The sequence below is a fragment of the Pocillopora verrucosa genome, chromosome 2 (genome assembly GCF_036669915.1).
Source record: "Pocillopora verrucosa isolate sample1 chromosome 2, ASM3666991v2, whole genome shotgun sequence".
Taxonomy (NCBI): domain Eukaryota; kingdom Metazoa; phylum Cnidaria; class Anthozoa; order Scleractinia; family Pocilloporidae; genus Pocillopora; species Pocillopora verrucosa.
The window spans coordinates 12,024,149-12,278,060 of record NC_089313.1 but is presented as its reverse complement, the minus strand read 5'-3'; the positions used below and the strand labels follow the sequence as shown (position 1 = coordinate 12,278,060).

The following is a 253,912-nucleotide window of genomic DNA, read 5'->3' as shown; positions in this document are numbered from 1 at the left end:
ATTGCAATCCTCTCCTGTTATCAGGGAAACATTATTTTTATTAACATAATACTAAACAAAAAAAACAAAAAAAAAAAGAAAACGGACGGAGTGGATCGGTAATTTGCTCGAACATAACCACATCACTGGTCTTACCTTTGAAGACGGTAATCCAGTGACTGAAATATGGCAACAAGCAAATGACATCAGAGATAGGAGGTGGCTTGACTTTCAGTCAATAGTCATACTTAATAGTACTTCATATTTCTTTTGAGGAAGGGAGAGGTGGGGGATGAGTTTCGGTTTTGTACGTCACACTTTTGTGACCAATGATAGAATTGAACATGTAAAAATAAATTATTTCATTCTTTTTTTTAACAGGAAACGTCAGGCTTCTGTGTCCATCCATTTCGAAAATTGAAATTTCATTACAAGATCGATACCAACAGAACCAAAGCTTCTTTCTTTAAACGGTAAGCTATCTGTGAGCGATAATCAACTTTTCATGAACTGATATGGAAAACCGATCCGTAGTTTACTCCGCAGTGAATCTATTTCGGTTTTGTACGTCACATTTTTATAACTTCAAATCGACCATCTTTCGTTCCCCATACAAGTCCTTATGACGTGTTCAACTCTGGTAAGTTAACACCGAGTCACACAACGCGTGACGCTTTCATGAATTAATCGTTTGCTTTTTCTCGAGTGTGAGCTTGGGCCGCCTCTGTTGACATCAGTAAAGGACATTCTGCATGATTGATCACGTGATTGTGGGAACCATCAGTTTCTCAAACTAAACAATGCTGAACAATGTTAGTTACATTATGGTTGAAATTTATTGTATGAAACCTTAACTGTTTTAAGAAAGCCATTTAACGGTGGAGATATGAAGCATCCGATCAACGGAAAAGTACGCCTATACTACGTATGCAGTAACATTGAATTTAAGAAAGTCTTAGTTTCTCTCAGAAAATTAAAACATCTCTCTTCGTGAGCGCGCAGCGTCATGACTTATCTTCTTATGCGAGGCTCTAGCGCTTAAGCAGACAAAAAAACAGATTACGGCGTTTAGAAAAAAATATGTACCGTAGAACCCGACGCTAGTATCTAAAAATTTAAGTGAATGGTGTCTCGACCATGAAACGTTTGTGTACAAGTAGAAAACGGAAATTCAATTGGAATCTACCGCGATCTCTGAATCGATCGTTAAACTCTCCTAAAAAAGTGTCAAGTTAATAGCCAGTGCAGATCATAGCCTCTGGAAGACCACGTAATGAAGCACTACGCATTTCCTATGATGTCAGCGTGGGACAGTCTAGTTTTATGATCATCAATTTCTCAAATTGAACGATACTCAATAACCTTGTTTTAGTTAATGAGGATAAATTATACGGTATAAAGCCACAGAAATTTAAAAAATTCGCCGTAGAATCAATTTATTTCACTGTGGTGACGATTCAATCGCGCCATCAACCGCTTTAATGAAGGGCTAACACTCGAAACGTAACATATTGCAAACATAAAGATCAGGTACTGGATAAAGTAAATAATAAAGGGATAAAGTAGGTACTGGGCTTTGCCATAAGAGCCTTACCTCTCTACAGTTACTAAATGACTAAGGCTGATAACAACCGAGTGACTACAAAAGATTTTCAATCGCACTTACCAAGATGTTGACAATGTGGCTGATGCTTTCAAAATGAAACAACAAAAATAACGAATTACTTTTCCCAACCTTCCGAAACTTCCGCTGTCACAGTGTTTAATGCATCCAGATCACCTGTGTTCAGGATATTCCCTTCCCCCTCGGGGCTAATCGAAATAAAAAGAAAAGTTTTAAATTGCATATTTTTTTGTGTGCCTGTATGCCCGTCTATCGCATCCCATTTAGGTTAAAAATTTTTAACAGTTAGTGGTCATATGATAAAATGCTTATTGACAGAATTTGGTGGGACCAGTGGGGAAAATATTTAGCTGAGGGTCATGAAGAAAGGACCTCGCTACGCCCCTACCACTCAATCAATAAGTACAAAGTATTTCGGTTTCGTACGTCACACTTTTATCGGTCATGATGTAATTGAAGATGGAAAATGAAAAGTGTTATTCTATTTCCAACAGGAAATGTCAGGCTTACCCCTTTGAGAGGTTTGATTTTCATCACAAGATCAATCACAGTACAACCTAAGTCTCTTCTTTTTAACGCTAAGCTATCTTTGCGTGATAATGGACTCATTGTCTTCGTGAACTTTTCATTTTCTAGCGGGTGTGATTTGCATGATCGAAGCCAAAACTACTAAAAAAAAACCAAGTGACTGTAATTCGGTTTTGCAAGTCACACTTTTATAACTAATGATGGTTATAAGATAATTAAGATGGTTCGCACGCTCTCATAGGCCAACTAGTTAGTTTAGATGAGGGTATGTAAACACAGCTTGTTTGGACGTCACACTTTCAATGTTTGCCGGCGCAATTTGAAAACATTTCAAACTCAAAGTTTTCCCAATACTCGCACAGTAATCTCAAGTGTAAGTGATAAATATTGGAATTGGAGGAGTATGTGCTAATTTTTGATCTAGGGTTTGGCTTCCATCCCTTCCCCAGTGAGGAATAAGAAGAGGGAAAAAGAGGAACTAGCACTCTTTTGCCTGCCTTGATGACCATGAACTGTGTCGTGGGAGTTCAAGTAAAGACGACAAATATGCAACAAAATGCGCAGAAAACATCGAAATGTAAGGAAACAAGGAAAAATTCTGGAAAAAAACATTTTGTTCTACGCACCCTACTTTCAAAGAAACACTTGGAAAACTGTATATCACTGAAAAGCTTATAAAGTGTTCAAGAAAGTTTTAAAAGTTTGTTTTTTTCCCCAGCAAATTTAATTTCAATGTTTTCTCTAAACAAAGAGTAAATGAAATGGAAGTTTGAAATTTGACCAGATCTTGTTGACAGTAACCTCAAATCAAAACTCACAAATCACGGCAGTAACAAAACAGTGTTTTTGTGGGATTTCCCGCACTTTGTCAAGGCCCGCGAAATTGATTTCTTTATTTATTTATTTATTTGTCCACGAGAGAGGTGCTTGTCACGTGGTTTCTATTTGCGTTCAGTGAGCCGTTAAGACTGGATTCCAGTCGGCGTTTTTTCATAATGTATTGTACGGCGGTCATTTCTCTTCTCAGTCGTTGGGTTTTGGAGAACTTATTCGGAATTTCATGTTTGTTTCTTGGGGATTTTTGTTTCCAAGGTAAGGATAAGTCATTTCATATTTTCACGGGTTCTTTGCGTGCTTTAACTTTTCAATTTTGTTGTGGGAGCTTCACGATTAAGCTCTCACGAAAGGCAATTACGTTTGTACACCTGGTTTGTGTTCTTTCTTTCATAATCTGAGGCGTTTGTTTCGTTATTTCTTCAGGTGTCTATAACAGAAGAAACGCGGCTTGTGTTCAGTGCAGGTTGCACAGGAGCTTTTACGCTTTCACAAGCCAACATTTATTAGCTTGGACCTTCGGTGCGGGTTGTGCCAGATTGAAAGGAGTCATTGTACTCTCGCAAGCCAACATTTGTCGGCTTGAATGTATTTGTGCGGGTTGCGCTTCAAAGAGTCTCAGGGTGTCTCAAAGTGTCTCACGAGTGTCTCAAAATGTCTCACGAGTGTCTCAAAGTGTCACAAACTGAAAGAAACTATTGTTTGCCTTGAACTGTCAAGAGTGTTATCTATTTTAATAAACTGAGTTTCTAGTTAGTTGGATTGTTGTTGTTGCTCGCTCAAGCACACAAGTAAATATGGGGATCTCCATTGACCAATTCCGTTCAAGGATTGGATCTCGTGAAGATTTACATCCTGATTTTAGTGAAAACTATGACCTCTCTGATGATCTCAACATTCCATCAACATCGCTGAATAATGAACCACTGATATTGAATGAATTACCTGATTTCGATTTTCGTCAAATGGTCCAGACACCCGATTAAGAGCAAAAAGGAATTTTTCATCACATTTTACATCAGATTAAAACCTCAGAAACCCCTTTCTACTGCTTCCTCAGTGGAGGGGCTGGTGTTGGCAAATTGCATTTAACAAAAGCTTTGTATCAGGCAGTACTTAAGTATTATAACACTAGAGCTGGTGATGATTTTCATCAGATCAAAGTTATACTATTAGCTCCAACTGGTAAAGCTTAAGGGTAACACTCTTCATAGCACTCTGGACTCTAAGACAAATACCCAATGATCCAAGAAAAACAAAACAGTGAGCCTCAACCCTTTGTCTTGCTGAGGGTGAAAGAACACACCTTGTCATGAATGTACGAACTGAAGATGGCATGACAAATGGTGCTGGAAATGTTGTTAAACTAGTTCAGTTACATCAACAAACCAAACCATCTGGTATTGTGTGGGTACAATTTGACCACTCAGATGTAGGTCAGAAAACAAGGAATGAAAAAAGACATTTGTATGTACAAGGAATTGAACACACATGGACCCCAGTAAACCCTGTGACTACACAGTTTGCGGTAGGTAGAAACAGAACAGCACAAGTTGTTAGAAAACAATTTCCACTGCATCCCGCAGCAGCAAAAACAATTCACAGGTCACAAGGTGATACTGACAGTAGAATTGTTGTGGATTTTAGTACCAGAAATACTATTCCACACATACATTATGTGGGACTCAGTAGAGTGACTGCTATAGAAGGCCTATATATTTCTGATTTGTGTGAAAGCAAGATTGCTGTTAATCCAGATGGAGATATTAAGAACAACTGCAAAACTTAAGCTTTGCATCACCCCTCTCCATGACATAACATTTTCCCTTCTTAAACTGTGTTATCTTAATGTAAGGTCTCTTCACAAACACATAGAAGATATACGTAAAGACTTTATTTATCTAAGTGCTGATATCAATATTTTCACAGAAACAAGATTTAATTCTCAAGATAATAATGACATGTATGACATTGCTGGTTTTGTTCTCTTCCGTAATGATAACCTTAATTCCAGCAATGGATCAAGGTCTTATGGTGGTACAGCTGTGTACAGTAAAATCCCATACTTACCTGGATACCCCTATTGTCACAATATACATGGTGTTGAAATAACAGTAATTAAGTTAGCAAGTCTTGAGGATTGGACAATCATAGGGATATATCACTCCCCAAACGTGCCTGTAAGACAACTTTATGAAGCAATAACTGAGGTATTAAATAACATTTCACCAGACAACAATATCATTACTGGAGACTTTAATATAAATTGGCTTGTTGATCGAAACAGACAGAAGACCTTTGTATAATTTACTAGTGAGGGATAACCATTACAAGCAGTTCATATCAACTTATACAACTGACAACAACACAGTAATTGATCATATATATACAAATATATCTAACATTGATATACAAGCAGATGTTTTAGAAACATATTTCACAGATCATAAAGCTGTTTGGGCCTCATTTCACGGTGTCCTATAACAAATTACTTTATCATGATGTACATTGTTTTTAAGTTAAGAGAGCAACAAAAGAAAGCAGTAAATAGTTATGAAAAGAGTTGTTTCCCTTTTTTCAGAGGAATTTGTAATGAGAAACTTGCAAAACTATTAATAAGGAAATGCTGCTTATTCATTTGGTACCAGAACAGGCCTTTTAAAATTAAGTTTGAAGTCATCTTTCTAAGAGTTGTCCAGTTTAACAACCATTTACAAAAGACAAAAATAATCTACATAACACACAGTCTTGAAATTTCAAGGCAGCTTCTTCAGCATCTTGGCTAATTTCTAACTGCAACCTTTATTGACAACCCTGCATTAAACAATTATTCCACAGTTAAGTCTGAAAATCATAATAGCGCCAGGACTTTGGACTTACTTCTTCGGAAGGATAGATCTCGAGTTCGAAGCCGACTAATTACGAAGAGTCCACGCTAATTTGCATATCGCAGAGCGCCCACAAGAACTCGTTTCTACGCTATCGTGTTTCCACGAGTTAAAAAGTAGTAGCAGAAATTTTTTTTCAATGACTGTTACGAAAATATTTACTGCTCCAAGTATTCCCAGTATTGCCGTATAAACAAATAAATAGCCTAAGCCACCAAGAGGTAATTTATTTGTTGAAGACGATTACCAAACGTTCAAAAACACGCCAAAAAGCTTCCAGGGAGGGAGGGAGGGAAAGGCATATTGCTTGATAAAAGTATAAGTTAATACCCCAGATCCCTCCTGTGAATCTGTATTTGTTCAAATAATTCCCGCACAAAAATTACTATTCAGACTGTTGATTCCAGGCCTAATATCACCCCTGTAGTACAGTTGACTCACGGTGAGCGACAGGTTTGCTTCCGCTCAAAAACCCCTTGCAAACACTTTGTCAATGAAATCCCACACAAGTACGCATTGCGGACTTATTTTTTTGTTACTGCCTTCCCTACATTACAAAACTGAAGAAACCGTTTGTTCATTGCGGCTGAACGAAAACAAAAATCATGCTGCCTAGGTCTCGAAGGCAGGGTAATTGATTTATTTTTCAAAAATGACATTTAGTTGCCCTTTTGCTGTGCCCTGAGCAAATGCCGAGTTAATCAAGTCGACTTTGAAATTAACGCAGGGGTCATATCATCGAAAGAACTCGGTGACACTGATTGCAAAATGAGAAACTTTCAAAGTGAGGCTAAAAGTTTTTCAAGATAAACAAACAGTGACGTGGCTTGATTAAATTTCCTGAACTTAAGAGTCATCAGATATATTGACAACTGACATACTTAAACGTTAAGTGAAGTACATATGTATTCAAATTGAGGAAACTTTGAGTAAATATTGATTGAAAGCGAAGGTAATTGATTAATTACCAAAATTACCGACCAATTGCCTAAATTTAGATAGATTTTGCTTTTTGATGTTTCTCAGATATCACTGGCTAATTTTCAGCTGGTTAAGATGTCACTTTTTTACCTACGTATTTTATACCCTTCTTTAACTTCATTCGCTTGCAGTTTATCATTTCTCTTTATCGGAATAGTGGTTAAGATATCCGTGCTTATCTGTTCAAGTTACCAAATTTTCCAGCTTTTGCATGATTCAATTCTGATCTATTCAGATTCACCGTAAAAAGGAAATAAACAACTGGTTTCCTTGGTTTCCCATCCTGTTATCACTGAAAACTTTCCACTTGAATATTCTCTTCGCATATCTTTTTTTCCCTCTAATTGCTGCTTCCTGTTCTCTGTTTTTGCACTTAGCTTGTTTTGAAGCCAAAACAAAGGTAAAAATACAAAATATACCACTAAAAGATAATGACAACTTAAGTAATTAGAAAAAAGGCTCTAAAACGGCAAATTACGAAAATAGGCGGTCATTCAAGGCTGCTGTTTCTCAGTGAAGGCGAGGCCCCTCTTTAATGAGGAAAATGGCTGTTGTTCAGTTGTGTATTTTAGCGCTGTTTGTGGCTTCCACAAAGATTAGTAGTATGTATTACATGTATTGCAACATGATCATACTCGATGGCAAAAGAAATTACTATGTTTTCTACAACTACAATGAGTCCGCGGACACACTGGAGTTTATGGTGCAAATCAGTTTAAGTTGGTTTCGGTGTTGCTGAAGTAGCATCAAATAAATATATGTTATTTGCCAGCCCACGGCCTCGGGCGGTACTTAAGACAGTTGGCACAGTTTTTCCCAATACAGACTGACTTAGACTGGTGAATAACATCTTTATTTTTTTCCTTAAACTGAACTAAATTCCTTCCAAAACATCCCGAATGATTTAGGCTGTAATTACAGCAGGATCCTCCATAAATTGAGCAATATTTGAGCGGGTAAATGATAGTTAAAATAGAGGTGATGCAAATTAAAGAGAGATGCTGCATCAAAACATTTCCATGTACGTAATGAATAAGATAAGGGTGATTTAAAAGGCTTCCTAACAAACTTTAAAACATTTTTACAAGTATCTGTCACAATCTGACACAAGTTAATTGAAGAGCGCGTAAGAAAAAAAATGAAGAAGAAGTCACGACAATGTTTTCTTCAAAAACAGTCAATGATCTGACGGAAAGTATTATTCACTCTCGTCGACGATTAATTCATGTGCGAAGATTTACTGCTGCTCATGAAGTAAATGGCGAGGAAAATAATTGCAAGTAAATTCAAATTTTCTATTTTGAAGTTGTAAGAGTTTGCTCGTTTGTTTGCTGCAATGGCGTGTGTAAATCTGGTCTTTCCTTCACACAAAATCTAAATTCGAATGACACACTTCAACGAGACACAAGGGGATTTAATGCGTATATTTGTTGTAGAACCGAAAACTTCGCTCGTCCTTTTACAACGAACAAATTGTTTGAGAGAACTAGGATATTAAATGAATGAAGGTTCAATCGATTAATTCAATTTTGACCAAATACCTCACGTTTTAACTTTCTAAGTATTTTTTGTGAAGGATTGAAATTAATTACAGACAGGTTTTAGGCCGCTTATTAACCAATTTAATGGCACTTTAGCTTATACAAATTAATTTCGAAACCGATATTTTTCTGTCTACAAAGGTGATTTGAGAGAGAGAAAAGAGAGGATTCATAAGTTAGTAATAGGTTTGAGTTAGTGACCGACGTCTTTGCTTAGAAATACTGCCTGTCGGGAAAAACGGATACGGACCGCGCAAAGAACCAATCAGATTGTAGGATACGTTACCGTGCCCTCTGAGAAAAAAATAAGGGAGAGTTAATGAGAGGGAGATATGGAGAGCGAATCAGCATTTCCTCAAACGATGTGAGTGTTCCAACTCTAGCGAATGAATTTCGGATTTGTACATCACTCTTTTATAACCACTGATGGAATTGAACATGTAAAAATAACTTATTTCATTCCTTTTAACAGGGAACGTCAGGCTTCTGTGTCTATCCCATTGGAAGATTTTCACCCCAAGATCGATACCTGTAGAACCAAAGCTTCTTTCTTTGAACGGTAAGCTATCTTTGCGCGATAATCAACTTTTCAGACTGATGGAAAACCAATCCGTAGTTTACTCCGCAGTGAATCTATTTCGGTTTTGCATATCACCCGTTTCAACTTCAGATGGATTTGAGCATGCAAAAATGAAACATTTATTTCCTCTTATCAAGGAACCTAAGGCTTCACGGTCCATCCCTTTGGAATGGTTTGATTTTCATCACAATGTCCTCGTGAACGTTTCGTTTTCTAGCGGGTGTGATTTTCACGATCCAAGACAAAACTACAAACGGTTATAAGATAATTGAGATAGTTTGCACGCTCTCATAGGTCACTGAAAGACAAACTAAAACCAGAAGTGAAGCTGATTCACATATAGTCCGACCTATCAAACCTAAAGCTTTCGCGACTCCAGATTTACCGCAGGAACGAGATGCTGTTGTTGTGTTCAAATCTATTCTGAAAAGAGACCACAGTCTAGAACAAATCAAATGCACCCCTTTATCGGGTGTTAATCATACTACAAAAAACTCTGATAAAAGTTGGTTCAAAGCCAATGCAATGGGAGTTAACAAACTTAACAGTCTCATGAAAACAATAGCTGAAAAAGACGGTCTTGACAACTCTCACCGGTATCCAGTTACCTCGCCACCAAGCAGACTCGCCACCAGCGAACTCGCCACCAAGGAACGATCTCGCCACCAACGTACTCGCCACCAAGCGAAGTCTTCTCGCCACCAACCACCAATAAAGAGATTAGTCGAGGAGAGTAGGATGTTCGGCTGATAAGTTTGTTCGCAAAAGTCATGATCAACATATGAGCTGCTCTTCTAGATTTAATACTCAATAAAGTTTGTTGTTATTTTGCCGCGGGGAAACTGGGTAATATAATTCGACCGAATATTGAATAAGTTCCCTTGACAACATCACAGACGTCGAAATTTGCATACAGATAAGTAAACAAACTCGTGAGTCAATTCGTTCGAACTTATAATATCACAGACGTCGAAATTTTCATACAAATAAGCAAACAAACTCAGGAATCGATTGGTTCGAACTGTTAACTCTCCTTGGGAAACAACTGTAGTTGCCTTAGGAAAGCTTCAGTCCATCGACGCTTACAATTTCTCGCACCGACTTGACAATTTCTCGCATCTAGTTTTAATACAACTGCTATCGAGTTTTATTTCATCACTTATTTCTTCCCATGAAGTTTCATTTTCTCTCAAGTAAGTTTTTATTCCTCGCATCGAGTTTTGCAATTTCTCCTTGCTTACGTGCAAAAGAAAAACACGATACGTTTCGATGTCAATGAGTTAGGAACGGAACACATCTAACACGTCCCTGAAGGTCATAATTTAAATACAGACAAGCGCACAAACGTATCGGCCGATTTGAATTGTGCTCGTTCGAACATCCTACTCTCCTCGACTACTTTATTCTAGTTTATCTCTTTATAGGTGGTTGGTGGCGAGAAGACTTCGCTTGGTGGCGAGTACGTTGGTGGCGAGATCGTTCCTTGGTGGCGAGTTCGCTGGTGGCGAGTCTCCCTGGTGGCGAGGTAACCGGTAAGGCTCTAGCTAGCAATAGTCATGCTAAGTTATGCTCTCATTTCAGTTTCTGGTTGGAGGAAAAAGTGTTGATATTCAGCGTACTCTGTGTTCTTTTTGTTTTCAGTCGCCTCAATCACATTTGTGAACAGACAAGATTTACATAGCTGAAATTATCTCCATTAGCAAGAAGTTTGCCCAACAGTTTGCCGGTACCTATCTTAATGCAAACATATCCCGGCATACTTTTTGAAACTGATATTATCTTCAAAAGTATATACTTCATTTGCATCTCATGTTTATTTGAATAAAAACGAGACAAACAACTCTGACAAATTTGGTCAGCACTCACCAAATAATTATCAAATATGACAATGCTGCATAAATATTTACAAAAACTTTAAGAAATGACGTTCTGAAAGTTGAAATCTTTATACCTTTACACATAGTTGTTTGATTTATTTTCTTACAAAAGTTTTCAAATGACGATGAAATATAACGAATTCAGAGTAATAAACAACGCCCGGCTTTGAAGTTATGAAACAATTAAAAAAGATAAAAGACTGTGTCGCCCACATTGAAGATGATCTGTTGAGTAAAGAGAATCCGAGTCAATGTCACGATTTTAAGTCAAACGAAAGAAAAGGTAGTACTACAGTTAACACAATGCTAAATTATTGACAGGTTTAGTTTTGGCATTTGATTTACTGAACAGCACTACACTTACTTCCGTATATCGTCTTTCTGGCTAACACCTTACGAGGTCTTACGACAATGTTTGAACTCAGGGAGCTTATAACAGGCATTTTACAGTTTACTATTTTTTTCCCATTGGAAACAGTGCTTGACAGAACAGGATCTAATGGGTGATGGTAAGAATATGGACTCCCAAAAAAAAGATTGGGCGAGGACTTTGCGAAAGTACCAAAGCTGAGGGGTACATTGACAGTTCTAGTTGTCGAACTGGTTTGTCACTAAAACTAAATATGTGCAATCGTATTTTACAAGTTTTCTTAGTCATACCTTTAGCTAGCTCAGTGCAGGCCTTTAAATTCGATTTGACATTCTTCATGGCCTCAAGATCATTTGCTTTGACTGGAACGTTTATAACTTCAAGGCATCCAGCATTTTCCAATAGAGTGTCAAACCATGATGGTTGAAGGTCAAAATAATCTTTGCCTAGATAAAAGATAAATCAATTTTTGTTTTAGTTATGATGGCAATGCTGAGAATTTCGTTTAAGCATAAAGATACCTGGGATTTTTAGCTTACCAAACCAAAGTGAATTAAATTGAGCGAGACACTTTTCTAAACCGCCGCATAAACCGTGATCTTGAGCAAGGAAGCAAGCTAACTCTTTTCAATTAAATTACCTCCTCCGAAAAAGGGTTGATCTGACTGGATAAGTCACGAGTCTTTAATGCAGAAGAAATCGTCACAGTTTGAGCTTAAACAAAGTTTGAAGCAGGGTTTAGTGTTCGTTTTGTAACGCCTCTAGCTATCTTGGAAAAGAAGTTCACCTTAATACCAGACGGGTTTGTCACTTTCAGAATACACTGCTTCGTATAGCTGTGGACTATCACTTATATAGAATGGTATTTTAAAATTTTCCATCTTCATACCTTTAGCTGGCTCAACTGTGGGGGCCTTTGAATTTGATTTAACATTCTTCATGGCTTCAAGATCTTTTCCTTTAACTGGAACGTTTTCAACTTCAAGACATCCAGCGTTTTGGGATAGAGTGTCAAACCATGACGGTTGAAGGTCAAAATAATCTTTGCCTAGATAAAAGATAAATTAAGTTTTGTTTTATGATTGCAATGTAGAGAATTTCGTTTCCACATAAAGATACCTAAGATTTTAGCTTACCGAACCAAAAGTGAATTAATTTCAGCGAAACACTTTTTCTGAACCGCCGCAAAAATCGTGACCTTAAGCATTCGATAAGAGAACAAGTTAACTCTTCAATTAAAGCTACCTCCTCTGAAAAATGATTGATCTGAGTGGGTAAGTCACGAGTCTTGAATGCAGCAGAAATCATCACAGTTTGAGCTTGAACAAAGTTGGAAGCAGGGATATGCGTTCGTTTTTATGCCTTTAGCTTTCTTGGAAAATAAGTTTAGCATAATACCAGAGGAATCTGTGTTATTTTTGTATGATGTAACACCTCATGAAGTTGCTCACTGAATTTGAGTCAGGCCAGTACATTGTAAAAGTACTAAAGCTGAAGGGTACATTGACAATTCTAATTGGCTTAATAGGTTCTTCACGCTCAGAAGACACTACTCCGCACAGATGTGGACTATCACCTATGTAGAATCGTATTTTAAAGTTTCCATCTACATACCTTTCTTCATGGCTTCAAGATCTTTTGCTTTAAGTGGAACGTTTTCAACCTGAAGACATCCAACGTTTTTTGATAAAGTGTCAAACCATGACGGTTGAAGGTCAAAATAATCTTTGCCTAGATGAAAGATGATTAAAAAAATCAAAGCCGATATATGGAAGAACATGCTATCAATTCTGAGTATCTAACTGTTTTGTTACTCGTAAGACTACACTGCTTTCGCGCAGGTGTGGACTGTAGAGGAATGGTAATTTACAAGTTTCCTTCTTCATACCTTTAGCTTGCTCAGTGAAGGCCCTTGAAGTGGATTTAACATTCCTTATGGTTTCAAGATCTTTTGCGCTAACTGGAAAGTTTTCAACTTTGAAACATCCACCGTTGTTGGATGGAGTGTCAAACCATGATGGTTGAAGGTCAAAGTAAGCTTTGCCTAGTTTAGAAAAAAAAAAAAAAAAGAAGCAGAAATAAAAAAAATAAAAGTGCATGGAAGTACTGTTAATGAAATCAAAATATTTATTTTTAGTGAAAGATGATGCAGACACCTCTTTCCTCTCCAAAAACAAGGCAGTCGTATCAACCGCGTTGTCACCACTCAGTTGATGCGACGCCATCCCAATTTACATACTCACCATTAAATATTTGTGGTTTGCTCTGAGACTCTTCTGCTTCTGTTTTATTCTTCTGGAAGGCAAAATTAAGGCCCCCCTCGAGCTCGGCAATGTTGTGCCTCGCCTCTTGCAGCTTTTCGTCTATTGATGCCATTTGCTTAACAAAATCAGATTGAGTTATTTGCCCATTTTGTTTTAGCTGGGACAGTTTTCCTTTGAGATCAGCAATGTCTTTGTCTGTCCCAAAGAGAGTTTGTTTAAGAAAGGCGATCTCCTTCTCTTTAGCTGTTAAAAAATAAATGAATATTTTAAGTACTTAGAATGTTAGATTGAATAAATTCAAGGTTTGAGTGATAAGGTAAACCGGGAAAACACGAAAAACGGAACTATTTATGACGGAACGAGAAGAAATAGGGAGGGGGGTGGGGGTAAACGACTTATTATCAATGGAGCATCGGAAACTCTTAGAAAAATGGCTCCCTAGTCCGCGCGCACTTTTCTTTTCATGCGTGCGTGACCACATAAAACTAACCGTTAATCTCAGTTTCAAGGTGGATGATCTTCTGTGTTAGTTGTTCCTTTTCTCTCGCAGACTGAAAAAAAAATTGCCAACATATTGATTTTTTAATTAACGAAATTAGAAGAGAGCAAAAAAGCTGGGATACAAAGCATTATCAACTTGCTATCCAGCGTGAAGATGGTGGAATGTCGAAGAGTGGCGTCATAATCTAAAATTTCATTTGCGCGCGCTTTTTCATCTCCCCACGAAGAAAAAAATGTTCAAACTCAGTTACCTGAACGCCTTTAATGCAGGAAAATTCTAGTTGCGTTGAATGTTTCTCCAATGTTGGACGGACTTAAAATTAAGCCAATTTTGGAGGGAACCGTTTTACAAGTCAAATCGGAACTAATTACAACCTATTTTCAAAGCTTATATATTGAATCAGGTAGTCTTGCGCGTTCGCCTTTAAAATCACTTGAACTTCCTTTGTTCTTGCTCCTTCGGATAACAAATTGTAACTTTTACAATAACTAAACCTAATTTTTAACGGAAGAAAAAAGAAGTGTAATGATGAGAAACGCCCACCTCATAAGCCATGATCCGTGCCCCATGTGAGGCCTCTAAAGGCTCATGATAATTCTCAGCAGAACGATTTGTGATATTGATTTCTTCATCAAATATTCTCGCGGAACAGGATTTCCTCACAGACTCTTTGTCACCTGAGTTGTTTTTGTTCATTTTGTAACTGATGTCTTCATTCAAAGCATTCGATAAACTAGAAAAATGCATTCTCTTTCACGGTGCTATAGCATGAACTGAGCTCTTAGTGCGAAACAAAGTTTCGATTTGTTTATGACTAGTTGCATGGTAACGTGTTTATGCCGTCACTTTGTGGCGTCACGCCAGATTTGAAGTATTAAGTCTGGGCACTAGAATTTTGTTGAAGCCAACCATAGTTGGCCATTATAATGCTTTTATAATGTTAAATCGATAATGGATAACACGTGAAATATCAGCGGACAACGATGTACATGGAACCCTTCACAGCAGAATAATTGATGTCATTGAGCGGGTTTCCTTCGTCCAAAGGAAAATGTGTGAACATTAAGTAAATTGTTTAAAGAATGCTTACTCCGTCTCCAGAGTGCCAGCGATCACGAAGGGGAAAATATCGAAAAAAACAAAAGAACTCCAAAGGACTTCAGGGGTGATGACTTTTACGACTAACGGTTTTAACGGTAATGTTTTACAATTAACTTTTAATACGACTAACGGTTAAAAATTCGTCAATTTTATACGTCCAACCGCTAATTTTCTTTGCCGTTTTACTTCGACTTTGTGCCTTCCAATAACCTCCCCTCAAATTTAAGTCGAAATGTTAAATAAGCATCCGGGCGCCTATTCGAGGAAATAGGGTAACTGATTTAGTTTGAGCAGAAGCTCAGAAATTACCCTTTGCATAAAACGAAAAGAATGCTGATATTTGTAGAAAGGAGCGAAAACGAAATACGTGTTTCATCCTAAGCTAAGACCTGTTAACATGGAGGTGAGGGACCCCAGATGGGTGATGTAACCCGCCTAGTCGTGGTAGAAAAATGGCCCGCGTTTACATACAATCTCACAGCCCCGGGTTGCCGGGGTGAAGTTTCTCGAGGTTGTAGTCGCGCTTGCATTTAGTGAGTTAAGATGTCACTTAATGGCGACGTGAGGTAAAACGGTACCGTTTATTTTTAAACGTTTATCAATTTTCATTTATTTTCCTCTAAGGTTTTCCCCAAAAGTCGACATGTTAACCGTTTCTGACGGTACGACGTCTTCACTTTGGCATAACAAAATCATTCAACACTGTCAGGGCTAATAAATTAGAGGATTCTATTTGACTGAGAGCTAAAATAGGATTATGGTTTAGTCTTCCTCTTCGACATAGGTGAATTGTTCTGAAGGTGAATTGAATATTTCTTCGGAGCGATTAAACCTCCTCTACACCTGCGAGAGAATTTCCGCTTTCTTCAGTAGGGCTCTATATTTTGACACTCATCTGTCTCAAGAAAGGCCCCGTGGCCCAATGGATAAGGCATCTGACTTCGAATCAGGAGATTCCAGGTTCGAGTCCTGGCGGGGTCGCTGTTGTTTTGGTGAAATAATCTTTGTATCTTCTGAATTTCTTTCATCCTTTTAATCGCTTTCATGAAGTTATTAGTCTGGATAAGAAATTAAGTTATGTTTGGTAGAAGAACATCGCCACACGTGCTTTTCAAACAAGTTATTTGTTTTTGCATTAACATGGAGGTGAGGGACCCCAGATAGGTGATGTAACCCGCCTAACCGTGGTAAAAAATAATGGCCCGCGTTTACATACAATCTCACAACCCCGGGTTGCCGGGGTGAAGTTTCTCGAGGTTGTAGTCGCGCTTGCATGTAGTGAGTTAAGATGTCACTTAATGGCGACGTGAGGTAAAACGGTGCCGTTTATTTTTAAACGTCCTATTTTCATCCTTATTATTTTATTTCTCAGGTCTTGTATACATTACAACAGCAAAAGCAAGAGGAATAAGAATTTATTGAATGAGTTCTTTGTTGATTGGGATAGATTTTATTTATGAGCATAATTCACGGTTTCTTCTGTGCTTAAAGCATTCTTTCATGCAGAAAGGCCCCGTGGCCCAACGGATAAGGCATCTGACTACGAATCAGGGGATTCCAGGTTCGAATCCTGGCGGGGTCGCTGTTATTTTGATTCTTTTATCATTTTTATTGCCTTTCACCAGATACCACAGGTGAGTCATCCTTTCGAGAAATGCAACCCCTCCCGGTGGAGTTATGATGCTTGTCACATTTGCTTGTTTTTGTCATTGCGGACTCTGGGGAAAAGTATGACCCAGCATTTCAAACAGCTGGAGTAATTAAGATTTTTGGTTCAAATCTCATGTTTCTGAGAGAGCTGACAGGACGGAGAGACTGAAGTGAGGAAAATCTTGCATTTGGGATACAATCTTTTGAATTATTTGTTTACGCAAGAGAACGGTGCTTTGAATGCAGTAGATTCGAGCAAGAAGTACCGCAGGTTGTAAAAGGTGTGATTCGTCAGAGCCCAAATTTCTCGGAGTTCTGGAAAATTTTGGCGATCAAGGCAACTGACAAAGGTACCCGTGAACTATCGGTACAATTTCTTGGCGATCATTTTTGGGTAAAGGGTTAAATCTCTTCTCGTCCTGGAAAAGATGGCGTTTGGGCAAGACTTCTATGGACAAATAGTTGAATATATTTGCAATATTCATTTACTAAGAGATTATAAATAGTTTGTATTTTCAACGACTTGAATCACAAAAAAATTCAAAATTTTTCCCTCCGAGTAGTGATAAATCTCTTAGAAAAAACATTTTTCGTTCGTTTGTAGATTTTTACACAGTTTTGATTCAACACATGGCTACCTCTTCAATTTAGAAAAATCAAAGCTGAATAACAATACAAATTCCCAAAAGTTTTATGGTTCAACTGTAATTTGATGCGTTAAGTTAATTAATAAACTAACAGTGTATTTAGGAACCTCAAGCAAACTAAGAGGGCTACGAAGACGTGGCAACACAAAAAATTAAATGGGCAAAACAATAGCTTAGCGCGTACATTTTAGAACTTTGTACATTTCTAAGCCGTCGTTTGTATGACCACAACGTGAAATAACCAAAGTTTGCATGGTCTGAGAACAGAACCGATGTGGCAAATTATTTCAGTTTTCATTTGGAACTCAATGCTGTAAGGGACGGTAAACACATCCAGCCTTTTGCAAAATTCTAACTACAAACATAAATTCATTTTTAATCGACATCTTGTTGGGCGTTTCCGTCCTAACTGCAGGGCGTGAAATTAATTTTTTTTTCTTATAGCCACTTGGCTCCTAAATTGTTCAGAGTGGTAGCCAATTCAAAAAAAGTTGGTCGCCATTTTCAAAGACTAACAAAACCTTTTGTTACGCTGTCAGCTTTGTAGATGGACCCTTCAAGATTAAGTTAGGGAAAAGATCTTTAACGTGCTACAAAGTGGACACTAGGATGGATGATATACAGCGTTCAAGCTCACCTAAATCCAAGATGGCGTCTAGTTATCGATCGAGATGCATGTGCCGCGTTTTGGAAACAAAATTAACGAGGAAGTTTGCCGCGGATTTACCTTTATTTTCGCATATCTTTTTAATTCACTATATCTCTTGGTAAGGTTATGATGAAACATTCTAGTCGCCAATTTGGCGACTAATTTTCAGGATTTGGTCGCCAAAGTGACAAATTTAGCCGCATTGGCGCCTGTATTAGGCGCGATTTAACGCCCTGAGGGGGGGGGACGTTGATGACACAAGGTCATACATCGCGAGCGCAAATTGATATGTAAGTAAACGATGAATGCAATGCAAAATATGGATACTTCTTTGTAGCGATATAAATCTGTTCACGAGAACAGAAATCCAGAGAAACTGTTTACTAGTACCAAACATGTCAGAGCTTGTTTCTTAGCAATCAAAACATTTGAAAGTTCCAAGTCCGTAGGCTCCCCATGTGAACTTTATGACAAACTAACCATCGAGAGAAAAAAATCGCAGATCACATAACCTTTATGTACAGTATTTAAATGGAATTAAAACTACTCGTACTTGTTAAAAGTTTCCAGAGCATTGTGGAGACCTGGATTAGAAATCAAGTCATATTTGGTAGCGGAGCATTACTACACGTGCTTCTCAAACTAATTATGTATTTTTCCATTGTGATAGGCTCCGGCTGAGGAGTATGTCCAAAAAGCGCTTGTCATCAGAACCGAAATTGGCGACAGAGGAGAGGAAGCATCATGTTATGGAAACCTAGGTAATGTGTTTAAGTCGCTTGGCCAATACGACAAGGCTGAAGAATATCACCAAAAAGCGCTTGTCATCAGAACTGAAATTGGCGACAGAGGAGGGAAGGCATCATGTTATGGAAACCTAGGTACTGTGTTTAAGTCGCTTGGCCAATACGACAAGGCTGAAGAATATCACCAAAAAGCGCTTGTCATCAAAACTGAAATTGGTGACAGAGAAGGGGAGGCAACTAACTACGGAAACCTAGGAACTGTGTTTAAGTTGCTTGGCCAATACGACAAGGCTGAAGAATATCTCCAAAAAGCGCTTGTCATCACAACTGAAATTGGCTACAGAGAAGGGGAGGTAACTGACTACAGAAACCTTGGAATTGTGTTTAGAACTGTTGGTGATTTTGAAGCTTCGGAAGTATGCTTGGAGAAAGCTTTATTGATATTTAGAGATATTGGAGATGGAAGAAAAGAGTTTGATATCCTTCTAGGTTACGCCGTTTTGTATTTATACCAATATAAAATCAAAGACTCCTTGTTGTGTCTTCATCTGTGCATTGAAAAGTATGAGGAGCTGAGATATTTCTTGAGCGCCAATGATCAGTTCAAAACATAATTTCTGGAGCACACAGGAATGTTCCCCTACAAGCTGCTTTGTACTTTGCTTGGTGAGACCGGAAATGCTCGGGATGCTCTTTATGTTGAGGAGTTGGGTCGAGCTAGAGGCCTATCAGACTTAATGGCAGAGAAGTACTCGGTTGAAACGCACATCTCTGCTAATCCACAATCTTGGGTTGGCATTGAGAACATTTTAAGAAAGAAAAATAACTGTACTTGTCTGTACATTTCTTATTTTCAGAATCGTCTGCATTTGTGGATCTTGAAAACAAGTGGAGTCCTTCACTATAGAAGAGTATCACCAGAAGAGAATCTAGTTCAGGCTGGGTTGCCCAAAGATTTGTCTTTGAGTCAATTTTTGGATGATAATTTCCGGAGTCTTGGTATTTTGCCTACTAAAGATTGTGAAGATCGGTCTTTAAATACGATTAAACTGCAACCTCTCTCCCCCGCACAAAAGAGCTCAGCAAGATTGCGACTCGTGGAGGAGGACGAGGACGAGGACGAGAAAGTGATTTCAAGTCTATCTTTGTGTTACACGTCTATCTGTTGTGTTTATTGCTCCCGTTAATGATTTTCTTGAGGAGCCTGAAGTCATTATTGTTCCTGACCGCAGGTTGTACAAAGTTCCTTTTGCTGCCCTGAGTGAAAAGGAGGGAGCCGAATACCTATCGGAGACTCATAGGATCCGTGTCATTCCTTCTTTGACGACGCTAAAGATCATTCAAGATAGTCCAGAAGACTATCACAGCAACACTGGTGCCTTGGTAATAGGCAATCCCAAGGTTGATGGGCTGCAACCATTGCCAGGTGCAAGAAAAGAAGCGGAGATGGTCGGACGACTGGTGGGTGTTCCACCTCTAGTTGAAGAGAAAGCAACGAAGCAGGCGGTACTTGAGCGGATAAGTTCAGTGAGCTTGATACATTTTGCTGCCCATGGTAACGCGGAAAGAGGAGAAATTGCACTCTCCCCCATTCCTACTCCCAACAGTGGAAACGCTATCCCACCGCAGGAAGCTTACATGTTGACGATGGCTGAGGTCTCACGAGTGAAAGTCAGAGCTAAACTGGTGGTACTTAGCTGCTGTCACAGTGGAAGTGGAGAGATAAGAGCCGAAGGAGTTATAGGAATTGCCCGTGCGTTCTTAGGATCTGGTGCTCGCTCTGTATTGGTAGCGCTGTGGGCCATTCCAGACTCAGCTACAGAGAAGCTGATGGGTCGGTTCTATGAACACCTCATTGAAGGAGAAAGTGCCAGTGAATCCCTTCATCAGGCCATGAAGTGGATGAGAAAAAACGGCTTGAACAAAATGTCTGAGTGGGCGTCGTTTACGCTGATTGGAGATGATGTGAGACTCGAGTTTGACAAGCAGCGGCAAGACTCAGTGAGAACAGGTATTTCATAAATTAAAGTTAGATTAGATGTGAAGATGGCTATGACTTATTGGTCGTTGACTGGATGGGGATCCTTTTTTACCTTGAGCATCAGGCTAGTTCAATGTATATCTTTATCTTTATCTATATATATATATATATATATATATATATATAGATAAAAATATATATATATGTATATCTACACACACTTTTTTTTCCTTTTTGGTGAGTTACTATCTTCGTTCTCTAGTGTAAAATATAGAATCTCACAGATGCCTCTCTACCAATGAGATACAAGTAATAGCCACTTATTTTTACATATTGTGCTTGGTATAATGGTATTTGCTTTATATCCAAAATATTAATTGAGGTAATAATAAATTGGGTTATTTAAAATTTTTTCTCAGTACAGGAAGAAAGACCCCGACAGAGTAAATAATGACAAGAACTCGAAGGGAACAGAGCAAAAAGACTTTTAGATGGATAAATTAAATAGGAACAAGAAGAGAAAATACTCTATCCAGTTTTTCCTTGACATTAAAAAAACAGCTATCCCAGGTTAGGGGAGATTTATTCCAATTTTTTGTGCTTTCTTTTCCAATATTCTCAGGAGGAGGTACTGGTTATGTACTCAATAATTTTTTGTTTTTCACGCAAAAATTATGTTCTGATATAATAAGCACGAAACAATGTTGACCTACGTAAGGCTTTTGAGTAAAACGAATTCAGTAAAGTTAACCGGATTCTGTTTTTTTTTTCTTTTTTTTTGACATCTCAAAACATTTGTAAACCTTTAGCTGAAATTCTAATAATAATCTATTTCACAAAAGTTTCCCTGATGGCCGGCATTAAACTATGATTTGATATCATGTTGTTAACTTGTGGCTACGCGATACGGAGAAATGGGTTTACTGTGGAAAGTCTGATATGCAAATATTCACTCGCTCACTGATTCACTCTGGTGTGAGACTGCTGGGAATAAGTACTTTGATCTTCTTTTTCTTGAAAAAGAAACAGAACTTACGGTTTTACTAATCACGTGAGGAAACTCGAAAACTTTTTGTTCTGGCCGTCGAAACATATATGTAATGAAACTCGTCAGGATTAGGCATCCTTATTTCTTGTTCATGAAAAATACAAGACATGTTTTAATGTCTTGCTTAAAAGCTTGAATTATTTTCTCTATTTTTTGCTTAAAAGCTTGAATTATTTTCTCTACAAAACTGTCGAAGGGGAAGAGACCGCGACGCAAAGCATGAAAGAGTAAACAAAGACAAAGGTTCAACGTGAATAACCTAACATTTCATTTTGGGAACTTTGAGGATCGATTAATCCATTTTCAAATCACGGGCGAAAAGCTTGTATTAATACAGAACAAATTTTCAAGTGAGAACCTAAGATAAATATTTAGGTATTGTAGCTTTTCGCAAGTTTGACGTCGGAATCCGATATAGATATTATTTTTTCCTACGCGTAGATTGCTTTTGAAATTCATGGCAAGGGGAGATATTTCGCCACGTGAAATTGACTTTTATAAACACGCACGTTCTTTGTGAAGTCTTAGATGCTGTGTCGTAAATATAATTGTCCACATGATGCCCTAACGTCGATTGCATTTACCTTTCCAAGGCGATGTCACTAAACTTCTGGATAAAAAGAAAAGCCCGCAAGATTTGGCCGAATTACCCTTAATCTACCCCCTTACAGTTACGTTGGTGTTAATGTCTATTTAGTCACCGGAAATTCATTGTAAAGGACAATAAAATTTCGATTAGTTCAGCCAATCCCTTGAGCACGCATATCGTCAAGTGATGTTCATTATGTTATTTCATAATTTTTCTTCCGTCCTTTGTCAACTCGTTCTCCATAATATTCACTAGAGTAGTTTGATGGTTACTGGTATGTCGTCAATATGAGCGTTCACTTATCTCACGGACGGGCGGAGATTGTATGCTTGGCTTGTAAGGGTCATAACTTTTTAGTGACTGGCCAAAGGGGGAACTGGTAAGTCATCTGTAGTAAGGGAAGTCATCAACAATTTTCGAGCGGCTGGAAAAAGGTTTGTGTGGTATTTTCCAGTGGTATAGCATGCACGATCATGGTGCCGCTTCTATCGTGCATTCCTATTATGGATCAGGAATTGCAGACCTATCACGGGGACAGCTGTCTGCTTGGTTGATTGGGACGATAGATTAATGCCAGGTGTCACTCTGGGGATGGGAATAACAGTGATGGCAAAGTAAGCTTAAAACAGCAGAAATCGTCAGAAACTGATATGGACACACAAGATGTGTGTACTTTTATTGATTTTACGTGTTAAATGTTGATTTCTCGAAATATTTCTGGTGATAAATCGACCATATTTCGCTCCCCATTCTATTCTTAATAACGAGTTCAACGCTCGTAACCTAACACCAAGTCACACAACCCGTGACGCTTTCATGAATTAATCGGTTGTTTTTTCTCGAGACGTGAACTCGGACCACCTCTGCTGACACTGATCAGTAAAGATCATTCTGCATTATGAATATGTCTTAATATGGGATTGATGTTAGTTTTTGATCACGTGATTGCTGAAACCATAAGTTTCTCAAATTAAACAATGCCTAACAATATCTTAACTACTGAGGTTGAAATATATTGTATAAAACCTTAACGGTTTGAAGAAAGAAATTTAACGGTGGAGATATAAAGCATCCGTTCAACGGTAAGGTACGCTTATACTATGAATGCAATAACAGTGAATTTAAGAAAGTTTCACTCCTCTGAGAAAATTAAACCATCTCTCTCCGTGAGCGCGCAGCCTCACAACTTATCTTCCTGTGCGAGACTCTGGCGCTTAAACGGAAAAAAAACAGATTACGGCTTTAGAAAAAATATGTACCGTAGAAACCGTCGTTAGTATCCAAAGGTTTAAGAGAAGGGTATCTCGACAATGAAACGCTTGTGTACAAGTAAAAATATGGCATTTCGAATCTAGCGCGATCTCTGAATCGTTCGTTCAACCCTCCTAAACAGATTCAAGTTGATAGCTGATGTAGAGTCATAGCCACTGGAAAACCACGTGATCAAGCACCACAGATTTCCTTCAGCGAGGGACATTCCGCAACATAAATAGAGGTCTGATTTTAGTTTTATGATTATCAATTTCTCAAATTGAACGATACTCAATAACACTAGTTAATGAGGATAAATTATACTGTATAAAGATACAGAGATTTGAGAAAACTGCTTAATAACGAATTTATTTCACTGTGGTGGCGATTCAATCGCGCCATCAACCGCTTTAATGAAGGGCTAACGCTCGCAACAAGACATAACTACATATTGCAAAAACAAAGCTCGAAAAAGCAGCTACTAGGCTCTGCCATAAGAGCCTTATCTCTCTACAGTTACTAAATAACTAAAGCTGATAAAAATCGAGTGACTAGGAAAGATTTTCAATCGCACTTACCAAGATGTTGACAATGTGGCTGTTGCTTTGAAAATGAAACAATAAAAATAATGAATTACACTCAGGACTTTTCTCAACCTTCAACTTCCGCTGTCAGAGTGTTTTAGGTATTTAGTTCTCGTGTGTTTTTTAGGTTATTCCCGTCCCCCCTCTAGGCTACTCGAAATAAAATTGCATATTGAAAACGGTTAGTGGTCTTATGTTAAAATGCTTATCGAACTAATTTTCCTTCCGGCCCTTCCACTCAATCAATAAGAACGCAGTATTTTGGTTTTGTACGTCACACTTTTATCGCTCGTGATGTAGTTGAACATGGAAAATGAGAAGAGTGATTCTTTTTTTAATAGGAAATGTCAGGCTTTAGTGTTTACCCCTTTGAAAGGTTTGATTTTCATCACAAGATAGATCACAGCACAACCTAAGTTTCTTTTTTTTAACGCTAAGCTATCTTTGCGTGATAATGGACTCATTGTCTTCGTGAACTTTTCATTTTCTAGCGGGTGTGATTTGCATGATCGAAGCCAAAAATCCCAACAAAACTTAGTGACTTTATTTTGGTTTGGCACGTCACACTATTCTAACTAATGATGGATTTGAGCATCCAAAAATGACACATCTTACTTTGTTTATCCGAAAACGTCAGGCTTCAAAGTTCATCCCTTTTAGTACGTTAGGATTTGCATCACGAGATCGATAAGATTGAGCGACAACTAAAGCTTCTGTCTTTAAACAGTAAGCTATCTGTGCGTGAAAACTGACCCACTGTACACATGAACTTTTCATTTTCTTGCGGGTGTGATTTGCATGATCGAAGACAAAAATAGTAACTGATATAATAGATAAAAAAAAAAAGAAAACGGACGGAATGGATCGGTAATTTGCTCGAACATAACCATTTCACTGGTCTTACCTTTGAAGGCGTTAATCCAATGACTGAAATATGACAACAAGTAAATGAGGAGGTAGCTTGACTTTCAGTAATAATCAATAGTTATACTTAATAGTTATATTTTTTTTGAGGAGGGGAGAGAGGTGGGGGAAATGGACTTCACTACAGTTACGTTGTAAGATCCGCGCATCCGGAAGGGACTTTCCTGAAAACTCCCAACGGCAATTCGCGCTGTTCAACCTTTTTGTTTCCTCTTTACCTCAGACAAGCGCAAGAAACTTGTAACTAGAGGGCACTAACACCCAGCGATCATTTGAATGATAAAAATGATATATGGCTTAGGTTCTTCCTTGTCTTTGAAAAATAACAAACAATTGCAAGCTTGACAAGCTTGCTTCCCATTTAATTTAGTATTTGTGTCAACATTACCTGATTTCTCCAAATTCGGGGAAATTTCGTTTTCCAAGGCTACACTGTCAAAACCAAACAAGTCACATTTGAGAATTATGGGCGCACTGTAGTAGAGGGAGGGTCTCAATGGGGTGATGGCTTTTACGGCTAACGGTTAAAATTTTGGCCATTTTACTAGTAACGGTTAACATAATTCCATGAGTTGTTACCAGAAATCTTTAACAACTCAATTCATAATTTGTTACCAGAAATTTTTTTTGAGGTTTGATTTTTTTTACGAATAAAGGTTAAAATTTGACGATTTGTAAGCTTAACGGTTAGATTTTTTTGTGGCCGTTTCATGGCTATCGGTTAATCCCATTGAGACCCTCTTGAAGTATATGACGTCTTAGATCAGTGGTAAGTAACTGACAATAAAAAGATTCCTACCGTAATTTTTTGCTATCGTATGCAGCTGACACTATAGATATTTCACAAGTTATTTTCTATTTATTAGAATCTGAGGCGTTGGGAACATTTTTCAAATGGGAGGGGTGGGGGGTTTTTGGTTGTGTCAAATTTGAATTTAAGGGCATTCTGGCCAGAATTTTTTACTATCGTGAATTGTGGGATAGGGGGCAAAATCTCCCGATGAACCCCTTGCATGCCCCCTCTAAGTATCAAGAGGGTCGTAAAAGAGTGTTGGCATGGCTTTTACGGCTAACGGTTAATATCTTTCCATTGTTGCCACTAGAAATGTTTTTACCGTTAACTCTTTTACGAGCTAAGGTTAAAATTTGTCAAGTTTTACGCCTAACGGCTCACAAAAATCTTATTAAGACCCTCTATCAAACACTGTTGCTGCCAATTTGTGATTAGGAAAAATGAAAACTGTGATCAAAAGTATTTAACAAAGTCACTGAGGAACTGATCAATGGTAATTACCTCCATACTACCGGAGTTATTCGGTTATGAGGCTCACTCGGCTTTAAGACGCACCCCCAATTCGGCAACTTCATTATTGCGTGTTTTCAAACTGAAAATATCGCTAAAATACTTGGCTATAAGGCGCATCGTTGTTTGGGGAGTAAAGATCGGTCAAGTTTATTGTAAATTCTTTCATAAACTTATAAAAAAGCGAAAAAGTCGCGTATTGATTTTAGTTTACCGTTAATTAACAAAAGCAGAATTGTCGCACACGCGACCACGCGCACAAACAAAAGCCTTGATTAAACAAAAGCAAAATGTCACACACATAAACAAAAGCCGAAAAATGTCACACATTTAATCACATGAGATAAACAAAAGGCAAAAAAAAGTCACACATTTAATGACAACCTATCGGTACATATTAATTTTTAGCCTTCCCTCTCGGGAAACATGGTTTTAAAGTATAAAATCAATTCGATCAACAAAATCAGTAGTTGCAAATTTACTTCACCTGGTGAACATCATCTTGCGAAGTCTACATTCAGCACAATCATGTCAAACTCGCCGTCATTCTAATGATCTCAACTTCAAGCTGAAAATCGTAATTGAAGCTGAAGCTGTTAACAACAATCGAGAGATAGCGAGGGAATCCGGATTTTTCCAATTAATGGTTTCGAATCAATGGTTCGGCCATCTGAAGATGACAGCCAAGCGCGCATCCATGGACCGTCACCGACCAAAAGATCCCGAACTTCATCAACTGTAGGCCGACTGGTTCAGTGATCAAAGGAGCCAAGGTAAGCAAATGCCTTCTTATCTAATACATGAAAGTTCACACGGCAACCAGGTGGACAATCAGACATAGTTTGATGCTACTCTGGTTTGCAGATTTAATGAATGTAACCGAAGAAGATACAATTCATAGACCCAACCTTTCGTCACTCCTGTCTAGTGCCTTCATCAGGGGTGATCTGGACGCTGTAACTAGAGGTCTTTTTATATGATCACTAATTAGCGGCCTTTTTTTTTTCTATGACGAGGTGTAAATAGGCGTAAAATAGGAAGCACACCGCCATCGTCACGATCTAAACTCCTCCCAAAACGTTCAAAAGGATGTTTTTAATGCGCTTATAGCTCTCAAAAAGGATCCGGACAGGCTCGTATTATCTGCTGACAAGGGTAATTGTAGTTCGTGTAGTGTGATCGTCCGGGTGAGTGTAGTGTCTGGTCTGTTGAACGTGATTGGTCCAATCACGTTCAACAGACCAGACTTTATAACATCATCGACTGACAACTACTCCTCACTTGACTCTGAAGATGACTACCGCACAGATAGTCGAAACGTCAGTCACCAACAACAGTTCTTTTCAGAACTACACTCACCCGGACGATCACACTACACGAACTACTGATACTCCATGGTTCAAACCATTTACTTTAAGGGTAATTGTGTTGTGGTTATGGACAAACAGCAATATCAGGACAAAGCTTTGTCTCTGCTTAATGACAAGAGTACGTATGCTGTCTTAAACTCTGATCCTACCAGAAAAGCTCAAAGAAAGTTAAACAAAATGTTGCTTGATTTGAAAAAAGCTGGTAAAATTAGTGACTCTACGTACAAAATATTATACAGTAGTGACGGCTTTTGTCCACGTTTTTATGGCTTACCTTCAAAATTCAAAATTCAAAAATCGGGAATTCCTTTGAGACCCATTGTCCCTTTTGTTAATTCTCCGACTTATGCAATTTCTGGTTATCTTGCGAGAATTTTGTCGCCTGTTGTTGGGAATACTGATTACACTGTCAAAAACTCCTGCGAATTTGCGGATTTCAGCCAAAACGTTAAAGTTGCTCAAAAACCTTTTAAAAGACTTCAGTTAATATGCATGGGCGATACGCATGTCTTGAACTAAAAACATACTTTAGTACCCACTGGAACGTATAGTGTTATGTATTTCTACTAGAACGTTAAGGACATAACTGCCAAAAACCAGTTACAAATAGTAACCCTCTTGATGAAAGGGAACCAGCGACTAGTTTTGCTGTTATTACAGGGTGTTACGAATTAACTTATTCTACAACAGATGAATTCTATATCCCAAGACAGGATTACTTCCATATTTTCGCTGCTTCGCGCAGGGTCCATAGCACAAGAGGCAAGTGACCAGTTAAAAATTGAAGTATTGACATGCCCGCATGACACTCCCGCCATCCGCAAGCGATTTTAAATTTCTGTCTCCAAAGATCAGTTCTGGTCAGGGTATACTTTAATGTTTTATGGCCATGCGATTTTAATGTGGCATTTCCACATCAGCATGTTCTTGAGCTTTTGTAAAGCCGGAAGTGATACTGGAGCAGATAACTTCAGAAACGTATTTCTCCAGAACTTCGTCAGGTATCCTCTTTCCCCTCTTTTAGTCGTATTTTTAAGCTCTGTACGATTTTTTTTTAATGTGGAGTGCTTCGGATTTATTTTTAGGATGCGCAACGCTTCTCCTTTTGCGAATCCTATCTTAACGCCACTTAAAATGTGTTTACGGGCCGGCACGACTCCTTACAAAAGGCTCGAAAATACAAATATTAAACTCGATTTTAGTGGTTTGTTTAATACTTAAACTACTGTCTTAACTTTACTGAATGCGTTTTACTCAAAAGCCTTACGTAGGTCAACATTGTTTCGTGCTTATTATATCAGAATATAATTTTTGCGTGAAAAACAAAAAATTGTTGAGTACATAACCATTACCTCCTCCTGAGAATATTAGTAAAGAAAGCATCAAAAATTGGACTAGATCTCCCCTAACCTGGGATAGCTCTTTTTTTTAATGTCGATGAAATACCGGATAGAGTATTTTCTCTACTTATTTCTATTTAATTTATCCATCTAAAAGTCTTTTAACTCTGTTCCCTTCGAGTACTTGTCATTATTCACTCTATCGGGGTCTTTTTTCCTGCAAGAAAAAGTTTGAAATAACCCAATTTATTATTACCTCAATTAACATTATGGATATAAAGCAAACACAATTACACCAAGCAACAACATATATAAATAATTGGCTATTACTTGTATCTCATTGGTAGAGAGGCATCTCTGAGATCCTATACTTTACACCAAAGAGCGGAGATAGTAACTCTTCAAAAAGGAAAAAAAATGTGTGTAGATATATATATATATATATATGTATTTATATATGTGTTCTCACGGAGTCTTACCTCTGCTTGTCAAACTCGAATTTAACTTTAATTTAAAAAATACCTGTTCTCAACGAGTCTCACCTCTGATTGTGAAACTCGAGCCTCACATCATCTCCAATCAGCGTAAACGAAGCCCACTCAGAAATTTGGTTCAAGCCGTTTTTTCTCATCCACTTCATGGCCTGATGAAGGGATTCACTGGCACTTTCTCCTTCAATGAGGTGTTCGTAGAACCGACTCATCAGCTTCTCTGTTGCTGAGTCTGAAATGGCCCACAGCGCAACCAATACCGAGCGAGCACCAGATCCTAAGAACGCACGGGCAATTCCTATAACTCCTTCGGCTCTTATCTCTCCACTTCCACTGTGACAGCAGCTAAGTACCACCAGTTTAGCTCTGACTTTCACTCGTGAGACATCAGCCATCGTCAACATGTAAGCTTCCTTCGGTGGGATAGCGTTTTGACTGTTGGGAGTAGGAATGGGGGAGAGTGCAATTTCTCCTCTTTCCGCGTTACCATGGGCAGCAAAATGTATCAAGCTCACTGAACTTATCCGCTCAAGTACCGCCTGCTTCGTTGCTTTCTTTTCAACTAGAGGCTGAACACCCACCAGTCGTCCGACCATCTCCGCTTCCCTTCTTGCAGCTGGCAATGGTTGCAGCCAATTAACCTTGGGATTGCCTATTACCAAGGCACCAGTGTTGCTGTGATAGTCCTCTGGACTTTCTTGAATGTTCTTGAGTGTTGTCAACGAAGGAATGATACGGATCTTATGAGTCTCTGACAAGTATTCGGCTCCTTCCCTTTCACTCAGGGCAGCAAAGGGAACTTTGTACAACCTGCGGTCAGGAACAATAATGACTTCAGGCTCATCAAGCAAATCATAAACGGGGGCAATGAACATTTTGTAACACAAATATAGACTTGAAATCACTTTCTCGTCCTCGTCCTCGTCCTCGTCCTCCTCCACGAGTCGCAATCTTGCTGAGCTCTTTTGCGCGGGGGAGAGAGGTTGCAGTTTAATCGTATTTAAAGACCGATCTTCACAATCTTTAGTGGGCAAAATACCAAGACTCCGGAAATTATCATCCAAAAATTGACTCAAAGACAAATCTTTGGGTAACCCAGCCTGAACTAGATTCTCTTCTGGTGATACTCTTCTATAGTGAAGGACTCCACTTGTTTTCAAGATCCACAAATGCAGACGATACTGAAAATAAGAAATGTACAGACAAGTACAGTTTTTTTTCTTTCTTAAAATGTTCTCAATGCCAAACCAAGATTGTGGATTAGCAGAGATGTGCGTTTCAACCGAGTACTTCTCTGCCATCAAGTCTGATAGGCCTCTAGCTCGACCCAACTCCTCAACATAAAGAGCATCCCGAGCATTTCCGGTGTCACAAAGCAAAGTACAAAGCAGTTTGAAGGGAAATATTCCTGTCTCCTCCAGAAATGATGTTTTGAACTGATCATTGGCGCCCAAGAAATATCTCAGCTCCTCATACTTTTCAATGCACAGATAAAGACACGACAGGGAGTCTTTGATTTTATATTGGTATAAATACAAAACGGCGTAACCTAGAAGGATTTCGAACTCTTTTCTTCCATCTCCAATATCTCTGGATATGAATAAAGCTTTCTCCAAGCATACTTCCGAAGCTTCAAAATCACCAACAGTTCTAAACACAGTACCTAGGTTTCCATAACATGATGCTTCCCCTTCTCTGTCGCCAATTTCAGTTTTGATGACAAGCGCTTTTTGGAGATACTCTTCAGCCTTGTCGTATTGGCCAACGGACAGAAACACAGTACCTAGGTTTCCATAGCTAGTTGCTTCCCCTTCTCTGTCGCCAATTTCAGTTTGGATGATAAGGGCTTTTTGGAGATACTCTTCAGCCTTGTCGTATTGGCCAAAGGACAGAAACACAGTACCTAGGTTTCCATAGCTAGTTGCCTCCCCTTCTCTGTCGCCAATTTCAGTTTGGATGACAAGCGCTTTTTGGAGATACTCTTCAGCCTTGTCGTATTGGCCAACGGACAGAAACACAGTACCTAGGTTTCCATAGCTAGTTGCCTCCCCTTCTCTGTCGCCAATTTCAGTTTTGATGACAAGCGCTTTTTGGAGATACTCTTCAGCCTTGTCGTATTGGCCAACGGACAGAAACACAGTACCTAGGTTTCCATAGCTAGTTGCCTCCCCTTCTCTGTCGCCAATTTCAGTTTTGATGACAAGCGCTTTTTGGAGATACTCTTCAGCCTTGTCGTATTGGCCAACGGACAGAAACACAGTACCTAGGTTTCCATAGCTAGTTGCCTCCCCTTCTCTGTCGCCAATTTCAGTTTTGATGACAAGCGCTTTTTGGAGATACTCCTTAGCCTTGTTGTATTGGCCAACGGACAGAAACACAGTACCTAGGTTTCCATAGCTAGTTGCCTCCCCTTCTCTGTCGCCAATTTCAGTTTTGATGACAAGCGCCTTTTGGAGATACTCTTCAGCCTTGTTGTATTGGCCAACGGACAGAAACACAGTACCTAGGTTTCCATAGCTAGTTGCCTCCCCTTCTCTGTCGCCAATTTCAGTTTTGATGACAAGCGCTTTTTGGAGATACTCTTCAGCCTTGTCGTATTGGCCAAGCGACTTAAACACAGTACCTAGCTTTCCATAGCTAGTTGCCTCCCCTTCTTTGTCGCCAATTTCAGTTTGGATGACAAGCGCCTTTTGGAGATACTCTTCAGCCTTGTCGTATTGGCCAACGGACAGAAACACAGTACCTAGGTTTCCATAGCTAGTTGCCTCCCCTTCTCTGTCGCCAATTTCAGTTTTGATGACAAGCGCCTTTTGGAGATACTCTTCAGCCTTGTGGTATTGGCCAAGCGACTTAAACACAGTACCTAGGTTTCCATAGCTAGTTGCCTCCCCTTCTTTGTCGCCAATTTCAGTTTGGATGACAAGCGCCTTTTGGAGATACTCTTCAGCCTTGTCGTATTGGCCAAGCGACTCAAACACAGTACCTAGGTTTCCATAGCTAGTTGCCTCCCGTTCTCTGTCGCCAATTTCAGTTTGGATGACAAGCGCTTTTTGGAGATACTCTTCAGCCTTGTTGTATTGGCCAACGGACAGAAACACAGTACCTAAGTTTCCATAGGTAGTTGCCTCCCCTTCTCTGTCGCCAATTTCAGTTTTGATGACAAGCGCTTTTTGGAGATACTCTTCAGCCTTGTCGTATTGGCCAAGCGACTCAAACACAGTACCTAGGTTTCCATAGTTAGTTGCCTCCCCTTTTCTGTCGCCAATTTCAGCTTGGATGACAAGCGCTTTTTGGAGATACTCTTCAGCCTTGTCGTATTGGCCAAGCGACTTAAACACAGTACCTAGGTTTCCATAACATGATGCTTCCCCTTCTCTGTCGCCAATTTCAGTTTTGATGACAAGCGCTTTTTGGAGATACTCTTCAGCCTTGTCGTATTGGCCAAGCGACTCAAACACAGTACCTAGGTTTCCATAGTTAGTTGCCTCCCCTTTTCTGTCGCCAATTTCAGCTTGGATGACAAGCGCTTTTTGGAGATACTCTTTAGCCTTGTCGTATTGGCCAAGCGACTTAAACACAGTACCTAGGTTTCCATAACATGATGCTTCCCCTTTTCTGTCGCCAATTTCAGTTTGGATGACAAGCGCTTTTTGGAGATACTCTTCAGCCTTGTCGTATTGGCCACGCGACTTAAACACAGTACCTAGGTTTCCATAGCTAGTTGCCTCCCCTTCTCTGTCGCCAATTTCAGTTTTGATGACAAGCGCTTTTTGGAGATACTCTTCAGCCTTGTTGTATTGGCAAACGGACAGAAACACAGTACCTAGGTTTCCATAGCTAGTTGCCTCCCCTTTTTTGTCGCCAATTTCAGTTTGGACGACAAGCGCTTTTTGGAGATACTCTTCAGCCTTGTCGTATTGGCCAACGGACAGAAACACAGTACCTAGGTTTCCATAGTTAGTAGCCTCCCCTTTTCTGTCGCCAATTTCAGTTTGGATGACAAGCGCTTTTTGGAGATACTCTTCAGCCTTGTCGTATTGGCCAACGGACAGAAACACAGTACCTAGGTTTCCATAGTTAGTAGCCTCCCCTTTTCTGTCGCCAATTTCAGTTTGGATGACAAGTGCTTTTTGGAGATACTCTTCAGCCTTGTCGTATTGGCCAAGCGACTCAAACACAGTACCTAGGTTTCCATAACATGATGCTTCCCCTTCTCTGTCGCCAATTTCAGTTTGGATGACAAGCGCTTTTTGGAGATACTCTTCAGCCTTGTCGTATTGGCCAAGCGACTCAAACACAGTACCTAGGTTTCCATAACATGATGCTTCCCCTCCTCTGTCGCCAATTTCAGTTGTGATGACAAGCGCTTTTTGGAGATACTCTTCAGCCTTGTCGTATTGGCCAAGCGACTTGAACACAGTACTTAGGTTTCCATAGCTAGTTGCCTCCCCTTCTTTGTCGCCAATTTCAGTTTGGAGGACAAGCGCTTTTTGGAGATACTCTTCAGCCTTGTCGTATTGGCCAAGCGACTCAAACACAGTACTTAGGTTTCCATAGCTAGTAGCCTCCCCTTTTCTGTCGCCAATTTCAGTTTGGATGACAAGCCCTTTTTGGAGATACTCTTCAGCCTTGTCGTATTGGCCAACGGACAGAAACACAGTACCTAGGTTTCCATAGTTAGTAGCCTCCCCTTTTCTGTCGCCAATTTCAGTTTGGATGACAAGTGCTTTTTGGAGATACTCTTCAGCCTTGTCGTATTGGCCAAGCGACTCAAACACAGTACCTAGGTTTCCATAACATGATGCTTCCCCTTCTCTGTCGCCAATTTCAGTTTGGATGACAAGCGCTTTTTGGAGATACTCTTCAGCCTTGTCGTATTGGCCAAGCGACTCAAACACAGTACCTAGGTTTCCATAACATGATGCTTCCCCTCCTCTGTCGCCAATTTCAGTTGTGATGACAAGCGCTTTTTGGAGATACTCTTCAGCCTTGTCGTATTGGCCAAGCGACTTGAACACAGTACTTAGGTTTCCATAGCTAGTTGCCTCCCCTTCTTTGTCGCCAATTTCAGTTTGGAGGACAAGCGCTTTTTGGAGATACTCTTCAGCCTTGTCGTATTGGCCAAGCGACTCAAACACAGTACTTAGGTTTCCATAGCTAGTTGCCTCCCCTTCTCTGTCGCCAATTTCAGTTTTGATGACAAGCGCTTTTTGGAGATACTCTTCAGCCTTGTTGTATTGGCAAACGGACAGAAACACAGTACCTAGGTTTCCATAGCTAGTTGCCTCCCCTTTTTTGTCGCCAATTTCAGTTTGGAAGACAAGCGCTTTTTGGAGATACTCTTCAGCCTTGTCGTATTGGCCAACGGACAGAAACACAGTACCTAGGTTTCCATAGTTAGTAGCCTCCCCTTTTCTGTCGCCAATTTCAGTTTGGATGACAAGCCCTTTTTGGAGATACTCTTCAGCCTTGTCGTATTGGCCAACGGACAGAAACACAGTACCTAGGTTTCCATAGTTAGTAGCCTCCCCTTTCTGTCGCCAATTTCAGTTTGGATGACAAGTGCTTTTTGGAGATACTCTTCAGCCTTGTCGTATTGGCCAAGCGACTCAAACACAGTACCTAGGTTTCCATAACATGATGCTTCCCCTTCTCTGTCGCCAATTTCAGTTTGGATGACAAGCGCTTTTTGGAGATACTCTTCAGCCTTGTCGTATTGGCCAAGCGACTCAAACACAGTACCTAGGTTTCCATAACATGATGCTTCCCCTTCTCTGTCGCCAATTTCAGTTTGGATGACAAGCGCTTTTTGGAGATACTCTTCAGCCTTGTCGTATTGGCCAAGCGACTTAAACACAGTACCTAGGTTTCCATAGCTAGTTGCCTCCCCTTCTCTGTCGCCAATTTTAGTTGTGATGACAAGCGCTTTTTGGAGATACTCTTCAGCCTTGTTGTATTGGCCAACGGACAGAAACACAGTACCTAGCTTTCCATAGCTAGTTGCCTCCCCTTCTCTGTCGCCAATTTCAGTTGTGATGACAAGCGCTTTTTGGAGATACTCTTCAGCCTTGTCGTATTGGCCAACGGACAGAAACACAGTACCTAGGTTTCCATAGCTAGTTGCCTCCCCTTCTCTGTCGCCAATTTCAGTTTGGATGACAAGCGCTTTTTGGAGATACTCTTCAGCCTTGTCGTATTGGCCAAGCGACTCAAACACAGTACCTAGGTTTCCATAGCTAGTTGCCTCCCCTTCTCTGTCGCCAATTTCAGTTTGGATGACAAGCGCTTTTTGGAGATACTCTTCAGCCTTGTTGTATTGGCCAACGGACAGAAACACAGTACCTAGGTTTCCATAGGTAGTTGCCTCCCCTTCTCTGTCGCCAATTTCAGTTTGGATGACAAGCGCTTTTTGGAGATACTCTTCAGCCTTGTCGTATTGGCCAACGGACAGAAACACAGTACCTAGGTTTCCATAGGTAGTTGCCTCCCCTTCTCTGTCGCCAATTTCAGTTTGGATGACAAGCGCTTTTTGGAGATACTCTTCAGCCTTGTCGTATTGGCCAAGCGACTCAAACACAGTACCTAGGTTTCCAGAACATGATGCTTCCCCTCCTCTGTCGCCAATTTCAGTTGTGATGACAAGCGCTTCTTGGAGATACTCTTCAGCCTTGTCGTATTGGCCAAGCGACTTGAACACAGTACTTAGGTTTCCATAGCTAGTTGCCTCCCCTTCTTTGTCGCCAATTTCAGTTTGGAGGACAAGCGCTTTTTGGAGATACTCTTCAGCCTTGTCGTATTGGCCAAGCGACTCAAACACAGTACTTAGGTTTCCATAGCTAGTTGCCTCCCCTTCTCTGTCGCCAATTTCAGTTTTGATGACAAGCGCCTTTTGGAGATTCTCTTCAGCCTTGTTGTATTGGCAAACGGACAGAAACACAGTACCTAGGTTTCCATAGCTAGTTGCCTCCCCTTTTTTGTCGCCAATTTCAGTTTGGACGACAAGCGCTTTTCGGAGATATTCTTCAGCCTTGTCGTATTGGCCAACGGACAGAAAAACAGTACCTAGGTTTCCATAGTTAGTAGCCTCCCCTTTTCTGTCGCCAATTTCAGTTTGGATGACAAGCCCTTTTTGGAGATACTCTTCAGCCTTGTCGTATTGGCCAACGGACAGAAACACAGTACCTAGGTTTCCATAGTTAGTAGCCTCCCCTTTTCTGTCGCCAATTTCAGTTTGGATGACAAGTGCTTTTTGGAGATACTCTTCAGCCTTGTCGTATTGGCCAAGCGACTCAAACACAGTACCTAGGTTTCCATAACATGATGCTTCCCCTTCTCTGTCGCCAATTTCAGTTTGGATGACAAGCCCTTTTTGGAGATACTCTTCAGCCTTGTCGTATTGGCCAAGCGACTCAAACACAGTACCTAGGTTTCCATAACATGATGCTTCCCCTTCTCTGTCGCCAATTTCAGTTTGGATGACAAGCGCTTTTTGGAGATACTCTTCAGCCTTGTCGTATTGGCCAAGCGACTTAAACACAGTACCTAGGTTTCCATAGCTAGTTGCCTCCCCTTCTCTGTCGCCAATTTTAGTTTTGATGACAAGCGCTTTTTGGAGATACTCTTCAGCCTTGTTGTATTGGCCAACGGACAGAAACACAGTACCTAGGTTTCCATAGCTAGTTGCCTCCCCTTCTCTGTCGCCAATTTCAGTTTGGATGACAAGCGCTTTTTGGAGATACTCTTCAGCCTTGTCGTATTGGCCAACATACAGAAACACAGTACCTAGGTTTCCATAGCTAGTTGCCTCCCCTTCTCTGTCGCCAATTTCAGTTTGGATGACAAGCGCTTTTTGGAGATACTCTTCAGCCTTGTCGTATTGGCCAAGCGACTCAAACACAGTACCTAGGTTTCCATAGCTAGTTGCCTCCCCTTCTCTGTCGCCAATTTCAGTTTGGATGACAAGCGCTTTTTGGAGATACTCTTCAGCCTTGTTGTATTGGCCAACGGACAGAAACACAGTACCTAGGTTTCCATAGCTAGTTGCCTCCCCTTCTCTGTCGCCAATTTCAGTTTGGATGACAAGCGCTTTTTGGAGATACTCTTCAGCCTTGTCGTATTGGCCAACGGACAGAAACACAGTACCTAGGTTTCCATAGCTAGTTGCCTCCCCTTCTCTGTCGCCAATTTCAGTTTGGATGACAAGCGCTTTTTGGAGATACTCTTCAGCCTTGTCGTATTGGCCAAGCGACTGAAACACAGTACCTAGGTTTCCATAGCTAGTTGCCTCCCCTTCTCTGTCGCCAATTTCAGTTTTGATGACAAGCGCTTTTTGGAGATACTCTTCAGCCTTGTCGTATTGGCCAAGCGACTCAAACACAGTACCTAGGTTTCCATAACATGATGCTTCCCCTTCTCTGTCGCCAATTTCAGTTTGGATGACAAGCCCTTTTTGGAGATACTCTTCAGCCTTGTCGTATTGGCCAAGCGACTCAAACACAGTACCTAGGTTTCCATAGCTAGTTGCCTCCCCTTTTTTGTCGCCAATTTCAGTTTGGACGACAAGCGCTTTTTGGAGATACTCTTCAGCCTTGTCGTATTGGCCAACGGACAGAAAAACAGTACCTAGGTTTCCATAGTTAGTAGCCTCCCCTTTTCTGTCGCCAATTTCAGTTTGGATGACAAGCCCTTTTTGGAGATACTCTTCAGCCTTGTCGTATTGGCCAACGGACAGAAACACAGTACCTAGGTTTCCATAGTTAGTAGCCTCCCCTTTTCTGTCGCCAATTTCAGTTTGGATGACAAGTGCTTTTTGGAGATACTCTTCAGCCTTGTCGTATTGGCCAAGCGACTCAAACACAGTACCTAGGTTTCCATAACATGATGCTTCCCCTTCTCTGTCGCCAATTTCAGTTTGGATGACAAGCGCTTTTGGAGATACTTCTCAGCCTTGTCATATTGGCCAAGCGACTGAAACACAGTACCTAGGTTTCCATAACATGATGCTTCCCCTCCTCTGTCGCCAATTTCAGTTGTGATGACAAGCGCTTTTTGGAGATACTCTTCAGCCTTGTCGTATTGGCCAAGCGACTTGAACACAGTACTTAGGTTTCCATAGGTAGTTGCCTCCCCTTCTTTGTCGCCAATTTCAGTTTGGAGGACAAGCGCTTTTTGGAGATACTCTTCAGCCTTGTCGTATTGGCCAAGCGACTCAAACACAGTACCTAGGTTTCCATAGCTAATTGCCTCCCCTTCTCTGTCGCCAATTTCAGTTGTGATGACAAGCGCTTTTTGGAGATACTCTTCAGCCTTGTCGTATTGGCCAAGCGACTTAAACACAGTACCTAGGTTTCCATAACATGATGCTTCCCCTCCTCGGTCGCCAATTTCAGTTGTGGTGACAAGCGCTTTTTGGAGATATTCTTCAGCTTTATCGTATTGGCCAACGGACAGAAACACAGTACCTAGGTTTCCATAACATGATGCTTCCCCTTCTCTGCCGCCAATTTTGGTTGTTATTGCAAGGGCCCTCTCAAAATATTCCTTTGCTTTTAGGCTTTCGCCAAGTTTATAAAGCATAATTCCATACCCTCTGTATAAGTCAAACAGTTTCCTTCCGTATCTTTCCGCACTTATGTAGTCAGAGATATGACGATAAGCGCTGAAAAGAATGGTATAGATGTCGCTGTAAAATTGTAGCAGTGCTGAATCAAATTGGTCTTTGCTGTTTTGATCGGTGCAAGTTAGCAAAATCAAACATTCGCTGCATATCTCAATGGCTTTCTGAATGCGATCTGACTTGAGCAAGAACAGGGCAACAAGTAAGGCGATGCTCATGAAAGGTGTCATGGCTTCTGCTGTTAGGTTTCCATTGTAATCCTCTCCTGTTATCAGGGAAACATTATTTTTATTAACACAATACTAAACAAAAAAAGAAAACGGACGGAGTGGATCGGTAGTTTGCTCGAACATAACCACATCACTGGTCTTACCTTTGAAGACGTTAATCCAGTGACTGAAATATGGCAACAAGCAAATGACATCAGCGATAGGAGGTGGCCTGACTTTCAGTCAATAGTCATATTTAATAGTACTTCATATTTCTTTTGAGGAAGGGAGAGGTGGGGGATGAGTTTCGGTTTTGTACGTCACACTTTTGTGACCAATTATAGAATTGAACATGTAAAAATAAATTATTTCATTCTTTTTTAACAGGAAACGTCAGGCTTCTGTGTCTATCCATTTCGAAAATTGAAATTTCATTACAAGATCAATACCAACAGAAATAAAGCTTCTTTCTTTAAACGGTAAGCTATCTGTGAGCGATAATCAACTTTTCATGAACTGGTATGGAAAACCGATCCGTAGTTTACTCCGCAGTGAATCTATTTCGGTTTTGTACGTCACATTTTTATAACTTCAAATCGACCATCTTTCGTTCCCCATACAATTCCTTATGACGTGTTCAACTCTGGTAAGTTAACACCGAGTCACAACGCGTGACGCTTTCATGAATTAATCGTTTGCTTTTTCTCGAGTGTGAGCTTGGGCCGCCTCTGTTGACATCAGTAAAGGACATTCTGCATGATAAATATGTCTTAATATAGGATTGGTTTTAGTTTTTGATCACGTGATTGGGGGAACCATCAGTTTCTCAAACTAAACAATGCTGAACAATGTTAGTTACATTATGGTTGAAATTTATTGTATGAAACCTTAACTGTTTTAAGAAAGCCATTTAACGGTGGAGATATGAAGCATCCGATCAACGGAAAAGTACGCCTATACTACGTATGCAGTAACATTGAATTTAAGAAAGTCTTAGTTTCTCTCAGAAAGTTAAAACATCTCTCTTTGAGCGCGCAGCGTCATGACTTATCTTCTTATGCGAGACTCTAGCGCTTAAGCAGAAAAAAAACAGATTACGGCGTTTAGAAAAATATGTACCGTAGAGCCCGCCGCCAGTATCTAAAAATTAAGTGAATGGTTTCTCGACCATGAAACGTTTGTGTACAAGTAGAAAACGGAAATTCAATTGGAATCTACCGCGATCTCTAAATCGATCGTTAAACCCTCCTAAAAAAAGGGGCAAGTTAATAGCCAGTGCAGATCATAGCCTCTGGAAAACCACGTAATGAAGCACTACGGATTTCCTATGATGTCAGCGTGGGACAGTCTAGTTTTATGATCATCAATTTCTCAAATTGAACGATACTCAATAACCTTGTTTTAGTTAATGAGGATAAATTATACGGTATAAAGCCACAGAGATTAAAAAAAGTCGCCGTAGAATCAATTTATTTCACTGTGGTGACGATTCAATCGCGCCATCAACCGCTTTAACGAAGGGCTAACACTCGAAACGTAACATATTGCAAACATAAAGATCAGGTACTGGATAAAGTAAATAATAAAGGGATAAAGCAGCTACTGGGCTTTGCCATAAGAGCCTTACCTCTCTACAGTTACTAAATGACTAAGGCTGATAAAAACCGAGTGACTAGAAAAGATTTTCAATCGCACTTACCAAGATGTTGACAATGTGGCTGATGCTTTCAAAATGAAACAACAAAAATAACGAATTACTTTTCCCAACCTTCCGAACTTCCGCTGTCACAGTGTTAAATGCATCCAGATCACGTGTGTTCAGGATATTCCCTTCCCCCTCGGGGCTAATCGAAATAAAAGGAAAAGTTTTAAATTGCATATTTTTTTGTGTGCCTGTATGCCCGTCTATCGCGTCCCATTTAGGTTAAACATTTTTAACAGTTAGTGGTCATATGATAAAATGCTTATTGACAGAATTTGGTGGGACCAGTGGGGAAAATATTTAGCTTAGGGTCATGAAGAAAGGACCTCGCTGCGCCCCTACCACTCAATCAAGAAGTACACAGTATTTCGGTTTCGTACGTCACACTTTTATCAGTCATGATGTAATTGAACATGGAAAATGAAAAGTGTTATTCTTTTTCCAACAGGAAATGTCAGGCTTCAGTGTTTACCCCTTTGAGAGGTTTGATTTTCATCACAAGATCAATCACAGTACAACCTAAGTCTTCTTTTTAACGCTAAGCTATCTTTGCGTGATAATGGACTCATTATCTTCGTGAACTTTTCATTTTCTAGCGGGTGTGATTTGCATGATCGAAGCCAAAACTACTAAAAAAAACCGAGTGACTGTAATTCGGTTTTGCAAGTCACACTTTTATAACTAATGATGGTTATAAAATAATTGAGATCGTTCGCACGCTCTCAATAGGCCAACTAGTTAGTTTAGATGAGAGCATGTAAACACAGCTTGTTTGGACGTCACACTTTTAATGTTTGCCGGCGCAATTTGAAAACATTTCAAACTCAAAGTTATCCCAATACTCGCACAGTAATCTCAAGTGTAAGTGATAAATATTGGAATTGGAGAAGTATGTACCAATTTTTGATCTAGGGTTTGGCTTCCATCCCTTCCCCAGTGAGGAACAAGAAGGAGGAAAAAGAGGAACTAGCACTCTTTTGCCTGCCTTGATGACCATGAACTGTGTGGCCTAGTCGAGGGAGTTCAAGTAAAGACGACAAATATGCAACAAAATGCGCAGAAAACATCGAAATGTAAGGAAACAAGGAAAAATTCTGGAAAAAAACATTTTGTTCTACGCGCCCTACTTTCAAAGAAACACTTGGAAAACTGTATATCACTGAAAAGCTTATAAAGTATCGAAGAAAGTTTTAAAAGTTTGTTTTTTTCCCAGCAAATTTAATTTCAATGTTTTCTCTAAAAAAAGAGTAAATAAAATGGAAGTTTGAAATTTGACCAGATCTTGTTGACAGTAACCTCAAATCAAAACTCACAATTCAAGGCTGTAACAAAACAGTTTTTTTGTTATTGCCTTCGCTACATTACAAAACTGAAGAAACCGTTTGTTCGTTGCGGCTGAACGAAAACAAAAATCATGCTGCCTAGGTCTCGAAGGCAGGGTAATTAATTTATTTTTCAAAAATGACATTTAGTTGCCCTTTTGCTGTGCCCTGAGCAAACGCTGGTCCCTCGTAAAAATTCCGAGTTAATCAAGTCGATTTTGAAATTAACGCAGGGGTCATATCATCGAAAGAACTCGGTGACACTAATTGCAAAATGAGAAACTTTCAAAGTGTGGCTGCATTTTTCAAGATAAACAAACAGTGACGTGGCTTGATTAAATTTCCTGAACTTAAGAGTCATCAGATATATTGACAACTGACATACTTAGACGTTAAGTCAAGTACATATGTATTCAAATTGGGGAAACTTTGTGTAAATATTGGTTGAAAGCGAAGGTAATTGATTAATTACCAAAATTACCGACCAATTGCCTAAATTTAGATAGATTTTTCTTTTTGGATGTTTCTCAGATATCACTGGCTAATTTTCAGCTGGTTAAGATGTCACTTTTTTACCTATGTATTTTATACCCTTCTTTAAGTTCATTCGCTTGCAGTTTATCACTTCTCTTTATCGGAATAGTGGTTAAGATATCCGTGCTTATCTGTTCAAGTTACCAAATTTTCCAGCTTTTGCATGATTCAATTCTGATCTATTCAGATTCACCGTAAAAAGGAAATAAACAACTGGTTTCCTTGGTTTCCCATCCTGTTTTTACTGAAAACTTTCCACTTGAATATTCTCTTCACATATCTTTTTTTCCTCTAGTTGCTGCTTCCTGTTCTCTGTTTTTGCACTTAGCTTGTTTTGGAGCCAAAACAAAGGTAAAAATACAAAAAATACCACTGAAAGATATTGACAACGTTAGTAATTAGAAAAAAGGCTCTAAAACGGCAAAGTAAGAAAATACGCGGTCATTCAAGGCTGCTGTTTCTCAGTGAAAGCGAGGCCCCTCTTTGATGAGGAAAATGGCTGTTGTTCAGTTGTGTGTTTTAGCGCTGTTTTTGGCTTCCACAAAGAGCAGTAGTATGTATTACATGTATTCCAACATGATCATACTCGATGGCAAAAGAAATTAATATGTTTTCTACAACTACAATGAGTCCGCTGACATACTGGAGTTTATGGTGCAAATCAGTTTAAGTTGGTGTCGGTGTTGCTGAAGTAGCATCAAATAAATATATGTTATTTGCCAGCCCACGGCCTCGGGCAGTACAGTTTTTCCCAATACGGAATGACTTAGACTGGTGAATAACATCTTTATTTTTTTCCTTAAACTGAACTAAATTCCTTCCAAAACATCCCGAATGATTTAGGGCTGTAATTACAACAGGATCCTCCATAAATTGAGCAATATTTGAGCGGGTAAATGATAGTTAAGCGAGATGCTGCATCAAAACATTTCCATGTACGTAATGAATAAAATAAGGGTGATTTAAAAGGCTTCCTAACAAACTTTGAAACATTTTTACAAGTATCTGTCACAATCTGACACAAGTTAATTGAAGAGCGCGTAAGAAAAAAAAAGGGCATGTACACTTTTGAAAAAACAACCAAACTAGTTTAGCAAGGACTGTCACGACAATGTGTTCTTCAAAAACAGTCAATGATCTGACGGAAAGTATTATTCACTCTCGTCGACGATTAATTCATGTGCGAAGATTTACTGCTGCTCATGAAGTAAATGGCGAGGAAAATAATTGCAAGTAAATTCAAATTTTCTAATTTGAAGTTGTAAGAGTTTGCTCGTTTGTTTGCTGCAATGGCGTGTGTAAATCTGGTCTTTCCTTCACACAAAATCTAAATTCGAATGAGACACTTCAACGAGACACAAGGGGATTTAATGCGTATATTTGTTGTAGAACTGAAAACTTCGCTCGTCCTTTTACAACGAACAAATTTTTGAGAGAACTAGGATATTAAATGAATGAAGGTTCCATCGATTAATTCAATTTTGACCAAATACCTCACGTTTTAACTTTCTAAGTATTTTTTGTGAAGGATTGAAATTAATTACAGCCGGACAGGTTTTAGGCCGCTTATCAACCAATTTAATGGCACTTTAGCTTATACAAATTAATTTCGAAATCAATATTTTTCTGTCAACCAAGGTGATTTGAGAGAGAGAAAAGAGAGGATTCATAAGTTAGTAATAGGTTTGAGTTAGTGACCGACGTCTTTGCTTAGAAATACTGCCTGTCGGGAAAAACGGATACGGACCGCACAAAGAACCAATCAGATTGAAGGATATGTTACCGTGCCCTCTGAGAAAAAAATAAGGGAGAATTAATGAGAGGGAGATATGGAGAGCGAATCAGCATTTCCTCAAACGATGTGAGTGTTCCAACTCTAGTGAATGAATTTCAGATTTGTACATCACTCTTTTATAACCACTGATGGAATTGAACATGTAAAAATAACTTATTTCATTCCTTTTAACAGGGAACGTCAGGCTTCTGTGTCTATCCCATTGGAAGATTTTCATCCCAAGATCGATACCAGTAGAAGCAAAGCTTCTTTCTTTGAACGGTAAGCTATCTGTGCGCGATAATCAACTTTTCAGACTGATATGGAAAACCAATCCGTAGTTTACTCCGCAGTGAATCTATTTCGGTTTTGCACATCACCCTTTTTCAACTTCAGATGGATTTGAGCATGCAAAAATGAAACATTTATTTCCTCTTATCAGGGAACCTAAGGCTTCACGGTCCATCCCTTTGGAATGGTTTGATTTTCATCACAATGTCCTCGTGAACTTTTCGTTTTCTAGCAGATGTGATTTGCATGATCCAAGACAAAACTACAAACGGTTATAAAATAATTGAGATATTTTACACGCTCTCATAGGTCACTGAAAGACAAACTAAAACCAGAAGTGAAGCTGATTCACGTATAGTCCGACCTATCAAACCTAAAGCTTTCGCGACTCCAGATTTACCGCACGAACGAGATGCTGTTGTTTTGTTCAAATCTATTCTGAAAAGAGACCACAGTCCAGAACAAACCAAATACACCCCTTTATCGGGTGTTAATTAAAAGTTGGTTCAAAGCCAATGCAATGGGAGTTAACAAACTTAACAGTCTCATGAAAACAATAGCTGAAAAAGACGGTCTTGACAACTCTCACCTTACGAACCACAGTGCGTGAAAACGAATGATTCAAACATTGAATGATAAAGGTATTCCTTCTAGTCATATATAATGCAGTTATCAGGACACAAAAATGTAAAGAGTATTTACAACTACAGTCATCTTTCACAAAAAACAATGGAAAAGTATGTCAAGAATATTGAGCGGCCCGACTTCAATAGTTCAAACTGAAACACACTCTTGTCGAAATGACGTAACAACAAAGTCAAACGCCGACAGCAGCAGGGCTATTCGAGGGTGCTGTGCTTTACGGAAGAAATTTCAACATCAAGTCGTCCTCGTCTTCAACAGAAGCACATAAATAACAAACTTATAGAGGAATAACATGCATATTTGACTCTTCAGACGACGAAGACACTACATGAGTCCACCTTTGACATAGAAAGAGTCAGCTTCGTTGAAAAGCTAAGTACTTATTTTTGTCAAGCTTTTCCTCCTTTTTCTTTAGGATATTTTTGAATGAATACTTACGAAAATTAATTCGTTGCTAACTGTCATGCTGTAAGCTTAGGTAATTCATTTCAGTATTTAATTTCACCATTTCCAGCCTTGATTTAACTTGTAAGGCACTTTTTTTGTTAGTTCCATAGAATTAGCTTTCAAACTTAAGTGGATACTTGTAAAAGCGACTTGATAAATCACTTTGAATTTCAAGAAAATCTCAGTTCGTATATAATAAACAAACTCACTCTCGCTTAGCCTCGTTCGTTCGTTTTGTGAAAGTGGTCAACTGTACCGCGGGCACGCTAACACCACGGCTTTGTCCAGTAGTCCAGTGTTCAGTGCACTGGGCTCCGAGTCGGACGACCCAGGTTCTAGTCCTGGCCAGGGCAAGGCGTTGTGCCCTTGAGAGGTGCGGGGAAAAAAATGCGAGCTCCGCTTTTAGGCTTGGCTAAATCTGTATATTATGCTGGAGAGCTTGTTAGTAGTAGTCCATGGTTCGGCCGGACATGTTTGCTTGCCTATTTGACTGTGAGAACTCTGGGTATAGAATAGTTTCAACGCAAGGGGTCTTGAAACAGTTAAAAAAAACACCGTGGGCAGCTATGGAGGACTTTCCTGGTAAGTAACTGTGTTTTCTTCTCGATCCGTGCCTTATCCTTGCTGAAAAATATTAATGAAGAAAACACAGTTACTTACCAAGAAAGTCCTCCATGGCTGCTCACGATGTTTAAAACCCCCTGCGTTGAAATTATTCTGTACCCAGAGTTCTCACGGTCAAACAGGCAAGCAAACAAATCCAGCCGAACCATGGACGCTGGAAATCATCGGCTACTACAGACAAGCTCTCCAGCATATTACTCTTTTCTCGAGACCACCGAAAATTATACTTTACAAATTCAGCGCAAAAATCAGGTTTGTTCACGTCCCCGAGTCCCACTTCCCCGAGTCCCACGTCACAGAGTCCACGTCACAGAGTCCACGTCCCAGAGTCCACGTCCCAGAGTCCACGTCCCAGAGTCCACGTCCCAGAGTCCACGTCCCCGAGTCCCAGTCCCCACGTCTCAGTCCCGCTTTTAGTCACAGCCCTAAATCCCTCATATGCGGTGAAACATGGTTTACCTACCAAACATGGCCGAGGCATCGGAAGGCTGCGCGTTAGAGGACAAAGCGAGTTGTGCGCGAGTTTCTGCCGAGAATAACATAAGAAGGAGATTTGTGGGAACTAAGTCTAATGCTGGAAAGACGACTGAAAAACTCGTAGGTACAATGTTGTTGATATCGGCTTGTAATTCACTATGCACGTGCACACGTTTACGTAGAAGGAACAGAATTGTAATCGTTCCCACTCTCAAACCCATTTTTAACGCATTTTCTTCCTTTCTCTTCCTTTTTTTGTGGTATTCCTTTCCTTTAGGTGCACACAATATAATTTTTACGTTCATGTTGTACTTTAATATGTATCCTAAGCCCAATAATGATGTCACTGGGTGACTGCCATTGTACTCAGTGGGACTTTTGTGTTAAATTCATAGATTGTGATACGGTCATCATGGGGGATGTCATGTATGGTGCTTGCTGTGTTGATGAACTGGTTGTGATCTTATGGTTCACTATGGCTACAGCTGCTTGAGTAAGAGAAAAAAAATGTTGATAGACATCACTTAATCTTCTTCATCATAATGTAAACTCATATTATACCACAACTGAATCCTTTCAGCCTTGATCTTTTTCTTCTAACCTTCCAGTTTCACCTTTTGTTTCCCCTTTGTCTCACCTTATACTTCACTAAGTTCTCTCAAGTTGCCCTGTGTTTTTATTGCCCTTGCTTTCTGTTCTCTGCTGGTAGATATGTCTAAGTTTTGAATGATTTTTTTTTTTGAGGAATCCTTGCTTTATAACTTTGATGCTTGAGCAACACAACAGTTCAATGTCAGTAGCATGGTATTTTGATGCAAACAATAGTGTTGCAATCAGTGGCTATGAATGTATTAAAAAATTCAAGCTTGTGCTGGATTTGAACCCATGACCTCTGCGATACCAATGCAGTGGTCTACCATTAATGAGCTAACAAACCAACTGGGAGCTGGTCATTATGTTGATTCATAATAAAACCATGAACTGATGAATCAATTTTTTCTTCTTTTTTTTTCTTTTTTTTAATTGTGACTTATTTATGTATATATTCACTCAAACTAGCACTGGTGTGCTAAACAATAAGCAAGTTCAAATAAAGCTTTATTACTTAACTACGAATGACCATGAAGATAGTTGGTTGCAAGTTAGCACTTTCTTTTTATCAAATATGGTTATGAAGACTGAAAATGACACTTTATTAGACTAAGTTGTTTTGGTACAAGATATCCCTCATGAAATTTGACTCACTATATTTGCAACTTTTGGTCTCTTCTATTGATGCAAAATTGAAAGACCCTAAACAATAAGTAACCATATATGCAGTACTGTAGGTAAGAGAATGTGAAAAGGTTCATTATTTGTTCATTGTTCTATAGTTCCTATTGACTCAACTAAATCAAGATGTTATATGTATTTGTGGACATAAAGCTGGATGCCACACATTTTGTCAATACAGTCAGACACAATTTTGAAGCTGGAAAGTCACTTGCACTTTTGAGCACAATCCAGTTTGTGACAACACTTCAAGTATGTATTAAATGATTACACTGATAGGACAGTATCGGGATCATGTTTATTGTAGGTACAGTACTCTCGACTGAATTTATTGGTAGAGAGTTGGTCGATACTTAACCAATATATTGGTTGACAGTCAGTTGGCAGTCGGATGACTGACTGCTTCTTCTGGATGGGAGGAGCATCTCACATGGTTCTCTATCAGGCATTTTGTCAAGTTTCCATGACAACTCACTGGTACCCATTTCTCTCCAAGCTAGAGAGAGGGGAGAGAGAATGCAACACAGTGACCTGTGTAAAGATTATCAGGTAGATATATCTAGTTGTAAGTACTGTAGTGGTTTAGTTTCATTAAAAATTTGCACCATTAGGTCTGAAGCTATTTGCTTATAAATAAAACAATATTCTGAGCCAAGGATCACTGTAGTTAGGATGAAAATTAGGCAGTTTGTTTGTGTTTTCACCATGTCCGTTGTTTTGTCAGGAAAACTCCCATTGAGCCTTTGTCTTATTTCTGGAAGAATTGTTTGGCATTCTTCATGCTGTGTCCATGGCATATTTATTGTTTAGTGATGTTGCCTAGCAACAATGGTGCCCACTTTGGCTAAAATAATCATGTTTGTTCTGAGGACTAACTTAAAATCAATTAACCCTTTCATTCCCAAGATCTCATTAGTAATTCTCCTTACTGTCTACCATTTCTTTTGATGTTAGTGTGGAGAATTTGGTGCTGGATGAACTACAACTACCCTAATTGATATTTTCCTTTAGTTCATCACTTGTCTGCTTGATATTGTATTGATATTGTAAGGAGAAATTCTATCTTGGTCACTCATAGGAGTGAAAGGGTTAATCATTTAATTGGGTGGAAATTGAGTAAAAGTGTTATCAAAAACTAAATTGGGAAACAGATAAGTGGGTGTTATGTTTTTGATTAATGTGTTATTATTGCAATTATTCCTAGTTAAATGTTTGTTTTGTCACTGTAGTTACCATTTTGATTATAAGCAGCAGCTATCATTTAGGCACATGCCACCGACCACAGCAGGTACTTGTTTCAATTTTTTCACTGGAATGATCTTTAAACTTAAACTTTTTTTTTAGTTACTTAGGTGATGGAAGGCTCCATCTAGAGGCTGTCATGATTGCTAACCCATCTACACCAGCATACATGTACACGTAGAGAACCTCAAAAGGCAGATTTCTTTACGTGTACCAAATAGCCTTGCCTTGCATAACATGTAGCTTCATATTATTTCAATTGGTTGCAGTGCTCAACAGCTAGAGAGGCAGCAGATTGAGCCATCATTGAAGCCTGATTTTTTCAGACCTCTTTCGTGTAATTCTGTGAATAAAAATTCATCACTTTTTCGATTAAAAAATTGTTTGTCTCTAGTAAAGGCATACTGTCTGTGTGGACAGAGTGCGATTCCCGTCTTTTCCAGTGTTTTCCCTATGCCCTCACTAAAGCAGACCCCCTACCGCCTTGTACGCTTTGGATTGTTAGATATTGTATACCTCTCTGGGCCTTTGAGACACACAACTTTGAACTAAAATTCTACTGCACTTCCGCTTTCATCGCAGATACGATCCCTATAGCAAAGTGTTTTCCAGGGAATATTACGATATTGATGCCATGTTTCAAGCGAGGAAAGACGCCATAACTACAGCATCAAGAGCTAAGAATTTTGGATTCATTCTGAGTACATTAGGAAGGCAAGGAAGTCCAAAGGTGCTAGAGGTATTGCATACAGCTAAAATGTGAACATTTTATGAGTAAATATACTTTTTGAACGGAGTTCTATTTTGTGTGATTCAAAATTAGACCTTTAGTTGTGTGTTGAAAGTAATCGGCAATCAGTTCGCCATGTCATGGGTTGACTGACGTGAACAATCCAAGCTACCCTCTCAACCAATCAAGTGCAAGGCAAATACCAATCGTGACTCGGTCAATAATGTTGCTCTCACTGTACCTTTTAATTTTAGTTCCCATCGGGTTTTGATTATATTTTCCAACGTAGTGATTGGACATCTAGCATAACACATAATATGTTTTTGGTATTATCATTCTCACATCTAAATATAAGTTTTTCTGATGCAATTAACTGGGGAAGGCTGCAAATTTAAATTTAAATACTCCAGTTTTCTTACGATGTAATGTGTGGAATATTTTCGTCTATGCAGAGGAATCTCTATTTTTTGGGCATCCTTATTTAAACGTTTTCTCTACTTGAGGGACACAAACTTTGATTAAAACCCTTGTATTCGATGCCGTCATTGAGGAGACACCCCTAGTTCAGGGATATTTTGCTCGTGACGGTTATTATTCATGTTATCATCTTTTCCAAAGAGCTCATAAAACAGATTTCATGAATCCTTTCATCTTTTAATTTTATCCGCAGAAGTTAGAAGAACGATTAAGCAAGGCGGGCCTGGAATATGTAATTGTACTCATGTCTGAAATATTTCCGGGTAAACTTGGATTGTTCGAGGACGTGGAAGCGTAAGTTGCTTTTCTTTTTAAGATGTGAAAACTGCTTTCCGTCGATAAGATAAGATAAGATAAGAACCGTCTTCACGTAAATTCTGTTTTGTCAATTGTCCTTAACAAAAAATCGCATAATCATGACGTGAAATTGCGCCCAATACAGGCGCCAATGCGACTAAATTTTTCACTTTGGCGACCAAATCCTGAGAATTAGTCGCCAAATTGGCGACTAGAATGTTTCATCATAACCTTACCAAGAGATCTAGTGAATTAAAAAGATTTGCAAAGACAAATCCGCGGCAAACTTCCTCGTTAGGTTTGTTTCCAAAATGCAGCACATGCATCTCGATCGATAACTAGACGCCATCTTTGATTTAGGCGAGCTTAAACGTTGCATATCATCCATCCTAGTGTCCATTTTGTAGCACGTTAAAGATCTTTTCCCCTACTTAATTTCTAGAACGATGACAGCGTAAAAAAGAGGTTGTCTTGGTCATGTCATTCGTTTCCTGCTGTGTAGGAAATTAAATCATTGTCATTTTAAACATCAGAATCAACGAGTCTCTTACCTGTGATCTTTGATTAAAATCCTAAGAGGGCACAAAAGACTAGAAATAGAACGGCACTAGATACTAACGAAACAATGGATTGAAACACCAGTATACTAAGCTAAAGGAGAGACTAACGTAACAATCGAATGTAAGGCGGTCCTAAGACTGCGCGAGACAGTTACGAGATAGGTAATGCGCGGAGATGCTGTCGTAACAGTGCAATCAAAGAACATCCTAAAACTGCCTGAGATACCGAAGTAACAATCAACTGAAAGAGAAACTTAAAGAGAAAACAGAGATAGAAGCTAAAAAATTAGCTACTAACATAATCCAATCTAAGAAAATCCTAAAAATGCGCGAGACACTAACGTAACTTTCCAATGAAGGAATATCCCGAAAGTGGGCAAAACACGAACCAAACAATCAAAAGCGCAAAAGGGCACGAAGCAGTAGTGAATGAAAGGGAATCCTTAAACGGCACAAGATACAAATGCAACAATCAAATGATAAAGAATCTTTAAAGAGCGCGAGATACTAACGTAACAATCCGATGAAAGAAAATCCTAAAAGTGTGTAAGATATTAACGTTAAAATTAAATGAAAGAAAATCCTAAAAGTGCACGAGGTGCTGTGACAAAATGCAATAAAAGAGAATTCTTAAGGTGAGCGAGATACTAACGTAACAGTCCAACGAAGGAGAATTCTTAAAGTGCGCGAGGTACTCACGCAATAATCTAACGAAAGAGAATTCTTTAAGTGCTCGAAGTACTCACGTAATAATCTACAAAATGGAATTCTAAAAGCGGTTATGGTACTAACGTAACAATCCGAAAAAAAGAGAATCCTAAAAGTGTCCGGGATACCAGGGTAGTAATCGATTGAACGAAACGCTTTTAGTCTGCGAGATACCAACCAAACAATTGAGAGAAAGAGAAATTATAAAATAACGCGCGTGCTTGCCCTATATAAGTCCTGTTAAGCCGCTATAAACAAAATATTAATTATCTACGCACGGGCGTGCGTAAATAAGTTGACGTGATCAATTTTTTACCTAGCTTTCCGTCCTGTTAAGCTGCAGTGCAGTTTTCCTTCTCTTTGAAATATGGAAGAAACCAGCGAAGAATTGCCCAATTTTTCTATCGGCATTGACCTTTTAGGTCCTGATGCAACAAGCAACAAAAATAAAGCCGAAAAAAAACTCGCAATTTGCACGTTTCGCAAATTTTCATTCACAGTTATCGGTTAACTGGATCAAATGTTCTCCCTCAAACCAAAGAATAAAATGTGGCGTGTTTTTGACCAGCCAATGGGGACGTTTGTTTACTTTTTTTGTGCGCTGTGAGAATTTTGAATTTTGTCGCTCTGTTATAAAAGAATTTGCTCATGCTTTTAGCTGTACGTATATCGAGTTATGGGTGCACTTGGGAAGTTTGGAGAGCACTCAAAAACCTAGAGTGGCTCTCGGCTGCGCCTCGAGCTACTCTTACGCATTTTTCGTGCCCTCCAAACTTCCCGCGTACATCCATAAATCGATGTAGGCACGCTAAACATGAACAAATTCTTAACTTAAAGTGCCCGTGATAACAATACAGCAATCGATAATAAAAGCAGCATAAAAGTGTGAAAGATACTAAAGTAGCAATCCAATCGAAGACAATGCTGAAATGCGCATGACAATAAAGTAACTTGAATTAAAGAGAATCCTGAAAGTGGGCAAGACACTAACCTAACAATAAATTAGAAGATAATCCTAAAAGCTCACGAGAAATTAACTTATTTATCGAATGAAAGGTTCTAAGATAACAAACCAATAACAGAAAATAGCAAAACTGGGCAAATGATTAACGCAACAAGTGAAGGAAAGAGAATCCTTAAGGTACACAAGATACTAAGGCAACAATTAGTTGATCGGATTACCGAATGAAAAAGAAAAACCAGAAGATAAGTCTCGGTCAGCGAGTGTTCTAAAGCCAACCCTCAGAAGTTGGTCGTACTACATTACATCTCCTTGCGGGCATTGGCATGTCGCAGTACTATCAGTGGTTATGAAGGAAGCGTGACTTTTCTATCTGTTTTTTTTTTCCCTTTCATGGAATTCGTTGTACTCGCTGTAGATTTTGTTGAACTTTCACCTTCACATGAGAGTGAAATATTACGGTTAGGAAATTTCGAAAAACGTCTGAGTAAAATTAAAGTTTAGTCAGAGATGCTTTTAAGGATTGAAGTTAGAAATATGGAAAAAGAGAGATTCAATCGACTTTTGGTACGGGATGTGCCTTTTTTTTTCTCCTCTGTTGTCTCTCAAAGAAACTCTTCGTGCTTCCAAAGAAGGTTTCTAGAGTTTCACGCTTTACAAACGAGAACTACACTCTCTTCCGAAACTTACCAAAACGTGGCCAAAAAATTCAAGCTGCCAGGATATCCACGCCTCAAAGCAATGGTGAAATATTCATGTGCACGCACAAAAAAAAAGTCCACATCAATGACTTTTGTTTCAGAAACTCAATATGCGAGTTTTACTTTTTTTTCAGCCACTTGCTCCAACGGAGGCGATGCAACTATGTCATCTGAATATAAAAGTGAATGAGTGTAACAATCGAAAACCGAGCTTTACCCAATTTTGACCCCATTTTACTAATTGTTTGTTTCCGAGTATCTTTGAAGATCGACACACTTAAGAAAGATGAGTGTCTTTTTTGGTGCCAAAAACAGAACCCTCAGATATGATTTTCTTAGCGGTTGTTGTGACGCTACCTTCAAAATTACTTTATCATGGTTTCTCGCCTGCGGTTGATAAAAAAAAAAATGAAACAAACTTTAACTTTTCCTTGTAGAGGAAACGAGTGTCATCGGTGAATCTTAGAAACTTGGGGAAAATAACTCTTACCTTAAATTTGAGGAGAGAATTTTATAGATAAGATTAGCGAGCAGTTTTCAACAACCTGTCGTGATACTACAGACATGAAAGGAGACAATACATATTTCACCAAAGCCTTTCGCTCCATAAAAAAAAACCTTTTTGTAACAGAAAAATGTAAGGTGGAATCGAAGCATTACAGAAACTTTGAAGAAAAATCTTGCCTTTGAAGAGAGTATTTAAGAGCGCTTCTCTGTTAAAATCAAACATATCGCGGCAAGGGTGGAAAATTAGATTTCTTTCTTATTTTAATGTTAGATAGGCTAGGCTACAACTAAAATCACTGGATACTTTTTTTGGCAAAATATCTTTTTATTTCAGAGAAAAATACAAATAACAAAATTCCGTTAAAATCGACATTTTTAGAAGCAAATTATTGCACAAGCTTGAGGGCTTCGCATTCAAAAATGAATCACAATCTCGTCTTTTTAACTCTCAAATCTTCTTTTTCAACCTCATAAGACCTCACAAAACGATTTTTGTATACACTGCGTTCCTCTTTGCGTGTAAAATAATTTAATTCCGAAAGCATACATTTCTCTTCAGTAAAAGTACTTTGTGAGCAAAGTTAATTTTCAGCATGTGCTAAACCTTCAAATGGATTAAGCTTTGGGCGATATAATAATGAAAAGATGTTCTAAATATTACTGTAAAAATTTCTTTGGGCAAATGATTGAGAGCGATACGAAAGCTTTTCAAAGTCCGTTAAAATGCAGTCATTTGAACTTTCGCAGTCAACATTCCAGTCGCGAGTCACACACATACTTTAATATAATTCAACCCATATGACGCCGGAAAATGCACATGGGTACACATTTCCAAATGCTATAACCTCATTTGCCTTAGAAGAAAGATCCAAAGACCATTTTACTGTGGTTATCTTGTCGCTCGTCGTATTTATAACGTCCGATGAAACTGCCTGTCAATCTGCAAACTGTCACCAACCTTCGTTATAAAACGTTTGACATCTTTCTGCACTGTGGCATCTTATCCAGCGATTCAGTTGACTGTGAGTGTTATTCGGTTTGTGGTGCAGTAGATCTGATCGATGCTTAGTAGCACTTCACATATGTTGCAGTCAACGTAGTTTTGTATACGGAGAGTCGTCACGCAATGCAAATCATACAATGGAAAGTTATTTTTTAGGGGGTAGGGGAAGGGGAAAGTAAAAAGACGTCACTACTGCTAAGCTTTTTTGTTGTTGTGAACATCGAAATCTCTTACATGTAAGTTGCAGAGATCGAGCCTTTGGCTAATACTCGTTGAAAAGCTAAATTTGGCACCTGCTAAAAATAGTAAGCCTAAGTAAACAAAACCTGGTTTATGGTAATTACACGAAGCCCATTGCTCGCTGAGAGGCGGGGTTTCGGACTGTTTTTCACATATACACGAACTTACACTGTCAACTTTGTTACATAAAAAATGGAAGGTTGTTGTTCGTTCAAGTCGCTTATTGGCGGAGTTTGTGGTTACAACACTAGAGATCGAATGCGTGAAACGGAAATTGTTCCTTTACTTTCATGCACCAAGAATATCGCAAGTCACGAGTCGGCTTTCAAATTTATCGGTCCTGAAGATGAGGTCGACCTTATTTTGTGCCGAGCGCACATATGTCGGCCCCTCTGTGGTTTAAGGTTTCAAACGGTAATTGGGTCTGTTAACAGTGGTTAACAGTACCAATTCCTTATGCAAGCCCCACCTATTGGCCACGGAGCACCCCCAGCCTCACATAAGCCACACATTCCCACCACTGCGTTTTGTAGCATGGTGTTGTAAAAATGTACAAAAGGTTCTCTTTCATGCTATTAGGGTATTTCTTGCAATTTTATTGGAAAGAAAAACACCCCTAATAAGTACGATAGACAAGCGCTCTTAAGATTTTTGGTTCAAATCTCATGTTTCTGAGAGAGCTGACAGGACGGAGAGGCTGGAGTGATGAAAATCTTGCATTTGGAATAGAATCTTTTGAGTTATTTGTTTACGCAAGGGAACGTTGCATTGAATGCAGTAGATCCTGGCAAGAAGCACCTCAGGTTGTAAAAGGTGTGATTCACCAGAGCTCGGATCACTCGGAGTTCTGGAAAATTTTGGCGATCAAGGCAACTGACAAAGGTACCCGTGAGCTATCGGTGCAATTTCTTGGCGATAATTTTTGGGTACAGGGTTAAATCGCTTCTCGTCCTGGAAAAGATGGCGTTTGGGCAAGACGTCTATGGACAAATAGTTGAATATATTTGCAATATCTATTTACCAAGAGATTATAAATAGTTTGTAATCTCTTGCTTCTTACTGAAATTGAACCGGAGTAAAAATAATAATTTCCAAACGTTCAATATCTAAACTGTATCACGATACGATAACATGCGAAATTCTCCAATACATAATGTCTCCAATATATGTATCATCAGCTTCACCGCCACAGTTTCATACGAGTTGTTGTTCTTATTGTACAATATTTTCAACGACCTGAGTCACAAAAAATTCAAAATTTTCCCTCCGAGTAGTGATAAATCTCTTTGAAAAAATATTTTCCGTTCGTTTGTAGATTTTTACGGAGTTTTGATTTAACACATAGCTACCTCTTCAATTTAAAAAAAAATCAAACCTGAATAACAATACAAATTCCCAAAAGTTTTATAGTTTAACTGTTGATTGATACGTTAAGTTACCTAATAAACTTACAGTGTATTTAGGAACCTCAAGCAAACTAAGAGGGCTACGAGGACGTGGCAATACAAAAAATTAAACGGGCAAAACAATAGCTTAGCGCGTGCATTTTAGAACTTTGTACATTTCTAAGCCGTCCTCTGTATGACCACAACGTGAAATAACCAAAGTTTGCATGGTCTGAGAACAGAACCGATGTGGCAAATGATTTCAGTTTCCATTTGAAACTCAATGCGGTAAGGGACGGTAAACACATCCAGTCTTTTGCAAAATTCTAACTAAAACATAAATTCATTTTTTAATCGACACCTTCTTCGGCGTTTCACTCCTAACTGCAGGGCGTGAAATTAATTTTTTTCAGATAGCCACTTGGCTCCTAAATTCTTCAAAGTGGTAGCCAATTCAAAAAAAAGTTGATCGCCTTTTTCAAAGACAAACAAAACCTTTTGTTACGCTGTCAGCTTTTTAGATAGACCCTCCAAAATTAAGGGCCTGTTCACATGGAGGTAGGGGACCCCAGGTAGGTGAGGTAACCCGCCTAGCCGTGGTCGAAAAATAAAACGCGTTTACATGCAATCTTACAACCCCGGGGTGCTGGGGTGAGGTTTCTTGAGGTTGTTGTTGCGCTTGCAATTAAGGAGTTTGAGTAGAGGCGTCCCAAGCTCACATCTCGAAAAAGACGAAAGATTGATTCTCGGACACATGTATTTATTTATGAAAGCGTCACGAGTTGTGTTACGCGGTGTTTGGTTTTGCGAGAAACCCTTGACTTAATACGTTATACAGAATAGTTTGGGAAACCAATTATGGTCGATTTACAACGTTAAATATTGCGAAATGTGAACATTTTACACTCTTTGTGTGTCCGTTGCGGTTTCTGGTGATTTCTGTCATGAGACAGCTAGGAAATATACAAAGTTTTAAAACATACATGTTTCGCTTTTGAGCTTTTTACCATGAATGCGACCCCGGCTAGGCGGGTTACCCCACCTTGACACGTTTACATGGCAAATTGTCACCCCGGCTGACAGGTTTACCCTACCTGACAAACCGGGCAACCCGCCTAGGCGGGTCACCCCACCTATCATGTAAACGTGATCAAAATAAAATAAGAAATTGTATGGACAGGCGGGTTACCTCACCTACCTGGGATTCCCCACCTCCATGTATACAGGCCCTAAGTTAGGGAAAGGATCTTTAACGTGCTACAAAGTGGACACTAGGATGGATGAAATACAACGTTCAAGCTCATCTAAATTCAAGATGGTGTCTAGTTATCGATCGAGGTGCATGTGCTGCCACTGGAAACAAAATTAACGAGGAAGTTTGCCGCGGATTTATCTGTATCTTTGCAAATCTTTTTAATTCAATATATCTCTTGGCAGGGTTATGATGAAACAATCTAATCCGGCGGCGCCAATTTGGCGACTAATCTTCAGGATTTGGTTGCTAAAGTGAAAAATTTAGTCGCATTGGCGCCTGTATTAGGCACAATTTCACGCCCTTAGGGGGTGAGGGTGGGGGCTGCACGTTGATGACACAAGGTCATACATCGGGAGCGCAAATTGATGTGTAAGTAGACGATGAATGCAATGCAAAATACAGATACTTCTTTGTAGTGATATAAATTTGTTGACGAGAACAGAAATTCAGAGAAATTGTTTACTAGCACCAAACATGTCAGAGCTTGTGTCTTTGCGATCAAAACGTTTAAAGTTCGAAGTCCGTAAGCTCCCCATTTGAACTTTATGACAAACTAACCATTAAGAGAAAAAAATCGCACATCACATAACCTTTATGTACAGTATTTAAATGGCATTAAAACCACTCGTACTTGTTAAAAGTTTCCAGAGCATTGTGGAGACCTAGATTAGAAATCAAGTCATATTTGGTAGCGGAGCATTATTACACGTGCTTTTCAAACAAATTATATATTTTCTCATTCTGATAGGCTCCGGCCTCTCTAATATACGATATACGTCATCCTTTGGTGAAATACAACCCCCAACGGAAATCTTCCCACATCTACCATGGAAACTGGTTTAAGATACTACCACTGTGATCATGGAGGATGATGAAAGGAAAATGAAGGAGACATATATTCTCACATATTCCATCGGGAAAGACATCCAGGTTTATCTTAGAATTTTGCAACATTAAACTGAAGAGAAAATCTGGTAGAAAAAGAAAGAGAAACAACCAGGACGACAAGTATAAATATTTTATTTCTCAGGCCCTGTTTACAAACAACTTCAACAGCGGAAGCATAAGGAATAAGAGTTTAATGAATGAGTTGTTTGGAATAGATTTCATTTTTTCATTTTTGAGTGTAATTCACGCCTTTTCCACGCTTTGACCACGTCTAAGAAAGGCCCCCTGGCCCAACGGATAAGGCATCTGACTACGAATCTGGAGATTCCAGGTTCAAATCCTGGCGGGGTCGCTGCTATTTGAGTAAACAAACTTTGTATCCAATGGATTATTTTTTTATTTTTTTAAGTCACCTTTCACCAAGTTATGAGGCCAGATACCACATATAGGGCGTAGTTATGTTTGCTACCGTAGCATTACTGCATTTGCTATCAAAAAGTATTGAATGTTTATCGAATATTCTCCGGCTTCTCTGATATAGGTCATCCTTTAGTAAAATGCAACCACTCCCAGTTGAGTTATGATGCTTGTCACATTTGCTTGTTTTCCCAAGTAATAAGAAGTCAACTTAAATTAAACCTCAACACAAGTGAAAACTAAAGCATTCCTGGTTATTTTCTCCCGTAGATGCAGCAAGCCATGATATCAGCTCGGAAAGTGTGCTTTGTTACTGATGTGCATTGCTGAATTGCAAGGAGCTAGCGTATTAGTTTCGTCGTGATATGCCAAGGGATCAGCTACCTGGCAAGTATTTCAAGATTCTGATTTTTTTCATCACTTTAATGATTACATGCTGGCAGGATTGGTAGACTCAAATTTCGGTCACCAACTTAACAAAACTAGGACAAAATTACAGACACAAGATACCCATTGGTTAAACGTATTCATAAGTGAAAACATAGTCACTGTCACATAACATGCTATTTAGAGCGCTTTGCAATGGAAAGTCGTGAAACCAAAACCAAAGTTATCCAGGCGGCCAATCAGACGAAAGGAGAAAACCTTTAAGAGCCAATGAAAACTTAAAATAAAAGCAATCAAACGGCCTGAAGGGCGGGGAAAACGCGGACGACCATTTCGTGATTGGTTTTAGTTTTGCGTCTGATTGGTCGAGAGAATGGTGACAGTTCTCAGGACCAATCACAAAGCGATGTCGAATTACTTTCGACACCCAACTTTAAAGGTAAATACTATTGCTTTGATACATCGTCGAAGTACAATCATGATACGCTAGCTATCCAGTTGGTGCTGAAAACCAATTACGTTCTAGAATTTGATATCGATTTGATTACAGACGAGGACATTATGTCAACCCTAAAGGTAACCCTTTGTGCGCATGTCCTTCCTCACCACAGCGACAGTGTATAGACGTGCTGATTGTTATTGGAGTAAAAATTGCCGAACTCAGAGGACCAAACCACTTCATGCAAGGTAAGGCTCTAGCTAGCAATAGTCATGCTAAGTTATGCTCTCATTTCAGTGTCTAATTGGAGGAAAAAGTGTTGATATTCAGCGTGCTCTGTATTCTTTTTGTTTTCAGTCGCTTCAATCACATAGCTGAGATTATCTAGCTGAGATTATCTCCATCAGCAAGAAGTTTGCCCAACAGTTTGCCGGTACCTATCATAATGCAAACATATCCCGGCATACTTTTTCAAATTGATATTATCTTCGAAACTATTCACCTCATTTGCATCTCATGTTTATTTGAATAAAAACGAGACAAACAACTTTGACAAATTTGGTTAGCACTCACCAAATAATTATCAAATATGACAATGCTACATACATATTTACAAAAGCTTTAAGAAATGATGTTCTGAAAATTGAAATCTTTATACCTTTACACATAGTTGTTTGATTTATTTTCTTACAAAAGTTTTCAAAAGACAATGAAATATAACGAACTCAAAGTAACAAACGACGCCCAGCTTTGAAGTTATTGAACAATTAAAAAGATAAAAGACTGTGTCGCCCACATTGACGATGATCTGTTGAATAAAAAAGAGAATCCGAGTGAATGTTACGATTTTAAGTCAAACGAAAGAAAAGGTAGTACTACAGTTAACACAATGCTAATTATTGACAGGTTTATTTTTGGCATTTGATTTACTGAACAGCACTACACCTACTTCCGTATATTGTCTTACTGGCCAACACCTTACGAGGTCTTACGACAATGTTTGAACTCAGGGAGCTTATAACAGGCATTTTACAGGTTACTATTTTTTTCCCATTGGAAACAGTGCTTGCCAAAACAGGATCTAATGGGTGATGGTAAGAATATGGACTCCCCAGACAGTTAAAAAAAGAATGGGCGAGGAAGTACCAAAGCTGAGAGGTACATTGACAGTTCTAATTGTCTAACTGGTTCGTCACTAAAACTAAATATGTGCAATCGTATTTCACAAGTTTTCTTATTCATACCTTTAGCTAGCTCAGTGCAGGCCTTTAAATTTGATCTGACATTCTTCATGGCCTCAAGATCATTCGCTTTGACTGGAACGTTTGTAACTTCAAGACATCCAGCGTTTCCCAATAGAGTGTCAAACCATGATGGTTGAAGGTCAAAATAATCTTTGCCTAGATAAAAGATAAATCAATTTTTGTTTTAGTTATGATGGCAATGCTGAGAATTTCGTTTAAGCATAAAGATACCTGGGATTTTTAGCTTACCAAACCATAGTGAGTTAAATTGAGCGAGACACTTTTCTAAACCGCCGCATAAACCGTGATCTTGAGCAAGGAAGCAAGCTGACTCTTTTTAATTAAATTACCTCCTCCGAAAAAGGGCTGATATGACTGGATAAGTCACGAGTCTTAGTCTTTAATGCAGAAGAAATCGTCATAGTTTGAGCTTAAACAAAGTTGGAAGCAGGGATGTGTGTTCGTTTTGTAACGCCTCTAGCTATCTTGGAAAAGAAGTTCACCTTAATACCAGACGGGTTTGTTACTTTCAGAATACACTACTTTGTATAGATGTGGACTATTACTTATATAGAATGGTATTTTACAATTTTACATCTTCATACCTTTAGCTGGCTCAGCTGTGGGGGCCTTTGAATTTGATTTAACATTCTTCATGGCTTCAAGATCTTTTCCTTTAACTGGAACGTTTTCAACTTGAAGACATCCAGTGTTTTGGGATAGAGTGTCAAACCATGACGGTTGAAGGTCAAAATAATCTTTGCCTAGATAAAAGATAAATTAAGTTCTGTTTTTTGATTGCAATGTAGAGAATTTCGTTTCCACATAAAGATACCTAAGATTTTAGCTTACCGAACCAAAAGTGAATTAATTTCAGCGAAACACTTTTTCTAAACCGCCGCAAAAACCGTGACCTTGAGCACTCGATAAAAGAACAAGCTAACTCTTCAATTAAAGCTACCTCCTCTGAAAAATGATTGATCTGGGTGGGTAAGGCATGAGTCTTGAATGCAGCAGAAATCATCACAGTCTGAGCTTGAACAAAGTTGGAAGCAGGGATATGTGTTCGTTTTTACCCCTTTAGCTTTCTTGGAAAATAAGTTCACCATAATACCAGAGGAATCTGTGTTATTTTTGTATGATGTAACACCTCATGAAGTTGCTCACTGAATTTGAGTCAGGCGAGTACATTGCAAAAGTACTAAAGCTGAAGGGTACATTGACAATTCTAATTAGCTTAATAGGTTCTTCACGCTCAGAAGACACTACTTCGCACAGATGTGGACTATCACCTTTGTAGAATCGTATTTTAAAGTTTCCATCTACATACCTTTCTTCCTGGCTTCAAGATCTTTTGCCTTAAGTGGAACGTTTTCAACTTGAAGACATCCAACGTTTTTTGATAAAGTGTCAAACCATGACGGTTGAAGGTCAAAATAATCTTTGCCTAGATGAAAGATGATTAAAAAATCAAAGCTGATATATGGAAGAACATGCTATCAGTTCTGAGTATCTAACTGTTTTGTGACTCGTAAGACTACACTGCTTTCGCGCAGGTGTGCACTGTAAAGGAATGGTAATTTACAAGTTTCCTTCTTCATACCTTTAGCTTGCTCAGTGAAGGCCCTTGAAGAGGATTTAACATTCCTTATGGTTTCAAGATCTTTTGCGCTAACTGGAAAGTTTTCAACTTTGAAACATCCACCGTTGTTGGATGGAGTGTCAAACCATGATTGTTGAAGGTCAAAGTAAGCTTTGCCTAGTTTAGAAAAAAAAAAAAAAAAGTAGCAGAAATAAAAATAAAAGTGCATGGAAGAACAGTTAATGAAATAAAAATATTTATTTTTAGTAAAAGATGATGCAGACCCCTCTTTCCTCTCCAACTACGTCCCATAACGCTTCCCTGGAACACAAAATGAGTTCATAAAAAACAAGGCAGTCGTATCAACCGCGTTGTCACCACTCAGTTGATGCGACGCCATCCCAATTTACATACTCACCATTAAATATTTGTGGTTTACTCCGGGACTCTTCTACTTCCGTTTTATTCTTCTGGATAGTAAAATTAAAGCCCCCCTCGAGCTCGGCAATGTTCTTCCTTGCCTCCTGTAGCTTTTTGTCTATTGATGCCATTTGCTTAACAAAATCAGATTGAGTTCTTTGCACAGTTTGTTTTAGCTGGGACAGTTTTCCTTTGAGATCAGCAATGTCTTTGTCTGTCCCAAAGAGAGTTTGTTTAAGAAAGGCGATCTCCTTCTCTTTAGCTGTTAAAAAACAAATGAATATTTTAAGTACTTAGAATATTGGATTGAACAAATTCAAGGTTTGAGTGATAATGTAAACTGGGAAAACACAAAAAACGGAACTATTTATGACGGAACGAGAAGCAGTAGGGAGGGGGGAGGGGGTAAACGACTTATTATCAGTGGAGCATCGGTAACTCCTTGTAATCCGCGCGCACTTTTCTTTTCATGCATGCGTGACCACATAAAACTAACCGTTAATCTCTGTTTCAAGGTAGATGATCTTCTGTGTTAGTTGTTCCTTTTCTCTCGCAGACTGAAAAAAAAATTTGCCAACATATTGATTTCTTAATTAATGAAATTAGAAGAGAGCAAAAAAGCTGGGATACAAAGCACTATCAACTTTTTTATCCAGCTTGAAGATGGTGGAATGTCGAAGAGTGGCGTCATAATCTAAAAATTTCATTTGCGCGCGCTTTTTCACCTCTCCACGAAGAAAAAAATGTTCAAACTCAGTTACCTGAACGCCTTTAATGCAGAAAAGTTCTAGTTGCGTTGAATGTTTCTCCAATGTTGGACGGACTTAAAATTGAGCTAATTTTGGAGGGAACCGTTTTACAAGTCAAATCGGAACTAATTACGACCTATTTTCAAAGCTTATATATTGAATCAGGTAGTTTTGCGCGTTCGCCTTTAAAATCACTTGAACTTCCTTTTTCCTTGCCCCTTCGGATAACAAATTGTAACTTTTACAATAACTAAACCTACTTTTTAAGGAAAGAAAAAAGAAGTGTAATGATGAGAAACGCCCACCTCATTAGCCATGATCCGTGCCCCATGTGAGGCCTCTAAAGGCTCATGATAATTCTCAGCAGAACGATTTGTGACATTGACTTCCTCATCAAATATTCTCGCAGAACAGGATTTCCTCACAGACTCTTTGTCACCTGAGTTGTTTTTGTTCATTTTGTAACTGATGTCTTCATTCAAAGCATTCGATAAACTAGAAAAATGCATTCTCTTTCACGGTGCTATAGCATGAACTGAGCTCTTAGTGCGAAACAAAGTTTCGATTTGTTTATGACTAGTTGCATGGTAACGTGTTTATGCCGTCACATTGTGGCATCACGCCGGATTTGAAGTATTAAGTCTGGGCACTAGAATTTTGTTGAAGCCAACCATAGTTGGCCATTATAACGTTTTTATAATGTGAAATCGATAATGGATAACACGGGAAATATCAGCGGACAACGATGTACATAGAACCCTTCACAGCAGAATAGTTGATGTCATTGAGCGGGTTTCCTTCGTCCAAAGGAAAATGTGCGAACATTTAGTACATTGTTTAAAGAATGCTTACTCCGTGTCCAGAGTGCCAGCGATCACGAAGATGAAAATACCGAAAACAACTGAATAACTCCAAAAGACTTTAGGGGTGATGGCTTTTACGACTAACTGTGTTAACGGTAATGTTTTACGATTAACTTTAAATACGACTAACGGTTAAAAATAACCTCCCCTCAAATTTAAGCCGAAATATTAAATAAGCACCCGGGCTCCTATTCGAGGAAATAGGGTAACTGATTTAGTTTGAGCAGAAACTCAGAAATTACTCTTTGCATAAAACGAAAAGAATGCTGATATTTGTAGAAAGGAACAAATTCACAAGCGAAAACGAAATACGTGTTTTGTCCTATGCTGGGGCCTGTTAACATGGAGGCGAGGGACCCCAGATAGGTGATGTAACCCGCCCAGCCGTGGTAGAAAAATGGCCTACATACAATCTCACAACTCCGGGTTGCCGGGGTGAAGTTTCTCGAGGTTGTAGTCACGCTTGCATTTAGTGAGATTAGATGTCACTTAGTAGCGAAGTGAGGTAAAACGGTGCCGTTTATTTTCAAACGTTTATCAATTTTCATTTATTTTCCTCTAAGGGTTTCTATTTGAATGAGAGCTAAAATAGGATTATGGTTTTGTCTTCCTCTTCGACATGGGTGAATTGTTCTGAAAGTGAATTGAATATTTCTTCGGAGCGATTAAGCCTCCTGTACACCTGCAGGAGAATTGCCTCTTTGCTTTGACACTAATCTGTCTCAAGAAAGGCCCTGTGGCCCAATGGATAAGGCATCTGACTTCGAATCAGGAGATTCCAGGTTCGAGTCCTGGCGGGGTCGCTGTTGTTTTGGTGAAATAATCTTTGTATCTTCTGAATTTCTTTCATCCTTTTAATCGCTTTCATGAAGTTATTAGTCTGGATAAGAAATTAAGTTATGTTTGGAAGAAGAACATCGCTACACGTGCTTTTCAAACAAGTTATTTGTTTTTGCATTCTGATTCCAGCTTCGAATTCTATAATATACGACATAAGTCATCCTTTGGTGAAATAGTACCTCCACCGGAAATCCTTCCGCATCTACCATGGAAATTGGTTTGATTTATCACTGATCATTGATGATTTCTGTTCTCCTCAAAGAAGAGTCAAATCAATGATTATGTAGGACGATGAAAAGAAAACGAAGAAGACATACTCTCACATATTCCAGAGGGAAGGACGTGATCCAGGGTTTATCTTAGAATTTCGCAATATCAAACAAAAGTCGCGATTGTCGTCAGTGTTTACAGAAGTATTTTACTTTTTTTCTAAGGTTAAATCAAGCTCTGCTTATTTCATCCTTGTGCAAAGAATCGAGAGAAAATCTGGTAGAAAAAAAAAGAGAGAAACGACTAGAACGAAAAATATAAATATTTTATTTCTCAGGTCTTGTATACATTACAACAGCAAAAGCAGGAGCAAAAAGAATTTATTGAATAAGTTCTTTGTTGATTGGGATAGATTTCATTTATGAGCATAATTCACGGTTTCTTTTGTGCTCACATTTGCTTGTTTTCCCAGTCTTCATTGCGGTCTCTGGGGAAAAGTATGACCCGGCATTTCAAACTGCTGGAGCGAAAAGATTTTTGGTTCAAATCTCATGCTTCTGAGAAAGCTGACAGGACAGAGAGACTGGAGTGAGGAAAATCTTGCTTTTGGGATAGAATCTTTTGAGTAATTTGTTTACGCAAGGGAACGGTGCTTTGAATGCAGTAGATCCTGGCAAGAAGCACCGCAGGTTGTAAAAGGTGTGATTCGTCAGAGCCCAGATTTCTCGGAGTTCTGAAAAATTTTGGCGATCAAGGCAACTGAAAAGACGGCGTTTGGGCAAGACGTCTATGGACAAATAGTTGAATATATTTGCAATATCTATTTACTAAGAGATTTTATAACATAGCTAGTAAATTTGTCTGATCAAATTCAATTGCGCGAGCGTGCTTCATAGTCCTTTTGTGCACGCTCATGACGTCAGCAAACATATCCCTCGAGAAAAAAATTTTCCATCGGGTTGAAAATGTTATAAAACAATTGGTTCGTACGTCAGCTGTGCGTTCATCGAGATATGAAGCACTTGGGAAGTTTAGAGAGCACTCAAGAAGCTAGAGTTGCTCTCGGCTACGCCTCTAGCAACTCTTACGCATCTTTCGTGCTCTCCAAACTTCCCGCGTGCTTCATATCTCGATGAACGCACGCTGACGTATGAACCAATTGTTAAATAAATACTTTGTAATCTCTTGCTTCTTACTGAAATTTAACCAGAATAAAAATAATAATTTCCAAACGTTCAACTGTATCACGATTCGATAACATGCGAAATTCTCTAACATTTAATGTCACCAGCTTCACCGCTACAGTTCCATACGAATTGTTGTTCTTATTCTACAATATTTTCAACGACTTGAATCACAAAAAATTTAATATTTTCCCCTCCGAGTAGTGATAAATCTCTTAGAAAAACATTATTCGTTCGTTTGTAGATTTTTACAGAGTTTTAATTCAACACATAGCTACCTCTTCAATTTTGAATATCAAACCAGAATAACAATACAAATTCCCCAAAGTTTTATGGTTTAACTGTAATTTGATGCGTTAAGTTACTTAATAAACTTACAGTGTATTTAGGAACCTCAAGCAAACCAAGAGGGCTACGAGGACGTGGCAATACAAAAGATTTAATGAGCAAAACAATAGCTTAGCGCGTGCATTTTAGAACTTCGTGCATTTCTAAGCCATCCTCTGCATAACCACAACGCGAAATAAGTTTGCATGATCTGAGAACAGAACCCATGGCAAATTATTTCAGTTTCCATTCGGAACTCAATGCGGTGAGAGACGGTTAACACATCCAGCCATTTTCAAAATTCTAACTGAAAACATAAATTCATTTTTTAATCGACATCTTCTTCGGCGTTTCCGTGCTAACTGCTTCAGGTTTCTTTTTTCTGTAATCACTTCTTTTGTTATCCTCTAAGTTACAGAAATGTACAAATTATTGGTCTCATTGCACAATTATTTCACGATTTGAATCACAAAAAAAACTTCATTTTTTCTTCCAGTTAACATCAGAGATAAACTCTTGGAAAAAAATACTTTTTTTCTGTTTGTATAAAATCATAGAGTTTCTAGATAAACACATAGCTACGTGTTCTATATCTACCCTGAAGGGAACCTTGTTCGGAAAATTACGTCACACATCTAAGCTGTTACGCGAGATGAACTCGGAACTGGTCAAAAATGTAGCTAGGAATGTGAGCCTCGACAACCTGAATAACAGAGGGGTTTGAAAACAAATCATTAGTAATATAGTGCTGAACGAAAAACAGAAATGCGTTTTATTACAAAAGAGTCAAGTGCGAGTTCCAACAGAAATCTCTCACAGGGGAATGGAAGAAAATAAAGATAATTCGGATATTAGTCCACAATGGTCGTTACGAGTAAGAGCATGGTGTTTCCATTTTGGAAATGGCAGACGTGCATCGCACAACCATAAGGTTATGGTTGCTCGGTGGGAGGGGAAGCTGCACGTTGATGACACATGTTCATCAGGAGCGCACGTTGATATGTAAGTAGAAGACCAATTTTCATCAGAGGCATAGAAACTCAAGTAGTCTACTTTTTTGTTCTAACAAGAATCGGATATCACCTCTCATTATCTATAATCTATCACTGAACTAACGCCCAGAATGGAATCTATTTCTTAGTAGAAGCTTCAAGGCTTGATGCTTCTGTCACGGTTATTAGCCAATAAGAGGGCATACATGTTTTGTTATGCTGTAGAGGAAAGAACTTCAACAAGGAGCGTTCAAACAATATTGCATATCTACGGCAAAACAGTTAATATCTTTGCACCGACAACAAATGCCGAAACGTCAGCTTTTCCAGTTTACATCTGGTAACGATGCAGCACCACACTTTCTTCATAAACTTAATACTTTCTAATGTAGCTGCATTTTTAACATCAAATCAAATAACAACAGCTTACCTTCCTTGGAAGTTCACTGTACGCCAAAAAGTCTTCAAGGAAAACCAGCAGGTTTACAACTTCTGCTGGGATCTCTTGGCTTCTTACACTAAATCAAACACACAGAATAAGAAATCATCAAGTATTAAAGAGCGACTCGTAAAGTATACTCCAAAGATCACAATAATTTTTATCTCCGTAAGACCCTCAGTATGTAAAGTACAGAGTATTCAATATTCACTTGTCCTTTAATATCTTTCAGCTCATTTAAGCGGACCATTGTCAGTGTCTGAGCAACTGGGGAGTGCACAACTATCCCTCTCGTAACTCAACCGATCAAATTAGACTGTAATGTAGCAAACATTTCTTGTTTCTGAATCAAAATTTGGACCCCTCCCCCGATCAAAAGTTCCTTGATCCGCTCCTACTCCACCCCAACAATCCGACTTCATGGTCGAATGTTACGTATTGGCCCAATCCCTAAAAACTAGTAATATCGTAAGTCTTTCATATCACTCAAGTGATCCGCCCTTTTAAGATGCCCTTAAAAAGTGTACTTACTTTGTAGCCGTCGCCTCTATAAGGGACCTGACATATTGTCCACAGCACGACAAGAATTGTTCAGTGTACTCGGAATGGAACTGCTTCAGAACTGTAATCATTCCTACTACAAATGGTGCGCTGTCGATCTGATCAGTCGGTCGCTTGGCCACCATTGTTCCTGGTGCATCAGATGACAAACGAAATGTATTAGCTAAGGATGATTAGTTTGAGCAACATTACTTTCTGAAGTGCTTTCCGATTGAGGGTTGTTTAACCAAACCTTAACCCATTTAACTCCCAAGATCTGATTGTCAATTCTCCCCTCTACCTGCTACACATTTCCTTGCAAATAAGTTCCAGGAAGTTGGTGTTAGATCATGAGACCTTCTACCTGATAGGTTGGAGTATTCTCATTAACCTGTTTGCAGGATAATGTATGGATATTATAGGGAGAAGTGAAATGTTAATCACCTCTGGAAGTTGAACGGTAGATACCGAAAGCCAATGAAAACTCGACTTTTCATGTACCCTGCTTGAAGCGCAGAAAACGCGACCAACCAGTTTACAACAGATTTTAATTTTACTCTTAGCCTTAGTAATTCGCAGGTACTATCTAAATGTAATAACAAAAGAACTATCGTCTTACCGACGCTCTTGACGTAGACCAGTTTTGGCATCTGTGCAATCACGCACAAAAAATTCAGCAGTGCAAAATACGGATACTTCTTTGTAGTGATATAAATCTGTTGATAAGAACAGAAATATCTCTTAAATGCCCAATGACCTTTTACAAAATCTAAAAAACTCCACGTTCGTTAAATAACCTTGGCCAAAATGTTGGGACAGTTTGTTTGTTCTCGTTTTTGCGTACAAGCAAAATCATAGTCTAAGCACTGGACTTCACGAATTTTATGCTTCTTGCATACAACCAGAAATGTAGGTACTTAACAAAGGAAAGTACCAGCTAAATAACTATATAAAATTAAATTAAAGAGACTGACCTTTGTGAGTGGGTTATGAATACCAGCCCACTCAAGATATGACGTCAACTCAAACATAAGAGGATTCTCTTCCTTGGGATATGGTCGAGTGGGGTCCTGGTAATGAGCTTCAACATCGCGCAGCAGTGCACTGTACATAATGATTTTAATAACAAATAGGTTAAGTTCCACGCCAACTCCGAGAAGATAAAGCATCAAAAGTGACGAGCTGTAAGTAATACCAGGTTTGAAGACAGCAGATATCTGATAACAGCGCTGAGATAAAAATCATGAAACCTTCCATATACGATTAGGAAGTTACTTTGCGACTCGACAAACTTCTGATAATGAGAAACTGCGTAATAGCACTAAACATATCAGAGCTTGTGTCTTTGCAGTCAAATTTAGAATCACCAAGACATGAAGGAATCTGCTCTGAAACGTTCAAGGTTCCAAATCCATAAGCTTCCCATTAGTGTTTTATGACAAACAAAGCATAGAGAGAAAAAATCGCATATCACATAGCCATTGTGAAGAGTATTTCAATGGTTGGGGAAACATTACATTACTGTAAGAATCAAAATCACTCATACTTGTTAAAAGTTTCCAGAGCATTGTGGAGAACTTTTGAGTCAAACTTGCAGGAACAGTTCAGCTCATTTGAGATTTGTCTTCTTATGAGCTGCATTTGGCCGACCTAAAGGATAAAAAAAAAGAAGAAAACAGTGGGTGATGATCAAAGACAGCAGAAAACTGAAGCCGATTTTGTTTACCAATCGTAAAGCGTTATGCAACAAAACTAAAGCGATACCGGATTACACTACACGATCAGTTGAAAATTACTCTAACCTCTAAGTGCACTTCACGAAGTAAAACTAACGGTAAAAACGAGATTCCCCATTTTCTTAACCGAGAACACCCACATTCCATGGTGCCACAGAGCTCTTATTGTAATAAATTGACTGAAATATCGAAAGAATCGGTTTACCTTCATGATTGCTTCACTATACTGAGTCCACAGACGAGCCAACTTTTGAGTAACTGGAGGATATACTCTGTATGGTGATGCTGTGGGGAAAGAACGTGAAATAAACAAATAAATAATTAAATAAAAATAAATAAATAAATAAATACTCCTACTCCTGCATGCCACCGAAGCTACGTCAGTTTGGCTGCATCTTGAAAATTTAAGTTTACATGTTTTTACGGTCGTTTCTGGAATCCATGTCGTTGGCCTCTCCAACTTTGAACATCATTGTTCCTTCTTCATTTATCATTGCATCCTATCCATGTTTTATAGTATATACTAGCATTCAATCACAAACACTGCAATCTGATTGGCTTCGCTAATCGCTCTCTGTTCCGTAAAAGATAGTAAATGATCCCCTAACAGTGTGTGTAAACAAAATGAAATATGGCAAAAACATGAACCTGTCTCGTTGTTACGTTTTGGACGACTAGCGGATTTATACTAAAGCAATTAGATTATTTCCTCTCGATTTCTGCGCGTGATAGTTGGTTCGGGCCGCGCCACGCTACGCAGTAGAAATATAGACCTCATAATCTAATGGTTACGTAATCTCTTTCCAGTTGAAGGAAACGTTGCAACACGTGACCGAAAAAGTAGTGGAATATGTCTTTTAACTTAGTCACTTTACAATCACAAAGAAATGCGGGGTTTCAAAGGGGTAGATTAAGGTTACAACACAACACATACAAACCGATGAGACTTTTGACGGGAGTAAGTTGTTTGGAAAGTCCAAGCAAAGTGTCTGCCACGAGTTTGTCTTTGAGTGCTCCTCTCAGCAATGCTTGGAATTTCTACAGAAAAAAGATAAAAGCATTGCTCGTAATGAAACAGCAAAAATCAGTTTAAATATTCCTAAAGGCGAGGCTACGTTTAACGATGTTCTCGAAAGATGAAGCTCCACCGCGAAGAGGTTTTTTTCTTTCATATTATGTAAGGTTAGTACACGAAGAAAATATCTTGGCCTGTTTTACCTCTTGCACATTAAGTCTCTATTTTGCTAATGCACATTTTTTTGTAGGGGGTTCACTGTCCTGCCTAACGTTCTCGACCACTAGTAAAATCAAATAACATACAACTGTCGAACCTGCAGTTCCTTGACTATCATAAACGACAGTAGTTTGTCCAATCCCGTCAGTCCAAACGAGCCAACAGCCTGCTGAAGTTGCTTTAGGATCAGTAAGTTCATAACCTCTTGCTTGGTTCTGTTGTCGTACCAGGCTCCCATTTGGTCGATGTAACACGTAGTCCTGACAAAGTAAGTATCCTTAAGTACTAAAGATCGAAATAGCAATTCCCTTCTAACTCAGTGCTGCACATTTTCTTGTGCAATTGGGTTTCCATAGCAGCCGGTTAGCAGGTAGATCAACCCGCTTGTGATAAGTTGATAAGTTGGGGGGGGGGGGGGGGGAGGCAAGTTTCTAAAGAAACTGTGGTGCTGCTTCGGTGGAAGAGTATATCACGGTAATGTAGTGGTATCAACTGAGTCGATAAAGTACAAAGTAAATTGGCCATCGTAAAGAGTTTCACAGCCGACTTTTCGAGCGTCAGCCCTTCGTCAGAACGTCAGCTTTGAAACTCTTTACGGTGGCTACTTTACGTTATCAACTCAGTTCATAATACTAAATTACCCTGTTATACCCGAGTTAGGGTTACTGGCATCTTATTTTGTCCTTAATAGCGAATACCCCCCTTTGCAGTGTGCAGACCCATCTCTGACTGGCATGCTCGTGTTTCACATGCTCACTACCACTGACCATCTACTTTCACCGAAGTTACCTCGAACGGAAAACCACTAAGTGCATGCGCCGCTACCTAGATCTACTTCAGTCTTTACCGTGCATCATTCATCTCTCAAATAAATATAACACAACTAAACAGATCACTAACTTAGTGTCTGTAATTCTGAGTATCTCCCTCGCTAGTCGTCCAATGAAATTGACAGACTCGTCCACAGGAGGAAACTTCGGTATGGGAATCGTGGTTGATTGATAAACAGACTGCCAGTCGTGGACCTGAAGAGACGAACAGACAAATAACCATTTAGATTGGTTTATGACCACACAGTTACTATCTCAGAGTATCCTTTACAACCCCAACATCAGTATGCATATTCTCCACACTGTTCCCTATACATTCCCTAAGGTGCTGACGAGGAGAATTTGTTTCAAAATCCAGAGCTTCTCTTGTTGGTGATCATTTCCCTTATTCTCATGACCTTGATGTGTGATTCAGGGCTGATATTGTGAGGAGAAATTAGATGCTAGTCACTCTTATGTGGCCAAAGGGGGTTCCAGAGAAAAGCTCATTCCACTTGGCAGCCAGCAAGCAACAAGAACACTTTAACATGGCCTCAAATCTTCCTTCATAAGTAAGAACCATTTCTACTGTAGAAAACCTTACTGGCACATCCAATTTTTCGGAAACCAAAGATAATAAGAGTGTTAAAGTTAACCTGCTTGAATCATGGACTAAAAGGTGTTTACCTTCGTTTTACCGCTGCTATTGAGACGTTTTTTGTTTTCATAAGATTTCAAGCTCTAACCTTTTCTCTGAGAAAGCTATTGCATTCCTGTTCCACGTTGTAGTTAATGATTCTGGAAACTTCCTCTTGCCAGATTTTCAGACCATAGATGTTAATGTAATCTTGAATGTATTCAAAGGAACGCCGGAATCCGTCCATTCTTCCTCCAAGTTCCCTTAGCCTCAAGCCAAGTTCCGATTGCTGTCAGAATTAACACAATGCCTTTCATCTTGAACTTAAGAGCAGATAATTATTGAATATCGAAACTGAGTCAGGATTACTTTAGTTTTTCTCTACTTCGCTAAGTCGCGCACCAATTGCTAAATCAATCAGATGCGAGACTTAAACGAATCGCGACTTGGTCACCAGTCTTTTCCCGCGCTTGCGAAAGTGAACTCTGATTTCACTCTAACATTAGCACGCCCTTAAAATTAACATAAGCATAAATATTCCCCATACGGTTCTCCTCACATTTACTGTGCTACTGACAAGGAGACTTTGTCTAATAATCAAGAGCTTCTTGAGTTGCTGATCATTTCTTTTATTCTCGTGAACTAAATGTGTGGTTCAGGGCTGGAACTGTAGGGAGAAATAAGATGTTAGTCACTCTTCACGCCAAAAGGGTTAGGATCATTCTGTAATTTACCTTAGCCCTTGGATTAAACGTGAGAACAATGTGGAGAGCAGACGCCACCTGTCTAACCAACTCTTTCCTAATCCCATCCTCTAGAAGCTGCTTTGGGTCAATCTGAAAACAGTGAAAATGTTGCCTTTAACTTCTGTAAGAGGGGTATGGCACTCTTCATTAAAGGCCAACCCTGTCTAGCACGTTGGGAAGATGAAATTAGGAAATTGTTTCAAAATGGCTAGATGGGGAACTTGTGATGGTTATACATACGAAATAGTATTATGCTACTTGGTTAAATCATAGAACGATTTTCAATTGAGTGTCGCAGTAATCCTGATTGGCCTAATATCAGCGCGTGCCACTCTCTTAACCAATCAAATTCAAAACTAGAATCAAAAGTGACCTGGTCACTCGCGTTTTCCCGCGCTTCGAGCAGTTTGCTTGTTTTTACTTAGAGTTCTCATTGTCTTCTTAAAATATTTTCCTTTATTCTGAATTTCGTGTCAATAACTGTGGTTTTGGTTTCTTAAAACTCAACTAAAAAGTCATCTGCAATGCTATCCACCAGTACTTACCTTAATAATTCCGACCAAAGTTGTCTTCATCATCAAAATCCCTTCCGTGAACACGGAAATAGCATGTGTCAACTTCGCTATCTAAAAAAAAAAAACCACACATTGGTTTAATTACGATGTTGCTCTGAAAGAAGGGGAGACATTGCTAAATGGCTAATATATTTGTATTAAATGGTTCTTTCTGATATAAGTCTTTTATGATCACTGAAACATACCTGGTATCTCTCATCCAATTGCGCATATTCTCTCAATTTATCCTTTTCCAACCTGGTTGGAACCTTGTAAGACACAGCATTAGAAAAATATCGTTAGCGTGTGATGAAGATGATGATGATTTTTTTTTCGCCTTTTATTTTTTAGGTAGCGTGAAGTTATGTTATGAGCCAGAGGGTTAAATAATGTCTTTTTACTATCTTGAAAAAATTAAAAAAAAAAAAAGGGGCATCGTTGACAAACCAACCTCCTTCACGCTGCTGATCTGGAGTTGAATGATTCTTGCAAGAAGACCAAACATTGTCTCTGGGATAATCTGTAAAACCTGGAGATATGATAGTTTGGTCATTAAATGTGCACATCTAATGTTGCTTCACTTTGTGCCAACTCAGCTCAGAAAAAAAAAATTGCAAATAGAAGAGGAATGTTCACCATAATGCCCAAAAGGGATGAATACTCGGAAAAATCTGAAAGTTACTCCAATCTCACAAGTTGAGATGTAACTAAAAACCTTTTTTGCAGAAGCAAGAAAAATGTAAACAAGATAAATCCACCAAGAGAGAGCACTGTCTGAGATCCTACAGAGCATATGCATTTTACTAATCCACAATTTGTCATGAGCACGTCAGCATAATTACCTTTCTCACATAAGCCACCAATTCACCGGAGTAGTACTGGGACACACTCACTAAATCAGGACTATTAGCCTGGCCAATGCGCACCAGAGGCAAATCCATAGCTGAGGCCATCTATGAAGAGATTCTAAAAGTTAGTCTACTCTTGCACTAGTCAGGAGATAAGTCTTTTGTCGCTGGAGTGTAAAGATGAACAGTGTTGTTTTACCTTGAGGAATGTTGCTCTTAATTTCTGAACCAAAGAAGGGTTACTCTTTATTCCTTGTTGCATGAATCCAGAGTAACTGCAATAACATCAATAACAATCTGTTTAGGAAATCAAATTGTTAAAAGTGTCTCTTAACGCTTTCACTCTTAAGATCTCATTAGTAATTCTCCTTGCTGTCTGCCACACAATGGCTATGAAGTAAGTTCAGATAATTTGATAGGAATCAACTTACAATCCCCAAATTGATATTTTTCTTTATTCTAATCAATTGTCTGCATGATATTGTATCGATATTGAAAGGCAAAATTAAGTCTAGGTCACTCTTGGGACTTAAAGGGGTTAAATTGTCTGATTGAGATCCTTGAACAACGGCTGAAAAAAAAAAAAAAAGAGCTACAAAATGATACACAAACAAAAAATGAAAAACTAAAAAATGCTCATGTGCTACATGGGCAATGAAATTTAATTTCTTTAGCACTGAATGAATCTGCATCAAGAAAAATGGTGCTTTGGGACACCCACTCGATTAGTTCTTAGAGCTATTTGTCCCAAACTCCACGCAATTAACATAGTATTTAAATATTAATTTCTTCCTTTCCTTCTTTATTTCTTAGACATCCTTGGTAACAATGAGTTTTAAATTATTTTGGTTTCTTTTTTCGTTTTCTTATTGCACTGTATTCTTTACATTGATGTTTGTAACACTACTGTAATAATTATAACCTTCTCTAAAACACTGTATTTGTGTAAGTTTATATAAAATTGAATTTAATTGAAGTGAAGAGGGAATATAAGCAGCTAAGTGACACACACAAAAAGGTAGAAGTCTGTTTGTCTTACCTATCAATAATATTCCACGCATAAGATAAGTCAGCTACTAACTGAATGGTGATCAAAACCTGCAAAAGCAGAGAGAAATTACACAATTAATCATCATCATCTGATATACTTGACATGAAGCTTGGAAGCCAGGCACACACCTCTTCTTTAATATTGATTGTCCTAATCATCTGATGCAGGAACTGCCTTGTTTCCAGGAGAAATTGTCGTACTTGAAGGTTGCTCTCCAGTTGATGAAATTCTTGAACCTAAAAGAATAATAAAGATTACTCACTCATCTATTCCAGGCTGGCACTTGTTAACTTTTTCTATCTAAAGGGTGGGTATTTATTTGAGGTGGGTGCTAAACCAAATAATAAGGTATGTCAGGAAAATAATCTAAGTACATGTCTATGAATTGGCTCTATATATACATCATAAGTATACTATTTCCTATGCAGCAATGATGGCAAACCTCTTCTAATGCTTGGATAAGCTGCACCATCTTACGTCCAGCTGAGGTGGAGTCTTCATAATTTAATGAAGAAATCTGATTGGACATCTCCTTGAACCAAGCTTGAAGGTTTTCTAATGGACAGAAATTAAGTTTGAATGCTAGTTACTTGAGAATTTTGGACTATTTCATACTACATGTTACACAACTGTGAATTTTTAGTTTTTGGTAAAAAGACACAAGTCATAGTTCATACCCTTTCAAACTCAAATAATTTTCTGACTTTTCATGACATACTAATAATATAATACAACACCACCGAAAAAAAAAAAAAGGATTTGTAATAAAGACACTTTTCCTTTTCCTTTCTCAAACTTATCATTTTCGGTAATCTTCTATAACTTTGCGCAACCCACACTCATATCACACCACTTTTGAGCCTTGGACATGATAATGTATAATTTCATGACTTTCCAAGTTTTTTTCAATTTAAGCTAAAAAAAACCCTGTGGGTAGTATAAATTGCACAGGTGAATGTATTTCATTCACAGATCTTAACCCTTTCACCCCTATGGGTGTCTTAATTGTATCAACCTAAATTCTCCTTAAACAATATCACCCCTGAATCAAATACTAAGTTCATGCAATAAAAGAAATGATCACCAACTAAAGAAGCTATTGATTGTTAACAAATTCTCCTTGTCAGCACCTTAAGGAAATGTGTAGAGAACTGTATGGAGATTATGCATACTGATGTTAAGGTGTAAAGGTTTGATAGTTCATGTCTACTGAGATAATGACTGTTTTATGTCAATCATGGTTGGAGTTCATGTTACTTTACCATTCTTTTGAATTCTTGTCAGTGGTTTGGTCCCAGAAAATACTTCAGAGAGCTCATCCATCCTTTCAACTCCTTCTGTTTTGTGTTTTTCCCATTGAGACTGTTTCTGTGCCAACATCTGCTTGAACATCTGATGCAATGTTAAAAATAAATATAAATAATTAAAAGTATGTTTCACCATTCACATTTTTGAAAGTAGTTCAATTTCCATTTTTCTTTGTCTTCTAATCATTATTTAACCAAAAACAAAAATTAAGATGCTAGAGAAAATTTTCGTTAATGGAATAAATCTGTACCAAAACATTATAAATGTAATAATGATCAATAAATAAGATTTTTAATTAGAAATGTAATAATCTTTATGATAATTAACATAAATACACACTTGAAAATCAAGCATATGAAAATGAAGGTTGTAAAATTAATGTCCTTATTAAAGGTTGCGTTCTGTGTCTGTATTTAAAACTAAGAAAGTAAAGTTCTGACCATCTGAGATACAAAGGTAAAAAGGCAAACCATAAAAATATAAATCATGATGGTGATTACAAACCTCTTTCAGTTTTAGTTCAAACTGAGCAGTATTCAACAGCAGCTCAAAGACAGCTCTTGGGTCATACCCTGATGCAGTTACCATCTCTCTAAGAGCACGACATCTCTTGTACACATCAAATACTGTCAAATAATTTCAACTGGTTAATTTCAATTGATTCTTACTGCTTCATAGAAAAACTTGTACTCGCTCCCTTTTAAAGTTGTGTGGATTCCTTTGAGTGCCATAAACCGAAAAAAAAGCTTGTCAAGCCATCCATAGTGGTCAGGTTAGATGGACTTGTTAAGTGACAAGTTTTAAGTCACTTTCAAGTCTCTTTCTTTAGAAACTAGCTTAAAAGTCAAGTTTAGAGGACTTTTTAACCCTGATTAACATGTAACTTCTCTCTAGGATATCCATACATAATTTGTCAAACAGTTAATGAGAATGCTTAAACTTATCAGTTAGAAGTTTCCATCTCCATTGAGTACCAAAGCCTAGTAACATATTTATAAGAAGATAGCAGCTAAAAGGGATCAGATCTTGGAATTTTAAGGGTTAAGGAAACATGTGATATATTAATCAAAGGTATTCTTTTTCCCTGAGTGACTGACTGCCAGGGAAGATAACTTGACAAAACCTTGAGGAAAACTCCCAAAAGAAATGTAAGACTGGCTTTTGTTATGGAAGTTGGCCTTTGATTGGAGGGTATTGCATTATCAAACATTGTGCCCTTGAATCATGTCCTGCACTCAGGTTTTATAAGAACATGGTAATCTGTAGTCATATCAAGTGAAGGGCAAACCATGGTTTTTAGCCAAACAAGTTCCAGCTTTCTTGCTTAGTTTTGATACAATGAGTGAGAGAGGACAAGGGGGTGGTGAGCACTCTTGTAACATGGAAAGTGCCATGTTCACAACTTGTTTCTTAGAAGTTTATCACAACACTCACCTTCACAGTTATGAAGCATGAGCCACCTCAGAGTCACATTACAGTCTCTGATGCAGTTCATGAGTTTTGGGATGTGATCCAATGCATATTCTTCAACAAGAAATCCTTCTTTCAGATAATTCAACACCTACCATTGTGGATAAAAAAAAATACAATTTTAAATCAGCTTTGCAAGAAAAAATGGAGGAAATCACTTAAGCATGGACTGAGCATTTTTACTCATACAAGTACTTATACATAAGTTATGGATGTACTCATTTTTATTAGAACTGATGCTGAAGAATTGTTGTCTAATTGAATGTCAACTACTGGAAAGTTCAGTTATATCCTCCAAACACCAAATCATTTCAATCCCACACATACCCTAAAAACAACCAGGTGAAAAAAACAATAATGATGACAGAAAACAAAAAGAAAAATGGCTCTCAATCCTGTTTATAGTCTATTTGAGTTGATAATTTTGGCTATCAATAATAAAACTTGATATGAATATCCAGGTTGAGGTTCAGGCTGTGTTTAAATTTCTTCCATTTGTAGTGTAAACCAACAACAAGCCACTGAACAAATATTTACCTCCCCATTCAGGGTTTTAACTTTTGTATTGTATCTGGTTGCCTGTAAAGAAAGTTGACAGTAAACATACATGTACTTCACTTCAACATTATAAAGACTAGGCAGATGGTTATAACAAAAACAAATCTGTAGAGGCAGTGTTCCTAATCATTTTATGTGATGTGACAAATTAGCCCTTAAGCCCCTAAGAGTGACTAGCACCTAATTTCTCCTTTCAATATCACCCATCAGGCTGAATCACAAACTAAGGTCAAGAGAAAATGATCAACAACTTAAGCTCTGAATTGTTAAGCTCATTCTCCTTGCCAGCACCTTAGGAAACATATAAAGAACAGTATGGAGAATATGTGAACTGATGTTAGGGTGTAAACGGTTAAGAGAGTTAATTGGAAGGAAATTGGCACTTTTAACCCTGTCTCAAATGGAGGCTAAGTGTGTGAAGGGCCCAGGTACTCCAACCAAAGTCACACCCCAAGGCACTAGAACACCTGAGTGGCCTGCCCAAACTGCAATTCAGCCATGTACTCCCCATCCCAAGCCCCCTATGAGCACCCATCACACTAGAGCCAGATAGTTCAGTGGAGGAAAACATACATAAATAAACGAATCAATAAATAAAACAAATAAATAGAAATAAACCTCACACAAGAAAACCCTGCATTTAGGGTTGGGGAGGGGGGGAGGGGAGGGAAATGCCAAGAACCGCTATCTTCAAGGATGACAATGCCAGGCTATAGTGCAGTGAACACAATGTGAGCACATGGCAGAACAACACATGCACTAATAAGGTATACTGCTAAACAAGGATAGCCCCAGGGGCCCATTGACCACAGTACTGCAGCAAAATGCTACAGAATGCAACAAATGCTGCATAAATGCTAACAGCCAGGCAGGAAGTAAACCAAATGCCTGAAAACCCTCCTGACCATATCTGCTCCTAGTTTTTAACTATGTTGAATTCCATTCAACTATATACACATAGATAATGTAAATACTGCAAAAAAAAAAAAATGTCTTACCAATGGTTTGACATTATTGGGATCAAGAGTATTGTTGAGAGCTGTCTTGGCAGCTTTGTAAGGATCCCAAGCTTCTACTAAATTGACAACAATTCCCATGTATAAACTAATCACCTATAATGTTAAAAAAAGGTAAACAAACAAACAAAACATACATGTTAAATAAATATTGACTTTTTTCAAAGAAATAAAACTCAATAGCAAAAGATCAGTGTGTGGGTGAATGGATAGATAAATGAATGGATGTAGGACTAATAATGGTGGTAGGACTGAGTGGACTCCACTTTAGTCTGTAATAATAATTATAAGTGATAAACAAAATCAGACAACTGCAAAGTGGGACTCCTGTTTGTCAATCACAAGTATGATTACAGACAGAACTGGACAATAAGAAGTCCTGTTACCATTTAATCATAACTGTTATTAATAATTAAAAAAAAAAACAAATACATTTAGGATTAACATCTTCGGTAGAGAAAATTTCTTAGGTGTAAGAAACTCCTCCATTTTGGAATTTTCCAAGTTTCAGGATAAGTGGTTGTTGCCATGGTTATTGTGATCAATTCTGTGATTGATGGATTTAGCTGAGTAGACTTAGTGTGATTGGTTGCTTCAACTCCGATTACAGGTGTTCAATTACAGCCAACTGTCTGATTACACTTTCTGATTACAACTGTACAGAATGGTAAGTGAAAAATGAAGCAGCTAATCATGTTTGAAGAAATTGTAATGGTTATGATTAGGGAAGAAACCACACATGCATTGGAAGTTCAGTGTGAGGGAGCCAACATCAGTGTAATGGTTGATTCTATCTGCACAAGACTGTTTTACTACCATTTCACATAAAATGGTTATTAAGTCAGATTAACTGTTATTGCATTGCATGCCAACATACAATTAATCGGCAATTATCTTACCCAATTATCAGGGAAGTGTTTGTCCACAATCTCTCTCATTTTAGCCTGCTGGTTCTGCAGAATATCTGGTGCAAAAAACAAGATGACATACAACATGGAGGCCTGGGTAGCCAGGGCTGTACTGCGATGTTCTGGCAGGGGGTAAGCTGAGATCTAAAAGACCAAGAAAAGTATAAATCAAGAGTAAATAAAGTCTCTATTTAAAAAAATTGATGATATGGCACCCTTAACCTTCTAACAAACCTGATTGTAGACATCATCAGACCGCAAACGGCCAATGAGCATATCCACAAATGAATCAGGGAGAGAGATTCGCCTTAAAAGAAAGAATGTACAAAAGTTGAGAACTTTGAAAGAGACAACTAGACACTCATGAATATGTGCTCATTTCTTGCATTATGACTAAACATTGGAATCATGCACATAGGCCAATTCCTTAAACCCTGTTTAACAAAGTTCAGCACCAGTAGTTCCATGGCCTGACAACTTGTGACTATCAATAGAAAAACAAAAGAATCATGTTTTCCATTCGTGTTTTATTGTTTGATTTGCTTTTACCCTTATTGTTTTGGTTTTACACATTTTTTTAGTATCTTTCAGAAGTTGTTTAATTAATGAACCTTGAGCACTGTTTTGAAGTTCCAAGACAATTTCCTTAAACTTTCAGGAGTTGCTAAAAAATTTTTGCCCTTAATGTGTGTTATATGTCATTGGATCCTGTGAATTAACTTGCATTAGATTTAGAAATGCAAACAGTCTTGAAACAGATTTAGGATGTGAAAGCTGAGAGGATACAATATTTACCTAAAATAATCCTCTGGATATTTTAAAGGTCTCTTTGCTCCTGGGACATTGGAATATCCAGTACTTCTTAGAAGTTTACACACATCATCAAGATTTGAGTCTACATCTGCTCTCGCTGCACTGAAATGATGAAATCATTACAAGAGACAACATGTTATTTCACATCATGCTGAACATTAAATCTCTCATGGAGCTACTTCATACAGGACTGGTACACATGTTCATGTAAGTTTAACTTAATTAATTGCAGGAAGTAAAGCCTGGAAAAATAATTTTGCTTGAACCTGTATCTTCTACATACCAGTTTAGTACTAGTACTTAAAGCATGGCCACAAAACTTCATCTTAGGAAAGAGGTCTGTTTTTGTGAGTTGCACTAAAAATTTTTCCTGCTCCTGAAAATGTGGCTAATTATTGTATAAAAGAAGTTTAGTTGGTAGTTCTCAACCCGTACCTCTTGAACAGAACATAGTTGATAATGGTAGGGCTTAACATGACTACACCCATCTTACCAGTATCTGTGGTAAGACACCAACATCCTCTCTCGCACATCTCCCTCAAACTTCATGTCAATTACTAACAGCATAATCCCATAGAGATACAGACTCTCACACTGTGCCACAAATAAAAAGTACGTTAGTATCCTTAAATCATCTCCTAAATAAAATTTTGCTAATGCTATCATAAAATATCATGAATAGTGAAGCACCACTTGAAAAAACAGAACAGAAGGCTATGTGTGAAAATTAGGCCCAGTCTCAAGGTATGGTGCTGCAGTACACCCATGGCCTCAAGATCACAGGCACACCAATACACTTTCAGCTTAAGATTGAGCGACTGAACGCTAGTCTTACAATACTTCCATGCATTACTTCTAATTTGATATCTCGAGAAATTACTTTCTCTCAGTGGGGTGTTTATACAAATAAAGTGCAAAAACAAATACAGAAACTATCATCCTATTTAACTGCAACAGAAGAGGTTAACACCTCGGGTAATTTCATTATTAATCAATAAAGAAAGAAATGACAATGTATTTTAGAAATACGATTCTCACCATGAGCTGTTTACCATCCTCAATAAGAAGTATACTCTCTAGTGTTTGTTGTATGAATATTCCTTCATCAAGATCTTCAAGATATCTGGAGATAAAAAACAATCACAATTGTAAGTAATATTAATACCATTTAATAAAAGAAAAAAAACAAAAAACAAAAAACAACAACAAAAAAGCATGCAATCACACTGTTCAAATTATTATATCCCTACTCATCTAAACTGTGTCATAACAGAAAATAATGTTGATACCCCTATCACAATAACATGTGATTTGCTAATAAATTTTTTTATAAGCAATAATATTACTGTATGATTCTGTTTTAAAGTGAGTTTTAACTACAAGTTTCATTTCTATTTTTCTCTGTTTCAGATGTTTTATACATTTTTAGATAGAGTTAAATGGTATCACACAGTATTACATAAAGAAGTTCTAAGATATAATTGTATTTACATGATAAGCTGAATCTTACACACAATTTGATTGTTTCTTACTTATGATCTATTGGAGGACAGATGCTTCGATAATGTCACAGTTAACATAATCATGGAAAACAAAAAGATTCTATGATTCTGTGGGTCTGTAAAGTAATAGATTTCAAAAGACCTCAAAATATGGTAAGAACATCAGTGAGACACATGGCTGTCTCTCGTGTGCCACCTTTTTCATTCTTAACAAGTTTTGCTGTCATCTGTGATCTGAACAGATGCATAGAAACATAGAATCTTTTTGTATGTTATTATACCAGGTACAAATTTTAAAGCCATAACAGTTTCAGAAATTTCAGACCATACATGTTCAGGGGGAAAAGTAAACAAGTATTGTTTTCTCAGATTGGTTTTTATTTGTGTGATCTATAAGCAGCCTTACCTGTTGAGATCAGTAATATACTTGTGGACACTTTCAAAGGCTTTATAGAATCTAGTCAAGATTTCAATATGATTTTCTCTGAATTCTTCATCAAGATCTTGAAGGTCCTACATATGAGAGAGACATATGAGACCTTACATCTAGAAATCACACACATGATCTAGAGAGTAAATAGTTCCATATGTTGACATAAGTGCAACATATTTTTTTCAACAGCAATCAGTTGAAAAAAAAAGGGTCAATATTTCCAATCCTGTGACTGTAATCTTGATTTTACCACAATCTTCATGCAAAAAAGAAAAAAAAACCAATCAATCAAAGTTCAGCAAACAATCTTTAAGCAAAAATCTTTCTCGCCAAATTGCTTACTAGTGTAATTTAAAAACCAAACAAGCCATCAAACATACTCATGACTATTAAACAGGCCTCAGCCCCTAGTTAATCTGTCTCACTTGAACTTTTGTTTGCATCCATACAGGATGGTGCTGTGATGGGACAGAAGGGAGGGGATGGAAGTGGGGAGGGAGGTGGAAAGGATGAAAGGGGGAGGGAGGGGGGAAGGATGGAAGGGGAGAGGGGAACAAGTGTTTGTACAGTTACAAGTGAAATCACAATTCATATCAATCTTTCACAAGAATTTTTTTGATGAACATGACCTTTGGATTAAAAAAACTACGCAATCATGTATCCTAGCTCTTATCTCCCATACACATATATTTATATGTGTACTTTTCTTTCGTTTCGATATATTTCCGGTTTCGAAGTACTAACCTGTAGAGGGGGTGGGTAAGATCGTGTAAAATATACACAGAATGCTCTCTTTCTATCTACAGAGCAAATAACTCAGAGAAGATAACATAATGTAAAGGACACACAAAAAAATCCCAACCAACAACTGCAAAAGCGAGAGTCAGCTGTTTTTTAAGCTTACCGGCTTGGAATCAATTCTATTCTCATAGTAATCAGGTCCCTTGAAATAGGAGAAGTCTGCTAAGATCTCGCCATATTTGTCGCGATCCTCTTTGGTTTCTTGTTTAAATACAGGAGGTATAAAGTCAGAGAGGCGCAAAAGCTCGGCAACGATGGCATTTCCACGGCTAACGAGCTTTAAAACAGTTTGCCCGCAAGCGTTGTTTTCTGCAAGGAAATCCACCATCTTGTGCTGTCATCATGTGACTAAAGCCTCAATTTATTCCCATAATGCCTTAGAAATTGAGAATTTCAAAAAATGGCGGCCACGGGAAAAGGCCGACTTTCCCACTTCAGATCGAAATTGGAGGTTTGTGGTCTTTGTTTACGTTTTCTTGATTCGAAAAACAACATTTAATAAAGAAGTCTTTGATTAACAGCTTTTTCCACCGATAGAAAGTTTTATTTCTTTTGTCTAAGAGGAACTTTCATCTTCAAAAAATGTGATCTCTGCTGTTTTGGTCTTGATTCTCAGGAGCTTGACTGCCCATATCTAGGTGGTGTGGAAGATTCGTGGATAGAAGAACTGTTGTTTAAACCTGGAGAACCAAGGTTGAGACTTTTGCAGTGGGCAATAGGAAAGTATGACGACAATTTCTGAATTGTTTGACCATATTTATGTTGGTTAATTATAAAGTGATACGCAGTGTGCATGTACTGTAGGTTCGACAATTAATTATGACCACGGTAAGATTTCTGCACAGCCCATACTCCACTAGGCATGCTGTTCGTGGATAAAAATTAATGAATAAGACAATAGAATGCGGAAATCTTACCATGACCACTAAAATGGAGACTACACTGTAGTAGTATTTACACAGTACAAGCAAACTAGTACATTTATAAGGGAGGAAGATCAAAGTGTATCATCTTCCTTCATCATGCACATACAACAACCGGTGTAAAACTCTAAACATTCCATGTCTTTATGCTACAAAATACTGAAACTCACACCTATTGTAAGGCCTTTGACATAATATTATGTACACTGAAGCAACCCTAAATTGTGGAAAGGTTTACTTGATAAAGGAATGGTAGTTACAAATGGGAAAGATTTTCTAATTTGTGAGGAAGAGAAGTACGTGTTCATGTCATCTATTCATCCCTTTTTTTCTCTTGTCCTTTATATCTTGTCGAATATATAAAAAAAAGCTGTTACATACTACGCCACTTTGCAGCCTTGTAAAATATCCACCTTTATTTACTGCCACTTTGGCAAATAATTGTAGGTCTTTTCATTGTAAGTTTAAATATTTACAGCTGTACATGTACATGTATGTTGTGGTCTTAAAATGATTCGTGTGAGAATGATTTTAAACAAGTTGGATGTGTAATTTCTAATATTTATAAACTCCCTTTGACTCTTAAGTGTGACCAGCATCTAATTTCTCCATGCAAAATCACCCTTGATTCTCATAAATTAAGGTCATAAGAATAAAGGAAATGATCACCAAGCAAAGAAGCTCATGATTGTTACACAAATTCTCCTTGTTAGCACCTCAGGAAAGGTATAGAAAACATTATGGAGAATATGCATGCTGATGTTAGGGTGTGCAGAATTAAAGGACTTTGGTAAAGTACAGTGTACATAGTAAAAAGAGGAAAACTATTAAAACCAGCTTGATATATTTTTGAAAAGAAATTTCTTTTAATCAAATATGCATTTATAATTTTCATCTGACTTTGTATGTTGGTTTTGTAATGTCACATTGTATCGGTAGATTTGATCCAGTCATATACAATATGTTGGAGAACCAGCAAAGCAAGGCTATGGGCAGAAATGACTCCAGAATGCAAAGTAAGTAAAGCTCTACATAAATTAATTGTTGTCTTATCCATGTACAGTGACTGAGGTGTTTTTAACATAGACATGTATCTAGTTGATTGTGATAGTGCATGTTTGTTTCAGCTAGAAAAAAAACTGGTCATAGTGCCATCGCTACTCATGCTTTATACTGGCAATAGATTAGCCTGCAATGCAGGTGTCTTAGTAGGAAAGGTTAGAGTTACAAGCTTGCAATCATTTGTGCAGTTGGCCATGTTTGATGTTGAGTTAGAATGGATAGTGAGAAAGGGGCAGGAAAAGATGCAAACAGAGTTTCCCAAAAGTACAATGATCATTAGGGCAGGTGTGATTTCTATAACCCACCCCTCCCCTTTCCTTTCTTTTGACCATCACTCACCCTGTTGGTACAAATTTCTCTCTCTTCCCAGTCTTTTGCTGCTATGAAAATCAAAGATGGCAGCTTTAATTTTCAGCAAGAAAATATGATGCATTGCTAACCAAAATTGTACCTGCTCTACAAACAAGAGTTAGATCTTATACATTTTACAGGTGGTAATAAGAGATAACTGAATTATTGTCATTATTGATCTAATAAAATTGATTCATTTGAAAAAGCAAACATGTGATTTGTTATTCCTTTGTAGAGCTGCTGTTTGCATGTCACCTTATAGGACTCTGTAAAAGTGATGATATTGACCTTGTACAGGTAATTAAAAAAAGTTCCTCATTTATTTTCACAAGTCATATAGCAATGATACAAGTAACCAGTCAGTAACAAAGGGTTGCTTCAGTGTGAGAAGAGGTGAGGGCCTCAATTTCCTCAATTTTTTCCACTAACAAAGGGGTTATCCAAAACTTTAGAATATCTGACTGGGACTACATTATTTAAAAGTGTTGTGCATGGTTTTCGATCTGTAAGCAACAACAAGAAAGGAAATTTTATGTGTTCTGGAAAATTACTTGCAGATGGAAAAATGGGAAAGGTTGTAGTTGTTATGAGACTAAATATTGTAGATGTTGTTTATTAGACCCCTGGAAATACTAGAATTTTGATCTTCTGTTACTTGCTGTTCAATACAGGGTAACAAATCTAAAAACAAACAAGCAGTGTTCTGGGAAAACCTGTTAGATCTTGTTAGTATTGTTGAGTCATCAGGGCGGATTAGTCATTTTACCACCCCAGTGAGAACAGCCAGGTATGAATTTTCTATACAGAATAATGAGTGTAAATTAACCCTGTACTTCCATAAGTGACCATGAGAGAATTTCACCTCACAATATCAATACCATATCAATCAGACAAGTGATGAGAATAAAGAAAAATATCAATAAGGGAATTTTAGGTTGATCCAATACCATAATTATTATGTGAACTAAGATCAAAAGAATGGAATGGAATGGTAGATAGAAAGGAGAATTACTAGTGAGATCCTGGGGTGAAAGTACAACCCAATTAAGCCCATCTATACTACTGTAATATCTTTAAGCAAAGATGTCCTCTTAGCACAATTTTGGACTGCTAAAGGCTCATCTTCCAGACATCTGTGGTGCCCAGCACCTGAAGAATTTTTCATAAAGTGAAGTTATGCTGTGTACAAGGTAAACGGTCAACAAAAAAATTTAGTCACTCCTTGGCACCAGTCTCTTCCTGAGCTCTATCCTATCAACAAATGATGAACAAGTTTTTTCATCCATTTGAATACTGAATTCATTTTTTTAAAAAAAGAAATTCTGCCCAGAGATACATGCACGTAAAATTAAGTAAAAAAATTGTATATCACCACTTCTTTTCTTAGTTTACAGTCTGGAACTCACTTTTCTTTAGAAGAGCAATTTAGAAGTGACTGCTACTTTTTTGATGGTTTATGTCGTCAAGAAGACCTTCAGAATGTCTTTAGGTCAAAAGTTCAGCTTTATCCTCCTGATTTGATGAAAACAACATCTGGACTTGAGAACAAAAAGTAGGTAACATAAACATAACATGTGTTACTTGAAATATCGGGGTTGTATATTTGCAGCAAAACTGTCTATGAAGAAATCTTTAACTCCGATGTAGCTTTCTGTTGAACTCTCTGAAACTCTGACACTTGAAACATCAGCTTTAGACCATATTATCTTGTAATACCCACCTCTCCCACTGATGCAGCACCACAGTTTCTTTAGAAATGTACCCCACTTTGTTCATGTAGAAGGCCATATGGATTCTCCCATGAGAGTAAGCAAACTGATTGCTCCTTCACATGAAAATGAGAGTTCATTTCAGATGGAAACATGATGCGCTTTTTTTTAATAATGGTGTTGCACCTAACCTCTCCTTGATAACAGGGCTTAGGGCAACCTAGAAATTGCATGCCATATTATTTGTTGCTCATCAGGGTGTGCTGTGAGTGATGTATACACCTGTTATCAACATTCAGATAATAAGGTCACGATTTCTATAGAGCGTTTTGTTAAGATGTCAAAGTTATCATTAACCATCCTGAATATTCATTTTGTTCAAGACCATTTTAAGCAACCATTCCAAAAGGTTATTCAGTCTTTCTTTAATGCATATCACATCGTGTATTTAAAGATAATTATTTGTTGTTGGTTCTTTTTTTTTTTTTGTAATGAATAATAGAATACCTGATGAGAAGCAGTTGATATCAGTTACTGAAAAACTGGCATGTGAATTGGAAGAACAGAGCAAACAGCTGGATGAGTTGAGAGAGAGTGTATGTCAAGTTTTATGTACTGTTTTCTTACTGGTAATGACTTTTAACACTGACAATTTACTGTACATGTATGCATCTCAAACTTAGGAATTTATTTATAGTTCTTGCATAATGATCAACCTGCTGCAAATTAAATTTGATTCAGAGGAAATGCCAAATACTAAATTCTTAGAATCTAGTAAATTTTAAAATTTGCTAAAAAATTGATGAGTCAATTTGAGAGAACTTGCATTTTTACTCATCAGGCTCCATTGTGTGATGCTGATACTGTTACAGTTGAGAAAGTGAGTAAGACATTATCACTGTCACTCACAACTATGGCTCAAGTTGTGTCTGGATTTCTTCATTGCTTTGAGACTGAGATGAAGCCATGGTGTAAACGCCCAGCACCTGTCTTGTCAGGTATACAAACTCTTCTTAGCAAGTGCAGTATTCATTGTGGTGGTTTCTTGTGATTATTAATTCAGAAGTGTTTGTTGAGGGTAGTGGTATCAGCTTTTATTGAATGAGTATTGCAGAACCAAAACTAAACTAAGCTCAACAGCCAGCAAAAAAAAAATTAGGATCCAATATGATTTGAACCCTCAAACAAAACAAAACAAAACAAAACAATTGTGATCGTATTCCTTTAAGACCCCTCTAACATTTGCCTCACTCCTAACATGCGGCTTTGTACATGTAGCTCAGTTGATAGTAACACCTCACTGCTGGGGAAGCACAGTTTCCCAGATCATTGTCGATAATAGTTTATCAAACCCCTTTTCAATGCAGATTTTTAAGCTAGCCCTAAACATCCAGGCTTCTATACTTTTGTTTTGTGTCTTTTGTGGTCTAACTGACTTATACAGTAATTTCCCTTAATCACAGAGGTTGGTCCAGCATTCAGCAGAGTTCATACTCTTTTATCAAGATACACAGAGGTGAGATTAACATAGGTAAACTTTTGATATACTTGCGTGGCTTATGGTAAAAGGTCAGAGCCTGAAAATAGATAGATTCCATCTTGCCGCGTGTCTGTTCAGTAATAGATCACAGACGGCGTCAAAATATGGCATGAAAAAAAGAGTGGCGCACGAAGAACAGCCGAGTGTGTCACTGAGGTTCTTACTACATTTTGACGTCTTCTTTGTTGTATTTCTGTATACAACTACGTCAAAGTGGAAACAAAAATGTCTGTTTTATGAGAAAAAAAGCAAAATGTTTTTAGTGGTGCAGGTGTCATCTATGGGTCTGACCACCAGTAGATCATAAGGAAGAACCAATCAAACTGCGAGTATGGTTCTGATAATCATAATTTCTTTTTTTTTGGTGATTTTTTTAGCTCATTCAAAACTTAGGAACAATCAAGAGCTCATACGATAAATTATGCCATGACAGTAAAGACAAAATATCTACAGGACAAAAAGACGATACAGGTAAGATGCTGTTGATGGAGGCAGGCCTTCTTAGATAAGTTGCCAGAACGACGAAAAGGTATCATAAGAGCTTATATTGACGCCTGAGGTATCCCTTCCCTCTTTGCTGCTCATTATTTTCCGCACAATAATGACATCCTAAATGTATAAATGTGAAAGTGTGCCGTCATTCAGGGCCTTAGCTTCACAATATCGGTTAACCAGCGTATGTTTTGTCTTTTTCTTGCGGAGGTTTATCTAACGTCTCATTAATATCGCCACACAAGTTGTGTGTGTGTGTGGGGGAAGGGGAGGAAAGAAACGCACCAAACAATATATCTTTCGGTGCTGATACACTACTGATGCAATAAACAGGGTAAACCCAGTACATTTCGAATGTAAGGTAGGGTCCTATGGTTTTTGATAGTTTTAGTGTATAAGAAACTCTAGATGTCCCTAAAACTTAGCCTGATCCAGACGTTCATTCAGTAAAACGGGACGGAGTAGAAAATATGCAATAGTAGCGGCAGAACGAAAGCGATGGAAGTTGGGCCGGGTTGTGTTCCCTACGCCACCCAACCCAAACCTCCCTCGTTTTTCCCTCCTCCGCTGCTATCGCGACGTTTACTATCAAGCTTTGTTTTGCTTACTGAACGCCTGGAACAGGGTACCAAAAATCTAGTTATTACAGAAAGAAAATGTTACCTTCCTCTAGCATGTTCTTTCGAACCCTTTAATACCAAGGCAAGACATTCACACCAGCTCCACCGTACGTGATTGGCCGGAGCAAACAGTGCGCTCCTTGTCGTTGATTTTATAGCACTTGATCCAATAGAAATACGACACGTAATTAGTTCGATAGCCAATCAAAAGATTAAATCCGGGTTTTGCTTTCTTGGAATTTTTCCGTCAGCTTTGGTTCCCTGCATGTAAATATCAGTGATTTCAACCATCACTGGGAACTGAGTTCAACCGAAAATAGGAAAAACCTCAGGTCAGTATAATGAATCTTCTTTTTTACGACTTTAGGGTTAAACCCTGCAGAATTGAAATCTCTCCAGGGTTGTTTGGGTGTATTGGAAGAATCATTACAGCGACTCGAAGAAGAAGGAAAGTGACTTGTGCTGGCCGTGTTTTAAAGAAGCAATAAGAAGAGAAGAAGGTTACTTAGATTCGGATGGAGTATCGAACAGTTTTCGGATTGTTATGATAATTGCTCGGTGAAAACTGATGGGAATTGCTTGAAACAAATGCTCTAAGGAATTCTTGTCTACCAGGAAGAAAGTTCTTTGTCATTCTAAGGGTAAGATTTGTGGCGGATAGTGTATATACTACATGAAAAGGATATTTAGTGGTTTGTGTTGGATGAACATAAAATGCGCTTAAATTGAAAATTGAAGGCCTTTTCTTCAGACATGGATAAAATTTCCCACCTCACGGGCACGGACAACGGTCAGATGCCCGTGTATTGTTCTGGAGGGGGGGTGTTGAAGCTTGGAATTGATCTGTACATTAATGCATGGATCCAGAATGCGCTTGAACTGCATAGTACGAAGGTGACATTTCCCACCGACTCGACTTGCTTATTCCCTTATCAATCGCCTTGTTTACTACCGAGCCTCTAAAACAGTTTTCAGGTTATTTTTGCATCCTTCGAACGCCTTCTAGATTCTTTTCATTAAATTCCCATTTACAGGGAAGTAGTATTGAGGAGGGTTACTTGAGCTCTGATGGAAGAAAAACCACTCCGTGTTTGTTTTTCCTTTGACAGTAAGTATCTGAATATGATCCTTAAGTCTTAAGCACAAAACATTCTTTGAAAATCACTTATTAAGGATTATTCAGTCCTGATGTTATACAGAATTAACTCATATTATAAAACCTATAACCTATAACAAAAAAACTATAACCGTTTATTCTGTTGGTCAGAAACTATCACACCAGTTTTGATAAACAAAGTAACACTTGACTTCTAGAGGTGATTTACTTACTACCCTTCTGTCCAATTTTAATGTTTTACCCTGCAAACTGCTCATGAGAATGGACAATTAAGGTTTTTATCACACTTCAGTATTTTGCACGAAAGTTAATTTCATGAAGAAGGGAGAACTATAAGTCAGGGTTCAAAAACACCCTTACACATGGTCACAAAAAGGTGCAACTGATATACTTTGTCTTCTCCGCTATCGGTCTTGGACCCTGGACGAAACGGTTCACAGCTAATAAATTTAAGCTGGAGAAACTCCAGCACTCCTTGTGGAGAAGACGTATTCATACAAGAATGCCGCTATAATTCCTCCTGGTACGGGACCGACCCAGTAAACCTTGAAAGAGGGGGAGAAAAAATAAAAAAGCAAGTTGACAAAATTAGAAGCTGCATCTGTCTTCAACGTACTTACAGTGTATCTTTTAAGTTGAGAGCACAAAATGGACCCTTGAGAATTGCACCTTTTTTTTTGCTCGAAGTTTGGCCCGTCACTATCTCCTTTTGGTGAATTGTGAAGCTCACCCCTCGCTCCTAACAAGTGGAGTTTCCTTAAGTCTTACCTTTTTTTCACCCTAAACAATCATCTGTACCCAATTGTTGGAAACTCGATGAACCAGTTCTGGTTAGCATCACTTTTCATGACGGTTGAGTTTGGGTCAGTGCTTATCTTACTACGAATAGCTTAAACTATTTGTTTCAAAACTGAGGCCCAAAAGTCAGTAGGGCTAAATGAGGCTGAACGAATTTAGACAGGATTAGCATAGCTTCGTAGAAGGTAGTTTTGGAACACACGATATTCTCCCTCGTTTTATCGACTTGCCGTAAGGAAAATGAGCAACTAACTTGTGCTCACAAACCAGACGTGATGGCAGATTGTCTACTGGGGGGAATCTTATTTTGATCTCACTGGTAATAGGAAGCAGGGGTTCATTGGCTTCTCGAGACCCCTCTCGGGAAGACCTCAGCTGTCCGGAATACTACTATTAAGGAGACTTCACATTTAATGTGATTAATGATGGTAGTAGGACCGAGTGGAGTCCAGTTCGGTCTGTAATCATACCAGTGTTTATCAAAATCGGGCGATCGCGAAGTGGGAGTCCGATTTGTTAATCACCAGTATTGATTGATGGACGATACGAAGTCCTGTTAGCAATTAATCATAACTATGACAAAATATGAGAAAGAATGTAGACATTGGTGATACGTTTTCATTAAAAAAATACTACAACAACAATAAACTTTGCGAAATGCGAGACAACAGCGCGCGCACATGACGCGTTCTGTCCACTTACACCGGCATGACGTGTTAACTGTCCCTCTAGCTGTTCTATTACACTGTCCAATTACAAGCATGACGCGTACACTGTCCTATTAGTGCGCAAATCGGGCTGGTGATAACCAATCACATTCGAGAATTTTGTTATAGTTTTGATTATAAGCTGATCAGACATCCTCTCTTACCCAGTGGTCTTTCCAGAAGTTTCTAATTAGGGCAGGACCGAGAGACCTGGCGGGGTTCATGCTGCAGCCAGTGAGAGGAATCTAAGAAAGAACACGAAGTAACCAAACGTTACTCATATTGCTTCGTTCTCGAAGTGAGGAGTGTTGAGTTAACCTTAACGGAAACCGGTCAGTGTCGACAGTTGTGGCGATGGTGATAGCTTCCATGATTTTAATAATAAGCTAGCATGATTCTTTTTTTTTTAATGAACTTCCTCTTAAACAAGATAATGGGTCTTTTGATTTCTCTGCGTGCAATTGCAACGGCTAAAAATAAAACCAAGGTTCGTTCTGAATACCCCAAGTAAGTACTAAAAGCATGAGTTACCGCCCTAAACGAACGATGAGCGTTGCTTTCAAATAACAACGATTTTAAAGTCAAAGTTTTAAAGGACTTTAATTCATAAAGGAAAGAACACCGAATACAAATCTTTCGTCCTCAAATGACGATCTTCCACAACAACCTCCACGTTCAAGTATGTACGCTCGTGATTCTAAAGCTCAAACAAACGAACGTGACGTCACGCAATACTCGATAGCCCCTTCAACAAGAAGTATCTGAGTCACTTCCTCTCAAAAAGAGCTTTGTCAACTTCGTTTTTGGAGTCTATCTTCGTGCGAGCTATGCACAATCTCAGCTATGCAATGCTATGTCACCTGGCGAGCTCATACCCATTGTAAAAATGGAAAGGAAAAAAGTTTTATTTAAAATATTTCTACACCTACCCCGCACATGTGACAGATGAACACACACACTCCTATGGACAGCGGTATGTCGTATCCTCGAAGTTCCCTGCCCGGATCAGTAGCGGCAAATATGGTAAACACCAACACAAACGTGAGAAGGAGCTCCAGTCCAAAGGCTTGGCTAGCACTAAGGTCGCTACTGATTGTGGTCGCTCCCAGTGCCCCGCGCATTTTGCCAGGTGTCAGACCATATAGAAGTGCTGCTCCTAAAATCGCTGATAGAAAGAGACAGTTCAGTTATCTACGGTACTTCCAAAACCATCTGAGTGGAAAACAGACCACATGATTTGAAAAACACTGTAACAGACATGGCTGGATGTTTGGGTGTGTCGGCAATGTCAGCGCGTTTGCTCAGCCGTTGGCTGACTGACAATTTCTTTCAGTGAAACTAAGTATTAGCAACTGAGTTGAGAACGTAAATTGGCCACCGTAAAGAGTTTAAAAGCTAACGTTTCGAGCGTTAGCGCGTCGTCACTTCGTCAGAGTGATTAGAGGAGTTGCGGGTTGTGTTTGTGTTTATATGCAGAAAATGGTGCTACGCGTTGGTGGGAACATGGTGACAGGAAAAACAAGAATAAATAAGTTGAATGAAAAGCGCTAGTTGCCGATAAAGTGCCGATATGAAACATAAATTTTTGTTCTAAAGTTTTGCGGCTTTCTAAACTGCCTAGATGTAGGGGAAGGCTGCAAACTACCATATGTTGCTTAGAATGGTAAGGTAGATTAAATTGTATAGCGACTGGTTTAAATGCAAATTATGCAATAGATGACATTGGCGGAGGTGCAAGTGAAGTGATCCGTGATCTTAATGGATCTCTTTGGTTCCGACATTTCCTCTACGTTGTGAATGAAAGGAAAAGTTTTGTAACGTGAGCGAGCGCATTTGAAAGCTTCAGGTTGGTCATTCGCGTTTGAATGAACTTATTGGAGGTTGCGAAAAGATGGCACAAGGCTTTGAATCGCTTTGAAGTAATTTAAAGTTTTCAAGAATGATAGATTTAACTACGTGGTTGTGAGGGTAAAATGTGAGTGACTGGAATGCGATGAGCATTTTCCTTCTGCGCCGTTTGTGGTGCTGAATGTCGATAAATTTGTAAGGCGCGGTGGTGGCCCGCTTCTGCGAAAGAAACAGGATAGCCACGTTTATCGAAAAACTGGCACACTGTTAGCCGTTTTAGTGCTGATTGTCGATCAATTTGTTGGGCGCGGTGGTTGCCCGCTTGAACGACAGAAACAGGATAGCCACGTTTATGGAAAACTGGCACATTGCCAGCCGTTTTTAGTGTTGACTGTCGATCAATTTTTTTGGCGCGGTGGTTTGCCCACTTGAACGACAAAAACAGGATAGCCTCTTTTATCGAAAAACTGGCACATTGTTAACCTTTTTTAGTGCTGACTGTCGATCAATTTGTTGTGCGCGGTGTTGGGAGGATAGTGGCACAATCTCTTTTTATTTCGTGCTGTTCGTGAGTTGGGTGCTCGTTCAGTTAGTGGATGGGTCTTGTTTTGTCAGTAAATGGCTTACACGCTGGTGAAAAGAAACGTTCATCGAGTTGGTTTGTTTTTCATCGGTGAGTCGGTTGTTCGTTCGTTTGATCGGTCACTGTTTTCATTGCTCGCTTACTCGTCCCTTTGTTCCGTCTTTCGCTTCTTCGTGGAGCAATCCTTTGTTTGTTCATTCATTCGTTTGTTCATGCTTTCGGTTCTTAAAAATTTTCGGTATCCAACCTTGCCCAGTCCTTAGAAACTTCAAACATCAAAACCATTATTTACGTCACAAGATACTGGCTCGAAATTTTGACCATTTTTTCTTCCATCTTTGATTGGAAATTATGGTCTTTCTTCTGTCCTCCGAGCAATTACTGAATGTTTATCAAATAATTTGCATGATAACTTTAAACATATGAACGTTTTCCTAAATTTTGTCTTTTGGTGGCTTTATTTATTTTTTCAAACACGATTCTATTTATTCAAGCTGTTTGCAAATGTACGGAAACGGAAATTTGCCCTTTTATCATAATTCACAACATGCGTTTGTATATGACGCTATTCTGCCATCGATGAAGAAATGGGACACGTTGTTGAGCAAGATAACGAACAGAAATTCAAAGATGCCGAAATTTTAACTAATCTCATGTCAAAGTGCAGTATTGTGCTTTTTGGCACGCTCTGAATGTAAATTGTAATCTAAGGAGTTTGGCAAATTGCATACGAACGCTTCTGATTGGTGCTTTAGCGGGAGATCCATTTATAGATTGGAAAGATACCTTTTCTGTGATTTGTGAGAGCTTATGTTTTTTAGTGAGATATATATTGTCTGTGACATGGTCGTGAATTAATTTACATTCGGCGTGGAACAGACCTGAAGTCCAAGAAACAAAGTGGCATACTCTCTCGGTGAATTTACAAGAGAACTGTGTATCCTCAACTTTCCGTGATCAAATGGAAAACATTTATTAAACGTATCTATCACTGACGTCAAAGCGTTACCGTCGAAATTGACACTAAATCGTTTTCTATTTAAGGGAGGATGAAGAATTTAAGATGAATGATAACTGTGTTCTTCCCATGTTTTCCCTCGAGTTTTGAATTCACCGTCTCCGGCTCAACGAGGTAATTAAATTGGTTTTCGCCAAAACTCAGAATCCACTGTAAGCACAATGTAAACACACGACGGAAACAGCCTATCTGATATTGAAATGTCCTAAATTACCTTTTGTTTCACCCGTCTAGCTAAACTGGAGATGAAATATGAAGTATTTAGTTCGGCAAGTAATTTTGTGCTTTTCAATCTTTCATTACTTCTCTTCTTTCATTCAATAAAACCATGAAATCAATGAATCACAAAGTATAAAATTTCTTCAATTTGGAATTTTTTATCTCTCTGCTTTCTATCCTTTCAAAACTCAAGGAGCCAACTCGTGAGCGATGTTTAAATCATACAACTGAAGATGAACTGAACCATAACCTCAGTCTTCATTCCATTGATAAATCGATTTGTGTTAAGTTGAGGTACTTAGGATTTTTTTCATTTCTTCGTAGGAAACATTGCTGCCATGGCTTAACCTCTTGCATTCTTTAATCTGGTTAATGACTGGAGTCTTCTGTTTTTTTAAAGATATGCTCTTAAGGCCCGGCAAAACGCACGCAATATTTTACAACATTGTTGGATCGTGTTGTGAGATGTTGTTTACAGCCCGACAAAAAGATTTGCCGAGACCAAAAGCTTTTGTGAAGCCTTGCCATAAATCAACTCCGTATGCTCAGTGACAGATTTTTCTTTCTTTCTGAAGGTTACGTATTATAATTGTTGTCTAGAACCCAGATAATTGCACGAAATCCAAATGCATTCTTTACTTCTGAAAAAGGGAAAACATGTCTTTTTTACTATAAACATTTTTTTAAATCTAAAAGACGCAAAAGGACGTTCAACATTTTGCATCAAATTTAAAGAGGGCTTCTTTGTATTCTTTTCCAGTTGCTCGTTCGTGAATCTTTTTAAGTCAAAACACTCCGACGCGGAAGTTTCAAACGGAGGCTTATCTTTTATAATTTTATTAGACAGAGCATCGCTTAGTCTTAGAAGAAGCATAGAAACCCTTTTTTTTTTTTCAATAATACTACTATCAAAAAAAAAAAAAGCTCGTGATTTTACACGATAACTTGAAACCAAATCCGATTTTTTGGCCGGTTCTCAGTCCGTTATTTCATCCTCGGTAACTCGATTCCTTCTGTAAAAGTCAGGCATGGTCTATCTGATTTAACGATGCGACGATGTACTCGCATTGAATTTGTTTTCAATCAGTCAAGAAATCTTCCTGTTTTGTCTTTGCATCACGCACAAGGAATATCCACCCAGTGCAGGTTTTCTGGTTTAGGATGCATTTAGTTATGGTGCATTGTATTTCTGTACAGTTTTGCTACTCAGCTCCTTCTTCAAAGCGTTCCGTTTTTGTTCTACTTTCCAATACTATAATACTGAACATTTTGATACAAACATATATTGTTTTAACAGAATTATGATAAACACCGATGTTTTTCTTATGTATGGTCCTCACTCATTAACTCCCCATAGCTCGAATCTTTTTCAATTTTCCTTGAAGGTTCGAATTACCGAGAGCCGACTGAATTTCTAATAATCGTCAGTATACCTACCTCCAAGAAATTGCGCGACTATGTAAAACACTCCTTCTAACACCGAAATCTTTTTGGTAGCCATTAGCGCAGTTGTTAGCGCGGGATTTATAAGGCCTCCCGTTAAATGTCCTGTCGCCATCACTAATGTCGCCACAGTTAGACCTGCAGTAAGCGAGACATGCAACACAACGACCGTAGCGTCCCCTTGCACGGTTAGTGTCGAGCTGCTAACCGCAAAAACAAAAATTGTTGTCGCTAAGAACTCTGCCCCAACGCATGTCCAAAATTTGCGCTTACGGAGCGCGAAGTCTGTCATGGCCGATCTACTAAACGCATTTGGCTATACAGTTTGAGTTATGTCTCAGGTTTCCCTGCGGTTTATCATAAGACCCTTCATGGTCACGTTCGGATTGGGTGTTATTTTAGTTTTTACTTTGTTTTCTATATAAATTAAATCATTCTCTTGTTTTAAACATAAACGTTTTTCTCCTTTCAATAAATCTCCGTCAGTTAAGAGAACTCTCTTTGTCACCTTGATATTTTCGTTTCCGTAATTTCGAATCAATCAAACTAACCATCAATAATTACGAGTTGACATAGCATATATTTTCTTTTTATAGAAGTCAAGATAATTTTAAATTCTTAAACTGAAATGTTTATGGTATATTTGCAATCGCTATAGAAACGTTTGTCAGTGTTGGTTTTTCAAATCAATGAAATTATGAATGTTGATAATTTTGTGGAAGGAAATACGTTCTCCAACTTTCTCTGTCTACGGTTTATTTTCTAGTATATTGAAGCCCTCGTACTGAGCATGGTATAAAGAAAGTGCAGGAAGGTAATGAAAATAACTAATGTTTCTGTACGAAACTGCACACAGATTCTCGATGGTTTAGCAAGGACATGCGGGATAAAAGTTATTGTGGCTGAGTTTTTTATAATTTCCTTTTTTTATAACAATGGTAGTTGCAGCGGCTGTATTGTGTTTCTGAAGGCATGGTTTGAATTAATTACTTTCCAAGGGGCTTTTTTGACCAATAGTCAAACGAAATATGTATGAAAATTGTACGCTTTTTACAGGGTAAGTCTAAATACTCGTACAGATGCAAACGCGGAAAAAAGGAGAAAATTAGCTTTAGAACCGTTTTTGAACTTTACCTGTTCCAGGCGTTCAGTTAGTGAAAGAAAATGGAGCGAAATAGTGACCAGCGCGATAATAGCGACAGCGCGAAAACAAAGGAGTCTTGGAGGCTTGGGTCGGGTATCGTGGAGAACATTACGCAACTCGACCCAAGCCTCCCTCGTTTTTTCATTCCTCCGTTGCTATCGCGCCGTGTACAATCGTACTTCGTTTTACCGACTCAACGCCTGGAATAGGCCAGTATAAACTTTGCTTAAAAAAGATTATCTTCTTGGCAGGATATGCAAACCCGTTGGCCTTTAAGGTATTTAAGCTAAGGAACTACAGAGAAATATATGGGGGGAAATTAAGTCTCTTGCCGACCCTAGCATCTGCGCAACTGCAGATGCCTCGCGTGGTATCACAACGTACAAAAAAACGACTCATGATACACGTGTGCGTCTGGTCATTTCGTAACAGATGAGTTGTTTTGATGGGACAAGTCTTTCTCTCAGGATAACTTCTTCCTAACTGAAGACTGAGAACCAAAGATTGAAAGCTTCAATCTTTTTCTGAGCTTTTTCCTTCGTATACATTGGCACTACTCAAAATGTTTTCTCCTGCAAAAAAAACTTTGTTTCAGACAAACTCTTCATAAAGTTCCAAAAAAAAATCTAACAGAGTTAAAATAGCAACATCTAAAAACCTTTTACTTTTCTAATAGTGCAGATAAAGCTTTTTTTTTAACGCTTTGAACCATATCTCAATATTCAAGTTGTTTTTTTTCAGATAAGTGTACGCCTAAAAGGGGTTATTGTTTTCAAAACTTTTCACTCTAAGGTGTGACCCAAACGTAATTTCTCCTTGCAGATGTTAATACATTATTTTGGAGGAAGGTGTGAGGAAAAAATATCAACAAGTCAAAACAAGGGGTTCTTCTGATTTATTCCAATCTCTCAGAGCTAAAGCTATGAGAAATAAAGTGGCAAACAGTGCAGAGAATTTATAAAAGGATCTTAGGAGTAAAAGGGCTCATCTAGATACATGTAAGCACGCGAGTTCAGAGAGCACTTCACTCAGATTTCGTATCCACTTCCAACTAATTATTTTATCTAGTTGGGACCGACTGAGACCGCTGATCAATTACAAAGGGGAGATCATAAACTTCGATGTATCGTTGTCGTTGAGTTCCACATTGTAATTATCATCTTCCAAAGTGTTTTGGTTGTTTCTCCTCTGGGCGAAAAACAGCTTGTAGGTGCACGTTGCCAGGAGACCGCCGAGAGTGGGTGCCACCCAGTAAATCTGTTAAAGCATAGGAAACTATGAGTTGGTTATTTTCAGTGCACATAGCCACCGAAGACTTGAACTTACAGAAATACTCGTTAAAGTAGATTGAAGATTTCTTTTTCGATTCAGTAGAAAAGCGCTGTTTTTCAGCTTCAAGCTTCTCTTCTTTCAAATACTAGCCGAGTGCTAGCTACAAGTTGTCTGGAATCGTCGAGAATTTCAGAGAAAAGAGCTTCAAAAATATCAGGCTACAATCAATACAGGATGTCAAAATTATATCCCGAGCGGGAAACATTTCAATATATAAAAGGTCACGCGATTACTAATCAGCTTATCACAATCGTCTGTCTTTAGAGCAACGGAAACCGCAGGTGTATAACAATATTGTCTCTTCACTCACCCTCCCCCCCTTAGTGATTCGCGCGCTGCTCGTATGACTTAATTAAACTTCTCTTCCTTGCGTGTAATCGCAATCTTAAACTATTTACATCTTTTTACTATCTTGCGTGGCAAAGTTTCGAAGCTGATCCTAGCACTTCTTCGAGTTTTGCTGGAGGCAGATGATAGTTGACTTTCTGCTCTTAACCTAACAGTTGTATTTATTACGTAAGGGAGAAGTCGTCAACAAATCATTTGCCGCCCTTCTAGGATTGACAGCCGAGAGGATTACTCACCCAATGGTCTCTCCACAAATTCATAACAACGGCAGGACCAAGAGAACGAGCTGGATTTAAGCTGGCTCCAGATGAAGGAATCTGCAATATGAATAGTGCAAGAGTTAGTCGTGTATTTCCTTCAAAGTCTTCAAGATTTTGTAAAGCCTTTCTCTTCTCACATTTCTTACAAAAGCTAAAAAACAAGTCAAGCTCCGAGAAGTTATGGCGATTCTTGTTCTCTTAGTCGCTCAGGCTTTGATAAGACTTTTCTTCCCTAGTCTTCTACTATGACATCGCATGTTGGAGCTGTTCCTTACCCCATGCATGAGACAAATGAACACACAAATCCCTATGGCCAGCGGTACCCCATATCCTGCCATACCCCTGTTGGGGTCGGTCGCAGCGAATATCACAAAAACCAATATGAAAGTCAGCATGAGTTCCACTCCAAACGCCTGCGCAGTAGAGACACCATTTGAAGGAGCTGTGACACCCAATGAGCCAATAGAATCAGTTGGGGTCATGTAGTAAACTATAGCTGCTCCACAAATAGCTACAAAATAACAGAACATCGAGAAATTAATCAGATGGACTATCATTTTGAGGTATAAACTGTTTATGAAGCTGTATCAGTTTTCAGCCGTCTTTGTGTTATGACATTGTTTAGCCGATGTCTCTTCTTTGGCTACTGTTATAGTTTTATAGGGAGTACATTTATCAGGAAACTGTGGTGCTGCGTCGGTGGGGGTGGGGATGGGGGATATTTGGTTTATCGAGTGAGTTGATATTGGCCACCACAGAGTTTCTGAAGCTGACATTTTAAGCGTTAACCGTTCGTCAGAACGAAAGACAGAGGGCTAACGCTCGAAACGCCCCCTGTTAAAGTAAGTTGGTTTTTAAATTTGGGTGGAAGAGCCTTCTCGTTAGGTCTTTGGTAAAGGACCGCTAATAACAGGTGACGTTTAGGTGAACTTTTTCGGCCCCTTGAATTTATCATTTAGAGAGTGCTGGGTAAAATTGAGTCAGCTCTCACTTAACTTCCTCTTTCTTGTATTTTTCCAAACATAGCGACACCCGTTTAATGTCAAATGAGCTCCGCCTTCTCCATGTGCGTTGTTAGGTGGAATTTTGGAAAATTTGCATAACCTGTTGGCCGGCTGTGGTAGAGGGCCGCCGAAATCACAACATGTTTTTACATTTTCCTGTTCCTCTATCCTATACCCCATTCACACTAAAGCTTTAACAGGTTTTAAAGCTGTTTTCTTAAACATAATTGCTTTTCTTTTCTTCGTAAAGGCTGCTTGAACCGATGTTTGACGACTTCAAATGTAGTACATTGAACATACAAGTTATTGACTACTTGAATCTTATGGAAAATTCGATCTTTCAGCTCTCTGTTTTTGAGTTTCATTCAGTTAAATCCTGTTTAACTAAACGTGTTTTGCCGGTGTAAATGGGGTACTCTTTAAGCTAGTCTGCATAAAAACATCATGGGACGGATGTTGGACATTTGCCCTGAGCCAAGATTAAAAAGTTGCCTATTGAACGTCAACGTGGCAGCGGCAAAGTGGGTTTCAAACAGAAAAATCATTTCTAGTGAAGAAAAAAATAATTAAAAAATATAAAACTTATGTGCTTTGTTTTCGAGTAGGATTAATCTAAATTTGCAAAGCCATCATTTTATGAAAAGACGATCTCAGTGGCAATTTGTGCCATTTTTGATAACCGAAGTTGTTAAAATGGGTCTCTGAGCTCTGCTAAAATTTATTTTGCAATATATGAAAAAAGTTAGTCAGTGTAGGCTGTTATTCGAATAAGATTAATTTATGGGCAAAGTTTAAAACGTCGATGTTTTGATTCGAAAAGCAGCTTTTACAGTGACTTCTAAAACTGTAATGTCGTGTATGTTTCGACTTAATCATATTCCGGCTTGATTTTACCCTCTTGACGATTGTGTGCGAAAAGTCAAAGTTTTGTCACGCTATTCCTAAAATATCGACGTGTTTCTGTATGTAATAGATATGTCGCTCAGAGCATTGCGCCCTTTTCTTTCACTGACGTATCATTAGAGAAAACTTACCAGAAGTTCTTCCTTTCGTCAGCAAAAACTGATTGGGCTGTAAAATTATGTATTAGAAGTGAAGTTCTTAATTTTATCATATGTTCCGGTGCCTTAGCAGTGTTAATTAAGTTACCGCATGAGTGATTGTGGCATGTTATTGATTTGAATCAAGGCTGAGCAATTTTCCGTCATGATCTCAAGACTTTTGCATTTTTATTTGAAAGCACTACATTCGGTAAAACGACAGCCCAACTTTGCCTTATTGCCAGGAGGTTTGTCGGGCTTTAAAAAATTTTCTTCCCTTTAAAACTTGGTCGACACAGACCCATATTATACTTCAGGGTTTAGCCTATTAGGAATCTCTTTTGAACCTTGTGATTTTATGCTCAAAGCTGATAGAGACGAGGCGGCCAGGCGGAGGTACTTATCTAGGCTTATCCGCCGAGCAACAAACGCACGAAGGCCAGCTCGCAGTATATTTGTGTCATATCAAAGCGATAATAGACACTCCTTTCATATTTAGCTGAAGAAAGTGATGCTTAAAGTCGGTAATAGCCGAAGATAAAAAAAAAACTGTGCTTCAGGTTTCTCTGACCGTGCGCAATCTCTCAAAAACTTTCTAATGATCGGATACGAGTTAATCTTTTTCTACACTTTTCCTTCAAACGCTATTTGGTAAAAGATCTCGAAACAACTTTGGATATTACGATGTTCCTTTCATAAGATCAGTCATTTCCTGACCTTCGCTTGAGTGATTGCATAGCACAAATTATTCCCACAAGGGTTGTTTTCATTGTTTTAGCGCGTAAGTGATTATTTGTTATTTTTTCGTTCATTACATTCAGTATAGTAAAAAAAAAGTGACTCGAAAGCAGCTTGGTCTGATTTCCTCGCAAAATGTAAGAGTATAGGAGCAAAATTTCTGTGGCAGTTCCACCATTTAGCAGAACCACTCATATAATCTAATAGAACGACCGGATTAAAAATCCTTAAGGTAAACGTCATTAGTACTCTGCATTGTCACGATATGACTTTTGAAGTGTTACCGTTTCAACTTGGCTCACAAAAAATGGTTAATAACATAGATGATTGAAAGCTTTGACTAAATCCAGCTGTAAGTAGTTTAGCCGATTGATCAATAGGAGTAGATCTGTGGTTGGAGGGGGCGTGAAGACCTTGCGAAATCTGTGATCCCTTGGAGCTTGAAATGTTAAAAGCTGCTTTCAAATAATCTATTCAGTTCATTTCAAACGCTTTAAACCTTATATCGATCTTGCTCTAGAGAAGCGCTAGAACAAACATCCATATGCATCCTTACCCAGTCTGCAAACAGTGTCAATTACACCTTACCTCCGGCACACTGGGCAATAATGAAGAACACAGCTTTTAAGACTGAGACCCTTCCAACAGCCATCATGCTGATGGTCACGGCTGGGTTGAGCTGTCCGCCCGAAATGTGAAACACCGCCATTGCTAAGGTCGCTATACTTAGTCCATGACTGAAAGCAATGTGTATAACGGATGGTGGAGTGTTATTCCACGGTAACACTGTGCCACAGACCATGAACAGGAACAGAAGTGTGGCCAAAAATTCCGCGAAGACTTCGGTCCAAAATTTGCGAGATCTAAACTCCATTTTGCCTTCACTGAGATACATATTGGAGCTACTTGTTCTTTTCAAGAGTTAAAGAGAGACCGTCTCTTGCCTACTAAGTATGACGAGAATTACCGTTGATGTTTGATTGACTTACACTAAAAACCAAACATCACCTGATCACATAGATGAATAAGGCGGGATTCTCGGTAGAGCTTGTAAACAATGCTTTATTGTGTAACCAAGCCTGGTTATTTGAGGTCGGAGCGCTGAGCGGGGTTTGTTCCCTTTTTAAACTTCATTGAAGTAAAAAACGCATGCATAGCACAAAGGAACGTGCTACAGAAACGAAAATTGTAGAAGGTACTAATGAATCCATCAGACCATCAAATATGAAAGCCGGCAAGATCCATCGGTGGACGCTGACCGACCAAGCGCAATTCTACATGTATTGAGTGGAAAAAATTGCGCGAATGTTTCTGGCGGTCAGATATCTCAAGAGAGTTGGAATGCCTAGAAGATTCTGCGATCAAGTACAAAAAAACCACAAAAATCTAAAAAAAAAAAACTCTCCTTTCTTCTTGACTGCCGCATTTGTTTAAGACTCAAAAATAACTTGACAAACGGGTTTATGTCACTTCCTGGAGGTCGTTAAATCCTAAGTGGGCTTTCATCAGTGTGAGAAAAGAGAAGAAGAAAGAAACAACTGTGAGTGAAAATAAAATAACAAAAGACTCAAAAAGCAGGAACTAGACCGGCTGTATTGTGATAGGATTATCAGGAGTAGTGATATTGATAACATTGATAATTTTAATAATGGTGATAATGATCGATGATAATGATGGTGATATGGGTAGTGATAATGATGATAATGAGACCAAAAAACCAAGCAGAAACCAAAGCAAAAAAATAAAAGAAAAAACGCATAACTGAAAAAAGTTATTTTTACCACAATTGGCAGTAATGTCATAATCTGATTGGCCACTTTGCCGTTGTCGATAAGAGTACAGACAACGCTGCTTGAGTCAACATGTCACGCAATGGTCACGCACTGAAAAAATCGTTTTAACTGACGTTGATATTGCGGCAAAAAACAAATCGACAGTGGTTTATTGTGGTGTGTACTCTATCGACAACGATATTCGTCATCACAGTAGTGAAAATGCTGTGGACTCACGAGGCGTAGCTACTTTCGATTCGTTTAGCAGAATGCAAGGTTCGACGAGAAGTTAGCGACTCAAGATTACAAAATTAGCGTCCGAACCTAAATGCTTATCATTCACCAAATACACATCCCGCAGAACTTTTGAAATTTTTATTTTCTTTTTTATGAATAAAGTATATGATAATGAAAGACGTTAAAAATGTCTCAAAATCATGATATTTAAACATCAGGCAAGGTCGTAAGAGGCTGGATGTATATCAACTTCGAACCCTAATTAAGCTTATTACCCAATCAAATAACCTTATTCTTCACGTGAAAAACGTAAATGCACAACCCTTGAAGCTCCAAAAAATTAAACATTAAAAACTTTCTACCACAACTGCTTGTCAGTAAGTTATGAAAGTATTATTAAGAAATTGGTAACTAAAGATAAAATTAGGCTTGCAATGGGAATATTGCCTTTCGTCATTCACAGGTCTGACTGGTAATTTTCCTTTCCTGTTAATTTCTTCGTAAGGTAGAAAAGAGAATTAGGTATTACAAAAAAAAACTAACTCTTAAGTATTATGTCTGTCTTTGATAGATGTATCGACGTTGCAAAGATAAGTTACTTGAAAATCACTTCTGGGAATTAAAAGTCCATCATCCTCTGGAACCTTTCCTCAAATGACACTTATGAATGTGCCTGTATATATTTTGAAAGTGTAACAAATCGCTAAAATCTAGCTACCAATGTTAATTCAGTTACTGACAGATTCTAATCAATCCCAAGGTGCTTGTCCAAGGTTTACAAAATAACACGACAAGCGTGAAAACATTCTTGCTTTGTGCAGTACAAAGATAAACACTTCTCAGGCCAAAACGCAAGCAAAAATGTACGTTAAGTCTTTGTGATAGAATTAAAAAATGGCTACCTAAACTTTTTATTCTAGTGCGCATTAAAATAATCGTTTTTCGTTAAAAAGGCCCCTTCGATATTTATATTGCTAAATCACTGCTGTTCTCCTCATAAAAAATTCTCATAAACATGACTACCTAAAGCCCTTTTGGTACTTTTGCGCGTAGAAATGAATCATTCTTCATAACAAAAAAGGACCATTTCATATTGATTACAAAATCACTTATGTTAATTTCTTTATTAAAACTCTAATAGCAATACTTGGTGAAGCTACTTTGATACAGGCCACAACCTTTTAAAAGCTGAATGAACATTGTAAATAAGCGTTCTACAGGAAAGTCGCGTTATAAGCGATGATAATACTCCTTCACAGTTTAGATCTTGGAATCTTGATAGTTGTCCAACTCATTCACAGAACCAGCCGTTGGGCCTTGTTCTTGCCTCGTTCGAAATATCACCTGATACAGAACTGCTGCAATTAAACCTCCTCCAATTGGACCAATCCAGTACACCTACAAAAAAAAAAAACAAACAACGTGAACTTCAACCATGAAAATCTCCTACTCCGTTCGAAGGTGGCCTCGTACACCTCCTTATTAACTCCGCAACGAGCGCGTTGTCCTCTCTTGGTTCGCAATGCGCGCAAGATGATCCATCTCTTTTACTATTATGATTTACAATTTAATATTTTTCTCTCTTACAATTATTTCCTATTTCTAGTTGAGTGGCCACAAAGACTTTAGAGACTTTCCTGACTTTCATTTGCTCGCCATGCAACAATAAAAACAGTGTTCAAAGGTTAGGCTTTGTTCATTTTATACATTATTTTGATAAAATGCCATGCTCCACCCTAGGCGTTCCATAAACACTCTAAGAAAGAAACAAGCGCGAATCACAGAGGACCGGTAAACAGCGCAGAGAAATCCCTCTCTCACGAGGCCCTTTTAGCGGAGATACGTTTCGATACTGGACAGAATGATGGTTACAGGCACTGTTACCTACCCAATGGTTTTCCCAGATTTTGGAGGTATTCATGATGACAGCTGGACCAAACGAGCGCGCAGGATTAATGCCACACCCTGTAAAACCAATCTGAAAGAATAACATGGAGTGTCAGTAAAGTAAGCTGGACCAGACTAAACGCAAAAATAAATCTTTTGCAACGAACGTCCTAAATCAAGCGATACGAAGACACCATCCTTCCACTTACCCCAATGAAATGGCACACGGCCACGCAAAGGCCAATTGACAGAGGGACTTCGTATCCATAATGATTCCTCTTCGGGTCAGTACTCGCGCACACAGTGAAAACCAGGAGGAATGTCAGCAAGATTTCAATACCAACTGCTTGACCTGCGGTCACTCCGGGACCTGGGACAGTGGCGCCCAGTGTTCCGCGTTTTTCTTTTGGTGTGATGTATTTTAATACCGCTGAGCCTATGATACCTGTTATAAAGAAGAGAACAAAAATGCATTGTTCTCAGACTTCAGTGAACTCGATCTTTATCTTAATGCAGAGGAGAATTTTCAAAACAAAGGTATTGACTTCCATGCTGACGCATCTTATCAAAAATGCAAATGCAAATGATATGACGCAAAATGTTTTTAATGCACGCATATCAGTCCTGAACACAATCTTTACAACTAATAGTGCACGAATTTTTATACTTTCCCTGCATTGGCACGTACGTCTTAGGAATAACTATGTAGGCAAACACGCAGTTAGGGCACATTTACATAATTGCGTCAGTGTAATGAAGTGTTGAGGGCTGTGAACCATTGCCCACCTCCGGCTATTTAGTTACTCCAGGGGGGAGTAATTTATCGGAAGTATTAAGAATGGATATACAGCTTCTACACAGCAAAAGGTTTAAGTTCAGATCGCAGTGCACTGATGTTTTGCCTAGGCATCGAAATTTCCTGGTTTTTAGACTGAACTGTTTGAGGGTCACAGCCTTGTTATCAAAACACACCTATGTGGCCTACCCACGATAGTAGCTCTCTCTTCGCCACTTCCCCCCTCCTCAACTTCGCCATATTTAACACATAAACGATTTTTTAATCTTTAGCTGCCATGACTTGGAGGCCGAATTATTACTTCCTTTGCACTTTAAAATTAAGCACTTGACTATATCTTAAGTACTTTTTCACACCTTATCAAAACTTACAAAACTTGTCCACTTGTAAAACTCATTACGAAAATGGAAAACATTCAACAATTGAAAAAAACCACCATTGATAAAATTTGACCTTCAAAATGGCAATGTCTCCGTTAGGAAAATTAACTGCCAACCCTGCTTCTGCTGGGTTCAACTTGAATCATGTCAAATGATGGTTTAACAACAAAAGACCTCAGAGGATGACAAATTACTCTTTTATAAATGTTTACATTTATCTGAATATGCCTGGGAGGAGAATTATCCAAAGGTATATTTATATATATTTTTTCTACTGTTTCAACTTGATCGAACTTTCATCCAACAGGAAAATAGTAATCATTTGCATTGATGGTTTGCGCTGGTGTTCCCATTCGACACCTTTTTTCTGGCAACTCGAACTACTTAGAATTTTTTTAACCTGTAAACAATAAGTAATAGTCAAATGGTAATGACGCAGCCCGGTTTTTCTTTTTATTTCACGGTGTGGAACAAATTGAGCTCCAGAAAGTACACGAACATTTCATACTCGACATGCATTGTATTTGACAGACCTGACTTTTTTAGCTGATTGTACCTCCCTCGTTACATCAGTGTTATTTACGAGCTACGAGCTTGCGGTTGAGTGCTAAAAGCACTTGAAATTTACTCACGTTCGTGCCTATCGAAGCATGTGAAGTCGTGTGTGCAACAAAGAAAGCTTTCTTAGTAGAAAACATTCTAGACATTTTTCGAATTTATTGCCAACATGTTCTAGCCAAATACCTGAAATATTGTAGATATGCTTTACCTTCCGGAGATTTCACAATTGATGTATTATTTATTACGTAATCTGTTGTGGCAGTGGCCAAAAATGCTCAAACCTCTGCCAAAGTGAAACGATTTTGCTGAATGAATTAAGTAGCACTCTAGTGGTTTTACAGGCAATTGATCCGCGTGCACGCAAGGTATCATATGACGTATTAGGAAGTCTTGGTACGTGTACTTGAGATAACATTGATCGAATGCCATTTGGCCAATTTCTTTGATCCAATGTAATATATTGGAAAGGCACCAGAAACGTGTCGGTTGTATTGTATCTTTGTCGCCGTTTCCCCGATGTTAATTAAAAACTGCCACCGAACTGAAAAGACAGTTATCTTTCCTTGCAATTGGAAAATTAGCAATCGACAATTTCCTCAGCTCTAAGTTTTCGGGTGTAACAGTTTTGCGATGGAGCCATTTTCTCTACGGAAAGTCATGGCAATACTTCTATTTCGGCTTAGGAATAGCGTTTGTCGTATTCCTTTCTGCCCCGAATGAGTTTTTAATCTTTCGATTCATTGAAGCGTGTGTAAGCAATAAAAACTAGTTTCGTAGCAAATATCTGCTTTGCTTACATCTCAGAAACCTGGCGAAATAACGAGTCATTTCCATAGTTATGGCCATTGCTTTTTCTGGCCTTTGATATCTAGTCGTTGAGGAAGGTATTCCCTTTCTGCATCTATCACTGAGAAATTTAGGTTAAAAAAAGTTGTTTACACTAAGGCTAAGAGTTGCTTTTAGTGTTCTCACCTCCGACAATTTGAAAAATTACGTAAGTTATCCCTCGAATGACTGACACTTTTCGAACGGCCATCATGGCGATGCTAACAGCGGGGTTGATATGCCCGCCACTTAGGTGTAAACTACACATCGCCAGGGTTGCAATGCTCAGTCCGAAACACAAAGAAATCAGCTCTGTCGACGGAGGTTGCATCGGATTCCATGTGATGGTTGTACCAGTTGTCAGGAAGATGAAAAAGAAAGTTGCGATCAGCTCTATCAGGGCGCTGGCCCAAAAGTGACGGCTCTTTAGCTCCGACGTTAGCATCATCGTGGCTGATCTTCTCTCTTGCTCTGCTTGAAATCGTGTCCAGCTCAAAATGCTCTGTGTGACTATCTGGCAACGCTTCAGAGGTCTTGGCCTATTATATGTTTGTTGATATGCTTGCGTTCTTTCAAATCTCTTGTTATGGAAATTAGGCACTAATAGCGGTGTAGAAAGAACTAGAAAGTGTCAAACTACTTCTACGCGCAAAAGTGGCATTTTAAACCTCTATGTAATCTCTGTTCCTGAAATTAAAAAAAAATTCAGCAAAACGCATTTAAAGGTAACCAAAAATACCTTTGAAGGCCTTCATTAAGAAAGCGTAAAATCAACTTGTAGCATCCAATTACCCAACAGTGACCAATGATTCAATTCTCCCTTTTTTAATAATGGTAACAAAACGAACAGGTGGTGAGAATAAAGAAACTGATAGACAAACAAGGAGACATTGTCCACAAACGTCGTATGTGATTACCAAATACCAAAAGAAAAAAAAAATACTTGATACGTCGCGCCCGGAATTGGTTAATTGAGTTTCGAGCCATGCTCAATAACGCTGGACTGCAGCTGGATATTACTTGTAATAGAAAATGTTGTTCTTCATGGTGGTTATATAGATACAAATGAACGTCTAATCGTTTTCTCGCAATGTATAGAGACAAGCTATCAATTGTATTAATCGTCGCCTGTCTAAGATAAACAGTATAGTAGTCGAAACCTAGCGATCAATACAATTGATAAATACTCTTTGTGGGTTGGCAACCTTAAACTCCAGCAGCTCAGCACATAATTGTCTTTACCTAATGCTAATTTTATCCATACTTAACAGTACTCGATGGCTTTATTCTCTAAGAGAATAGAAGAACAGAAGAAATTGAGTCAAACACTCTTCATGTCCATGAGTATGATAAGATATAATAAGAGTCTTGGAGGACCAGAATCAGTGAAGAAGTAACGTTTTTGCTGTTTTTTTGTCTCACTTGAAAACACTGCCGGTTTTCCGGCTTTTTTGCTTGGCAAACTGAATGAGTCCAACTTAAACTTTGGGTGGGTCGTCAAGCTTGAGCACCCCCTTTTTGAGTCTACCCTACTACGTGATAAGATAAGATGAGAATCTTTATTCGGTATTCAGCGCGTGTGAACTTGTTGAGGAAACTTAATACTGAAGGAGAGACAAATCTTCTTGGCTAAAAGGGTTTTAAGTTAACTCTCTTCTTTGCTTTTGATTTGATTCAGAAGTTTACAAAGTTTCAAATTATATTAATAAAGTTGATGTCATTTATTAGTAACTGTGACTGTTACAGAGGAGCTACATGTATCACAATATTTCGATTCCTTTCCAGGGTCATAGAAAATGGCCTTTAAATATAACAAACTCTCGAAATAATTGTTTGAAAGTTTGTACAAACACCAAAGAGAAAACGATGAACACGAATTGGGATGGTTACGGATGGCCAGGATTAAGACATTTGAAAATTAAAAAAAAAAAAATTTAGGGTACAATCTCAAGGAAGACAAACCTCGACTTTGTTCCTTTAAGAAGCCTTTTTTTAAGATTGGCATCTAACATTGCTAGTTAATTAAAGATCACGTGCAATTTCTAATGATCCGTGAAAGATCCATGCTGCATCGTTTATACTTAGGGATGACCCTTATGCTCCCAATAAGACGATGGGTAGTTAGTGGTAACAGTCTCGCCGCTTCAACTTTTCAATAAAAAATGAAAAAGTTGTCGGTGGTGCTGCGCGATGAGCCTCTAGAGACCTTTTCCGTTCTTGGGACCAACCCAAATCTAGTGTCTGAAGTTTCACTGGCCGAAATCTCACTCCTTATGTTTATTACGTAATTGCCGGCTACTAGTATTTAGCCCCTGTGACTATGTTTGATAATATCATACATATGAGAGTTGGAATTCTGCCCTAAAATGTTCTCAAACCTACCAGGGGGGCGCCGTTGGTCCGTAAAACCAGACAAGAATAGCTGAGTTGTTCCTATACAAAAATTACTTTGCTGGTATCATTTACATATCTATTAATCAACCCTGACATTCCTTAAGTGTATCTTGCATGGCGAGACGTTTACTTAAAAATGATTAATTATGTGTCCCTAACAAAGCACTCCTTTATTCGCCAGCTTGTGGGTTTTTTAAAACTTTTTAAAACAAAAGTCTCGTCTAAATTCCGATTTGAGATAAATTTTGAATCTTATCCTTTGATGAGGAAGATTGTGATGTGTCTTATTGCAAAAAAGGATGCGAATTTCAAGCTACTATTGTCGATTTTGGAATCTGCGACCACCAAGGCATCAGTGAAGAGAGGTAACAGCGAGATACCGTCCTCTTTGGAGTAATACACGAAGACAACAGTTGCGATGGTCATCTCCAGTAGAAGGAACAGTAACATCGATGTTGTCTGATGGGCATAATTCCCTCGCTGATTGATCAAGAGTTTAAACTTGAAATTAAAATGTATCCCTCTAAAGATAAATCCTTTGCAATTATTGGCATCGTGCTATATTTGGAGACAATAGAATATGCGTCAAGGATACTTAACCATGATTGATGCACTGCACTGATCGCCTGCTGAGGTTTTATAGCCCTTTTATACAGGGAATGGTTCTGTTTCTGGGCCGGATGTAGCCCTCTCCTTCCTGTGCTCTCTCTCCCGACCTCTCGTTGTCAAGGCTGCTAGGTTGGTGTCTCCTGTCGTTAGGTTTCTCTCTAATAAATGTCATAGTTGGAGAGAACTTAATATAGGCCTTTTTCTATGCCCGTGACACCTCTTGCAAGTTCATTATACAGCATGTTATTTTGGTTTGGCCCACTACATCGACTAATGCACGAAAAGCGACATTGCCATAATTATCCCTCAGTTATTGGGTTCAGCTGCTTAGTCTGCAGAATTTTAAGTAGCGATATTTGTAATCGGTGTTCTTCAGATTTCAGAATTCTTTGTGATGCCTTTTTCTATTTATTTATTTATCTAGCTTCGCCTAATTATCTCAGACAGGGAGACCACTACAGCTTTAGCCAATTACAGTGGATTCCGCGTTAACAATGACAAGGCCAGGCCCCTCGGTTTCCTGTGCAACTTTGAATGGGCGACTTGGCTTGATGTCAGTGCCTGAATTGGGTGACTTATGTAATTTTCCACGATTTTTACGGAAGTGGATGGTTTTACTTCCTACGAGTCGTATACCTCACAGCCTCTTGCAATTTTTTCCCCCTCAATATTCATCTTTAGTTCTTCACACTTCCAGTGGTGCAATTGGGCATTGAAATAACTCTCTCACTCTTATCAGCTCTTTGAAATTCGAGAATCTTGCGCTCATTAAGATTTGGACTCTGCAATCTTCCATTGGATGGATTTGAGTCGCCGGCCGTATCGGTTTCCATCCACGCTCCAGTGCCCCTTGTTTGAGAGAAACATCAAAGGATGAAGCACGCGATCAGTGTAATACCATTTCAGATCTCTTTGTTTCTCTTTTGATAGATGCATGAATACATGAACTGATGATGATTCGTCTCCTTTTGACATATGGTGTGCTCGTTATGTCATGGTAATAATGAAAACGAGAGAGAATCACCCGCTTCAACCTTATCCCTCCATCATCAATATTTAAATACATTTTAAGATAAAAATAGGAATGCTGTGTTAATTATAATCACTGCAACTTCTTTTGGGAAATAATTTTCAATACGCACCAGGGACTGCTTACGGCTAAGTTTGCAAATTTCAAATTACCCCCGTCCGAACTACGATCAAGAAACTAGTTGTGTTGAGTATAATTTGTCATATAGATTTCAAACAATTAATTCCAATTTAATCCGCGAATTATTATAACTATATTTTCAGTTGTTTTTATTTTGAACAAAACACATCTACCAAATGGTTGACATATCATAACGCTATGAAGGTTCAGTACTTGACGGAGGTGATTTCCCTAACGGTTTGAGGGACGGCTTGCGTGCATTTAAACAATGTACCAACGAGAGGTTTGTCGCGTAGGCAGTGACAATCTAAAATGAAAAAAACTTCTCTCTTAATTACTTGAAAACCCATATATATTTGCCAATGAATAATTAAGCGAATTCAAGTTGAATATGTGAAGACAAAGACAAGACGTTTGCAGAAACTTTCGTCCACAAAATCCATTTACCAGTAATTAGCAGTGCGGTATTTTTGTTCGATGACGCCTAACGCGTATTGTTCAGCTTCTACTTATCGCCCAATAAAAACAACCAATGAGAAAAGCCTGTTGAATCAATTTACAGGAGCCCTGTTGTGATCACGTATAACAAGTTCTCCCTAGTCAAATGATCGCCAAGATTCTTGATCCTATCTGAGTTCATGAAAAACGGACCAGGGTCTCGTAAATGTCGTATTTCACGGACAGTAGAAAAATATGGCAGATTCTGACTCTGGTACCCATGTAACGGACATAAGTGAAAGTATCCAGGACGATTTTGAGTTCAGAAAAGAAGGTACTTTGCTTAGCTTTCTATTTAGCAGATTATAAAACCACGGCTTCCTAATTTCATCTATTAGCACTTGATGTTCTCTGCTCAATACTCCTTCGTCAAAACAAGTCTCAATTAGGGCCTCTTTGTTTCATTGAACTTTACGTCTACTTAGAGACTATTTTTTCTAACCACGCCACGTTCGATGGCAAGGTTCATTTTCCTTAGTGGCTCAAAACTACTCTTAAAGGTTGAAATGCTGAGCCCTGGAAACACGAAGTTTAAGACGTCACTAAACTTGGCATCATTGCATATTACTTCAAAATGGTAATATCTACGTTTCAAGGGCACACGGGCAATGAACCTATCAAACTTTGAATGATTTATCTCGATTAAAGTACTCTGTAATTCTCTCTATGTGAGTCATACAGTGAGCCTAAGTTGTTCATTAGGTAAATTACATGATTCAAATTTATCCCGCGGAAAAGAAAACCTCGTTACTTTCAACATTCGCCTGATAGTACCAAAGAGTGAAAATACACTTTATCGCTTGTATCTCGATTTTGATCCAATTTCGACGGAGTTAAAACCGCTCTTTGAAATATTCTAAGAATTCACTGCAGTCTATAAAATTGAGTTTAACAGCACTGAAGAGATCTGTAGTGTAAAGAGAACTTGAAGTGTAAGCGAAAGATTGATCACTTAAATTAATGACTATACATTACAGCCGGTGAGACTTCACTTAAAGCATAGGAAAGTTTAATATTTTCGTTTTCGTGGAAATGTCTTTCTTAAGGTTTAAAAGGCGAGTAAATTGTATATTCGATGAACTCGGCCAAAAATTATTTCCATGTTTTTTCAAATATAATGCTTTCATCCGCTGCTTCGATGAGTCGTTTGTTCACTACGGAAAGAAAAGGGAGCTTCATTTAAAGTTTTATTTGGCTTTATTTTATTGCAAATCATAATCATAGTTACCAATAGAAATAATTAACTTTTGCAAAATATCTTCAAAACACGAATCGCTTATCAGGCAGAATGCTTTATGCATGCTGAAGTGGCATGCACTTTTCAGGGATAATTGAGTCATTTCAAAGCAACGGGCGATCTCATCAGGAGATGATCATACAACTGGCCTCATATATTTTTACCGCTGATGTTTCACGAACTTCAGAGCGATGAAAAAAATTTGTCAATTATTTCATATAGATAGTCATCTGAATTTTTGAAGCTAGCTAGTATTCCGCGTTTGGTATTGTGATACCCACAGAAATATTGAATGGAAACAAAAAATCGTTATGCTCAGCACCAGCATGTATATTTTATTCGAGCCTTTCTTAACGTCACTCGGCGTTATAGCATGAGACTACAGTGGTTGTTGTACACAACAAATAAAACAGGATTTTACCTAGGTTGACATTTACTGCACAGTTCTGTTATTGATATTACCTTTTGATTGAGTCTATTGATTCCATCTTTAGAAAATTATCTTTGATGCCAAAAAGATGCTTCAATTTTTTTATTACTGGCGGCATATATTTTCCTCCAATTTAGCCTATTAAGTGATCCTTCCGTTCACAGATAAGGTAGATTGTCGAGAAAGTTAATTAAGTTTCGATTTTTAATCCCCGATGTTAAGCTAGGATGGTTCATCAAACTTTTTGTGTTAGCTTCAAGTCCTGCAAAATGAGCTAATGTAGTATCGAAATCTAACATATGTTTGCTAATAAAATTAGCTTCAAGAGGGGAATATTTGTTGTTTTTAAGACAGCTTGATTGAATTTTCTTTCCTCAGCTATGCTACAAACAGTGACGGAAATAGGACGCAATTTATCAAATGAAACCATCTCTCAGAGGAATTCAATTGAGATCAGTGGAGAAGATATCTCGTGGAATAGATCAAACCCGATTCCTTCTGGTCAACAGCGTCGAAACAGCACAGGCAGTACCCCTCGCTTAATTCGTCACGTGTCTAGCCGTGTCACTTCACCTGCTCCTATAGCGCAAAGTCGAGTGTCATCTCCATCTCGTTTTTCAGTAGCACTTGTATCGGGATCTGCTTTTCACGTACCCATTCAAGCTCCATCGCCGGGTCGTCACGTGCCACACCGTGTCGCATCTCCTCTCCGACTCGCACCTGGTCGTTCTGTATCACCCACCCGTACCCAAACAAGCCGATTATCGACACCAGTTCGACACCCGGCAACTCGCGGTTTATCTTCTGCTCAACTGCCATCCAGTAGAGGAAATTCACCTGCTGGGCGAGTGCCGCGCCGTAGAGCCGCAAATGCAGGACGGGCCATTGGTCGAGAGACAACACCAAGGGATAATTTGATAATCGCAAACGTTCATGCAACGCCTAGGAGACACAGAAAGGCTAATGGTGTTGTCAACTCAGCACAGCTCTCTGTTCCTAACAGAGCACAGCAAATCGCTGCCCAAACGTCAGCCAGTTATGGTGGTGCACTCAGCGAAGGGGATGGCGCAGGATTTCTGAGGAGTTTAGATAGTATCCCAACACATTCGGGATCAAGGAGTGCGTACGATTTTGTCGACGCTAGTAAGCGGAAACCTTGGAAACGCAAGAGAAATGCCAGACAATTTGATATCAAGGATATAGACCTTTCTGCACTTGAAGAGCAAGAAGTATTAAACGATCAAGTTGACGACAAGCCCTGGCTCCCAACTGGAATCTATGCAGTGTTCTTAATTACACTGTGGACTGCTGTTCTGAAGCTTAGTGATGGTGTAGAAACAAACGGTCCTGTTACTTGCTCTGCTGGCGAAGAAACTCGTCTTTGGATATGCGCCGCCTCCTTCTCGCTTGCACAAGGTCTCGCTGAAGCTTTTTGGCAACGAAAAAACATGCTTAAAGTCCTTTTTAGTATGCTGTGCCTCTTTGCGTATTTCGTCATTTTGCATGTGCAACCGCTATCATGTCGGTTCGGAGAGGACAGAGTCACAGATATAAGCAAATGGCAGTCTGCTATAAATTTTTTTGTGAGTGCGTTGTTAGGATTGGGAATTTATAAGCACATTTTGGAAACGATACAAAACCAAAGAATAATCAAAGAAAAAAGAATTCAAAAGAGGCAATGGGAAGAGGCTGAGGACTCAGAGTTTGAGGGATTACCAGAAGGTATAATATAACTGAGTGAGCTCCCAGATACATCATGACAAGAAGCTGATGTTCAGTCAGTACGTTGCAGTCAACGCCCTCATACAACTTTCATCGTGGAATATTAAACTTGACCGAGAAGAAACTCTGCGAAATGACAGACATAAAAGCGTTGGAGCAAAAGGTTTCCAACAATTTTTCCGTTTCAGCGGTTAGCAAAGCGCAGTTATTTTAAGAACGCTATATCCAAACTGAAACTAATAATTGCCTATGAATAAAGCGGGTACGTTTCTTAAGAAAAAGTGGTGCTGCGTCGGTGGATGGTATTATAAGATGATTTGCTTTTATCAACTGAGTTGATAATGTAAACTAGCCATTATAAAGAGTTTCTAAAGCTGACGTTTCGATCGTTAGCTCTCGATCAATGCCTTATAGTAGTTAAGGTAATCCTTGGACTTTGTTAAGAAAGCAGGAGGGTGCAAGCTGAAAAAAATTTCAGGCAGAGGACGTTATATCTTCATGGATAACCAAATGAAATAATTTAATCCCTCCTAATTCTTTCTTTCAAAAATGGCCCCACTTACCTCGAGATTGAACCAATTTGATCTTTCATCAGACCGAATCACCTGATATATATATGGAATAGATAAGGCTAAATTAGTGAATTTAGTCCCTGGAGGGCTTGACTGAGATGTTACGGTACATAAATTGCTGTCGGAGTGGGAGCTCGAATCGGCTCTGAGTAAGTGAAACCTGTAAAGATGCACAGAAATAAGAGCATGTGTATAGTGTGGAGCTTTGGTTTTACTTAAATTGCTATGTGATTTGTCCCGATAAGCAAAATCTATCGAGAGACTTGTAAAATGTCATTAAAACTTGTTGGTTAGAATTTAACGAGTTACTGGCAAATGTTAAGTGTTGTTGGTGATGGCTCTTGACTTGAAAGAGCGGTTCATGCTAAAATATTGTGTTTTTTAACGCCTAGGAGCCTACTACTCTAAGTTCTCCTCTCAAATTTGTATCTTCAGTTTTCCCTCTATTAAATAACCAGAAATTTCTCAAATGTGTAAGTCACAGCGAGGTTTCTTATGAAAAGGTAGATAACGATGTTTCCTACGATCACGGATAACCGTTTATATCTTAATGATCCAGCACTATATTGTACCTGATTTTTATTGTAAAATAGAAGGATGCCATTTCACGAAACCGTCATTGAGGCACTCACATACAGCCATAAATTATTCTCAATTGTTTATCATATCAACGTTGTTCTAAATCTGTCTTCTTTTGTTTATTGTTTTTTTGATACTGGTAAACATCTCTTTTCTTTACAATTTGTTTCTCAAGTCTATAATTAAACGTGCATCTCTAGGACTTTCGTAAAGAACATTTGGATCAACCCCTGTGAACGTAAGTACAGAATAATTGGCAATGAGAACCAACGCCTTACATATTAAATTACAGCACCTGTAAGGGCGGCTTTTTCTTTTGGCATTTTGTTAACACTCCGCTAAGAACAACAATCGCAAAGTACGGGAGACCTTAAAAAGACAAAAGAAATTTTAAATTTCCCTTGCGTGCCCAAAGTCTTTTTAAGAAAGAGACGTGTAGGTTCGAGACTAAATAGAGAGCACTACACTTCCTGTTTCTCAAGCCTTCTCGTACATGTCTGGTGAGGTCTTTGTCAACGAAACAACGGTTCGGTTTTTTTCTTTTCGGTTATAAAATTAAAGCGAGTTAAACCCGGTAAGTCGGCATTGTTTCGTGTTATTAGGTGGAGAGACCGACTGCTGTGACAACCTTATCAACAATCGCTCGCTAAGGACGTGGCGGCTTCAGTGATCTCTTCACCAGTAATATCAAAGCTTTGTCCCGTTCTCTATATAACTGTGTCCTTTGACCAAGTGCAATACTTTAGCCAAGCAGTTCACGGCCCCTTAGGTGTGGAGACTTTGAAAAGGCACTCACCCTCTGAACAAAAAGTCTTATTTCTTTCCAAAGCATCTTAAAATGGGCTTTGTTAAATGTAAGAGTGGATAGGAAACCATATTGTTAAATATATATACCTATCATTCTTTAAGGGTAGTACCTATATGTGTATATTGTGGCTGAGTGTTTGTCCTTTCTTCACTGATACTTCTTGTCTAGTGCCGGATGTCACACAAGTGCATGTAGAATCATGGCCATTTGATGACGCAAATACAACGTCACTGTTCAAGAGCCCACAAATAAAAAAAGGTGTATATTCTTTCGCTGATCAGCGAAAGAATTTAACATCACTTGCAACTTGCGCATTCATCAAGTGCAAAATTAAATTGCTGTCTGTGAAAGCTTAATTTTATGTTGTGACCACTCAAGCGCTGGTTTTCATCATGGTGCGGATGTTTCGGCCATTCTGTCGGCAAGGCTTTTATACGGATTAAGTGCTGTCTTTGTGATTTGTATTGACCTGCTATTATTCAAAGAACAATATAGCGGAAAACAAACCATATCTGCATCACTAAGCACGAAGTAAACATGTAAAGTGTTATCATCATTTTGCATAAGTATGTTTTGAGATGAAGTTATAAGCTAAAGAGTTTGACGTTAATTCTGTTGGTGTGAGGAGCACTTACTCTTCAAGGAAACATGGCGAAAGGATTGTTTGCGCTTGTTCGCAGAGGTTCCAAGTTGAACTACTTAGACGACGCTGGAAGGGATTTGTCCCAAAGGCAGCAAACTGAAGTCCATCCACAAAATGCAGCTCATATAGTGAAAAGTATACCGAGATCAAAAGAAGATCATTCAAGTAAAGAAAATGATACTCTGGAAAGCACCACTTCGAAGGAAAGAACATCTAACAAAAAAATACTTTTGAATTTGAATTTCCAAAAGTTATCTATAGGAAGCAAGATTGCACGGAATTCGCTTTCTAATTCAAAGAAAACCTCATCAGCGGAAACTACTCTGACAACCAAGGAAGTGAATCAGGGTCTTTCTGGCAAACCCAAGTTGGTTTTAAGCGTAGCAAGCGGTTATTTTGTCGGCGAATGTAACAGTTCAAGCATAGAGACCACTTCAAAGAAAGAAGAGAGTGCCGGAAAAATAGTGCCTTGTATTATTTTACCCGATCATGACTCGGTTAATATTCGTTCAACGGCTTGTAACAGCTTTGAAAATCATCCTTTCGTACAATACTCTAGGAACTTTGGTTCGCAACCGCATTTACGGGGTAGTGCCGAGAAGAAAAAGCGTCCATCTAGTTGGACTAGTGAGTCTAGTCCAGGACGAAATGACCTTACCGACAAAATATCGAAAACTGCGGGCGTTTTCGTATCAAATCAAAACCTGGGACTCCTGGGAGAAGCAGTGCCTATTTCAGCGTTGCCTTCGCAGCGGAGAAATAAAAAAGAGAGTTCTTTAAGTCCAGAAAGCCGGCATATGAGTAGACTAGTATCTAGTTTAGATCGGAGCGGTAGAGTTGTGGATCGTTCTGTGAGGAGGGCTAAATCATGGGGCAGAGGAGATGAAGTTACAGACTCTGGTATTCAACAAAGTAGAAAAGTTGACATTTTTCTTCCAACAGTGTAAGAAATATTCGGTACTTAAGCTTGATAACTATACAGTTTATAGTATTTTATCGATGTAATTGTAGATGTAAATGTTTGTAAAAACTTTTTATTCAGTTGTGACCAGCAATTAGTCAGCAATATTATTTGTTAAAACTTTTATCTCTTTGCGCAAAAGCATTTACAATAAAGAGCAACAATATCGACAAAAGGTAGAAATTTTTTAACCTTACAAAACGATCGCATTTTTGTTTAAAGAGAAGAGGGACTGTCAAATAAAAAACCAATTACCGGTATTCAGCACTACGATTCTCCCTTACACCCTAAATACATATTCCGATGTATGCATCTGTGAGCATTTGTGGAAGATCTTAGTCTCGGGCTGATCAGTGTTCTCAATTCTCGTGACTTTTACTTGTCAAATTCATCCAGTATTTTTAGGAGAAATTTGACGCTGATCAGTTTTGGGGTTTAAGAGGTTAGTCAATGCTTGATTTGTTTCTCAAATTTTGGCATATGTAATTTTTGATTGATTGGTGGTCACAACACTTTGAGACGTTCAGTGGTGTCTATAATCGTAATCATATTTGTGATTAACACATCCCACATTCACTGCGGGGTCGTTTGTTTTTTTTAACGTTCTTTTTAGCAACGAACTTACAGGAACTGTTAACTTCTAGGATGAAAATCTAGCCTTTTGTGATTAATTGATCTTTAAATTAAACAATTTTCATAACTCGAGACACAGCAAAAAATTGTAACTTGTCACAGTACTTCTTTTTCCCCGGGCTAAAGGCTTCAAGCTCATAAATCAAAGAGTCGCCTTTTCGTGACTTTCAATTTTAAAATGGTCGCCATTAAAAGTTGTTGGTCGCTTTTTTTTTCTTTTTTTATCTGTTGGTCGCTTTTTTCCCCTCTATTATCTGTTACTCGCCATGGCGACTAAGATGACTTCGCTTATATAAACTCATATTTAAGTACTAAGGAACTTTTTCCGTGTTTATATAGTTACTCTCATCTAAACACAAGGGGGGATTTGGAAGTAACCGAGAAAGTTATGCAAACTCGTGACGCAGTCGAGGGTTTGCATAATTTCTGAGGGTTCTTCCAACCTCCCGGGTGAGCATTTAAAAGTGACGAAAACTTGCCCGCTTTGGCAGCCCAAGAATATGGTTGAGAAGTTGAATCGCTCATCATGCTTTGTGGTGTTTTGCTCCGATGCGGAGAAAAAAAAGTTAACGTATATCATCGCCAATGTGAAAGTAGTTTTATACGCCGAGAACTTATCAGAGAAAATGACATTATATGAAAAATTTTTTAAGCCAAAAGGCGGCAACAGATCTGCGGTGCGATAGGGTGGGGGTTAAGGGAAGAAGAGGTTATTAGATTTAGGAATTTTTTCCTCCATGTCTTATATTTGTTATTTGTTCTTGAAATTACTCTGCTAGTATTGCAAAGGCTTGGAGTTTGAAACGTTTTTCAAATTGTACCGCCAAACACAAAAAGCGTGACGTCACAACTGTGCTTACATACTCTCATCTAAACTGGCCGGTTGACTAATGAGAACGCGCTTAATACCTCTGTTGTTTTAATAATAAATGTCATGAATTTGTACACGCTACATTCGCGCGCTGCACTCTGGTGAAGGCCGGTGAGATGAGAACTAGATAGTTGAGAATGCTAGAAGACAAAACTTCGTTTATCTTTAGTGATATTGGGATTAACTACAGTTGTATGAAGTCGTTGCATGACGTACCAACTGATCTGGATCGGCGCTGTGGGCCTTATTCTCAGAGGTTCACATGTGACAAGTGTCATGATTTAGGATCATCCCTTGGCCACTTACACAAATTAAGGGACAAGTGTAACAGGTGTTCTGATCTAGGATGGCAAGCTCCTAAGAGTAGTTGTTACTTGTTCCTCGTCTCTAAGTTCATGCTACTGAAACTGTGGTAAGCTGTAGCATCGATGCGATTTATTCTCGTATGCAGACATTTTCGGTATAGGGTTGACTTTTCATTTCTTTAGGGCCCATAACACCCAATTTTTTTTTCACGATTTCCTCGTCAAGGATGACGGCGTGTAGAGTTTGGGAATGCCGTCTTCCAGTACCAAGTCTCAGTAAAATCTTAATTATTTTTCTCTTTCCTTCCCTCAAGGTTTATGCATGGTGTCTGCATCCTTCGTAACCTCAGAGAATAGTCACTTCGCATGTCTACCGGCTGACTGATTGAACACAACTGTACACAATAGTTGCGTGTAGACCTCTAGCTTCGGTGTCAAATGGGAGGATATTGTCCCAACCAGTCATTCAAAGATAATCCTCGTGAACAATTTTCTGGAGAATTTCCTGAAGAAATTCCTTGACATGCTATCATGACGTTTTAAAATTGGCTCCAAGAAGGTTTAGTGGAGTAACAGGCTGACCTTCACAATGGCACGAACAAAAGTGCAAGCTGACATACGCTGGCAGAGTACCGAGTTGATAATTTTTGTAATTTGTTTAATAAAAGATCAGAAATGACCTACTTCTTGCTGTATATGTATTCATCGGCTCAGTGCTCAAGTGCTTTGGTTGCATGAATGAAAACTGGTCCTAAACGGTGAAAACCCATATTGACCGTTCTGTGAATCAGCTGTTGTTATTGAAAATAGTTTAACAACACAGTCATTTGCTCATTAATAAACTGCTGTGTAATGTTCGCAAAATTTATGAGGGTGTATTCTGTGGCTTTTACGTTCCTCCCGATTAGTCCCCAGTTATTTCCATATAATGAGCAGCTACAACCCGGGTAGTTTGGAAACGCGCGATGTGATTCCATTTTCCATCATCCAATTCCCTCCTACATGATATGGTTTATGGAGACGACTTAGGAGGGTGTATCCTCCTTTCACTTTTCTTTGTTTTCTTCCCTTTTATTCAAAAAATAAGCTCATCAACACCTCAGATGCCATTTGGCATTATGTGTCAGCACAGGAAAAAGCTACACACCTGCTATAACATGCTAATTTGAAGTTTTCCACAGCTTGTGGTCAACACTGAATAGATTCTCATTGCTCTGATTTCCATCGTTCTCTTTTTTTTTCTCACGGGGCATTTGACTAGCAAACGTTATCTTATTTGTGTAGTTGACAAAAGCAGCCGATGGTCGATGAACCTCCCTTCTCTTTAGTAAAAGATGGCTGCAGCCATCTCCTTAACAAAACAAAACCCCTCTAGTCTAAAACATACTAGTTATGCTTGCAACTGAACGACGTTAAAAAAAAAAAATTTTCATGAAATAAAATTATGTTATCCAGTGAGCTGAACAGCGTGTCTCGATCCACGTGGGAAGCCAACTACGGTATAAATTGAACAGTTTGGATATTTCGCCATCTGCAGACCATTTCCATAATTATGTTTATTCTTGTTAGCTGTTGCTTTTTTTTCTCTCGTGATAATTTTATTTCTTCTTCCTTCTGGTTGACCGGGCTTGAGAAGGTGTTATACACTTACTAAAGTTTGAAGTTGAACTAAGGAAAGATTTGTCGCTTAATTGGATGAAGTTAGCGGCATTTCGTTTCTCCTCCGAACCGCCGACAATTGCAAATTGAGATTTAATTTTGAAGGACAAATACTGACAGCTGATCTAAAGGGAGGTCGTACTTGCTGAAATGAAAAAAATTACTAATAGAATGAAGAATTTGGTATTAATGAAATTTTTGATGTTAATAAGCAAGGAAATTATCGCTTTTAATGCGGTTTGAAAACGGACAACCTATATCATGCCTTTTATCTTTCAATATAAACTTCAATCCGTTTTATTTCTCTATAAACCTCCTTGTTTGATCGTTTCAACTCCAAATAAAAGGCGTAGGTGATCCCTAATGTACTTTCCTTTTCAACTGAAAAGCGACATAGTAATGTATACAACAGCAAATGTTGAAAAGGTGCCAGGTGCTTTGACAGAAATTGCATAATTTGCAACCAATTTTCTGCGAAGATTGATCAGGCTTTCCACAAGACCACCCTGACGCTGACTCAAAAACCAAACCTCATAAAAAAAATTAAAAAAAAACAACGTTGAACCAAGATTATATCTTGTTACCCAAATTTTCAAAACATTCAGTTTTCCTTGTTTTCATCTCTGAAGTTTTCAACTGAGAAGAAAGCGGTGTTCTTCTTATCTCAACCTGAGAACTAAATTTGTCTTCATTAAATATTCTTAGTTGTCCTCAATTTCCCTTCTTGTCTCACAACCTGGTCGTAAAAAAAAATATGAAAATGTCGAAAATCCTCGCGAGAATATAAAATAATTTGTGCGGGAAAAACATAAAAACGAGTTTTTGTTATCTTATTTTACTTTAAATATTTTTTTCCCGTAATTAACATAGACGACACTTAGTGCAGCTGGTAAATTTCGCAAGACAAAACAGTTTTCCTCGAAGTTGTCTTTCTTAATGTGTGATTGTTGTAGCGATATCTGTGAAGTGAGATCCAAATCTTTCCTGATAGCAGTCTCTCCGGCGCTGGTTTGCACCTAAAATGTCATTGTCTGACCGATGGAAAGTTTGAAAAGAAATATGCTTTTTTCCATTTCGATTAAAGTTGGTTACTCCCTGCAAGACTCTTTCGTGTCTTGTGAATCGTTATTGAAAGCCGTCCTCTGTAAAATATTCAAAGCGTTGACAGTGATATTTTCAGTTGATGACAGTTAATGTTTTATTCAATACCAACAGGAGTTCCCTGAAACCTTGCTGTATTAGCATAATGCTTGAAATAGGCGGACTTGTTTTGTTTGCGATATATTTCTCGTATCATTTAAAAAAATACCCCCTTGACATTCACTCGAAGACGACAATGTCGAAAGGAAAAGATCGCTAGGGTTATGTGAAATCGGATACGACGGTTTCATAACCCGAAAAGTTGGCCGGAAAGTCTTTTTTTGTTTTTAAGCAGCCAGGGAAAAGATGCGATGAATGAATTGAACTTCGGGTCTTACTTAGCGATGGTGACGTCACCTTTGTCAAAAATTAAAATGCGAGAGGAACAATAAAAGCCACCAAATAAGAGTGACAGCTGGTTAAACTCAAACCGCATAAAGACTTTCCTTCTGAAAATCTCCTTGAAGACGGGGATTTTCTTATAGTTAATTTAATAGAAGTTTCCATATAAAAATTCTCACCGGATAACACCAGAGTCAAATTCAAGCAAAGGACTATCCATTATTGGTGGAACGGACTTTCGCTTCAGTGTCCGTCCATCCGACGCGCTAGTGTTGGGGCACCGTTGCCTAGAAGCCAGGACAAAACTAGAGATGTGTAAATTTGAAGACAACGTTTTGAAGGCGATCAGGAAAGCGAAACCGGAGAATGGAAACTACCGCTCAGTTTTCTATTCCCCCAGGGCTAACTGATCTACTCGAGGAATTTGTCGTCAAGTGCATTCAGGAGAATCCAAGCGATTTAGTCGAGTTCGCCGCTGATTACTTCGACATGCTGCGCCTTGGAAGAAAGAAGAAAGAAAGCAAAGCCGGAAAAGAATCGGCCGCATCAAAACCCGAAAAAAAAGAAACTGTAGAGGATAAGGAAGAAGTGCAAGAGCCGCCGAAGATCCCTGCTCGTGGAAGACGCAGAGCCGTCGCAGCTGAAGCGTACAACCCTAATGAAAACGACACGGAGGTGAAATGTGTAGTTCACCCAAAAACAGATGAACAATTACAGCGCTTGAAAAAATCGGTCGAGAACATTTTGCTTTTCAAGTCGTGCGACCGAGACCAGCTTAAAGAAATTCTAAACGCTATGTTCGAGCGAAAGGTGAGCCCCGAAGACGAAATTATTCGGCAAGGAGCCGATGGAGACAATTTCTATGTAATTGATAATGGCGTCTTTGATGTTTTTATAGAGAAGGACGGCAAGGAACTGAAGGTTCATACTTTTAAAGATGAGGGCAGCTTTGGCGAGCTTGCGCTCATGTACAACTGCCCCAGAAATGCTACCATTATAGCTAAATCTGAAGGAAGCATTTGGGCTCTCGATCAATCCACCTTTCGGCGAATAGTCGTTGGAGCTGCAGCTAGAAGGCGACAAATGTACGAGGCCCTTCTCGAGAACGTCCCCATGTTAAAGGAACTACAGGCTTACGAGAGAATGAATTTGGCCGACGCTTTGGAAACAAAAATCTTTGACGATGGCCAGTGTATCATTCGACAGAATGACGAGGCAGATTGTATGTATTTTATCGAGGCCGGCACGGTTCGCGTCACGGTATCAGATAAAGAAATCTCTCGGCTGACAAAAGGAGCTTACTTCGGAGAGGTCGCGCTGGTGACGAAGAATCCGCGATCCGCCTCGGTTTTCGCAGAGGGAGAAGCAAAGTGCGCGGTTTTGAATGTAGATGCGTTTGAGAGGCTTCTAGGACCGTGTATGGACATCATGAAACGAAACATTACACACTACGAGGAACAACGCAAAGCTTTAGGCTTAGAATAATGGCTTGATGAACCGTAACACCTGCTCCAGTGACTAGTAGTTTAAAAGCGAAAATTTTAGTTTACAAGCGCACAAAACCGAACTTGGATTAGCGTTTGGCGCAGTATTTAGCTCGCTGTTTATAAATGAAATTATCCTAAACCATTTCTTTAGTTTCGAAACTGAAATTTTGGGAAACATGAAATTGCCAAATGTGATGAGTTTTTTGAGGATAAACCGCTCACCAGGGTGTTGTAATTATGCATGCAAGTTGCGGTAATTTTGCAGTTTTAGTGCCAGAACTGGTTGTTTTTATCTTGCGTGTTGTGTTATTATTGCTGTGTTCGGTTGTTCTGATTGTTCGTGTTTTGAACAGATCAGGTTTCCTGTTTCCAGTGAACTTGGCGTTTCGCTTCCTCAGTAAAATATATTATTCGGAACTCGGCAATGAAGTCGCGCTGACTTCTCCATGCGAAAATTAGATGCATATACAAAATTAAGATGGAGACGTGCTCATCGAATTAACGAGCAAATCCTGTCGATTCAATATGGCAAAGGTGGTTTCGCTTTCGTCTGAAAATCTGTTAAATCTATCTGGCTCGCAACGGATGACCTTTTGGGCAGCACTGCCTGTTTTTTAAAATAACCGCAGATTAAAAGAACACTTCACCATGACAAAATAGATAGCTTAAAACGTGTATTTAGTGTGTTTAAAATGCAAGATGGCCACCATATACTGAACCAAATTGCAATTTATCTACGTTCTTTGTACACAACTTGAAACGATCCATCCTTTGACTGAATGAGTTCCACGCTGCCAAATAATGGAACAGTTGTTGATTGAAATTGTATATCAATCCTTTTAAACCGCGTAATTAGAATATTCATGTCTGGCTTTTATTCAAATTACTCGGACCGAACCTTCTATTTCTAAGTAAAAGGAATTAGGGACTAGTTTTAATAGAATAGTTGTTTTGATTGATTGAGTGACTTAACCAAAATTATAAGAAGAAGTTATTTGCTTTTCTCTTACGAGAAATGTGTATGTCGTTCAAAGTTTTATTAAACCACTGTTTTATCCATCGGCGATCGTACCTGTTGTTTTTCTTGTTTATCTTTTTATCATAATGCTTCATAATGCTCTTTCCTGTCGCCTTGTCTCATCTTAAACTCTAAATGGATTAATCCTTTTCAAAAATTTGTAACCAGAGAAACGGAATCGTTGACGACGGTTATTTCCTTTTAAGTAATTTCTGTTTTCTTTCTACTGAGTAATAAAAAAATTTTCCCTTTAATTGGAATTGAGTAACAAAAGAAATAAATGTAACGGTGAACATTTTTGTATTGTTTTACTTCAGCCATCTTCCCCTTTTTCAATGTCTTTAATTCTGTTGTATTCTAATTTGGTTATTCACTTATTTATTCAGTTTTTCATTTTCCCCTAAGACTGTAAATAAAGGTCTTATATAATTAAATGAAAGGCATTTTCTTTTGACAAATAATTAGTTTTTATAAAAAAAAATTCTCACAGTGAGTATTAATATTTCAATAAGTAAACGTTTCACGTTGGAAAAAAGAGAGAACAAAATTCGTGGGTAACAAATTAATCTAGGTCATGCTCTAACTCACCAACGAGTTCTCGATTGACAGAACTCCTCACAAGACTCTGATGATGATTTCCGCCTAGACTGTCGATACGTCAGTCGCCACTAACATCAGTAGTCTTTCTCAGGACTAACCTCACTCGAACGATCAGACTTCACGGTCAAATGTTTACTTTAAGTTCAAACCATTTACTGTAAAGCAAGTTCTCTGTGGCTCAGTTGTAGAGCTCGGCACCGTGGTCCAACGTTTGCAAGAAACGAAAAACGTCCTTCTTTATTTTATGACCCCCATAAAAATTTTATATACGTAGTTACCGTTTGTTGGAACGGTTGAGACCAGGGCATTCAAATTTTTGACGACCTGACTCGAGATATTGGCAGATGAAGTGGGGGTTTTCAAAAAACACTAACGTATTTGAGACATGACGTGTGACCTATCCATCTTTTGCAAGCCCAGCCCATTAAGTCACTTGATGTTCGATTTCTAGAGGTGATTAAGTTTAGTGAGATTTGTTATCAGGGAGCTTATTATCTGAAGCGAAAATCAAGAATAGGCGGGTAAACTGAAAGGGCGCTCAAATGGCAATAAAGATACAAGTATAGGGCAGGTGGCTTCTATTTTGACCAGCGCGAAGCAAAGTTCAATTTACTTTGCGGGAATATTGTCCCCGTTGTTGCTGTTGCTCTAATCACTTTTTTGGGGCAGGGAGTGGGCAAACGTATCAGTATAACACACCTGAAATGATTGAAAGATTAGCGGCGACTCATATTAAGGAACCTAAAGTGTCTTGGCGGTTTGTAACAACTCTCGAAATGAGTTTTCCTCATGCCTCTCGCGCATCTCCCTAAAAATTTACGATTGCACCAATTTTCCTTCAAACAAGATAAAGTGGCAAGGAAGGTGTCGGACTAAGAAGTTAAGATTCAAAGAAAGTCGCAAATATTTCTTCGTCTCATTGTGACCCAAGTCATATTTTCCTTTCTTGTTGGTTGGTTTTTACCGTCATTCAAAGGAATAGAATGCGTCATTATTATTGCTGAGTATTTATTCCTTAGAATATCCTTTACTACTATTATAGATAACGTATATTCAAGCCAAGAAAAATTGGATTGCTATCTATTGGCTTTTTTTGGCCTTTCTCAAAAAGCCTTCTTTACTTTCTTTATTTCATTCTTTTCCTTTTTCTTTTTTAAATTCAAATGGCGTAATCTTCTTCTTTCGGCCATTCAAGACGTCTGAAAAATGTCCTGTCTATGAATAGCAATTAGCGTCTGTCATTATCTGTGTTGACGTGTCTCCTGTTTCTGTTGTATCTGATAACGCTCGTATGGCAGGATATGTGACAAGTTCTTTGACAACAGCAGATAAGATATCTGTAATTCACTATTAGACAAATTATTGGTACAAACTAAGAACTGCGTCTCGAAAGTAATTCAGGATTGCAACAATTACATTTGCTTTCATCACTTTGTCTGATCCATCGTCAGGAAAATACACTACCCTTAAACTGAACGAATCGCGACTTGACACTCAAGTATTCCTGTGCTTCAGTTCAGGTGGGTTGGGACTTTACTCATCCCTGGCTCTTTGTAATACTTGGCTTTATTACCGTCATCCATTTTGAAATCACTGGCTCTCATTGGTGCGATATATTCACGAATGGCACCATTTTCTCCACTAAATTGCATCTTTTTCCAAACTATTGATGATAATTAACAAGAACAAACACTTATTTAAAGAAACCTATCAAATTGCAAATAAAGCTAAAAACAACTTTTGCAACTTTCTTCCAATCAACTCACTGCTGGTTCAACAAAACATTTGCACAGGCTATGAACATCGTGTATATGAGCGACTGAATTTTGCGATTTCATTATGAAAGTAATTATAAGTGTGATTTTGGTCTGAAATCACGCATATGATTTCAGATCAAATTGCACTCCACTCAGTTTCAGTTACCATTTTTAATTTTCATTGGCTGTTGTCACCTGACCCGGGCCACAGTGGGAAGTGGGGGAGTGGGAGAGAGTATTATCATCAATGTGCTTGTCTTTTCTCTCCTTCCCGCCTTAACCCTCCTTATCCCATTTTTTTTCTTTATTTGACGACCAAGCTAAAGATTGCCATTCCTTTCACTCTGTTTTTGCACATGGTACTGCTGACATTACTGATCTTAGCAATGTGCTACTCTCTTGTTATGCGTGAACCCAGTCGAGAGAACATGATCTTATGTTCTCTCGACTCAGTGTATGATGGCCCAAGTCTTCAATGAGTTCTTTGTTGCTAAGTTTGTAGAGCTTTTATACGGAAAATCTGAACTGGTTAGGACTCAATTCCTGAAGGAGGGTACTCAAATATTTTCTTTGCTCATTGCAGATCCTTTGCACTGTGCGACGCGCTTCTCATCCACAGATTCTTTGTGGATCAGTTGACAGAACATCCGAGTATAAAATCGGAACTGGCTGGAGTTTGATTCCAAGTGGGAGATGCATAATTTTGTTTGCCATGCCAGCGACTAGTCTTGAACTTTTTTTTCTAAGGAAGAACTTTGTTGACTTGTGAAGCAGTGGTAGTTTGTTGATGGGGTTGGTGATACAAAGATAACAATTCTATTAACTGGACAGCCTTGTTTACAAAAATGAGTACACTGTATCATTGGGTGGTGTTTGCATAAACCACTCATGGTTAGCAAGAGAGGATGTTTACCATGGCGTTGTGGTGTGGCCATTTTTTATCGTCGTTCGGATCTTCTGCACTGCGTCATTTGGTGTTCTGGCATCATCCACAAGAGTAACAACGTTCCATCGGGACATTTTTGTTCAATTTTTCCTAATCATTTGCCGGTTAACTCTGCAACTAATGTTTAAATCTCAAGGCATTTGAAAAATTGTTCTGCAGTTGTGAGTTAATCACTGAGAGCGATGAGCGTAGATAGTGTGAGTGTCTGTCAACTTCAACTTGCAAAATTCTTGTGATAGTGAAATAATCTTTGGTGTGATTGTTTTGAGGATTACGAATTTCCTCTTTGTCCCACGCTCGTAAAAAATGTTAAAATCTTTTGTTAAAGTTCCTTTATGGTTTTGTATTTATCTGTTAGCGTCAATCGGTCCTTTCTTTGCGTTTTTCGCTACATTTTTAACGAAATCCACGCTCCATATTTGCGTCAATAATTGATTTTTCTTTGCGAGCAGAACCATAGGGAGGTCAATTATTGATGTATTGTGAAATGATGAAAATTTTAACATGCGCAAACTCACATACCATGCATTTTTAGGTTCAAATTATGAGGCTGGAAATTACTTCGCTTGAGCTTTACTGCCGCTGAATCAATCCCTAATTTTTTTTACGTTCCTCGTCATTTTTACCTTGGTTTTTTTAGAATGGGTAAGCTTATGGGTATGTTTTTCTTCGTGGCATGTTGGACTTTTTCCTCCGGGAGGACGATTCGCGACGTCAAAATAGGTTTGTGACTTTTATTTTTTCTGTTTAGTAATTAAATCTGTTTCGTAAAGGGAATGTGACAAAAAACAGAACTTTTGTAAGTAAGTGAAAGTGGGTAAGGGTTGTTTAAAAAAACGAAAGGAAGCAAGTGACATGGAAACAATTATAGGAAATACGAAATATGAACCAAAACCAAGGGGAAAGTAAAAAGGAAAGACGTTATTTTTGGCTTCATTTTCATATTCTGTGAGTGCATGCGCGATTCATTTACTGTTTTGTCTCTCGGATGAACCACTGATGTTGAAAATTTAGAAGGGTACTTTTGAAATAGTTACATCAGATCTGCTCATGTCGCAAACACAAGTTGCTGAACAATAGGTTTTGAGCCGTTTGTTTCCTTCCTTAGTTGGACTAAGTCTTTATTCAGTAGTGAGCTTTGCATCCCATTTAATGCTTAGTAACTATAAAGTCAAATGAAGTGCTTTTTGTCATATGTTACAGACTTCAAACACCATTTCTGAAGAGACATATTTAGCATCAGTTTCGTTCCTCGAGTATATATGTATCTCTGATAATCGAGTACATTGAATGGGAGACTTTAAACTTAGGATGTGTATAACTTATACGTATCTTTGAGTATCTTTCTCTACGAGTGAAACATCGCAGGGATGAATCAATCAAATAAAATAAAAAAGTGACATTGGTAGTGATAATTATATTTAACAGTCGGTGCTTTGCTAAGAAGATTGCAATTTGGGAGGTGGCTGGATCAATTGATAATATCAAAAGAGATCGATACTGCACCTTGATGGTTATTCACAGGGATTTTGTTCGCGATTCCTACGCTAGTTCTTGAGAATTATGCAATTCTGTTGGAAACCTAGTTATCATATATGGACACAGACGTCTTCTATTTTCTTTAACACGAAAGAAGATAAAGAAAGCAAATTTAATCACAGGGTGAAGATGACCTTCTCAGTTACCACTTAGACTAAAAGCTAAAGAAAAAGAACATGCGATAAAGTCAAACGCGAAGAGAGAGTAAAGTTCTTTTGTTTGGCTCCACGATTGCGCTTCACGCTCTCATTAATTATCGCCTTAACTTTTCACCACCTTCTCCTCCCCTCCAGGTGTGTTACACCGTAGGGAGACAGCCAGCCTTCATCATGTCCTTGAATATGTCTTCGAAAGCATTCTTCCCAGGAAACTTATGTTAGAAAACATAACGTTTACTTTAATCTATGAACAAGTTGATGGAAAAGATCTTCTCTCAAGCGGTAAGTTGTTGTTGGAATTGATTCTTCAACAATTAAAATCAGTTGTGAGTCGATAAATTATGTCACAAGTTAGGTAAGAGCCTATTTAAGAGTCATCTCTCTTAAATAAAACCTTCGAGAAATCTGACAAACTTTTTCAACTTAGCTGTTCCTCTTAGTTGGAGTTAACTTGAAATAAAGTGGATGAGGTACAGTGCTTTGTTTACATGTACTTCTCATAATATGAGGTAAATCCATAAATACGATCTGCCAAGCTTATGCTCGCACGATTTGCCCTTTCCGGCGAGTGCTAGACTTCAAAGAAAAAAAAAACGCAATTTTTTTGAGTAAGCTAATCATTAATGAAATGGTGTGTCACAAATATTCGCAGTGCAGTTTAACCATGCACCCCATAACGTCAGTATGGGTATCTTCCATACCGTTCCCTACACATTTCCTAAAGCGCTAACTTTAGGAATTGTATATATGTCTGTTTAATTAATGATCAAAGTTCGTTTTAGCCCCAGATGCATTTGTACCCTTGTCTCGTAATTGTCCACAAACTTTAAATTGTTCTTGTCATATGTTTGTAGATGTCCTATCGTCTCTGTCTCAAGTGATAGCCATCATCGACTTGGCGAGCGAGGATAAGAAGGCCGCAACTCTCAGTTCTATTTTACATGTACCGCTGATGATGATAGATTCCATTTCAGAAAATTCGGCGAACGCTTCTGTCATGTCGATCAGACCTCCCTATCACGTTGTTATGCAAGCTCTGTTCGATGTTATGGACTTCTTCAATTTTTCCAGGATAGCGGTGGTCTATGACGGTACAGCTGTTTGATGAATATTTTAATGAATCGTCTCATACGTATATAGCCGTGGTTAGAACTCTCGCGAGGATCGATAGCCTACATGTCAACTAACGTGGCCCAAAATCCAAAACCTAGCATCATGTGAGACTTTTCCTTATTTTTACCACGTATGAATTTATTTTTCTATCTTTGTAATGCGCTTAGAACAGGACTGGATAAGCGCTATATAAGTAGTTATTATTATTATTATTATTATTATTATTATTATTATTATTCCTGATTTCTGTCTCTCCGAAGATTGTTTCTGGTGGCAAGTTTTTTATCCTTTATAAAAATTGGCGCCCAAAGTAATCGAAATCTCAGCTTAAGAGAAAGTTTAGTCGGCGAGAAGGGACTCAGGATCACTTTGATTTTGCTGTACTTCCCTCTGTGATTGGTCGAAAACTCGCTGCACTAAGTCAACCAATCAAAAACTAATTGCAATGATCTTTCATTGGCTCTTTGTTATATTTTTGCTTGTTCTGATTGGCCATTATAATTGATTTTTATGGTTTTGATTTTAAGAAACTTAATCGAGATGGGCTGCATAACCAGGGTATTGGCTGTTTTAAATACATCCATTTTTGCTCCTCTCTTTTTAGCCCGCCGAGTCAGAGAGGCATCCTATTTCTACGCCAAAGCTAAACGATGGCCACGATTTAACATCAAAATGATACCAGAACTAATTTTGAATGACAGAGAACAGTTACACAGCTCTCTGACTGAGTTGTTCAGGTCACGCATCAAAGAAATAATCTTATTATGTGATCAGAGGGACCTGTATCACATTATGAATGAGGTAACTTGTTTATTTACATCTTTGTTTTCATTTCTTAGTCACTTAGTTCCACTTTTTCCATATTTTTTTCAACTCTAACAATTAATAAATCGACGTTGTAGGCGCTATACGTTGGAATTAATGACAAAGACTACCGCTGGATAACACCTGACTTGGTAATGTATTTACTTCGCGAGAACCTCTAGCACGCTTAACCCCCCACGTGCGTTTCTTATTTCATTTTTGCCTCCTTAGTTTTGTCTCTTTTGGTAAAATGATCTTTGCAATCTTTTGTAAAATTTAAAGAAAGTTTTCTACGCTCTAAATACGAGGCGAGATATTGACATTTTTTAAGTAAAGATATCCATAGCTGATATCACTTACATGGAAGATTTTCACTCTTTCATCACTTTTCTACTTGTTCTTGATTACCAAGAAATCGTTGGGCGAGAATATGGCTGCTATCACATTACAACTTAAGTGGTTTGTCTTCTGCTAGTTGGGGTTTTCATAATTTCGTGAATTATTTGTTCGTGATTTGTTGCGTGACTGCTTGTAATCGAGCCAGGGTTAGTAACCAACTTACACTAGCATCCAATGCTTATTTTTCGACTTGTTTATGGCCGGAAGCCAAAACTGTGAGACGTATTTATTGGCCACGATTAATGATATGTCCATGTGTAATATCGTCCGACTGTCTTTTTGCGGCAACCTGTAGCTACGCCCTAGATAGACTACTACTTGTAAGTTTAAGGTCAGCAGCATTCTCTCTTTACAGGAGGTGGCTGGAGCAGGTCAAACTTACAATCATACATATCCCTCGTTTCTTGGTATGGTGGGACTCAGGCTCCATATTGTTAACGAGACGTTAATCAGAAACTTGAAGAGTCGTGCAACCGGTGGAAAAGGAGCCGAATTCTCTCTGGTGAGAAAGCAGTTGCATTTTTGGACGTTGTGTGGTAATTATAATAATGATGATAATGGGACTCTATTTACGGTTGGTAACACTAAACAGTTACAGAAAGATAAAATTGTGACCCCGCCTCTTAATTATAGAAATTAAACACGGTTTCAACACAAAGTGTTAAAAAAAACCCAACTGGCACTAAGGAGGCAGACCAGTTGGCTATGAGAGTGCAGTCAAGGAGTTGAACACAAGATAAGCGAGAACAAATCTAGCGAGTAGCAGCACTGCCTCCTCCTGTCGTTGCACGTTCCAACAAAATGTGGTCTGATAACGAAATGGCCTGTTGATTGTGTGTGGTCATGTCCTGCTGCACAGTGATCATGCCATATTGTACCGAGCTGCCGTCGCACGTGCTGTTGTGCCGTTCAACGTTGTGCTGTACTGTGCTGTTTCGCGTATTATTTTGTCTTGTTATATTGTGCCTTGCTATGCCATCGCGCTTTTTTGCGCTGTATTGCGGCGGTTCGCGTCCCATCCTATTTATCTATGTTGTGTCGCTTTTTTTGTGTCGTTTCGTGTATAGCTCCTCGTTGAAACGAGCTGTATCGTCAAAACAATTGTTGTTAATGTTTATTTATGTGTATTCCTCTGTTTGTCACTCTATACTGTGTTCTTGAAGCTGGCGAAAATATGTCTGTGAGAAAAATGCCTACTTTTCAGGTCTCTCAAAGGGACGTTGGGTCGATATTTCTAACATCGCACAACACGTGACAGACCATTTAACTATATTTGTACACTAGCTTATGAATAGGTGTGAAAGTAAGGGTAATTTTAGCTTAAAACATATACGATACTGGTCACATTTGACATCTTTTGCCCAAAGCCCGTGTATGCAGCTGTACATGACGTAGCGCTTGTGGTAGGGACGGCAGTGGTGAATTTATTCAACACCGATCCTAGGATAACAAGGATATTATCACGTTTAGACAATGATAAATGCGCTTTTCGGAGCAAATCAAGTAAACGCAGGAGATTGGGATTGAGACTGCTCAAGCAGATTAGGAAGGTAATGATAAATTTTCTTTTGAAAAATGTTTTTATACGGTGAATGACACAGGCATACTCGGAGATAAGAACTCCGAGTACTCCCACTGAGTCGTACCGACGACCTCCCGACTAGTACTTGAACCACTATGAGTCGTACCGACGACCTTCCGACACCCTGCGACCAGTACTTGAACCACTAGGAGTCGTACCTACTACCTTCCGACTAATACTTGGACGCTCTACCATTGAGCTATACGAGACTAGTGGCAAGCTAAGTCTTTCAATAGGGTCCATGGTGAAAAACTCCATGCATACTGCTAAGATGGGAATGCCGATACGTGATGCTTTTGCGCAATAATAATAAATTTTAAGCCTGGCGCTTTAAATGAAAGATTGCAAATGATAAATGTTCTTCTCGGCAAGAAAAAAAAAGAGCTCTCAGAATTTACCGTGGTCAACAGTTATTAAGTTTCGTCACATTATGTTCAAAGGTGAAACTTTTCCACGGAGAGGGTCTGACTGGCGAGATACAATTCAAACTTCGTACGGGTGAACGAAGAGTACATGATGGCCTGGACATTGTGAACATTGTTCAAAACAGAACCAAAAAGGTTTGTGAGTAAATTACAGTACATAAAGAGTAATGCAAGCTTGTTCGATCACTGACCAACCTCTCATGATTATCATATCAGTGAAAGCAAGAGAGACCTTACGACTCTGAGAGTGAATTTCAGCATATGTTTGTATGACTAATTCGCACATTCTCTCGTTTGTTTTCACTAGCTCGGCTCTTGGCAACCTGAACCTGAAAGGATAGATCACCGTGTGTCTGTGAATAACGAACACCCTGAGTGGGTGGGAGATTTCGCACACTTTGTCCAGTGCAACAATCCGGGGAACAACCTGCACTACGAACCAGAACCGATCCCAGTGCTAAAAGTTATAACAGTGTTGGTGAGAATACTCTGTGATTTTAATCCTTTAATTCCTAGAAGTGATTAACGTGTTTCCAGCATGTAGTTGTGGAAGAAATTGCAAACATATCCGCTTCATATGAAATCACACTCTGAATATCAAATTTTGTAGAAATGGACGGTAACAGGAAAGGAGAATTATGAACCAGATCTTTAGGGCCAATGGATTAAGTAACCTACATATGATGTACACAGGTGTAAACCTTCATGAGGGCTATGATACACAAGAAGGTTCGGATCAAAGTCGGTATTTGAGCAACTGCACATCTACCCCTGCCCTAGCTTTCTATCAGCTGACGTTTCGTTAGGTTAGTGGTGGAGTAGGTGCGCAGCTGCGTAGATACTGACATATATCCGTAGGTTTCATTGATAATACCTCTCTGGCAAAAATCAAACTTCCTCCCGTTGCACCTGGCAGCTGGGCGTCCAGTAAAGTTGATATTAACCCTTTAAACCCAAGGAATGACCAGGATCTAATTTCTCCTTACAGTAATAATGCTGAATCATTTACTATGACCATGAGAATAAAGGAAATGATCGCAATCCTAAAAAGCCTTGACTATTAAATGAATTCTCCTTGTCACTGCCAAAGGAAATGTACGGAGAAGAGTACAGAGAATATAGATACTGATGTTCAGGTGTAAAGGGTTGATACAAAAAAGCTTAAATTAACAATTGTTTCATACGTCAGCGTGCGTTCATCAAGATATGAAGCACGCAGGAAGTTTGGAGAGCACGAAAGATGCGTAAGAGTTGCTCGAGGCGTAGCCGAGAGCAACTCTAGCTTCTTGAGTGCTCTCCAAACTTCCTGCGTGCTTCATATCTCGATGAACGTCCAGCTGACGTATGAACCAAATGTTTTATAACATTTTCAACCCGATGGAAAATTTTTTTTAGAGCTAGGAGAAGCTAGAGCTAGAAGAAGCTAGAGTTGCTATCGGCTACGCCTCGAGCAACTCTTACGCATCTTTTGTGCTCTCCAAACTTCCTGCGTGCTTCATATCTCGATGAACGCACAGCTGACGTATGAACCAATTGTTTTATATCATTTTCAACCCGATGGAAAATTTTTTTTCTCGAGGGATTTGTTTGCTGACGTAATGAGCGTGCACAATAGGAATATGAAGCACGCTCGCGCAATTGAATTTGATTAGATAAATTTACCAGCTATGTTATAAAGTGCCTTTGAGTCTCTCACTGTTATTTCGTGTACAATTCAAAAGCCAAAAAGGAGGCAGTTCCACTGATACGGAATGCCTTGCATGCACTAGCTGCACCCATTATAATCAACTATATCCTTCGACAGTTTTCCAATGTATTCAAAAGGTTTTGGAAATAAGTGTAGCGAGCATTAAATGAGAAATTATTTCTAGAGGTCAAAACAGAGCCATCATCGCTGGGTTTTTTCTGTAGGCAACCGCCACTTCCCTCCAATCAACTTGGTCCAAGGCATGCTATGTTATTTTTCTGGAGCTATTCTTGTCTCGGTGGTTACTGGTTATTTAGAAACGCGCTACGCCGCAGCATTCTGATTCATTTTAGTGTAACAGTGTTTCGCGTCTAAATAGAGTAAATCTTTGAAATAATAGTGAGCTAGGATGGAAAAACACCAGGGGAGAGAGGAAATGAAAGGGTGACGATGGCGAAGGTTAGCAGGGACTGCACATGAAAAACACGTAAATGAAGGTCAATTTTTTTAAAGATGAACTAGTCATCCATTGTCATCATAGATTCAGTCATTGAATCCTTTGTTTCTCTCAGGAACCTCCATTTGTCGAGAAGGTGAATGAGTCCACGCCATTACCAGATGGGATCATACCTAAAAACCAGCTTCAGGGTTTCTGTATCGATCTGATTGAAGAAATATCCAAGAAGGCAAACTTCGACTATGAGATTTATCTGGATAATAGCTACAAAGGGATGGTGGACGCGTTGAAGTCTCAGGTAGCAATTTTTTCGTTGACTGTCGAAGCTAATCGGGAACTGCATCAGTTTTGCCTCGCTTTGCGTTGTTATAAAAATACTATAGGAAGAGACTCTCCTCAACCTCTATCAAAATTAGGGCAAATTTTCAATTGAGTTATTCGGGATTGCTTAGTTTTTGCTTTACTTCGCTCTGTAATTGGTCCAGAAAACTTGCACCACTCTTAACCAATCACATGAAAAACTGAAATCACTCACGACTTGGTAGCTTGCGTTTTCCTGCTTTTTAGTCAGTTTGGTCGTTTTTACTTTAAAAAATTTCATTGGCTCTTAAAGGCATTTTCTTTTCTTCGGATTGGCTGTTGTGATTGCTTTGGTTTGGATTTTACAAAACTCAATCGAAAGGCGCTTTACCGACTCGGTGTAGATATGTTGCCTAACTGCATGCGAACTGAACCGATTATTTTTTCATGAACAGTATAAATTCTTTCATTTATTAAGTCAATAGCTTCTATGCGTCTATTAACAGCAGAGGTCTTCTTATTTTTCATTGCACTCTTGCAAGATGTGAGTAGTTTTTAATACTGGGTATGATAGCAGGGATCATGAAGTTCATTATCCATGATCTGGCATTATCTCACATTATCTTATGAAAAGCCGACTAAGATGTTTTCACCAAGTGGCAAAATGCAACTCCTCGCCATTTGCTATAGCCGTTTTTGCGTTAAAAGTTAAAATATTTGCTTTGGCTTTGAACCAATGAGTTTTATAGGACTTTTTCGTTTGTTATTGCCGTAAATGTCATTATTTAAGTTCATTTGGCTTGCGCAATCGAATTTGGTGCCAAACGATTACCTAACACTTCTTGCCCTGAATAATTTGCTTTGCCATTGTTTATCCTCTTTCAGAAAAAGGACCTTGCTCTTGCTCCAATCACAATAACTGCAGAGCGTGAATTGATCATCGACTTCAGCAAACCGTTTATGGACTTTGGTATGAGTCTGATCATGCGCAAACCTGGAGAGCCTCCGATCAATATATTCGCTTTTCTTCTGCCTTTCACCAACAATCTGTGGCTCTCTACGATTGTAGTGGTAAGGCTTTAGAATTGTACGGTACCATTTTACGACGGGAATTTTAATTTCCATCATTTTGAATGTTCTAGGTGCGGGAGATTTTAACATACCAAGGATCAAATCACTGGGAGTACCTCGGGTTTGAAGATCTAAGATCAAATTTCAATGACTCATGAAAATTATCACTTGCATGATTTATTTGAGGTCTGAGATTTCCAGTGCTGTTGTTGGTTTAAGATACCGGAGTCACCAGGGGCTCGAGATATCTACAATGAAAGGCAAAAATAGTTGGCGCCCTTCCTCTTACTCGATGATTTATAATCCCCTACTCATCATACCAAACAGAAATCTCGTAATACGATACTGAATAAGTCCCCCCCCCTTTTCTTCCCAGTCAATGTTGCCTGAAATTAGCGAGGTTTTTGTTGACCCCAGGCAACATTTAAAAGGGGGAGAGGAGGGAGATAGATGAAAGTTGTGGCAAAAATTCAAAAAGTAGTAGAGTTTGCCAAGACTTTTGCCACTCATTGTGGGTTCTAATTACGGAGATCTACCGGGTGGAAGATGATGGAGACTTGAGATATCTGATGCACCATGCTTACCGGGTATAACTTGGGTTTAATACATCGAGATTGATAAAATTCAGAGAACAGGGATACACTGGGTTTAAGATATCAATACATCGGAGCTAGAATTACAGTGATGCGCACGGCATACCAGGTGTCTTTTAATTTCAATGTAGAGCTTTGCCTTACAATTGCGAGGGAATAGTACATCCCTGTTAGCAAATGGTAAACTTATCAATTGTTTCTGTTCGCAACGTCGCACGGAAACGGCTGATCATGATGAAATTTTCATAAATTCACGGCACAAAACGTTTTCGAACGTATGCGCGCCTGTTTGTCTTAACCACTATGCGTTTGGCTCTCTTGATGTGTGCACCAGTTTTTTGTTTCAGCTACGACACTTTTTTCAAACATCACTAGAATGTAGTAACTTTGTTTTGCCAAATGAAACTTATTTTTGAAGGTTTTGTTCATCACCGGAATGATGTGTGTCATGGACTATTTGAGCCCGTTTGGTTACCGCGCTCGAGCTCGTGATTCAGACGAGGAGCCTGGAAATGAGTTCAACCTGTTGAACAGCTTGTGGTTTGCTACAGCTTCCGTTCTACAGCAGGGTCCCGATAACACTCCTCTATCTCCCTCTGGTCGTTTGCTAGCTTCCTCCTTTTGGTTTTTTATATTAATAATGATAACAACCTACACGGCAAACCTGGCTGCCTTCTTCACAAGTACGTTCGACGAAATAGAGATATTTATTTTATTACGTCGAAAAATGCTGCTATTCTTTAGATCGAGATTTCAAAATTAATAAGTTTAAATTTCCTTTTCCTTTTCCTTTTCCAGTTAAACGAGAAGTGCAAACTATCAATTCCCTGAAAGAACTGGAAAGTCAAAACCAAACCACATACGGAGTCCTCAGAACCGGCTCCGTGCAGAAATTCTTCCAGAATTCAGCAAATCCTATTCACATGAGAATGTTCTCTTTTATGAGAAGTCAGCAAACTTTCGTCAACTCTACTGCTAATGGGGTGAAAAAAGCGAGGGCAGAAAACTACGCTTACATAACAGAATATCCCTACTTGGCATACTACAATCAACAGAAGCCATGCAACACGAGGTTACTGGACAACCTACTTCAAGCTAAAGGTTATGGAATTGGGCTGCAGCAAAACTCACCACACACAAATAAGATTTCTGTTGAGATCTTAGAGGTGGGAGACTCATCTTTTTCGGTTATCTGACAACACATGTCAAGTTACTTTTAGATTGAGAATCCAGGAAGTTGTACATGATCCACTGAAAATTTTTCTCTTATATACAGCAATGCTAACTGCTATAAACACTGTTGCAGTGTAATGCTTTAGTCCAAGTTTAAAGTCAAACTTTCATGATCATTAGTCTTATTTTCTTACAGCTACGAGAAAATGGCTTCATTGAGAAGACACGGCGAAAGTGGTGGGACGAGCGTAGTCAATGTCCAAAACCATCTAAGTCCAAAACTGGGAAAATACATAGTCTTGACGTCGATAACATGGCTGGAGTGTTCTTAATCTTACTCAGTGGTGTTATCCTCTCAATATTTATTTTGCTTATCGAGATACGCTACAAGAAGCTGGCTGCGTGCTCCACTAGTGGCCAGGTAAAGTTGTGCTTCGTTCACACTACAGCGGATAAGATATAATTGAAAACAAAACTTTTCTTAACATTCAGGCTCACCTTGTATATTGGTGCAAATTAAATGCTCATGGGAAAAGGAGGAGGTCAAATGAAGGAATTACAAATGATGGTTTGAAAATATTAGGAAACCGGGTTTCCCTCATTCCTCTATAAAAAAGTCTCTGATAGATTGGACAATTAGTGCCGTCAGAGAGTGAATAGGAAAATCAGAATTTTGTTTAATTTCCACTAACGCACTCTCCGTAGAACGCTCTGAAGCGATATCTGAGAAGAAGTTGCAAGGCGCAAAAAGAGGAAAGTGACCATTTGTCTACTCCCGCCATTCATGTTAACCCGGTCACTCCTGACAATCCTGTCACACCGGTCACACCAGTAGCACCGGTCACGCCGGTTCGAGTAGCTGTAGTGTTATCCCAAGGAGACAAGGTTTTAGAGCAATTGAAGGAAGAAAAAGGCAAGGGCAAAGGTTGGAATAAATGGTTTCAAGGCGTAGGAAAGATTGAAGGTAAAAAATACGTTACCTCACCTTTGAGATCGAGCTCTGATCGGTTTCTCTTGCTTTATGTACATGGCTTATGTTGTAATAGAAGAGCGGTATAAAGTTTGTTTTTTGACGGATTCGCATACAAAAAAAATTGGCAATTGCCGTAGCCAAGCTCTTCTTCAAGGTCCTCCGTCACACCAAACTCTAGAGGAGAATCCACTACAGTTCTGTCTGGTGTAAGCAAGACAGACTCAGAAATGGTATACTGACACGGAATATGCAAAACGATGATAGTTGAATTTGAGACAACCCACCATTACTCCTTAGTGTTTTTTTCAGTTGACTGTCATTGGGTTAGGGGAGGGGTAGGTGTGCAGTTGCACAGATACCGGCTGACTTTGGTTGGTGATTTTTTTGTATGTGACATTTTGGGTTTTTTTTTTCTGACTTCAGTGTCTCGACGATGAAGACGAGAATATTGGAATGTTTGAGGATGTTGGATGACGTATGAATGAAAACATTAAACAGCGATCCATGTCTTCAATCTCCATTTAAGGGCATCAATAATTGAGAGTAAATGTTAAGTGCGAATAACCACTGTTCAATCATTTATTCTTTTCCCTTCACGCCATGAAGTTACTTCGATGAATAGGTTTATAGTGGATTAAAAGAGTTAACTGAGGTACGAGTTAGTGGGCGTGGATCGTTTAGGAGTAATTTTTCAAGGTTTGCGTTAGTTCGACAAAACAGTCGAATTTTTTTTACGAGTGGGACGATCCTCCCACTCTCAGCTCAGTAGTGTCTCCCGAACACCGTCGCGCTATTTTCAAGCACAAAGTTGACTGGAAGAAAGAAAATATCTGCGATGAGACAGTGACTGAGTCTACACGAAATTCTTAGAGCTAAAATTCCAGTGAATTTATGGCATACTGTGCAGAGAATTGATATCATGGTTCATCATGATGAAAATTGACCTTAGGTAGAGAAAAATTAAAAACAATCATTGGCCAGGTTGTACAATCACTGGAAAGGCTCAAATAGACAAAAATAAATAAATAATATGATTAAAAATAGCATATTATCACGGATCACGGTAAAAGACAAACGTAGAAAATATGGACCGATAAGCCGAGAGGTAACTTTTCGAAAGCTGCAACAGTGAATCTTGGTCGCCTGTTAGTTGGAGTGATATACATGTATTGGCGAAAAGGCATTAAGGAGATAAGTCTTTGCGATTGAAGTAACTTTTGAAATAATAAGAAACTACATGAAGAAACCGCACGGTGAACATCCAGGGAAACAAACTTATCTTAACGCCCAAGGTTAAAAATAACTTAGCTGAAATCGACCCATCTTGGCGTCATTTTTCTCCCCTTTATTCCTCTTGATTATTTCATTAGTTAACACATGGTCTGCCTGAATTACCTGCGGGTCCGTGCTATTATTTCAATTTTGTCTAATCAGCGTTGAATGAGGTGTGTGAAATAGCGTTTGAATATGATTTTTACGAGAATGTAATTAACATGAATATAATAAACACAAACTGCTCAGTGGTTTCGAGATATGCTTATTGTGTATCGCCTACGTGGGGGGGAGGGGGATTTGGTGGTGTCTGAGGATGGGGGGGAACACATGGTTTCTGGTAGAACAGGGGGGGAGGGGTATCAGTCGTCGCTTACAGAGTATAAATGGGGGACTATAGAAAACTGAATACTATTAAAAAACCTCATGAGAACAGTATCAAATAAATTTCATTGTAGCACGATCAAAATTCTCTAAATACATTAATTAAAAAGACCACTTTTATCTGATTCATTGTATAAAGAGAAACTTCTTCCCCTTCAACAATGTATAATGCTTCATTACACCTCCTTATATTCGACATTTCATGCAGTGTCACCACGCCCTTGAAAAGTTTACAGAGCGAAAAAACTCAACAGGAGGGTAAGCGTACTAGGATTCGATTTTGATGAAATCGCATTAATTATCCCAAAAAAATTTGACCAACGTTGTTTGGGAGAGATGGGGGAACATTTGGTTTAATTAATATTGTGTTGTGTTCCATGATTTTAAGTCTCCATTGTCTGAAATCCACAAAACTCAACATTGTTTGCGGTATGAGAGGGGAGGAGAAGGATTCGACCTTAAAAAGATCGCGTCAAGGGTTCTTGTTTAGCCTTCCTGAAGTGTACGTGTGATGTACTTGCGGGAGCATCGCACGCAAATAAAGGATTAATACTGATCCTTTTAATGACACTGATGAGTTAAATCAGGACATTGTTCAATAAGAAATCTAAAATAAGACTCAGTCGTTTACCAAATTTGCGTCATTATATTTCAAGCTCGACTCGTCCCGAAAAAAGAGACGGGCGCTAAACTTATTGTTGTGTGGTTAAAGTTTTCGATTATTTTAAGATGGCTTGTCTGTTATCAATTTTTGTGTGATTAAAATCATCACTTTCACAAGTATTTTACATGCGACGAAATTTTTTTTATTTGTTATCACCAAAAGGTTCACTTTCCCTATGACTTTCGGACTTCTGTATTTCATCTCTTAATGGATTTGAGCATTCTGTTTTGACTGTTAATTTGGTTGCTTCGCTTTTGTCTTTTCAACTCAAATTTCTATCGATAGCTTGCATTTCATGTCTAGCTGATTCGTCATCGCATGTACGTGAGGTGAACGCCCGCAAAAATCATACCGTTGCTCGCCATTGTCTGTGAAGATCTATAGAAGCAGATGAGAGTTGTTTCCTGATTTAGCATGAAACAAATTGCTCGTCATACATAATTTAGCGCGTTTCTTATTATGCAAACACGTTCGCAAAATTTTAATCTTTTAAGACAGATGGTTCTAGACACCGTTTGATAGACCGTACCTTTAAAAGCTTGCTTCAGTAAAGAACCGATCATTAGTTGACTCTCTCAGAAGAAACTTTCAGTTCCCTTTTTTAAGTCGAAAAGGGAGACTTTGTGAAGATCGCTGAACGTCACTTTATAGAAGAGGTTAAAACGCTCAGCCAATTTTACAGTCTACGGCATTCTGCAAATCGTAGGAGGTCCATCATGTACAGAGTTGTCAGATCAAGGCTTCTTCACATCTTTCTACTTCTGGTGTTGGTGAACCAAGTTTCACCTATGAATATCAAAATAGGTAAGAAAAGCATCAGTAGATTTCATATTCTTCATGATTACTTTTAATTACAAAGTCATCTGGGAGAGCTACTGGAGTAAATCACACTAAAATACGCCATTATTAATAAACCTTAAATATGGATTTGAAGAATATATATTTGTTGTGTTTACACTTCACGTTTAATTGTTGTTGTGAGCTTTCAAGTTATTTCGAAGTTGCCGATCAGTGAAAACTGATCAACAGAAACAAGGCGTGTGATCTCTTAGTAAAAAATATGCTTACGAAGACTGATTATCATGCCACTTTTCAGATTTTTTTTTTCTTTGTCGTAGAATTAATGGAGTAAAGAGTTTAAGCTAATTCGCTGTGGTTTCTTTTTTCTTTTTAATTTATAACTCTGCCTGTTTTTAAGAGCCAAGCATCAAAAAGAGAGAAGAAAGTAATTAAAGAAAATTATTTTGTGAAATCAATCATCAGGAGAAACTAAAAGCTGAAAAGAGTGATAGGCTGAAATTTTCGTGCAGATTCTCTTGCGGTTATGAAGCCATGGCCTTACCCGAGAGAAAGGACCCACAGCCCAGAGAGCTGCTTACTCAATTTGCATCATTTTTGATCACCTAAAAATCTTGATTTAAGTCAATAGTTTGAGTTCTTTCTAAATCCTTTTTATGTCTTTTGGAAATTTAAGCTACGAACATAACACAACGGGGAGGCGAGCGAGACACTCCTCTAGTTTTATGGCTATTTAAGTACTAATCACCTCAAAAGGTTTAGTTATTATGGCGTTTTGTTCTGAAAACGGGTATGGATTCTGACTGTTGTTTTCTTGAACTTAGTTTGGTATCCAGGCGCATCACAAGAGCTTATAGACGCATTTTTCTTTTCAACTCAAAACTAGTAACAGAGGAATGAGGATGATATTTTATTCGAGTTGGGTTTTCCAGCGAATTTAAGCAAGACTGGAATGTGGAACTGATGCGAAGCTTAATTACTTTACAATTGACAAAGCCAAAGTAAAATTTACAACCGCGACGTTTCTTTTAGTTAAATCGGGTGATAAATTCAGAATATGAAGATGATGAGAGAAATGTGCAAAAAAAAAAAATTATATGGTAACAAAAAAGTTTTGGATTTCAAAGGCCAGGAGTGAAACGTGTGTGAATATCAATGTTCTGGAGTGAAACAGAGTCACGATCTAGAGAAAAGACGCTCCACTTTTAGCAAAAATTGCGAGAAATCTCTTCCCTTTCCTGGGAAGAACTCATCAATCACCGTGACTAATTCAGAATTGAGGAAATCAAGCCTCACCGCTGTTGAAAAAAAGTGATTAATAAATTATTAGAGAAAGATGGTAAAAGATGATAGTGAGGTGATTTTAATTTTTGGTTAAAAGGGGTCTTTGATCAGGCGTGGATTGCATTGTCTTTAGCCTCTCTAATTCAATACAAAGTCCAGAGTATTCAAGAGTATTTAAATATTCAAGTCGTATGCTAATACTGGCATGTCCACTGTTAAGAGTTTCTAAAGCTTAAGTTTGGAGAGTCAGCCGTTCGGCAGAGTGACGAAATATTCATGTTACACCTTCGTTCTGACAAAGGGCTAGAACTCAAAACGTCAACTCTTTGCGGTGGCCACGTCAGTATGATCATTTCAAATTATCTTGCAATAGCACCCACCGACTCAGCACCACAATTTTTTCAGCCTACAGCCGGATTCGGCGTAATTTTCCAGAGGTTTTTACATCTTACAGGCGAACGGAGACAAGCCCTAGGTGAGCTCGAAACGCGCGTCACACGTGAGAGGAGGAGCGCGAAAAAATATTGCGCTCCTCACCTTGCACGTGACTCGCATTGCGCGCTCGCCTCGTGCTTGCCTCAGTTTGACTGAAAAACGCGAAAGAATTACGCCTGCTCGGCAGACTGGAGTTTTTTACCCCTTTAATACAAGCATGAGCTGTGTCGTCTTTTACTTGTATGGGTAAATACGAATCCAAAGATAAATATGAAAATTCCACCCTACTAAATTAAACGTCCGCTCAGTTTATGATACGATGCTTCGTATTACAATAACATACAATCACTTTCAACCCATGGAGCACATCATACTTTCTTCTTCGCGCTCAATTATGAAAAAGAAAAAAAAGCTGCTCAAAATGACACCTTAAAGGAGGAACATAGAAATCCCTTAGCTGGACAATGCAGCTTAATAATCACTTGTCACTCCAAAAATCAAACCATTCACATTGAAGGGGAAGGGTTTGGAACCAAAAGTACCCTTCCTCTGTACACTTCCTAAAACTAATAAACCACTTTTATTCTCCAGGTGCCTTATACAGCAAAAACTCCGAAAGGCTTTTCAAGTTACTCGAATACCTTTTGGCACACGAGCCACGGGAGCTTACCTTAAAAAAGACTTTCATATTGCAACTAGTGCCACTGAACGTTGATGGTGAAGATCTCCTCTCTCAAGGTAGGTAATAATTAATGATTCCCTTGATAAGTAAAGGAGAATCTTTATGGGCCGAATTTGAGGAAAGCAGCCTTATCTCATCCCTTCAATTAAGTTTGAGAGTTTATGTATTCCGAAGGAGTACCCTTCTTTTCTATATGATTGATGGGTGGATCGGTGGTTTTTGAGCCCAACGATCTCAAAGCAGCGGCGAATATCTAGTCCAAATGATTTTAAACAGAGTTAAGGTTTCACTAAGCATTCCCCATAAAACCATAAAACTTCCCCCCACCCCCCCTCCCCCCCCCCATATCCAAAACAGTTTTGGGAGGTGCGAAGAATGGTGCCCCTATGGGTAAGCCATGCCATAGTTCCGGTGGTCTAAATTTTCCTAATATTTGATGCAGGCGTTGTGCTCCATGGTAAATATTTTTTATTATGGGCAGTGCTTACGCAAGGCAGCGCCTGCTCATAGCAAAATGTGTTTTTATTCTTACATTTCTGTTAGTTTCAGAACGTTCTTAACTTTAGCTGATCAAAATTAAGACTATTGCTTGAAGCCAAAATGATTTATTTCCACAGATGTGGCGAGGAAATTAAGTTCTGTCTACGCTATCATTGACCTTGATTGTAAGAACGAAAACGTTCTTGCTCTGAGCTCCCTTCTTCAAAGACCTTTGGTTAAAGTAGACAACATTGACGAAGAAACGCCACACAAGTACGCGTTATCAGTGAGACCGTCGTATCGTGATGTCTGTGATGCTCTGTTTGATATGATAAAGTTCTACTCATTCACAAAAGTAGCCGTTGTTTATGATGGTAAGAATAAGTACTCGTAGGAGAACAGTCATTTATCATTAATCGTCGCCAATGTGTAAAGGGAGACTCTAGAAAAATGACGGCAAACTAAGTGCCAATGAGGGATCATAAGAACATTACAGAACCTTATGGAAGGATCAGATAAATTTTATGGTGACACAAACAGAATCCTCCGAACTCCACCCCAACCCACCCCCTGCCGATAAATTATGACTGGTCCTTCATCACCCCCTTGAAAATAATTGAAAATACAAACTGATTTGGATAAAATTGGTTATGACTGAAATCGCTTTTTAGAGCGGATGGATATATAAAAAAAATAAATAACAAAACAAAAACAAAACAAAACAAAACAAAAAAACAAAGGCTTTGCGTTTTAATGTGGATAAAAAATTATTCATAAAGGCGCTTTTTAAAAACGCTGCCGTCACTGTTCTTTGATCTAGATACTTGCCATTCACATGATTAAGTGATTCTGGCGCCGGTGATCGAGTTGTTTGAACGAAAATAATTTTGTTCGTTGATCTGTTCACCCTTTACTCCCTCACATCAGTATGCATATTCTCCATACTGTTCTCCAGACAATTCTTAAGGTGTTCACAAGGAGAAGTTGTTCAACAATCAAGAGCTTCTTTAGTTGGTGATCATTCCCTTTATTCCCTTGACCTTCATGTTTGACTCAGGGGTGATATTGCAAGGACTGATTTTAGATGTTAGACACTCCCAGGGGGTCGTAAGGGGAAAAGGGTTGTCTCATTTTTGTCTGATCAAATTTTTACTGTTTCTGAACGTTTCTTCAACGTTACTTTTGCCTGTTTTACATGTTTGAGCTTCTTAACTTAATTTCAGCTCGCAAAGCGAGGCAGGCGTCTTTGTTCTTTGCAAAGGTTCGCAAGTGGCCAAGGTATAATGCAGAAATGATGCCAGAGCTTCCTCTAAACAATCAGTACAAAGTGAGAGAGGCTCTCACAGCCTTACTGAAGGCACATATCAAACAAGTCGTTCTATTTGCTGATCAGAAGGACTTGGCAACCATAATGAACGAGGTAACGCAATAAAATGTCATCCGTCACCAGCAAAATTTACACTCACTTATCAAGGATGATGCGAAAACGCGATTGCTGAACTCAGTTAATTACTTAAAACGTAATATTACTTTGATCAATGCGCTATGTGAGGCAATAGGCTATCAGGGAAGAGTTTGTTTACAGGCTAATCACCCGGTCAAGTTTTAAAATTTCATTTGCAGCCAAAATTATATTTAGCGGCCGTAGTTAGTTCTTTGTGCGGTCTATTTCTAACCGAATTGATCATTTTAAACAGGCACTATTTGTGGGAATCAATGACAAAGACTTGAAGTGGATAGCCTCAGATCTGGTAACGCTTGTCTTGACTTTTTTAATGTATCTTTCCCTTTAATCAATGTGAATTTTAAGCTTCATTGATTACGTAGCTCGAGATGCCAGACCCATTATTAAATCACTCAATTTATGGGAAATGGAATAGGTCAGTAGTTCTGTAAGAAGTTGTCAGTTGTAATGTAAGGAAGCTGGCTCCTCATTAAGTTACACCTAAGTTGCAAAAGATCTTCTCTTTAGACATACTTTGGTCGTTCTCGGATGCACCACATTTGATAGGGCCAAAAAATGTTAAAATTGAAATGTAGGACTGATCAAAGAACGCGGGTGTAGAGATGTATACACTCTCTACGATGGTAAAATAATTAAATGCGTTCAGACTGTTAAGGCATCCTCACCGTGAAACAATAACATGGTGCCTGACTATAGAATTTTCAGTTTTTATGACATAGAATGTGCAAATGTGACTGGCAACACCTCTTCATAGGGTCTTGAAGGGTGGTGAAGAATATTTTGATTCCTTAAACTCTATATCTAACTGATTAATTAGTGGTTGAGAGGAAGAAACGTCTCTAATCTTTTTGTCCTTTATCAATTCAATCTGGATTTGGTATCAATAGGAAGTGGCAGGTCCAAACAAGACTTACCCCTCCATTCGCGGTCTGGTTGGACTGAGTCTTCATCTCGGTAACACCACAGCGGCGAAGAGATTAGAACATATATCAAAAAATAAAGTCACTGTGCCTCGTGGAGCAAACCACTACTCATTGGTAAGAAAAAAAACAAAATGAACAAATTGCTCAACTTTGTTTGCGAGGTTTTGATATTTTTATTTATCTATCCATTTTTATTTTTTGGGGGTGTAGGAAGGGGCTGTTTTTATTGAAAGAAGATGTCAGAAAATTCATGTTTCGGTGGGACATTTGCAGAAAGCGTTGAAAAAATTTAGAACGCACTTATTGTCGTACACCGTTGTGGTCTGCTTGTGTGACTCCATGACCTATCGCAAATAATCTTTATTTTTTGTGCGCAGGAAATGTACTCCGCGGTGCATGATGCAGCTTCTGTAGTAGTAAAAGGATTAAATATATTCTTGTCAAACAAGACCAGGGTAGATATGGCAATTGAATTCTCGCCCAACCAGAAGTGCCCTCTACGAAGCAAGAAAGATTCAATGGCACAGGCAATTCTAGACGATTTCAAAAAGGTAGAGTGTTACTTAACAATTCCCTGCTTTATCACTGTCAGGACTCCTGTCACTGTACATTCTTTCTCGCTGAGTCGCTCCGTAGTCTTCGATCCGTTGTTCCCAAATCTTAATTAGCGTTAAGTCCAATATAAAATTTCCGAAGGTAAGGCCAGGTTACTAATTTAATCCAACATGGCGACTTCCTCTACGGTTTAACTGTGCGAAGGAGCTGAAAGATTCCGAATATTTGCATCGCTAAGATCAAAATGGGACACAAAGATACTGGTTGAAAATCATATTTGTAGTTCAACGAAACAAATGGCCAAGGTTCAATTTTGCATTACCTCAGACTTCACCTTCCAAACGATTTCATAAAATGCTTGTGAACGTCTCCTTAAAGCACCCAAACCTAAATGAAAACAGATTTAGAGACGCATTTTTGTCCGGGTTTCCGGAGACAAAAGGACACAGGAACGTACAGACTCCAAATTGACTGGATGCCTGAACAAGCTCAGCTTCGAGCATTTGTTGATTTTATGAATACGCCTTGCTTACGGTACGTGAACTTTGCCAGACGAAATTACATGAAACAAAGTTAGTTCTTAGGTACTTTTAAACTTTTTGGTAACAATAATTGGACTTTGACTGTGTTTCCAGGTCAGTTTTAAGGGCTTCACAGGAACTGTAGCATTTAAACGTACAGGGGAACGGAAAATAAAAACTGGCATGGACATTTTGAATATTCTTCGGGAGGAAGTAAAGAAGGTAAAGTTTCGCACATGTAGTTATTGATTTTGTTGAATTGTGGGACTGTTATTTTCCCTGTTTTTTTTTTCGTCATGGTGGTTTATTTAAATGTGTATCTTTGTAGGTATGAGTATAAAATGAAGGGGTGGGATGATCTGGTAAACACGCATACCATCTAAGGGGAGAAACAAAACCTAGTGTGCTCTTGCTGTGGAATGGGGGATAAGAATTGGCAGGATGATCAGCTGGATCATATGCTTGATTTTTGAGATGTAACCTAATTTTCGTTTGTATACCCCCAATCAACTGAGTTTGAGGTCCGAACTTTAAGTTACAGACCAAGTTTCCCCCCCTGGATTTATAGCCCAGGTATGAAATGCACTGTCCATAGATCAGAATGGAATGAAGGAGGTTGCATAACTTATTGCACAGACCCTTAAAATGAGATTAATAAGATATTTATTATATCTCTCAGTTAAAATAGAGGGGGAGTATTTAAATTCCAACAAACTTATGAATTTAGCTGGCCACACAGTGAAATAGGGCCAGCTAAATTGATCATAGTGCACATACTAACAGGGAGATATAATAAAATAGTTGACAGGATGCATGAGCACTAGGATTACAAGCTGAATTTGTGAGATGTAACTTACTTATCATTTATGATTTTAATATTTTAACTTATACTTTAGATTGGTTCATGGAAACCAGAACTGGGAAACAATGGACGCAATGTTTTGCCTCGGAGTAGTGAAGAGCCTAAGTGGATCGGATGTTTTTATGAGTCTGTGAAATGCCATAATTACGATCCAGAACTCACAACCATTGGCCTTACACCAAAGCTACCAAAACTAAATATTACCACAGTGCTGGTGAGAATACAATGTTTTGCTACCCAACCATTTGTAGCCTGTGTACAGTGGCCACCTTCATGTACCCTCCAAAAGATAAATTTTTCTTGGAGGGTGGAAGGGGGGGGGGCGGCTGTGAACAGGTTACCATTTGGATGATACAGTTTATGAGTGAAGGGTCTTCCCATGTTGTTCCTAACTCTTATGCTTTACAAGGATAAAGAAGATAATGTGAAGAAGAACTTATTTAGTGACACTTGGTGTTGGATTCTTCTGTGGTTACATGTTAGATGTGATTAATTTTTCAGAGTTTCCAACTATAATCATGATAGAAAAATTGCAATTTATTTTTATTGTAGAAAGATACCATCAGTGATTGAAAGAGAATATCGCTAGTTACTTATGACCTATGTATTTTATAGCACGATTTAATGTTTAATACTATTTAAAACTGTCTTTTTTTAACCCTTTAACTCCTATAACTGACCAACACAGAATTTTTCTGTACAATATCAAGCAAACAAATGACAAGAATAAAGAAAGATGTAAATTAAAGGATTATTACCTGGTAGTTGATCCAATAGCAAATTCTTGGAACTAACATAATAACAATTTTATGACAGACAGTAAGGAGAACTACTAATGGGATCTTGGAGTAAAAGGGTTAATTTGTCTCTGTCATAACCCATATATTATTTCAAAGCTGTCTATAATTCCACCTTTTAGTTCTCAACAATTTCTGTCAATGGTATTTGAAGAGATTAGTGGAAAATAGCCCAAATGAAATACATGAAATCCAACACCTCAAGATCTTTGCTCTCCTGAGGAGTGAATGTTTGGTGAAATTCATCCCAAACTCCTCAGATAATTAAATCAGTAATGAATATTCCATTGCTGCTAGTAAATCTTATTCTCTTGGATGAAAAGCACTGCACAGGATTTGATGAGTATTTGATGTGACAGCTCTGATAGGGTATAAACTGATGAAATGTTTGACCTTACCCTACAGGAGCCACCATTTGTGGAAAAAGTAAATAAATCTTCCAAACTTGTGGATCTAGCTGGAAAAGTTTCCAAAGGAGATCTTCAAGGATTCCTCATTGATGTGATTGACGAACTGTCTAAAGAAGCTCAGTTTGATTATGATATCTATTTGAGACCTGACAGAAAGTATGCAAATGTGATTGAGGAACTGAAAAATCAGGTGAAGAGTTACACAAAAGTGTACACATGTCATTTAAATTTTTTTTCTGACTATATTAGCTAGTATGCTGGACTTAACTTGGAAGGGCTCCATCCATTTTAGTGGCTGAGTTGTGAAATTGTCAGTGTCTTGTACATTTATCATGGCCTCTCCTCATCCATGAGTAGCATAAGATACTTTGGTTTTACAAACTGAGTTGATAATGTAAATTGGCCATAGTGAAGAGTTCCTAAAGCTGACTTTTTGAGCATTAGCCCTTACTCAGAGCAAATGAGTAATGGTTCTTTGTGCTAACATATGGTAGTCTGCAGTGGTCTCTTCCAACATCTAGAAAGTTTGGAAAACTACAAAACTGTGGGGCAAAACTTTATCTTTCAAATTGGCATACTTAATCCCTACAACATCAACAAATGCTTTTCATTCAACTAATTTATTCTTGTGTTTTCACTTAACCATGTTTCCACCAATAGCATGTCTGCATCTTTCTGTATGTAAACTGCACAATCCACAATTATACTATTTACTGTAACAAAAGGGCCAACTGATTCGTGGGTGGTGTTCAATTTGGTAAATACAGTACTGGGTGTATCCTGTATGGAAATTTGATGAATGCTTGGTGTTGTATTTGATATATGGATTTTTGTTTTAATGTTTCCTGTCAGGAAAAGGATATGGCACTTGCACCTATAACGATAACTGCCCAACGCGAGCAGGACATTGACTTTAGTAAGCCCTTCATGGACTTCAGTTTGAGTCTTATTATGCAGAAAGCAAATGAGCCAGCCATCAACAACTTTGCTTTTCTCCAACCATTTACTGGTCAAGTGTGGCTGTCCACCATTGGTGTGGTAGGTGAACGTACTTGATTTATTGAAGCATACATTGTGCATACATGTATAAGGCTTGTGATTGGGCTTTATGGATCAAAGGGAATTACCGTAATGATACTATATAGCACCCTCCTTCCAATAAGCGCTCCCTCTCTAATAAGCACCCTTCCCCCCATAGAATGTGTTTTTGTTAACAAGCGCTCCTATTCTAATAAGCTTCCCTATTGAGTAAGCGCCCTCGTTCGAATAAGCGCCCTCGTTCGAATAAGCGCCCCCTGTCTAATATGCGCCTTCCCCATCGAATTTGTTTTGGTTGATGAGTGCCCCTATACTAATAAGTGCTCCTATTCCGTTTGAGTTATAGCACCGTTAGAGTACATTTTCGTTGAGATCAACCTTGGTTCATCTTTCTTTAATTGCTCACTTTAAGCCCCATAAAAAAAAAGTGATCTTTGTCTCAGTCTCTCTGCTGTTATGTCGCCGTGAGGGTACAGTTCTTTTAAACGAAAGATCCTGTTTTAAAATTTTGCGACAATTGCTTGGCATCAAAGCTTTGTTTCGCATTCTGCTGTTTCTCAAAAAAGAAATAAGTGCCCTGTCTCGATTAAGCGCCCTCCCTCGAGGTACCATAGGTAAATAAGCGCTGAATCGAATCATTACGGTAAAAATTAATACAGTGCACGTGGGAGGCTACCGACATTTACAGAGAGAGAGATCAGAAATTTAACCCACCATCATCATTCCCAACAGTCTGAAGTTCTTAGAGGTAGATGTGTTTTCGGCTTGTCACGAACGTGCAACGGAGGGAAAAACCCCGGTCCCTAACAAGAATCGAACCTCAAGCCTTCGGATTCCACGCACCGATTCTCCACCGCTGAACTACAAAGATTCTGCGGTGAGCTAGGCCATTACTACTTGAAAAACATTCCGCAAGTGAATGACTCCCAGTTGTCACTTCGGACAACGACCATATTCAGCCCTCGCACACCCGGCTTTCCCACTTTGTGTTTTGAGACAGGATCTGAGGTGGGATGGTGGTGGGGGGGATATGCCCTCTTTGTGAAGTAGGGATCTGTAAGAGGAAAAACGTTTCTCCGCCACCTTATTTTTTAAGGTTTTGTTTATCACTGGAATGATGTGTGTCATGGACTATTTGAGCCCATTTGGTTACCGTGCTCGCGCTCTTGAATCTGACGAAGAGCCTGGAAATGAGTTTAACCTCTTGAACAGTCTGTGGTTTGCTACAGCTTCCGTTTTACAGCAGGGTCCAGATAGCACCCCTCTGGCGCCTTCTGGTCGTTTGTTAGCCTCTACGTTCTGGTTCTTTATCTTGATCTTGATATCTACATATACGGCAAATCTGGCAGCATTCTTCACGAGTAAGTATTACTTTTCGTAGCCAACTCCAAATAAATCTTACCTACTTGAGTTTGTGGTGTTTATGGGGGAATTCCGCCGGAAGAAGTACACCAAAGGGGATGTTTTAAAAGCATCTCTCTGTTATTAGCCAGGACGCTTATTTTGCCTTTCCGTTCTTGATAACAGCATGTAAAGGGATGCAGTAATTTTGTCTGTGGTACAATGTACATAAAAAGGATACCCTCTCAGTCATTAGAACTTAGATGCGGAGTATCTGTATGCAAGACTATGTCAAGTACTGGTTGTCATGACCACTTACAGTGTATACATGTCATTGTTTAGTTGTTAAATCACCGCTTGACCCTAAGGGGTGACATGCTTCTAATTTTTCTGTGCATTGTCACCTCTGAATCAAACATCAAGGCCACAGAATAAAAGAAATAATCATCAACTTATGAAGCTCTTGATTGTTAAACAAACTCTCCTCGTCAGCACTTTAGGAAATGTATAGAGCACAGTAATGATGTTAGGGTGTAAAGTGTTGAAGCAAGAATTCATTACAGTTCATGTAAATGATTTTCCTCCTTAGTCAAACGTACTGCTGATACAATTAATTCGTTGGAGGCTCTGGCGAACCAAAACAAAATAAAATATGGTGTTATGGACGGGGGTTCAGTGATGACGTTCTTTGAGAATTCAGAGGATTCGCTGTACAGAAAAATGTTCTCTCACATGAGAGAATATAAGACCTTTGTTGATGGGACCAAAGCTGGAGTGGAAAAAGCGAGGACCGAACAATACGCTTACATAACGGAATACCCGTACCTGGAGTACTACAACCAACAGAAACCTTGCAATACAAGACTGTTAAAAAATCTGATTCAAACCAAGAGCTATGGGATTGGACTTCAGCGAAACTCGCCATACACTAACAGAATTACAGTTGGAATTTTGAACGTAGGTGTTATGAAATAAGCGAGAGAGATTTTTTACTGTCGGGGGGAGGGGTGAGGGTGTCCGAGGCTTTCGGTTGTTTCGCAATTAAACTTACCTGATTCTCCTTCGGCTCTGCATTATTGTAATGATCCCCGTCATTGACAGTCAATTACTATATTTCTCCTTTTATACTTTGTTGTTGACGAGCTCTTCCCCCCCCCCCCCTCCCTAATAAGTGATGACTGGTCCGTTAAGCCTTCTTGAGTTTGACGAAAAAAACAAAACGAACAAAATTAAAATAGACGGAGAGTATTTGAACATGGAATCCTACTCAGGCTAAGTAATGGAGAGGAAAAACCCCGATTAAATGCGCGGTTGACATCGTATGGTTCTTCCCTTCATTTGCAGCTGCGGGAGAGGAACATTATTGAGAGGACTCGTAAAAAGTGGTGGGATGATAGGAGCCAGTGTCCACCGCCTTCAAAGTCCAAAACTGGCAACACGCAGAGCCTTGACGTTAACAACTTGGCCGGTGTTTTTATTATTCTGCTGGGTGGTGTGGTGATCTCTATCGTGCTTGTCATTATTGAGATACGCTGCAGGAAGCTGGTGGATCTCTTGACAAATGGGAAGGTAAGATAAAACTTTGTTTTTTTTTCCTTTTTCTAGTACTTGTTGTAGGGAATGGGTAAATTAGCTTTACCGGAATTTTTCTTCTTAAAAAATTACAGCGTTTTGGTCTGACAGGTAAAGAATCTCAAATAGATTATTAAAAAAAGTAGTTAGAAAGCGTTTGTTGTTGAGCGAGTGTTTACATTCAATTTTTTTGAAAAGTCGTTTTGATCCTGTCCTAATTGACAAAGGACGATAGGTGTTTGAATTCTCGAATCATATTCATTGTACCACGCTCGTGATGAATGATAAAACCTCTAAAACTTTGGTAATCTTCGTACTAGTTTTAGTTTTCTTTTGATCTAATTTTTCCCTCCTGATTTTTACAATCTCACTAAATTTGAGGTTTACCCAGTAATTTGCAAAAAGAAAAAGCACTGAGACTGTATTGTTATTACTATTGAGACAATGCTCCTTTAATTAATCTGGCCCCGGTTGTTCGAAGGTTGGATAACGCTATTTATTGGAAAAATCGTCTAAATCTGGTGGTGGATACCGCAAAACGTTTTACTATCACCTATTCATTGGATAGCGTTATCCGCCCCTCATACGACTGGGCCCTGGACGTTATTTTGATTGTTTTAGCGGACGTCAGTTTCCTCTGGAGATGAAGGTCTTTAAAATGATATGGAAGGTTATTGTTAGATTTACCTGCTGATGTTGTTTGAAAACGAAGTCATGATCTTACGAAAGAAAACAAATTCAACTGCACCTGCATGGAGGGGGAAATGAATTTCATGATACAGAAATCAAAAGAAAGCTCGCAATTAAAAATAATGCTTTTCGAATTTATCTTTGTAACACTTTTTACATAGATGTCTCTCTTTACGAGAAGATCTATGATGAGAATTTTGTGGACATTTTTCAACATTGCATCTCTAGAGTGCGATTTAGTATCGGCGGAGGCAAGGCGAACCCAAAGAAATTGTATTTCAAGCAACATTTGACAGGAAAAATTGTTTGGGCCCTTTGCGAGTTGTTTGATTCCTAGCTTTTTGAAATTCATTTCCTTTATAGCGAGCCATAAGACACCGCTTGAGACGGGAGTCGAAGGAACCATCGGATGACCCTAACAACACCCGCGTGCGTGTGGGAGTGGTTTTGTTACAGGGTGACAGGGTACTTAAACCCATGCGTCAGAATACGCCTCAAACTTCTGGCTGGAGAAAGTTGTTTGGAAAGGATTAGAGGAATTGATGAAGATTTAGGAATTTACATGTACGTGAGCTCTGTCCGTTATCAAACATTATTTACCGCCTGGAAAAAAGGGGGGGTTATTAGAGGATTTTGGGGTCGTGTGATGATACGATTTACCTGAATCCCCCCTTTCCCAAGGTTTTCTAAAATTCTTATGTTCCCCTCCCCTCCCCTCTCGCGGCAGTTAATTGGCGGTCAATTTTACATTGTCTCCCTTTGTACAAGTGACTTTCGACGACTAATACCCGTTTCGTTCCCCTGAAAACTATGCCATGTGATCCCCCCTCCTTTAGATTCCATTTACCAGTGACCGTTTTATAGTGATTAACACATTTAATGTTTGCGTCTGTTGGTTGGGATTAGTTAGTTTCGATTTAATTTGCTTCCCTGTTCTGTTAATGGTTCGTCCGTTTTTGTATTTAGAGCAGAGAGCAATTTTCAATCGAGTGTCGAAAGTAGTCCAGAATTGCTTCGTTTTTGCTTCACTTCGCCCTGTGATTGGTCCAGAAAGCTCGCGCCACTCTCCCAACCAATATGATTCTAAAGTAAAACCAATCTCGACCCAGTCACCTCAGTCCCTCCGCGAGTCTTGTCGGCTTTACTTTGAGTTCTCATTGGCTCTTAAAGGTATTTTTCTTTCTTCTGATCGGCCTTCGTAATTACTTTGGTATTGGTTTTACGACACTCAACCGAAGAGTGCTCTAACGGTTAATTAGACTGAATTTTGCTATCGTTGCACCCTAAAACTGGTGGCCAGCTTTAAAATGTAAAGGGCAAGCTAATAAAGCTAGCAAAGTCTGTTCTCATTCTAATATTTTCCAATCCTTTCCATCAAATTGGATAATATAAACACAGTGTTCTGCCCGGTTTAATGACTGATCATTATTTATTGCCGGTGGGAAGGGGGGAAGGGGGGAAGAAGTGGAATGGAGTCGAAGGATTTTGTCTGTGTTACGATTCTTCCATAAGGCTCTGTAATACTCTCATGATTCTCTACCCCCCCCCCCCCTCCCCCCAAATGATGGCGGTTAATTGGCAGTCCATTTTCTATAGTTTCCCTTTTAGGTTCTTTTGGCGACTACGACTGATCCCCCACAATCCTCCATATCCCACCCCACTCCCCCCCCTCCCGCGATAAATTATGATTGCGAAGTGGCTTTTAGTGTGACATAACAAATTATACTTATCTGTTTTAGTGTCGTAAAGCTGAAGAAGAAGCAGATGGTGGTGAAGTTATTCCCACGGAGAACATCCGTTTTGTTGAACCGAGGGTCACAGCTCCATACATGATTAATTTGCGTCCACACTATGACAAGTATGCATTTGCACCCGAGAGTAAACTCTAAAACGATAGCGCAACCAGTGTGAACTGCAGCATATACGTATGGATGTCTCACGAATAAATTGGTACCTAAGTTAAGTTCCAGTGAGTCAAGTGAATTTTAAAACGGAATTATATCACCTGGGAACTCATAACGAGTTAACAGCTTTAATTTAGCTTATTTAACTCATTGCCTGTTCAAGATGCAATGAACTTTGAGGGAATGTAAAAGCGAACGGTTGTAGTCTACATAAGGATGTGATCTTTGTCGCAATGATCACGCAGCGGTGTGCTCTGGCAAGGGAGTGTTACGTGACATGATGGCGTGACGTGTTGTTGAGTGTCACTCCAGTAATCTTTGGTAATTCTTCAAGCTATCTAATAAGGGGCTTTAGGTTAATGAAAATGCAAAAATTTGTTCTTTTTCGATGGGTATTATGTTGCTTAAAGGAGCTATGGCTATGTATTTGTTAAATGCGTTTCACATCGCCATTTTCTAAGAATTGTTGGAATCGTAAGAGTTATGGCTTTAATCCGTGACAAATATATGAGAATCGAAAGTAGGGCAAAAAGATGAGAAACAGTCGTTGAGATGATTAAAGCGGAATTTATGTCGCTCGTACAGAAAGAGATGAAGGTGGCTTTGATAGTCGATGTTTTAGTTCAAAACATGGTGCATATCTTCTGTACTACTTTTAAGATATCATAAGTGTTATCTCGTGTTCTTGTGCGTTTTTGAGTCATAAATCGTCATCATTTTTTCTTGTTTCCAAGTCTTAAAGGTTAATAGACATGTTAGATGCCTATTTTGTGGAATTCTCCTCCTTTATTTGAATCATAGAAAAAAAAAATGATAGTATCTTGCCTTGGCGGCCTTTTCTCAAATTAAAAATGGTCAATTATAATCCAAAATAAGTATTGCATCCAACAGCCACCTCACACTGATAAGCAGTAAAAGGTTCTTTCAATTGTAGTGGTACCTGTTTTTCGTTAATGTGGGAAGTTCATTGATAGTATTTGGTTCATTTTTGATTTCAAGGAATTTCAGTAAGCAGTCTATCTGCTGATCATTACCTAGGTGTATTATAGTCTTAAGGCCTGGTTCGGACTGTCGAATATTTTAGACCTTTGAATCTTATCATTTTATAGTTAAAGTGATGAGTGAAAAAACTTTGCTGGACTCGTTTTGATCATTTGGCCTGTGGAGATCCCATGTTAACAGAACCGACATAACGGGGAACGTAATTAAAAGATGACTCACATACAAATCCTCATTAAATTGACCCATCTGGCAAGGAAAAACTTAAGTTTGCACAATTTTAGTTTTTCGTTTGTCTTTGAATTAAATTGAACTCCTTTTTCCACTTTTGCTTCAAAACGTTTTGTGTTTCTTGAAAAGTACTAGTATTCTGCTGGAAAACTGTTGACGTGCATATGCAGTTCAACGATTTAAATTTTAACATCACTGCTCTTTCAGGATCCATAAGACCCTCTCAAGAGACCTTTTCAAAAGGTAATAAAAAGATATTGTGCTGAAAATGAATGAAAATTATACATATGTGATATAAATTGGAATAAATGAGTTCAATTCATCAGCCCATGAAAGCATCTAGATGAGAGTGAAAGACAAGTTCGAAAAGTATTTCATTGAAAATCTTCAATGAATGGAATATTAAAAAGAGATGCACATAAACAGGAACCACTTAGCTCTTGTCAGATCAGAAAAACTAATTCAATATTATAAGTAACGAAAGTTCCATCCATTTTCATTAAAAAAGGTGATATATTCGTAACTGCGAATGTAAAAACCCCATTTATCAAATGGAAATAAAAAAAACCTCTTACTTCCATCTGTCTCACCCATTCAGTTACCGATGATCATTAGTTACGTAAACATGTGTTTTAAAATTAAACACTTCTGTTTAGTTTCTAGTTTGATGAATAAGAATGGCACTGAGCTCAAGGATTATGAAATGCAGTTCATTAGTAAAAGTCTGTAGAAAGTTATAAGTATTTCATATTTTCTTCAATTTTTGTCAAGGTCGCTTTTTATGTCGGTATACTTCTGTAGACTCTTGACTTTATTAGACCGTTTACTCTCAACGCATTTTGTCGGTAAAATTGGAACTGGAAAATAATTTTTAATAGTGAGCGACTAGGAAGAAAAAACAATAACAACAACAAGAAAATGAAAGAGCATAGTCAGTCATTCGTTTCCGCTTCTTGGCGGCAGAACAAAACGTTGTAAGGTCTCCATGGTAGTGACTGCTTTTGGCCAAAAGACCGCAATAGGTACAAGTAGCACCAAAAAAAAAACATGAAAAATAGTTTCAGTAATATTTCCAATATGAAAACAATTTAAGAGTTGAATAAATTGAACACTGAAAATTTAAAGTCATTTCGAGCTCATCTATAGGCAATTCTATACATTACAATTTCTGAATATATTTTCTATACCCATCAAAACTGTTATTTAGACAGGTGCAACCAGAGCATTGTCAAGTGGCAGCCCTCTCCATATTTATGTTTCGTTATGGTTTCATCTAGCCTTCGACAGGGACGATCCGTTCTGACATTTAACTGAATTTATTGTGTAATATATTTTTTTGTTTTTGTAGTGCTTTTCATCACTTTGCTTTGCCTTAATACCAAAATACCCGTTTAATGATGGCCTGTCCATCAATTTAAAAATGTTATGTTCGTTTGGCTCCGTATGGATAGCTTAATCAGACATGTGCGATAACCTCTGGTGAAGTAATTGTAGTTTTCCTTTTCTTCACGGTTCCATCATCTCCTCTTGAAACATTAACAAGCTCTACTGGATTGGAACATCTAGTAAGCTCGCCCACGTCGATTCGAAGTGAATTTCTCTCGAAACTATTTTTTCTAAAAATCCCGACAAGAGCTTCGCGAAAAGCTTTACTGCGCACCCAATAGATAACTGGATTTACCACGGATGTGAATCCCACTGAAAATGTTGACAGCATTCGGGCAAAGCGCGGAACATTCACGGTCAAAAACATTAAAAATCCTAGCACTATTGTTGGAATATAGCATAGAGTAAATAGACATATCACGATGAAGATTGTGTTGGTCAGTTTTGCTTCTTGCGCGTTTATCATCTCCAACTGCCTCGATGTCGAACCTTGGGCAAACAAATGATGGATTCTGCGCTTTCTTGTTTTCATGGCTTTGAATATTCTTGAATAACAAGTCACAATTACTGTTGAGTTCACTATCAAAAAGGTGAACGAAAACATGTTGTACGATGAACTGGCGTTGTGGTCATGAATGCAGATAGCGTAAAAAGCCTCAAACTGATATCGTCCCAACCCGAGGAGTGGCATCGCGGCAAACGCACATGATGTGGTCCAAACGATAGAGATCAATACTAAAACTTTTTTCACTTTAAATACTCCTCTGTGTTTGACTGGGTGAACAGTTGCGTAATATCTTGTAATGCTAGTAACGGTAAGAGTCAAGAGACTGCAAGAGTACGAGACATAGCTTTGAAAAGCCTGGATTTGGCAAACGCTTCTGGAAAACATCCACTTACCACTGATAAGGACAGAGACTAGCAGAGGGAAGCTGATAACGGCACTGAAAATGTCTGCAGTGGCCAGGTTCAACAGGAGATAGTTCGGTACCGCTCTCAAAAGCCTTTTACGAAAAATTGCCAAGCATACTGTAAAGTTTCCAATCAGTGACAGTAACATGAAAATGACGGCTACACTTGATTCCAAAATGAGTACAAATTTCGAGCGAGGTGGTAGAGTCAAAGTGACATCCATTGTGAGGAGCAAAGCTATTTTACCGTAGTCAACTTTCTTCTTGGTGTCAAATCCAGGTTGTTCATCTGGCACTGATTGATAATAGTTCTTTGCTAAAACGAAGTTTCCCAGCGAAACCAATACTTTCTCCAATTTAAATTCATCAAATGGACGTAATGATTGGAAAAAAGGCATTAACTAACCTAAAAAAACATTTTTGTGTACACAAAAATGACAGCTAATATCCTCCTCGGAAGTACACGGAAGCTCACGGAATAATACAAATTAAAGGCAGTTTTGTTTACACCAAATTACAATTTTTGCAGAGAAAAGCATCTGCCTTGTTCATTAACCGAGGATCGAGTTCCAAATGTACTTCCAAAATTTATATTTATTTTCAGTGAAAGTTGGCAAAGATTACCCAGCTAGCCAAAACAGACAAGTGGCTTTTATGCATATCGGAACCAAGAACAGACGAAGAAAAGGAAGTAGTATAGTCGAAATTTACCCATAACGGACACGTAGGAGGATTTTTCATTATCAAAAAATTTCTGCAAAAGACTTCAGTGGGATTTCTTAGAGATTGAAAGGATCTCAAACGAGTTCTGTTTTTAATAGCTCAAGCTCTTAATCAGCTTGTGGATCATATCATATTTATAATGCTGCTCGCAAGTCATGGTCACTTTTCGTGCGAATCATCGGCGGCAAAGCGTTCTTAGTGATGGTTACAGTTTCTCAACATCACAAGAGTTGGCGAAACCTATGCAAGATTAAATTGTAGGCCATACATAGGTGCGTGCTGCTAATATTTTTTTTTTGGAAAGGATGCAGATGTTTGCTTTAATGGAAGGAAATGCTTTTAGTTCCAACACTAATTGATTCAGTTACGGTCAGGAAAAAGAAAATTAGTGATCAAGAAATGCAATTCTACACTACAAAAATTAAATTTTATGCATAAAACTACATATTTATCCAAATGTGGTTATAACATAGTAATTTAAGAGGCTAAACGGGTGCCATTTTCAATAAATATCCTGTTAAATATTTCCTATGCAGACCATACATACCGAATTGATAAAAATAGATAACGTAAGTCAAATATGGCTTTGTGGGATTGTCAGAGTGCCGCTAATTACTGTTAGCTTTTAATTTCTTGTCGCATCATTGTAAGTTAACTCGAATCGCTAACTCTAACAGAATTCAATTTTTCCTGGGTTTAACCAAATTTTTCCAGTTATTTACTATCAGCTAACTGGAACTCTTCGTTAACTCGAACTGACATGACTTTCGCATGGATCGAGTTTACCCTGATGACTCGAATTAAAGTAAGACCGTCGACCGATAAACGTCAGAGTGTCAGAACACAGCTGATTGAAACGAAAATTACTGTTGATTGTGTCAGAATTCATTACCTTAATAATTAGCCATTTTAGTTCAAATTACTGAAAAAATTGTTAATAAAGTTATTGATACCATTATTGATAGAATTATTAATAAAATTATTGACAAATGATTGAAATTCAACACCAATCCCGATAACTGGAACCCCCGCCAATCACAGCCAATTTTTCGTTTATCTTGGGAGTTCGAGTTCGCGGGGTACTGCTGTATATTAGCGGGGAAAGGTTTACGCAATTGCTCTTTCCCTAAAATTGTGATACGCCTGGTGCGCGGAGAACAATATAACACCATCCCTAAAGAAATCGGAATGCATGCTAATTTACAGAGGATCGTTTACCGTCCCCTTCGCACACATATACCTCGGAGGCAATGGATAACCCAAGGTGGACTCCTGGGTGTGGATATCGATGACAAGCTGGGCTGGTCCAATTATATTAAGGGAATACTGAAGAGCTTTGTCAGTAAACTAAGTCTTATAAAAAAGAGCAGATTTTTACCCAGACAAGATTTTTTAAATCTGTACTTCAAAGTTATAATTCCTGCAGTCGCTTACGCTATATCCGTATGGGAAGGTATCATTCGGTAAGACGATTTAGACTCACTTAAAAGACTACACTGCAGAGCAGCAAGACTTATCTCCAACTTTCTCCAGGTTATACCATCAGTGGAAGTCCTTGACAGGGCTAAATGGGACGCTTTAAGTACTTACTATAAGCAATCTTTCCTGAAATCTTTCCTGAATCACCACCCTGAATGAGAGCACATATTGTATATTGTAAAAATTTCACCTCTCTTATTATCTAAGAAATAGCCCTAAGATAGAAATTCCACTATTCAAATCCAATTCCCAAAAAATTTCCATATCTTACAGACGTTCAATTTGTTGGAATCACCTGCTGATTAAGGGTCGGAAGATGAACAGTGTGAAAAGTTTCTCCAGAAAGATTAAAAAACCTACCTTTATTAGGGTCATCGACTTTTCTCATTTACATCGCAGATAATACTGGCTCCATATAAGAGACTTCTAGCTAAATAATGTTATCAACTAGATAAATTATGAATTTTAGATCTGGCTCCGGTTTTTGGAAGGTTGGGCAGCGCTATCCACTGGATAAATCTCTATGTGGTGGATAACGCTGTACGTTTTGCTATCACTTATCCGCTGGATAGCGATTTATCTGTTGGATAACGTTATCCGCCCTTTATACAACTGGGCCCTGAACATTAATCAGACAGGATCTTATATTGCAGATATATATTTTATGTTCGTATGTAGACTTTTAATCCTTGTTTATTCACGAACCCTTATCGTGTTTTCAGGAAGGAATTATTATCATTTATCAGTTGAATTGAATAACCTGCGAAGTGAAGTCTCATTCCCTTCCTAGCTAAACTCAGTTGAGGTAATAAACAGGAAATTTTCCCTCCCAATATCAATCATAATCCAGCGAAAGGGTAAGGCGAACAGATAATCTTCTCATCTTAAAAGAGTATAATTTCCCAAATTTCCACAACTAGTTTACATGTAATTACATAGCCGCAAAAAGGAAGATTTACGAAGACGGAGGGATGCGGCGTAGGCTCGCCTGATATTCACTTTCGACACAAGCAAAGGGGAAAAAATCCAGGCGTAGGTAGAATGATTAGTCCTACGGCTCAACTGATAGAAGAAGTATTGGTGATCCTCGTTCAAAGAGCAAAATGATCGGATAAATAAAGTCCTTATTTAAACTTTTTTCATCCTAACATGCAGAGGTTATGCTTGTACTTTCGTTGAAGTTACGTTATCATAGTGGGATGAAAAAAAATGCGCGATTGGCTTGTGCCTGCATCGCTAATGAAAACCAGGTTTAGCAAATATATTTTTCTGTCTTTAGCGATAAGCCCTTTGACTTTAACGACGATGAAACTGCAGGGCCTAAATGTAGTACAACCACAACCGTGACGTAAGATTTGACGATGTAGAAGAACAGGATAACATTAGTCTGGTCAAGAGGACTGAATCGTTGTGCTCTCCTTTGTTGCTCTTTCTTCTGCTCGCTTGAAAAACACAAGAAATGACAACGTTCCACATGCTAGTGTGCTATGATTCGCCGCTTTCGACGAGGCAGCTTCGAGAAACATTTTTCTTGAACTGGGCATGGGTTAGGGCAACACATCGCTCTTTTTAGGGTTGACTGAGAACTTCGAACAACATTTCAAGTACGAAAGATGTTATTTTGCGAGCTCGGTAAAGTGATAGAAAAAGATTTATATTCGTCTTGTCTCTGTCTTATTCTTTTCACTCGTATGACGCTTTAGACATTGCTTATTGTAGCCTTGTACAGGACGTGTCACAAATGGACTACGTAGCGGAGTCTCTGTAGCTCAGTGGTAGAGCAATAGAGCGCGAGATCCGGAGGTTTGACGTTCAAGTCCTCTTGGGGACACACTTTTTCTTTTCCTCTTTCCCATGCTCGAGACGAGTCGAATAAACTTCTTCCTCCACCACCTTTCAAATCTATTTTACCAATTCTTTTACTCTTATCATTCTTGATTCTTAAAGCTATTGTAGCTGGATGCGCGATGTGGCTAATCACCTAGTCAATAAGAACTCAGAACCCAATTTGCTATCTCCTCAAGTGATGGTGCTTTTCATTTATTTTGTGTATTTGTAATTTTTTTTAGGTCATGAGAGAGGAAAAATGCGTTAATTTCTTCATGTTTTTTTACTTCACCTGTAAATTATATTGCGTAGTCGTCATTTTTGTAACGCCTCCATCGTAAGAGAAAAATAAACAATTGTTCATTTATTCACGAATTTTCAAATTGACACCATAAATATTTCTTTATTCATTACATATATCTGTTGCTTTTAATAATAGCAATCTTTGAAATGAGCTCTTTGCAAAGGTTATAACAATAATTCGTAAAATTTAGTAGTTATAAATTTTTCCTCTTCCCACACGCCAATCCGTCACTAACGATGCCTTTCATTAAGCTTTATTCTTGATTACCTGGCTGAAAGTGCTAACAGAGTTCTGCAACAATTCTGTGACGTAGCAGCCTATAATTGGCTGCAGTTGTTAATCCATATTCATCAGAACTTGTAAAATTTTCAGCAAACCGCGCTGTTCGTCGTAGAGTAAAGACGTGTCGTCCGTCATGCTAAACTTAACGTTGCGTTCCGGGAGGAAGAGGACATTAGACCTAGAAAGAATAGCAACGAAAGCACTTTCATGTCACCAAAACAGCAGGTGAGCATTGTCTTTGGAAAATATCGGCTTAAAAAATACAAACAAGTCGTATTATCCCAGTTCATCGACGTAGCACGAATCGTTCACTTGGTCTGTGCCGCGGTTCTTCAACCGAAATTGGACTGACTTAGGACCTAAATTGGCTTAGAGAAAAGCAGAGCCACTGGAATTGTCAACTATGCTTAGTAAAACGCTCCCATATAATTTAATGTCTTTGCTAGCTAAATTTATTGCAATTGGGGACTATCTTTCTTTTGTATTTGAATGAGGCCACGTGGAGGTGTGATAACTCTTCTACTCAGTGACCTTTGCTTCATTGTCAATCAGACATTCAATAAAGTTTTGGTGCTCTCACTTTTTCAACAATTGTGTCAAAGAGTAAAATAAATATATAGAATTTTTTTTCGTTTTCGTCCTCAAGGAAAGTAAGCATTCCCTAATCATACTCGTATTTTCTACTTTCAGGAAGAGCAAGTTGTCAGAAGGATGGAAAAACAACGATTCTTTTCAAGAGAAGACCCTGGAATCACTGAATTTTTGGTGGAGACTGCAAAGATAAGAAGTTTAAAATTATTTAGTAATATAACCAAAAATGGTGGCCCCTTGTATGGTAAAATTTCCGCACAGCCCCATACTATTGTAAAACAAATCTGTTTTCCCAATGGCAATGTATTGTTTTAGTCATTGTTTTCTCTATTCAAGAACTGAATGCATAATGAAGTATGGGGCTGTGCGGAAATTTTACCCCTTGTATGTCTAAGTGTTGTAGGAAATCTTTGTTCTTTTGCTAATTGTCTTAGAATGGACAAAACTGATTACATGGTAAGTGAAAAGTTCTTAATTAGCCACCATTTTTGGAATAGTTTGTTGTGTTACGGATTGTTATGCAGGCCCTGGGCGATCGTTTAACTTATTTTGAACTATTAGCCATAATTTGGTGTCATTTTTCTCACATAATTCTGCATAGAGTTAAAGAAAGAAAAAAAAAAAGGAGGGTTTTTTTCATGCACGAAGAAAGAATTTAGACCAGTGCCATTTTAAATTATACCCGTTACTTTGTGCCATCAACTGCGTTCGGTTTTCATTTGGAAGTAATATATGTTGTAAAACTGTAATGCCTGGTCATGAGGTCTTTCGAATTCGAGAATCTTTCGAGACATTAATTCCAGACGAACGAATCAGAAATGCAAATCAAACAAAATCAGATAATTTGGTTGTGAACCAAATCATAACAGTTTTCATGTTTTCTTGTTAAATGCTTTCACACATTGATGACAAGTTTCATGATGATTTAAGGTATTACTGACAGTTCAGTATTTTGTGGTTGAAATTTGTACAGAAAGCACGCTGATTTCACGAAACCGAAGCGAGAACCGTTTATGTAGAATGAATGAGTCTATGGTGCATGTTTTCGCTTTGAAAAGCAAGAACATTCGATGACTTTACCGCGATGGTTATCATCTTGCTTGTTTTTTTAAATCGTTTCTTTACTACGAACTGTTAGTCCACAAAACTTTATTTTAACTGAAGTTGCTTTCGAAAAATAAGCCACTTGTTACCCTCTGGGCCAGGCATCTAGTTTTAAAACATATCGTAGCTAGTTTATTTACTCCTTGTTTATTTTATGTGGAAGGAATATTTTTTGGGCAGTCACTCAGTGTAACACAGGAATACAGAAACAAATGATCACTTTGATTTTCAAATTCAGTCTATAATAAAACAGAACTTGACGGCTACAAATCTTTTGTAAGTTAGAATTCATCGTTCATAACTTGGAGACAAAAATCAAATTTAAAAAGGTTTACTCATAATTTGTTCTATGGTTTGGAGCCTATAATTGTAACATATCTCAGCTTTTCATCAAATTGAAAGAATTCGCTCGTGAATCCAATAGAATTAAGACTCTAACGATGAAATGTCTTCGCTATTAAAGTGATTCCATTTTCTCGAAAGTTTAGGGAAGTTTTAAAAAATTTGGAGTCTTATTGTTACATGTATCAGCTCTTATGGCTAAAAATTGAAATGGTATGCTCCAATAACATATTTTTTCCATCCAAATTTATTCAAAAATAATAATTTGGAAATCTAGCTGATTGTCTTGGATAAATTGTTGTAAGTGCTTTTAAATCCTGTAACCTGTGTTACATTCGAAACTGGTGGCTTGAAAGATCTTTTACTCCGAAAAAAGGCATCATGGCAAAAGGCTTACAGAAGAAAATAATTATTGGATTTAAAAACAACCTGTGAATCAAAAAGATTTTTCACAATTTTGGAGATAAATTTCATGTTTGTGATTAGACACTTCATAGTTAACCGTGATGCTCTTTCGTTTGGAACTTCCACACATCTCGTGCAAGGAAATTTTTCTTTTTGAGAGTGAAAGAGAAATTGACGATTACCCTTCGACTCTTTTTTGCACGAGATGCTTTTTAATTATTTTTTGGCGGGCATTTTTACGAGAAGCGTTGTTCAAATTTTTGCCAAAAAAGTTGCAGGGGAAAACTCTGTGCAAATTGGTCCAAATTTTCCCGCCAAAAGTCTTAGTATATATTACATCAATTTTTGTTGATACCTTTTCATAAGTTAATCGAAAAGTACTTAATCAATTGACTTGTGGTTGAAGAAAACTTAAAACAAATAAAATACATTGAATATAAAACTTGTTGTATATTGAAAGATAATAAAAATGAGATGAGACAAACTTGTCACTTCACTTTATTGACTTAAGTACCAGTATACAAGAAGACAACGGGTAAACATTCAGTTTATTAGCAATGTGTTAAAAAAAAAAAAAAAATTAGCGCATGCGTATTTTGGGCGCCCGTATTTTTTCTAAGTCTTTTGGCGGGAAAATTCGCCACATTTGAACGGATGCTACTTACAGAATGAATAAGGAAAACGATGCATGCGAAGTATAAGCGCCCGTATTTTTTTAGGTTTTTTTCAACATAAACGGCCGTTAACATAAATTGAACCGACAGAAATCACGAAATACCTACTTTTCAATCTTCAATTTTGGCGTTTGAACCTTGGCTCCGACTGGAAATATTATTGAAAGAAATGCGCTATATCTGTTTTTTTTACCTCTGAATAAATAGTTACGTATTTTTCTTGCTTCTTGTTTCATATGTGCTTCAAGCATCAGGGATAAAGTCAGTCTGCTGCAAAAAAATGAGAATGAAACAATTAACACATGTTTTTGAATTTAAACCTTGCTTTCTCAAGCGAAAATAGTTCAGTGTAAAAATACGTAATTGGTAATGTAAGATGAGTTAAATCAGTGTTTTAAACTAACATATGCGTAACCTGGATTTAACGATAAATACAAAACTATCACTGATGAATGTTCCAATAAATTTGAGGAATTTTGTTGTAGCTGTTGTCGTCAAGGTGACTTAAAGTTAGATTATTTCAGATTTCAGGGATTGAGCGCATAATATGGATGGTTTAAACCACTTCATATCAAGCCGAGGGTTTTGAATTTTAGTCATTCAACAACAAGTAGCTATAGTTAATCTATGTTCGCTCCTTTGAGATCACGAAGAAATTTTCTTCGGCGCAAAAGTTGAATAAATTCAGTTTCTGCTTTCTCAAATCAATCGCGAAATCCTTATTAATACGTATACGATGTCAATTGTCGACGAGTGATTCAAAAAAAGAACAATATTTTTGCAAGGTACAACTCGAAATGAAGCCCCATAGAATCACGAATAGAAATAGAGGCATTAAAATATAACTCAGTGCTGACGCGAAAGAAAATTCGGGAGAATCGGTTCAAATTTAAATAACGATAAGATATTAAAATGACTAAGCGACGTCTCTCAAGAATGAAAAGCTGCAAATTACCCCTTTGAAAAAAGGTGCTTTTAAAACTATGTTCTGATAACTGGCCTTGCCTCCTATTTCTTTCATAATTTCGTACCCAGTAAACATCTCTGTATTAACCATTAAGTACAAACTACGAAGCAAGTCGAATTCAAAATTTTTTTTTCTTTGACGTTTAAACTTTTTTTTCTAAATATTTTCTAATGCTGCTTTTTCAGGATAGAATATCTTAAAGCCGGCCAACTGTAGGCATGATGAAAGCATAGTAGTAATAGCATGATGAAATTTAAAAAAGTTAATTCAGTAATTGAATGTAGCAAGATGGATGAACATAGGGCCTAAACTGTTTACCCATATGCATTATGAATGTGGCTGTAAAATCTCAGAAACTTTTGGGTGTAATCTATCAGTGAACATCAAAAAATCAACTTACCATGTCACTGAATAGTGAATTCCACTGATTGTCAAACCATTCATCTGGAGCTCACTCACCTGTTCAAATGTTGCACTCAGGCAGGTTTTGATTTCTTCATAGTCTTCTTTTCCTAAAATGAACAGTGAACATTCAGAAAAGTAAATGTTTACAAACATTAGGAAACTTAAACCAAAATTTCACTGGAGCAAAGTGGTGCTATCATGTAAATATCAAGCATGACTCTAAAATTCCTATTGATTCAAAGAGGGATAATTTTTAACTGAAACGTTCATTTGCAACTATATCAAGGAAACATACAAAGAACATACCATTATGTAACCAAACCATAGTTGATGAAGCGAGAATAAATCTAGAAACGTTTGTTGAACAATGCGTTGTTGTTGTCATTCATTTAAATACTTTGAGACTGCTTGAAGTTGGAGTGACCGTTCTACTTTTAATAAAGGAAAAGCAGATCGCGCTCGTACAAGACTTTTCTAAAAACTGTCCAAACTGAATTCTAGAAATGTTTTTCGAGGTTTTCGCATAGCACGTTTGTTATCATATTTTAAATTTGTTCCTTTTGTCTTTTACCTCGCGCGTGGCATCTGACAAAAGTGTGATTTTTTTTCATCGCTCTGAGATGTGAAAAGAGTTCTAACCTGAATATTGTTAATCAATGCTCAAAGCGTGCTGTTATAAATTTTAAATAAATAAAGGGATTAAGTCTCCAAAGAAACTGTGGGAGAGTATAACAGGTAATTTAAGCGATTGACGAAGGGCTAACACTCGAAACGTCAGCTTTTTTACTCTTTACGGTGGCCAATTTACATTTTCAACTCAGTTGTTAACACTTAATTACCTGCTTTTAATTTTGTCTAGTGCTTTCAAAGCGCCTCAACGTTAAATTGTCACGATAGGATTTCAATTGAGTTTCTGTTAGGAGGCGGTTTATAGTGCGAAAGCAAATTATGGGAGGCGATTGCGCAGCGCTTTATGCAAACTAAGAAAATAGGATAACTTTCGTAGCGCGAAATTTGATTGCCCTAAAATTTGGTAGATGAATCTGACAGCGTCAGTGACGTGATTAAATACACGTAATCTTTTGGGCAAAAAAAAGAAAGAAACTAGCAGAACATGACTATGCGAAAAAAATCTCACCTCCTGCTATCACACAAAAGGATGAATAGGTATCAATTAGATGTCGGTTTGTGTAAACACAAAAAAATTGTGGGAGGAGATTCTTCAGTTTTTCTTGCTTACAAAGCGAAATTTAAATATACTCGGATTGAACAATCGAGTCGAATGGGAGAAATTGACGAGCGTGTACGACTATTTCCACTCGCCATTTTTTTTTTTAACTCCTTTCCTTGAATTGAAATACGGAAAGAGAATGATACCCGTAAAACTACATGAATTAACGACACGCGAGGCTTCGGAAGTTATAACCAGGTGAACGTGAACCTTTTTGTGCACATCGGGAACAAAATTTCATTCACGCAGCGCGAAATTTAAATGCACGCATATTAAACAATCGAGCAAATGACGATAGTCTTCTACATGATTCAACGGCGTGATAGGCTTCGGACGTTAATACCAGGTTACACATGCTCTTATCACCTTTGCATCGCACAGTGAGCCTCTAATTGAATATGTCTTTCGCCAGTTTTAAGCAATATAAAGGAAAAAACGGTGAAATTTCTTTACTTCAGATACGAAAGCTACAGTCGCCCCACCATCTACCCCACCGTGACTATGTGCATCCTAAAAAATCTATCAGAATCACCCCCACGGGGAGGATTTATCTTATCATCAGTTTTGCCAATGATTTAAATCTGCCGCTCGTATGATAATCGGAAATTTTGAAAAATCCCGCGTGTATTTTAAAGCTGTTTCCGCCATTGTTCCAAAGTAACCATATACGGTCATTTTTAATCGTTAAACAAAGCCTGCTTAACTTTAAGTTGATCCGCTTTTCTTGACACGACTTGTATCTAACACAGGAATAGGCTGAAAAACACACAATGAACTCAACTGACATGTAAACCGAATTTTCTAACCAATTTGTACCCTAAGCCTACAGTAGAAGCTTCAAGAAGCAAATGGTACTTTTCTTTACTTAACAAAAAGAGCTCATTAAGCTCCCAATTTTCCCTAATAAAGACTAAAAACCTCTTTGAGGTTTAAGAATGACAGAATTCCACTTGCTATTTCAATTTGCTATCTGCTACAAGAGCTTCGACATTGATAATTTAGCTCTACGATGTTTCTAGTATCAGTTGATGATAAACTATACAAATTAAATATGAAGTTTTAGAGCATGCTATATATTTCAATTTGGTTTTTGCTCAAAATGCCAGATATTAAGTAAATATTGCATGAGGTTGAGGATGATATCATGAGGCTTAGGCATAGAGATTAGACACAAAGTTTGCAAATTCATGATATGCGAAAATTGAATTCAATACTGTTGTATTATACAATTTTACAATCTGGAAGAGAAGACACCTCTCTGAGTTTGCAAAAGTTTAAGAACACTACACGGATGAGGGGCTTCGAAACTAGGCATGAAAATCCAATATTTGCTGCATATGTAACGGGTAATAGGCCTGAGGGGAGTCCAATTCGGTCTGTAATCATGGGAGCAATATGGATTGAACTGGACGACTCGATGTTTTATTACCGATTAATCACAAAATCACAATTTCGGAGAAAAGAACAATGAAAGAAAAAGAGAATTTGCATTAAAAGACTGACAAAGGAGGCTTAAATTTTTTAATATCGCTCTGAAATTGACTCCAAAATCAAAATAAAACGAATAGCTGGTTGCTAAGTGACGGTTGGTTGTGATTAGTTGATTTAAACTACAACTTTGAATATGATTGGTTTATTGAACAGTCCGATAACAACCTGGCGAGTAAATTAGTAGAAAATAGGAGTTTTTTGAAACCAGTCACAATCGAGGAAATTGTAATATTTATGATTAATTGGGTCAACATGCCAACTTCACATGCTGCTGTTATTAACTGTTTGCTCTCAAGAAATCAGAGTTTTCATAGTAAGTCTAAAGTATAATAATATGAATGATTAGGCCCCGATATTTTTATTAAATCACGTCAAAAAAATTTGTACTTGTATGAGCTGATGATGAATTTAAACAAGCAAATATCAGGTTTCTGGATAATAGAAGTGACGAAATTAAGGTAAACTCAATATGATTCATAAAGCGTATATCAACAAATCACTGGAGGCAAATCAACAAATACTGCATCAAAATATATCTGGATGCAGAAAATTGTAATAAATGGAAAATATTAAAATGAAAAAATGGAAAATAGAAAATGAAAAACGGAACATGGAAAATGGAAAATGAAAAATGGAAAAAAGAACTTGGATCATATGGAGGCAATGCTGTTGTAAAGACAATTTTAGCAAAAAGAAAGCGAAATCTTAGAGTTATGGATCCATTTGTTCAAGAAACCATTGGTAGAAATATGGTTAGCGACTTCCTTTTAAGGAACAGTAGTTTCTAAAAACCATTTTTCGTCGCAACCCCTTAGGTAAAAAGCATTTATAAGAATAAATGACGTACCAGTACTATATGAAGAGTGGCTTTCTAGAGGTGTAATACTAGTAAAACATATAATGGATGACTCTTATATTTACATTTTGCTTGTCAGTTTCCAACATAAATATGAAGTTCGGGTTAAAACTCTAACGTTTTTTAGAATAATCAAGGGAATAGTCTATGATTGTTTTGACTGGAGGAACGGCCATAAAATGTCTACTATGTACATAAAAAGCTGTATTCGCTTTAAATACTTTCAACAAACAACCATCTACACATTAACATTGCTTTAGGAATGGAGTGTGAAACCACCCATTTCAGACTTAAAATCAACTTGGGTAAACATTAAATTTTGAATTTGTCGATCGAAAGAAAGTCGTCAAACGCAAAACAACGGTTTGATTCACCTTAAATATATAAATAAGTTTGAAAACAAGACACCAAGTAACAAAAAAAAAATATATATATATATATATATATATATGAGCCTTTTCAAGCTTTGCTGGACAGATTCTCGCGAATCCTCAGGACCTAAACCTCAAATGTCAATTCTTCTTTCCTATCTCAAGACACGAATGTATGTTGTGCGTATGTATTCATTGAGATCAATATGCGTATATAGATATATACTCTGTGTGAATTATGTTTACACCCAAAGAGAAAGAAATAAAAAGAACAAATGGGTGTAGAATTCCAAAAGACGAGTAACTGCTAAAAAAACGCAAGAAAAGTAACTTGTAAATAAGGTTGAAATGTAATGTAGTGCAATCAACACTTGTAATGTTGGTTGTGTCATGCAGAAGTGATCGCATTAAAAGTGGAGCTAGTACTGTTATTTAAATAGACTAAGTATTGTGGGATAAGTAGTGTAAGTAAGATGGGTTAAAGTAAAATCAGTATCGTTATCAATAATAGTTGTATGTCAATGTGATAAGTGATGTTATGTGATGTAAGTTGCTTGGTAATTTAGAAAAAGTAGCGTTAATAACATAATGTAATAAACAGTAAAGTTAAAAAAGTATTAGTGTGATTCGTGTGAAAAAACAAATAAATCTTAATAATAGAGGAATATAAATTTTTAGCTATGTTCCTTCAATTGGTTTCAGTACCAAGAGCTTAGAATTTAAGAAAATTAGGCTTTAAGATTCTTATTCAATCACATCATGAACGAAATACTGTATCATGTAGTTGTTGAAATACTAGAGCAATCTGAGAGGCAAAAATCGTTTTCAATTTGGTTGTTCGATAAGTCTCTAAGATTTTTATTGATTAGTCTCTGTGAAACTCAAGAAGCAGATTGAGAAAAAAAAATTAATTTTGGAACATATCATTAGGATTTTGTTTCAACCAAAGTCCTATTGCATATGCCCGAAAATCTTTGATATAAAATTGTCAACGTTTGGAATTATACCATTTAATTTGTTTCAATACTCAACTTCACAACACTTAAGCTCAAAGAGTTAAAACGTTTAAACTGAACAAGGGTTCAATTTTTAAAGAAACTATGACTATTAAAATTTTCAGAAATCTTGATAAGAATTCTGGGAAAAATTCAGGGAATGATAGTTCAAGGAGCATATTAATAATTTTTATGTTAATTAATTGTGTTTAAATTTTATTTAGTGAAGAAAAAAATTGACCCGCCTCGATTAGCATTTGCTATCTAAGGCTAAAAGAAATAATAAAAAGTGAAAAATTTTGTCGGAAGGGATAAGAGGTCGTAATGTAAGAAATCATCGGACCCTAAACTTATCGAAGATCTTAAACGAAATTCCGTAGCTTAGTTTTGAGAAATATTAATTCCTGAGCATCTTAAATTGTGTTTAGCCTCAAAAGACGGGACATCTAGGCTTCAGGTTGACCGAAATTTGTCATCAAATGAACGTCTTCTTTAACATCTCTTTAACACCGTGTCTATCATCTTGGCATCTGATGAAACAGCAAGAGGATACCTTTCAAAAAACTTCGCTGGCCTGGTATCTGTTATATATGTAAAATCAGCGCTCGATTAAGAGCAATTTTTCATTAAAAAACGACGATGTTTTGAAGGTTTGAATAAAGACTTAAAAAAAAATTCAACTTCTTGAAAACAAAACAAATAGTCCCAAAGGTAATCTATTGTTTGTGCTATTGTTTTCTTCTAACAAAGGACTGTATGCATAATGAAGTATGGGGCTGTGCGGAAACTTTGCCCAATTATTCTCAAATCTTAAAGCTTGAAGATAATTTGATAGTCCTAACTGTTGCTATGGTAACTTAGTATGTCAGATAGATAGTCATGAAAAAAAGCACAGTAATGACAAGGCATTTCTTTCACACCCTTGAAACAGATGAAATTAAAAGTCTTCTTGACAGAAATAATTCATCAAACAAACACTGATGAAAACAATTGAGGTTGCCCCAATCAGACACAGATCCAAGAAATTAGGCAGTGAAGAAATTGATTCATGTCTTAGTTCCAGTTTTTCTTCATTATTTACCGAATTCGTTAAGATTGTAATCATTCGCTAAATCCGGGCTAAATCGCTCAACGTAGAAATATAGGTTCGAACATACCTAGGTGCTTTTCATTCTATATACCAAAGGTCAACTTTCAGATAGAAAAAAAATCATCCAGAGCCACCACATTTCCTCTAACAAATTTAATGTCTTTTAGCCTCATTGAACAAAAGCATCAAGAAATTTCATTTTGATGACCTTCCAGGCATTCGAAAACAAAAAGTGTGATCAATTGAGAATATATAACCTATCTTACTTTGACTACTGGCCTTTTAGCTTAAAACTGTCTGGGTATTTGACAAACTTATAGTTGCTATGGTTAATCGATAACAATCTTTTTTTGCTTAACTTTTAACCTAAGTTTTATTTACAGGCTTAGATGCTGATCAATTCGTTACAGATATAAAAACCAACCTGATTAGATGTTATCCTTTTTTCTGTCCTCTCTTCATTTCTTGATTTCCAAGCTGGTCCATCTTGTGCTTGACTCTGTCGTAACTAAAGAAGGAAAGTACCATGTAACTATTATTCTATGCATACCTTTCTTTAAATAAGTAATTTTTTTATTGTTAATGATAAATATCAATGTCCAAATGGAAATACTCAATTGAAGCCACCACATTATATATCGACAAATAAAAAATATTTAATGGATTAAAAAATAAAAGGACATTTTACTTGAAGGACTTTGTTATCAGTCTATGACAAAACCAGCGATCACCTAGCTAACTTTGATTATTGGCACCTTGCCCTGAAATAGCATTTTATTGGTATTTGATGAGCCTCATTGTTGCTATCGTAGTTTGGAAACTGAGACAAGGGCGTTGAAAACACACTTTAGGTCAAAACTCTGTAATCATAAAAACTAGTTGAAAAATATGTACAGGATAATGAAGAAAGAAGTAAATAAATGAGCGATAAGTACACCAATGATAAAGTACGAATTTCTCTCGCTACGAATTTCTTAAGTTAAGTTCAAGAAGAACTGTCATGGCGGCTGCCACAAAGGATGTTTCCTACACTTTGTTCTGTGTATTACAGTTGACTCGGTAAATTAATTTTACAGTGGCCACATCAATAAAGATAAACACTGCATCTCTATCCAAATTTATCTTCCCATCATGAGATAGGTTACTTACCTGGAGAAAAGTAGTGAGAAAAGTGAAAAGCATGAATCCTCGACAAGGTATCTAAATCACTTGGTCCAGCATAAGAAATATTCGCCGACATGGAGACAACGGACAATATCCAAGATAATACGTTCAAATTACGATTTTCTTACTACATAGAAGCTAAAACGACGCTCAAATTTCTTGAAGTTCGTAAGCTCTGGCCACGTGCAAAACTGAGCGAAATATGAATTATTAATTTGAAAATTATTTGTAATTCAAATGAGTTTTCCCACTTAAAAGGCGGGTTTAAACAATCGACTCCGAATTGTTCGGTTCATCCGTTATAAATCGAAGTAGGATGCCCCGCTTTACAAAAGATTTTCAACATAAAGAAGTCTAGTAGAAAGCTGCAACTAGTGTTCAGGTTTATGAAAAGTTAACCCGAACCTTAATGAACTTGGACTTAAAATGTTATGCTTGAACAATATTTTTAAATTCATTACAGAAGCACATAACCTTGGTTATATGCTTCTGGTCATTAACTATCGGTTAACCACGCTTCTCTATACGTCAATCTATTCTTCTTTTCCATGGGAATTTCGAGTTAACGAGGCGCTGGCCATTTTCAACGATTTTGGTACAGTATATTTTAAAAACAAAACAGGAATGATTAAGTTCGTAAAAGTATGTCTTACATTAGAAATAAACTCTCTAAAATAACAACCTTTTTTTCAAGTTGTTGTTCATAGCCGTTATTACTCATGTATCCTTTGATGGCATTTAAGTGTACCACTTTAAGAAAGTGATCAAAACCTTAAAGCGCACCTTTACATGGCGTTTACATTATTTTTTACTCGCAAAAAAAATACAGTGATCTCCTTCGAGGTGCTTGTGAACAAGGTATTGACGATACCATATATAGGGAACTGTCGTGCACAGCATAAAGGATTCGATTTCAATCTAATCTGATAATACCACACTGATTTGAGAAGTTTATTTAATTTGAAAAACGTTTAAGCTATTATGAGAAAGAGCATAAGAGAAGCCCTGCCCACCGACGTCGTAACTAATTATGCTAATAACTAGATCAAAATTCTATTTTAATCATGACAATCTTTACACATAAGCGTCAAATTAAGATCAAAATATTAGATAAGGCTTTGAATGCAGGTAGATTTAATATCTTACCAAACACTGCTTAAACATTTATTGCATTTTTGATTTGCTAACCGCTCAGAAAACCAAATAAAAACTCAGATAAAATATGAGGAATGTACTGTGTCATGTTATGTAAATATGATGAATTGAAAGTAAGTCTGATTGTGAAGGCAGATAGTGCCAGTAGCTTTTGACAAATCGCATTCTCTTTCTTTAGAAAAATTTTTATAAAAATAACTTAAGTTGGCGTATATCTAAAAGAAAAACGGCTCTTCTTTTCAATTTGTTTAGTTTAATTCTTAGCTTTTATTAATAATTGATTACTTCCCTTCTTTTGGCCATGAGGAATTAAACAAAACCTCTTGAATTAATGAAAAAAAACCAAACTTCTGCTTTCCTTCTCCATGAAACGAAACCGCAAACGTCACCGGCAAGAAATGCTTACGTTGACGTCAACTTTTGTCCTCGTCCGCTAGACAAAATGTCTGCATAACACATAATAACACAAAATAATTATTGTATTATCATCCTAAAACGTTAAATCAACACCAGTTTCGGTAAATTTTTTTTCCGTACTTCCTCTTAAATTGCCTTCCGGCGATGCTGGCCCTGTTACGTTCCCCTTTAAAACATTTATTGTTGACTTACTCTTGCATTGAATTATTCAGTGTATATAAGTTGTGAAAATCACGCGTGGCTTTTAAAAAACGTCACAGCATCTTGACTTATCCGTATCAAGAGGATTTGGTCGAAGCAGAAAGCATATTTTCATCGCTTACCTACTCCTCAAGGCTTTGTTAAGTTCAAAGCCCTGAAACCTCTTTTCACCAATGAGAGCCATTCAAGCTTTCCTATGTTCTGTCTGTCTGGTCCTGACTGATTTTATTCAGCGAGTAGACCTAACTCAAGAAGACAAACCATCAATTGGTAAGCCAGTTTTTACACCAAACTCATAGCTTACATTTCGTGGAGTGGGCTTTCATAGTTACTTGAATTTAAGCTCGATGTAAGGGTTAAAGTTAAAATTAATTCATCTTAAAAGGTTGGAGTTCACCTTATGAAAAAAATGATACCAAGATAGGTTTTTTAGACGGAAGTTTATTTTTACACGCACTTTTCAAATTCATGAGTTTTATAAAACGTCTTAATAAACTGATTTATTCTTTGAGGAAACCATACTTTCACATGAAATACGTTTTTTGTATGCATATATTCCTTAAAAGTTCGCTAATAATGTTTCAACGACGAGGATTTGTATTATCCTCTCCGGAATAAAATTACTTATTGATAGAACAAATTTCGACACATCCTCTTGAGTTTGTTTTGCTTTGACACGCCTTAAATGAAATTATTAACCAATCAAACATGGCCAATTGCTTCTTCTTGCGCTTAATGACAGGTTCGTGGCTTTGTATCCTGGTAATATCTACCACTGATCTGATTTACCGTTTTGATTACCATGATTGAGTTTCAATACACTTTCAAAAACATTCGTTAGTAGGGGGATGCCAATTGAGAGAAAGGATTCAAGATGGGCCCTATATTCGGAGAGAAAGGATTCAAGATGGGCCCTATATTCGGAGAGAAAGGATTCAAGATGGGCCCTATATTCGGAGAGAAAGGATTCAAGATGGGCCCTATATTCGCCTACTTCCGCTCAAATTCCCCTGAAAGTAGCTCCAGCACTCCTAATCAAAGGCAGTGTAGTTCTATCATGGTCTGCGTGATGCTACTGTAGATCCACTGTGGTTTGCTTTCCGTCTGCCTTTACATCGGAGTTATGCACTACATACAGAGTAGAAGGCAAATTCAGATTGATGTTCGCTCCAATCTTGGCATCTAAGTCTTAGATCAAGAATGAATTTACCTCTGCGCGAATACTGGCTCACAGAAAAGAATGTGTGGTGTAACTGCAAATATCACTTAAGCTAACGTTAATTTGTTGCTTCTCAGGTGCAGTTTACCACCCAAGAGATGGATCTATCGCCAAGATGCTGGAGGAAGTCATTAACAAGTCTACATGTCAAAGAAATTTTGACTCGAAATCAAACGATGTATGCATTGATGTGATATTGATCGAGATTAATTCTGCAAAGGACCTGTTGATATATGGTAGGATGAACTAGTAATGATGCATGCATATGTGCAGCTCGACAGATGTAATTCGATGATTTGTTTAGTTATGAAACATGCTACATTGTAAGTAGACAGTCTTTTGATTAAGCAATCAAATAAGCCAGCTTGTAAATCATGATGTTAAGGGTAGATAGAACGATTCCTAAAAGAGTTGAGTGGAAATCTTGGTAATGGTGGCAGTAGTATTGGTAGTAGTAGTGGTGGTAGTAGTAGTAGTAGTAGTAGTAGTAGTAGTAATAATAATAATAAGTTGTAGTAGTAGCAGCAGCAGTATTAGTAGTAGTAACACTGAGTAGTATTAAAAGTTATTATCTCATAAATAGTTTATTTTTTCTCTTTAGAAAACTTAAAGAAGATGAGTTGTGCAATAGCAATCTTCGACTTGTCATTTGGTGATCACTACTCGCTTGCTTTTGCTGAGGTGCTCACCATTCCGTTACTGAGCTTCAAACCTGTCCTTCAGGATTTTTCAAGTGATTTTTTCTACTCAGCACTGCCATCTTACGAGATGTATTCCCGTGCGATGGTGGACCTGCTTGATTTCTGTATCGGTAAAGAGAGTACTCCAAGAGAGAAAGTAGCGATTGTGTTTGAAGGTTAACTTTTAATTTTTAACATGCATTACGAATTCTTGTACTGTTTCCTTTGCAGATGGTTATTAACTTGAATTTTTTAAGTAATCTATGCTGGATCCCTCTGGTTACTGGCCAAAGATAGCTCAAAATGTACACCCAAGCCTCACGATATCGATCAATGATTCATGAGGCAGGGTGGCTGAGTGATACACGAGGCTAGGCTTGTAGTCTGTTGATCCCAGGTTCAAGCCCTCCACCCTGCTACTCACTGGATTTGTCCTCAATCACCCCGAGTTCAATTCCTCGGCTGCACTTTGTATAGGTCATAGCCAACTCGTCTGCCTCAAACTAGTTAGAGATTTAAAAACTCCTTTTTTATTCAACGTTTCAATTTGTTCTTATTGACGCTGAAAAGCCTAGTTGAAGGACTGGTTAATCAGTTTATATTCCTACGTTGTCAAAAATCAATGGAGTCTGTCTTAGTCGGGGGATTTTAAGAAATACATACGTGTCTGTCTTTGTCAGGGTATTTCAAGTAACCCTGTGGGAAAAGGAGAAGAGAGAATAGATAGCTCTATCAGGGCCTTAGCGTGGCTTCTCCACATCTAATTAAGAAAGTGTTATTATTCTTCAATAACCATAACAATTCGTCCAATTTTTTCCAGCCGATTACTCTGCTGTAGCTACCCAGGTTTACTCAATAGCTCGTGAAATGGAAAAGTTTAGAGTTGAAGCTATTCCTGAATTACAAGTTAACGACAACAGCCAGCTGCAGCGCGCCCTCGAAGTTCTGCCCAAAGTGCGAGCAAACTACGTACTGGTTATTTGTAGACCCGAGAATCTGGCCACTATTCTTGAGATGGTAAGTATTGTGTTGGCTGTGTCTGTTGTTAAGTATGTGTGCTCATTTCATTTGAGCTTTAACCCTTCTGACACCTTCATATGATCAGTATGCGTATTCTTCATACTGTTTTCTATACGTTTCCTTTCCTCTGACAAGGAGAATTTTTTTAATAATCAAACCTTCTTAGGGTGCGGACAAGGAAAATTTTTTTTTAACAATCAAGAGCTTCGCTGCTTAGAGATCATTTCCTTAATGTTTTATTTCGGGGTTATACTAAGATGAGAAATTAGCCAAATTCTCCTGTTAGCTAGGCCGAAGCAACATAATAAGCAAAATTATTTCCAATCACGATGTTAGGTTTAGGCTCACTTCAGTACATCCGTAATCAATTCATGTAAACATTAAGTTACTTTTTTATGTGTTCCAGTCACTACGTCTGGGAGCTATAAACAAAGATTCAAGATGGTTTACTTTCAACATGGTATGAAACATTTTTTTCAACTACCTGTGAAAACCAGAGTACCCAACAAAGTCTTTTGTCGAAAATGTTTTGCCTGTGATCCAAACCCTATTCCTTTTCACTGTCTTCTTTGACCATTTTTGATCGATAAAGCTTCTCTATGTACCTGACAAATCATTATCCTTTTCTTTCCGTTACCTTGAAACGCAAAAGAAAACGAAAGGAACGCGCTTCTCCTGAGATGTTCTTTACAGAAAAACATGTGCGCGGTATCCCACAACGGAAACTCAGATACCAACATGCTTTTATCTTATTCCTTCAGGACTTTAAAGGTAACATATCGAAAAGTTGTTTTAAAGGACTTGTTGGGCTCCAGGTGAACCTGACAGATATCCGAAAGGCTACAGATCTGAAAAGGAAATTCCAGCTCGAGAGTAGCACCAACCAGATTTCAGAGGTATATTCTCCAGACTGTTCCCTATACATTCCCAGAGGTGCTGATGAGGAGAATTTGTTTCATAATCCACAACTTCTCTAATAAGTGACCATCTCCTATATTCTCATTACTTTCATGTGTGATGCGGGGTGATATTGTAAGGAGAAATTAGACGCTAGTCACTTTTAGGTACTAAAGGGTTAGTCCTGGCGTTTGCAGTAAGCTTGAACCTAATCGAATCATTAAAATCATGGCTAACTTATCATCTATATCATTCAATTTTCTCAAGATCACGTATGCATTGGTCAATGATACAATTTACGCAGTCGTAGAAGCCTTTAAGCAAGATACGAAAGGGATCTCAAGACACCTGAGAGACTGTTTCGCAGATGGGTATAGAATTGAAGATAGTAGTAAAAAACTGCTCAACAATCTAAACGAGAAGGTAAGAAAATGACAATTCTTGCAATTATCTTTCGCAAAAGTATTTGTGAAGGTTCTAGATTTTATTGACCAAACAAAAAATTCTCTAGATGACAGATGTTACCCCTACTAAAGTGGTAAAGAACGGGAAACGTTTCCGTCTCATTTACACCCTAACATCAGTATGAAAGTTCTCCAAACTGTTCCTTATACATTTTCTATTGCACTTACAAGGATAAGTTTTACAACAATCAATAGCTTCTTGAGTTCGCGATAATTTCCTATATTTTCAAGACCTTAACGTGTGATTCAGGGGTGATACCTTTGGGAGAAATTAGATGCTTATCACTCCCAGGAGAGGAAGAGTTAATTGCGTGATGTACAATTAATTGATTAAATGTCATATCTCGTTCGTGTGTGAGATCAGATTTCTAAACCTTATTAGACGTTTTGGTGTGTAGTATTGCTGAGTATTTTTACGAGCTGCGCCGTATTTTGATCAGCCCAATAATAAATTATTTATGATCCAGCTGCTTTTTTTCTGCTTAGTCTTACTGCTCGTTGCTCATAAGGCGGGAAAAGTAAAGCGGATAGAAAAGCGTGGCGCGCGTAGCCGACCGGTCAAGTAGGTTTTGTCTACAGCAAAAAATAACCAACTGTCCAAATAACCGTATAATATATATCGCAGGATGTTTATACTTCATTCGCGCGTTATTTGTACTGTGCTTTTTGCAGTTGCATAATAATGTAGAATATTAATTCCCAGAATACATTTCCAGGTGAAGTTGGGGGGAATTACCGGGTTAGTGGACTTCGATAACAATACAAGGAGCAGACTTGTGGAGAGGTTGGATATAATAAATGTTCAGGTGCGGGGAGATGACGACGGTAACACAGAGTCCGCATTGGTCAACGTAAGTCCCTTTAACAATTGTCTAGTGAGTGTTTTACCATAAAGAATTTTAGAGGTGGCACTTTGAAAACAGTAAGGACAACGTAGCCTTTTGCTCCAGGTCTACAAAACAGGTAGCTACCCTACGTGTAATTATTTCCTCATTTACAACTCTATTGCAACTCTATTTTTTCTACAAGCTTACTAGTTCGATGGAATGTAAAGCAACATAGTTATATGTACAACTTCCAATCAAACCAAAAAAAAAGTAACACGACAAAGAGCCATTAAGAACGGGCAAACTGTCTGGAGCACGTGAAACGCGGATGAATTTGCATCTGTTGATTGAGAGGGAAGAAAAATTTTTCTTAGATCAATCGCCGTCAACCTCCGTCGGTCTGTGATGACCATGGAAGAGATTCCTAGTTGTCTGCTTTATTACAACGGCGCTGCCTATCATCGAACAGGCTGAATGTGCGAATGGTAATCGCAGACGCACAGACGCACAACTTCTTTTTTTCCTGCTGGTCCGCTTCTCTTCCGCTGTGCTGATCAGTCTTTCTCCTTCTGACTTCAGTTGTCTGGTCAGAGTACTTCTTCATCTGAAACGGTCGGTTGCGAGATCACTGAGCAAAATAAAACACAAAATGGGCAATTTTCACTAATCAGCAAGCAATCATTCAATTAATAATTTGAAACTAGTAAACTACTAATGTTGTTTCTGAATGGTTTGAGCAGGTTGGTCATTGGAACGCAAACAAAGGAAACACAGTTAACAAAGCAGTGCAACTTGACAGCTTGGAGGACTCTATCGACTGGACTGGGGATTTCTGGGAGGAATTACAATGTTTAGTGCAAAACAAGAAAAACAGGAGGAAGCCTTTGGAAGGACGTGTGCTCAAAATTGTTACTATAGAAGTAAGAGGGAGATAAAATAGGATAAACATTAACTCGAACCGTTGTGAGAGTAAATTACAAGTGAATTCGTATACAGCAGTAATAACATTTATGACTATGACTGCAACGACAAAAAAGACGAGAGTGATGTTTATCAATGATTGCCAGCGGCAACTATTATCAGAGACGGGTATAGATGTTTTTGATTGAGGGGAGGGGGGAGGGGAATATCTGAACTTCAAAACCCTCCAAATATGGCCGAAATTTAGTTGTGTTTATTTTGCACTGACGCGTGTTTCATTAAGACAGCAACAACAGCAAAAACAACAACCAACCACTTATTGGTATGTCTGCGATCTTGTTATTAAAATAGTTTTGGTGTCAGACAAAAATCGTGTATAATAATATTTTTTCACGCTATAAATAATTTAATCATCCCGCAAGTCTTACTCAACATGAAAAAATCCCTTTCTAGGATTCACCGTTTTGTATAAGAATAGCAAACCAGACCGAGGGAAAGCCAAAATATGAAGGATTCAGCATCGACCTTCTTGACGCAATTCAAAGGAAAATGGGCTTCCAATATACTCTCATGACTAACAAAGATGGGAAAATGGGCTCTAAAAATCGTAATGGAAAGTGGAATGGACTGATTGGAGACATTGTTGAGAAGGTTTGATAAAATTAGTAGGAAATAATTATGCGTTTTTGTGTATCAAAAATGCAATGAAATATTTTTCCTCAGGAAGACGAAGATTCTGTTTCGCAATTAAAAATTTAGTTAAACCGCTTGTGAAAGTCTTAGAATATTCACAATTAATGTGCAGTTACCGTCTTTTTCCAAGGAAGACAGATTTTCACAATTAGATGAACGACTGTAAATTGCCTCCTAATTCGAACAATTATTTTTATGATGTGTTTTTTCAGAGAGCACAGGTGGCTATTGGCGCAATCACTATCTCTGCTGTAAGAGAGTTAGATGTTGACTTCAGTAAGCCCTTCATGGATTTTAAAGTCAGTCTGTTGATGCAGAAGGAAAAGGAACAAGTGAACCTGTTTGTATTTTTACAACCGTTTGAGAGAAACGTTTGGCTCTCTACGTTGGCCGTCGTGAGTATTACTTCGCTGAGTCCAGTGGGAGACTTTGTATCACTTATTTCTGATTGAAATGAAGACGAATACACCAATAATATTCTCATAACGGGCAAATTTTTCAAAATTGTTTTAAAAGTTTGTCATGGTGGGACTCTGAGCCAACTTACTTTCGCAATAGGTAAGCTTTTTTTATGAACAAAAAATAATAAAAATGCTTTCTTTTTGTATCCTCATCCCTTTGACTCATAGGAGTGAATAGCATCTAATTTTTTTCCTTGACCCCTGAATCAAATATTAAGGTCACCAGAATAAAGGAAATGATCAGCAAGTAAAGAAGCTCTTGATTGTTAACCAAATTCTCCTTTTCAGCACCTCAGGAAATGTGTACAAAACAGAATGGAGAATGTGCATACTGATGTTAGGGTGTAAAGGGTTATATAAATGAGTTTATATGGGTGGGAGGAGTTCTAATTTTTGACTTTTTCTTTTTCTAAAGGTAATCCAGATACAACCTTTGTATTATCAACTAAAAAAACGCGAAAGTAAAGATTAATCAAAGCTCAAACACAAAAAACTTTTTTGCAAGCTATAACGATTCGTTTCAGACAATTTCCTGTTGATTTAATCTTATTACTAGGTGATAGGCATCACGTTCCTCGTGTTCTGTTTGGATCACCTCAGTCCTAATGGATATCGAGCGATGGCGGAAAGATCTGGCGAAGGAGATGGTGACGAACTCAATTTGTTCAACAGTCTGTGGTTTGCCGCTGGTTCTATTTTGCAGCAAGGTGCTGATAATACACCGAGGTCTGGCTCAGGGAGGATGCTGGCCGGCGCATTCTGGTTTTTTACGCTGATTCTAATATCTACTTACACTGCAAACTTGGCTGCGTACTTTACAGGTAATAAACAATTTAGAAGCTGCTTTGATGACGGTCTGTGCACCAGAATTGACCGTCATGTTGTGAATTCTTTCCTCCAAGAAATAAGATCGTATGCTAATCTAGTCAGAACTCATCGGTCACCCTCGACAGCTAATGTTCTCGATTTCAACCGTTTCAACCGAAAATCCTCTCATCTTAGATTCAGCTGGTTATTTTGCATCTGTTAGCACAAACTTAACAGTAGGGACGTAAATGGTCATTAGTTCCGCTCCTTAAGAAATTTTCAATTGATTGTCGAAAGTGATCCAGCCGGATTGTATTGGTTTTACTTTACTTGGTTCTGTGATTGGTCTAGAAAACTCGCACCACTCTCTCTCTCTCTTTCTCTCTCTCTCTCTCTCTCTCTCTCTCTCTCTCTCTCTCTCTCTCTCTCTCTCTCTCTCTCTCTCTCTCTCTCCGTTTAGGCGGTTTGCCTGTTTTTATTTTTAAGTCTTCATTGGCTCTTCTCTCTTTCTTCTGATTCGCTTTTGTAATTACTTTGGTTTGGTTGTACGGCACTCAATCGAAAAGCACTCTATACAGTAAAGTGTCAAATGGTCCTGCGTTGATCCATTCGAAGCTTCAACATCTCTCCCCCTCCCCCCGGGCAATATCTCTGGCATTTGAACTTTGGAAGATTGGCTTGTTCAAATTCCCTTTCCCACGTAGTAAGAATTACGTTCAAATGCCACATCCATTTTTTGTAAAAAGCAAAATCAATTACTGTGCATGACTTTCTGTACATTGACCAAGCTCTAAAACCTTGACCTTGTGGACCTTCTGAGCCATGTGCTCGCGAAAGTGAACTTTTACCTTAAAAAACTCCATTTTCAAAGATATAACATTTGTATTCCGCTGGAAAGACTTGATACTTTCAGTTCACATTCCCCACCCCAGCCAGGCAAAATTCAAATTCCTGGGCATGAACTCGGGTTGCCCAGGGGGGATGCCGAGTTAAGCTTCGAATTGATTGGCGCATTATGTTGTGCGTTTTCTACTGTAATTCCTGCGAAGTTTGTCTGAAAAATGTCGTGAACTATATGTTGAACGTGGGAATGTATCACGCCGGTTAGTAATCAGTAAAGATCGTGCCCTAATTCTAAAATCTTCGGCCATTTTTTTCAGCCAAAAACACAAAAAGAAGTATTAACTCTCTGTCAGACCTGGCCAACCAGAAAGAGATTGACTACGGTGTGCTAAACGGGGGATCTCTGTACACATTCTTCAGTCAGTCCGAGGTGGAGATTTATGAAAAGATGTTTAACAGAATGAAAAGTGAAGCCACATTTGTCAATTCCACAAAGGAAGGAGTTCAAAAAGTGAGAGAGGGTGGCTTTGCCTACCTGACAGACGGACCCTACCTAGATTACTACAACAGCAGGGAACCATGTAACACAATGATGTTGGAGAATTTATTGGAGGCCAAAAGTTATGGTATTGCACTTCAAAGGAACTCAGAACTGACGAACCAATTTTCTGTCGCTATTCTTCAGGTAATTCTTAACGAGTTTTCAAATATCCTTAAGCCACCAAGACGTACTTCTTAATTCTCCCTTATAACTGGTATATTATTCCTTGCAAATTAGTTGTGAGAATTTGATGTTTTATCAAGGTATAGCACCGTCCAGCTGTTGAGTTCGACTTACTTCATTACAGTTGTAAAAATATATACTGAAAATTTGTATTTTAATCCTTTAACTCCCAAGATCTTATTAGTAATTCTCCTTACTGTCTGCCATATAACTCTAATGATGTTAGATCGGAGCATTTGGTATTGGATCAACTGATAATCCCCTTGTTAATATTTTTCTTCGTTCTCATCACTTGTCTGCTTGATATTGTATTGATAATGTAAGGAGAAATTATGCCTTGATCACTCATGGGAGTTAAAGGGTTAATCACATTTGAAAGTACAATATATGGGTCAATGAAAACAAGAAAAAAAAAGGGAAAAGAAAGAAAAGAAGAGGAATGAAAGACAAAGAAAAGTTACACGATGATCACTCCAGCTAGGGATGAAAAAGACAAAAAAAAAAACAGGAAATTTGGTTGTTTTGATCTGTCGTTGCTTGTTGTTCCCCAGCTCCGCGAGGAAGGTGTGGTCGACAAACTCAAAAAAAAGTGGTGGGACCGTCGCAGTGAGTGCACAGACTCCACAGTTAAAGCAAGCAGCACACCCATGAGTATCTCATTGGATCATATGGCGGGCGTGTTCATTGTCCTGGCAGGAGGGATCGTGGTGTCCGTTATGTTCCTAATGGTCGAGAGGAGGTGTAACAACCTGAGGCGGGAGGTCAACAAGAGCACGGTGGGTGCACCGGTTAATGACGGCGTCATTGTCAGGTTGAATTCTCTAACGTCTCACCGGACCAAACACACGCTGAAGCCCAAACACAAAAAGGCGCTCTTAAAAAAAAAAGAAATCCTCAATCGGCACCGGTCGAGCAATACTTTCTAGCCATGCCCTGGCACTATAAACACCCTTTAGGAGCCGGCCAAAAATCGAAAATCTGACTTGACGAAATCGTTCAACATTTTAAATACAGCAGTCACTGTCTTAACGCGTTGTGACACCTAGATCAAGTATTGTTGAATTTAGCGATGTAATAACGTTAACTTTTCACGTAAAATTGGTTTATTAAACCGGGTAAACCACATATCCCAAATCATTACTTTCTTTCCCTAACTCGAACATTTTCTTTTAAAAGTAGCTCTATGTCTTAGTCAAACAATAGTGGTTTTGCATACGCTTTTGGTGTTTTTTCGTAAGTCTGTCAGTCTATTAACCGATGGAAAATTTTCACTATGTGAGACCTTCTTTGCACTTCGAAATTTCCTTGACGTATACCCAAAATTCATTTTCTAGTCTATGGCGAGCGTAAAAGAGCAGATGGACTTACCAGTGGCGACGACTCATGCTTACCGAAGGCCATTCTCAGATCACGGACTAGAGAACAAAACGATTAATAACATAGATAATCGAAGGAACATGGACGCGAAGGACGGAGCACGAGCGCGAGACGGCATGAGTGCTCCCAGAATGCAGTCGAGGCTTCCAAATGTTTACGCGGGGGCACCGGAAAGTAATCTGTGATTGGACACTGTGTTTCAACGGCGAATGACGTCATCAAGTCGTTTAGGGACTAGTTTACAACAGAGTAACAATTGTGTTGAGGCGATACCTCCTAAGACGATTTTGAGGGAAAAGTAATTACCTCGGTCATATTAAGATAGTTTCAGCTGTGATCAAAGGTTAACTAAACGTAATATTTGAAGGGGTGATTAGTTCCCATAAAATTTTACGATAATGTTATTATCAGTCAATTTATCGTTTCATTGCTCGTAATCACAGAGAAAACTAAGCCATTCAAGTAGCGCTAGATGTATACACATAATGGTCTCTTCAGAAGTAATAATGCCTGTGTTTTACTGTGAATTATATTCTTCATGTGTGTAGTTGTCTATCCTTGTCAGTGGAAAATGGCATATTACCTCCCTAAGCAGCTGGAGAGTGAATCCCGAAGGAAAGACGAAAAATATACTCGATGGTCGCATGATAATTCAACTACTGAAATAAGCTATTGAAAATTATTGGGATTTATCAGTGTTGTGCAAATCCATTGACCTGTTTCCCACTAATAAATCATGGTACTCTTCTTGATAATTGTTCATCTTTGTTGTACTAAATTTAATGTGTAAATGGCGGTGAATCGAATGTGGACAGGGACGTACACGTACTCAAGAGTGATCCTCAGAAAATATCGAAACATAAATTCTTAGATACAAAAACACAAAGGGATAACAAATGGTAATTATTAGAAAGTTTTCAAATCAAAATTTTTCTCTTCCTCCAACCAACCTTCCCTCCCGGGTTACAACCACTGCTTGCCCTCCATTTCTGAAGCATCAAGCCATGACCAGCAATATTGCCATTCCCCCTGGACTGACTTTGATGCTGTCCTTGTCCAGTTGAGGTAAAACTATACCGTTTTTCTGATTTATTAATCTTCATTATTCCCAGTAAGTTTATAGGGCCTGTAAAGCTGCTCTATTTTAATTCAAGATGGATGTTTTAAAAGTTATACAATAAAACTATCAGTTCAGGTAATAAAATAGAGTGGTTAGGGTGCCAGAGCCTGCCTCTCTATTCTTGAAATTTTGATTTTAAAAATATGTCCTTGGGACAATTAAGTTAAGAGGACTTTAAAGAAAAAGGCCCCTGGTTGGAGAGAGGAACTGCTAGAGGTAATTTCCTTGCCCCAGAACAAAATAAAATGACCTTGCCTTACCTAAAGCCCAACCCTTTCAATTCAGAGTCCAACATTACTACCATTACCAAATACTAAAAGAACACTTTTGTAAATTATGTCAATAGGTAGAAGTTTGCAACTGATTAATCAATTTACTTGCATGTTTCATCAAAATTTAATTGGCTTAAAAGAGCTCATAGCACTAAAAGAAATAAATGCAGAAAATAATTATTTCCTTACAGTCTTGTATCAAGTACCCCTTGAGTCAAATAACAAAGTCAAGAACCAAAGAATTTCTAATTACAGCTGTAGATTTAAAGTTGCCAGCCTCATTTACTTTAAGTGATACAAACTTCATATTCCAAAGCATTTCTTTACAACTTGACCCTAAGTCAAGAACAAACAGAGTGTAAATTTGCATTAATGCACTTCATTTTCTGCACTGTTTCAATATTAGACAGTTTCATTCCTTGACTTGCTCCTGGTTATTTCCTTTCACCTATACTCTCTTTCAGTCTCTTCACAATGGCTTCTTTTTCTTTCACTAGTTGTTCAAGCTCAGCAACACGGGCCTCCTAGAATTCAAATGATAACAAAACATGTGTTAACCCTTTAAACCGCAAAGGGTGATAAGCATCTAATTTCTCCTGACAGTATCACCCTGAATCAATCATTAAATAAGATCATGAGAATAAAAGAATGGTTGCAAACTCAAGAAGCTCTTGATTGTACAAAGGAAATGTGTAGAGAACAGTATAGATACCTTGCATACTGATGTAATAGGGTGTAAAGAGTAGATCAGACACCCTTGAAAGGCTATAAAAGCCAAGCCATACAATCCCTGCGACCATTTTGTGTGGTGTAAACAACCAATAAATATACCAGTGCAATTAAGAGGAAACCTTTAAATCAGTTGTTGTAAAGTTTCATGAACAATCATGTACAATCAGAAAAATATAAATTACATCAAAATACAGTCCAATCCTGATAACTCAAATCTTCAGAGGAAACTGAAAAACATTTAATTATTTACCTGTATTCCAAGCTGAGTGCAAATGACTGCAAACAAGGAATATAGGTCTTTACCAAAATCATTTTTCTCTGCACATATAATACAGGTCAATCAAATTCATTACACTATGAGGTGATGGAATTGAAAATAAAGCATTTTGAAATTTAGGATTTGAGCAGTAAGGCTTTCTGAAGATTCAGCACTGTGTAGTAATGCACAAAGTTGCTGAAAATGATGAAAATTCCCTCAGCCAGGTTCCTTAATGTATAGGAACTAATACTTGGAGTATGTTTTTCTCAACAACCTTAGTCACTTGTTTTTTATCACTTGTAGGTTTGTCCTTGTCTTTCATATTGATCAGCAAATAATTAATAATTAATTAATACCCTAATTTCTGGCTGTTTACCACCAGGTAATCATCTCAATTATCAGTAAACGGCTGTTGCTGTGGGTAATAGGTAGGTGCAGGTTACAGTACTGCTTGTGTAAATGTTAACTGTGCAAGTGACAATTAACTGTGTAAGTGACAATTTTAAATCTACCAAGACTGGTTACAACTCTTTTACAGTTATTACGGGTTGGTACAACCACTCATTAAAATACAATTCATACGAGACAATTCACCAAAAAATTCTCACTTAGATGCCATTCAAGTTTTTAAATGAATTTTATCACAGAAAGACCACAGCAACCGCAAGAAAATGTTATGCCAACACAAGTTGATTTCACCTTGCCACATTAGTAGTTGCATGGGACAAAAAATGTTTGCCAGATCACTTGTAAACAAACCTTGATGATGACAGAAATAATCCAAAGATAACAGGTGCATCAACAAAAATTTTCTCTTCAACACTACATGTAGCTTGAACTCAACAATATTTCCCTGTTCAGAGCAATTTTTTAGGGCCAAGTAGGAACCCAAGACATCAAGTTTTTTTTTATTAAATTGCAGACAATACTTCACAAGTTCCCTGTCATATCCTATTTTCTTGAGTTGAAAAATGCAATATTTTTCACTTCAAACAGGGAACAAGTAGGCTCTAGATTAAAAGAGCATTTTTTGACAGTTGAATTGGCAACAATTGCATATATTGAATAGTTCTGCTTTTTTTTTCCTTGCCACCATCGCTTAGCTGAATGCTTTTCCCCCACAAATAATTTTTCACTTTTCCACACTGAATTTTGACAAAGTTTTGCTCATTTACACTTCCAAGTCTCTTTATTCTTTACCCTGATTAGAGCCACTGACTTTGCACTTGGCCTCATTCTTGCACCATAATTTTGGCACCGCCAGATCACTGAACTGAGAGAACTCAGAAATGGCCTATTAACCAGAGTGTTATCAGTGTACTGCTTTGTTTATGAATCAACTCACATGTCCATTGGCCTTGCATACATGAAGAAAACAAGTTTCAAGAAAGGAAATCATACTGATCCTAATTTGGCTCCAGATTTGTAACCTCTTGTCACCAGTACCTGTGCTGGTAATCTACTGCCTTTTCCTTTTTTTCTGAGTAATACTTAATATTGGTGAGCACAGGTAAAACAGTGGGGAAATTAGGGCACATGTTTGAACAATGGACTGAACACAGCCTACTGTGCAGAGTCTCAAAACATGCAAGATGGTTTTGAAAGGTTTTTTTTACATGTAATGACCGGGAAGATATTAAGGTCCAAAATGAGAAATAGCAAAAAAGTTGTGTCAGTACTTCTAGATATACTAGCACACCAATACATATGACTTTTGCCTGCTCAAATCAATAGCGTGAAATGTGATAGCCAAAGTACTTCTCTTCTGTCCTTTCAAAGGGAGGGAAAGTTATCATATGCACCTTTGAACTACTTTAAGCCTTTGACCCTAACAGTGACTAGCATCTAATTTCTCTTTGCAATATCACCCCTGAATCACCAGAATAAAGGAAATGACCACCAGCTAAAGAAGCTCCTGATTATTAATTAAATAAATTCTCCTTGTAAGCACCTCAAGAAATGTATAGAGAACAGTATGGAGAATATGCATACTGATGTTAGGATGTAAAGGGTTAAGGGATGGCCTTGAGTTGCTTATGTAGACAATAATTATTTAGACAAAGAACTTCGATTTACAATAAAATACTAACATCATGTTTACAAATGAAAACAAACTCTTGAGACAATTACCTGGGAAATCAATAGAAGCCCTCAAAGGCACAGAAAAAAACTTCAAAGAAACTGAGAATTTATTCTAACAATAATAAATCTTAATTTCCATCCATTTATAAACCTAAGTTAAACATCTATCTTACCCTACACCAAATGAGCAAAATTCATCTCAGACTTACCCTGGCTTCAATATCCCAATTATCTCGAATATAAAGGCCAAGAGCTCCACCAAAAACTCCTCCGAACAGGATAACACTAATTGTTACGCTTTTACGTGTCAGTGCTTTAAGAACCATCCTTTCTCACAGAAAAAAGGCTCCTTCAGTATCACCAAGAAGTTCTTCGACTAAAACTACAGTGTTACACCACTGGAGCAAAATGGCGATCGTATTTACGTCATGTAAATGGTCTTATGGAGTCTGTGATAGGAAGATCCGCTGACCATCTCTCTCTACGCAACCACTCCTTCCTTCTGCGTCCTGGGAGGGAGGACGTTTTTAAACCATAGTTAATATATTCATTCACAATAAGTAGACATAATTACAAAAGATTGTACACAGTCCTTGGGCCCCCACAAGAATCTGCAGCAGCTTTTTTGTCTTTGATTTTTCCAAGTTTTTCTTACCAGTCACGTCTACTTAATTCAATCAAACCTGAGCGGAACCGTATTAACAGTCACCGTCAATTTTCCCTTTTCTTAAGCGGTCGTTGTCACCCTTGACTGAGTTCCAACGGCCTGTTTGTATTGTCCTCCACATGAATTGAATGCTCAATTAAAGCGGAACCACTTGAATAGAATTAAGAATAATCCCTAAAGTAAAATAAAATCCATGTTTCAGGCTTCCGAAATCAGTTCAAATATCCTTTACTCATTACACGTGAAATTTTTCACCAGGAACTTTCTCTTGCGTTTAGCAAAGTCAACGACTTCATTCGTGGAAGTAAACCGGTAACCAAAAAACCCAACGCTGATTTCAAATTATCTTTCTTAGGACTGTTAGGACAGATGTTGCGCACGAGCTTCACAGAAGTCCTTTGCTTTATAATTTCCCAATGGTCTGACTGTTAGCTCCTTAATGTTTTCTTTAATGCACTGCGCTACCATTTTGTCTATTCTGCTTATGAGGGTCAAAGCATTTTTGATTAAGTACTATAATAAACTGTTAAGATTTAGTGATTAATTATGGCATAAAAAGGAATTTTTATGGTGTTTGACTCCTGTTCGGTGGAACCTGTATTTAGCAGTCAATCTGTAGTAAGTGGTCACCCCGGGCTGCCATTCCCATTAGGGTGACCGTGAAGGTTCCCCTGTTTGCTGGATGAACTTGTCCCAAGAGTGGAAGGTTTCTATTGTCTACTGATTAATTCAAAGTAATTGGAATACTTTTGAAACGTAAGAACGTTCAGAAGTATAGAAAAGACAAGCAACAACCCATGGGAAAGGAATCTGTCGGCTTTTTCCTAGTTATTAATTTCCACTAGCTACTTCAAATTACAGCAGAGCTGCGGAGGCGACCTAATGTTTTGAATTTCCAGTGCTTCACTTCGTCTAGAATCATATGACTCAGTAAGCAGGAAATTCAATAGCAAGATCAATATCTAACATTGATAAAGCTTGTTTTATGCGAGTAAGCACAAATTTTCTTTTGTTCTCCCAACATTCCAAGTGGGTTATTATTTTTTTAAGTAAACGGATTTAAAGAGCGGTAAATTGATTTCATGACAAAGTAGCAATATGTTTACGGGTACAATGAACGATAGGTTTTTCACCAATCAGAAAGAGCGAGCTAAATATAAACCTTTTCTAGACATTTCTTCGCGCTCCTCCCCTCGCACGAGACTTGTTAGACTCATCATTATTGCTCGCGAGTCACAAAAAAATTATTAAAAGATGAAATCCTCTGTGGCCTTCTGGGACATCATCGTGGTATGTTCTAGAAATATCTTTTAACGTACTCTTCTTATCATCTAGTGATATTGTTTAGCGACCGTGACAGATCTTTGAGCTGAAGATTTAATCATTAGTTCTGATAACAAAAGTTTAAAACCCATTGTGCTCAGTTGGGCGGATAAACACATTTGTTATTGTTTTGTCTCCCGTGTGTTTTACAAGAAGATCAGCTATTCACCGTTGAAGTATATTTTAAGTCAAACTGTTCTCAAGCATCAGTAAAGTGAGTACAAAGCTGTCGCCAACGTCTCATCAAAGTTTATTGAGTGGAGGAAGTTACCAGCTAAAGCTTGTTCCCGTATTCTCGTAATGAAGGCAATAAGGTAGGTCCTTACTTACTTAGCATAAGCATGATATACAATTTTAGAGAAGGGGATCGTGCGTACTAAAAAAAACAGTTCTTTTAATGATACTATGTATTTCGCCTCCAACGCCGCATAGAGAATGTTGCGGTATAATTTGAAGTAAAGATTTTTCCACTGAGTACAAATACTTGTACATACTTTCTGAACAATTATTCATCACAGCAAAAGTACTGTTTATGATTTAAATCAATAACTTGAGAGCAGCTAAAACTAGATACTAAAGGCGTTGCCGACCATTTGCAAGTGCACAGGTTCATCGATGCATTATTATTTGGTGAGACAGGCACATAAAAAAGGGAATCCCTCTCTACCTGGAGAATCACCAGAGACCAATATAATGGTGATGCCAGGGGATTCAAACGCGATCCTTGATGAGTAAGAAGGGAATTTTTTGATGAGTACCCTTACCTGAATTGAAAAGGATGAAGTATAGATAAATCAGGCTGGCAATGGGGGGTAGCTTTGAGGGTTGACTGATTATTTTTTTTCTGAATTTGACGGTTGAAGGTTCAGTTTTGGGCTTTTGCAGGTTGAAGATTGAATTCTTGGTCCTTTGACGGTTGATAGTTATTAGAAGGTCTCAGTGGGGCGTAACTGTCTTCGTAGTTTGTACGCCTGTTCATCGCCTTAGTTACACTCATAATTGGAGCTGAACATGTATTCCTAGAATAATTAAAATTTTTCCTGTTGATGAGGTTATTTCCCCTGCTGACATTCATTTAAACACAACACCCTATTCTCGGACATGATTCGATTCACTTGTTCGATTATACATTCCATTTTCAAGTTCCTAAGATGTTTAATCTTGATTCAAGCTCGCTCTTTCTAATATCAGGTTGAAATTTTTGATATAACTCTTCTCTTCTCGTTTGGGAACTTCCAAGTGCTGGTTTGAATTCATTCATTTAATTAAAGCGCCTTTCGTTCCCGTTGCTTTGTTCACATTGTACACTCTAAAGGTAAAGCGATAATGTGAAACAAAGGAGAACATATGTAAAGATATTTGAATTCCCCGAAGAGAAGTCACCCAAAATAAAGGACTTGACCAATGTAAACAATTCAAAGAAAACTGTCTTCTGCCAGTAATCACTATTTACTTTTATAACTTTTTGCAAACAGCATCCATGCTTTTCGACGGATAAAAAAGTATATTTTTTTGATCCGATAACAATCAAAAATCCAACTTAACTTATTGTCGTCGATCGGGTTTGGTTTTCCGAATGGAAGCCAAGAGCGTATGCCCCTATTTGCCTCTTCGACTCGAGAGGAATCTAACCGATCTTGGAGAAGGAATCGAAAAGTAACAAAATTATATAATTCAAGTTGACATTGTGAACGGATTTTACCAGTTTCTAGACGCCGGCACGTCTGAGAAAGGAAATAGAATGTAAAAGTCTGGTCTTGAAAAGAGTATTGGAGATGACAGGGGTCTTTTGGTTTGAAATTGGGTCGGGATTGGAGAAAAAGGCGGCACTGAGGAGTGCCTCCCCCATCCCCTTCTTGGGATGGGGGAGGTCTGATATCGATCACGTGAAAAGTTTCTGTTCCGGTTAGCCGAGTGGTGTTTTTCGATGTATAAATTGTACAAAAAAGTAATTTTTTTATGACGATAACTGCGAAATTTTTGAATCGACAATCATTTTTCAACAGCTTCCTTATCGCAAGGAAATGTACGTAAATTCCTTAATTTACGCTTCAATAAAATTAGCTTTAATATCCGCGGCACTGATATTAAATTGCTCGATAATTTTCGCGAGGTCGCTTTTCATTATCTTCAGGATGAGTTTTCGTTCCCGCTCGCCGAGTGGCGGGTGTCATTTCCAGAGACAAAACTACAAAAGAAAACACATTACTACTGTCAAAATCGCGAAAATTAAGTGATTTTTAATGACTCCACACGCGTAACCATAAACTTTTTTGGAAGGATCATAAATTTTGTCGCAAGTTACCTTATTAAGAGAAATGAACGTGAAAATTGAGAAAAAAGTTTTCAATTAGCCAGCTTTAATATCCGCATCATTAATTACATAGCTCGCTCATTTCCACGACCTTGATTGCTCTTTCTTCTCCCCAATTTCTTGATACAGTTATAAATTTTTTTCACGGCTACATATCTCTTACGTCGCATACTTTACTTTCGATAAATTAAAGCATACGAAGAACGTTGAAAGTGCATTACTTCTTTACCTATCTAATTCTGCCAACACTCTTTCCGTTGCAAATTTTTCTCCCCATGTGTTAAGTTATAACTTTTCCTGTTTTCTTAACAAATAATGTTTCTCAGTGAGGCCGCGTTATTTTCGCTCATTTCAAATTAATTCATTTCTTTCTCGTTAATTTGCTGTAATGAACAGCAATTTTTCCTTCAATTCCTGTTAATTTACAGATTGCCGCGTTTACTGAAATATTTTATACCATCTTCGATTTCCCAATTCAAGGTAGCTTTCCTTATTCTTCCGAGGATTAAAGATTCTCCATAATCACCCCTTAACCCGCGCATACAGACGGCAATCATAGTCATTGTTTCTCTTAGATTCTGACTGTTTCTAACCACCGCAATTTATCGCAGTCAGCGGTGAGGAATATATTCTGACGCTCAAGTTTTGGTTTGAACTTTTCTAATTGCTATTGTTGTTTTTTTCCTTAAGTAGAGTGATGTGGTTAGTTTCCTCTCAAACTGCCATGAAGACTTTGACCGGCAGCGTATTAACCGCTATTCTGATAGCAACCGTGACGTCACGTTCGCCTTCCAAAGGTTAGTTTAAAAGACTGAATGAAAAACCCAACTTACGTTGTGCAACTTTCAGCGCTATCATTATTGAGAACAGTAAATCGTATAATAGCAGTTACTTGGCGTTGTTAAGTACTGAACAGGCTGAGATACGTTTAAAACGTGTCGCACGGTGAAGAAATTACTTTTTCTAGCTATTTGCCAATCGTTAACTGATCTGTAATCCCCATAATCCCTATTTGAAAGATACCATTCTTGCATAAGTGATATCATTGTGGATAAATTACCCTTACTTGCATCAAATACGTTCATAATAAGCAGTTTTTATAGAGTTGCTTCCAATTCATGGCGCAATCAGTTTCTAAGTTTTTAAACAAAAACCGTAGAACTCGTTTAAATACAAAAGAATAGTTTCTTAGTGGCTTGCTTACATGGAAAAGATTTGGCAGCTAAATAAATATTTTTACTGAGCAATATGTATTCTGTGAACTTTCCCGGTCGACTGCATTTTATCAAAGCGTAGCTGAGAGCAGAGAAGGTTGTGAAGAATCATGGAGAAACTTACTTTTCTACTTTTGAATATTTTTATGCTGAGCGCCTTTGGAAAAGGTAAACAATGTCCTAATCTTAACAATAACTGTTACTTTGATGAATTGATTGCTCTCATCAGAAAACGTTTTTTTTTTGTTTCCCTTCACCATTCGACTTCGCTTGAAGGCTCTCAATTGCATATGAGGTGGTGCCGGCTTTTCTCTCGAATTGACTGAAGCCTGAACTTAAAAATGCAAAAAATGAAACATAAAATTAAGACTTCCCAAAGCTTTCCACAGACAAATTTTCCTATCTAAAGGCAAACCAGCTCTTACCGGTATTCAAGCGGATAAAAAAATTACTTGAAAGAACTGTTCTTATTTTCAAATTATAAATTCCTTATTCTTTAGGTCTCAGATGACTCAATTACATTTCACAGATCTGCTATGCATGCAAGAGAATTATTTACGAGCAAGAAATAAGCCTTGCGGAACCTTTTCTTTGGAGGAACATTTTCTCCTTTGAGCTTGTTTCTGTGGGATATTTGTATAAATAACTCTGAAAACTAAATATAGGCAGTTGTTTTTTGAGACTGTCAAGTATTTCAGCAATGAGGTGAAAATTTAAATATTCATTTTTGTGAAGGGAAGATTTTTGTTGCTGCCTTCATGAATCCTTTCTAAAGATGACTTACGGTACTCTGCGATTCCGACCTACTGTCGACTAACACCTCGACCTTTTCTTTCTTTGCAACCAAACGCAATTACGCACAACTTAAGCTAAAAAGACAAGAGTACAAAGATCAGGCTTAGCTAAAGGTAAACAGTAGCCCTTCTGTGTGGAAACAGCCGTTCACGCTAGTATTTTTCGTCGAGACGCCATTGTCACCCATTCCAGCCATTGTAGGAATGAAACAATTGCTAAATGAAGTAGGAAGTCAACATTTCCTTTTGATTATAAACCATACTTTGTACACTGAGCCAGTTCCCACTTCAAACTCACAATAATGGTCAAAAAAGAATACGCACCTTGTAAAAATACTGAAATGACACTCAATTTATGGAGGGTTTGATTTCTGTCATTTTAAAGACTCACATTGTCCAAATAGTTTTTCTGCCAAAGCCAAGGTTTCTTACAATCGTCCAGATCACCCCAAACGATCCCGAGAATGGCCATGCATTGGGGCAAATTATATGGAAATTGAATGTAAAGCAGTCCATACATTCACCAGTAATTTGGTCGAATAGGACGGATTAAACTGAGTTTGAGATTAGGCCTGAGGCCCTTTCAAGGTCTAGTGGTTTCCCATCCCCAAAAGCAGTTTTTCGTTTGCTGTGTCGTACTTAACTCAACTTAACTTAGATCGAGATTTTAGTAACTTTTAAATTAAGGCAACGATTATATCAGGAAACGAGAAAGAATCTAATAAAAAAGTTTTTACTAAAGAATCTCGACGGCTACGCCTTCGATAAAAATGATAAGATGGCTGCAGACCGGCAAAGTTCCCAACATGTTCGACACCTCAGTGAAATACATCCCGAAAAAAATTAGGATGCAAATTAACCTTAACTAGGAAAGGCCACGTTGCCGATAGTGCAAATAAGACCGTTTTCAGGATGCAAATGTTTAATATCACACCTACTTGGTAGTTTCTTTCAAATCAGTGAAACTCTCCGACCATAGATAGTTTGAACAGCTTATATAAAATTAGGATTTTTTCAACAACATTTATTGAGGTGGATTATGACTAGAAGTTTACTAAAATGGTTCAATCGATAAACAACGTCGTGTAGCTTACTGGAGCATTTTCTCTTTACCAGTTCGCAGCATTTTCATGATGTAATTAGAAAATTCATTTTGAACGTTGATGACTGAGCTTAATTATCTCAGCTTGAGCGTAGTTTTCTAAGAGACAAAGTTCGAAGTTCACAAGTTCGGAGCGAGGTAAAGTTTTTCGAAGGTCCACCTTCAGTTCTCGTAGGGGAATCTGATCGCAATGAATTTCTACTTCTATAGAAACTGTAGTGCTGCGTCGGTGGGAAAACATAACAGGGTAACTAAGTATTGATGGCAAACTCTTCGTAGTCCGAAGACCATGCAGTGGGAAGGAAGTCCTCACTATGGGCGGCGTGTCATCTGATGACTGATAAGTCCAATTCTGGATTTACATATTCTGGAGCAGGTGGGACAGGGGAGGGTCTGATCGCTGCAGGACGTTTCTTGATTGGCCCACTCCTTTCGACACTTGCATTTCTCCTTAGCAGTTTTCACTCTGGAGTCCTCGAACTCGAAATATTATAAACTGAATTAATAACGTAAATTGGCCACGGTTAACAGAGTGTAAAAGCTGACGTTTCCGAGTGCCAGGATCATTGCAAATCCATCCATAAAAGATATGATCGCAGTTACAATCGTCGTTAGTCGTCGTCTTGTCCACTGTTGTGTTGGTATGACGAAAAATTCTTGATTGATGATCCGCTATCGACAACGTGACAAACTCACATGCAAGTGCAACTGTGCAAATACAGGAGACAGAAAATGCTACAATTTCTGATGGGAACCTGAACGTCAACGAGATGGGCTAATAACCGTTATCATCCAATCTCGTTGACCTTCTGAGGCTTAGTACAGATACCTTCCAATCTTATGTACCATTTGGTTCTTTCAATGTCGTAACGAGGCTAACTAAGATGGGGCGTTCTTTTTAAGGCTAAAAGACTGAAAAAGATTCGGGCACGGGTGAAAGAGTGAGAAGCCAGGAATTAAAGTAAATTATAAGATTGCATTAAATCACGCTCACTCTATTTTACAGATGATGTGCAGATCAGCCCAGAAGATGCTAACAGCTTCATGGTAGTTAAGTCGCGTGTGCCAAGAGGCATTTATCACGAATGTTATCATGAGGGATGTGATTTTGAGGAGGTTGAAGAAGTATTCGGAGCCTCAAAAAAGGGGGTATGTCTTATATTATCATGATAACTCTCTAAAGATGAGACTTTCTAACATAGGTTTGTGAACGAAACATTGTGTAATTAATGTGAAAACTTGCACCGAACCAGTTCCAAAGTTTTTCGGGAAACGTTCCATCTGTGATGACCGTGATATGAACTGAAAACGTTGTGATGCCATGCCTCAATAATTACGCACTCATGAAGATACTAAAGGTCAGTTATGAATAAGTGTTAATTTCGTGAAATGCACGTTTCTCTTTCTTTTTTTGTTTTTTCAGTATGAATATTATTACACTTACACTTGCCATAAATTTGGAAAAAACTGCAAAGGTTTGTGTTTGTCGTTTAGTCAATATCTTACAGATAAATTTTATTTCAGGTGCACAATTTTCATATAGGGGATATAGTTTGGCAGGGGATGGGTTGGGAAGCCAAGTGCCTAATTTGCCCGAGCGATTAGAAAGACTATGGATTTCGTGCTCTTAGGTCCTCGACAGGGAAAAACAATTTAAAATTCTGAACGTTAAACTGGGCTCTTTTCGGACCGGACATCTTGACATAGGAGTGAAATTGGTGGAGAGTTCTCTTCCTGTATGCATAGTATTCTGAATTCCATGTTGTTTTATTTTACAACCTACAAAGTATATAGCTAAAACCGGGTCACCGACTGAGCAGATTTTTCTAAAAGAGAGCCATGGTTTCATAAACGCAGTGACGTTACCCAGACGTCTTAAATGAATCCCCACCTCCCTCATTCTGGTAGAAAGTTAGAACTCATGCTCTGAATTCTTCACTTCACAGTGCCGTGCACCTACCGAGAAGACTGTACTTTTGGTGAGTGGGGAACCTGGCGAGGAGTGGTAAATGCTCAGCAACCTGGATGTTACCCGCAGATAAGATCGAAACCATACAACCATCCACTTCAAACTCAATATCGACGCTTCAGCTGTGGTGGACTCAACATTGGGTGTCCTGCTCCACCAGTTCAGAGGCGACGGCAATGTAAGTTAAAACTACCAGTTTTTGAAATACACCATCTTTTTTTTACAGGAAAATCTGGAATTGTCTTCCTTTTTTACCAACACTCGTGAAATAAAAGTTTGTATTTCTTTAAGTCACGATCCGGTTAACTTTCATCTCTATAAAAGCTCCTCTCTGATATGACATCCCCCTCGAGAGATCCCTGCGTCCAGAATTTTTAGATAAGCCCCTATGCTGGTAAGCTGGTAAGCTGATAAGTCCCTCTTCCACCCCTCTCTCTACGGCTCTAGAATCGTAGTTCATTTGGGATTGGTATCTCCCTTTAAGATTAATATATTTCTTTATTGAAAGCTTTACAGTTTTACCATTTCAAATATCGTAGGTTTTATAACCATACTAAACCATACTGAACACAGTGTCTTCCCAAAAAGGTTGGATGACTGTCAGAGGGCAAGAAATGAATAATCTTTTTTGGAGGGGGAATGATAACTTTTAGGGAGTGTTACGGCAAGTATATATACTTTTGCCTGGCTCAGCTTCATGCACGTAGAAAAAAACAGCCATTTCATCTTTCTTTTTTCGACTTAAACCTTGCAGTAAACTAGTGATCTAATAATGTGAACGATTTTAGCTTTTTGTGTTTGTTTCTTTGTTCAAAAGGCCAGGGAAAAGGCTTTCGCTACCTTCTTGTTTTATTGAAAAGATCATGATGTTTAGCAACAATCGTTGCCGTTAGACTCTACTGGGTTGTTCGACTTTGTTATTTTGGCCTGTTTTAAACCAGGTGTATGTCGAAAAGCTAATTGCCAGCATGGATCTTGGGAGGAGTGGACTGGGAACATAACAGAGGGAAGCTGTGGGATGCAGAATAGAATCAGACCATACACTTTGACCTGGTCTTTGGAGCAACAGACTGGTTCATGTAATTCCGTTCCAACTGAGTGTCCTATTCCAGAGACAGACTATCGAAAGATGTGTAAGTGCTTGAAGTAACTCATCTATTTCCATTTTGATGGTCGGTAAATGGCTAACTAATCACCTGGCCTGGCACTTCACTGTCCTACAAATAAACACCTCGCAGCTTTACAAGACATTAGCATTTTAGCCTCATTTATCTATCTAAAAAAGGGTATTATTCCCCGAAAATTTTTAAAGAGAATGGCACTTGACGAAGAAGTCGGAACATACTTTTAAGCTATGTCGAACTGATAGCCACCATTGATAAGGGTTGTCGTCTGAGCTAGTAATTTATCAGAATTATCAATTGCACTCAATTTCCCTGTTCGATTTACACAACATGGATTACACAACAAACTGAGTTTGTGGCCTCATAAATTTTGCAGGCAGCTGTCCCAAAGCGGATTGTGCGTTGGAAGACTGGGGCGAGTGGAAAGGCTCTGTCGCGGAGGGAACTTGTGGCCAGCAGAAGCGAACAAGGGGGTTTACCAAGTCAATTGTTTATGAACAACACGTCAACGAATGTCCAGCCAATCTTCCTCAAAAGTGCCCACAGGCTCTTGAAGAAACCCGTACAAATTGTAAGTAGCCAAAAGTTTTAGTGCGGTTTTGATAAACAGTCAGTTTAAACTACAAACAGACCAACAAACAAGCCAAAATTCCCAGATCTTGGATGAAAATGGACTTATAATATTTATTCATTTATTATAAAACAGGTAGCTGTAAATATGCCACCTGCTCTCTCGGTGATTGGTCAGAGTGGGAACCAAAGGAGCTCCAAGAAGGTCAATGCGGTCAGCAACAGACGAGGAGGAAGACATATGCCCTAACTTTTCAATATCAGATGCATGCTGACAAGTGTCCACCCTTGCCACAAACTTGCCCAGACGACATCGTCGATAAAAGAACGCAATGTAAGTTTACGTATGATCATTGACAAAGTAAGCCACGTCGTTTAAAAGAAATTATTCATCTCAGCAAGAGATAATATTATCTTGATCTCGGTAAGCTCTAAAAACTTGGAACCATGTCATGTTGTTTTAATGCGCAAGGGCGTTACTTAAGTGAGTCATACGTGGGCATATTACCTCCTCCTTTCGAAATAAATCGTACAATAAGACTACATTCAATAGGATGGTGAATAAATGAAACATTTAAAAAAGAAAAAATAACTGGTGCAATAAAATTGTTTTTATGAGCGTATAATAAGTAAAGGTCATCTTAGAAGATACCTTAATGTACAATAGCCATGGATTATACTGCAACATGCCGGGGAACTTTTCTTTGGTTCATGGACTTAATCCACCATCGCGACAACCTGTTTTTCAAATAGAAATAAGATATAAGAGTCGATCAAAGTTAAAATTCCTCATGCTGCTAGCGAGGTAAGATAACTCAAGAGGTAGTAGTATCCAATTAGGAAGTCTGGGTTATGTTTCATCGGGGCCTGAATTCCTTTTCCCCGTTGTTTCCATCGTTTAATTTTGAATCAAAGCTTACTTGGTGATCAATTTTTAAAGGCAAATGCCGATACAGAGACTCCTGTGATCTCAAACCTTGGGGTGAATGGGAAAACCCGATAACAGAGGAAGGGTGTGAATTACAGACGAGGACGCGAGATTATGTTCATCCTTTGAAACACTCGCTGCAAGAAGATTGCAGTGGCTTATTAACGTCTTGTGTGACGAAACCGAAGGAAAGCAGGAATTTTTGTAAGTAACATGAAAATAGATTTGATAAAAATTATGCAGGGTGAATAAATGAAGAAATGAAAGAATGAATACATGCCAGAAAAGTTTCAAATGAACATGCGTGGTACACAGGCGGAGGGGTGTGCGAGGCAAGGGTAGAGGTGTGATACGATGTAAGTGTTGCAATTGTCACTTAATTTGTAACTGGGGAATACCACCTGCTTGAAAATTTAAGCTTTTCAATTCCTACCTTTCAATCCCTAAAATTACCTAAGAATTTTAACCTAAAAACCTACATTGGGAACAAATTTCGTGATTTTTACCACTAAATAAATTTCCGGTCGTATAACAAATATTAGGTAAATGCAAATACGTGGAATGTGATCTCGGTGAGTGGTCTGATTGGAGCAGTCCTGCCTTGGCCCCAGAGCAGTGTGGGAAGGAGAAACGAACGAGGAAGTACATTGCTAAAGAAAAGTTCAGTTTTGGAGAGACTTGTGATGGACTTGTCACCTCTTGTCCAGCCGCGAAAGAGGAAACAAGAACAATTTGTAAGTTTATAGTTTTCGTGAAAAAAAAGTTTGTATACTTAGCAGATGAATTGCATCTGTCGTCAAAATATATATACGCCACCTATTTGATACTTGAATCGAAAATGTATAAATTTCATTCCGTCGGAATGATACAATCCATCTGGTACTCGCACTGTTGACAAGGTGAGCGTGAGAATAGGTTTCATTAACTATGAAAATCAAATGAGCAAAAACAATATTTTTTATCTTGATCCTAATAGTTTACTGATTTATCCATCAACGAATTAATCGACTAAATGATTATTCAAAATTATTTACTATAGATATCTTATTGATAGACTTGTTGAAAAAGAATGTCATTTCAAAGACAAAAACACAAGGCTAGATTTTCTTTCCTTTTCTACCGTGCCGTGGTTTATGTTTAAATGTGGTAATGTTTTATTGCTTTTGGCATCAGGCAAATGTGCATATGTTAGTTGCAAAATCAGCGATTGGAATCCTTGGAAAGGTGAACTACCGAAGGACGGATGTGCGCAACAAATAAGAACAAAAGATGTCACCACGACCCAACACGAAAAGATCCAAGCAGAGAACTGTCAAGGACTTCAGACCACCTGCCCCGAGGTGCCACCAGAGACAAGGACGTGGTGTAAGGACCTAAATTTGTTACTTATATAACGGCTGTCGGGGTTGAGAGGTTCGAGTAAATCAAATTCAAGGCGGTATCTGGGAGTCATTTCGTATCAGGTCAAGCGCTCTCTCTTAATTAAGGAAGAAATGACACGAAGAAGAAATGAGGAAACGACACAAGTGACAAGGGCAAGAATTGTGAACCTGATACAATATTAAGTTCCAATTCGATCCACAAAATTTTAAGGAGACACTTTTACTTCACGTATGGTGGAGACCTGAAAGGCTCTTTAGCGGACGGAGTAGAGTTACCATTAATTTGAAAAAAACTAATATAACAAAATGGAACTTATATTAAAGTTCACACGGCAACCAGGTGGACAATCAGACATAGTTTGAAGCTACACTGGTTTGCAGATTCAATGAATGTAACCGAAGAAGTTACAATTCATAGACCCAACGTTTCGACACTCCTGTCTAGTGCCTTCATCAGGGGTGATCTAAACGCTGCAACAAGAGGTCCTTTTATATGATCACTAATTAGCGGCCTTTTTTTCTGACGAGGTATTCGGAAATGAAGCGGAGCGCCTCTTGTCGCATTTGAATTCAGTAGAGCCGTCGATCCAATTTACCCTTGAACGTGAAAAGGATAGACATTTGCCCTTTCTTGATTTAAATGTGTCCAGAGGGGTTCAGGGTAATTTAGAGACAAGTGTCTACCGTAAACCCACCCACACCGACAATTACCTCGCTTTCGATTCTCACCATCCTATTTGCCATAAGAAGTCTGTAGCCAAAACTTTACTTAGGAGGGCTATTTGTCTACCATCATCACTCGATTCGAAGGCTGAGGAGAGTCCTAAAGGCAAATGGCTACACAAAAACTTTTCTCCGTAACTGCCAAAAACCAGTTACAAATAGTAACGCTCTTGATGAAAGGGAACCAGCGACTGGTTTTGCTGTTATTCCTTACATACAGGGTGTTACTGAACCCATCAAGAGAATTTTGAATAGCCACAACGTTAAAGTTGCTCAAAAACCTTTTCAGACTTTGGGGCATATTTTCGCCAAACCTAAGGATCCTGTCACGAAAGAACAACGAACCGACGCCATTTATTCTATTCCTTGCAATGACTGTGACAACGAATACATCGGGCAGACCAAACGCCAGTTTGGTACACGGTTAAAAGAGCACCAAAAAGCGGTTTTTCTTTGCAAAAAGGAAAATTCAGCTTTATCGGAGCATACTTGCCTAACCAACCATACAATTGGGTGGGATAATTCTAAAATTATCACCACTAATCGGCGTTACCACCAGCGCCTTTGTTTGGGGGCTTGGCACATTAACTCCGCCCACGCTCCTTTAAATCGCGACGATGGCGGTCTGCTTCCTGACGCCTATTTACACCTCGTCAGAAAAAAAGGCCGCTAATTAGTGATCATATAAAAGGACCTCTTGTTGCAGCGTTTAGATCACCCCTGATGAAGGCACTAGACAGGAGTGTCGAAACGTTGGGTCTATGAATTGTAACTTCTTCGGTTACATTCATTGAATCTGGAAACCAGTGTAGCTTCAAACTATGTCCAAAATGGAACTTGTTTTTTTAAAGTAAGAGTGCCACAGAGAGATTTCGACACTCGGAAAAAGTGTCGAAGAATGGCAGAATGGAATAGACATTCAAAAGCAAACTTCCTTTTTTGCCTTATTTTCCACCGTTCTCTACCGCAGTCAAAGAAGTTATTTTGTTTCAAGTTTTGCACCTCTTGAAAAATTCAGTCGGAAATATCTTTTCCTGTTACTAGAGGCCATTTTTTTGCATTTCCAATCCTCTTTCCACCATTGTGTTTTCGTTGTTACTAAGCTACAATTTCACGGTTTTCTTCATGTGACTGTTGTCTTGCATGTCCCAGCAGACGATTCAAATTGAAAACAAATCTGTGCTTGTAGGTAATTGTTCCTTTAGAGAAGACTGTGTGCTGAAGGAGTGGAGTGCTTGGTCAGAGAAGATTCCGGATGTGGGATGTGCTGTACAAATTCGAAAACGTGACTTTAACAAATCGCTTGAATGGATTGAAAGAGGAACATGTGATGGTTTGGAATCGTGTCGTGCCATTCGAGAGGAGGCCAGGACCGAATGTAAGTCGATTGTGAAAGATCTTGTTAACTCCCAAACGTGGCCAAGACAGATTCTCTCATAATGTTAATACAACATCAAACAGACATATAATGAAAGTAAATAAAAAATCATTTAGGAGATTATTAGTCGACCAGCAGACGATAAGGACGATTACTCATGAAATCTTGGGAGTGAAAAGATAAAACTCCTTCCGTTTCCGCTTCACTCCTAGAGTGTGGAGACAGTGTCAATCAAAGAAACTAAATCTTATTGACTAAAAAGTAGACATACAACTGAAATAAGATAAAAGTCATGAGCCAAAAAATAGTTTTTAAAAATTATTAAAAGTATTTTAAACTCGTCAGTTGATAATAACCGTAGTCAGTCACCATGTGATGGTAGGCGGGTGCAGAGGCACAAAATATGTATAGCTTTCAGGTTCGTCTTGATCAGTCCAAAGAGAAATCTGGGCCGGGTTGTTCAAAGCTGGGTTTAGATGACCCAGGGTTGGTGTGTGGTCTGATTTTAGATCTTGTATAATTCTTTTTGTTTAAAACTTGATTATTGGATGCTCTAAAAAGAATACAAAAAAATTATGTAAAAAAGGCTTCTGAACACAGGAATAAAGAAACCCGGATTAAATTTAATCCTGGGTCAAAGCTAATCGGCCTTCAAAGAACTGGGCCCAGCTGAAAGATAAGGTTAAAGTAATCATAAACTGAACTCGATGAAGCAAATAGTGCTTGTCAGTTCTTCACTTTTCTTACGAACTTAGAGGCCAGAAAAAGGAATTACTGCTTTCATTTATTTGTATGCCTATTCATTTTCGATGCACTCATCTGCAATTCCCAGGTAACTGTAATCAGATCATTTGTTCTTGGGGAAACTGGACGCGAAAGAGTTTCAACGCCGAGACCAATTGTTTTGTTGAAATGAGAGTTAAAAATGAGTCAGATGGCTTCAAGAAGATCAGACAGGCTGATGACTGTAAAGGAATACCAACAAAGTGTAGAGATGACGAGAAAGAGGAAAGAGAAGACTGTAAGTGATAAAGAGATGTTGTTGATTATGGCAGTACAATAATGATGATCATCATAATGATAATGATGACAACGAGGATCTGATCATGATGTTGAAGTCGACGAAATACATTTTCGTGACTAAAGTGAGTCATTGTAGCCGAATACAGGGCTGAACTACCACATGTACGAATGATAGATACCGACGATGGTAGCACGAAACATTTCAAACACTGAAACCTTTTGGAATTTTCGGTGTTGCATAGTGAAATTCAACTGTCGAAAGTGAGGTTTTTTTTGCTTTCATTTGGGTATGTTGCTTCGATTTCCCCCAGTGCGAGTCAAATATCACTTTTAAAAGGCTTTGGGTTTATGATACATTGAATGATAATATTTGAGATTTTCTTGAATCCCAGGTCTCAGTGGAGGACCTGGAGGAAAACCGACCACTACTGCTCCACCTACTCGTCCTCCAACCACAGTAGCACCAACAACTGCCGGTACAGGTAAGAGATAAGAGAGTATGTTCATTTTTATTTCTGTTCAAATGAAGAATGGTCAATGCTACTAGCAATAGCAATTTCAATTGTCTATACTAGATGCCTTTGTTTCGATTTTCTCGCCAAATGTGCACACGCGCGCTTTTCCACCATTTTTCGCGCCCTTTGCGTATGTTTCTACTCTCGGCGAATTTGTTGATATTCTCGAACTTTTCCTGAACTTTGTGTATTCGTTGTCACGGGAATGAAGTCAGACAGAGAATCCATAATATTTTTAAACTTCGAAACTCTTTTATGATGCGAGGTATCATGTCTCATTTTCATAATTGCAGGCGTCTCATAGGTTGCCAAAGAGCTTCTGGGAAAGAATTAATGCTTATACAATGAATTATATTTTTTGTTTTTAAGTCAAACCACCGACCTTTGTACACATTGGCTGTTTCAAAGATAAAGGCAAAGATCCTCGTCCGCTGCCGATGTTAATTGCAAATAAGAGGAAAGAAATCGATTGGTACAACCTAAGAAAGACGGTAGAGGCTTGTGCAGCTGAGGCGCAGAAGAGCAGGTTATTTGAATCTTTGTTTTCGGTGTCTCCATCAGATATTCAAAATATATTCAAATATTCTAGCAATGGGTAACCAGAGAAAGGAAAAAGAAACGAACTCGTAATCGATGTCATTATATGGCAAGGTAGTCCTGAGGTAAGTCTTTGTAGACGTTCCTTTGTTATTTACTTGACTAGGATTTTGCCATACGGACCGTTTTCACGGAACGGTCCTAAGCCGTGCCTTTTTTTCCGTGAAAGCTGGCAAATTAAAAAAAAATTAATTTATTCTGAGTGCCTTCAGTAATAAACTACTTACTGATTTTGCTTGCTTGAGCCATACCGGGCAATTATATTAGCCGTCGTTCGTTTTCGGACAGACCTTGCTGCTCTCCGCCTAGACCGCGGGCCAATATTCGCCAGAAAGGCCCTTGTGATCGGTTATTAAGAAGTTAATATTACATAGTTTCGAGAGCCTTAGACTAAAATGCCCGCAGTTCGGCAAACACTTCTTATTTAGGAGCCGTTAATTTTGTCCTGGCAGATATGAGTATTTCTCGGTGCAGTTCTTTGGCGAGTGCTGGAGCGGAGAAAATGCAGGGAAAACGTTTGCAAAAGATGGGGTGTCTAAAGATTGCTATGAAGGGGTCGGTAAGAACAGAGCAAACGCTGTTTACCGGATAGAGGACATCCCACGTAAGTAACCCGTAATACTGTATTAACTGAAAGAGACGGCGCTTCGATAATATAGCTATTATTCTTCGAGCGCGCGTTGGATATGAGATGGTAAATAACCAACGAATGCGTGAGCGCGAATGGAAGAATTATTTTATTGAATTAACCGCCTTTCGTTAATGCTGGGAGCTCAGTGGATTTGTTTCAACACTAAAATTAAGAAAAATTAGGCTAATTAGTTTCCATATAAGGTTATTCAGTGAATATATGGGCTGACTTACGGAGTTGAGTAAACCAATCAGAACACTGGAAATGCAATATCGGGTGTTGAAAATTGAATAGGTATAAATATAGCTTTGAAAGTGCCACGATGCAAAGACAGAACTTTTAGAAGATGGGGTGCGAGAATCCTTTCCACGACGATCAGGTTCCCCATTATTCGGAGGAAAGTATTCGCAATAGTTTGAGTAATAGACGTAATGGTAGGTATAGCTCTGTGAAAGAGGGTTGCACGTTTTGCATACCCGATCACGATACTGTGTTCCTCCAAAGGATTTTATCAGTTAAAACTGCTCACATCTTTATCTTAGATCATAAGGGTAACCCTTTCGGGACATTCTTCATCTCGCTCATGATATTACATGAATAGTGCTAATTTTGTGATTAAAAAAACATTTTTCTCACGGGCCCAAAGGCTGCTAAAAACTAATTTGTACCATAAACAGCATCAGAGAGGAGATGGAAAATGTGTTGTTTGGTTTAAACTGATTTTACAAGTGGTCTATACATTCATTCACTTTAGGTTTTGTGTCTTAGACAATAGGCACGTCAACTATACAACAAGTTCATTATCACTTGAAAATATTGCCACTGACGACTTTTTTTCTTTTCATCTTCTTTCACGACTTACCGTAAGGCAAAGATGTTCGTTACGTTCCATCTCTCACGGGCCGAGAATTTAAATCAAACTGCGTTACAGAAAAGTAATTTAGGAGGAAGAAGTGAAAGAGTCATAGAGCAGTTTATAGCTTTGAATACTGGGCGTCGGTTGAGTGATGTTTTAGGTTATAGTGAACATACCTATCATGAAAATTGCGGGGCGTTATGTTATATGAAGCATGATGATAATTTACGTGTTATTTCCTTAGCCTGCTCTTCTGAGCTTAGTATTACAGCACGAGCCAGCAGCGGACAAGTGCGAAAAAATAACGCCTGGTGCGCTGGGAGAAATTCTGACAAGTTTCAGTGGATCATTGTGGATTTGGACGGTGAAAAGAAAATTTCAGGTATCGTAGTTTATGGTTAGTTTCAAAGAAATTTATCGACACTTTGGTTCATTGTGAGGAAGCGCTCTTGGTTTCCATTGAAAGAAACCTCTGCAAGGTTCCAGGAAGGTGCAACCTTTTTCTGAGATTAACTTTAAAACATCAAACATGTTTGCAACTCTAGGTGTCGGCACTCAGGGTGTCGACCTGGACAACTGGGTCACCCTGTACACAGTTCAGTGGAGCGAGGATGGAGAAGCATGGGTCACCTACCAAGAGGATGGTCATGATAAGGTACTTAATTATTTTGGAATTTTGATATCCCTTACCATATTGTTTTCAGTTTCTGTTCGTTTGTCTCATCAATCGGCTGACTTGTCTTTCGGTCTGTCTCAATGTGTGTTCGTCGTTTGTTCTCTCATGCATAACTGACCACCATTGCAGATCTTTACGGGAAATTCAGATCGATTCACCTTAGAGACACGCTGGCTGAAGGATCCAATCACAGCCAGTTTCCTGCGCTTCGTACCAAAGTCATGGTCTTCTATACTCGTTTGCATGAAGATAAGGGTTTATGGTTGCAATGTGTAAGGTATGCAAATCTCTAAGATTGTATGAGAGCAGACAAGTAAAATATACCGAAAATGAGATATTGAAGTGATAAGGGAAATAGTCAATGTGTTAGTTTGTCCAAGTAATGTAGATGGGTAAACAAGATATCGACATAACAGAAGCATCGTTGTAATTAACGCACCAGCAATAAATTCCTAGAGGAGCTAAATTTCCCGACGACTCCACCGAACTCTACTATTTACACGCCACTGCCAGCGGTTTCTAAGTAAAGTATTACAAACACAATACATTAAGAACGGAACAACTAATAGCAAGATTGGAAATAACATGGGAAATACATATAACAAGAAATACGTATAACATAGGCAATACTAATAACATAAGGAACACGGGACACTAGACGAAAGAACGATTTACCTGACGATTTTGGAATACGGCCACATAAGAACGTACTGGCGATTATCTTTTAACTCGAGCTCACACTTTTTAATTTGCATGATCCGCGCGAAAGTCAAACTTATATGGCTAGCCGTGCGGACTGGGGCTAGTAGGGGGATTGGTTTCTACAATCTTAGATGACACTGTCTGTGGGCCATAAGGGAGTTTAGTTGCAGTACACTTTACACAAAGTCAGTTTACGAATCTGATTAGCGTAATCTTATACGGTATAGTTCGATAACATATATGTTAAGTATAAATTGTAAAACGACCATGTGCTACTGAAGATGACACGAATACTGTGGAAACATGCTTTGAAAACTTAAAAATGTTGTTTGATCTTTTATGAGAATTATCGTTACTCTGCTTATTTTCAGTTTACACAGAGTCATATTAGTCTAATTTATGTGGTCTTAAATTAAATTATGGCTACAACGTATAGAACGCGGAAAAGTTTTTTTTTCAAACGTTGATTTTATGAATTTAACACGTAAAAGAGAATTCGCTCTCTCTGATTCTACGTTTTTTTTGCAGAAAACAAAGGCAAGGAATCGATCATACTTTGTAGCAATAGAGCAGCAGCACTAACTTCCCACACAACAAGATAAATAAAGTGTGTCACCCTTGACATAATCGTCTGGTAGTTCTGATTTATTCTTTCATAGTCGTTTTAAGTGTTAGCAACTTAGGGAAGTCAACCAGCCCTACCCGGTCAGGGGCTTCATAACTTTTCAATAAGCGGCTGTCGATGGTTCACTGTAGTAAGCTGCCCGGAAAAGGCTAATAAATACAGGGGATAGGTTTCTAAAGAAACTGTAGGCTGCGTCCTCAGAGCGAAACGAAAAGCAAAGGGCTCACGCTCGAAACGTTAGCTTAAGGAGCTCTTTACGAAGGCCAAATTACATTATCAACTCAATTGATAAAAACAAATTATTCTACCCGGAAAAGGAACCGTTAGGCAAGACCCAAATGTAAAAGCTCACTCACAGGTTAAACAGATGGCAGTAAGAGGTCTTACATTGCTGGTGCTGCGTTGGTGGGGAAGTATAGCAAAGTAACTTGTTTTTTATCAACTGAGCTGATATTTTAAATTGGTCACCGTCAAGAATTTCTTTCAGAGCAGGCGTAAAGAATTTCTTTCAGAGTGAATAGAGGAATTGTTGTTTGTGTGCGGTTTGTAAACAAAAAAATGAAGCTATGCTATTGGTGGGGCATCCTTTGTCGCGTTCTCTTTTCCACTGTTGTCGTAGCACTTTGCACGAGGTCCCCAATGTTGAATCATGTTAGAGTCACTCAGTCGTCACTCAATTGTGACTCAATAAATAACTTATACCAAGCCACCTGCTTAACGCTAAGATTCAAAGAGCCCAGGGCAATGTGTACTTCTCCAAGCAACACCTTACGCCCAAATATTCCCTGCTTGCACCAAACACTCACCTGAAGAAGATAGTTTGTGTAAAATAAAATGATCGATTAGAAACATTCGACGCAAAATGAAAAAAACGACTGTATCAATGTAAGAACGAATGAAACAAGGCATGGATGATTGTGAAGTCGAGCGAACGAGTGAGAGATCGAATGAAGGAATGAATCCAGAAATGGAAGAGCTAATGTATGGAACGCAAATGTAGGTATGCTTGAAGGATGAACGACAAAATTGACGCCAACAAATGGAAGAATAGGAGGAGAAAAAATCAAAAATATGAAAGGATAAAACAGTGAACCAGAAAACAAGCCAACGGACAAACAGAAAAGCAGATAAACAATGGACACATTGAGGGCTAAATGGAAGGGCCAATCAACGAATGGATAAAAGAGGCGATGAATGAATCGATTGAAGGACATATATACAAACGAAAGAAAGTAGGAACAGGTGCATGGATAAGAATAGCCGTTAAGCTTAGAAATTGTCTAATATATGTATAGGTGTTTACATTAGAGCTTACCAATAATTCGCTGTTATGGACTTCGCACCCAGAGTATTTGATTTTGCAGTTGTACACTGGATTAACGGATTGGCGAGTAATGGAAGTTTTTCTCTTAAGAAGTCGGACTTGATCCTTGATTAAATATGTCTTCACATACGTATCTATGTAGAAGTGAAACCCATAAAAGAACCCTCTGTCAGTGAAGCAATTTTATCTTTATTTTTGTTTGGTTCGGCTTTGCTTAAAAATTAATTAATTAAAATGAGTTTACCGGTAAATGGCAAGTTATTAAAAAAAAAAGAAGTCGCGGTCATCGAGGGGACGCTCCAAATGTAACGATCTCAATGACAGAATTTCAGTATCAGATTTATGAAAAGTGCCTGGTCACTTCGCAGAGGTGGTCCTTAAAGGATGCGGTAACACAGGAAAGTTTGACTGAACAAGCAGCAATTACTTATACCATACCTGGTGGGTGGTCGCCAAGGACTAACAGGCTAACTCCTCGTATTATTTCCACTTCAAGAGATCCTCGAGATGAGAACAAACCAATCCGAAGGTAACCCAGTTCGTGGCCTGCGATAAAAAGAGATAGTCACTAATTCTGAAAGACATTTTTGTTCTCCTTTAGTCTTAGCTTACAGTTAAATCATTTTAAACATCATTTTATTGATGCAATTTCCTAGGTGAGATCGAACTAATGGTTTTGTACCAGACGCGTAAAGAACATCTCTCGTAAGTTTCAAATGCACTTTATAGGTAAAGAGAGGTCCATCGTAGAGGTTGTAAAATTATGTAAAAGTATATCAGTCTAAGGTGGCTGTATAACGGATTTTGAACTTGTAAAGTCAAATTTTTTTTAAAGAGACACTGCCTCCGCCTTGTTCCAAAATTGTGATATACTGTAATTTTTATCGTTTCAACAGAGTTCATTTTTATCTACTTTTCTTTATGTGCACTAAGAACCTAACTTCGAGACCCACGCATGGTGAGGAATTTTGTTGTCAAAAATCTCTTTTTATTTTCACCTTGATAACTTCCCCTTCTCAATTGGCCCGGTCCAACAACACCCTTCACGGGATCTTCACCATACAAGGTTAGTTTAGCCGCAGAGTCCCTGCTCAAACGAGGCCTTAAACTTCGAGAATATCTAATAACGAGATGCAAATTGCGATCAATAATCACGATAACTTCTAATTAAAAAGTTTGAAATTTACCGCTGACATACATGAAATCTTTACAATGGGGAATAAGAGGTCAGCTTTGAAGCAAAAGTAAACAGCAAAATAAAAGAAAATTATGGCTTTTTTGGGTTAGTAACGACCCATAATTCTCTAAAAGCATTGGTTTGCTTGTAAGATATTTACATGGGAATAGTTTTGTTTAAACCTTAAAGTCAACAGTAATTTACTTTCTCAAGGCGTGTAATGTTCCTTTCTTCCCTGCTGGCGGTTCTGCTTCTTGTTTTGGTGTGTTGTCTGCTGAAGCCGGCAGCGTATGATCACCTGTGCTGTCACGATGCACAGTAATACGAGGAATTTCCCATTTATCCATGACGTTTAAACACGGCTCCTGGTCATCATTGTCCAGTGGTAAACTTTCAGGGGGTGCCACCAGTTGCTGGTTTCCTAAGGAGATGATTTCACGCACTTCATGATGTTAGAGAAGTGTGTGTTCCACATGGTTTTAACCCCTCACCCACAAGATCTAAATGGCGATTCTCCAAACCGTATGTCATTCATTATTTTTCAGATCTAAGAATTTGGTGGTCAATTACGCAATATCCCGCTAGTGGATAATTTTTTTTCACTTCTCATCACGTTTTTGCTTGGAAATGCATGGATTTTGCTGGAGGATTTCATGTTTGGTCATTCCTGGGAGTAATAGGGTTAATACTCAACAGATTTCCGCCATAAGTGATTTTGATACAGACATTTCACGGACAACAGTAGCATCAGCATCAGAAACGGACGGAGACTCCTTTCACGTAAAAAACCGGTACAACGTGAATTGAGATCACCCGTCTCACACTGCTTTGGCAAAAACAATCAGGCTAATACTCAAGACTGTTACAAAGCTCTAGCGAAACTTGTTCTTATACGACTCAGTCGGGTACACCTCTTCCCCAGCCTTACTTATTGCAAAATTTAATTTCTTTTTTCGATCATTTGTATAGCACAACTGCCATTTCACCCCAACCGATAAACCAAATGACTTTTTTTTATCAAACAATAAAAGTAAAACCGTAAAAGAGATGGTTTGGAGCGGGAAGTCCTTCTTACCTATACCTAATTCTCCTGCTTCGGTGTCTCCGGCATAGGCATCACGCGACGGGCGTTCTTCCGGGGTAACTTCCTCTTCATCCACGTAATCAAATTGGGGGTCATATATCGGTTTAGGAAATGTGAAGTGCGGCCTATGATAGGAAAGGTAATTCGTTAGAGGAGGCTATGCTCGGCTTAACTCTTAAAACTAACGGGTAACGTGGCGACTTTCTTTTGCTTACTATTTCGTAAAATTTCAAGCAAAAAGACTTTCTACACCTCCACATCTATGTAACACATCGCATTGCGAGTTACTTTCCAGTGGTTTCTATCCAGGGGTAAACATCTTGCGATAAGAGTCGACGTCCACGGAAAAAAGGAAAGTTTCAGCTGTTTAAGCACAACCGATGAGCTGATCTATTAGACTTAAGAAAAAAGATGAGAAGAACTTATGACTCACTCTGTCTCCTTCATCGTGGGCAGTGGCGAAAAAACCTCCCAGGCTACATCATTCGAAGAAGGCGATAAGCGAGGTGAAAAACATGGCTGAGTTTCTATTGAACTGAAAGAGGAAATGTTACGATACGCCTTCGATAAAAAGAACTTAGCTATAATAAGTAGAGGAGAATTCTGGCGAGCAGTTAGGTTTGTGGCTCTCCTCACATTAAAGAATGAAAACTTTTTCCTGTGTGGGTACCCCTGCAAAGAATCTAAAAAGAGTAAATTCATTTAGGGCATGCGCACAAACTATACCGAATTCAGCAGTGAAAATTTTCCTCCCAATCTTTGCTGACTGAATTACTTTAAGTCAGTAGACGTCACGCTGGTTAGGTGTTATGCACCTCGTACATTGGCAATGAAAACATTCTTATTAAAATTTAATCTGCTTTGAGTATGATACCAAAATGAAAATAGTCAGGTATTACAACTTACGACGGCTCCTCTCCTTCGGCGACATTTCCTGCGCACACTTGTGAGCTCTGAGAATCGTTACGACGCTTGAATATTGAAAAAACACCAGGGCTTCGAGGTACTTGTAAATAATTGGTTAGAGATCTCTCCCGTCGAAGGTCTTCGGTGGACGTCGACACGCTGGGCGTAGTTGGAGCAGAAAGATATCCGGGCAAATCTGTGATCATAAACAAAAGTGCTATGCGAACTTCCGATGAACTGATCAAGTACTAAGCTGACAACTTAAGAGGGGTTTGACTGTTCTTGCAGGAGTGTGTCGTGGTGTGTGCATCTTACAAAATCTCGCCTAAATGCTTAAAATGTCTTAAAAAATGTCTTAAAATGTCTTAAAATGTCTTAAAATGTCTTAAAATGTCTTAAAATGTCTTAAAATGTCTTAAAATGTCTTAAAATGTCTTAAAAAATGTCTTAAAATGTCTTAAAATGTCTTAAAAAATGTCTTAATCTTTCTAATCTTATGCTCTTCCTTTCCTTTTCATTTCTGAATCCATCTTCTAAGCTTTTTGCACTGGAGATGATACTTCCGATCTTGTGAATACTTTTGATTATTTCGCCTGGAATCAACTTCACGCTCCTTCTACAGTTATCTTTTTATTGTTGAGAGAGAGGGACTCGGAACGCATGCATATTCCAAAGGTACCTATCTAAAGATACTCAGCTTATTATCTCACATATGAATAGGTAAATTTCTCAGGGGGCTGGAGGAAGTAATATCTACATAAGAATTCTATGACAGATAGTAAGCTGAAGTACCAATGATATCTTGGAAGTAAAAGGTTTAACAGGTTTCCAAGGGATCACAAACAGTTACTATATATATTACCATGATATTCTGACATCGTAGATCCACTAGCACCAGGCTCAGCGACTACCCCAAGCTGACATGGCTTCTCCATCAATTTCCCTAAACGTATCCTGAAATTTGCAGGGTACCTGAGAGACACGAATATGAGGACGGTAAAATAAAATATCCACGGTTAAGTCTGGTCCTCTAAATTATCACTAAGCCTGAATGAGCACTCCCAGCAAGAACTGGTGTACTTCCTAAAAGGAGCAAATAAAAAAAAAATAATAATAATAATAGTAACAAAAACTAGGTTCCCAGAGAAATTTAGTTCTGCAGCAATTTTTGTGTCCGATTTGTTGAAAGAGAGGTTTAAGTTTGGTACACTTGTGAGAACCGAGTTCCATTTTTTTATAGTAATGCTGCTATGTTAGTGAGAGCTAATGAGGTCGAAATAGTTGTCTATGGACGGGTGCCCACTTGATTGGTTATTTATTCTTTAAGGTGATTAACATATATCAGTGGATAGCGTTGAAGGCGTGCTCTGATTGGCAACTTATACTCCGAATACCCTATGCTATTCACCTTCAAGCAACTTTCGATTTCGGGATTTGCGCCTGAAAATATTGTAATCGTTGCAGGAAAAAATGAGTTAAAATCATGTTTTTGTGGTACAATATCTCACTTTAATATCTCACTTATACTGTGTGTTGGTGGCTTGTGGTAGATACCAGGCCGTTTCACTTTGGTGAATGGTTGTTGAATATCATCATCATTTTTTGAAACTTTAAGACCAATTATAGCTCGATTTAAAACAAAACCTGTACAATTATAGTTGCTCTCAACACCAGATCGCTGATTGCTCTGGGCAAAAAAGGTACACTTTTGACAATCTACCTTTTCATGACCCTCAAAGCGCCTCTCATCTTCCCTTCTCTCTCCTCTTTAGCTTTAAATTCTATTTCGTGAGCGTTTTCTTTTGCAGACTTTAAAGACGTAAAATAATCTGACAGGTTATGTGGCAACTTTAAGCCATCCGTTGATCGCGTCATCGCTCTTTTCTTTCTCAGATCTTCCATGGATTGCGGAATACTGACAGAGGGTGTTGTTGGGGCTGACCGACTTTTATAGCTTGAATCTGCGAGGTAGAGCATTTAGTGGGCTAGATGAGATCTTGATGATCAAAACTTGATAGAAAGATGAATCTAAATTTAGATGATTGCAATTCCAAAGCTTAAAATTTGCCTCACACCCTGAAATTAATGCCATTCTATCGCAACATTCTCACCCCCCCTTCCTTGCCTTTCGTCAGGTTTCCCTGAGAGCTAACCGTAACTCATTTACACTCCAAGGTGGAGCAGAGAACAAGAAAGTACCTTGCTCAAGAACACAACTCAGTTGCTTGGCAGGTCTCGAACCTAACCCTCTAGACCCTGAGTGCGGCCCGCTAACCGTTTAGGCACCAGTCTCCCATCACTATTTTCTTTTTTTAATCATAAATTGCTGTGTATTGAAGGGGTGTATTTAGATTATGTTTTTTTCTCACCCAAGAATCTTCTTCGGAAAGATTCCATTCTCTGGAAGTTTGAATTTCTTTTGGGACGGAACGCTTTCATTGTAACAACGGAATCAGCTCTTCTCCTTCTCCTGTGCTGCATTGTGATGCCATCACTTTCGCTGATGAAGACTTGTGAGACGCATGTTGAGATGTTCACCGTGCTTATGCTACGATTGACCTTCTTAAGACCAGTAGGACTGCTGTCATTCTTGACTTCCTCGTTAGAGGTTCTCACTAAAAAATGGGCAAAAAGAACGGGGCTAAATTTCTTAAAGCATCTTACTACATATTTGGTAAAGTAGTCGCTTCAATGTAAGGTGGTCTTGACAGGATACATATTCTATTCAATTCCTTAAACTTAACTTTTAGTTACAACTCACAGGAGCAATCAATTGTTTTTTATTTCTATCATGCCTCTTCGTTGTTGCTGTTGCTGTTTTGAGCGAGAGAGATCTGCAAAATTTCTGTCTCAAACTTTTGTTCTTCTCAGTGCGTTTCGACCTTGCATCGTTTTAAAATAACGAAGCTATCGAAACTGCTAGTCAGAACAGAGGATACTTTCAAAAGTTATTCGGTGAGAATTCTAGTTAAAAACAAGGAAACAGCTTGACATCGCCAATAACCAAGTTGGTTTAGGTTATGCATCCGATTAATTCACAATGTGGCTCGGCTTCTAAGACCAATCGCAGCTCTTTGTTGAACAAACCCACTGCGGACTCGTATGACAGCCGAACGTATGACAAAGATCAACTTTCGTTCAACAGCAGACGATGTCAAGTGGCCTCTAAGCGCCAGCCACACCAGTGCAGACCCAGATCTAAAATTACCTTCATTGATGGGAGGAAGTAACCGTGGAGAAAGAGTATGCCTGCGACGCATTGGGACTGGGAGGAACGTGGACGCCTCGTCATGATCCTGGATATCAAACCATTGTGCGCCACTACAGAGCAGAGTCGGCGTCATTTTTATCAAACTCTTAAAGAATTCAACACATCAAATTCAGTGCGTCATTAAAGCAAAATGTGTGGAACGTCTGAGAAAGTGATTAAAACTGTGATCTGACTTACTTACGCATCCACTTACTCACCCACTCATTCATTTATTCATTTATCCATTCATTTATTTCATTTATCCCAAATTATTTTTGACACTTAAGAGAGTCAATTTCTCTTGTCAGCCTAACTGAAATCATTTTCGTTTCCGGTGTCATTACAGGGAATGATCTCAGAATGAGTAGGACTTAAGTAAGATTTAAGTTTGCCGGGGAAATTGCAACTGAAAGTGTTGATGGGCATTTCTGATAATAACTACGTGCACTTGCATTACAAAAAAAAAACACATTGCAACCGATGTTCAATTCTCAAAAAAAGAAAAAACAAAATGTGTTGCTTCCTAAGTTTTATCATTGTTCAAAAATTAAGAAAATGATATCACCAGTTCCAAGTACCTCTCCAAGAAATATGTTGGTATCTCCCGGAACCTCACTCCAGAGAGTTACCTCCAGAGTTCTTGAGGGAAGCTGGCAAAGAAACAAAAAGTGTAGTGTATTACATTAGGCGTAAATTACGTCGAATTACTCATCATATTTACAGTACTGTTTTGCTCACACGTTTTATCCTAGACTTTTCTTTGACTTTAGCCGAAACTAACTCTATAATTCTGGAGAAAATTATCGCTGCTATAAATTGAAATCTAAACGTTTTAAATCAGGTAAAAGACCTCGCACCTCACTTTCAGGGATATTTGAAAACACAAAACTGAGATCCCATTTTGGAGTAACCGTCTCTGGGTCAGTATTGGTCCTGAAATGACTTGAGATCCTAAAAAGAAAACCAGTATTCCAATAGTAAACACATCAGCTACTTGGTACTCCAAAAAATCGTGTTCCATATATTGTGCGCGTTCCAACTGCGATTCCACCCTAAAGTGATAATGTCTGGGCACCAGTGGGACAGACCAGAGTAAAAACGCTGTAACAGCTATTTTGAAAGTGGTTTGATTTTGGTGTTCAACTAAATCAGTCAATGAAATGTTTGGCCCACGATTTTCCTTCAAAATAATTATAGAGACATGACCAGGGAAAGAGTAGGAAAAGCAGTAAAGAAAAGGAATGAAGAGAAACGAGAGACAGAGGTGGAAGGGAGCATGTAGGAGAGATCGGAGAAAAAGCAACGGGAAGATAACCATAGGTTTTTTATCATCCTCCAACAACACAAAAGATACAAAATGTTTAGTATAAGAGGGGGTTCTGTTGCGTCGTTCAAGTCATTAATATATCAACTTTAACATCCTTACTCTCTGTTGGGTAGTAGATACAGTAGAGCATAGGGATTGATTAACTCCTGGTTTGGCATAAATTGCAATGATAGACCTCTTGCATTCAACACACGCACTGTCATGTTGTTCCCATGGGGATCATGCCATATATGCAGCTGCAATGAAGTATGAAAACAACAGAAATAACATTACATACATGAAAGTAGAAATACGCTTCAGTTATAGATTAGTCAGGCCCTCTCTGAACTTTGTATATTGTCCCAAAATAATACACTGTACTTAGAGTATCTCTCTCAAATAAAGAGAGTAAAATAATGTGAATGGTGCAAGCAAACAGTCAGTGGAACTTCAGCATCTACAATCATCTAATTTGTGTTTGATGTATGGAAGGACTGAGGGCAAAATAACTCTCTATCCAGCTCTCCTCGCAAAACTTTCCGAGTTATGGGGGCAAACACTGGTGGATCAAACACTAGAGACACTGCTTTCGGTGTAGGAGACATGTGCTTAGATATGTCTGCATGCGAGATGACGAACCGAAGTTAGACAAAAATGTTTTAAAACGACCTTTATTTTGTTTTATAGCTATTACTTGACCTAAATTAAGCGTAAGAGAAAGGAAAATGCTGCATACCTGTATTTGTCCGATCTTTCTTTGCCCTTGAGTTTGATTTTCACCCTGTATACAAATAATACATAACCTGTCTTGAAGAATGAGGTCATATCTCTGAAAATAAAGTTATCTCTGGTATTGCAATAATATAAGATACAGACTTGCAATTCCGCCTATGACTGTCACTTAGATCCCTTGAAAACTAGGTTATGAAAGTCCGGACCACTCGGAAGGGTAGGGAATTGGCAGTGTACTTGGTTTGTTGTTTTGCTTCTGCTTGTGACTCCAATTACATGCCGTTAACAAGATCTTACCAGAAGAGGGTTTTAACAAGATCGTATTAGAAGAGGGTCTCGTTGGGGTCAACCAATCGCCGTACGACGGCCAAAAATGTAGCCTTTAGGTGGAAAAATTGACAAATTTTAGCCGATAATCGTGAAAAAGTTAACCGGAGAAAAAACTTTCTGGTGATTGACATTAACTGTTTGCCGTAAGATGGCCAAAATTTTCAACTGTTAGTCTTAAAAGTCGTCATGCCATTGAGACCCTCGTATAAGCTTTAGAGTCGAAAGCGGAATCAAAGGGGGATGAAAACTTTCTAATTTTTCCGATTCCCATCCCGTGGAGTCTATAACTGCATACAGCTCTGATTTTTTATTTCACAGGTTCGTCGGCGCTCTGTCGACTTTGACGCCACTGAAAATCAGCCTTTACCTTCTGACAAGCTTTTACGAGGGTATCGAGTGATAAATACTCTTACTGATAAATAAAATTTAACTGGAAAATTTAATTTTATGACATAACATATTTTCACTGCTGTTGCTCTCGTCCATGATATACAAACTATCTTCATTCAAAAAAATATCTAGAATGAGAAACAGCAAGTGAACGCGCCTGATGTTACAACTGAAACATTTTTCAGAATAAAACCAAAGCACAAAGCCAATAAGCAGCTACTTGTGCCTACCTCATCAAAAACGTAATCATCGTCTGTCAGCTGGGCAAGAGACCACCTCGACCAACACTTTATACTGTCTACAACATAGAGATATCCGAACAGATTATTCACTTGACTCCATACTTAGTCATGTACGCGTTCTCCTTTACTTCGATACCGGAGTTTGAAATCGGTAGTTATTCGACAGCCGAACTTGGAATTTACAAACTTAATCACTTTCCTCCACAAAATACAGTCTTGTAAGATTCCTATTTGTAACAGCATACAAGGCGCTGTCACACATGATCTTAGCTTATAAACTGGTTGGCAAGTTTTAAAATTTTCATGGTTCGATTGTCGGATTAATGCATAAGTCTGTGAAATGGTTATTGGCAAGAGAGGATAAAGTTATTGGTATAAGTTCGAATCCTTAGAAGGGAATCAGAAATGTGTTTGTCTGGCGCTCGGGTCATATATAGGGAGAGAATAATACATGGGGACGCTTAGATATGAACTCTCTCTTCGAGTGCTTACGAGAGAGCGTAGACAACGAGTGAGATGTCGAGTTGAACACGAGAAGAGAAGTTCCATATCTACAAGCAACCACGTATTATTTTGTTTATCATATAAACACAATAGTCCTTCACTGACAAGAAAAGTCTACTTTATCGACAGAAGAAATCTTTCAGGTACACAGCTAAAAGCGGCCTGTGGCAGACCACCCAATTGTCGATTTTCGTTCTCAGCCACGAGAAATGCCATTACGAAAGCCACCGAACACGTCACTTTCGCCTTTTCTCTCCGTAATTTGGTTTTCTTCCCCTTCTAAGAAAGTTTGAACGTCACTGTTGGTAAGCGATACGAATTTTTCAGTGTTTTCGCAGCTATAATCCGAGAAAATTCCGATAAACAACCACAGATTGAGAATGGTAAAGGCTTTGCTGTTCATTAATCAACCTCAACCTGTGAAAGGCGAGTGACGTGTCAGCAGCTGATTGTCGATATCACACATGTGAAAAAGTATCGTATTTTTTCACGTGTTGTCACGGCTCTTCTTTTCTTTTCTTCATATGATAAATGTATTTCCTCGATTAATGACCTCTAAAATGATAATCTACACCAGTTAATCTCTCCACTTCAGTGAACTGAACATGAGAAATTAACCCAAAGAACCTAACATTTGATCCCCATCGTTTAACTTCATGTTTTCAAAAATAGAGCGTCAAAGATTGGTCAAATGGTAGTAGATGCGAAAATGAAGATCTCCCCAGCCAGTATAATGAAAAGAGCTGTTTCAAATTTCTAATTACCGTATCTTTTCCTCTTTTTCTCCACTGCTTTTGTTAATATTCCGCATGAGGGAGTTCGAGGTTTCTTCATAAAACTAAAAGAAAACAAAGACGTTAAAGCTTTAACAGCATGAGTCTTACATTAGGATAAACCTTCCGTCAATTCCGAGAAAAAGGTGCAGACAGCTAATAAATTTACTGTAGTTTATAATAAAGTTCGGATATAACGCGCGCTGAGCGTGCTCTATCAGATTACAAATTGAAGAGCTCAAGAAGTAGGGAGAAACACTCGAATACGTCTCGTTTTTCTACCTACACTTCTTTCGTGCTCTAGCCGCTTCCTGCGTGTTTTACAACAGAACCAGAGCACAAGTCAAGTCAATCTGTTTGTCTACAAATTTGGATTAAAATACGCTTCCTGTGGTCTTTGTGTTTTATTGTTGGATTTCCAAATACATATCAAGGAGAGCATGAAAATTTTTACAATCTTTTATACTGTTAACAGCTTGCATTTTTGATCAGTCTTAGAAGGAAATAGGTCAAGAGTGACTCACTCTTTCCTTTTTTCCCCTAATACTATCCATGAATGCAAACTGAATTTGAGAGACACCTTGGAGCAGCAGATGCTGATCGTACGCTTTGTTGGAATCCGTAACTAACTTTATTACACCCTTTTTGAAATCACTAGTGGTCCCTGTAATCTGATTGGCTCTAATTGATGCGATTTATTCACGAATCGCCCCCATTTTTTGCTTTAAATCACACCTTCTTCCCAGCCAACTAGGAAGTTACACTAAAAAACAAAATAACCAATCAGATTTCAAGTCTTGTCTAAAATTACCAATCACATTGCAGGAAAATGAAAGACAAAGAGTATCATGTGGCAAATTTTGCAACTTTTGTTTCCAAAACTCTTACTTTTTCCCCTGCAAAAATGGATGAATTGAATTTCAGACCAGCTCAATACTGCATCAATAAAATATTTGAACTAACCAAGTCTTTTATTTGGGCGATTTCAAAATGGATATAATAAAGTGGTAACTGAACCTCGTGTCGTGCAATTTTGGCCTGAAATCATATTTGTGATTTCAAATCGAACGAGCGCTGCGCACCTGTTCGATTTTGAAATTACGCGTATGATTTCAGCCCAAATTGCACTCCACTCAGTTCAGTTTTCATTATTAATCCACTCTAGAGATGCTCAGATTAAAGAGAGAGACGCCCACAGCCTATCTTTGGAGCATCAACTCTCAGCTTCCACCCTTGCAACACGATGAACTTACTCCAAAAAGGTGAGATTTGTGATGATTCAGGAAAGCCCGACTCTCAGTGGCGGAGAAATACATCCTTAAAATGCCATTTGAATTTAAGTTCACAACGAAAGAGGGCATGAATGTGATTACCTGGCTGCATTATGACAAATGACAAGTGTGACTTCAGGCGGCGAGGCGGCAACAATACGTTTCGCCTTTTCAAACGATACATCCACCAGTGAAGTATGATCCCATTCCAAAATCTGATCACCTGAATGGTACGAAAAAGTTTATGAGATATCTCGCATGTGGTTTATTGGGCTCGCTCGTTAGCTTCGAAAAAGGTAGCTGGAAGACTGATCATAGTTTTCATCAAAATCTGTAGGTCTAGAGATGCAAAAATACAGGCTGAAATGAATGGAAACTTACTGGAGAAACAAATATCGGAAAGGACAAATCTGTTCTCAGATGTCTCATAAGAACAATTTCAAGAAGTTTTCTCGCGGCACAAAATTAAGCATAAAGTGATGAAGATGGGAAAGATAAAAATGAAAAGAAATTTCGAACTTTAAAACCTGTGAGAAAGTTCTTCGAAAACACTTTCCTAAGGGGGAGGGGGTGGAAGATGGGGGGGGGGGAATCACGTGGTATTAGGGGGAACAGTGGGGCAATCAGTCGTCGCCAACAGAGTATAAGAGGGGATCTATGGAAATTTTACTACTAACTAACCGCAAATGAGCGGGAGGGGCGTTCCTAAGAATACTGCAGAGCCTTATGGGTGGGATGAGGTAAATTTAATCGTGAAGCAACTAAAATCCTTCAAACCCGCCCCCCCCCCCTCCTCCCCTCAGGTGATAAATAATAACCGACCACTAACCTTCCCTGATGCACTGCACAGCTGATGATCCTTCCACTACTTTGGCAACGTAAACACACAGGAAACCTCCAGTGCACATTCTCCCGCCTACAACTTCGATACCAAACAACTCATAGTCTATAAAAGAATATGAGAAATTAAGCTCCGGACAATCTGGGCCTTTTACAAACACATCAAAGAAAACGTGCACGGGAATCAGAAGTGATGCATAAAGGGACAAGTGTTAAATAACAATAAAGAACGGTCTTCGTTCATTGGTAATATTTAATATATGACTATAACCTCGATTTCCCAGCATTTCCCGACTCTTTTTCAGTGGAGATAGAAAAAAAATTGTGGCAAGTGGGCGACCTTGAGAATTTCTTTTGGGCGGGAAACATAAATTTTTCCTAACAACACTCCCTTCATTTTCTAGCCCATCCGCTATCCCAACCTGTTTCCATTGACCCATAGCTTGACACAGGGTATGACGTTGCCAGATTATATACGAGCAAACATAACGTGCGAAAGGTCGACCTTATCCTATATTTCTTTGTACAGGGGTTTGCGACCATTACATACCTGAGCCCATTTCAAGACGTTGTAATTTTGGGTCTTTACGAAGGTTCATTTTATGAATCATGGGACAATCTCCATGTTTCGAGATGGGTAAACCGCCGACCTGTATACCAGAAAACAACAACGCGTCATTATTGTTATCAATAGGCAAAGGTAAAGTCTGCTATCGAAACATATGATCCATCTAGCCAGGGGTCTGTTTCTTGAAGGTCCCATAAATTCGTTCTGTTTTCATTCAAAATGAGGGTTTCAATAGTGTTGAGAATTATAAAATAAAACTAGCAGCTAAAGAAACAAAATGGAGTGGTTAGGGCACCAGAGCCTGCTTCTTTATTCTTTAACTTTCTATCTTAAAATATAGCTTCGGGCATGTTTAGTTACCGGGACTTTCGAGAGACTGGCCCAAGGTCATGTCCTGGTTTCCACAGCATAAAACGGGTTAGACTAGGATACGACTATATCACCTATACGCTGAAATCTTATTGCGTATAAATAAACGATTTTATCATTTTTTTTTATTTCTCTCCCCCCAGTCCCCAACAGGTTTCTCTGACAATAGTGTTCTTTAGCTTGTATGTTTTGTTTTGTCCATTTCAGGTCTTAAGGGAATTCCCATCCTAATCTTTTGCACCTATGCTCTTCAGTAAGAGGAAATTCCGTCGGAAAGAAACAGTTATCTCGAGTATCATTTCATGACCTGGAATAGTTGAACAAAATATACAGGCTGAAGAGGTATATTCACCGGGTTTTAAGGGATAACTGACAAAATTTTCCTTCATTTATTGTCACAATACATTCCTCTTAGGTTAAAGAATCCTAAATGAGCAAATAAACAATATTTAGCAGGGAGGGGGTTGGGAAGGGTGGGCATTGTTAGAGTTAAATGTCTTACCTAAGAAAGCAACACAATTATCCGGCCGCATTTTTTCAACTGATTATCTGACTAAGAAAAGAAATAACATGGAGGCACTTCAGGCTCTTACCTTCCGTCTCCGTGATTGGTCATCAACAGGCATGTTTTCCATGGGACTCCTGATAACCGGTAATAATGATGATGATGATGATAAGAAACGATGGATAAATTTATAATGTTGATAGTGATGAATGGGAGGGATGGTTAGTTTACAACTCGGTCATTGAATAAAAAAAGATCTTCTTAACTTTGTCACAAGCGTCGGAGTAAGAAAGACTCTTTAGGCTACCCACGAGGAATCGATCTCTAGACCTTGAGACTCTGTGCTACAACTCTTTCGTGAGCTAAGCCATTATGTAATGTTTAAAAAACGAGCAGGAGTGTTTTATCGGGTTTAAAACCACGAGGCGTAGCCGAGTGGTTTTTGACCCGATAAAACACGTGCTGTGAGTTTTTTGAACGGCTTCAAAAACATTCTTGGAAAAGCGTGTGTCAAGAGAGTTCATAACAATTATGCTTTTGTGAACGCCAGAAATTAGCATACGAGAAAAACATTAGGGATTAAATTAGTATGCAAGAAAATCAAATCTTTACCAGATTACTGTACTAATGGAATAGAGAATTTTTCCAGATGTGTATTTCACAACTGTACTATTAATTTGGTGCAAAAGTAAATTTACTGTGTGAAATTTGTTGAAAGAACATTAAATATGTTCCCACCATTTGTTGTGTCAGTTTCTGTGTTGATAATTAATTAATATTCATAAGTCACGTGCAGTGTCTTTATATCTGATAAAACACCGCATACTAATAAGGATGAGGTTTATCGATATAAAGTCACTGCACGTGATGTATTATCTACCATTTGATAGGTTAATGGGCTTATGAATTATTAATGAGTTTTTGAAGATAACAATAATTGTACTAACAATAATGATGGTGACGTTTATGGTGATTGTGTTAATGACAATGCGATATCAATTATGATAATGTTAAAGATAAATGATATCTTATTTTAAATATAATAAGCCTTATTAGAAGCCGTAACAACTTGAGGGTCTTGTTCAAGTAAAGCATTTTACACAGATGAAAGGATCCAGAAAAAGAAAAATACGATAACTAAATTTTAAAGTTGTTGTGAAATAGTCAGTCGGTCAGTGAAGCAGTCAGTTAGGAAGTACGTAGGTTAGTTGATCGGATGGTTGGTCTTAATCAATAGGAGAGCGAGCGGCCTGGCAATAATCCAGGAAGTCTATGTTTTTCAATAAAATGAGAAATCTGATAACATTTGCCACATTATGCATACACTCACTGATTCCCCTCTGGCGTCCCTCCTGAAGCTCCTTGTGACTCACATGAGCAGCTATCGTCATCTAAGGAAGAATGATGCACAGAAGAATAGCTTTCTTCCCACCCATCATGCTGTTGAATCTGGTCCTCTTCATGAGGGAAGCTGAGGTATTTGTCAATTTCTTCATCGTTGTCTTCAAAGACGTCGTCATCCTCATTCTCGATATCCAGATCATGGACACTAGCTTCCCTTTTTCCCTCACTTGTGGGTAGGTATAAAGTTTTCGTGACTTGCAGTTCTGGATATGTTGGGGGAGAGTGATGAAGGAGTGGCAAATTTTCGGGAGATGAGGAGATTCTGACAGATGCTTCCCCTCTACTACTGTCAGAGTGCTAAATAGAATTGAATGAACAAGAAAAGTACACACGCAGTGTAAGTGAGTGATTTGGGGCGGGATTTGAAATCTACAGAAAGTTTGGGCTCTCATCCACTAAACTACCACTTAACTTAATATTTTTAGCAAAATACTGTCATACACTCACCTCATCTCTCTTTATTTGTACACCTGCTAAGATTATACTGTCGTAATTCTTTTGCAAAAGGCAGTTATTAATATTATTATTATTATTGTTATTATTGATATTCCTAAGCTTTAATATTTCTCGACGCGAAGCAAATACCAGCCGTTTTAGCCAATCACAGGCCGACATTTGAATCAATATGAGGTAAGGCTGAGTAAGTAAGACAAGATTCTTGGCAGAAGTTCACATGCACAATGACGAGAAAATTTATGACTGATATAGGGGAAAAATGGGGTACCAACCATTTCTAGTCGTCTGACAGATTCCTCAGCGAGCCTATTGAGCATCTCCTGGACTTGAAACCTTTCACATGGACTCACGTCATGGTACCATGCACCAGTAAACATAAGACTTTGACGTATCTTCAAACACAAAGCGCATCTCCAGACGCCCTAACCGAAATACAACACAACTCATCCCTATGAGTGAAAATGCTCTGCAGTGATGGTGTGGAAGCAGTGTTCATAGGATAGGCATCAGGCCATTAATACGACTCTAATGAACTTTGAAAATGCACTGAAATTGCTTGATTTCTAATTTAACTTATACCTCCACGTACTTCTATTTCGAACGAACATTAATCAGTGAGATGCACAGAAAGTTGCCAGGATGACCTAAACGGCTGACAAATTTCAACCCTATTATTGCCTGAGTCTTTTCCCAAAATGATTCGGTGGCACTTGTGTCATATTGCTATTTGACTATACCTTTGTGATCGGTAAAATGTACCTGAGTGGCGATCGGTCATGTAGTGAATATGTCTGTTGAGCTAAATCCATTAAACCAATCAAAGAGCAAGCAAGGATGTCTCTTGGGACTATTTTGTTATAAATTCTATTGCTACGCAAACTTTACGGTCAAAAACTGTAAACAAAAGTTCATAACAACAGTTCGCCGGAATTAACCAAGGCGAGTGTACCTCAGAATATGTAAAGATCTTTTCGTCAAATATATTAATCTATCTATTTGATGTCGTGTCGTCAGAGCTTGCTTTAAGAGAAGATCTCAATCCGATCAAATAGGTAAAAAAATTGGAATTCAAATTACAGAGTAGCCTTACTTGATCCCTTTTCCCACATCTTATACAGGTCTTTTTTCTACACCTTTCGCAGACCAGTGCTCCAGTGGTAGCCACTTTTACCTTGAAACACACATTGCACATTTCTGATAAGGCTTTTCTGGACAGTCCGTGTGATCTTTGGCTGATTGTCTCTTCCATCTGCATCATTTCTTGGTTTAACTTTCTGTTCATCAAAGGATGATATGGAGACAACTTACGGTTCAGTGGGACTATTCTTATCAGAAAATCATGGGCACGCTAAAGCTGAAACAAAATGATAATGTATGCCGATTTCCGTGGCATGTAACGACTACGAATAAAAGTGAGGTTTCAAGCGCTAGCAACTCTCCACGATGGTCAATTTACATTATCAACATTGCAATACCTCTCATTCACGCAACACCACAGTTTCTAAGATACTAACCTCCTTTATGAAGAATGAAAGTGTTTTGCTACACTCACGAGGATGGCAAGCTTATCCAAGTTAAAGTATTCTAGTAAAAATAATGTACTACAAGCATGTAGTGGAAAGTCTGCAATTTTAACCACATCATCTTTGGGTCAGGGTTTTTCCTACTGGCTTTTCTCAATCTCCGTCTGTCTTAGCAGAAATATCCTACCTTCGCTATGAAAAGCTATGCAATAGGCTACGGATCCAGTAGTGATTAATGTGTTACATAATGTAGCCTAGAATACCTTTTCTTCTGAGCATTTTCTTCTTGTAGGACCCACTCCCTTTCCAACACCTCGCGCAGTGTCGAAATCTCTTCCTCTGACAAGTGCGTGACGTCAAAATCAACAAGTGAAGGAACTGAGGTAGAATTCACTTCCGGCATTTTGTTGCCATTGCGGCGATTACTTCCTCCTACCTGCATAAACCAAGAGGGATGGGTGAGTTATACACAGCTCAGAATATCCATCATTAAGAAGTGAGCTTGATTTCGAAAACAGATAAAAATGACACAAGATGTGCTTATTGATCGAGTAGTAGAGCTGGACAGGAAAATATTTGGTTCGGGCTCATTAAGTAAAAACTGAGCGTAATGAGGTCCGTATATTATGACCGAAAGCCATATATAAGTGCGTCATTGACTGGTCAAGATGGCTGGATCTTGGCCGAGTTCCTTTTGCGGACCGAGACGTTTCCTTAAAAGCACAAAAACAAAACGAGGCTAATATCCAGCCATCTTGACCGAACAAGCTTGATCAATAAAGCATTTATTGTATTGGAAAAAAGATTTCGCTTTCATAAGAATCAAGAATGACTTGTTTCAGATCTCAGAGAGCCGGGAAAGAAGGCCAACTGTGTTTGTAACACAATTAATACACGAGGGTCGTTTAGTTTTTCTTTGTTTTTGCCACTTTTTACGCCTTCTTCGCCTGTATTTTCTGAAAGATACGAACTTTGTGAGTCCGCTCCACGCACTTTTTTCCAGCGCGGAATCATAGCGGGAAATTCCGAGCCTGCAAGATGGACCGGGTAGCCAATCAGAACACAGGATTCGCTTCAAATTGCTCACGGGCGCTGTCAGCTATATAACTATGAACGATTATTACATGAGTGCACGTTGGATATGAGACTGTAAATAGCCAACGAAGTGCGAAGCACCGAGGTCTTCACCTAAAGATCAGAGGAACTACGAGTGATAACACCAGGTTGCAAGGTGGAGGTTAGTTACGCCGATAACTCGAAGTTGCTCAAAGGAGGAGGGAAGAATTAATTGTTGGAACAGCGTGTTAAAACTTGAGAAGGTTGAAAGGAGCGATATTATGCTCATGCACAAAATGAACTAAAAACTGTAAAGACACTACATAGTATTACACAAAGGGGTTGAAGTTAACTTTAAGGGGAGAAATATTATAAAGAAAGCGACTGGAAAGAATCACCCCGAGTTAGTGGCATTTTCAATTGATCGGTGTTCTCAGTTACCGACGCTTAATGCAGCCGTAATACAGTGGCCATGAAAAAAAGCTGTGAAATTGGTTTTGGTTCGAGTCACCAGAAATCGACTGTGGGTGATCAGACAAAAAAAAACGATTGTATAAACCTTGCTCCCCATGGCGTAAACAATGCGCAAAGATCAAAGGACAAAGGAAGACACCCTGCATAAGAACTGGTCTTGGTAGAAGGAGAACAACTACTAGTAACAAAGTTGCGGCACATTTAAGAGTCAGGAAACCCAATTCGAGAGTTCAACCAAAGCAGACTGAATACCTCGAATCGAGCTCAATACTGGCTGACCACAAAATGGCTACTTCAGTTTGCGACAGTATTGATAAAATGTCTGTACAACGCGCAAAAAACTCTTTCTTGTTTCCATCCTCTGACGTAATGCTATTTTTTTCTGAACTCAATCAGTACTAAAACTCAAGAACAACCCTCGTTTATCGAAATCCCTTACTATATATCTATTGATCTGCACGGAAAACAACACAGTGGTTAGATTGAGAGGCTTTTTAATGGACAGAATCTGTAAACTTTCGAATTCCTCCAATCCCAAAACGGGTCTTTAAAGTAAATGTGATGGAATAGTGCTCTATTAGCGTCATTGCTTCAAGGAGGGAGGTTGCCCCGGATACGAGGAGTTCGAGACCCGTCTAAGCCTTCTTGCATTCTCAGAAGTAGACTTTTCTTTCTATCAGTGGGATGTTCTCTTCTTTTTTAGACAGCAATCGTATTAAAACCGTACATTTCATCACTTTGAGCCATTGTTGGTCCGAGATTCACCAGATTTTCTGCGTTTTAGTTTCACTGTCAGTGTTGTTGTGTCGCTGTTAGCTTAAATATGCCGGAACAACTTTCCGGATTGGTAACAAGCCGTAAGGTTTTTTAGCTATATTCCTTGTATCACCACGACAGGCTTAGCAAAATATTTTATACATCACGATAATCGGCCTTGTAATCAATTTTAGTAGGAGATTGCCTTGGGTGTTCCAGGCAACTGCACCATATTTCCTAGCCTCTTGATGCCTCGTCTACGAAAAATTCATGAATAATTGGCCCTCCCAAGCAATTTCGTTCAGCTGAGTACCTTACCTTACAGCGAACAGACCCTAAAACGTGCGAAACGCCATCTAATCTCCAAATAACTTTTGTGTGAGAACGAGCAGAATCATGTCAAATTTGATACTGCTCGACTGTGATACAATGAATTTCTAAGTCTAGTATCAAGCAAAACCTTCTCTGTCAAATCATTTATGTATCTTTAAGCCTCCTTGAAAAAAAATCGATAACAATTCATTTTTATATCCTACCTTAAATTGCTTTGTAATCCGGGTCCACATCGCTTTTGAAGAGCGAAATGTCACCACTGCCCAAGAAGTGACCGGCTTGGATCAGTAAAAATGGCATAAAAAATATTTTATCTTCATGATTATCACTGAATAGAAATTATTGAAAACAAGCCATTCAAGGACGCAGTACCTTTTATTCTGACGTAATAAGGCTGCCCTTTAAAAAGGGAGGAGAAAAAAACACGTGCCTGTAAAGCTAACACCTCGACAGACGAACGAGTCGCTTCTGAAGAGAACAAAAACCAACAAACAAACCAACAAATACGCCTGTAAAATTTAACAATAACACACGATTTAATCTCCTTCTCTGAGTTCAAGTTCTCGAAATTAATCATTCCATTGCTAGAACTGATATGTTTTTTTGATCGAGTAATTGCAGCTGAATCCAAACAGAAGCCAGACTAAGGAACACAAGGATGATGACGTCAATAGACCTCCGGACAAACACTGAGGGGAGTGCCCAAGTTCAAGTATGACGTACATCGTAACAAACAGTTCTTTGCCGAAAAACAATAACTCGAAGTAAAACGCTACGATCATCTTTAAGCGTTTTCAGGTGTCACTGAAAGATCTCTGGAAGAAAAAAGTTATCAAATATCCGCTTGAAATCTTGTAAAATGTTTCAATTACTTATCTCACAGGATTGTGATCAACATTTTTTTCTCGGGTTTTTTGGAAAGTTTTTTGATAATTCGCGGCAAAAAAACACGAACAAAGCAACATGGCCAAATTGAAAAATGTCTATTTTTGCTACCATTTCATAAAAAATTTTCAACTTCGTTCTTTAACCAGCGGAGACGTCATGACAGCCTTTGACGCATTTTCTTCCGGTTATGGAAACCTTAGTTAGCGCGCAAAACAGGGTAATAAATTGAGTCAAAGGGTTTGCCGCTCTGCCAAATTTGTTTTGGAGACTAAAACTTGATTGTACACTCTTAACTAATTAATCGACAATTTTTCGCTATTGGTGCAATTGGTTGGTGATACAATGCTAATTTCTGTAATTATTCACAATTTTCAAATTGTCATTCGATATAACACCGAAAAAGTTCTGTAAAGTTGTTATTTTCTTCTACTAGCATTTTCTACCGTAACAAAAAAAAACAGACAAAAACAACCAATTCTATGTTTTTGATGACTTCAATGCCATAAATGGAAACAAAAAATATCACGACATCGCCTGTGAAGAAAACATCCCAGGAAAATAAACCGCTATGAAAAGTTAACCATGTTGACTGAAACAAAATATGGTGGTTTAATAGTCCATTTCAAATAATGAGGCTGTTATTTATGAAAAAGGAAAATCCTTTACTGTACTCGACCAAGGCTACTTTCACAGTAAAGTAATCCCTTACTATTAACAGAATAATGATCAAATGTTGATGCGTAGTTTTAATTTCTACAATATGGCTGTTACATTGCTAAGTTTGTACATTTTGTATAGCTGATTTAACCCTTAATTGTTTTGCTTTACAGCTGGCAGCGTCTATTTTTTTTCCTTTTCGCTGATAAACAACCAAATGTTAGTCCGTCAGTAACATGACGAGCAGGATAGATCCACTTTTCCTAACCAAGCGATTCAATCAAAATTCACTGTCTTTAAACGTGTTGTATGGCACTAAAATTGTCAGTTTGAAATTAAATTAATTTTTTAATTCTTGATAAGTTTTTGTTGTTTGTAAATCAAGATCATGTAACGCGACCAGTCATCCCCATGGAAGTTGAGACAGAACCACGTTTTATTTAATAACAATGTGTTGTTTTTCAACTTTATTATAAGTCAGTGCAAATATTTTGTAAACAGTTCAACTACTCTCCGATGAAGGAAAATAAATTCGTACGTGCAACCTTTCATCTTTTTGTTGTTACATTTTGAGTAAACATCTACATCAGGATCACTCTCTATCTCTAAATCTAGCTTCATACCATTGTGAGTGTTGACAACATCCTGCCAAACGCAGTTCTCTTGCCAAAGCAGATTAAAAGCTGTAGTTTTTGACGTCAGGAAGAAATTAATTAAAAAGAAGAATTTAAAGGTAAACTTTGGCATTCAGGGAAGTCAGTTCAAAGCTATCTATAATTTGTGGTTTTAATTAACTGTCTTCGAGTGAACAAGTTTGGCAAGGTTTACCAGCTTTACAAGCGAATAACCAGCTTTCGTAATATAGAAAAACACTGACCTAGTCTTTTGACTAAAAAAAAAACCAGGGAGACAGATTTTTAAAATTGAAATTTGAGTCGACAACGTGATATTAATTTTTTCAATTTCTCCGACACACTCGAATCAATATTTACCAAGTAGAGCCTTAATAATTTTCACGAAAAGTCGTGGCTTCCTTTTTATTATTTCAAACAATTATGCCATTATCTCTAGCATGGAATCAGTAACAAAGGTTGCTACTTAGTGCTATTTTCCCTTCATTCTTCAGTTGATTAACGTTGTTGGACCTTGAAGAGCGGGGACTTCGGATCACACACATTCCCGACAACTGGTGAATATGACGATCCTACCCCCGAAATTATTTGCACAAGCGCCTTTAACAATGAATGCTGTTAAGTTCTCCGTCAAAAACGTCAAGCCTCTTAACCAATGAGAAGTGGCCTCCGCAAGTAAACAGACGATATCTGACTACGACCGGAGCATCTGGTTGATAATTCTTCTTTACGATGATCATGATGTTTCTGCGCGACAACTGAACCACTCTACTATTCCTTAATTTCCCGTGTGAATAATGCCTGATACGGTGAGTAAATCGGGAATACGATTTAGAAACGTTTTCATTATTATGGTCTTTTCATTGAGTAGCCAATATTTCGTTTGCCTGGAGATCGAAGTGTTGCGGCCTCGCAATAATTCCAAGTAGGAAAGCACTCCTCCCGCCAGATGACATTGGAAGAAGGAAGTGATAACACGGAACTAAACTTTGAACCTTGCATTATTTCTGTAGTTCGTTTTAGCGTGAGTTCGATGAATTACAATACCTAGATATTTGACTAATTGTAAGTGAAATATATTATATATCAATAGACACTATTGTTTTTCTTGGTTTTATCCAATACCAAATCAAGAGAACAAAGATTTGTTGGAGACCGACTATAGCACGAAAACTATATTTAAGTAAGTTTTTTGGACGCAGTTTTAATTCTAAAAGTCTAGGAAAGGCTAGGTTGGCAATTTCAAGCCTTTGCAACAGGTTAACCCTTCTTTTAACCCATGCCGAGTGCAGTTAAGTACTGAGTCGACGTATTCGTCAATTTTTAATAAAGTTTCTATTTTTGTATTTAATTTGAGCGTAAGGTGTATTTGCAAATACCTTGAAAGCTTAGAACTGTTTATTTTCGTCACATTCAGCGGACAGGGAGGAAGTTTAATTCAACGAGTAAGAAAACACACGAAATCATGAATCCACAAATGACTGACATTTTAATCTATCCTTTGTGACAGCAAAGGAAAATTCAATTAGAATTTAAAGTTGTGAAAATATCTTTTGTGATCGGCTAGGCGGCTGCTGAACATATAACTGAACATTTTGTTTTTTTAGGGTTCTCCTTCATATTATGATTGATACTGATGTATTCCTGAATATCAATCAGATCTTTCACTTACTCGTGAAAAAAATATATTCCAATTTGATTGCAAATTGATTTAACTCATTTTTGACATCACGACTCATTTAATTCATTATATTTTGCAATGAATCTGAACCATAACATTTTACCTAAAGACTTACGGATAAAAGAGGTGCTAAATTTTGGTTGTATTGACTGCGAAATTACCATTTAAAAACTTGTTTGTTTAACTTCGAGGATCTTTCGACTACTTAAAAAAGGAATTATGTTCCATTCCGATCACAAAACGATATGAGAGGAACACTCAGTTTCACTCGCTTGCCAAGTTACACCTTGTAATCAAACAGGACCAGTGATATCAATTTACATACGAATTAGCATAAACATTTCCTGCATTTTAGTCGCCTCGAAAAAAAACAAGTTTAACTCTCCAACTCAGAAAATCACGAGGGAGAGCTAAAAACTGAATTCAGCATTGCGCCTGCAGTAAAACAGCGGGACTAATACTTGTAGCAAATTGAGATTCAACTGACAAAAGTATTCTATTCGTATGATAGTTTGAACTGAAATACCATACGACCCGGCGTTGGCCAAAAGCCGAAATGTTTTTCTATAACTTTAGGACAAATCAGTTTTTAGAAAACTCTCGGCTAACTTCATGACGTTGTTCTATATGAAAAACCTCAAACAAACTGTTTATAATCTATTATGTGAGACATAAATAAGATGTTTGCTTTGAGTCGCAGAAGTTTTCCCAAAAGCTTGCGAAATGAAATATTCTTTGAATTCATAACCATGTCAACTCCTGACCACTAACTCAGTTTTGCCTTCCCCACGCAACCTTTCAAGCGCACCAGACCGGCAGAAGGACCATTCATAAAGCTCTCGTGTGTAACATCTCGAGCTTGTGTTGTGACAACTAAAAGTTAAACCTCTTTTTAAAACAACTCTTTAAGAAATGTTACCAATTTTAAGAAAAAATGTGCAATGGACCAACACTCACACTTAAAAAAGCGTAATTTACTTCAGAAATGTTAGAGGAATTTCGAAAACTTAGAATCCACTGACATTTCAATAATAATTTCTTATTTCCTGAGCAATAGAACGTAAACAACAGTTTTCTAAGTTTTAGTTGTTAATATAAACTCAATGCAACTTAGGAAGGATATAAAAGTTTCCGTAGCAGGTTAGGAGACGATAAACGCAGCCACAAGGGATCAGACTAAAGGACAGGGTAATTTCCTTTTCAAGATTAATTTTAACAAATCATCGAATTATTTTACAGGGACACAGAATGTTTGGTATATTTCCAGTTTTGATCTTGGTGATTGCATCATTTGTTCAGTGTTACAGCACCGACACTACCTTCCGTTCTTCATATCTAACTATCTGGGATGATAAAGTTTTATTAGGTCACGTAATAACAGTTCACTATGTTGATGGAATCACTTTATGTGCACACGACTGTTTGTCGAAACCAGGATGTCAATCTTTTAACTTTGGTAAAGACTCCAACCTATGCGAGCTGAATAATTCATCATTACAACACAGAGACTTAGCGTCGAAAGCAAGCTTTCTACACGGCAGCTTGATAATAGTGCCCATCATCAAGTTTGTTTTCACTACGCTAGGCGCGCAAGGACCGACTGGGCCAACTAACACATCAGGGTACTTAGGCACAACGCTAGAGGGTCATGTGAGACTCAAAAATGGAATTCAAGAATGGACAGTTCCTCACACAGGAACTTATTACATCGAGGCTTTCGGTGCCTCAGGTGCAAATGGGACATGTCGCTCATGTTTGGGGTGGAGACTTGGAGGACTGGGTGCAAAAATCACCGGTTCCTTTGAACTTGAGCGAGGCCAGAGGCTGAAGATATTAGTCGGACAGGAAGGGCAAATAAGTTTTGAATTTAAGGAATCCCCAGGAGGAGGTGGCGGGGGCACTTTTGTTACATTCATGGACAATTCGCCTCTTGTCGTGGCAGGTGGAGGAGGGGGAGCCCCAGTTTCAATTGCCGGGAATTTAGACGGGGACCCTGGGCAAGCAGGTCAAGAAGGTTCCAGGCATGGAGGTAAGGCTGGCTCAGGTGGAAGACTTTCGGATCCTAACTTGATGGCTGGAACTGGAGCAGGGATCTGGGGAGATGGTAAAGGCGTAAACGGAATGGCTATGAGCTTCAAAAACGGAGGAATCAGTGCTAACGTAGACCTCTCAAAAGGAGGATTTGGCGGAGGGGGTTATGGATTGCTCCTGCCTGGAGGAGGAGGTGGGTATTCCGGCGGTGGAGTTGAGGGAAACCATCCTTCCTCTGCTGGAACTGCGGGTGGTGGGGGCTCCATAAACAACGGGACATCTCAAATTAATGAGAGCGGAGTCAATGAAGGAGACGGTAAAGTCATTATTACGTTGATAAATTAGACGTGATGAATGACGTGGACTGTTGGAACACTCGAGAAAAAGCAGAAAAGAGAGCGAGAAGAGAATCCTGAAACTCTTCCATCTGTGGATGAAAAAAAGGTGTCTAAAGCCTCTAAAGTTGAATTTAGGGTTTCTCTACCTTCGTGAAAAATAGGCTTTTCAAGTTGCAGTTGGTTTAAAGACTTCAGAGATCGATTGACTTCCTGCTTAGTTCATTCCATTAGCCATAAATTACAAAAGACGAGATCACCGCTGATTTGTTCAGATCAAAGACGGAACTAAGCAAAGAAACTTATGAACATTGTACGGTTGAGATTTTTAGTGCAATAAGACTACAATATAACAGACAATTGGTCTTAACGGAAATTCTTTGGGGAGATTATTATATATCGTACTTCATGTCTATTTTTTATATCTTAGTTCTGCTCTTGTGCAATTCATTGACCAAATCTTGTTCGAATTTTCTCTCCGTAAATTTAAAGGGCTCCATTTTCGCAGTCCGCTTGAATCTTGTCTTCGTCCTTCTCCCTCTCTACGGGGAAGAGCGTGGGCTCATTTCACGAACAGCGGATAAATATCTAGACTACCAACTTAAAAGGTGACTTTTCAGGAACGAATAACAATAAGATTTCCGAGTATATCGGAGAACGCTCACCTGATGAAAAGAAACACCAAAATGGGACTCGCAAAGGATCTCCTGAAAAGGATCATTATTTATAATGCGACATCTCTGTACTGCACAGGTATCACAAGAGTTAGATTTCTGTTGACCAGCTACATAGCAGTGGATAACATAGGTTGTGTCATTGTCACTGAATAAACCTTCACACTCTAAAAATTACTTATCATCATGTTAGTAAATTTAATATACTTGAGCCTTAACTATTAAGAAAGATTCTAGTGAAACAAAACACCTCGCCTTTGGCCCAACTGTTTGACTGTCGCTATAAAAAAACACTCGGTATTTACATATACTTTTAATTATTGCTTGGAATAAAGCATGACGTTTCTGAATGGAAGTGTAACTGAGAGGTAAGTGATAAAAAGAGAACTGAAAAGGAATGATACATATACGTTGTGTATGGATGTTCCCTGTTTTTGAAACAAAATCTTCTGTTCAACAATAAGGAACATTACAAAATTTATACCGGTTCAAAGAACGGTCCAAAATAAGCAATGCCTCACTTAAAGTCAACAAGTTCAGTTTTCATTTACTAGCCATAATTCGTATCGCGTTTTTGAATCAAAGCATCGTTAACTCGAAAGCTGATGTGGTCGCTTTTAAGGCTTAAATGCCTATTGTTTTCCAAATCGTTTCCTTTCAATATTTAATTTTCATTCTGATCTCAAAAAGGACTGTCTCAATCGTGATGGAACGATAAAAAAACCATCGAAAACCATCTTGTAAACTTTGAAACTCGCAGCTAAACTGGACGAATTTTGGAATGGCGGATTTGTAGGATACTTCACAGAAAATCTTTTCGTATGGTATTTATGCACGAATCGGTAAGTATCAGAAATCAGTGACGAGCGATTGAGATTTCTGATAATAACCAAACAGTGCGTAAATACCATTCGGACAGACTTCCTATGGCGTATTCTGTGGGTTTATAATCTTCTCCAAGTTACGTCTAACAAGGTGATTAACTCCGCAAATTACTTCTTCAATCATGTGTACTTACGCTCTTTCATCTCTCAGACATTCTTCGAATGGTTGCTCATCTCACCTTGTCTTTGCTTTTCTTGTTTCTTTTCTCCATGCCTTCGAAAAAATTCCGTTGAATTTTCAAAAGCGACAAATATTTTTATGATTTCCAAACTGCCCTATATTTCGTTGTGCATACAGTTATTGGATAAAAGAAACAATAGCAAAAACAACAGATTACCATTGGGACCAAAGCTTTGTTTTACAATAGTATGAGGCAGAGCGGAAATCTCACCCAGATCTTTTCTTACTCGTT

The 253,912-nt window shown here is 38.4% G+C and overlaps 16 protein-coding genes, 2 long non-coding RNA genes, 3 other non-coding genes and 1 pseudogene across 28 annotated transcripts; 13 read left to right on the top strand and 9 right to left on the bottom strand.

Annotated features, from left to right (window-relative positions):
- The first annotated feature begins 15,977 nt into the window (after positions 1–15,977).
- Trnar-ucg (transfer RNA arginine (anticodon UCG)) lies at positions 15,978–16,050 on the top strand. Its single transcript has one exon. It is a non-coding gene; the product is annotated as a tRNA-Arg (tRNA).
- A 159-nt stretch (positions 16,051–16,209) lies between these two features.
- Positions 16,210–21,218, top strand: LOC131775808 (tetratricopeptide repeat protein 28-like). The gene is made up of 5 exons (XM_066162848.1): positions 16,210–16,215; positions 16,695–16,703; positions 18,686–18,776; positions 19,900–20,772; positions 21,162–21,218. The coding sequence occupies exons 1-5, from the start codon at positions 16,210–16,212 to the stop codon at positions 21,191–21,193; spliced, it is 1,011 nt and encodes a 336-aa protein (XP_066018945.1). The 3' UTR covers positions 21,194–21,218.
- On the top strand, positions 16,579–16,651 carry Trnar-acg (transfer RNA arginine (anticodon ACG)). The gene has a single exon. It is a non-coding gene; the product is annotated as a tRNA-Arg (tRNA).
- An 8,083-nt stretch (positions 21,219–29,301) lies between the features above and the next one.
- On the bottom strand, positions 29,302–39,476 carry LOC136279240 (tetratricopeptide repeat protein 28-like). The gene is made up of 5 exons (XM_066162847.1): positions 39,087–39,476; positions 37,065–38,361; positions 33,093–33,825; positions 29,694–31,292; positions 29,302–29,368 (listed from the first exon to the last, which is right to left on the bottom strand). The coding sequence occupies exons 1-5, from the start codon at positions 39,474–39,476 to the stop codon at positions 29,302–29,304; spliced, it is 4,086 nt and encodes a 1,361-aa protein (XP_066018944.1).
- A 7,774-nt stretch (positions 39,477–47,250) lies between these two features.
- LOC136279134 (uncharacterized) lies at positions 47,251–63,732 on the top strand. 5 transcript variants are annotated; one of them, XR_010716743.1, is made up of 9 exons: positions 47,251–47,403; positions 47,679–47,776; positions 48,863–49,104; positions 49,785–50,536; positions 51,198–51,298; positions 59,370–59,551; positions 60,197–60,313; positions 60,864–61,000; positions 61,110–61,779. It is a non-coding gene; the product is annotated as an uncharacterized lncRNA (long non-coding RNA). The 5 variants fall into 5 exon arrangements; XR_010716742.1 differs by lacking the exons at positions 47,251–47,403; positions 47,679–47,776; positions 48,863–49,104 and adding exons at positions 61,816–61,910; positions 63,606–63,731 and having other exon boundaries at positions 49,116–50,536; positions 61,110–61,185; XR_010716741.1 differs by lacking the exons at positions 47,251–47,403; positions 47,679–47,776; positions 48,863–49,104 and adding an exon at positions 61,816–63,732 and having other exon boundaries at positions 49,116–50,536; positions 61,110–61,185.
- LOC136279133 (uncharacterized) lies at positions 61,660–65,256 on the bottom strand. The gene is made up of 6 exons (XM_066162621.1): positions 65,053–65,256; positions 64,495–64,555; positions 63,997–64,260; positions 63,600–63,755; positions 62,592–62,760; positions 61,660–61,859 (listed from the first exon to the last, which is right to left on the bottom strand). Exons 1-6 carry the CDS (start codon positions 65,254–65,256, stop codon positions 61,679–61,681), a joined length of 1,035 nt encoding a protein of 344 aa, XP_066018718.1. The 3' UTR covers positions 61,660–61,678.
- Positions 65,257–66,340: 1,084 nt separating this feature from the next.
- Trnar-ucg (transfer RNA arginine (anticodon UCG)) lies at positions 66,341–66,413 on the top strand. The gene has a single exon. It is a non-coding gene; the product is annotated as a tRNA-Arg (tRNA).
- Positions 66,414–68,472: 2,059 nt separating this feature from the next.
- LOC131791597 (WASH complex subunit 5) lies at positions 68,473–86,922 on the bottom strand. Its single transcript, XM_059108943.2, has 32 exons — positions 86,670–86,922; positions 85,739–85,845; positions 84,869–84,953; positions 84,324–84,424; positions 83,813–83,932; positions 83,252–83,324; positions 83,009–83,161; positions 82,092–82,205; positions 81,073–81,114; positions 80,500–80,626; positions 79,570–79,691; positions 79,020–79,149; positions 78,200–78,312; positions 77,886–77,993; positions 77,746–77,804; positions 76,906–76,981; positions 76,701–76,811; positions 76,310–76,387; positions 76,065–76,127; positions 75,850–75,930; positions 75,293–75,394; positions 74,668–74,847; positions 74,013–74,137; positions 73,210–73,372; positions 72,817–72,916; positions 72,084–72,163; positions 71,689–71,792; positions 71,117–71,246; positions 70,762–70,858; positions 70,134–70,293; positions 69,594–69,681; positions 68,473–68,874 (listed from the first exon to the last, which is right to left on the bottom strand). Exons 1-32 carry the CDS (start codon positions 86,892–86,894, stop codon positions 68,815–68,817), a joined length of 3,477 nt encoding a protein of 1,158 aa, XP_058964926.2. The 5' UTR covers positions 86,895–86,922; the 3' UTR covers positions 68,473–68,814.
- Positions 86,923–86,966: 44 nt separating this feature from the next.
- On the top strand, positions 86,967–94,469 carry LOC131791582 (HAUS augmin-like complex subunit 7). The gene is made up of 11 exons (XM_059108930.2): positions 86,967–87,017; positions 87,183–87,289; positions 88,429–88,505; positions 89,138–89,199; positions 89,574–89,689; positions 90,290–90,454; positions 91,114–91,207; positions 91,453–91,609; positions 92,075–92,127; positions 92,529–92,622; positions 93,631–94,469. Exons 1-11 carry the CDS (start codon positions 86,967–86,969, stop codon positions 93,717–93,719), a joined length of 1,065 nt encoding a protein of 354 aa, XP_058964913.2. The 3' UTR covers positions 93,720–94,469.
- A 315-nt stretch (positions 94,470–94,784) lies between these two features.
- On the bottom strand, positions 94,785–101,369 carry LOC131791583 (aquaporin-4-like). Its single transcript, XM_059108931.2, has 4 exons — positions 100,991–101,369; positions 96,815–97,050; positions 96,050–96,130; positions 94,785–94,925 (listed from the first exon to the last, which is right to left on the bottom strand). The coding sequence occupies exons 1-4, from the start codon at positions 101,286–101,288 to the stop codon at positions 94,830–94,832; spliced, it is 711 nt and encodes a 236-aa protein (XP_058964914.1). The 5' UTR covers positions 101,289–101,369; the 3' UTR covers positions 94,785–94,829.
- A 1,643-nt stretch (positions 101,370–103,012) lies between these two features.
- On the bottom strand, positions 103,013–107,904 carry LOC131791585 (aquaporin AQPAe.a). The gene is made up of 4 exons (XM_059108933.2): positions 107,451–107,904; positions 104,356–104,591; positions 104,057–104,137; positions 103,013–103,397 (listed from the first exon to the last, which is right to left on the bottom strand). The coding sequence occupies exons 1-4, from the start codon at positions 107,755–107,757 to the stop codon at positions 103,236–103,238; spliced, it is 786 nt and encodes a 261-aa protein (XP_058964916.2). The 5' UTR covers positions 107,758–107,904; the 3' UTR covers positions 103,013–103,235.
- A 1,090-nt stretch (positions 107,905–108,994) lies between these two features.
- LOC136279103 (aquaporin-4-like) lies at positions 108,995–113,852 on the bottom strand. Its single transcript, XM_066162543.1, has 4 exons — positions 113,468–113,852; positions 110,968–111,203; positions 110,760–110,849; positions 108,995–110,269 (listed from the first exon to the last, which is right to left on the bottom strand). Exons 1-4 carry the CDS (start codon positions 113,766–113,768, stop codon positions 110,132–110,134), a joined length of 765 nt encoding a protein of 254 aa, XP_066018640.1. The 5' UTR covers positions 113,769–113,852; the 3' UTR covers positions 108,995–110,131.
- Positions 113,853–120,009: 6,157 nt separating this feature from the next.
- Positions 120,010–122,022, top strand: LOC131791586 (uncharacterized). The gene has a single exon (XM_059108934.2). The coding sequence runs from the start codon at positions 120,019–120,021 to the stop codon at positions 121,369–121,371; it is 1,353 nt and encodes a 450-aa protein (XP_058964917.2). The 5' UTR covers positions 120,010–120,018; the 3' UTR covers positions 121,372–122,022.
- A 7,715-nt stretch (positions 122,023–129,737) lies between these two features.
- Positions 129,738–132,421, top strand: LOC131791598 (cAMP-dependent protein kinase type II regulatory subunit pseudogene; annotated as a pseudogene).
- A 3,830-nt stretch (positions 132,422–136,251) lies between these two features.
- Positions 136,252–149,409, top strand: LOC131791588 (glutamate receptor 2). The gene is made up of 16 exons (XM_066162846.1): positions 136,252–136,404; positions 137,514–137,660; positions 138,233–138,469; positions 139,096–139,292; positions 139,394–139,447; positions 140,050–140,196; positions 141,062–141,244; positions 141,717–141,836; positions 142,009–142,179; positions 143,961–144,143; positions 145,031–145,216; positions 146,228–146,492; positions 146,608–146,975; positions 147,179–147,403; positions 147,688–147,946; positions 148,379–149,409. Exons 1-16 carry the CDS (start codon positions 136,323–136,325, stop codon positions 148,390–148,392), a joined length of 2,838 nt encoding a protein of 945 aa, XP_066018943.1. The 5' UTR covers positions 136,252–136,322; the 3' UTR covers positions 148,393–149,409.
- Positions 149,410–150,794: 1,385 nt separating this feature from the next.
- LOC131791589 (glutamate receptor ionotropic, kainate 2) lies at positions 150,795–167,770 on the top strand. 2 transcript variants are annotated; one of them, XM_059108936.2, is made up of 16 exons: positions 150,795–151,079; positions 153,384–153,530; positions 154,092–154,328; positions 155,178–155,374; positions 155,652–155,705; positions 156,307–156,456; positions 156,720–156,893; positions 157,533–157,640; positions 158,315–158,494; positions 159,483–159,677; positions 160,340–160,525; positions 161,622–161,886; positions 162,456–162,823; positions 163,211–163,435; positions 164,492–164,692; positions 165,868–166,007. In XM_059108936.2, exons 1-15 carry the CDS (start codon positions 150,992–150,994, stop codon positions 164,660–164,662), a joined length of 2,745 nt encoding a protein of 914 aa, XP_058964919.2. In that variant the 5' UTR covers positions 150,795–150,991; the 3' UTR covers positions 164,663–164,692; positions 165,868–166,007. The 2 variants fall into 2 exon arrangements, with proteins under 2 accessions (XP_058964919.2, XP_066018339.1); XM_066162242.1 differs by lacking the exon at positions 164,492–164,692 and having other exon boundaries at positions 165,868–167,770.
- Positions 167,771–168,154: 384 nt separating this feature from the next.
- On the bottom strand, positions 168,155–170,744 carry LOC131791608 (melatonin receptor type 1A-like). Its single transcript, XM_059108954.2, has one exon. It carries the CDS (start codon positions 169,955–169,957, stop codon positions 168,719–168,721), a length of 1,239 nt encoding a protein of 412 aa, XP_058964937.2. The 5' UTR covers positions 169,958–170,744; the 3' UTR covers positions 168,155–168,718.
- A 16,974-nt stretch (positions 170,745–187,718) lies between these two features.
- Positions 187,719–199,300, top strand: LOC131791600 (glutamate receptor 3). The gene is made up of 15 exons (XM_059108946.2): positions 187,719–187,903; positions 188,930–189,088; positions 189,454–189,708; positions 190,353–190,549; positions 190,959–191,012; positions 191,314–191,448; positions 191,717–191,872; positions 192,630–192,764; positions 193,481–193,660; positions 194,115–194,312; positions 194,567–194,749; positions 195,372–195,636; positions 196,783–197,150; positions 197,741–197,965; positions 198,524–199,300. The coding sequence occupies exons 1-15, from the start codon at positions 187,807–187,809 to the stop codon at positions 198,749–198,751; spliced, it is 2,835 nt and encodes a 944-aa protein (XP_058964929.2). The 5' UTR covers positions 187,719–187,806; the 3' UTR covers positions 198,752–199,300.
- An 880-nt stretch (positions 199,301–200,180) lies between these two features.
- Positions 200,181–203,446, bottom strand: LOC131791601 (uncharacterized). The gene is made up of 2 exons (XR_009340797.2): positions 203,241–203,446; positions 200,181–200,482 (listed from the first exon to the last, which is right to left on the bottom strand). It is a non-coding gene; the product is annotated as an uncharacterized lncRNA (long non-coding RNA).
- Positions 203,447–205,279: 1,833 nt separating this feature from the next.
- Positions 205,280–223,094, top strand: LOC131791603 (uncharacterized). Of its 3 annotated transcripts, none has more exons than XM_066162357.1 (19): positions 205,280–205,335; positions 208,029–208,132; positions 211,452–211,594; positions 211,869–211,920; positions 212,392–212,592; positions 213,356–213,547; positions 213,915–214,109; positions 214,245–214,442; positions 215,049–215,240; positions 215,579–215,770; positions 216,210–216,401; positions 218,331–218,519; positions 219,352–219,540; positions 219,935–220,024; positions 220,427–220,583; positions 221,107–221,258; positions 222,386–222,523; positions 222,687–222,796; positions 222,947–223,094. In XM_066162357.1, the coding sequence occupies exons 1-19, from the start codon at positions 205,322–205,324 to the stop codon at positions 223,091–223,093; spliced, it is 2,847 nt and encodes a 948-aa protein (XP_066018454.1). In that variant the 5' UTR covers positions 205,280–205,321; the 3' UTR covers position 223,094. The 3 variants fall into 3 exon arrangements, with proteins under 3 accessions (XP_066018454.1, XP_058964930.2, XP_058964931.2); XM_059108947.2 differs by lacking the exon at positions 205,280–205,335 and adding an exon at positions 207,940–207,952; XM_059108948.2 differs by lacking the exons at positions 205,280–205,335; positions 208,029–208,132 and adding an exon at positions 208,621–208,717.
- A 1,712-nt stretch (positions 223,095–224,806) lies between these two features.
- On the bottom strand, positions 224,807–243,501 carry LOC136279239 (regulating synaptic membrane exocytosis protein 2-like). The gene is made up of 25 exons (XM_066162845.1): positions 243,362–243,501; positions 242,666–242,849; positions 241,848–241,997; positions 241,046–241,416; positions 239,804–239,852; positions 238,824–238,923; positions 238,263–238,379; positions 237,536–237,656; positions 236,154–236,227; positions 234,874–234,941; positions 233,928–233,972; positions 233,312–233,448; positions 232,743–232,836; positions 232,464–232,535; positions 231,844–231,991; positions 231,005–231,250; positions 230,356–230,596; positions 229,498–229,607; positions 228,636–228,831; positions 227,721–227,854; positions 226,850–227,066; positions 226,467–226,588; positions 225,907–226,014; positions 225,460–225,602; positions 224,807–224,950 (listed from the first exon to the last, which is right to left on the bottom strand). Exons 1-25 carry the CDS (start codon positions 243,499–243,501, stop codon positions 224,807–224,809), a joined length of 3,531 nt encoding a protein of 1,176 aa, XP_066018942.1.
- Positions 243,502–248,533: 5,032 nt separating this feature from the next.
- Positions 248,534–252,881, top strand: LOC131791605 (ALK tyrosine kinase receptor-like). Its single transcript, XM_059108951.2, has 2 exons — positions 248,534–248,703; positions 250,815–252,881. The coding sequence occupies exons 1-2, from the start codon at positions 248,692–248,694 to the stop codon at positions 251,949–251,951; spliced, it is 1,149 nt and encodes a 382-aa protein (XP_058964934.2). The 5' UTR covers positions 248,534–248,691; the 3' UTR covers positions 251,952–252,881.
- Positions 252,882–253,912: the final 1,031 nt, after the last annotated feature.

Bases quoted from the DNA above. Each gene is read 5' to 3' on its own strand.
- LOC131775808 (XM_066162848.1), top strand. The intron at 18,777-19,899 runs GTAATGTGTTTA...AGTGATTTCAAG, and splicing joins ATCATGTTATGGAAACCTAG to TCTATCTTTGTGTTACACGT. The intron at 20,773-21,161 runs GTATTTCATAAA...ATTTTTTCTCAG, and splicing joins GCAAGACTCAGTGAGAACAG to TACAGGAAGAAAGACCCCGA.
- LOC136279240 (XM_066162847.1), bottom strand. From the start codon at position 39,476: ATGAGCATCGCCTTACTTGTTGCCCTGTTCTTGCTCAAGTCAGATCGC. The intron at 33,826-37,064 runs GTACTGTGTTTG...ATGGAAACCTAG, and splicing joins ATCATGTTATGGAAACCTAG to GTACTGTGTTTGAGTCGCTT. The intron at 29,369-29,693 runs GTGAGACTCGTT...TTTTTCTTGCAG, and splicing joins CTCGAGTTTCACAATCAGAG to GAAAAAAGACCCCGATAGAG.
- LOC136279133 (XM_066162621.1), bottom strand. From the start codon at position 65,256: ATGCATTTTTCTAGTTTATCGAATGCTTTGAATGAAGACATCAGTTAC. The intron at 64,556-65,052 runs GTGGGCGTTTCT...TTTTTTTTTCAG, and splicing joins CACGGATCATGGCTAATGAG to TCTGCGAGAGAAAAGGAACA. The intron at 61,860-62,591 runs GTAAAATTGTAA...CTGTCTGGGGAG, and splicing joins CCAGCTAAAGGTATGAAGAT to TCCATATTCTTACCATCACC.
- LOC131791597 (XM_059108943.2), bottom strand. From the start codon at position 86,894: ATGGTGGATTTCCTTGCAGAAAACAACGCTTGCGGGCAAACTGTTTTA. The intron at 79,692-80,499 runs GTGAGTGTTGTG...ATTATTTGACAG, and splicing joins CATGCTTCATAACTGTGAAG to TATTTGATGTGTACAAGAGA. The intron at 70,294-70,761 runs GTAAGACGATAG...CTGATGCACCAG, and splicing joins GGTCTACGTCAAGAGCGTCG to GAACAATGGTGGCCAAGCGA.
- LOC131791582 (XM_059108930.2), top strand. From the start codon at position 86,967: ATGGCGGCCACGGGAAAAGGCCGACTTTCCCACTTCAGATCGAAATTG. The intron at 88,506-89,137 runs GTAAGTAAAGCT...ATTCCTTTGTAG, and splicing joins AAATGACTCCAGAATGCAAA to AGCTGCTGTTTGCATGTCAC. The intron at 91,610-92,074 runs GTATACAAACTC...CCTTAATCACAG, and splicing joins CCCAGCACCTGTCTTGTCAG to AGGTTGGTCCAGCATTCAGC.
- LOC131791583 (XM_059108931.2), bottom strand. From the start codon at position 101,288: ATGACAGACTTCGCGCTCCGTAAGCGCAAATTTTGGACATGCGTTGGG. The intron at 97,051-100,990 runs GTAGGTATACTG...TCTTTCTATCAG, and splicing joins AGTCGCGCAATTTCTTGGAG to CGATTTTAGGAGCAGCACTT. The intron at 96,131-96,814 runs GTAGGTGTAGAA...GTTCTTTCTTAG, and splicing joins TCATCTGTCACATGTGCGGG to ATTCCTCTCACTGGCTGCAG.
- LOC131791585 (XM_059108933.2), bottom strand. From the start codon at position 107,757: ATGTATCTCAGTGAAGGCAAAATGGAGTTTAGATCTCGCAAATTTTGG. The intron at 104,592-107,450 runs GTAAGGTGTAAT...GTTATTTTGTAG, and splicing joins TATTGCCCAGTGTGCCGGAG to CTATTTGTGGAGCAGCTATA. The intron at 103,398-104,056 runs GTGAGTAATCCT...ATGCTTTAACAG, and splicing joins ATTTGTGGAGAGACCATTGG to ATTTACTGGGTGGCACCCAC.
- LOC136279103 (XM_066162543.1), bottom strand. From the start codon at position 113,768: ATGATGCTAACGTCGGAGCTAAAGAGCCGTCACTTTTGGGCCAGCGCC. The intron at 110,850-110,967 runs GTAAGTGGAAGG...TTATTCTTTCAG, and splicing joins CCGTGTGCCATTTCATTGGG to ATTGGTTTTACAGGGTGTGG. The intron at 110,270-110,759 runs GTAGGTAACAGT...TTTTTTTTGTAG, and splicing joins AAATCTGGGAAAACCATTGG to GTGTACTGGATTGGTCCAAT.
- LOC131791586 (XM_059108934.2), top strand. From the start codon at position 120,019: ATGCTACAAACAGTGACGGAAATAGGACGCAATTTATCAAATGAAACC.
- LOC131791588 (XM_066162846.1), top strand. From the start codon at position 136,323: ATGGGTAAGCTTATGGGTATGTTTTTCTTCGTGGCATGTTGGACTTTT. The intron at 136,405-137,513 runs GTTTGTGACTTT...CCTCCCCTCCAG, and splicing joins GATTCGCGACGTCAAAATAG to GTGTGTTACACCGTAGGGAG. The intron at 146,976-147,178 runs GTGGGAGACTCA...ATTTTCTTACAG, and splicing joins TTTCTGTTGAGATCTTAGAG to CTACGAGAAAATGGCTTCAT.
- LOC131791589 (XM_059108936.2), top strand. From the start codon at position 150,992: ATGTACAGAGTTGTCAGATCAAGGCTTCTTCACATCTTTCTACTTCTG. The intron at 153,531-154,091 runs GTAGGTAATAAT...TTATTTCCACAG, and splicing joins TGAAGATCTCCTCTCTCAAG to ATGTGGCGAGGAAATTAAGT. The intron at 163,436-164,491 runs GTAAGATAAAAC...TTTCCTTTATAG, and splicing joins ATCTCTTGACAAATGGGAAG to CGAGCCATAAGACACCGCTT.
- LOC131791608 (XM_059108954.2), bottom strand. From the start codon at position 169,957: ATGCCTTTTTTCCAATCATTACGTCCATTTGATGAATTTAAATTGGAG.
- LOC131791600 (XM_059108946.2), top strand. From the start codon at position 187,807: ATGAGAGCCATTCAAGCTTTCCTATGTTCTGTCTGTCTGGTCCTGACT. The intron at 192,765-193,480 runs GTAAGTCCCTTT...TGGTTTGAGCAG, and splicing joins CAGAGTCCGCATTGGTCAAC to GTTGGTCATTGGAACGCAAA. The intron at 194,313-194,566 runs GTTTGATAAAAT...GTGTTTTTTCAG, and splicing joins TTGGAGACATTGTTGAGAAG to AGAGCACAGGTGGCTATTGG.
- LOC131791603 (XM_066162357.1), top strand. The intron at 211,595-211,868 runs GTATGTCTTATA...TTGTTTTTTCAG, and splicing joins TCGGAGCCTCAAAAAAGGGG to TATGAATATTATTACACTTA. The intron at 214,110-214,244 runs GTAAGTAGCCAA...ATTATAAAACAG, and splicing joins TGAAGAAACCCGTACAAATT to GTAGCTGTAAATATGCCACC.
- LOC136279239 (XM_066162845.1), bottom strand. From the start codon at position 243,501: ATGCCGGAAGTGAATTCTACCTCAGTTCCTTCACTTGTTGATTTTGAC. The intron at 238,380-238,823 runs GTATGTAATGGT...ATTCTTTTATAG, and splicing joins ACGTCTTGAAATGGGCTCAG to ACTATGAGTTGTTTGGTATC. The intron at 228,832-229,497 runs GTAATATATATA...TTATGATCACAG, and splicing joins TACGATGTCAGAATATCATG to ATTTGCCCGGATATCTTTCT.